The sequence below is a fragment of the Nelumbo lutea genome, chromosome 7 (assembly GCF_056320005.1).
Source record: "Nelumbo lutea isolate HS-2025 chromosome 7, American lotus-T2T, whole genome shotgun sequence".
In the NCBI taxonomy this organism is placed as follows: Eukaryota; Viridiplantae; Streptophyta; class Magnoliopsida; order Proteales; family Nelumbonaceae; genus Nelumbo; species Nelumbo lutea.
The window spans coordinates 17,196,799-17,485,156 of NC_142690.1; the positions used below are offsets into that span (position 1 = coordinate 17,196,799).

General features: G+C 39.5%; 5 protein-coding genes, 7 long non-coding RNA genes and 8 other non-coding genes across 28 annotated transcripts; 9 read left to right on the top strand and 11 right to left on the bottom strand.

Annotated features, from left to right (window-relative positions):
* Positions 1-1,223: 1,223 nt before the first annotated feature.
* LOC148845383 (octanoyltransferase) lies at positions 1,224-21,813 on the bottom strand. 2 transcript variants are annotated; one of them, XM_088952969.1, is made up of 6 exons: positions 21,472-21,813; positions 16,943-16,993; positions 16,769-16,841; positions 3,155-3,195; positions 1,579-1,638; positions 1,224-1,463 (listed from the first exon to the last, which is right to left on the bottom strand). In XM_088952969.1, exons 1-6 carry the CDS (start codon positions 21,535-21,537, stop codon positions 1,416-1,418), a joined length of 339 nt encoding a protein of 112 aa, XP_088809095.1. In that variant the 5' UTR covers positions 21,538-21,813; the 3' UTR covers positions 1,224-1,415. The 2 variants fall into 2 exon arrangements, with proteins under 2 accessions (XP_088809095.1, XP_088809094.1); XM_088952968.1 differs by having other exon boundaries at positions 3,155-3,198; positions 21,472-21,779.
* Positions 5,244-5,346, bottom strand: LOC148845384 (U6 spliceosomal RNA). Its single transcript, XR_016102745.1, has one exon. It is a non-coding gene; the product is annotated as a U6 spliceosomal RNA (small nuclear RNA).
* A 13,018-nt stretch (positions 21,814-34,831) lies between the features above and the next one.
* Positions 34,832-160,177, bottom strand: LOC148845385 (ARM repeat superfamily protein). Of its 3 annotated transcripts, none has more exons than XM_088955617.1 (35): positions 159,876-160,177; positions 149,597-149,764; positions 149,352-149,441; positions 139,875-140,011; positions 139,697-139,787; positions 139,501-139,583; positions 139,282-139,388; positions 138,817-138,969; positions 127,849-127,913; positions 126,147-126,231; positions 125,490-125,568; positions 125,244-125,352; positions 119,686-119,745; positions 119,341-119,459; positions 92,024-92,405; positions 91,740-91,921; positions 91,555-91,627; positions 83,409-83,559; positions 83,156-83,325; positions 82,667-83,017; positions 82,096-82,263; positions 81,695-81,988; positions 81,287-81,463; positions 80,315-80,578; positions 79,075-79,173; positions 78,531-78,715; positions 69,410-69,745; positions 55,928-56,081; positions 55,704-55,814; positions 55,290-55,457; positions 52,319-52,445; positions 36,232-36,387; positions 36,001-36,110; positions 35,861-35,920; positions 34,832-35,265 (listed from the first exon to the last, which is right to left on the bottom strand). In XM_088955617.1, the coding sequence occupies exons 1-35, from the start codon at positions 160,050-160,052 to the stop codon at positions 35,050-35,052; spliced, it is 5,457 nt and encodes a 1,818-aa protein (XP_088811743.1). In that variant the 5' UTR covers positions 160,053-160,177; the 3' UTR covers positions 34,832-35,049. The 3 variants fall into 3 exon arrangements, with proteins under 3 accessions (XP_088811743.1, XP_088811742.1, XP_088811744.1); XM_088955616.1 differs by having other exon boundaries at positions 36,232-36,393; XM_088955618.1 differs by having other exon boundaries at positions 36,232-36,393; positions 139,501-139,559; positions 159,876-160,136.
* A 923-nt stretch (positions 160,178-161,100) lies between these two features.
* Positions 161,101-175,450, top strand: LOC148845386 (uncharacterized). The gene is made up of 4 exons (XR_016102589.1): positions 161,101-161,286; positions 161,410-161,569; positions 161,649-161,686; positions 175,170-175,450. It is a non-coding gene; the product is annotated as an uncharacterized LOC148845386 (long non-coding RNA).
* Positions 175,451-177,046: 1,596 nt separating this feature from the next.
* LOC148845387 (U6 spliceosomal RNA) lies at positions 177,047-177,149 on the bottom strand. Its single transcript, XR_016102740.1, has one exon. It is a non-coding gene; the product is annotated as a U6 spliceosomal RNA (small nuclear RNA).
* Positions 177,150-189,044: 11,895 nt separating this feature from the next.
* LOC148845388 (inactive protein RESTRICTED TEV MOVEMENT 1-like) lies at positions 189,045-189,655 on the top strand. The gene is made up of 2 exons (XM_088955870.1): positions 189,045-189,269; positions 189,362-189,655. The coding sequence occupies exons 1-2, from the start codon at positions 189,045-189,047 to the stop codon at positions 189,653-189,655; spliced, it is 519 nt and encodes a 172-aa protein (XP_088811996.1).
* Positions 189,656-190,321: 666 nt separating this feature from the next.
* LOC148845389 (uncharacterized) lies at positions 190,322-191,441 on the bottom strand. The gene is made up of 2 exons (XR_016101774.1): positions 190,982-191,441; positions 190,322-190,862 (listed from the first exon to the last, which is right to left on the bottom strand). It is a non-coding gene; the product is annotated as an uncharacterized LOC148845389 (long non-coding RNA).
* A 3,775-nt stretch (positions 191,442-195,216) lies between these two features.
* LOC148845390 (inactive protein RESTRICTED TEV MOVEMENT 1-like) lies at positions 195,217-196,808 on the top strand. The gene is made up of 3 exons (XM_088953443.1): positions 195,217-195,426; positions 195,823-196,034; positions 196,178-196,808. The coding sequence occupies exons 1-3, from the start codon at positions 195,402-195,404 to the stop codon at positions 196,499-196,501; spliced, it is 561 nt and encodes a 186-aa protein (XP_088809569.1). The 5' UTR covers positions 195,217-195,401; the 3' UTR covers positions 196,502-196,808.
* A 6,124-nt stretch (positions 196,809-202,932) lies between these two features.
* On the bottom strand, positions 202,933-205,397 carry LOC148845391 (uncharacterized). The gene is made up of 2 exons (XR_016101916.1): positions 203,700-205,397; positions 202,933-203,621 (listed from the first exon to the last, which is right to left on the bottom strand). It is a non-coding gene; the product is annotated as an uncharacterized LOC148845391 (long non-coding RNA).
* On the bottom strand, positions 205,162-205,264 carry LOC148845392 (U6 spliceosomal RNA). Its single transcript, XR_016102710.1, has one exon. It is a non-coding gene; the product is annotated as a U6 spliceosomal RNA (small nuclear RNA).
* Positions 205,398-213,724: 8,327 nt separating the features above from the next.
* LOC148845393 (uncharacterized) lies at positions 213,725-226,393 on the bottom strand. The gene is made up of 4 exons (XR_016101892.1): positions 226,201-226,393; positions 225,662-225,787; positions 223,552-223,816; positions 213,725-213,966 (listed from the first exon to the last, which is right to left on the bottom strand). It is a non-coding gene; the product is annotated as an uncharacterized LOC148845393 (long non-coding RNA).
* On the bottom strand, positions 226,297-226,401 carry LOC148845394 (U6 spliceosomal RNA). Its single transcript, XR_016102731.1, has one exon. It is a non-coding gene; the product is annotated as a U6 spliceosomal RNA (small nuclear RNA).
* A 971-nt stretch (positions 226,402-227,372) lies between these two features.
* On the bottom strand, positions 227,373-227,475 carry LOC148845395 (U6 spliceosomal RNA). Its single transcript, XR_016102720.1, has one exon. It is a non-coding gene; the product is annotated as a U6 spliceosomal RNA (small nuclear RNA).
* A 25,824-nt stretch (positions 227,476-253,299) lies between these two features.
* LOC148845396 (uncharacterized) lies at positions 253,300-254,812 on the top strand. The gene is made up of 2 exons (XR_016102572.1): positions 253,300-253,401; positions 254,228-254,812. It is a non-coding gene; the product is annotated as an uncharacterized LOC148845396 (long non-coding RNA).
* On the top strand, positions 253,311-253,413 carry LOC148845397 (U6 spliceosomal RNA). The gene has a single exon (XR_016102702.1). It is a non-coding gene; the product is annotated as a U6 spliceosomal RNA (small nuclear RNA).
* Positions 254,531-254,636, top strand: LOC148845398 (U6 spliceosomal RNA). Its single transcript, XR_016102744.1, has one exon. It is a non-coding gene; the product is annotated as a U6 spliceosomal RNA (small nuclear RNA).
* A 4,753-nt stretch (positions 254,813-259,565) lies between the features above and the next one.
* LOC148845399 (uncharacterized) lies at positions 259,566-266,935 on the top strand. Of its 5 annotated transcripts, none has more exons than XR_016101875.1 (4): positions 259,566-259,874; positions 262,664-262,812; positions 263,759-263,871; positions 266,559-266,935. It is a non-coding gene; the product is annotated as an uncharacterized LOC148845399 (long non-coding RNA). The 5 variants fall into 5 exon arrangements; XR_016101871.1 differs by lacking the exon at positions 259,566-259,874 and adding an exon at positions 260,959-261,689 and having other exon boundaries at positions 262,640-262,812; XR_016101873.1 differs by lacking the exon at positions 259,566-259,874 and adding an exon at positions 261,131-261,689.
* LOC148845400 (U6 spliceosomal RNA) lies at positions 261,495-261,599 on the top strand. Its single transcript, XR_016102743.1, has one exon. It is a non-coding gene; the product is annotated as a U6 spliceosomal RNA (small nuclear RNA).
* A 2,196-nt stretch (positions 266,936-269,131) lies between the features above and the next one.
* Positions 269,132-271,516, bottom strand: LOC148845401 (early nodulin-like protein 18). Of its 2 annotated transcripts, none has more exons than XM_088954762.1 (2): positions 271,126-271,516; positions 269,132-269,790 (listed from the first exon to the last, which is right to left on the bottom strand). In XM_088954762.1, the coding sequence occupies exons 1-2, from the start codon at positions 271,331-271,333 to the stop codon at positions 269,294-269,296; spliced, it is 705 nt and encodes a 234-aa protein (XP_088810888.1). In that variant the 5' UTR covers positions 271,334-271,516; the 3' UTR covers positions 269,132-269,293. The 2 variants fall into 2 exon arrangements, with proteins under 2 accessions (XP_088810888.1, XP_088810889.1); XM_088954763.1 differs by having other exon boundaries at positions 269,132-269,763; positions 271,126-271,511.
* A 14,165-nt stretch (positions 271,517-285,681) lies between these two features.
* LOC148845402 (uncharacterized) lies at positions 285,682-286,967 on the top strand. Its single transcript, XR_016102274.1, has 2 exons — positions 285,682-286,215; positions 286,469-286,967. It is a non-coding gene; the product is annotated as an uncharacterized LOC148845402 (long non-coding RNA).
* Positions 286,968-288,358: the final 1,391 nt, after the last annotated feature.

The following is a 288,358-nucleotide window of genomic DNA, read 5'->3' on the forward strand; positions in this document are numbered from 1 at the left end:
TTTTACTCTATTTTATTATATTAATTATGAATCACCAGGTTTATAACCTACTTAGAATTATATATAATACGATATATAACGAAATCACTGATCTATTATTAATGGTTCTATTCAAAGTCAAATGTGATTTTACGAAGTTTGGAGTATTTATAAGTGTTACATTTGAGAGTTCAGGATGTAAAAACAATGACGAGACCACTCCAGCAATAAATTCATGAGTCCCAGTGTAAAAGGTGCAAGCATGAAACATCATCATTGATTCCACAGCCCGCTGAACAGCCATCACATTCAGCCGAACCTTGCTCGGGTACAGGGTGCCTACATGTAATTTACCCTTTTCTTTCTTTCCGATCTTGTAATCCTTAATCCTTAGACTCAGTGGTGATAAATGATAACCATATAATATAAGGGTATTACTTTCTTTTCTTTTTTATATTAGTCCATGTAATTAAAACTTGACCAAAGAAAAGCCATTTCCATAATGAAGTTTTATGTCATTTACGGGAAGCGATTTGAGCACATTCCATTTTTGATAATCTAATCATTATTCAAAAATTTCATGCTTTAAAAGACAAAAGTACCCATTACATATATTGATTTGTTATCATAAACGGGAAATGGTTTCTTTTGTCTTAGAGTAGGGATGTAATGTACTAACTTGTCAAAAGTACAGTCCCAATCTAAAATCATAACACCATAGCCTTGCTGATCTACTTAGTTGCATCAGTCTGTTCTTTCTTTCTCGTTTCAGGGCATGAATAGATAATAAAGACATGACCTGAAGTAAGAAGGAAGTTCAGGACTAACAAGTAAATGGCTCTTCGATTAGATGTCTAACAAACATAGAATGTGTTCAGGTTAGGATTTCAAAAGGAAAGTTTTCTTTGCCATTGCTTGTGGCTTTAATCTATATATCAATTCCCTGATTAGTGACCCCTTCCCAAGCAAATTAGAATCTGTTGCCCTGCAATTCCACTGAAAAAAAAGAAAAAAAAAAAAAAAAAAGACCATTACCCAATAAAGGTCCCAGCTATCTGGGGTCTTGGGAGAGGTGGACTGGACATTGATCTAAACTTTGGCATTTGTTTACATATAGTGGCAGCTTTCAGAGTCGAACCCGTGTTCTCATGTTTGTCAGTCAAGATTTTACCATCAAACTAAACATTGGCCCCTAATCTATTAATATACCACTGGCTTCCAATTTCATCTTCAACACATACATATGCAAATGTAAATAATCAAATTTCCATTTCCCAGTTTATCCTTTGATTATAAGATAGAAAACAGATCTACTTAAATCCATCTTACAATTCATTCCTTTAATCTTTTCTTTATTTCTGTTTTAAGTAACATAAACTAAGATCAAATTTCCAGAGAAAAGAACAACTGAAAAGTTACTCTACTGAACTTGTTTCTTAATTTAAAAATCTTTTAGCAGCATCCAGACTTAACTCTTCATGTACCTGACAATTATATTTGAGTAAACAATTCATGCATGAGTCACTATGTGAAGAGAAGAGAGAGGGACAAAAAAGGAAATACACACGTTCATTCTAAGAGCATAACAAATATACATACAAGTCTCTTATGAACCTTCTGAAAAGCCTTGCAGAAGCTCTCTGCCTGTGCTGGACCAACCTACCAAAAATAGATGGGAAGAAAAGTGGGAAATCAACATAAATTCTTTCATTCTCTTTCCAAATGGAGCAATTTCCTCTTTTTATTTTTTTGTTGGTGTGTTTGTGTATGTGAATGTATTATGCATTATTAAAATGATGTGGGCCACAACCCCACATAAAAGGACTTCACATGGTTAACGAGTCATTTTCGACATCGACATGTACTTGTCTCATTGCCTTCATCATCATCCAAGTTTTGTCCCTTGTCTCTATATATCAAAATAAGAGAGAAAAAAAGAAACACACGCACACACAATAGTCGCCCATTGTATAGAAGACCAGTTCTTTTTCAATCTTGCGAATCAAGGGCTTTGTTGTTTGTGCTTCCTCTTTTCAAAGTGACTGATGTGCTGTTTCATATGCTCTAACATAACAAGAGTGGTAGAAGATTCCATAGAATGGAGAACTTTGTTTAATATTTGGTTTTAAACATCACTAAGAATGAGAATGGTAGTATAGGACTTATATAATCCTAGCTCCTAGGACAACAAGGTTAGAATGAAAACATAAATGAGATTATAGTCACCTTTTCTTTTCCTTTATTTTTTTTTTGGATATGCATGAAAACATAGGGAATGAGTAATTTTGGAAGAGGAAGCTGAAACAAAATGCATTCAAGGAAACCTTCAGGAAGTATGAAAGAGATGATGGAGAGCATAATGATCGATATCACACTGAACAGAATCGAATGGCAAAACTGGATTCATGTAACCAATCCCATATAGTTGAGACAAGGCTTAGATGCTGATGCTGATGATGATCCACTAATTTCATATTCTAATGGAGAAATTTATTGTTGACATTCCATTAGCATTTTCTTTTTCATTTCTTGGAAGGAGAGGGGACCGACTTGTAAAGCATACAATACTGTCTTCCATACTCATATATGGGGTTTGTTCAATTTTTTTATAAATAGGTAAGATGGTCTAATTTTGCAAATTTCCTCAAGATAAGATTCATTACAGTACTTCTGTTAACAATACAGATAAAAAGACTTAATATGATTCAAAAAGCAACATACAACTGCAAAAGGAAAAAAGAAAACTTTCATCCTAAAAGATATGGATGTCGCATCCAGTGTAAGTTTTGAAAAAGAAAAAGAAGGGAAAAAGTACAGTAAGGAAAGAAAAGGGGGATCAAAAAAAGAAAAAACAAGTTCTGTGGATCATCAATTGACCCACCAAGAGACACTTAAAGAAGATTTTCCTCTATTTCTAAATGAAACAACAAGTACCACAGAAGTACAGTAAGGAAAGAAAAGGGGGATCAAAAAAAGAAAAAGCAAGTTCTGTGGATCATCAATTGACCCACCAAGAGACACTTAAAGAAGATTTTCCTCTATTTCTAAATGAAACAACAAGTACCACAGAATGAAAAGTAGATGAATATGTCAACTTTTTCTGACCATTTCCATAAAATGGTCTGATGGAAAAGATTCAAGGATGATAAAGAGAACAATATCTAAAATAGCATACCTTTTCCACTGCTGCTGACCTCAATTTCTCCCAAAATGGATCTGCTAAAAGCAAAAACCATTACAATCCTTATCAATTTAATTTCTGTGTAAATAACTGAAAATCTAATAGTTGCAAGAATAGATGATGTACAGAAGGAAAATGAAGAGCTAAAAGTCCTTTGGCACGGCCCTTTCATTAAAATTTATACTAATACAGGAAAATTACAACTCCATTATCATCACCATCCATGCCTTACCCCAACTATATGGGGCTGGCTACGTGAATCCTTTTTTGCCAATCCCAACTTAACTCCTAATTAGTAATAAATGAAAAACACAAATCTTCCCTCCAAATGGCACCTCTTTCTACTTTTCAACACTCACCTCAAGCTAGGCATAGATACCATTCATGCCTAGCTTGCATAAGTTGTCTTCTAGTTTAGATTGAGGCACTCCCTTGGTTGGGAAGTCAGCTAGCTGCTCATTAGACTTCACAGAAGGTAGACAAATATCTTCACTAGTGACCTTTTCTTGGATGAAATGTCTGTCAACCTCTATATGTTTCATGTGGTCATGCTGAACAGAGCTGTTGGCAATATTTATGGTAGCTTGGTTGTCAAAGAAAAGCCTCATAGGATTGTCAAGTCTGACTCCCATTTTGGTCAAAAAAGTTTTTAACTAGAGCAGTGCCATAGCCCTATACTGAGCTTCTATGCATGATGTAGCCACAATTGATTGTTTCTTACTTTGCGAAGAAGCAATATTTTCCCTACAAATGTACAATAGGCTGAAGTCGGCCTCTTATCATCAACTGAGTCAGACCAATCAACATTTGTATAGGCTTCATCCATTGTAGCACATCGCAATTTATATAGGCGTTTTTTAAGATAAATAAAGAAGAAACTTTTGTTACTTGTGAATAAAAGGATACAACTAATGCAGGTGACAAGGGGTAACCCCAACAAAAACAACCATGTGGCAGCATATATGGATGCTACTACAACATACAAGGATGTCACGTGGCATCTGGAGGTAAGTAAATGATACATGGAAGCCACATGTGGCACGCACATGTCACTGAATACATTAATGTTCCTATACTTTCACATGACACTCATATATGCTTCCACATGATGCGTTGTATAAGTAGCACGTGTGGTTGATGCACACATTTAAGAAATTATAAAATATGTTAGAGGGCCAAAAAACACAAAATATCAAAAGCTAACTTCATGCTTTTTGTGTTTTTTGTACTTTTACTTTGTGTTTTTAAAGTAATAAACACGTCAAACAAACACATTCATGTACTTCTCGACGTTCTCGTACTTACATAGTTTCAAAAGTATAAAAAATACTTTGAAAAGTACAACCAAACAGGGCCTAAGTCTAACAAAACAAAAAATAGAGTACATAAACCACACCAAAATTCTTAATCACTCAAAGTATGCCAAAAGTTGGAACCAAAGTTTTGTTTCTTTAGTTTTTCAAATTCTAGAAGCACCAACCAACCAAAATTTTCCCTTCAAAGATCCTTTTTTTTCTCTCCATCCAACAAACCTCCCAGCAGACGGCAAAAGGAATGCAGCTCCAGAGTCCACTGGTGCCCAACCAGCCACCTTAAAGAGCTTGAAGAAAGACCAGGTCCCTTTAACAAAATTGCATTGTACCATCAAGTGCATAATATTCTCCTCTTCAGCAAAATTTAACACACATCTGTTGAGAACTGATAGCCTCTTTTCTTCAACATACCCTGTGTAAGAATGCAGCCCATTGAAAACACGAATGCAAAAGATACACCTCTAATTGACATCTGATAATGAAGGGTCAATTTCCACCTCTTGAAGCTAAACCAGCAGCTCCTCCTCCAACTCCCAATCAAATAGAGGTCTTCTAAATTTAGGGCACCAGACCACAGAACCATTACTCACCTCATAGCAATGAGAAATACGCATACCCTTCTCAATCAAATTATACAATCTTGGACAGATTTCACACAACTTCCCAATTCCAGTCCGATCATCCTCACAATTTATATAGGCATTCTGTTCAACATTCAAAAGACATCTCCTACACAAATCATGAGAAATATTTAATTTTTTTTTTATAAGTAAATTTTGAACCAGTTCTTGATTTGTGTGCCATCCTTGCACAGGGGCCATACTAATCTTCTCTGTATCATTCCAATTTTATTAGATATATCTCCAAAGATTTTCTTCTTGGCCAATATTATGATTTGACTGATTAAAAGGCTAAAGTAGTTTGGTATGACAAATGTATTGTGGGAAGATAAAAACATGATTCTAATGCCATGGCTTCTCAATTTGGTACTTCACAACATTAATAGGGGCATTCTATTCTTCAGTATGGAAACTAAGGAACGAGACACAACAGGATTGTCTTGTTAGGTAAATAGATTTGGAGGTGGCTGTTGGAGAGGGACAGATTGTAGCATGAGGTGATAGCCAACATTCATGGCAGGTTGAACTTTGGATGGGATGCCAGAGTGTCTCAACGGGCTCCCCTTACCTCACCGTTGAAAGCAATTCGTGGGTTTCTTCACCAGTTTCTCAATTTCATCAGGTATGATATATGTTCTGGGGGGCTGTAAAGTTCTGGGAAGACCTTTGGGTTGGTTCTTCAACTCTTAAATATTTATCCCTGTCCCTTCACTCAATTTCTTTGTACAAAAACAAGTGTGTTTCAGACTTTATCGTTCCTCCTGTCTTTCAATTGAATCATAATTGGGATTTTGGTTTCCAAAGAGGGTTGAGGGATGCTGAAGTGGTAGAGTTGAATGGGTTACTGCAACTTCTTGTTTCTATTTGCTTGGATCCTGCCAAACCAGATAGACACATCTAGGTTCCTCATCCGAAAGGTCTTTTTTCATGTTCTTCTCTTTCTAAGTCTCTTTGTTCGTCTTCTCCTCAACCTTTTCCCGCTAAGGAAGTGTAGTGTCAGCCTGTTCCTACCAAACTTGGAGCCTTTTGTTGGGAGGTGTACCATGGGAAAATCAAAACCATGGACATGACATGATACAAAAAAGAGGACTCTTTTTATGCTTATTCCCAAACTAGTGCACTCTATGTAAACCCAATGAAGAAAATTGTTACCACTTACTAATATCCTATCCTTTTGCTGCAGATACTTGGGATTGGCTTTTCTCTATGTTGGGTTGAAGGTGGTCCTTGCCAACAGAGGTAGATAAGCTTTTAAACCCTTCTACCTTTGTCTGGCCTAAAAGGATGGGAAGGATTATGTGGAGAAGTGCTAGAGCAATGATATTATGGACTCTATGGGAAGAAAAAAATAATAGAATCTTCTTAGGAAAGGAGAGATGCATAGAAGTGGTAAAAGAATGTATCTTGGTGAGGGTGATACATTGGCTTAGGACCCTAGATTCTTTTTCATCTTGGTTCTTTGATGATATAGGGAGAAATTGGGAGGTGTTTTGGGAAAGTAAGTCAGCAGTCTATCCCTCTCCCAATTCCAGTTCCTGTGCCTACTACTGTGCTTGACAACCATCCGATGTCACCTACCTTGCCCCCCCCCCTTTGCGTTCCGTCTCACAGTATTACTCACGGCAGAGACTTCATAAGGAGGTTGATTCCACTAAATCAGAACTCACACCACTTCCTGTCAATCCCTTGGAGACTCCATATTCAGTTGATACAGATCCAGGTATTCCTCTTGATCCCTCTACTATTTCAGTTCCCATTGGTCCCACTAACACTGTTACAGATAACCTTGATCTGCCTATTGCTCTTAGAAAAGGGAAGAGGAAGTGCACTGCTCATTGCATATCACAAAACTTATCCTACAGTGGACTTTCTCCTTCCTACCGTGCTTTTCTCTCTTCTCTTGATTCCGTGTCTATACCCAAGGGTGTTAGTGAGGCTCTCTCCAAACTTGAGTGGAAGGCAGCTATGCAAGAAGAGATGGAGGCTTTGATTAAGAATCAGACATGGAAGATTGTGGACCTACCAGAAGGCAAGGAGACAACTGGATGCAGATGGGTTTATACAGTAAAGTATAAGGCAGATCGAAGCATAGAGAGGTACAAGGCAAGACATGTTGCAAAAGGATACACACAAACCTATGGCATTGATTATCTAGAGACTTTTGCACCAGTTGCAAAGATGACCTCTGTTTGGATACTCCTTTCTCTTGCTGCCTCATACTCTTGGCCCTTGTTTCAACTGGATGTGAAGAATGCTTTCCTAAATGGGGATATGCAAGAAGAGGTGTATATGGATCTTCCAGGTGGTTTTTATGATAATGCTAAAGAGGGAAAGGTATGCAAGCTGAAGAAATCACTAATTGTTTATGTGGATGATATTGTTGACTACACTCAAACTCAATTTGATCACACCTTGTTTGTGAAGCACAGGGGATCCTTGGTGTCAATCCTAATTGTTTATGTGGATGATATTGTTGTCACTGGGAATGATCTGAGTGAGATTGATAGTCTGAAGAGGAACCTGCATAAGGAATTTGAGATTAAGGACCTTGGAGAACTGAGATACTTATTAGGCATTGAAGTTGCAAGATCGAAACATGGAATTTTTATCTCTCAAAGGAAGTATGTCTTGGACCTTCTCCAAGAAACAGGTAAACTTGGAACAAAGGCAGCTAGCACCCCCATTGATCAGAACCATAGAATCAATGCATCAGAAGGTGAACCAGTAAAGGACCTTGGGAGGTACCAAAGACTTGTGGGTCGGCTACTGTACTTGTGCATGACAAGACCGGACATCTCCTATGTAGTAAGTGTAGTGAGCCAATACATGCATGCTCCACGAGACCAGCACTGGAAGGCAGTTGACAGGATCCTTGCTTATCTGAAGGGACATCCAAGCAGAGGCATATTGTTTACTGATCATGGACAGCTCAAGCTAGAGACCTATACAGATGCAGACTGGGCAGGATGCCTCGATGACAAAAGATCAACTTCAGAAGTGTGCACCCTAGTTGGGGGCAACCTAGTCTCATGGAAGAGTAAAAAAAAAACAGTTGTGGCAAGATCAAGTGCAGAAGCCGAATATAGGGCCATGGCACATGGAGTTTCAGAACTTTTCTGGATCCGTTCTCTATTGGAAGAAATGGGTGTTCAGGCAGAAGAACCTATGATGCTATACTGCGATAACCAGGCAGCAATTAATATTGCTCATAATCCAGTCCAGCATGACCGAACTAAGCACATTGAAGTAGATAGACATTTTATCAGAGAAAGGGTAACTTCTGAAGAAGTTTGTCTTCCATACATTCTTCTGATTTGCAGCTTGCTGATATCCTCACAAAAGGCATTGCAAAGAATAAGCTGGAGCATGATCTACGCAAGTTGGGGATGTATGACATCTACTCCCAACTTGAGGGGGAGTATTGAGTGGGCCGACTTGTGTTTAGTTTATTTCCTTTTAAATTAAGATGTTGTTGGGCCTTGGGCCCATTAGTTTTTATTTTTTAAAGAGCTGGAATTACTTAGGTTGAGTTGCCGCCCTACTAAGGGCATCTTTGCAATATCTCATACTTAAGTTAATTATAAATAGAATGAGGGGTTGGCGGCTAGGGTTAAGTCAATCTATCCTAGTCGACCTTCTTCTCTTTTCATCCCTTTCCTCTATCTCTTACTGAAATCCCCAACTTTCTACTCTTCCTTTCCTTTCACAAGAAGCTCGGCCCACTCAACAGGAGGTAGTGGCCAAAAGCTATTCCAAAGAAGAAAAGTAAAAGATTTTTTGGGAATCCCCACCTAAAGACTGTGAAACTAAACTTTGATGGGAGTATTCAAGGAAACCAAGGCTCTTCAGACATAGGAAGGGTGCTGAGAAACAAAGAATGGAGTATCATTACACTATTTTCTGGTCCTGTGGGAGTGGGAGATTCAATTAGGGCAGAATTATTTGCGGCTATAACAGGGGTACAAAAAGAAAGTGATATGGGTCTAATAAATGTGGAGTCTATAATTTGGCGTTTTGGGGATGAGATGAAAAGGTTTAGATGGCTAACCAAAAACATGAACTTGAAAATTTCTTAGGTTAGGAGAACAACAAATGTTATGGCAGATGAGCTAGCTAAACAAGGTGTAAATAGAGAGTTTATATTGGGCTCAATTGTAATTGATTTTTGTTACCATCAGTTGAAAAACAATTCTCTTGATGTATGGAACTACTTGAGATTAGATGCAAACCAGAAAATAAACAAACAAGAGAGGAAGAAGAGAGAGAGAGCTAGCGGCAACGAGGGTTAGAGAGTAAGAGGTTCGAACATAACCTCCCTCTAACACTCTAAACATTTTATTAAGAAGTTAATCTTTGAAATATTATAGAGAGGCCCTTGAGTGGGCAAGAAAATACAAAAAACAGAACGTTACAGAGTATGGGCCCAGAATAAGGCCCATTACAGAGGGAAACATAACATAACATGAAATGATAGCCTATGGGCCATTTGGCCCATTTCCTCTACACTCCCCCTCAAGCTGAGCATAGATGTTAATCATGCCCAGCTTGCCAATGTCATGTTGAAGCCTTGCCTTGGAAGTGCCCTTGGTGAGGAAATCTGCCAATTGTCCTTCAGAAGTAATGAAAGGAAGACACACTTCACCGAAGGAGACTCTTTCTCGAATAAAGTGTCTATCAACCTCAATATGTTTGGTTCTATCACGTTGTACCGGGTTGTGAGCAATGTTGATGGCAGCTTGATTATCACAGTACAACATCATGGGTTTGTCATGATCAATCCCAAGTTCTTCCATTAAGGACCTTAGCCACAACAATTCCGAGACTCCATGTGCCATGGCTCTATACTCTGCTTCTGCGGAGGATCGGGCCACAACTGACTATTTCTTATTCCTCCAAGAGACAACATTACCAGCCACCAGACTGCAATACCCTGAAATAGATCTTCTATCATCAATATTTCCAGCCCAATCAACATCAGTATAGGCTTCAAGTTTCAGATGACCATGCTTGGTAAATAGAATTCCTTTTCCTGGAGAGCCTTTCAAATAGCACAAAATCTGTTCTACTGCTGCCATATGGGTATCTCTAGGAGCATGCATGAACTGGCTAATGCAACTGACAACATATGCAATATCTGGCCTAGTCATGCACAGGTACAGAAGCTTCCCAAGAAGTCTCTGAAAGACCCCTTTGTCTTCCAACAAAATTCCATTCGAAGCTGAAAGTTTGTGACTCATATCAATGGGAATTGCAGCAGGTCTTGCACCCATTTTTCCATTTTCAGACAACAAATCAATGACATATTTCCTCTGGGAAATAAGAATCTCATCCTTGGATCTAGCAACTTCTATGCCAAGGAAGTATCTCAACTCCCCCAGATCCTTAATCTCAAATTCTGTACGGAGGAAAGACTTAAGGGCCAGAATGCCTGAGGCATCATCACCAGTCACTATAATGTCATCAACATACACAATGAGATACACAGCTAGAGATCCACTTTTCTTCACAAAAAGAGTATGATTTGACTGTGTCTGAATGTAGCCGAATTTAACAAGTGCAGCTCTAAATCTCTCAAACCAGGCTCTAGGAGATTGTTTGAGGCCATAAAGTGATTTCTTCAATTTACATACCTTTCCTTGCATATCTTTCCCATACATTCCTGGAGGAAGACACATGTAGACCACTCATTTAAGTCACCTTTCAGAAATGCATTCTTTACATCTAACTGATAGAGAGGTCAATCAAAGTGAGCTGCCAGAGATAAAAGAACCCTCACAGATGTCATCTTGGCAACAGGGGCAAAAGTCTCTAGGTAGTCAATCCCATATGTCTGTGTGTAGCCTTTTGCAACAAGTCTGGCCTTGTACCTCTCAATAGTCCCATTAGCCCTATATTTAATGGTAAAAACCCACTTGCACCCAACTGGATCCTTCCCTTCAGGCAAATCCACCACCTCTCAAATACCATTTTCATGTAGAGCATCCATTTCAGTCTTCATAGCATCTCTCCATTCTGGAATCCCAAGAGCTTCTGATACAGACCTAGGAATGGGGTTAGAAGCAACTGAAGAGAGGTAGGAAAAGTATAAAGGAGAAAGTAAGTCATAAGAAAAGTGTTTGGAAATGCAGTGCGCAGTGCACTTCCGCTTTCCTTTCCTAACAGCAATGGGGACATCAAGATCTGGGAATGATGATTCCAAGGGGGCTGAAGCAGTACCTGTTATCTCATCTGTGATTGGGAATGTATGAGCCTCATCTGTTGTAAGGGAAACTACTTGCTCATTCCTGGATCTCTGCTTTGATACACTTTAGGATTATGGGTAGGACGAGGAGGTAAAGAAATAGGGGCACTTGGACAAAAGAAACAAAGTGGTTGATCCTCCTTTGATTCATTTGGTGAGGATACAAGCTTGTCAAGAGACTCAACTGGGACAGGAAGAGGAAGATCAAAAACTTGTGACAGACTCTCCCCCTGTTGACAATGTCCTTCCTGAGAGGAACCATAAAAATGAGAAAATTCATCAAAGGTAACATCCATAGAGACATGTCAGGTGCCAGTCTTTGGATCAAAACAACAATAACCCTTTTGTGTGGGGGAGTAACCAAAGAAGATGCATTTGTGGGCTTTTGGTTCAAACTTATGTCTCTGCACACTTTGAATGTGAGCATAACAGGTAGAGCCAAACACACGAAGAGGAATTGGGAAGAGATCCTTATTTGGATGAAGAAAACTGAAGGGGAATTTAAACCCTAAAGCCCTGGATGGCATACGGTTTATGAGATAGGTAGCAGTAAATACAATATCACCCCAAAATCTTGCGGGAACATGTGAGGTAAACAAAATGCTCCTTGCAACTTCAACAATATGTCTATTTTTTCTCTCAGCAACTCCATTTTGTTCAGGTGTTCTAACACAAGAGCTTTGGTGAATAACCCCATGTCAGAGAGATATAAGGATAAACCCTTCTCAAAATACTCTTTTGCATTGTCAGATCTGAAAACCTTAATTCTGGTATCAAATTGAGTTAAAACAAGCTCATGAAATTGCCTCACAAGTCTTGGGACTTCATCCCTGGATTTCATTAAGTATATCCAAGTGAATCTAGAAAAGTCATCAATAAACAGAATAAAATATCTGTAACCCCCCATAGAATATAAGTGGTAAGGCCCCCACACATCAAAGTGCACAATATGAGAAGGAAAAGAAGATCTTTTATTGCTCATAAGGTAATTGTTTCTACAATGCTTTGACAACTGACATGACTCACAATTGAAACTGAACACACTAACTCTCTTAAACAGTCTGGGAAGTAAATGACTTAAAGCAGAAAAAGGTAAATGACCCAACCGACAATGACTCAACATAATTTGACTAACAGACTCTGAAGAAGTAGAACCAAAAGCAACATTCTTGGGATGATCAAAACATTGGCCAGGGGCGTCGAGCAAGTATATTCCATTCGCTTCATGGCCACTCCCAATCACCTTCTGAGACTTCAAGTCTTGAAACACACAGTGAGAAGGAAAAAATGTTACACAACAATTCAATGACTTGGTCAAACTACTTACAGATAATAAGTTGGTATTTAATTTAGGAACATGAAGAGTGGAAGATAAGAGTAAGGAGTCAGTAGGCTTGACAGTTCCCTTGTCAGAAATGGGGGCAAGAGAACCATAAGCTAAGGTGATTTTGTCACGACCAGAAAGCAAATCATATGAAACAAACGAAGTCAAAATGTTGGTCATGTGATCAAAAGCACATGAGTCTATGATCCAAGGGGTTTTGGGATTACCTGATGTGGATGCATGGTTAGCAGAAGCCCTTATACCTAAGTGAGCAAATGCGGTGGTGGCTGGACTTCCAGAAGGGTTGGATGATGAAGTTACACCTTCAAACTGGCTGATCATCTTTCCACACTTCTCATATTCAGCTTTCATGGTTGCCAACTGTGCACTAGTAGACTCAACCTCTGTATCTGTACTTGTGGCTGCATGTGCACTTCCTGTCTTTCTACTATCATTCTTCTTCTTGAATCGGATAGGGACAAGACTGGGATGCAATTTCCAACACTTGTCCTTGGTGTGTTTTGGCTTCTTGCAATATTCACACACCACCTCCTTCTTTCCTATGCCACTAGGAGCTCTTGTAACCCCTTTGGGTTTAATTCCCATATTTGCAAAATGATCATTGATATTGACTCATTGAACCTGCACTTGCCTCCTATTTTCTTCACTGTTGACCAAAGCATATGCTTGAGACAATGAAACATTTTCCTTGGACAAAATGTTTTGCTTTGTGATGTCATATTTAGAATTCAGCCCTATCAAGAACTCAAAGACCCTATTCCCTTTCAACCAATTTCTTGTATGTTTCAACATCCTTAGGAGTATCCCATGTCATAGCCTCTATCAAATCAATCTCTTGTCATAGAGATTTCAGGGTTGAGAAGTATATTGCAAGTGACTTCTTCCTTTGCCTTAGATTCTTCACATCACTTTTCAGTTTGTAGGCTCTGACAACATTCAACTTCTGGGAGTAAGTTTCTACAACACTATCCCAATTTTCTTTAGCCGAGTTCATCCACAGATAATGCTAACTAATCTGTGGCTGCATTGAGTTCACAAGCCACCCAATCACTGTGTAGTTTTCTTGCACCCATCTCTCATAAGATGGATCATCCTTTGGAGGAGCTTTCTTGCTCCCAGAAATAAAACCCCATTTTCCTCTGCTACAAATATAGATTTTCACTGATTGAGACCAAGCCAAGTAGTTGGTCCCATCAAGTTTAACTGTAGTTATAGCCAACATAGAATCGGCTGGAGTTCCCAAAGCCTGTATTCAACAACATTCTTGTTTTCAAGGTTTGAGAAATCCATCATGTAAAGGTTCCAATTAGGATTATAATAAGCTTTCCAAAGTACTAGGGGTCTTGATGAGCTTAGTTTGAGCTGAATAGGCAACAACAACCAGCTCACAGAATTAGTTCAATCTTGATAACTGTGATTGTCCAGGTCGGTGGTAGCTCTTTCTATACTGTTTCAGCCTTCAAAGGACAACCAGCAAACCCCCCAATCACAAGGTATTTCAGGTCCCCAACAACTGTTGTCCCAAAGAGAAAGAAAAAAAGGCCACAGTCCTTAAGAGACCTTTTGTCAAACACTTAATGTGCAGTAGTTAACAACCTACTGTTAACTAGAAGAAACCACTTCAAAGTGTTCTGTATAGGTCCAAGAAGAGGCTGGGATGAAGATGAGACTGGTACCACTTAGTTTAAATCAGTTCCAGCAGCTTGGCAATCCAAAAACAGCCGAACAGCTCTTCCAAAATAACCTAGAAATTTCTTAATTGAATCAGTCCAGCAACAGTAGGGCAGAATGGAGGAGGGGTTTGAATGCTTTAACAGTCCTCCCAAACAACAAAATAACCCAGTAAAGAACCGAGAAAAAACTTACAGTAATCTCTGATTTGAACTTCAAACCAGGCCGAACACCTTGCTCTCTGAGGTAACTTCGAAATCCTTTTCTCTGATTTCAAATCAGGTTGAACACCTTGCTCTCTAATTCTTCCTAGTCACCGAACCCTTCTCCAAGTGTGGAGAGACTTGGGCACCCTCCAATGACCTCCAAGAACTAAGCGAATGACTATAAACTTTCAGCCCTAGAACCTCCTCATGCAGTTGGCTGAACAAAACCACATGAGGGACACGCCAAGCAATGGCCCGCTCTGATACCAAGTTGAAAAACAGTCCTCCTGATGTATGGAACTACTTGAGATTAAATGCAAACCAGAAAATAAACAAACAAGAGAGGAAGAAGAGAGAGAGAGCTAGCGGCAATGAGGGTTAGAGAGTAAAAGGTTCGAACATAACCTCCCTCTAACACACTAAACATTTTATTAAGAAATTAATCTTTGAAATATTACAGAGAGGCCCTTGAGTGGGCAAGAAAATACAAAAAACAGAACATTACAGAGTATGGGCCCAGAATAAGGCCCATTACAGAGGGAAACATAACATAACATGAAATGATAGTCTATGGGCCATTCGGCCCATCTCCTCTACACTATCCTATTAAAGTTTTTGTGTGAGAGGTGACACCTCATGCCTCTCCGTGAGATGCTTGTAATGTCTATTCTCATTGGGATTCAATAAATACTTAGTTTACGTATAAAAAAAAGAACATTGTTTACACTTACCAGCTTTGTCAACAGCTACCATCTCCATCAAGATATCTCCATAGCGAAACATTGTTTAAGGAAAAGTGTAGTGGATATGCTGTAGAAATGCCTAGAAGCAGGAGGGATCAGAAAAAAAGGTTTTTTTTTTGGATAAGTAAAAGCAAAATTTCATTAAAAAGAAAAAAGGGCAGGTCAGCAAAAAGGTTGTTAGCAAGGTGGCAAAGCACAATATTGAAATTAGCAGGGAAGAAAGAAAGCTTAAGAGAGCACAAGGGATAGGGGAAAAAGGAACAAGCAAAGAAAGAATATGGAAGGGATCTCTTTTAGAGAGGATGATGATATGAGCATAATATGTTATCAAAAAAGAAAAAAAAAGGCATAGTATGTTGGTCCAATCTGGGGTGGGCTTGTTTGGCCTTTTGTTTTCATCTGCATTTTCCATTTAATGTTGTTTGATGTAGATTTGTTAAGAATTGTTTGATTTACAGCAATGGGAGGGGATCTTCTTCAGTGAGAATGGAAGTTGTTGGGTAGAGGCTGGTATAGAGATGTTTTAGGCAGGACCGATGTTTCCTCTGTAACCCTTGAATGCTTAAATGTACTCTTTGAGGGGTGGTGACCTTGGGTAGTACCAGCAGGCAGGCTGGGTGAGGCAACGCATCATGCATGCTGAGGGACTGAGGATAGGCAGAAGCACTCAGTTTGGCAATTGGAGAAGCTGGGAAGCTGAGCTGAACACCTGAGCGTATGGACAGTGGACACATGTATGTGGCATAGAAGACATGCATGCGCATGGGTGCAGATTCCTGTCATCTTATGATCTTTTCCTTTTGTTGGGCTTTGCCCCATATACACCTTGTAAACCTTCTTTCTATTTTGGTTCGTTATGTTTACTATAAAAAAAAAAAAAAAAAAAAAAATCTTGGAAACACGCTTTCTGTAATGCAGAGGTAAGGTTGCATACATCTCTCCCTCCCCAGACCCCACATTGGCAGGAGCCTCATGCACCCATGGATTCAAACAAAAGGACCAAAAACCCCAACTAAAAATTGAAATATGCAAAACTAAGAAAAAACCTCATTAAGATATCCAACTCAAGGAGAGAAAAAGGAACACAAAAGGAAGTACAAGGAGAGCCCTTATATCCACAACTCATTCCCAATGGCCAACATCCTCGTGAAGAAAAAAATATGTACAGAAGAAAGGAACCTTTCCTGCACCTTTTACTAACCCATACAAAAACACAAAACCAATTTTATACATATATTTTTTTTGTTATTGATTATTTAAAAAACTAAATAGAAATGTCCCAGCACACAATATTGGATAAATTTTCTTTCACACGAATACAAGTCAAAATTCATTTAGAACTTTTACAGGTCAAGTTTATAATGACTGAAACTAAATCCCACGGCCTACCTAGTGGAAGAATAAAAGATCATAACAAGCCACACCGATCTATATTAATAAATGTTACTATAAGGATTTTGGACAAATACCTCCCCAATCTATTCCTTGAGTTTCACCTTCCTTTTTATCCTCCTCATTCCATGCATTTTGCCAGTCAATTACCTGTTGTCACAAGATTGGATGCAAAACATATTAAGGTTGGAACCTGTAGAAAAGAATGCAACACAAAGAAACTTGTACAAGAATGCTTTCAGTAGTTCCACCTCATTTCTTGCTGATCGTGAAGTTGATTGTCTTGATAATTTTGAGTCAGCCTGAAATTGGAAAACATAATTTTGGCAAGATGACTAAGGCTAAAATAAGGGACTTAAAAATCAGAGTTCTGAAAACTCGTTTAAAGTCATGAAATATTAACAGTTCAAAAATTGAAGAGAGATATAGCTCATTTTCATTGTACTGCATGTGCAGGCTATCAAGATTGCCATTTCAACTAATATGGGTCTTAATTAGACTTCCCAATTTTAATTTATTTTCTTTCATTTTCCTTTCTATAAGTAAGGAAAAAAAACTGTATACAAAACGCATCCACAAAGACCAAGAGGTGAGGGACAAAACTGAAATATAACCATCACCTTTCATCCCCAAGCACCAACTGTCCAACAGGCTCAAATGACAAAAAAGAACACAACTACCCAGCTTGTATACAGTGACACCGTTCAATTTCCAAATGATTCACATAAGAAAGCACTATCTCCTATTCCAGGATATAGAACACTCACCTCACCCTGCTCACCCCATTGGGAAGTCCTCAAAACTAAATAAGTGACATATGGGATTCCCACCTCTTCATCCCCACCCTCTACCTCTTGATGATTTGCCTTCACCTCTACCTCTAGCCTCTTCTCTATTTCTTCTTTTCCTTAACAGCTGATTCTTTTAGTTTTCTCAGGGCTACTAACCAACAAATCTTCACCATCATCATCCTCCCTGTCTCCACTGCCAGTAGCACTAGCTTCAAGAACTTAAACCTCCCCTTCCCTAAACTGTCATCATACTCATCAATACCAGATGAGCCTTGTTAATTTACATATTGGCATGTACAAGTTTAGTTAACCAATGTCATGAATGAACAGATTCAGCTAAACCAAATATTGGCACTTGAATTAACTAGCCAATACCAAACATTAACAAACTTGAACTATAAAATCTAGACCAGAGCCACAAGCACATTCCTAATAAACAGTACCCCATCTTTTGGGACCAATCCCACCACTTAAGGCCAATGGCCCTCTTAACTGAACTTGTGTTTGAGACCACTCCTACAAGCCCAAGAGGGATAAGAGTTCTCAGTCATCCTCGCCTTGGATTTAGAACCAGCTAACATCCAATTATGTAATTGATAATCCCCAGCCCAAAGCAAGTGCTAAAGGTGCCAAAATGAAACTTCCAAAAAATCATAGGAGATGAAACATTGATAAGATGTAAGAGACTGTTTTACTATCGTGAATGGATATACTAGAGTGTAGGAAAGCTTGACACAATGATATATATACTGGTAGTAGGCAGCATATATCATTTAAAAAAAAATGATATATGCTGCCTACTACCAGTACTCCAAAATTTTGACTTTGTTACCAAAAACTGGGCCATACTTGGTGAGCATGATAAAGAAAAAGAGAACAATAAGCAAAGCTTTTCAGGGGCATCCCAATATAACCTAGAAGCCAGACCAATGTCCCAGCTAATCTGATCACTTCCGACCTTTCTCCTTTCATTTCCTATTTACTCTCCTCTACCTTTCTCTCTTATTTCATCTTCCAACCGTTTTATTTATTATCCATTTCTCTTTTTTTCTACTTCTTCAGAATTCCATATTATTTAGATTTGAGTCCACTAACAATTAAAGCTGGAACCTTTTATTTTGAAGAAAGATGAATTATATTGTATTAAATTTGTATCAGTTATACATACTAGCCATTGACCACCTGCTATAGAGTAAGTGTACCTAAAAACTTTTCTGAGATAAGTTTTCCATTATAAGAACAAAATATTCTTCAAAAACAAGACTATTCTATTCACATTCCTAAAATTTTACATCAATGACAGCCCAGACCATGCTGTCACCACAATATTATTCCTTATGACTTCTGAGATGTCCAATTCCTTGTAGTAGAAGATAATGCTATTTCTGAAATTTTTGTTGGAGAAAAAACTATATTTCATAGAAATTTTACCAAAAAATAAAGCTTTCCAAGTATCGGTATGACAACAATGTTTTTCATCCCTCCGAGATCACAGATTCATTCCCAAGGTCCAAAGCAATTTCCCAAAAAGACCCCAAATCCCCTATCTGATATTACCTTGGGCTTATAACCTCATAGCATTCTGACCCTTTAGAGCATCCTAAAGGAAATACCATTCCAATTTCTGAAGTTCCAAGGAAAGAGAACATTATCTATGAGGTTATATTACAGAGGACACACTGACAATGAGAAAAGCTACCTTCTTTAGAGATCTTTTGTTTTTTTTAAGATAAATAAAGAAGAAACTTCATTGCTAGAAAAGAGAAAGATACATAATCTTAGGTAACCAGGAGTCACCATCCAACAACTGAAAAAACCAAGAAAAATAGGAAAAGAGAGTCATTAATCCAGACTCTCTTTATAGAAATCAACTCTCCGGACTTCTATGTTTGAATTTATTTATTGCATTCCGCATATTCTATCTTAGTCTGGCAGACTGGCACTCTGGCTTACTAACATTTCAGACCATCATACATCCCTCTATCATTTACATACTCACTCATCACTATTGTCAATGTAAGTTGTCATCATCAAAACAATAGGAAATCATCTTCTATATGCCCCAACATTGAAAAATAGGCATACCATTCTTTCTTAGACTGTAAAGCCTAGGACATAGCTCACACAACTTACCAACCCCAATCCAGTTACCCTCCCAAAATCTCACACTTGAACCACTCCCCACTTTCCAGTCAAGAAATGGCTGAATCAAGGAGTTAAATTTCATAATCCCTTTCCAGACACTCACCCCATAAGAAGATCTAACTCTCTCACAACCCACCCATACTCCGAATTTACAGGCCACCGTCCTTCTCCATAGAGCTTTCCTTTCTTTCCCAAACCTCCAAACCCATTTCCCCAACAAAGCCTTGTTAGAAGTACCCACCCTCTCACTCCCAAACCCCCATCTTTCTTGGCCCGACAAACCAAGTCTCATCTCACCGAATGGTATTTCTTTTTCTCCACCTTTAGATTCCAAAGAAGAATCTCTCTCTAACCTTTCAATTTCCTCCAAAACCAAAGCTGGATCCTTAGAAAGAAGTAGTAAGTAGGCAAGTTGGAAAGGACACTCTTTATTAGTGTGCTTTCCCCCCAAAGGAGAGATATTGCCTTTCAACCTGCCAACCTTTGTTCAATACGGTCAATAACAGGTCACCAAAATTGTGGAGCTGCTATCCTAGCCCCAATGGAGAGCCCAAGATAGGAGAATGGGAACTCCCCAATGAGGCAACCCAAAGCCCCCACACATTCCTCCAGATGGGACTGCCGAATCTCTCCCACCCCAATCATCACACTTTTACTTAGGTTGATTTTTAATCCCAAGAGCAATTGAAAACCTTCGAGGATTCCTCGCAAATTGTAAGCTTGCTCCACAGTTGCATCCATGAAGATCAAAGTGTCATCAGCATATTGAATATGAGAAATGATTAACCTCTCAAATGCAATCTTGAAACCAACCAATAAGCCCACAGCAACCTCTCTATTCAACAACTTACTCAAAGAATTTTGTTGACAGCCCATTAACGAACACTGAAAATGAAACAGATGAAATGCACGCAAACATCCTGCTTCTCCATTTCTCCCCAAAACCCATCCTACTTAGCACTTCATCCAAGGAACCCCATTGTACACGATCATATGCCAAGAGTATTTTCATTTGTTGTAGGCTATTTGTATAATAAGTGTCCAATTGTTTCTGGCACCCAACAACTTCTGAGTTCTAAATGGTCACAGTGAAGTTGGTCTATCAAACACCCATTGATTCCAATCCCTTTTGATAACTCCAAATGGAGAAGATGTGGCGGCCTATGAGATCAGCCATTCATGCACAAAAACAGAAGTAGCTAGAAAGAAGTCCTTGAAATTATACTCACTCAACGAAGAAGATCATTTTTGAGAAAAGAAAATATGTATACTTCAAGCACGCCATAGTGCCCAGTAATTTCATAGTTTAGTTTGCATAAAACATCTCTAGACTTGGAATTCGTCTATTTTAACATAATTAGCATACAGAAGGTAGATTAGTTATTATCTCGTGTTGAACCATGTCCTTATGTGCATAAAAACACATCACAGAAAACACATGACAGACTGTAAAACAATGGAAAAAAAAAATGAACATTTAAGTACTATTCCAATAAAATCCCTTGTGCAGACCCGAGATTAAGCAAACATGGAAAGGATTTGTACCCAGTAGAAATTATGACACTAGTATCAACTATCTAACACATAAAAGGAGGAAACGTGGAAAATTAGGAAGACCCAGTAGAGATTATGACATTAAAACGATTTAGACGCCATCAATCCTTCTCTCCACGACTTTTCTAGCATACCCGTGGAACGATTATATAAAATATGAAAACCAAATGCATCTTGAACAAAAAGTACATAAATAGATAGATTGATAAGCACGGAAGATCTGCGGAAAAAGAGAAAGGAAGGAAAAGATGAGGAATAAGAACCCAAGCGTGCATAAGAGAGAGGGTTACTTGGTAATCTCGGGATCGAACTATGGGAAATAGATCGAGAAGGCGTCGAAATTCATGCTCTTCCATGGCTGCTCAGGACCCTTTCGCTCCGTTCCGGTTTAAAATATATTGGTTTGGTTAAAATTGAGTTCATTCAACTTCATTAACAACTACTAATAGCGCAAGTAGTAGCAAATCAAGCTCTCTAGGCTCAAGAGTGGGTCGATTGGACCAGTCCGCAGCAGAGAGAAGTGGTGGTCTAATTCCAACTCTGGCCTGGTTGGGCCAGCCCTAATTCCAACATGAAGTTTTTCATATGTACGCCACCACCTCCCGTAGAAGGAAAAACCAGATTTATGGCTCAGAATAAATGAATATAATGTATTATACAGTATTTGGATTTAATATCCGTTTTATATAATGTATAACATATATAAATATATGGGGATATAACATGTTTAACACCATTAATTAATAGGATAACTTAGATATTTAAAATTGATAGGCATGTCATTTTTTAATGGTCAATTATGGTTTTGCCACAGTTCAATATAGTTTGTAATGGTTGGTAAGTTGTGTTTGGTCTGAAGGAAAATATGGTTTAAGGAAGGAAAGGTCCCTTTGCCTTTCCCTTTCCCTATCTTTTCTCTCAAACCAAAACACAGCCTAAGAGATTGTACCAAGAGCTTATGAGTTTGTAGTGATTTAACATAACTTTGTAGTGGTTTATACTGGTTGGCTATTGGTTTGTGATGATTGTATATGGATTAATTTGTAAAGATTTATAACAGTTAAGTGTCAAGGATTTAAGGGATGGCAATGGGCAAATCTCTACATGAGCACTTACACTATGACTAAGCTGAGCAATGTTATAATGGGCGTTTCTCTATTATGAAATCACATCAGCGCCCTACAGCGGGTGTCCTACATGCACATCTTAGCATGCATTGGGAATATCTCTCATATTTATCATCGGGAGATATTTTTAATACACGGTTGTGATGTGCTGTGGGGCATTGATGTGAACTCCTCTATTATTGAATTGACGACCTGGGAACTGGTCACTATCTAGTTCCATTTTTACATTTTCCAAATTTTTCCCAAAATTGTTGAATTGAATCTCGATGGTTGAACTGTTATACCATTTGGCCCAAACAACAGTTCCCATGTCATTTTTATTATTTTAAATTGTTAAAAATGTCACAGGACGATCAACGGTCAAACCACTTAATCTTAGCCAAAACAGTTCTGTTTATGGGATAGTTTTTAAAAATTTAATTGGATTAGAATAAGTTGCACCATGACACCAGCATTCTACTTGGCAAAGCCCCCACCCCACATGCATTGATGCAGGCATTAGAGTTAGACTTAAGATTTTGTAGTCTTTATATTGAACTATAGTGAACCCATATGCATGGTAATCAAGGTTTTTAAAATCGGACCGGATAGGAAACCATTCTGGGTCTGTTTCTCGGGTCAAATGGTCTGATTGTCTGGTCCAAATAGATAATTCATTCTGACAAAAAAATTAAAAAATAAAACAAATAAAAAATGGTCAAAAACCATTCCCATATCAAGTGGTTCAACAATCTGATCGGCCGGGTCAGCTATTCGCTGACCAAATCAACAATTTTGGCTAAAAAACAGTTTTAGGGTTAAACAGAAACCGGTCTGATCTGGTTTTGAAAACACCGATAGTAACCACCACTAGCTAGTAATCCAAAAGAATGATCAATTAGTTCGCACTCCCAAAAACCAAATAATATGGGTGAATATATGTTGCTTTTTTATTATAAAATGAAGATGAGTTTTATATCATATATCATGAATAAACATGATATGGAACAACTTTTATGTGATCTTTGTGTGTGTGTGTTTTTTTTCGGAAAGCCTTCAAAGTTTAAACTGATTTCGTTCATCAATTAAAATGATCAATACACGAAGAGGCATCTTTCATGATGGCCTAATGAATATAAAATAGAAATATTGTTTGGCCTGAAAGTAATCTCTTTCCTTGACAAGGCATTTTTAGCTAAACTATATATGGGCAACCTCGGGGGTGTTTGGGATCTCAGAATTAGAACTACATCAGCAATTTTAAAATTGCTGATTATTTTGTTGTTTGGTTGGCCAATTCTTGAGAAATTGGCAAATCAGCTGATTATCAAAATCAAGCTGAAAAGAGGTTTTAGCTGGGTTCTGATTATTTTTGGATGATGTGGCATAGATACAAAAATCACTGTTGATAATCATTACCAAACAAACTCATAATCCATTTGTGAGAAATCAGTTGACATGGCAACAATGGTACCGAATAAGAAATTTCTCTGATTTTTATGAAACCCATTATCTCAGAAATCAGTGATTTGTGAAAAATCTCATTAGCTGAATCAACATTGATCCTAAACATCTCCCTCATTTGCCTCATAGAATATGATGCTGCTCAATCCAAGGTGGTGCACAAACCGAGGAGGGCAATCAGATAGTCCTTGCTGGTCGGGCGGGGTCGAGCTACAAGTGTGAGGCCGCTCTTCAAAACCTGTGATCAAGGAAATAGAAGTTAGAGGCCTGAGGAGTTATCTCTGGGTAAGAACTCTAACGCTCAAGTCAGTAGGAGGTGATAGAATGGTCGGGCTGAACTATAAGGATGCCGGTCCGAGCTAAATAGCGGTGTAGGTCTTAGAAGTTGGATGCCTTACCTCAAACATTGAGTACCTTTTTATAGCCGAAGATCTGTGTCTTGGTCGGACTGGGCTTCCGGGGTTGTCGGGATGAAGTTAGTCGCTAAGGTATTCGGGATAGAGTCTCATTCCCTAGCGGAGTCGTCTTCCTTATTCCTCTTTACCCGTAGTTGTGTTCATCCATATGACGTGTAGTCGACGTGGCTGGAAGGATAAGATGGGGTTCCATAGTAATAATATAGCTTGGTCAAGCTAGCCCGATGTGGCCGAGCTATGCCGATTCAACCAAGTTAGGATGACATGGTAGGGTGATAGTTGAGAGGCCACGTGTCTTGCAGGGCCATCTCAGCCATGACTCGGACACCACTTCCCCAGTTTTGAAGTTGAGAGATGAAGTTTTCTAGGTTCGTTGCTCGGCTGAGGAACTTTCGAGCATGCGTATCGTCCATGCTGTGTTGATCGTTGTCGAGGAGTCCTTCGATCGTCGACTGCAAAACTTAAATAAGAATTGAAATTTCGGTTCCCGAACCACTCCCCCAGTTTTGCTGTCGAGGAGAGGGAATGCTCGGCCAAACTATTACGCAGCCTTGTGGCCGTAAGCCGCCTAGTCCGAGGATTTGAGTGGTCTAGCCGAGGATTTGCATAGAAGGCTGGATCGGTACAGCGGGTCTCTATGCCAAAGGTTGGACCGGTACAGTAGCTGAACTGACGTAATTAATGGGTGCAACCGCTGCCTGCCGAGGGTGCTGCTTCAATTTTTGAGGCTTTCTGTCATACGTTATTGGTTCCATCGGTTGGCCTTCTGAGGCGTTGTCAGTGGTGCTTCATCTGCACCGTTGATCTCTCCTCGGTCTGTGCCCCTAAAAGTTATAAAAGGGAAAAGGGGTCCCCCCCTTTCCTATCCTCAGTACCGCTTGCAAGAGTTTAACATCCACTGCTCAACAGATTCATCAGTCACATAGTTCGACAGATAGCTCGGTGGATAGCTCAGTAAATAGCTCGGTGGGTAGCTCGATAGATAGCTCGGTAGTTTTCATTGTTCAGCTTCGCAAATTGCCCGATATGTCCTCTTCATCTTATTGGTCCTCTTCGTCATCCAGGTCCTCTAGTATTTTTGGTTCCAGCTCTTCTCGTAGCTCGACCTACAAGCCTGAGCTGAGAGACTTCGTGACTTCCAAAATTAAGGAAGTCGAGGTTGGTCCCTTTGGGATGGAGACGGAGCTTCCTCTTTGGGTAGGTCGCCCATTTGGTACCACACCCAGCATCTTGATGCCCAGGGATTTGGCTCAGATCCGAGATACATATGCCATTCCCGCGGAATACCAGATAAGGTGTCTGTTGCCTAGGGAGATGGCCACTAATGCTCATCCCAGTGAGCTATGTGTTTATGAACATAGCTTGGAGGCTAGGCTGAGATTCCCGTTAAGCAAGGGGTTCGCCAAGGTGCTAAACTGGTACAGGGTGTTGCCGGTGCAGTTGATGTTGAACTCCTTTAGGTTTTTGCTCAGCCTTATGTCCTATTATGCCATCCGCGATACTAAACTGATCCTGGGGATGGTAGCTTTATGCTCCAACTCAAACACCACCAGCAAGGGTACTATTACTTCTCCACCCAATGAAACATTCGTTCATTGGTCGGGGGCCCTTCTTCTATGAAGCACTGGAAGGAGTCGTTCTTCTTTGTGCGAATCCCTAGGGGTCTCCCTTTTCCAACCGAGCTACAGGGGCCGAGGACGTCTCTGCCACAACCCCAATGGTCAGTGCTTACTTGGGAGTAGAGGTCAACCCTAAGCATGATCCACGAAATCGACGTTATCGCGTACACATGCTCGGAGATGCTGATGCTCATCGGGCTGATGGAAAGGGTGGCCGGGCTATTTCCTTTTACTTTTGTTTGTCGAACTGAATTTATCTTGTTTTCCTTGTACTTATCTTGGGCCTCCTATGTTGCAAGTGTGAACATGGCCAACAATGAAGAAATTGTTTGTTGAATGAAGGCGCTCTGACAAAGGCAGGAACGTGTCGGTGTGCAACCGGAAGCTTGTCCTGAGGCAAAAGAGTGGCCATGATCCGAAGACAGGGTGGCTTGTTGGCGAAGAAGAGTTCGACAATGAGAGGTCGATGAGAAGACGTTGTAGTGGTTGACCCTAAAGGTGTCCTTCATCCTGCGGGTGCATCGGTAATTGAGGCGGGAAGCAGCTCGGGTCTGCACGTGCCGAGGTGGTCAGTTCGCGTAGATGATAATCTGGAGTCGCCCGGGGTTCCTAAGCAGCTACTACGGGGAATCTTGACCATGTCCATAGCTCGGGAGTCGGTCTGGGTTGGTAGCGGAGCATTGGAATTTGCATTGCTTCGGTATGTTGCCGAGGTAAATCTCTTCTTCTTATTCCTTGTGTTTTTACTCTCATTTTCAGTGTACTTATCATATTTGTCTCTGTGACGTTCGATCATCATACGAGCGGGAACACTCTGAATATCTGTGGCACAAGGCCCATTTGGCCGAGCTCCAGGCTGGTGGGGAGCGGTCGTTTGCACTAGAGAGGGAGGTGGCCAAGCTAAAGGCGTAACTGGATGAGCAGGCTGGTCTTGTTTGGGAGCTGAAGCGGGAGATCACCGAGCTCAAATATGAGCGGGACAGGTTGAGGTCGGAGGCCACTGAGGAAGCCATCAACGAGTACAAGGCATCGGAGGAGATGCAGCTGCACATGGATGAGTATGCCGAGGCTTCCTTTGTGGCTAGGTTCAACCTTTTCCGACAAAGGATCCTTCACCGTCACCCGGAGTTGGTCGTTGAGTCGCAAGGCTGGGATGCCTTTGACCCCAATTCTCTACAAGGGTCTGTCGAGGGAGCTGAGGATGAAGCCAAAGCTACTATTGGTGCTGCTGATTCTACCACCGAGGACTAATTGGTGGCCTCATATGTTCAATACTTTTTGCTTTTTTTTTTTTGTGTTGGCTCGGTATGCCGAGCCTTAAATGATGTAATGGACCATATTAAGTTGAATCAGTTCTTCTTTTTGTTGACTATGCCTATTGTTGTTGCTATACTTATGCATGTGCATTTTCCTTTTTCCAACCGAAGCATGCCCGACTGGGCTATTGTGTTGGTTGAGTTGGACTGTGCTTTGGGTGTCCTCTTTGTACTTTACGATTCTAGTCTGTTTGTTGAGGTATATCCGACCGAGGCATGGCCAACCAGGCTAAGCTTTAGAATCCCCAATCTTTGTGCTGGTCGAGGTGTAGTCGGCCGAGCTATGGCTCGACTTCCCCAGTCTTGTGCTGATCGAGGTGTTCTTGGTAGAGGCATAGCCCGACTGCGTCTCCAATCTTGTGTTAACTGCGGTTACCATTGGTCGAGGTGTTGCCGGCTGGGCTATGCCTTAGTGTCCCCAGTCTTGCATTGACCGAGGTGATCGTTGTCTGAGATCTTTTGGTTTTCGAGCTCTCAGCCATGGGACACTTAGTTTCTACTTTTGAGAGCCTTTGCGGCCTTTTTGGGGCTAGCCGTTTCCCAGCTAGCTCAGTCGTTAAGTCGGAAACAGTGTAGAGTTCCTCGACCACCCTTAGGCCTTAGTGGGCAAGGGCATTCTTCCTCTACATTTAGGCTTAGTCATTGGCCTTCTTCACCATCACTATGTTGGCCAGCCAATTGGGGTATTTGACCTCCCTAATGAAGTTGGCATCGAGCAACTTCTGTACTTCCTCAGCGATCACTTGTCACCTCTCTAAGGCAAAGTTGCTCTTCTTCTGCTTTACGGGTCAGTAACGGGGGTTAATGTTCAGTCGATTTGTGATAACTTCAGGATCAATTCCAGAAATGTCCTCTATTGACCATGCAAACACGTCGGCATTATTCCTCAATGGTCAAACAAGTTCCTCTCGGAGGTGGTCGCCTAGCAAGGAGCCAACTTGGATTGTCTTTTCGGGGTCTTCCTCAAATAATGGGACCTGGATGAGGTCTTCCACAGGTCGGCTACGTTGTGCCTTCACTTCGTCACGCAGGTCATATGCTTTCGCCTCTGTTACTGGATGTAGTCCTTGGCAAGATAATTGATAGCAATGTCACGTCGTTTTTTGGTACCCACGCACCATGCCTATGCCATACTTGGTTGGAAATTTAATGGCGAGGTGGTATGTTGAGACTACAACCTGCAGGGCATTGAGGGTCGACCTGCCGAGGATCACATTGTAAGAGGAGGGGCAGCACACCATGATGAAGTCTACCATGGCCGTTGCAGTCACGTCGCCATCTCCAATCAAGAGGGGAAGAGCCATCCTCCTAGTGGGCTGGAAGGACTCTCCCGAAAATCCCATCAAGGGAATGCTAACTAGTGTAAGTAGTTCTTAGGCAATGCCGAGGTTTTCAAATGCATCTTCAAACAGTACATTGGCAGAACTCCCTGTGTCGATTAGGATCCGCCATAGCTCAAAGTTGGCCACTTCAGTTGTGACGACCAAGGAATCTCCATGCGGTGTTTGGACTCCTCGGAGATCGTAGTCAGTAAAGTTTATAAATGTGTTGCGCCTCCTCCCATGACCTCGGTCGTCGATCTCGCATATCCGAGCATATCTTTTCTGTCCCGAGCTGCTTTTCCCTCCGGAGGCGCTTCCTCCCGATATCACGTGGATGACGTCGGTTGGAGGGCCTCAGGGTGGAGGTTGTCGAGCTTCATTCGTTCTTCTTTGCTCTTGGACTGACTTCTCCGTTCAGTATACGAAGCCACTGAGATAACCGTGCCTAATTAGATCTTCTATATGGTTGCACAGGTCAAAATAGTTCTCTATATCGTGGCCATGGTTCTTGTGGAACTTGCAATATTTGTCTCAGTTCCTCTTGTTACTTTGCGTCTTCATCCTTCTCAGGCCACTTGAAATAGTTGCGGTTGTGAATTTAAGCGGCGTAAAGTTCCGATAGGTCGACAGAGGGGTGCGATGTCTATGGTTGGTTCGACGGTCTTGCCTCTTGTGGTCTTTATTTGACCTCTCGGACTTCCACTCATCATTCTCTCTCCTTTTTATGTTGGGCTTCTCATCCTCGTCTCTGATCTGGGCCTGGGCCTCTTCAGCGTTGATATACTTTTGTGCATGGCTCATTAGCACGACCAACATTTGAGGAGGATTCTTGGAGATGGAGAAGTTGAATGAGGAAGGGCAGAGTCCGTGTTGTATGGCTGTCACCGTGACTAATTGATTCAAGTCCCTAACTTGAAGTGCTTCTTTGTTGAACCTTGCTAGGTAATCTCTAAGGGACTCCATCTTTCTCTGTTGGACTTGCATAAGGCTGGCTGAGGTTTTCCAATGCTTCTAACTAGTTGTGAATTGTGCCAGGAACTAATTCTCTAGTTGGGTCCATGATGCTATAGACATTGGCAACAAGGAGGAGTACCATGCTAAGGTTGGGCCTTGCAACGTGGTTACAAGGGATATGCAATTCCTCCGGCGCACCATGACGCTATAGACCTCGGCGGCAGGGAGGAGTACCATGCTAAGGCTGGGCCTTGCAGCATGGTTACAAGGGCTTTGCACATCAATCCCTCTAACGCACCATGTAGCATCATCTGGGTTTTGAGTGTCGTGACATGGTCGAAAGGGTTGGAGTTCCCGTCGTACCTGTCGAATTCGGGGGCTCGCCATCCGATAGGGGGTACCTCGTCCACTATGTCCTGGATGAAGGGTGGCTCCTTGGTGATATGCGCAGTGGCCTAGACAAGTTGGTTTACGGTGGGAATTGCACTCTTATGGGTGGAAGTGCGCTCTAACTCTTCCAGACGTTGTCAGAGCTCTTTAATTTCTACATCTCTATTGTTTGGGACTACAGTGTGTATGGCCTCTCTTTTGGGTTGTGGGGGGTGATCCTTGACCGAGCTTGACTCGGTGACTAAAACTATGAAGGGCGACATCCTTTTGCCGAGCCTTTCTTTGGTGGGGATGCTCGCTGACTAGTATGTCTGGTTATGGTAGTCCTGTCATCGGGAATGGGCAGTGGCGGCGGGCCTTCGTGTCGTGTCTTGCCTCATATGCTCGGATCGCTCTCCCCTTATGTTTGACTAGTGTGCTTTGGGGTCCTTGGTCCAAGGATCGCCCTTTGTGCAAGCTAGGGCGTAAGGGGGGATCACCCGGTTGTGTGGCACGACAAACCCTAGTGTTTGCATGAATTCGAAGATTTTATCAACATTTTCTTGCATGGCTCAAAACTGCGCTGGATCTACTGCGGCCAAAGGTTGCAGGACTTCTTGGTTCTCCAGACATGGGGAATGGCCAGTTGCTCGTTCAGACTGGTTTTAGGCATCTTAATCATTTCCTTGACTGCGCGGTGAGAAAAGAGATTTTTGGGAAAGGCTTTCTGTGTCATTTCCACAAACGGCGCTAATCTGATGCTGCTCAATCCGAGGTGGTGCACGAACCAAGGAAGGCAATCAAATAGTCCTTGCTGGTGAGGCGGGACCAAGCTACAAGGGCGAGGCCGCGCTTCAAGACCTGTGATCAAGGAAACAAAAATCAGAGGCCCGAAGAGTTATCCCTGGGTAAGAACTCTGACGCTCAAGTCAATAGGAGGTGATAGGATGGTCAGGCTGAGCTATAAGGATGTCGGTCCGAGCTAAGTAGCGATGTAAGTCTCAGAAGTTGGATACCTTACAGTGAGCATGGAGTACCTTTTTATAGCTAAAAATCTGTGTCCTGGTTGGACTAGGCTTCCAAGGTTGTCGGGATGAAGTTAGCCACTGAGGTATTCGGGATAGAGTCCCATTCCCCAATGGTGTCGTCTTCCTTACTCCTCTTTACCCGTAGCTGTGCTCATCCATATGATGTGTTGTTGACGTAGCTGGAAGTAATAGCATAACTTGGTCGAGCTAGCTTGACATGGCCGAACTATGCCGATCCGACTGGGTTAGAATGAAGTGGCAGGGCAATAGTTGGGCGGCCACGTGTCTTATAGGGCCAGCTCAGCCATGACCCAAATAAAATACATGTTCAAAGGATACAACTCCTTTGCTTTAGATTTACAATCCACAACAATGGAGCCAATTTTTCACGATATGGTTGCTTGGTTACCTTTTAAGGGTCTTCATTCACTACTATCTACATATCACCCTCAATGATAAATCAATCCCTGAATTAAGCCCAAATACAATCTTTGCTTAAACATGAGACCCTCCACTTCAAGGGTAGAGGATGGAGGAAACGTTTGCCTCTTCTATCCCCCAACCCAGTTGCAGGCAGGATTCAGTCCCACGTCTCCACTACAACCAGCCGAAAACCTTACCAACTAGTTGGTTGGCACCTTGCTTGGTTGTTCATGGTTGAAGGTTACCTCATTCCGATTCTTCATATTTTCCATAAAATGAGAAAGGCCTCAAACAGCACCGAAGATGTCTCTGAACAGTATGAAGTAGAGCTCCTACCCCATATGAACATCCATTCTATCAGCATTCAATTTTCATCTTTCATTGTTAACGATTGGTGAGAGCCAATGGTCTCTGGTTCTATTTTATCGATACTGCAGGTGACATCTCCATCAAAAAGTTTCATCCCTTCTTCATTCGTGGTTAATGCCTTAACAAGCATCTCTCTATTCACACTAACGTTGTTATCCTTGGAGGTAACCTTTTCATGGCTCATAACAACTTCCATATGGGCTCATTCTTGTTACTTTCACCTATTGAAGGCTCCATATTCTCCTCCCAAGCTATAAGCTAATGAAAGTAGTAAAATTCCCTAAGGCTCAGTTTGGAAAGAGTACAAATGCAAATGTATACAGTGCAAATGCATACAAAGTAATACAAAATATAAGGTTTTATACTCTATATATTTGCATTTGTACTCCTTCCAAACTGAGCCTTAATGGGGACCCCAGGTTGGGAGTCTAGTTGGCTGCAAGCTTTTCATGGTGGATTTTGGAATTCCTATCGCTTCATCAACCTTGAACCAATCTTGATGCTAAGTATAAAAAGAATGGTGTGGTGATAATGGACAATCTTGTTGTAGCCCTCTTTCAAGAGTAAATGGCGATAATGGATAGCCAATCTTGTGCACTAATACTTTGTGTATTAGAGCACAACTTAATGAGTTTACAAAAATCTGGGTGTCGTTTTAGGTTTTGAAGCATGGCATGGATGAACAGCCACTTGACTTTGTCATAGTCCTTTGAAAGATCCATTTTGAACAAGAACAGTCCCTTTCTTCTTAACCTCTTTGATTATTTCTTGAGCAATAATACATTTATTAAGAATATGCCATCCTAGAACGAACTTTTATTGTTTATAGTTGTCTAGTCAGGATCTTTGCAACTATCTTGTATAGCATACAATTGGCTTATAACCTCATGTTTGTTTTTTCTTTAAAGTCAAAACAAAATTAGTATTGTTTAAATCGGCGGGGGGGGGGGGGGCGCTTGAGGCTGTTAGATGCTGGCGCTTTCAGGTCGGCTTGAACAAAGACCACCATCTTGATTTCCTCTTTACCTAAAACATTGCTTGCAGTCTTATTCTCTTCCTTTGTACTTTCAAAGTATGAGAGCAAGTAATCTAAGCATGGAAAAACAGGCATTGAACACGTAATTGGCAGTGGCTTGTCAGTGTTTATTGAATTCCTTTTGGCATTGTAGTCTATTTCCCCTATCAATTTTTATCCAATCAATTCTGGTAAAACATCTGCAATTTTATCACTGAAAAGTGGAAGTAGCTAGTGTTCCTATCTCCTTTCTCCCAGTTTCCTTGGCTCTTTTGAACCCAATAGGGTTGCTCCATCTCTGCCCACTGTTCAAGCTCCTCCATTAGCTTGCGTTCCCTGTTGCTAATATTGTTACTTGCTGGCACCTCCTGTACGAGCATGATTCTCTATTGCAGCATTTTGGTTTTTTATTGTATATTACCAATTCCCCTCTGCCCCATTTTGGTAGTTCTAACTTTACTTCTCATTATACCATGCTCTCTATTGGTTTAGTTGCTCCACATCTGATCCATTTTCTCTTTGAAGCCTTTTATTCTGGTCCAAGTTATTTCATATTTTGTACTTAGCTTGTTTAATTCGTGCAAGTTTGGCGGTAATGGACAGTGATTGCTCCTGATGGCTGGTAGATGCAGAATATGGGTGTCTTCATGTCTTGAAAAAGCATTTGTCAGACAACCAAGGGGTGGTTCACTAGTATGTTAGCTGGTTTGTTCCAGCATTGATGCGGAGTGGATTTCCGCAACCACCGATTTGGGGAAAGGGCTATTAGTGGTGCGTAGCTCCAAATAACACAAAAAAAAAAAAAAAGAAAAAAAAAATCGTTCGTCAAAAATCAGATGACATGGCTTAGTAAACCCACTCCTTTATTGTGTATTTTGCTTCTCTCTTGTTGCACTATGTATAAGCCGACCCATTGTATTAGGAGTGACTCAGCCAGGTCCAGTATCAATCGAAGGTACCAACTGGTTCAATGTGTAAGGCCTCTAGCTGGTAGTAGCGGAGACTATAGATCCATTTCCTTTTTCATCTGGGATGTGGGGGCTATGAGTATGGGAGATGGGTTACACTCATACCCCATGAAGCCAAAAGAAAAAAGAAAAACAGTATTAATAATGAGTTTATGACACCAGACATTAAACCTGAATAACCAATCAACTAATTTCATAAAGGTAGTATGTGGTAACCAATACCTGGTATTCATCAAAGGAGGGGGGGGGGGGTGATTTACTGATTAATCGAAGTTCATATATATTACACCTTTTGCTTTTTGGCATAATAGATATTGCCTTGGTTACAAGGATTAAGGAGTTCATTTGAATTGAAGTGAAAAAAAAAGTTCATTTGAATTCAAATTTTAATGTTTGAGGGATTTATAGTATTAATTGGAGAGTCAATAGCTGGATTAACGCAGCATTGGTCTAATACCAAAAACGGTTTTTTTTTTTTTCGTAGGGTTACCACCATTGTGTGGCCATGGAAACAAAAGGAAAATCTGTGATGCCAGAAAGACATGTTACGTGAAAGGCTTTGACCAATCACAACTCCCCCTGAATTTGATAAAAGCCCACCTGATTGGTTACTATAATGGTGCTGGTTGATTGGTTGCAAGTTGTTTCAGTACCATGTCTTTCCAGCATCATATCAGTTGGCGACGGTATAAAGTGATACATATTGAATCATATTGATCAATACATATCAATACTTCAGGCTGTGTTTGGTTTGAGGGAAAAAGTAGGAAAAGGAAGGGAAATGTAGAGAAACCTTTACAAACCTTGCATAGGGAGGAAAATTTCACTTCCTTTCCCTACCTTTTCCTTCAAACCAAACATAGCCTTAAAGTTTATACCCTGGTTACATTTGGTAGAACATAATTTTCCACATGGCAAAACATTAACGGTGCAGTAAAGTTGAATTTTCTTTTGACAAGTTGCAATTCATTGATATTAAAAAGCAGGTAATTTTGTTACATGCAGCGTGACCCATTTTAAATTGCCTATAGACAGAAATCTGGATGACCATTTCAATTTTCAACACAAGATGGTAGTAACTGCCCAAGTTTGTTTCACAAGGCTGGAAATGGTATTCTTTTGTCCAAAGTCAAATTCAAAACTGATCTGGTTAAGGGAACATGAATTTGATTTATGAATGATTGTATTGTAAGTGGATCCACCTCAATGATAATATTTAAATATATGCTTATATCTACATAAAATTATTTTGTATGTTTATAGAAGAATCATAGGCTCAACTCTCACAAAAAATTGTTTTCAAGTCATTTTATTCATGATACACAATATCAGTCATAAATAGTGTGTATTTTTTCTTGAAAAAGAAACATCCAACACCCAAAAATGAATTTTTTCGTTCTACACATCCTTTTTTCTGTTAGAAAATGGGCTGTTATATACAAGTTTGAATGTCGTACATTTGTATTCCATTTCTATACATGTTACTCACCTTGGTGCCTTCAGTGTGCAATCTCAGAAGTTGAGGCATTTTTTAGCTCAAGATCCTCAATAATGTTGATACATTTCCTTAATGATGACTTGGCCTGCTCGCTCCTTTCAATCTCATATAAGGAAACGAGATCGCTCTTAAGCCCGTTATCTTTCCACTGTACAGGTGCAGTGGCTTTATAAAGCTGGGTTATTTCAAGTAGGCAATCTGATGCACTGATGTGAACCTGAATTTCATTTATAACATCCAAGGAATTAAAATAAATATAAGAAAGTATACAAAATGAAACCAATGAATCCTAATCAACTGAAGTCATAACCTTCTCAAGAAATTTGATATAAAGGATAACTCAGGTATACAGAAATATTTACATAAATCTTGAGCAAAAACCTCCATTAGAAATATGCCTAGTTTCCCTTTTTTGTTTTTGATAAGTTGTATGGCAAGAAGACTGTATATGAGGGAATAAACAAAAGTAAACACGTTTATTTTCCCTTTTACAAATAATATCCCTTGCGTTTTCTTTCCAGTTGATCTTCTTGAACTCTTTATTTAAATAAACAAAGGTAAAAAGAAGTTTTATTTGGTTAGGCTAAAATTTGCTTCACTGGAATGGGTTAATATGGTGTACCAAGTGGAGCCTTTATAGGTTGCCACCTCAGACACACATGGAGAAAGAATACTTTACCTGCTTTGGTAAACATATCATCAAATAATAAGATATAAAGAATGTAAATGAGATTGCAAGATTTAAGAAGTTGATTGTTTTTGGTTTTAACTGTTTTCGAGTGGAATATTCAATGGGGAGGAAGGAAGAATACCTGGGCAATCTTTACTGTCTTCATGCATTCAGTTAGCTTAAGTGGCACAAAGCAAAACATCTGAAGAAAGTACAACTGAAAAAGTGAGATGGACAAGAATACATGATAACCATAAACAGAAAATCAAGATTTGGAATTACCTCATGAATCAAAGAAGTTGCATTAGCATATAGACGGGCATCCCGAGAGTTGACAATGCTCTGGAGCTTTGAAAACAACTCTTTCATTGATGAAAAAGTTGCCATTTTGACTGGCCTCAGGAGTCCAATGGTAGCAATAGTTACCAAAATGAAGACAATTAAGAGAAGTAGAAAATGCAAACAATTAAACCCAAGTGATTTTGTTCAATTTATAATGGATAAAAAAGATACCTGTCCATGGCAACCCAGGCGACAATGCAAACAAGAAAACATTCATCAAATTATTCCCCTGTTCAAGAAGATCACTTAGACGTGCCACAGAGATGCAAGATGTAATGCAGTCGAGAACCTTATCATGTGGAGCAGAAACATATGCATTGTCTTCTTCTGTACCTTAAGCAAAGCAAATATCTCCTTTACACCAGAGCAAAAAGATACCAATACGTGGAAAGAAGCATATAAAAGGAAGTTTCAATCAGAAAGGGGTCAAGGAATATGTACATCCATATTTGAAAATATTATAATTCGGCCTGCCTTTGAGTTCTGTTAGTCTGATAACAGCCAAGAAGAGAGAAGAAGAAAGAAGAAAGAAAGAGAGAGAGAAAGGACGAGAAAAGGAGAGAAGAAAAGCCTGGTTCAAATTAGGAAAGATCACTTCTCCCATTCGGCCAGACATGTTTTATATTACTAACATAATGGAAAAGATACATGTGCCCTTATTTAAGTGAGGGACACTAGTTCTAATATAATATTACAGATCAGCAACCTTAACATAAGTACAAAGACAGAAATACCCCTACACTAACACTCCCCCTCAAGCTGATGAGTATATATCATATAATCCCAGCTTGTTACATATGTAGTCCACTCTTCCCCAACTCAATCATTTTGTAAATAAGTCTGCCCACTGGTTCCCTGTGTTAACATATGCAGTGTCTATCATTCCATTCAGCACCTTCTCTCTCACAAAGTAACAGTTAACCTCTATGTGCTTGGTTCTTTCATGAAACACCGGATTAGAAGAAATATGAATTGCAGCCTGATTGTCACAATAGAGCTTCATTGGAGTGTTAATATTGTATCCTATCTCCTGTAGAAGGTTCCTTAGCCACACTAATACACAAGCAGTATGTACCATAGCACTATATTCTGCCTTTGCACTGCTTCTCACCACGACTATCTGCTTCTTACTTTTCCATGTCACCAGATTACCCCAAGAAAAGTGCAATAGCCTGTGGTAGACCTCCTATAAGACATAGAACCGGCCCAATCAGCATTAGTATACCCTTCTATTTCAAGTTTTCCACCACTTTTGTATATCAAACCACGACCAGGGGCCCTTTTTAAATACCTCACAATTCTTAGAACAACATCCCAATGAGGAACCAGATGTTTCTGCATGAACTGACTTATCACACTAACCGCAAATGAAATATTTGGCCGAGTAATGGTTAGGTAGTTTAGTTTACCTGCAAGTCGCCAGTATCTGCCAGGGCCTTCAAACACTTCACCCATATCACTACTCAACCTAGTATTTGTTTCTATAGGTGTTTCAGTTGGTTTAGCACCTAACAAACTTGTTTCCTCTAGCAAATCAAGCACATATTTCCTCTGACACAAATTAATACCATGCTTAGATCTTGCTACTTCTATCCCCAAGAAATATTTCAATTTACCAAGGTCCTTTGTTGGAAATTGTTCCTGTAGAAAAGTCTTCAACCTGTCAATGCCCATTTTATCATTCCCAGTAATAACAATATCATCTACATACACCACCAATAGGAATTTTCCTGCCTGAGAGTTATGACTGAAGACAGAATGATCAACTTGGCATTGTTTCATACCAAACTTCTTTACCACCTCATTGAACCTACCAAACCATGCTCGAGGAAACTGTTTAAGCCCATATATAGCCTTCTTTAGTCTACATACCTTCCATCCTCCCCTTGAGCAACAAACCCCGGTGGTTGATCCATGTAGACCTCCTCGAGCAAATCACCATGCAAAAAAGCATTCTTGATATCAAGCTGATAGAGGGGCCAATCATAAATAGCAGCAAGAGATATCACAACACGAACCGAACCTATCTTAGCAACTGGGGAGAAGGTCATTGTGTAGTTAATACCATAGGTTTGGGAGTACCCTTTTGCAACCAATCGAGCTTTCAGGCGCTCAACACTACCATCAGGTAAATACTTAACGGTATAAACCCACTTACAACCGACAACCTGCTTCCCAAGAGGAAGAGTGGTGAGGTCCTAAGTATGTTTATGAATTAGAGCTGAGAGTTTTTCTTCCAATGCACGACACCACCTTGGAGAGGCAAGGGCTTCCTAGACATCCTTAGGAACAACAACTGAGGATAACAAAGAGATAAACTAGCGATGGGAAGCAGAAAGGTGAGTGAGTGAAACATAATTAGAAATAGGATGAAGGGTACGGGTGCATTTACCTTTCCGCAAGGCAATGGGAAGATCAAGATCAGATACTGGGTTTGGAGCTGGTGTGGAGACAACTACCGGATCTATCGACGGTGATGGAGCTGGAGGAGTAGCAGCCGGTACATGTGGGCGATGTGTATACACTTGACGGATAGGTGGGCGTTCAACAGGTGGTGGCACTGGAGGCAAGGACTTGGTCACGACTAGAACAAGGGGAACAGAATCGGCAACTGGAAGTGGAAGAGGGAGAGGTGATGAGGAGGAAGAAGCATCACCGGACCCCAAGAAAAACAGAATAGACTCAAAGAAGGTAACATCAACACACAAAGGAACGTCGAGAACTAGGATGGTAACACTTATACCCTTTTTGGGTCCAAGAATAGCCAAGGAAGATGCACTTAATGGATTGTGCGTCTAACTTGTCATTCTCGGGGTCCAGATTATGGACGAAACAGACACACCCAAAAACCCGAGGAGAAAGAGGAAGCGGAGACAAGGTGGGAAACAAGATAGTGAATGGGGAATGACCATCAAGGATAGACGTAGGCATCCGATTAATCAAGAAGTAAGAAGTAAGCACCGCATCACTCCAAAAGGGTATGGGAACATTCATGTGATGCATGAGGGAACATGTTGTTTCCAAAAGATGACGATTCTTTTTCTTAGCCACCCCATTTTTTTGTGGGGTGTAGGTACATGAGGTCTGATGTATAATGCCATGTTGGTCTAAGTATTCTTGAAATGATGAAGATAAATATTCACGGCCATTATCAGAACGAAAAATTTTAATGTGAACACCAAATTGATTGCGAATCTTAGCATAAAATTTTTGGAGGATGATAAACAATTCACTTCTTTCTTTCATTACATAGAGCCACTCCATCCTTGAAAAATTAACAAAAATGACAAAATATCTATATTCATTGTATGACATCACTTTATAAGGACCTCAAACATCGGAATGAACCAAAGAAAAAGGACTCGACACACGGTTATCAACCCTAGGACTAAAGGGAATACAATGATGTTTCCCCAACTGACACGACTCAGTCTAAAGCAGAAAGTTGACTCAACAAAGGAACCAAAGATTTCAAAACTTTCAGTAAAGGATGACCAAATCGAAAGTGCCACTGGAGAGGAGAGAGAGATGACTGGAGAGCTGTTGATGTTCTTCAACCACCGTCTTCATGCCCTCCACCAATCTTCATCCCTGTCTTGAGATCCTGAAAAACACACTTAGAAGGGCAAAAAGTAATAGAGCAATTGAGTGACTTGGTCAACTTACTAACAGACATAAGGTTAAACAGAAATTTAAGGACATACAAAACTGAGGATAAAGATAAGGGCATCAAGTTAACATTGCCAACACCACAAATCGAGGATGTGGAACCATTACCAAGGGTAACAAATTGTGATGTTGAGCAATGAGAGAGGGAAGAAAACACACTTGGAATTCCAATCATGTGATTGGAGGCTCCAGAGTCAATAATCTAGGGATTGGGTGTGGATGCCAAACAAGCCATACCTGAGTGTGCAAAAGTAGCCGTGTTCTACTGAGATGTGGATTGGAAAAACCTCTCATATTCATCACGGGGAACACTCACCATCTCTTTCCTAGGAACATCTGTGGATATAGAAGGCATCTGATCAGCTGAACGATTATCCTGTCTGAAACTGGTGTCACTAGTCAAGGCATGATTGGCCCAAGTTGAGGGTGGATCATGCAAGTCATAGCAATAATTAATGGTATGTTCATCCATACCACAATGAGTACATCTCCTCGGACCCGAGCCACGTCCTTTGCCACGGGCTCCCCCTGAATCTCTACCTCCAGTACGACCACCACCACTTCGGCCATATACCGGACCACTGCTACCACCACGGCCAGACTGAACTCCTCAAGCTCCACCTATAACACCACGGCCCCTTGACACTGCAAAGGCTAATCTATCAGAGACATTAGAGTTCTCAGTATATCCAATGGAAGTCCTCTGAAGTTGAGCAAACACCTCTTCTAAGGAAGGGAGAGCTGACCCTCCTAGTATCTGAGCCCGCACTGGCTCATACTCAGATTTCAGCCCCATCAAAAATCGAGTCACATCAAGCTGTTCTCTCTGTTGTTGCTGAATTTTGACATCAGAAGTGAGGGGGTGATAAACATTCAACTCATTACGAATGTTTCTCATAGTAGCATAGTACTCCTCAAGACTCTGATTGCCCTGTTGCAGATTAAAGTATTCCTAATACAGCTGATATACTCTTGTTGTATTGTCTTGACCAGAATACAACTTCTTAGCATGGTCCCACACATCTTTGGCAGTGTCAAGAAACATGAAATTTACACTAATCTTGGATTCCATATTGTTCCATAACCACGTGATAATCTGTGTATCCTCTTGTTCCCAGTCTTCATACTCATGAGAATTAGTGGAGGGTTGCTCCTCCCTTATGTGTTTCACCTTCTTCTTTGCCTTCAGAAAAACTTCTACAGATTTAGCCCAAGGTACATAATTCTCTCCATTCAGTTTAATGGAGGTCATTTGAACATTCAGGTAGTCAATAGGTATCATCACATTAGATTTGCTATCACTGTTATCTCCCATTGCTGAATTCTGTTATTACTGAATTCGACACACTGCACACTACTTGATCACACTGATCACACTGGTTTCAGCACTTGTTATTGCTGAAGGTTGCACTCTTTACACCACAAACCCTACCCTACGACTACCTGAAATCTCACCACTATATGACAACCACTCCCCCTTCAAATCACACAAAAAGCAGCATAAACCCTAGCACACTACAGTTTGAAATCCCATCATACGATTTGAAACATACTTCCTATTTGATTCATAACAAAAATATGCATAGAAATCTCTTACCTCATCACTCGGAAAACAAACCACACAAGAAGAAAACCAGTCCACACAAGACACCCACTGCACCACACGAATCAACCCTCTTCTCTTCATCGATTAGGGGTGGGCTTCTTAGAAACCACAGCAACCGACCATGAACAGCACAACTGGAGGCATAGAAACCTCCAAGGGAAGAGGGCGACCACTCCTTTTCAGCCCTTTCCCTTATCTCCAATTGATGGCAGAGAAGTCAAGAGAAAACCCTAGATTGAGTGCGCAGAAAATAGAAATCTGGGCAGATCTGAGTTGCTTAGTTGTGCTCTGATACCATATTATAATTTGGCCTACCTTTGAGTTCTATTAGTCTGATAACAACCAAGAAGAGAGAAGAAGAAAGAAGAAAGAAAGAGAGAGAGAGAAAGGAGGAGAAAATGAGATAAGAAAAGACTGGTCTTAGGGAAAGATCACTTCTCCCATTCGGCCAGACATGTTTTATATTACTAACATATTGGAAAAGACACATGTGCCCTTATTTAAGTGAGGGACACTAGTTCTAATATAATATTACAGATCAGCAACCTCAACATAAGCATAAAGACAGAAATACCCCTACACTAACAGAAAAGAAAAATAAAACAGAGAAAATTTAGAAAAATGTAGATATTCATGAAATATGATAACCGCATAATTACAATAAAGATGGTGTTAGTACCTTGTATATAGGTTATAGGTTGATTTGATGCAAATGGAACCGTAAATAATGGACTAATACCTAGAACACTAGAGAATATATGAAAAACAAATCAAATTAGTCTTAACTAAATATATATTACTTGATAAACTTTTGATGATTATATTTCATCTAAATTGTGTACTTACACTTCATGTATATCTATAATATAGAACTTAGGTCTGGGGCCATAAGACTTTAGTTGTGGTCTGGAGCCCTCATAAATTTCCCTTGTTGCATACAGAGTATTAGGTTCATTCCCACCATTTTGATGTCCCATAAAGGGAATGCCAACAAGTAGCCTAATCAAGTGACTTAACAATATTATTTTACACATTATTGTCATTTCTTTGCAAGAGTTGTAATGGAAACCTTTTCCAAAACAAAAACACGCTTAAAATGGTACTTCAAGCTAATTTTTTGGCCTAGTTTCCATAATGAAACCATTGGTTGGAAAAGCCATGATACTCTGCATATGAACATGTTCCAAGCCTTTTTCCGAGATTGTTGGGATGTGATAAAAAATGATCTTTGTGAGGTTTTTAATGAGTTTGTAGATAAGCATATAGTCAGCCGAGGCATTAATGCTACTTTCTTGGCTCTAATTCTAAAGAAGTCTGATGCCATCCATCTTAAAAACTTCAAGCTAATTAGTTTGGTAATTAGTATCTATAAAATCCTGGCAAAGGTGTTGCCTTTGAGGATTAAAGAAATCCTTCCCTCCATTATTAGTCAGGCCCAAGGGGCATTCATCCATGGACGACAGATAATTGATTAGATCCTAGTTGCCAACGAATGTGTGGAGGAGATGAAGAGGTCTAAGCAAAGAGGCTTTGTTTGTAAGCTTAATCGTGAGAAAGCCTATGATTTGGTGGACTAGCAATTCCTAGTAGAGGTTTTGAGGAAGTGTGGGTTCGGTGAAAGATGGTGTGGTTGGATGTTTGGTTGTGTCAGCTCTTGTCACTACTCATCCTAGAAAATGGGGTGGTAAGGGATTTTTTTCCAGCTAGTAGGGGTATTAGACAAGGGGATCCACTTTCACCTTTTCTCTTTACCTTGGTAGCTGATGTTTTCAGTCAAATTATCACCAAGGCTGATAGGGAAGATGTGACAAGGGGATGGAGAATAGGCACAAACCAAACTCCAGTAACTCATTTGTAGTTTGTGGATGACTTGATGATCTTCTGTGATGGTGATTTTAGTGAGGTGGGAAACTTGAAATAAATGATTAAAGCCTTTGAATGAGTGTCCAATCTGAAAATCTATTGCAGATTGTCTTCAGTTCTCCATTTCTACCTGGCCCTTGTCCTATTTAGGGCTGCTATTAGGGGCAAACCCTAGGGAGAGTAGGTTCTAGACCCCATTCATAGAGAAGTTTGAAAAGAGATTAGTTGTGTAGAAGAAAAATTACATCTCTTTGGGTGGGAGGATCACCTAAGAGCTACTGTCTCAATCCTAGCTACTTACTACCTCTCTGTCTTTAGGATACCATCTAGGGAAGCGAAGAAACTAGAAAAATTGATGAGAGATTTTCTTTGGGAACCAGGAGAAGGTAAAAAAGACCACTTAATCACTTGGGAGGTTGTGGGTAGAAGCAAAAAGGAAAGAGGATTACGGCTCGGGAATGTGCTTAAAAAGAATTCAGCTTTGTTAGGGAAGTGGTTTTGGAGGTGGCCTATGGACTGAGATAGGTTGTGGCATTAAGTGGTGAAGAGTATTCATGGACAAGATTCAAAGTATCGACACGTATCAGCCCGTATCGGCCGATACGTATTGTTCCGGGACCCCTCCGATACGCCCCTACAGTGGGTGTATCGGGGGTCTGATCGATTCAGGGACCCCTCCCATGAACCAGTTGCGAAAAAAAAAGCACTAAAAAGTTGTATTGATTAGCCCGATACCGGCGTATCAGGCGTATCGATATTTTGAACCTTGTTCATGGATGCTCAGAGAGTGGATGGGATGCTGGTGCTTCAAGGGAGGGCTAACCTAGCAACACCATGGAAAGCAATTCACAAAATTCTTCCGCAGCTCCTCAGTTGTATCATGTATGATGCTTGTTCTGGTAATTCTATTCAGTTTTGGGAGGACATTCGGGCTGGAGATATTCCCCTAAAAGACCTTTTTTTCATCTTTGTACTCTGTTTCTTCGTATAAAAAAGAGGTGATTTCAGAATTCATTCCTTCAATTTTAAATTTGTTGTCTTTGTTAGGTTGAAGGGTTTTATGTATTGATGGTTCGACTGATAAGTGTTCTTATTAGCATGTATTTGGGTTTAAGTTGTTATGTACTGGGCCTGTGTTAATGGGCCTAAGTTTATTTGGTGTTTTAAGTAGTCTGGGTGTGCCATCACTAATCAGGGGCATTCCAGACATTTCCTGTAACATTGTACTATAATCTAATATAAATGATAGTACTGTCGATTGGGTTATGTAGTTCGGCATTCTCAGCACCTCTTGGTCTCCTCCTCTCTTCTACTACTTCGTCTACAACATTTCAACTTAATATGGTATCAGAGAATTAAGCAATTTCCTGGTTACAGCCGACGCCATCTCCTCTCTCTTGTTGTCTTTCTTTCTTTTTTTATCTTGGTTGCTGCGGTGAAACCCTAGGGTTGCAGGAGAACAATACAAGGTTCAAACCTAGGGTTTCCCTTGGTTGTAGGGCACAAGGGAAGTAAGACCCAGAAGTTATTGTCCTACTAGATTGTTTCTAGTAGTGAGTAGCCACTCGGCTGCTAAGAGAGGTCTGTATAGGACAAACCTAGATTGAGGACTGATTTCAGCAGTCCTAGTATTGGTCATAGGGGGGAACACTCTATAGTTGCAGTAATCGAAGCCCAAGAGAAGTCTGCATAGTGCAGTGGTGGAGAGCTCTCAGCTTCAGGTCGGTTACCAGCTCACAGAACACCTTATTTGCTGCTGTAACTGTACTTCAGAACTGTGACAGCCTCGGCAAGTCTGAACCAGTGTTGCGAGCTGTCAGAACTTCTTCAATACTGCAACTAGTCTTTTTCAGCACTGTGAACACTTCGGCTAGTCTGAAACAGTGTTATCTACACAGAGTCTGCAGCCAAGATGTCTTCAATATCCGGAGAGGTCTCTTCTAGGGATATCAGACCTGGTGGGAGGTCTTCAAATCTGGAAAACCCAAATCTGCACAGCTTGCAATTACAAGTGTGCTGCTGGATGAATACAACTTCAGGGAGTGGTCCTTTTCTGCAATGCTTTTTATTACTTCCCGTGATCTCACGGGCTACTTAGATGGGAGTAAGAAGGAACCTGAAGTTGGCAATGCGGAGTATGCAGTGTGGCGCAAGGAGAATGCCACAGTTATGTCCTGGCTGCTTGCCTCTATGACTCCACAAGTTGCCAGGACTGTTCAACACTTCCCCACAGGAGCCAAGATTTGGGAAAAATTGTCTAAAGCCTATGGACAAAAGAAAAATAATGCTAGAATCTACAGATTGAATCAAGACATTGCTGCCTTAAGGCAAGGGGATATGATAGTTAACATATTTTGCAACTCTGGAAGGACTTTGGGAAGAACTTGACCATCACTTGATTTTGGACTGGGAAAATGCCAGGGACAAGGAGAGACATGATAAGTAGATTGAAGAGAGCAAGGCCTTTAAGTTCTTGGCTGGCCTGGACCCAGTGTATGAGGGCATAAGATCACATATTCTAGGAAGAGATGAACTGCCCGAGTTACATCATGTTTATTACCTGGTAAGAAATGAAGAAGTCGGGAGAAAGAAGATGCAAGTTGACTCTCAGATTCAACCAGCTGAACATTCAGCCCTAATTTCCAATAAGGGAAATAGACATCAAGACGAGAAGCATCTTAAGTGCACTCATTGTGGGAGGGAGAGACATGTAAAAGAAAAGTGTTGGGTCCTGTATCCTCACCTGAAGCCAGCTGCATTGAGAAAGAACAAGAAGCAACAGAAGGGTCATGCAGCAAGTGGGAACATTGTTACTAGTAACAAGGGTGACAACTCACAGAGTATACCAACAATGGCTTCTTCTCCCATGCGGTAGGTTGCTGATTCCTCTGGAGCCGGTGCCTTGGGCTTCACTGCTAGTGAGGTAGAGGTCCTTAACCGGGCTTTAGCCCGTCTAAGGAGTAATTCTTTTGCTTCCACCTATCTTGCCAGATCAGGTATAGTCTCTGCCTTTAGTGCAACTAGTTCTATTGACTCTACTTCTTGGGTAATTTTTCCGGTGCAACTGACCACATGACACATATGTCCTCCTTATTCTCTTCATATCAATTGTTGTCTGGTCAGGATAAGATGAGAGTTGCTGACGGGTCTTTCTCCACCATCTCTAGAAAAGGGGTGGTTGACCTAAGCAAGGACCTCTCTCTTAAATCAGTTCTACATGTTCCCAGTCTCACCTCAAATCTTTTGTTTGTTTCAAAACTTACCAAAAATTTGAACTGTAGTATAACCTTTTTTCCTACTCATTGTGTCTTTTAGGACAGATTGTCGAGGAGAACGATTGGGAGCGGTCATGAGTATGGAAGCCTCTACTATTTTGATGCAGACATTGGTTCAGCCATACAAGCATCTGCTGCTAGTAGTCCGGAGAATGTGGAGTCAACAGCTAGGTTGCATCTGTGGCATGCTAGGCTAGGTCATTTACCTTTCTCTTCATTAGAAATGTTGTTTCCCGAATTATTTAAGGGCATTTCAAGTCAGAGTTTAGTCTGTGAAGTATGTCAAATGTCAAAACAATGTAGAACTTTTTATCCAATTTCCAGTAATGAAATTCGAGCTCTTTTTGATTTGGTTCATTCTGACGTTGGGGCCCTTCACCTATTGTTTCTATTGGTGACTTTCGTTACTTTATCAGTTTTATTAACCACTACTCTTGATGCACATGGATCTACCTGTTAAAAGGAAGAGATGAAGTGTCACGGATAACTATGGCATTTTGTAAAATGATTGAAACACAATTTGATAAGAGGATTAAGCAATTCTGATCAATTAATGCTGTTGAATACTTTGAAAAATCCTTGAACTTATTCATGGAAGATGCTGGCATGTTACATCAATCATTCTGTGCTAATACCCCTCAGCAGAATGGGATTGGTGAGTGCAAGAATAGACATCTATTGGAGACAACTCGAGCCTTACTATTCCAGCACAAGGTTCTCAAGCAATACTAGTCTCAAGCTGTACTTACTGCATCATATCTGATAAATCGGATGCCATCTAAGGTGCTGGGTATGAAAACCCCTTTTCTCTGTTCTGTGTCCTACTCTTCCGAACTTTCTTCTTCCTCCACGGGTCTTTGGTTGTATATGTTTTATACATGTGAAGGATCCAAAGAAGGCCAAGTTGGATCCTAGGGCTACGAAAGGAATATTTTTGGGGTATTCTCCTACACAAAAGGGTTACAAGTGTTATGATCCTGTCTCCAAGAGAGTATGTCTTTTTTGAGTCTCAACCCTATTTTCAGTCTTCTCAGAATCCTCTTCAGGGGGAGACTAGTGGAATGGAAGAGGATTCCCATTCTCCCTCCTTTTTTGTTCCCCTATCTGCCTCGGGCCTTCCATCCTCTTCTTCTACTCCTAGTTGTGGCATCCCAGGTCAACCTAGTGAGGCTCCCACTGTGCCGGTTACCTCTCCTGATACTGCAGATATCCCTGAAGGCTCCAGTAGGGAACAGAAAGAGATACGAATCACCTACAACAGAAGGAAAAAGGGCCCTCAAACTTATGATAGCAACCGGTTGGACTCAGATCAATCTGTCTCTGCAATCCAAGGTAATTCCAACACACATACTTCTGATTTGGATCTTCCTATTGCTCTCTGTAAGCCTATCCATTCTTGCACCACTCGACATCCCATTGCTGATTTTGTTTCTTACTCACATTTATCTCCAGCTTATCACTCCTTTGTGTGTGCTTTTTCCTCTGTACATGTTCCTTCTAGGTACTCAGAGGCCGTGTCTAATCCAAGGTGGAAAGAAGCTATGAATGAAGAGATGAAAGCAATAACGAAAGCAAGAACTTGGGAATTAGTGGATCTGCCAGAGGGGAAGAGCACTGTCGGGTGCAAGTGGGTGTTTACTGTAAAGCATAGGGAGGATGGGTCCATTGAGAGGTACAAGGCCAGGCTTGTGGCAAAGGGGTTTACTCAAAAAGAAGGGATTGACTACAAAGAATCATTTGCCCCAGTAGCAAAGCTCAACACAATTCGGGTTCTATTGTCATTGGCAGCAAATTTTTTATGGGAACTTCATCAGCTGGATGTGAAGAATGCCTTCCTAAATGGCGACCTTCATGAAGAGGTATTTATGGAACATCCACCAGGCTATGACTTTGATAGAAAGGTGTGTAAACTGAGGAAAGCATTATATGGTTTAAAGCAGTCTCCTTGTGCATGGTTTGAGTGGCTTTGTGGGGCCATGAAGAAAGTGGGGTACACTCAGAGTGGTGCAAACCATACCTTGTTCATAAGGAGATAGGATAGCAAACTTACAGCACTCATTGTTTATATGGATGATATGGTGATTACCGGGAATGACTTGGAAGAGATAAAAAGACGAAAGGAGTTTTTAGCTTCTGAATTTGAGATCAAAGACTTGGGTCATTTGAGATATTTTCTTGGGATTGAAGTTGCTAGGTCAAGAGAGGGGATCTACATATGTCAGCGGAAGTATGTTCTTGACCTCCTAGAGGAGACAGGCATGATAGGGTGTAGACCAGTAGATACTCCAATAGAACAGAATCATGGCCTACAAGAATCAGTAGGGGAGGACTATTGTGATAGAGAGAGATACCAAAAATTGGTAGGGAAGCTAATTACATTTATCTCTCACTCGACCAGATATTGCTTATGTTGTGCATGTTGTCAGTTAGTTCATGCACTCTCCAAAGATCCCTCATATGAAAGCAGTTGAAAGGATTCTCAGGTACTTGAAGACTTGCCCAGGAAAGGGAATTCTATTCAGAAAAAACAATAAAATTGAAATTGAAGCTTATACTGATGCAGATTGGGTTGGTTCTGTTTGGGACAGAAAATCAACTTTAGGATATTGTACATTTGTGGGAGGGAACCTGGTTACATGGCGCAGCAAGAAGCAGAATGTAGTTGCTAGATCAAGTGCCGAAGCTGAATATCGAGCTATGGCTCACGGGGTTGCTGAACTCCTATGACTCAAAACTATTCTTAATAAGCTTGGCATTAAAGCTGAGGGCCCTCTCAGATTGTATTGTGACAACAAGGCTGCCATCAACATTGCAAATAACCCTGTGCAACATGACAGGACAAAACATATTGAGATCGATCGACATTTTGTTAGAGAGAGAATAGTCTCGGGAGAACTTTGCATTCCTTATACTCCATCTAAGATGCAAATTGCAGATGTACTAACTAAAGGGTTGGCTGCAACAAAATTCGTGGACCTTCTTGGCAAGATAAACATGATTGACATCCATGCTTAGCTTGAGGGGGAGTGTTAGGTCGAAGGGTTTTATGTATTGATGGTTCAGCTGATAAGTGTTCTTATTAGCCTGTATTTGTGTTTAAGTTGTTATGTATGGTGTTTTAAGTAGTCTGGGTGTCCCATCACTAATCAGGGGCATTCCAAACATTTCCTATAACATTGTACTATAATCTAATATAAATGATAGTACTGTCGACTAGGTTATGTAGTTCGATATTCTCAGCACCTCTTGGTCTCCTCTCTTCTACTACTTCGGCTACAACATTTCAGCTTATAGTCTTTGTCTTGGGATTTTGGTTTCTATAGAGGGTTAAGGGAGGATGAAGTTGATTGTTTGTCTGCTCTTCTTGGTCTCCTCGATAAGGTTTGGTTGGATCCTTTGAAGCCTGATAAGAGGATTTGGGCCATTCACCCCAATGGGTCTTTTTCTTGTGGTTCCTTTTTTAATTTCCTGTGCCAAACCTCCTCTCAACAAAGTTTCTCTTCCAAAAAAGTCTGGTGTAGGCCGGTTCCCCCCCAGGGTTATGGTTTTGTGTTGGGAAGTATGGCATGGTAAAGTAAGCACAATGGATAACCTACAAAAAAGAAGACCCTTCCTATGTATTTCTCCAAACTAGTGCACTCTTTGCAGATCTCATGGTGAGGACTGCTATCACTTATTTTTATCTTGTAGTGTCACTGCAGATCTCTAGGTTTGGCTTCTATCATTGTTTGGGTGTAGATGGGATATGCCAACAGAAGTATAGCCTTTAACCCTATTATGTTCTATTGGCCCCATAAAAGAGGAAGGAAAATGTGGAGGTGTGCACGAGCAGCCTTTTAAATGGACAATTTGGGAAGAAAGGAATGCCAGGATCTTCCAGCAAAAGGAGAGGAGCAGTCAGGCCTTGAAGGACTGCATTATGTATAGGGCAATGCATTGGTTAAAGACTGGATTTGTTTGATCATTTCTCCTTTACTGACTGTTGGAGGGATTGGTTATCAGTAGCAAGCTGTTCCTCCTCCAAGGTAAAGGTAATGGCAAGATGGGTCCCCCCTCCTCATTGTTCTTTGAAGCTGAATTTTGATGGAAGTAAACAGGGCAACCTGGGTTCCTCCGGATTGGGAGGTGTACTGAGGAATGAGGCTGGAGAGGCTATTTTACTATACTCTGGCCCTTTAGGTGTTGGGAACTCTATTCAGGCAGAGCTGTTAGCTGCAATACAAGGAATCATTCTTGCAAAAGAAATGGGTGTGGAGCAGCTTCTGGTTGAAGGGGACTCTAAGACAGTGGTGAACTGGTTAAATAATCCGGAGAATGTCATGTGGGACTACAAGAATAAGATAAAGAAATTCAAATGGCTGACAGGGAATATGTCTGTAACAGTACAGTGGGTTGGGAGATCAGCTAATGTATTTGTTGATGTCTTGGCAAAACAAGGAACAAACAGGGAAACATTGTTCTGGGCGCAACTGTAATTTATGTTTTTTAACAGTCATGCACTTTTTAATGTAGTTTTTGTGTTTTCTGTATGGAGAGGCAGCACCTCGTGCCTCTCTAAGGGGGTTTTCATGTAACCGATCTTTGAATTAATGGAATATGGTTCTTTATTTATCAAAAAAAAAAAACATGTTCCAAGACATGGGCTCTTGAACTGTTTTATGGATCATGTAACCCTAGATTAAAACTTTGTGTGTTTCAGTATAAAATAGAGTAATGATTTGGGTTCATCCTTTTCAGTAAAACCAGTCAGACCTGTAATGGGGATATATGTTGTTTTATGACTGAATATGCACTTCGTCTACCAAAAATCAGATCTGCTCAAATTATATGTAGGTGCTGCGAATCATGGAGACAGAAATAGGTGATTTTGAAATAAAACTACAAAGTGGAGCATGCAGCTATTGCTGGCACCCACAATTCCAACTGTCCCCTAAAAGGATGCCTTACATAGCATGGTTAAGGCCAACCCACTCCCAGAGCATTTCCAACCAAAGGCAGTTGTATTCTAATTAATCAAATCATATGCAATTTTGCAACTTCATGAATTTGTTTTGGATATATTTTTGTTGAAAAATTTTTGGGAATAATTTGAAGTTAAGTAAGCTTTTAATTTTCATTCCATAATCATAGAGAGTGCCTTAAAATATTCTTTAATTAAACTAATATAGTTCTAACATATTTAGGAGGTTCCTTGTAGGAAAATCCAATATTTCAAGATTTCTTTACTGTTTACTTATAGTAATTTGTTAAAAGAGCAGGCTTACTCATTGCTTTCAGATCTCTCTCTGTCTCTCTCTCTCTAAGCCCATCAATTTTCTGTTCTACCATCATTTTCCAAATCTGAGACCCTGTAATTCTTCTTCCAATACAAAAAAAAAAATAATAATAATAATAAAAATAATCTTCTTATCATTTACACTTGCTTATCACAATAATTCTTCTTCCAATACAAACTAGCCATCCAGCTCCTCTAATCTCTCCAAAACTCGGCCAACCATAGTCAATTTTCATGAGACCCAGTTTCTCACTTTTCTACCCCTCTTTGGAAGACCCCCCAAGGCTTGAAATAAATCTTGGTCTGATTACCTAAAAACGATTAGCTTTGTTAAATCATGAGATATATGCTACATCAAACTGGTAATTTCAAGATCTAGATGCATGATAGAATTTCTATGATACTAATAGGAAAGCATGCCTCTAGATGAACCTCGAGAGTAACTAATTGAAATATATGCATGCAAATATGCAAGGGAAAACCTTGCCCAGTCTAACTTTCTTCTCTAAGACGTTATATATACACAAAAATACAATGTTTCTGAATAGAAGCTAGGGCTTGTATAACTACCTGATTTAATTGCATCATTTGCCAAGGGTGATTGCCCAGGTTTGGTGACATTGGTCTGCTTGCAAAACTCAAATAACAAAGGAAAAGCCATGTTAAAGAACTCTGGCTTAGAAAAGGCATTAATAACCTGCAAAAACACAAAAAGGCAAATCACTACATCTCTCCAAACTAAGAACCTGTTGAATCTTGAATTAGGAACTGGTGTCTTCTCTAAAGATGTAAAAACAGTGAACTACATAATTGTATAAATCACAAAAAACAATCTTTCAAAAACAATGTTCAACCACATCAGGAACGTGCTTGATACCCAATAAAAATGTCAAGTGTGTGTTCTTTTACAACACAATGTTCAACCACATCAGGAACATGCTTGATACCCAATAAAATGGTAAGTGTGTGTTCTTTTACAACACAACAAAATTCATTTTTGTTCATAAAATATGTATGTATTAATGTATTTATATTTATATGTAAGGAAAGGGTTTCCCAATCAAGTAAACTAGGGAAAATTCTTAGATGATTCCACTTATTTTTCCCTAGTGGAGGATTTCTGTGCCAATCCGTGTTAGCTTACAGCTCAAAAGCGGTCTTGCATATGTTCCATTTTTTTTTAATCCGGAACCCAGGATCAAATCCAACATCAGTTATTGTCCATGATGCATACACCGTGTCAAGTTCAAAATAGAGATCTCCTACTATACCCAGATACCCATATGTGCCTGGTCCACCAGCATTGGACACAATATGCACCCCATGCAACACCGAATACCGCATGAAGACTTCTAGAGTATTACGTTTTTTTTATGGATAAATGGAAATCTTCACAATGATGCCATGCATCCCCAATGGTGGCCACTCTAGGCCACCAACCCTTAAAACAATATTATTGAATCAGTATTAATAAAAAGTATTTCTATTCCCCAGCTGAGCCCAAAATAGATTCCTTCTCTCCACCCCTTGTTTTGCCAATGCATCAGTCAATTCAATAGCTGATCTGTATGTCAACTAATTACTAGGTTCTTTCCAGCATTTCGGTTCTCTCTCATAATGCTCCACGGAGTCAATCCACTTTTGCATGAGCCAGCTACTCATGAGTTTGGCATCCCCCTCCACAACCAAGTTCCATAAGTTAAGAGATCTTTCTAGATGCATACTTTGTAAGACTGGATTTCCTCCACTGCAGTCATCAAATTTAAGATTAATTGAAATGAGGTAGGATTCATCTAGAGCTCATCCTCTTTTGCCAAAGATGATTGAGCTATCCATAACCATTCTCTTTCCATGTCTTCAAAAGAAAATGAATTAAAAAGATCCATTCTTAATCCAGCAGATCACCTTTACTTTTATGCATTCAATAAGTGAGCTTCTCAGCCTTTCTTTGACATGAAAAAACCTAAAATTCCTTTCTTCCCATAGAGTCCACAAAACAGCTGCCCTAGTACTTTTCCACATAATTCTACCCCTTTCCTAAGAGCACCAGAATAGGATGAGCTGAAGATGCCACTCAAATCTGATGGGAGCACCAAATGGAGCCCAAAAAGTCCCAAGAAACAGTTTCAAATACCCTCAATAAAAGAATAGGAGATTAGCAAATGGTAAGTGTCCTCCTTGCTTGCTTGCATAAGAGGTAAATGTATGGAGAAATACACCATCCAGGTTTTTTTTTTTTTGCAACATATCAAAAGCATTATTTATTTTTTTAATGAAAGAATTCCTAACAAAAGGCCCTCACTTATGGTGGAGCTGGCCCACTTCAAATTTTTCTCACCAGAAGAGATGGCCCATATTTTATGAAAGAATTCCCATTTTTTATTGCCTTATATAAAAGATAGTTGGTGGCTGTAGAGAGTAGCTGCCCATTTCTTCTAAGCTTCTTTTCTTCCTGTTTCTCTTCTTTCTTCAAGACTGAATTCAAACATAAATAATATAATATATGATAAAACTCAAATTAGATGTTTGTATATGTTCAGGTCAGAAGAAAGAGAAGGAGAAGAAGAAAGAGAAGGAAAAGGAGAAAGGGTCACAGCCGAACTAGAGAGAAAAATCAAATCCCTTTAGTCAGCCCTTCTTTTATTTATACTCTTCTAAGATACACAAGGATTACCATTGTGCCCTCACTTAAGTGAGAGCCACATAATCTGAGCAGTACATATATAACTAAGCATTAAAGGACTGTACTACCCTTGTACAGCCGACTCTAACAATATATTTAGTTAAATAACATTTAAAATATATAATCACGGTTAGGGGGGTGACTTCACTCCCCATCCATGCCCTGCCCCCACCAAGTCAATCTCCATCCTCAACCCCATTGAGGAGACCAAGTACCTGGTGGGGATGGGGAAAATAGAAAAGAAAACTGAACTGCTCTTAGAAAAAAATATTCTGGGATAGTTGTCAAGAAAGAAAACAAGAATGTTGCCAAAATGATGGTAAGCAAAACTCAAGGTAAAATGAAACATCAAACTTTCCAGTTGTTTTATAGCAAGAAAAACAAACAACAACAATTCCATGTAAAATAACATCCTTTCCCTGTCAAACATCCAGAACATCTGGTAGTTTTTTTTCTTATACCTAATCATTTAAGTTTCAGAGGAAGATTTTTATACTTTTCCTAATATTTACCACAAACCATAGAACATTATGCCATTAGAAAGTTTCCTGTGATATTACGACAAACTTTTCTATTATTGAACAATCAAAATCTCCTGAAACAGAAATCAGAACCGTGGGCAAGGAAGCTTCCTGTTAAATGCTTGAAGTTACTTTGAATGGGTAACTCGGGGAATAGAGATTCAGTTTCAGTGGGTGAGATTTTCTCTCTCCCCTTTGCTTCCCTTGTAAGCTCTGGTTCTTTAATTAATGAAATGTTTCTGCTATTGATAAAAAAAATGCTCGAAGCTACTTGTTCAAATGACTTGAAGTAAATGAGTCATTTGATAACTTTTGAAAGTAATTTGGCACAATTTACCTGTTGTAGACAGAAAAAAGCTGCTTCACAGTATGCCCTGTCCTTTTTGGTGCACACAGATGCTATTACATTCAAAATTGAACTTGGGGCTTCTGGATCCTCAACAGAAATTGCGCTGTGGCAAGACAAACAAACAGCAGCAATTGCATACAAAATAGTATCCTTTCCCTGTCAAACATACAGTTATAAGAAGTTGAACTGCTTAAAACAGTAATATCTAGATAAACCATTAAATTACATGCATAGATAACAGAATGGTCTCCATTTTATTTTATACAGTTGGATTAAGCAACATTGGCACATTTATAGCATGGTGACTGGGCAACTGGAAAAGTCAGGGCATGTATATCATCTCTAAGTTTTAAAATATTTTGTACTTCCTTTTACTGAATACAATGAGTTGAATGGTCCTACCTCCCATAAACGACCAGGTAATTCTTTCATAAGAGATTTGAGCAAGACATGATGATGGGAAGAAAGAGATTCTCCCAAAACTTCACTTAGCTTTCTGATAGCCTTTGCTGACTACATGCAAGCACAATGAACATTATAACACAACCAAGTCAGAAAGAACACAAACATGGTTATACATTTTATGATCTCAGTGAGATCATTAGTTAATGAGTAACAGGGCTTACCCTTTTCTTATTAGCCCATGAAGAAGACATAATTCCCTCAGAAAGAAGAGAAATAATTTCATCCATATAATATTGAAGGGTGACTCTTTCACTGCTTGTGTTTTCTTCCCACAACTCCTCAAATAGGCTACTGACATTCTTGTCATCCTCAAATCTGCATGAAAATTACCATTATGGCTGTAAATAAAAGATACAACTTCATTTTCAATTCCTTTTTTACATTTTCCGAATCTAATTACAAGGTTCAAAATAAGGCTGAACATTGAATTAAATGGATCAGAACGTATCATTCCGTAAGAATTTCTGATATATTCAAACAGTCAGCAATTTGTAGTGTTGACTGACAGAACATAATTCTATCTGATATACAGCCAGAACAAATTCCATAGGAACATATGGCATGATTATATAAGTTGAACAATTGAAAAACTATTGTGGAAATAGAAACAAAAAAAAAAAAAATCAGCAATCCAAAATACAAATGTGGGCAACTTTTCGCTTTTCTTGTTTCCCCTTTTCTCTTGAGGACAAAACATTATGGGATGAACCAGCTTGCTTTTGGAACAAGAACAACAAAGACAAGATTTTATTAAAAGAAATAGGAAGATGAGGGAAATGCCAAAGATCTTTTCCACCAAGGCCAATAGCAAAAGGATTAAAGGACACAGAATAAACAGGAAGATTGGTCAAGGCACTCTATATGAATATATGCTTTCCTCTGGACAAACAAACCTGCTTCCACCCCACTACTTTCCTTATAGAACATTCCAAACACCAAGTCCCAGATTGTCATTGACTTGTAGATCCTAACAAGAGGCAGTCCCAAGAATTTGAAGTTAATTTAGGAAACAACATTACCATCCTCAACAAGTTGACCAACAAATATCAAATTAATAGTTAATTTAGGAACATTGTTTTAAGAAGAAGTAATGATAAATTTAAAGATGTGGATAAGTAAATATCATGACAACCAACAATATTTAATTTCTCACCATTAGCATTAACAATTTGTTTTACCAAGAAGTTGAGGATTAGAAGTCTAACCAAGAGGGCCCCTGTCATACGATTAAAGGCCCCAGAATACATGATCCACAAGTGACTCGGAGTTGCATAATAACAAGAAGATTCAGTAGAAAGACCAATGACAGGAGAACAAAGAAGAAATGGCCAAGGAAACTAGTTGGTACATCTCCTTTGTGAAAGCACTGGAATTCTCCCCCTTAGAAGAAACAGATGAGGAAAAAGATGACTGAGCTGAAGTAGACAAATGTGAAGTGGTGTCATCCGAGCTCCCTATAGATGCCTGGTAAGCTTTGTATTTACTCTTCTTTTGTCCTGACCCTTTGGGACTTCGAGTTGGACACTCAGTAATGATGTGCCCACATTGCTTATAGTAAGTATAAACATTTTTTCTTCTTGCAATGGGATATCACATGATCGTACTATTTGCACTCATAACAATGAACCTTTGTTAAATCTTTCTTAGCTTTGGACTTATTGGCCAAGGAAACAGTATCCACAAGGACCACAACATTATCTTTCTATTTTGATAAGGGCAAACCTAGTAACAAGGGCTGGTTTCTTCATGCAATAATTCACCAAGAATCACATAAATTTGGGACAGAAAGGAATCAACAAGAAAACAAAAGAAAACTGTTTTTTTTTTATATATATAAGAATATGATTCAAAGAAATTTCTTGGGTTTTTGTTGAATTGCCAATATATATCAATCAAGTGAATCTCGTTCCAATGGGGGTAAATTCAATAAATGCAAAGCAATTAGGGTCAGTCTTTAAACATTTTATTGCATTGAAATTTATCAAATTAAAAATAAATAACCATTTTTAGCCAAGATTTACTAAGTAAATAAGAATAAGATTTCTTGCTCCCAAATGAGAATCAACCTTACAAATTGTATTTTGCGAATCAACCTTACAAATCCCCAGATTTGTCCCATCCAAACAATTGTTAGTGTCGAGTATGTAGGAGAATTTCTGTCTTTGTGCTTATGTTTAGGTGTTGATGTGTATGTTTATGTTAGATCTAATGTCCCTAACTTAAGTAGGGGCACATGTGACTTTTCCACAATATTTTAGTAATAAAAAATAAATCTGGTCGAATGGGATGGTTGATTTTTTCTCTCATTCGAACCAGTCCTTTTCCTCCTTGTCTTCTCTTCTACTCTTCTCCTTTCTCTCTTTCTCTCTTATCTCTTTTCCTTAACTGTTATCAGTCTAACAGGCAGGCCAAACTTTAATATGGTATAAGAGCTAAACTGAGCAAATCGGATCTTTCCAGAATTATGTTCTCTGTGCACCCAGTCTAGAGTTTTCTCTTAATTTCTTTGCCACCAGTTGGAGATATGGAAAAGGGCTGAAAAGGAAGGATTGCCCTCTTCCCTTGGAGGTTTCTATGCCTCCAGTTGTGGTGTTCGTGATCGGTTGCTGCAGTTTCTAAGAAGCCCTCCCCTAATCGATGAAGAGAAGAGGGTTGATTCGTGTGGTGCAGTGGGTGCCTTGTGTCGTCTGATTTTCGGGTGACCAGGTAAGAGGTTCTATGCATTTTCTTGGTGTGAATTAAATGATAAGTCTGTTTCAGACTGTATGGTGGGATTTCAGATTGTAATGTGCTAGGGTTTGTGCATTTTTCAGTGTGATTCGAAGGGGAAGGGTTCCTTAAACAGTGTGGTGAAGTTTCAGGTGGTCGTGAAGTAGGGTTTGTGGTGTAAAGAGTGCAGTTTACAGCAATAGTAAGCGCTGAAATCAGTGTGTAGTGTGGTCTAGTGTGCCGAATTCAGCAATATCAGAATTCAGCAATGGGAGACAATAGTGATAGCAAGACTAGTGTGATGGTTCCTACTGACTACATGAATGTTCAAATGACCTCCATTAAGCTGAATGGAGAAAATTATGTACCTTGGGCTAAATCTGTAAAAGTCTTCTTAAGGCAAAGAAGAAGGTGAAACACACAAGGGACGAAAAACCCTCCACCGATTCTCATGAGTATGATGATTGGGAGCAAGTAGATGCACAGATTATCACATGGTTATGGAATAGTATGGAACCCAAGATTAGTGTAAATTTCATGTTTCTTGATACTGCCAAAGAAGTGTGGGACCATGCTAAGAAGCTGTATTCGGGCTGTTGAAATAATTTAGTTGTTGGTGTTAGGGTCTGTTTGGCTAGTTAAAGCATTTGTTATTTCTATTTTTTTACTTCTGTTATGTCTGTTATTGTACTCACTTATAGCAGGGGCACAAGGGTCTTTTCCCTTGTTATTTCTGCCACCCTATATATATTATAATAAAAGCTGGCGCCGCCAATACTGTTACATTGCCAATCCCTTCTCTTCTCTTCTCCCTTCTCTCTTCTTCTTCTCTTTTCTTCTCTTCTCTTCCTCTTATTTCTGGCCGGCCATACTGTCAAGATGGTATCAGAGCGGGAATACTAACTGAGAGAACAGATTGAACAAACTTCACTGATCGAACAGATCGAACAGACTTCACTCTTCCAACTTGCTGAATTTGGGCGGAACAGAGATCTGAATCTGGACTGAGGAAAACAAATCTACAACTGGTATAGTCCTTCCTTTTTTCTCTTCCTTACCCTCCTTGGTCGTGTACCAAGTGAAAAAACCAAATGAAACTGGGCTAGTGAATGCTGTCAGATCTTTGTACCTCTGTTTTTTGGGATCGTGTGATCCTGTTCCTGTGTTAAGGCGACTGTAGGTCAAAGATGACCTGTTATCTCAATTATTTGGCTTGATTATAAGTGTTAAGGATCTCTCTTGCAGATTAATGTTCTTCAACATTTTGGAAGGCTGGTAGGTTGGGACAGTTAAACCGTACAGGTCTGAAATCTGCCGAATATTGCCTTTATTTGTCCTGAAATTGGTACTTTCTGTGCTTAGACTGTTTTCAAACCCAAAAGTGTGGGTGTGGACTGAGTGGAGCATTTTTTGTGGAGTAAGGAGGGGTCCTAAGTCCGGTGTTTGGGACTGATTGTCTGTTTTGACCATGTCGTCTGAGAATTCTCCTACTTCAGAGATTTCAGGGAGCCACAATGGAGTGAGTGAGGGAATGGGCATGAGTTTCCCCATGGCTGTTATTCCCTTTGATGGCTGAACTACCTTGAGTGGTCTAGGGGGAATAAAACTCTACATCACTGCTAGGGGGAAAATAGGATACATCAATGGGAGAGTGAAGGAACCGAAGTACGGAAGTGTTGAATATGATAGGTGGAACCAAGAGAATAGTATGGTGATGTCTTGGCTCTTGGTTTCCATGCTGTCACATGTAAGGAAGACTTTTATGTGGGTTGAAACCGCTTGTTAGATATGGGAACAAGCAAAGTCCACCTATTCAAAGCAGAGACACAATGCCAAGATATATCAACTGCAAGCTGAATCCTATACTTGCAAGTACGGGGAGAGGAGTCTCTCGATGTACTATTCTGATTTGACATCGATATGGAAAGAACCTGATCACTATCATAATGTGAACTGGAAGTGTGATGAAGATGCAAAGGCGTATAAATCACTTGTATCTCAGCAACAGGTCTTTGCCTTTCTCCTAGGGCTGAATCCTTCATATGAGTCCATCAGGGTGCAGATCTTGGGAAGTAAAGACTTGCCATCAGTTCAAGAGGTATATGCATTAGTGCAGTCAGAAGATAATAGAAGAAGTGTGATGAATTGTGTAGAAGGGGAGTCAGTTGCCCTAGCTGTCCGGGGAAATTCAGATACAAATGCCGGAGGTGTTTTTAAAAAAGGTGACTCTAAAAAAAAACAAATGATAAGAGTAAACTTTGGTGCACTCACTGCCAGAAGACCCGACACACGAGAGATACATGTTGGGATCTCCATGGAAAACCTAAATGGGCACAGGATTTGGGTAAGAAGTCAACACCTGATCAGGGCAAGAAACCAAGCCAGCAGAATTAGAAAAAGTATAACTTAGCTAATATGGCGTCGACAGAGACTAGTCCTTTGGTAACTCAGGAGAGGCATCCCAGTTCTGACCCTAAGGAGGAAATTATCTACTACTTTCGTGAACATTTGGAATTGTATGGTAGGACTCTCCGCCAGATAGATTCTGGTCCTACTCCCTCTACCTCTTTTACGTCTACATCAGGTAATGCTGCCACTGCCTTCCATGTGTCATCTCATACCACTGATTCTCCTTGGGTTATTGACTTCGGAGCCTCAAACCACATGACCGGTAAGTCAAATTTATTTCAGACATATAACCTTCTCTCTGGGAGAGATAAGGTGAGACTAGCTGATGGTTCTTTTTCTACCATAGCTGGCTGAGGTACCATACCTCTCCCACTTGGCCTTACCCTTCCTAATGTACTGCATGTTCCGAAATTACCTATTAATTTGCTATCCATTAGTAGTATAACTCACTCCTTGAACTGTTCAGTCACTTTTTTTCCGTCTTCATGTGTGTTTCAGGATTTGGGAAGACGATTGGTAGAGGAAGCATGGTGAATGGTCTCTACGTGTTGGAGAATAAAGCTGATCTTGGGACTACAGAGTCCATGAGTTTGTCAAGTGAGAGTCAAGCCTATTTATGGCATAGTCGTCTAGGTCATCTTTCTTTTGAGTCATTAAAAGTTATGTTTCCAAAGTTGTTTGAGTCCTTGTCAGTGAGTCAGTTACAGTGTCAGACATGTCAATTGAGTAAACATTGTAGATGTTCTTTACCTTTGCGAAAATAAGATTTGAATTTCCATTTCATATTGTTTATTCTGATGTTTGGAGCCATGTTACTCTACCCACTGAGACTGGATATAAGTACTCCATTACCTTGATTGATGATTATTCTAGATACACCTGGGTTTACCCTATGCGATCTCGAGATGAAGTGCCAAAATTTGTGAAAAACTTTCAACGCATGGTGTTCACTCAGTTCCAAACGGAAATCCATATCTTCCAATCGAACAATGCGAAGGAATACTTCCATAGTGATCTCACGGAGTTTTTTGCTTCGAGTCAGTCACTTCAGCGAAGCTCTTGTGCCAGGACACCCCAACAAAATGGTGTTGTTGAACGAAAGAACCGTCACCTTCTCGAAGTAGCTCGTGGCTTATTAATTCATATGAATGTGCCAAAACGTTTTTGGATGGACGCAATCTAATGTGCTACATGCATCATCAACCGCATGCCCTCTCGGTTACTAAAGTATAAGGCCCCACATCAGCTTTTGTTTCTTACAGCTCCGTTGTCCACCACTCCGATGCGTGTTTTTGGGTGTCGTTGCTTTGTCCATAACCTGTCCCCTACTTGAGGTAAGCTTGATCATCGGGCTATTCCCTGTGTTTTTCTTAGTTACCCTTTATCTCAAAAGGGGTATTGCTGCTATGATCCTACCTCTCACAAGTACTATGTCTCCATTGATGTATCCTTCTTTGAGAATCAACCTTTTTTCTCGGTTTCTCCTCAGGGGGAGAGTAGGGTTGAGGAGAAACAGGCGACTCAAACTCAACTACCTCCTTTACCCGATCCTCCTCCATTCTGGATTTTTCATCGTCGCCATAAAAGCCAGCAAAGTTCAAGAGCCGTGGAACCTAACACTATGTAACTAACATCATCGGATTTACCAGAGGCAAATCCGTCTCATCAGCCAAGTACACTTGCTTCTATTGATATGTCTAATCCTTTAAATGTTGATTCACCTATCATCAATGATCTTGATATTCCTATTGCTAAGAGAAAGGGTGTTAGGTCGTACCACTAATCATCCTATCTCTAATTTTGTGTCCTATGAGCATGTTTCACCTTCATTCTGTGCATTCCTCTCTTCTGTGGACAGTGCCCCCGTTCCTAAGAATGTGGCAGAAGCTTTGTTTAAACCTGAATGGACAAATGCAATGCAGGAAGAAATTGATGCTTTACACAAAAATGACACTTGGGAGTTGGTGGACCTTCCTGAAGGGAAGGAACCAGTGGGTTGCAAGTGGGTGTTTACAGTGAAACACAAGGCTGATGGAACTGTTGAAAGGTACAAGGCTAGACTGGTAGCAAGAGGCTTTACACAGGTATATGGAGTGGACTATGCAGAGACTTTTGCTCCAGTAGCCAAGATGAACTCTATCAGGATCCTTCTTTCATTGGCAACAAATCTTGAAAGGGAACTTCACCAATTGGACATAAAAAAGGCTTTCTTGAATGGTGACTTGGAAGAGGAAGTGTACATGACCCAACCTCCATGATTCTGTGCCAAAGGTAGTGAACAAAAGGTGTGCAAGTTAAAGAAATCTTTATATGGGTTGAAACAATCACCTCGGGCTTGGTTTAGTAAGTTCCATTTAGTAGTTCAACTGATGGGGTTCAAACAATGCTAGTCAGATCACACTCTATTTGTGAAAAGAGGTGAAGGGAAAATTGCAGCTCTTATTATGTATGTGGATGACATAGTGATCATAGGAGATTGGGAGGCTGAAATACGGAGACTAAAAAAGTTCTTAGCCACTCAATTTGAGGTGAAATATCTAGGCCCCTTACGTTATTTCCTTGGAATTGAAGTTGCCCGCTCTCACAAGGGCATCTTTATTTCCCATGGAAATATGTATTAGATCTACTAGAAGATACAAGCAAATTGGGGGTAAAACCAATTGACTCACCAATTGAATCTAATCATCATCTAGGAGACAGTCAGGGAGAGTTTTTGAAAGATGTGAAGAAGTTCCAAAGATTTGTAGGGAGACTTTTGTATTTGTCTATGACCAGGCCTGATATTGCTTATGTAGTGGGTGTCCTTAGTCAGTTCATGCACAATCCTAGGACAACTCACTTTGAAGCTACAGAGAGGATCCTAAGATACCTCAAGAAGTTTCCCAGAGCTGATTTATTGTTCCAGAAACATGGTCACTTAAAGGTGGAAGTATATACTGATGCAGATTGGGCAGGAGCAGTAAATGACCGAAAGTCCACTAGTGGGTATTGTGCCTTTGTAGGAGGAAACCTGGTCACATGGAGAAGTAAAAAACAAAGTGTGGTGGCTAGATCTAGTGCTGAAGCAGAGTATAGAGCGATGTCTCATGGGGTTGCTGAAATCATGTGGATAAGAAGTCTGTTAGGTGAACTGGGTTTTGTAGTGAGCAATCCTATGTCACTCTACTGTGACAATAAAGCTGCCATCAATATTGTTGCTAATCCAGTCCTGCATGATAGGACGAAACACATTGAAGTGGACAAGCATTTTATTAGAGAGAAACTTGTAAATGGATTTGTCTGCGACACAAAGATTTGTGTGACAAGTTGGGCATGATTGACATCTATGCTCCAACTTGCGGGGGAGTGTTGAAATAATTTAGTTGTTGGTGTTAGGGTCTGTTTGGCTAGTTGAAGCCTTTTTTATTTCTATTTTTTTACTTTTGTTATGTTTGTTATTGTACTCACTTATAGCAGGGGCACAAGGGTCTTTTCCCTTGTTATTTCTACCGCCCTATATATGTTATAATAAAAGTTGGCGCCGCTAATACTGCTACATTGCCAATCCCTTCTCTCTTCTTCTCTTCTCTTCTCCCTTCTCTCTTCTTCTTCTCTTCTCTTCTCTTCCTCTTATTTCTGGTCGACCACATTGTCAAGACGGACCAAGACAATATAACCAGTGTATATCAATTGTATCAGGAATACTTTAATCTACATCAGCGTAATCAATCTTAAGGAGTACTATGCTAGTATGAGAAACATTCGAATTGAATTGAATGTTTATCACCCCCTCACTTCTAATGTCAAAATTCAGCAACAACAGAGGGAACAACTTGATGTTACTTGATTTTTGGTGGGGCTGAAATCTGAGTATGAACTAGTGTGGGCTCAGATACTAGGAGGGTCAACTCTCCCTTCCTTAGAAGATGTGTTTGCTCAACTTAGGAGGATTTCCATTGGATCTACCGAGAACCCTAATGTTTCCGATAGATCAGCCTTTGCAGTATCCAGAGGCCGTGGTGTTAGAGGTGGAGCTTGGGGAGCTTAGTCTGGCCGTAATGGCAGCAATGGACCGGCATATGGCCGGAGTGGAGGTAGTGGACCTACATATAACCGTGGTGGTGGTCGTACTGGAGGTCGAGATTCAGGGGGAGCCTGCGGCAGAGGACATAGTTCGGGTCCAAGGAGGTGTACATGCTGTGGTATGGATGGACATACCATTAATTATTGCTATGACTTGCATGGTCCACCCTCAACTTGGGTCAATCATGTCGTGACTAGTGACAGTAGATTAAGACAGGAGAGTCCTTTAGCTAATTAGATACCTTCTACATCCATAGATGTTACTGGGAAGTAGATGATGAGTATTCCCCGTGATGAGTATGAGGGGTTTGTTCAGGCCACATCTCAGCAGAACACGGCCACTCTCGCACACTCAGGCATGGCTTGTCTGGCATCCACACCCAATCCCTGGATTATTGATTCTGGAGCCCCGATCACATAACTGAAACTCCAGGTGTGTTTTCTTCCCTCTCTCATTGCCCAACATCACAATTTGTTACCCTTGCTAATGGTTCCACATCTTTCATTTGTGGTGTTGGTAATGTTAGCATGAACCCTGTATCCTTATCCTCAGTTTTGTATGTCCCTAAATTTCCTTTTAATCTTATGTCAGTTAATAAGTTGACCAAGTCTCTTAATTGCTCCATTACCTTTTACCCCTCTTTGTGTGTTTTTCAGGATCTCAAGATGGGGATGAAGATTGGTGGAGAGCATGAAACTGGTGAATTGTATTATCTTGATGGTGGTGGAAGTACGTCAACAACTCTCCAACTGGTGAAGTCTTTGGTTTCTTCATTGGGGAAGCATCATCGTGTTCCCTTTAGTCCTACAGTTGATAACCGTATGTCAAGCCCTTTTTCTTTGGTTCATTCAGATGTTTGGGGTCCTTATAAAGTAATGTCATACAATGGATATAAATATTTTGTCATTTTTGTTGATGATTATTCAAGGATGACGTGGTTCTCATTAAAATTTTTCGTTCCGGTAATGGTCGTGAATATTTCTCTTCATCATTTCAAGAATACCTAGACCAAAATGGCATCATCCATCAGACTTCGTGTACCTACACCCCACAACAAAACGGGGTGGTTAAGAGAAAGAATCATCATCTTTTGGAAACAGCTCGACCCCTCATGCATTACATGAATGTTCCCAAATCTTTTTGGAGTGATGAAGTGCTTACTTCTTGCTTCTTGATTAATTGGATGCCCACGTCTATCCTTGATGGTCATTCTCCATTCACCACATTGTTTCCTACCTTGTCTTCATTTCCTCTTTCTTCTTGGGTTTTTAGGTGTGTTTGCTTCATTCATAATTTGGGGCCAGGAAAGGACAAGTTAGATGCACGATCTATTAAGTGCATCTTCCTTGGCTATTCCCGGACTCAAAAAGGGTATAAGTGTTATCATCCTAGCTCTCGATGTTCCTTTGTGTGTATTGATGCTACCTTCTTTGAGTCTTCTCCATTTTTCATGGGTCCGGTGATGTTTCTTCCTCTTCATCACTTCCTCCCCTTCCTCTTCCAGCTGTGACCAAGTCCTTGCCTCTGGTGCCACCACCTGTTGAAACCTATCCATCACGTGTATACACATCGCCCACATGTACCGACTCCTCCTCCAGCTCCATCATCGTCGACAAATCCAGCAGTTGTTCCCACACCAACCCCAACCCCAATATGTGATCTTTATCTTCCCATTGCCTTACGGAAAGGTAAACGTAGTTGTACCCTTCATCCTATTTCTAATTATGTTTCACTGACTCACCTTTCCGCTTCCCATCGCTAGTTTATCTCTTTGTTATCCTTTGTTGTTATCCCTAAGGATGTCCAGGAAGCCCTTGACTCTCCAGGATGGTGTCGTGCGATGGAAGAACTCTTAGTTCTGGCCCATAATCATACATGGGACCTCACCACTCTTCCTCCTGCTAAGCAGGCTGTTGGTTGTAAGTGGGTTTATATAGCTAAGTACTTACCTGATGGTAGTGTAGAGCGGCTAAAAGCTAGATTGGTTGCCAAAGGGTATTCCCAAACCTATGGTATTGATTACACAGAGACTTTCTCCCCCAGTTGCTAAGATTTGTTCAATCCGTGTTGTGGTTTGTCTTGCTGTGATGTATGATTGACCCCTCTGTCAGCTTGATATCAAGAATGCCTTCTTGCATGGTGATTTGCTCGAGGAGGTCTATATGGAGCAACCACCAGGGTTTGTTGCTCAGGGGGAGGATGGTAAGGTGTGCCGACTACTGAAGGCCATTTATGGGCTTAAATAGTCTCCTCGAGCATGGTTTGGCAGATTTAGTGAGGTGGTAAAGAAGTTTGGTATGAAACAATGCAAAGACCATTCAGTCTTCAGTCATGACTCTCAGGCAGGGAAGATCCTGTTGGTGGTGTATGTAGATGATATTGTCATTACCGGAAATGATAAAATGGGCATTGACAGGTTGAAGACTTTTTTGCAGGAACATTTTCAGACAAAGGACCTTGGTAAATTGAAGTATTTCTTGGGGATAGAAGTAGCAAGGTCTAAGCATGGTATTAACTTTTGTCAAAGGAAATATGTTCTTGATTTGCTTGAAAAAACAAGTTTGTTAGGTGCTAAACCTGCTGAAAAACCTATGGAAACAAACACTAAGTTAAGTAGTGATATGGGTGAGTGTTTGAAGACCCTGGTAGATACCAGCGACTGGTAGGTAAACTGAACTACCTAACAATCAGTCGGCCAGACATTTCATTCGCAATTAGTATGGTAAGTCAATTCATGCAGAAACATCTGGTTCCACATCGGGATGTGGTTCTAAGGATTGTGAGGTATTTAAAGGGGGCTCCTAGTCGTGGTTTGATATACATAAGTGGTGGAAAACTTGAAATAGAATGATATATTGATGCTAATTGGGCCAATTCTGCATCTAATAGGAGATCTACCACAGGCTATTGCACTTTTCTTGTGGGTAATCTGATGACATGGAAAAACAAGAGCAGATAGTTGTGGCAAGAAGCAGTGCAGAGGCAAAATATAGAGCTATGGCACATACTACTTGTGAATTAGTGTGGCTAAGGAACCTTCTACAGGAGATGGGATACACTGTTGATACTCCGATGAAGCTCTAATGTGACAATCAGGTTGTAGTTCATATTTCCTCTAATCCGATGTTTCATGAGAGAACCAAGCTCATAGAGGTTGACTATCACTCGGTTAGAGAGAAAGTGCTGAGTGGAATTATAGACACTGCATATGTCAACACAGGGAACCAGTGGGCAGATTTGTTTACTAAAGGATTGAGTCGGGGTAGAGTGGACTACATATGTAACAAGCTGGGATTATATGATACATACTCTCCAGCTTGAGGGGGAGTGTTAGTGTCGAGTATGTAGGGGTATTTCTGTCTTTGTGCTTATGTTTAGGTGCTGATGTGTAAGTTTATGTTAGATCTAATGTCCCTAACTTAAGTAGAGGCACGTGTGACTTTTCCACAATATTTTAGTAATATCAAACAAATCTGGCCGAATGGGAGGGTTGACTTTTTCTCTCATTCGAACCAGACCTTTTCCTCCTTGTCTTCTCTTCTACTCTTCTCCTTTCTCTCTTTCTCTCTTTCTCTCTTTTCCTTGACTGTTATCAGTCTAACAGGCAGGCCGAACTTTAATAACAATAAAGAACCTTTTCTCACTTCTGAGACACCCTTAACATATTTTTCATATAAAATTCCTTCAAAAACACCTATTTCTACTTTTGGACTCAAAGCAAAAAATAATATGCATCTTGACTAGGCCAAATCAGGCCCATTTCAAAAATATAGACATGTAGCATCTAGGGACATGATCAAGCCACATTTACAACAAACTAATCCATTATCATCTTACTCATGGTTCATAGTTCTTCATCTTGCAAAGTAGCGATCATGGATGGAGGCTCCAAGGATAACTTGGGTAGTCCAAAGAGCTCCATCCATCTTAAAAGAAGCACAAGATGAAAAATACATATTTTTGTTTGTTAGAATATATTTTTTGCATTGTTCTCCTCTTATTCCTATCAGAAATCTAGTCTCAAGTAATTTGGAAGACTAGGTGAATGAGATAATCTTTTTAATCATCAGACCAAGCTCCGAATAAAAATGGGATAAAACCCCAAAATTGGGAAGAGGGAGCTTCTTCACTATTTGCATTTACTTTTATGTTCTTGTAGTGGCTCCATTATGTATTTCCTTTTTGTTTTCTGCCTAAACATTGAAATCTCAGTGTAGATTCTGTTTGAAGTTTCTTTTTTGCAAAATCCATCATCGCTATACTTGGGGCCAGGTTTCATTTGATTTAACAGTATTCTAATGTACCCATTTATATCCTATGTACTTAAGAAAAAGGAAAAACAAAAATAAAAAACAGCTCATCAATAAGCAAAGCGGCGCTGAAAGAATTCCTTGATGTTGATGTGGCAAGAATATCCAAGCATGAAAATGCACTTAAAGGATAGTCTAGTCTGTAAACAGACCTTGCAACAAAAATAACAGGAAAGACTGTTGCATGGTATCCAGCTACAACATCTGCTGCCAGATGCAAATAGTTCTTCAGTAGAACTGCACATGAAATCTGTAAACTTCTATCACCTCTATGCAACTCTGCAGTCTCTTCTATCAACTTTTGGGCCTGCGAAGGAGTTGAGTACTTAAATGTGATTCCACAAGCACTTGCAAAAGCACGTTTTGCTGCACCACTTTTCTCGTCCTTAACAGCAGGAAACAAGAGCTTTAAAAGCATGTTTGTAAATGGTTTGATATCAGCACCAACTTTTTCAACAAGTAAGTTGATAAAGCTAGCTACGCCAACTCTGCAACAGAAAAAATATCAAAACAATTAGAAGACAGAAAATGCCAAGTGGTTTAAAAATATTCTTTTACAATACCATGCACTGTATAAGAAAATCTAGTTGATGACTAAAGGTAACTAACTTGCCAAGCCAGGAGATGTACTAACTGAAATAGGGCCTAGGCAGTCATCTAGTTATGTTCAATCTCCAAGTTGTTACTTGTTAGATGACCAGGCAATCACCTTACACCATGCATTTGTATAAGAAAATCCAGTTGATGCCTAAAGGCAACTAACTTATAGATAGGAGATGTACTAACTGAAATAGGGCCTAGGCAGCTATCTAGGTATGTCCAGTCTCCAAGTTGTTACTTGTTAGCTGACCAGGCAATCACCTAAGACATTGTTTTGTTTCAAAGCAATGAAGATTTGGAATTCTCCAATTCTCAAAAGGTTACAAAACTTCCCCCATTTGATTTCACCAAAATTGCACCACCATAAGTAAAGTGGGAAAATTGTACTCCAAATTGAAGAAGTTATATCCCTTGGTTTGCTCCTATCTTATTTTATCAAGAAAGAGAAAGGTGAAGCTAAAGAAATTAAAAAATAAAGAATGTCTTGAACAAATATTGGATATCTATGAGAGTGACTGAAGTGGTGAGGGGTATATGGTAACAGATCTGGCCACTAAAAGGATTCAGTGGCCATAAAGGGGGATTTACACCAGTACGACAACCAGTCATCAGCAATTTCACTTGGCTGGATCTTCACCCTGTCCAGAAACATCCTCGGCCAACCATTATGAAGATGATTATCCATTCTTGTGTTCTCCTATGCATCTGTTTCTCTTGACCTGATTTTCATCATGCCTGGCAACATCCTTTTCCAGCCATGGTGAAAATAATCAGTAATTCTTGTATTTACTACCTTTTCCATGAATTAACCAAATGAAACCCAAGACTTTCTATCTACGACATAAAAATACTTCTTTAATATAATTCTAGGACTCCATATTTCACACAGCCGAATAAAATGTCTAGTGCCGCAATGATAATCCAGGATTGTACTCTATTACAGACTGTAAAGTTTTATTGTTTTCCCATATTGTCCCATGTTTATGTTTCCAGTTCTTCTGTTGGTATATCCTGGGACATTGGTTTTATAAGAAGCCTCCCAAAAACAGGGTTTTTTTCTGGAGCTGATACACTTGACAATAAAACTAGGTCATTCAAGAGAGAAGACCTACTTGAACCCCCTCCCCCAACACCCGCATGTGCCTTCATATAAAGCAAGTTGTAAAATCATCTATTTTTTTACCAATAACTGCAATAGCTTATTATCAATAAGAACAATTTAGAAGTAAGCAAGTTGTAAAATCATTTATCACTGATCTCCTGTTCATATATTACTGCTATTTCTGTGAACTTCTTGTGTGCTGTCAGGCAAACATGCCCCAGGAATACCAATAGTCTGTTTCAACATAATTTGCTTTCCCCTAGAATAAAAGGAGGGAAGATATTATTGACGTGTAAAAGAGCAGCTTCCTGTTGGATGGATTGGGAAGACATCATCATCAACATCTAAGCCTTGTCCCAACCATATGGGGTCAGTAAAATAGATTTAGAAAAGGCATATGATCATGTTAGTTGGTCTTTTCTGGATTATATAATGGAAAGAATAAACCTTGGCTCAAAGCAGAGGAGCTGGATGAAAGTTTGCATATCCACTCCAAGATTCTCTCTGTACTTGTTAATGGTACAGGTAGAGGCAATTTCAGAAGTTCGAGAGGTTTGAAACAAGGGGAACCCTTATCTCCTCTCCTATTCATATCAGTAATAGGACTCAGCAGAATGGTGGACAAAGCTGTGGAGTTGGACCTGTTGGAAGGTTTTGAAGTTAGCTCAAATGGTACTTCCATTCCAATTTTGAAGTATACTGATGACACTCTATTTTTCTGCAATGCTTCGGATCAAGTTCTTAATTTAAAGCACCTGCTTTTCTGGTTTGAAATTGTTTCTGGGTTAAATGTGAACTTAGCAAAATGTGAAATGATAGCAGTGGGGGAAGTTTCTAATTCAGAAATTGGCTGATCTATTGGGCTACAAAGTAGGATTTCTACCCACAGGCTAATTGGGACTGCCACTGGGTACCAAGTGCACATCAAAATCCATTTGAAACCCAATTTTGGAGAGAATGGATCAAAAACTGGTCACAAGGAAGGGTAGATATCTTCCGGTCTTTCCAAAGGAGGGAAGGTAACTCTTATAAAGAGTACTCTTCTAGCCAGCCTGCCTACCTATTTTTTGTCTCTTTATCCAATCCCTTCGGAGGTGGTGAAGGAATTAGAAAAAAAGATGAGATTTTCTGTGGATGGGTTGGAAAAACTCACATAAGTATCTCTCACAAGGGGGCTTGGGGATAAGAGATCTGAATTCCTTCAACTTAGCATTATTAGGCAACTAGCAATGGAGGTTTAATGCAGAACTGAATAACCTTTGGAGGAAGGTAATAGCTGAGAAATTTGGGCTGGACAGTAATGGTTGGGAGTGTGGTCCCCATCCTTCAACTTATGGTTGCAGCCTTTGGAAAGGAATTTGTAGAGCCAACACCAAGTTCAGACAGGATATCAGGTTCAAAATGGGAGATGACAAAAGGATCAGATCCCTTGGACTGGGGAGAGGTCCCTTAAAGAGTTGTTTGATTGTTTCCTACTTTGCCCAACTTGGCAGCTGACAAAGAGGTGCTGGTAGCTGATTCTTTTGTCCAGAGGGGACAAAACATTTGCTGGAACCCATCCTTCAGAAGGGACTTTAATGATTGGGAGATTCAACAGATAGGGGATCTTCTAGCTTTGCTTCAAGATCAGACTCTGAACTTGCAAAGCCAGGATTCAAGAATGTGGAAATGGGAGAAATCATGAGTGTTCTCAGTTAAATCCTTCTACAGATATTTAGATGGGAATGGTACACATTTTCCTAGGCGGACATTTGGGGCAGTGGCACCCATGAAAGTTAAATTTTTTGTTTGGGTGGAAGTTTTAGGTAAATGCCTAACAAAAGAGATGCTGTTGAAGAAAGGTTTTCCATTCAATGACTTGAGCTGCATACTGTGCAGTGGGGAGATGGAATCAGTTAACCATCTGTTTTTACATTGCAAGTTTGTAGCAGAGATATGGAACTATTTTCTAAAGTGCTTAAAAGTCAGCTGAAGTATATGTCTGCCTCAGTTAAAAATACTTGGAGGCTTGGCACATACCGGGGATGACAAAGAAGGGGAAGTTGTGCTGTTCCTCTTTAGCTCTGGCTATTTTGTGGGCAGTATGGACTGAAAGGAACAGCAGGACTTTTGATCACAAAGCCTCTATTGAAGCTGAGGTCATTAACAAGACTATTGAGCTTCTTAGGAGCTGGTTGTCTATACATACAGGTTTTAAATAAGATACAACTGAATGTAATTTTTTGAAGGTGGACTTTTTCAAGGTCCTTTTGTTTTTGTTTTGTACAGCTTCTCATTGTACAAAGGACTGGTTGACTAATATAATTATACTTTACCTTATTTCGAAATAAAGAAAAAAAACATCTTAGTCTACTTTTTCTCATTTTGTCACCTACTGGAGCTACTCCTTGGTTCCTTTGAATGACTTCATTTCCTTTTTTTTTTTTGTAGTAAATAAAAAACAAAAATTTCAATAGATAAAAGAAAGAGTATAAAAGAAGGGTGATGAGAAATCGCCCAAGAACAAAAAGAGCTGCAGATACAAACAAAGAAGTACATCAATTTTCAACCTCCAAACTGAATTATAACACTTGAAAAACCAGAACCAAAAGAGTCTTTACAATCATCCATAAACTCCAGAAGAATCATAACCCAGTCCAGAATTCTTTTTCCTATGATTGAGACACAACAGTTGTGAGATTTGTGTTGGTCTTCAAAAACTCCTATATTCATCTCCATTTGAATGACTTCATTTCTGAAGCTGTCAATTCTACTTTTTCCACTCCATCTCAGCATTCATATTGCTGCCACACTCATTTTTTGGACATGTTGTTTCTTGACTGCCCAAGACTCTGCTCCCACAACATCGCTGGCCTTACAACTATTTTATAGAATTGTCCTTTTAGCCTAAGTGATATTTACCTATCGCATAAGACTCCGGACACACCCCTCTATTATAACCAACCTTCTCTAACTCCATGGGTGACATCCTCTTCAGTCTCTCCCTTGTTATGAATTATTAAACCAAGGTAACAGAAGAGGTTACATCAAGTTATCTCCTGACCTTTAATCCTAAGTATACCCTGATTTGCCTTCCCATTATTATTAAATTTACATTGCATATATTCTGTTTTAGTCCTCTTATTTTAAAACCTCTTATTTCCAAGGGCAAATTGTAAGAATTTTCTTTAATAATTTTTTCAAGGCTCTAGACTAGTTTAGCTCATTACCGTCAAAGCTGTTAATTGGATCAGGATGTGGGTGATCTTTCAATGTCTCTATGGATACAATCATTACAGGATTGTTTGAAGTGGTCTCAACTTTAACTAGAAGGGATAGAGAAGTTTCTAATTGGCTGTTCTCACCTTCTGATCATAAAATGTTGAACTTCAATGTGTTATATTGGTAATTCAGGCATTCATGGGTCTTCAAGAAACCAGTGGTCTCAACTTTTTAAGTGGAAAACACATCTTAGATCAAATCCTAGTAGCTAATGAAGCAACATATGAGAAGGAAATGCTTTGATTACAAATTGGATCTAGAAAACACAATGACTATGTGCATTAAGGCTTTCTCAACTATTTGGAAGAAGTTAGGTTTTAATGCCAAATTCAGGAAAGAAGTTAAAGTTCCAAACCTATTCATTCCTCATTTTCTAAAATCATGGATGCATCCCCCAAAGACTTCTCCAAGGCCTAGAGAAGATTGCACTAAGAGGAAGTATTGCTACGTTTTTCATTTTTCATGGAAACAAATCTATTAATTTGATGGTTTAGTAGGGAAAAAAGTGGGCCTATCATCAAGGTGATTTTTTATTCCAATTTCAAGAATGAGCACAATTAAACTTTTGGAAAAACATACAAATCTCTAATTCCCATAATAGAGAGAAAATATTAGATATATTAGATGGTTAGGTAAAATATTGTTAAAAGGTATAAAATGAATTTGATAGGATAAAATTAGTTAAAAAATTGTGATATCTAAAATATTAATTTCAAATATACTCAATTTTCTGAAATTTCAGACCCACCACAAAACTCTGCTGAAACTTTGAAATTTTCATTTTGACCATGATGAAATGTTACTCAAATCTGAGACCCAAATACTTGATTTTCATGCCTAGTGCTCTGTTTTGTTCTTACATTACTGTGGTTTTTAGCATCCCTATTTTCAGGACCAACTATACTACATATTTCTTTTGATCCTTGAGATTTTTTTCTTAGCAATTAATATACAAGGGATCAAGTTTGCTAGTCAGGTTGTTGAGTGAGCTTCCTTAAACGACCTATAAATATTCCATGTGGCAAATTAGTTTGGTTTTCAAAAGGATTCCCCCAATTCTTTTGACGACCCTATACTCATGGAGAAGCTATCAACACAAAAGACTTTTCAAAGCTCTACAAAGCAAGAATTTCTATAGCTAAGTACTATATTAAGAAACTAAAACATTAAATAACTAACATTAATTAGGAAAACGATATTAGGTAGGGTATATGGCCATGTGGACTATGGAATTGAGCATGTGCCCAGTCCGGTAGGTTCCCTATCTGATCAATGGTGTTGATCAGGACCCCACCATGAGGCCAAAATAGGTAACACAACTAAAAACCTGGCCACGGAGGATAAATTTTTTCTGGTAGTAAATTAAAAAGAAAAAATTATTAATAGAAAAAGGTACAGCAGCTAGGGTGATGAGAAATCACCACAAGAGAAAGCTACAAACTCGTGATCTTATATAAAGGAGAAAGAAAAACAATAATGAAAGAGTATTATAAGTTTGAATCCAATTCAAGAAAAGACTAAAATCCAGTACCAAGATCTTCCCTTGAAACCCCTTCAAACTCTGGAAGTATGAGCACCCGATCCATTATCCTCTTTCCACATATGAGAGAGTGATTTGCTCTCTTTTGTGAGCCTTGTTCTAAAAATTCTTCTATTTCTTTCCTTTCATACTTCCCAACATATAACAAAAGGGATGCAACTTCAAACTACCTTTGTCTTGTTGTTTCCTATCATAGTTGGCCATCTAACAAAAATGTTTCCTGGAGTTCTTGGTTCCATCCAACTAGCTCTAAATAAGCTAAAGGAGAAGCCCCATATGAATTTCGTGAAGGAACACCCAACAAGCAAATGAAGGACATTCTCTGCAGCCTCACATAAATAGCATCTCCCGGCCAAGTGAACACCTCTACTCTGAATATGGTCCAGTGTCAGGATACTTCCCAACACCAGAAACCAGACAAAAGCTTCCACCCTTGGTGGTAAAGGGTTTCCCTATCCTCCTTTAAATTCAGATATTTCCACTTGGTTTCTTTGTAGAGCCTTACAGTTTGACAGAGAAAATACCATTACTGGATTCTTTCCACCATCTTGAATCTTTCTTTTCCACTTGCACCTCAAATAAGTGAAATTTTAGACGCAATCCCACACATTCCTCAAATTACCAATCAAAGAGGTGCCTTTTGAAGTTTGGGCACCAAACAACGACCACCCTACTCTGAAGGATACATATTTAAGAAAAGCTAATTAGAAACACATTATACCCTTCCAAACACATACTCCATAGGATGATTTCACTTCCTTGGAATTAAGGCTGCCAATGGGTCGGGTCTACCTGACGGACCTGAACTGACCGAACCGATTATAACGGTTCTGGTTCTATGATTTTGACCCGATTAATAAATGGGTCGGTTCCGGTTCTTGCTTGTCCTGAACCATCTCGGACCCAGAACCAATTATTTTATTAAATATATAATATTTCTTAATTTTCTTATAATTTTTATTATATTTTATGTTTGAAATGGTAAATTTTGATACATAATAAATAAAATAATATTAGTAAAAATGTTTAATTTATTAACATATGAATAATTTAGTATTTTTATTAAGGTTATATTATCAAAATTTAAATTTTAAGTTATTATTTAAATAAACAAATATAGTTTTAGTATAATCAGGTCTATTGGGTCACTCAACTATAACCAGGATGGTTTTGGGTCTATGATTTTGTCCCGATAAGTAATTGGTTCAGGAATGGTTCTACCTAGACCCAACCGGCATGCCTACTTGGAATCCCACCAAACCTGATCACCCCAAATTTGCAAGCCACCACCCTTCTCACAAAGCCTCCCTCTCGATCCCAAAATTCCATAACCATTTTCCAAGAAATGCTGTACTAAATAACTTCACCCTTATAGATCCAAGATCCCTTCCTCTTTATCCCTACAAACCCAGTCTCATTTCTTTTCAATCCCTTTGATTCCCCACAAAAACTCTCTCTGCATATTTTCGATTAAATTTGCCCCCAAGGAAGGAACTTTTAGCAGAGATAAGTAATACACCACTAAGTCAGATAAAACACTTTTAATCAGTGTTATCTTCCCTCCTAATGAAAGATATTTCCCCTTCTAGCCTAACGATCCTTGATCTATTGTATCCAGCACCAACTGCCAATTAATGAAATAAAGGCTTTTGCACCAATCGGAAGTCCCAAATATGTGAATGGGAACTCCCCAACCAAGAATCCGAGGTTACTGCACATTCTTCTAAGAGGTCCTGTGAAATAATGCCCACTCCAATAAACGCACTTTTCAAAATAATCCTTAATTTCAAAACTTGTTCTATTGAGGCTTCCAGGAAGATTAAGGTGTCATTTGCAAATTGGAGGTGTGTGATGGAAACTCCTCTTTCTGTTTTAAAACCCTCAAACATCCCCAATTCTGTACTTTTGATCAATAATCGACTCAAAACTTCTGCCACCAAGACAAACAACAAAGGAGAAAGAGGATCTCCTTGCCTTTATAACCCTTGAGGCTTGAAAAAACATTGTGTTGAAATTCCATTTACAAGCACTGAAAACAATACTGAGGAAACACAGGCAAATATCCAGCTCCTCCATTTTTCCTCAAAATCCACTCTAGTCATAAATTCATAACTTATTCAAGAAAGCCCCATTCTACAAGATCATATGCCTTTTCAATGTCTAGCTTACACATCAGCCCTTTTGCCACTTTTTATTCTTATATCCTCACTTGCTCTCACCACGCCATTAAAAATATGTCTACCTTCAACAAAAGCCATTTGAGAGTAGGGCCCACAATCTCTTCCAACACTGATATTAATATTCTAGATAGAATCTTTGCAACAATCTTGTATTGGCTTGAAATCAAATTAGTTGGTCTGAAATCTTTCACTTTGCAAGCTCCCTCAACTTCGGCAATGAGAGAAATAAATGCTGTATTTGCACTCTTCTCAATCAACTTTTCTTGCCAAAATTCCTTCATTTCCATTACATTGCCTTTTAAATATTCCAACAGCTTTTGTGAAAAGAAAGGTTAAACCCATCTGGCCATGAAGGATCTTTACATCATCGTATTCCAAAATAAAACTCATATACAACAGTCATATTCCAGTAACTGCACTGGTTCAACCAAATCAAAATTATTGGCATTAATAAATAAAATTAGATATCGATGATGATGCATTCAGAAATAGCAAAAATCAATTTTATTTTTCAAGTAAAAAATTATGACAAAGTCTTGCATCAATTCATGATCATAAAAAATCTATATCAATTTTGCATGTCAACAAACCTAGTGTTCAGACCAACTCCAGATCGAACCAGTTGAGCAAGGCGGGGTACCAACAGATCCAATGATGGCACATCAACAACCTTAAGACACATGTCAAGTGTCTCCCACATTGGGGAGCCTTTTGCAACTGAAATTCGCAGATTTTCTAGCTTCTCTGTCTGGATTCCAACGCTTGCTGCATGCATCTAGTTTCACAAAGAAAGAGTAAATACATGTACATTGAAAGGATGCAAAAGTAGATTTTTTTTTATTAGTAATGAAGAATTTTATTAAATAAGATATTCAAAACTGTTACAGGCATCCCTTAGAGAAGCCCGAGCTGCAGCCTCCCCCAAATAGATTACATTACAAGCAAAGTAATTAACAAGTTACAGCTGAGCCCAAAACAATTGTTCCCTTCTTGCCCCTTGCTTGAAGGTGCAAAAAGTAGATTCACAATATTTGATGTCTTTAAAGTAAATAAAAAGCCCTTCAAACATATAATCATCACCAGAGAGAGGAAACTAAGTTTTAAACTGAAAATGGTGCATCATAACTTCCTAACCTCAACATAGTTCAGCTTCTGGTCTTCAAGGCTTGACAAACTTTCTAGCATGCAACAAACAAGATCAGGCAAATGAGGACGAATTGCAATCCCAGCACCCTGGAGATAAGCCACACAATATCAGTGAATTAAATAGACTAAAGGAACATAACATTCCCTTAAAGAAATTCAGAAAGACTACCCACATAAAAGAGCCAGAGCATGACAAAAACAAGCCCACTGTTAAGCTTGTTTAGGAAAAGAACAATGTTAAACATGGAGGCATGACACGAGGCATTCCACAACCTGGAGGTGTGAGGCATACTTCAGAATGTAAGAGGCATAAGCCTCGTAAAGAGGATGGAGATGGGGGGGAAGAAAAAGGAGGAGGGGGTGAGGAAGAAAAGGAAGGAGGATCTCTTTTCTCTTTATTTTTAATAAAAATCTTTTATATTAAGAAGAGTGAAGATGCACAATACTAGCTGAAAGGAGGGGAGGGTGTCTGGGGGCTCTGCCCCTGGTCCAAACTTTCTTTCTCCTTCTTCCTTATCTTCCTTTCCCTTTTCTTTCTTTTCTCTTTTTTTCTTCTTTCTCTTTCTTTCTTTTTCTTTCCCTTCCCTTTCTTTTCCCTTCTTTTCTTGTTTCTTTCTTTTTTTTTTTCTTTTTTCATCTTATTGTACGAGGTGTGCATGAGTGCATGAGGCATACACCTCTAGCATGCCTCGTGAAAAAGGCATATAAGGTGTACACCTCGAGTAGTTTTGGGGGCACCTCACCTGGAGGCACTCCTCCAGGTGTACACCTTCCACGCCTTTTAAAACACTAGAAAAGAGAATAAAGATTATTGCAAGCCAAGGTTCTAGAAATAGCGTGTAAAATTGAACACTTAAGAGGGTAAAGGAACTCTAATCGACTAATCCAAATGCCCATTGGCATGCAGAAGAAGCTCATGAGTATAGACACAAAGAACAGCAGGAAAGAATTCAAGAGAGATACAAAGATAACAAATATGAAAGAATAAAACATAAAGGACTTGGCTAAATGGGACAAGTTATACTTTCCAATCTACACTAGAACTTTGACCAAACAATAATAGACTCCAAGTTAAATGCTAAGTTGATAACAGAAATAACTCAATGCTAATAGAAATAACCATATCCAATTAGTGCAAGCCCACTTCCACAACCTAAAAATTGATGCAGAAACCACCCAATTTTTCTTTATCATAATAAGCAATATTACATTGCAAAACAATGCGAACCTTAGAAAGCTTCATAACCATTCCAACAGATGCCCTTTGGATGTTGGAAACTTTACTCATTATCCCTTCACTCAGCAAGATAGGCAAAACAATATCCATTGTCTGCTTTGCATCTGATACTGCGGTGAGAGAAACATCACATAGCCTTATAGTTAGTGAGCTCATGGCACGGCACAAGCTATCACCAGAAACCCGTACAGTTTCTTTTATGTCATCCATGGCACGAAATGCAACTGTCCATATTCGCTTCAAATGTTTTGAAACCTAGAAAACAATAATAAAATTAAGATGCTTGAGATTGGCAATAAATAATATATTGTGAAAGAAATGGAACAGTAATTTCAGAAAAAGAAAATACATACATGTGGGTGTGCCTCTAACATCTATACTCTTAATATGGATTGTGAAACATCCAAAGGTATTTCTGGAAGTTTATTTGAGACTTCAGTGCAATTGTAGGGAGATATATGTATTCTTGAAGTTGATGGCACTTTACTGGGAAATACTTGAGAAGGGAGAGGTGCGCACTCCCTATGTAAACTCTAAAGATCAATTAGCTGATGTTTTCACAAAGGGATTGAGTACTCTGCAGCATGATGAAATATGTAACAAGTTGGGAATGATTGACATCTATTGCCCAACTTGAGGGGGAATTGTAAAATAGAGTGAATTAATTCAATGTTCTTGCACTATATTCTCAATGAATTGCTGGTAGGTACTTTTCATCTACTATTATGCTGTATTTTGCAATTTCTGGTTGCATTAGCATCTCTCTTCAACTCAAATTAACAAAGTTTAAACAACTAGATACACAGGCAAGGATACAGTCATCAAAAGGTGCCGTTCTAAGGGATTTTAATTGTTAAATCATAAATTATATCTAGTGGGTATTATGCATGCATGCTAATGACATCATTGGTCATCAGTTTGCATATTACAATTAAAAATCACTTAAAAATCTGGGATAATCACCTGCTCAAATTTGCGCCCTTGGATTATATCTGCAAGGGCAAGACAGGAAGCTTCACGAGAACGCCAAAGCCGGGACCCACATTGAGTCAACAAATCATCAATTATAAGGTCTAAGTGTTCATCAATAGTCTTCTTGGAATCTGCTACAAGTGACTTCCAGATATGTGACATTGCATCCTACAAGTATAGACAGAATGAACAGAATAAGCACAGGATACACTGGAATATTATAGCTAATGCTAATATAATTTGAAAACATTGAAAAATATGAAACTACTAGTATTGCTCAAAATAGAAATCTCTAAACTGGTTAACAAATCTGGATGTGATGAAAATTAAAAACCAACTTTCCAAATTTATTAACTGAAGATCATAATTTATTTTTCCCTCAATCCAAAAATACCATACCTGCACATTCTTATCAGGATCATACTGGTAACGAACAAGCCTGGGAATCAATAAACGTAAGTGTGGCTGAAGTGCATCCCCAGCTTGTTTTGCAATTTTCGAAAACCCAAAAGCGGCACCTCTTTTGGAATTTATAGAAGCCTGATAATTAGCCAGATTCATAAACTTATAAATTAAGTCTGGTTGTCCCATCTCATTTGCCAGACTGCAGAGTTCCTTGTAAGTACTAAGTTTTCCTCCACTTGGGCTTTCACCAATAGACCCCTCTTGAAACACTTCAGAATCTTCCATCAGCTGTAAAACAAAAACTGTTCCTTAGAACAAGAAAACCCTGAAAAAAATAATAAAAGAAACATACATACATACATATAAATGAAAAAAAAAAAAATCAGCTTTCCCACCTTTATAACTCGTTTTCTTTTTCCTGAGCCAGTAAGAGTACCAACAAGTGCATTTACTAGATCTTTCTTCATTGATACATCACCAAGTTCATAGACAATACTCATTCCCTGAGATGCTAACTCCTGTGTAAGGTTATCCTGTTCACCGAGAAGGTGGGAAAATGCCTCCTGCAGATCATGTGAAATATTTATAACCAATGTCATGCCTATAATTTATACGTATGAACAGTATGATAACCAATAAAATAATAATGGTTCTTATGATTCATGGGTTATTAATTTGACTACTAATAAATCAGTATATATTTTGTCAGAATAACTAAAACTTTGACATTGTCAAGGACCACAACACAACCTCATTACTAAATTCCATAGCACTCCCCAACTTAGTGGAGGAAATACAAAAGGATCAAAATTCATATGCTTGTATATGTTGCATTGACACAAAGGTTAGGTATATCCTGACTAAACTGGTCTACCCACCGAAAAGGTGGGAGATCACGAAATTGGCATCCAAACAGAGGAATTGAAAGAAAAAAGTTGTTTGCATAGACCAAAACCAATGGAGTACCTGAATTTCAGGAAGCAATTGTTGAATTTTTGGATGATGCCCACAATACATTGTCAGGGATAGTAGCCACACAGTTCCAGCACGGCGCTCCTCTTTTCTATTACTGTATAAAAGAACATCAAAAAGCTTTCTAGTTACAACATCTCTGGCCATAACATGGCTATCCTCATTGGCCTCACTTCCTTCAGTAGGGAGGTGTCTTGACATAGGAAAAGACACATCGCCTTTAAGAAAGTTAGAAGTGAGGGAAAGTGATGAATAATTGGATTTGAGAATCACATCAGAAGTCACAGGCACCCCTCCCCACATAAATGAAAGAGCCTCCCCAGCTGCAAAGAGTACGTCTTCAACCTGTAACATATGCATTCACATAACAAACTACCAGGTGAATAATGAACTAATAATGATTCACCAAGATAAATACCAAGCAGGAATATACCAAAAAACAAAAAGAGCACTGAATGGAGGAAACAAAATTCAGCTACCAACCTTTGACCGGCAAAGACTGAAAATCAAATCAAGGGCAATATTTATCAGAGAAATCGATGTTTCCTTTACACAGATATGCCCTAAAGAGAGAACAATTTTCTGGATCACTTTGATATCATCGCCAGATAGTAGCTTGGCCAACTTATCATGCAAAACAGTCAAAACTCCAGCTGCAATTACAATTGTTAGTCTTAATAAGACTCTTTGGCCATCTCTTGAACTCAAAGTTTTCAGCTAACATTTTATAAATCACCTGCACCAGAATCAAGAACAAGTGGAGGCAATGGACAACATAATCCAATGTGACCTAGTGCTTGCATTGCAATGGAAGCCAATGTTGCAGTCTCAGAATTAACCACATCTACAAGGCATTTAATAGTACATTGAAGCAATGCCTCAGAAATCTGTAGAAAAATGGATGGCAACATGTCATCAGATAAATAAAAGTAAGATCGCAAAAGAGCAATAACAGAGGAAAGACAAAAGACAAGGGAAAAAGATGGAAAAATAAAAGAAAGAAATAACACCATTGATTTGCCTTTTTGCACACAAAGTGAGAAAACAGCCATCAAAACAGTATGTACAGAGAATACCAATCAACTTTCATGTTCCTATTTTCATTTATAGACAGCACAGAAGAACAATTGCAAGCAAGAAATTTTACACACTCAACTAACAAAAAACAAGAGGTATTATCCTCTTTTAAGAGTTAATTGGCATGAGGTATAGGGGTATTTGTGTCACTCCAGATATGACATTATGTTTAAAGTTCTTTCTAACAATTATTAAGGACAGAACACTCGATCTATGATGCTTAAGAAGGATATAAATCAGACACTGGTGAGAGGACTGGACCACTCACATCATTTGATTTCTCTACTCACATCAGTAACTCTCAGAATACAATATGATAGCAGGACTGAAGCCTGTGATGATGTGATCCCTTAGAGACATCTGTATAAAAGAATCTTGCTCACCTTTCTCCTCTCCTGAATTAGAACAGAACAGAACCATAGAGGCCTGTGATCTCTCTGGGACTTCCTTTTCTTCTGTTTTTAGTAACTACATGTCAGTGCAGTTCAAACAAAAGAAGTCAAACAGATTTTGTGGTGTATCTAAGTATCACCACACCAAGAGAAAAGGTATTTATATTAAAAAGAAATAAAAAGACAATTCTGTCCTTATGTTCAAGAAGTTGTTGAGGATTTTACAGTTATTAGCTTGTTTTATTTATTATTTGTTTAGTTAGTTAGTTGGGACCACAACCCATTATTTAGAAGTTGTTAGAGTAGTGGGCTTTTTTGTTTGTTGTAAGTTGTTAGTGTCAACCGCCCTATTAAGGGCATGTCTTTCCTTGTATATATTTTTTACTTTTAATTATAAACACTAATGGAAGAGGGCAGTCAGAATTAATTGCCTTCTCTTCCTTTATTCTTTCTCTTCTTCTTTTCTTCTCTCACAAAACACTTCATCTCTTTCTCTTTTTTCTACAATTTTTTATTCTTCTGCAGATTTCTGCTAAAGTAAAAGTACACAACAAAAGAACAAAAGAATGTGTACAACAAGAACAAGTAAAATTACAACTTTAACCCTTGCTATCTCTACACTCCCCCTCAAACTGAGGGGCTGAATCAGCAACTACCTCAATAATGGCCTCCTTACTCCTTTCCTTGTTAGAAACTTAGAAAAGATCCTTGAGTTCCTTTCTTACCAAATTGTCCAGCAGATAGCAGCCCTAACACATATCTCCGAAGAATTCTACCCCTCTTCTTTGGCCACCAGAGGAAAGAAGAGGCACGCAAGCTTTGTACATATAGTTGGGGGTCCACCTACAATCAAACAAAGAGAAAAACCAAATCCAAATATCTGAAACAAAGAGGTAGGATATTAATGTTGGACAATGTATGCCCTTACCCCTTAAACTAGACACTTAAGAGACTCGTGTTAGTTTAGAACGTTCTCAACCATTGGATAGACATGGGGAGTTTATCCTAACAAGGTTGACACTGGTGTGCTGCCAAGGAGTTGGAATAGCTTATCTCAGTTGCTAGGGTTAGACCCCAAGCACATCCAGTGGGTGTTTATCAGAAGCATTGAATCCGGACCAATTTTTAGTTATGCCCTGGATCTTGGAGATAGATGGGCAAAACTACAAAGTTACACATAACCCCAGACTTGATTATAGTATTGCACTAGGTGTTGGACTGGGTTGTCTTTGATATACCAACTAGTAAGATCCATCAAGGGTCAAATACCTAGGTATGTTGGGGCAATCTAAGAATCCACCTGAGTGGGTGATCATAGTGGTAGGATTGGTCCCTTTGTCGAACAAAGTGAATATCAGGGTTTACACTTTCTCTGATGGAAACCTAACCTGCCAGCAGTGGATTTCACCTATGTTTGAAATCTGAATTTGCAAAATATGTTTATATGTTACATATTACTATTTTATGAAAAAGGTTTGCAAAGGGTTTTAATCATGGGATTCATCCGAGAAGAAAGTGTGACACTACACCTTGCAACCAGGGGACAGGTCCTTCATTGTCGGCCAGTGTTTTCATCATAATGGGTCGAGTGGTTAAGTGTAAGAGACCATTACAGGGCTGATCAAGGTTTAAAATGTCGATGTCGCTTACCAAAATATAGGACATATGTCGGAAATGTCGAGGGGAAATATTGTAAATATTAGAGACATTGTAGAAATATTATGAAATATGTAGAAATATGCAATGATATTTTGTAAAATGATAAAAGAAGCACTAATACATATTTCTAGACTAGTATCTCATTCCTAAACATTGTATAAAGCTAAGAAACTAAGATCAATAACAAATTAGTAAATGACGATTTATTGATTTATTATGCATTTTGATGTTTTTACAAGGTTATCCGATATTTTCTTTTCTTCTTTTAATTCTGATTTATTTTAAATTATAATATATTTATTTCACACTAGTAAATAGAAATACATTTATTCTGATTTTTTAAATATTAAAGTTATAATACATTATGTTTTATTATAAATTTAATAAACTGCTTCTCCTTTTTGTAGTATTAAGATTATGATAAATTCAGATTTCTTATAAAACTTAATGAATTTTTTGTGATTTTTAATACTAAATTTATAATAAATTATGATTTTAGTATAAAGTTTAATAAATTTATTCTGATTTTTTATATTAATTTTAGAATATGATTTATTATAAAAGTTAATAAACATTTTCTGATTTTAATAAATATTTTAAAAATACTAACTAGTTAATATTTTATTACTTGAAAAATATTTTATGTTTTATATTATAAAGTAATTAATTTATTCTTTTGTTTTTATTTTTTGTTAATTCTTTTTATAAATATTTTATTTGAAATATTAAATAGAAATTATTAATGGAATAATTTATATTAATATACTGTATTATATTAATATTATATACTAATATATTATATTATTAATGTACATTAGTTGACATCCTGTCGACATAATAGGAAATACTGTCTTTTTTTTTTGTTATTTGGACCTATTTGGTTATAGAAAATGTTGACCGAAATAATGTAATTTTTATATTACCATCCATTTTCATGTCAGTGAGCCTCGACATCAACATATGTCGGGCGACATTAGCGAAATGTCACGACATTTGAAACCATGGGGCTGATTACCTGATTGGACTTTATCTCACATAAGTCCATTATCCTTAGGTCTTCATAGGGTAGTTGAATCCAAGGATCATTTAGGCATAAATGTTGGGCCCAGACCAAGCCCATGCTGATTAGCTCAAGGGTTCACTGCCCCAAGCAGTGAATTCGGCCCAATCTCTTTCGAAGGTGGGGCTGAACCCTTGTGGACTTGTGTGAGACCTTTGTGGGGTTCCATGCCATACAATACCAGGCCCAAAGTGGCCATGCAACACTTAGGGACATTAGCCTTTAAGGGAAATGGGCCTAACGCCCATTACTAATATGATTAGTTAAGTTGTCACATGGCAATTAACTAGGTTTGGATCTAGGTATGGGGCATCTATCCTCTCAAGAGGATAATGTTTATCAAGAAGAACGGTTCTTATCCAAATCAGATTTGAATCATCTCCTAATTAGATTATGAGTCTTACTCCATAAAAAGATAAAGAGAGAAAAGGGTGAACTAGTCTTGAATTTTGCACATTCTTGATCTCTCTTCTTCTCTCTTGTCTCTCAAGAAACCCTAATCACAACCTAGGCTTTTCAAGAACTGATTTTTATCAGTTTTTTTTCTAGATTTTGCAAGAATAACATTGAACAACATCAGGTTCACTCACCCAATTCGATCCAAGCAAGTTGGATAGCAGTTTTGCTAAAAACAGTGTTGCTGAACTGACTCCATCTACACTATGCCATCTTCACTGGAGGCTGATTTTGGGACTAATATTGGGAGTGAACTTCCACCTTGGGAGCTATGATTTTTGGTCTCCATATCAGGTATGATCTCCCTTCAATTTGGTTTCAAATCTGGTCCGGTTCAATGCAAGATCGATCCTGAAAATTTAGTTTTCAAATTCACTGGGAAATCGGTTCCTGAAAGGGTTAGAAAAATTTTGAAATTTCGCCCAACCATCTTGCATGGTTCGGCCATCCATATGATGGATTCTAAACCCTTCCAACAATTAATAAGTGAACCTTTCACCATTAGCCTTTACAAAGGATACACCAGTTGGGAGATAAGCACAAGTTGGATCTTTTTCTTTGAAGTAAGTGACAAGTGTTACACCTTCCCAAGAAGGCTTTTTGTTTTACCCCAAATTTCCAATACTGGAAGGTTAGCCCCAAGGTATCAGAAGGTCCCACTAGGCTTTGCAAAGAGCAGCACATGAAAACATACCAAAGGAAGTCAAGGTCCATATCCTACTATCCCTCCTCCCCAGTTCCAAAATGACCCCTCCCAAGAACTGAATTAGACCTGAAACATTATGGATTTCAGAATGCCTAATACCCCTTCTTAAGTCCCAATCGAATCTAGAACCTAAGTCTAAGGTAACCAAAAAAGTAACCACTGGCTCATCTTTAAATAAGTAAAGGGAATACAATGGAGGGGGGGGGGGGGGGAATTGTTCTTTCAAGCACACATCCCCCACCCACTTATGCTCCCAAAGTTTCACCCAGTTACCAAAGCAAAGATCATACATGATAAAAGGGAAGAAGGAAGGAAGAATAGCATGAATAGATTTTCATGGAGAAGCTCATATAGCCCTAACTAAAACTCCAGTGTCCCACCCATCAGCCATTTTCCCACGAATACTTACAATCACCTTAGCCTCATTCCTCTTTTCAATACTCCCTATACCTACCCCACCCACATTCCTACCTTTAGTGACCACTTCCATCCAACTCTATGATCTCTTTTTCATCCCCTAGTTCCCATAAAAGGTCTCTCATCAACTTTTCCAATCCTCTACCTACTCCTTCTAGGACCCTAAAAACATATAGGAAATACATAGGCAATTTAGTTAAGGTAGACTTAATCAATGTGATCCGACCCCCCAAAGACATAATTTTTCTTCCATGAAGCTAACCTCTTAGTGAATCTACCCAATGGGTTCCAAAAGTTGTTATTTATCAAATTATCTCCCCTAGTGGTAATCCCAAGTAGCTCAGAGGCCAGTCAAAGATCACACATCCCAAAATTAACGCCCTTTCTACCACCTCCCTCTCATCCATATTAATCCCAACCACACAACTTTTGCCAAAATTAACTCTTAGATTTGACATTTTTTCAAAGAGTTGAATCACCAATTTCAAGTCCCTTACCTAGCTAATCTCCTAACCCTTACAAAACAATATGGTATCATCAACAACCCATAGATGGGTGATTGGTACCCCTTATCTACCCACACCCTCCAACCCCTCACCAAGTTTCTAGAATTTGCCCTTGTTATTAATCTGTCCAGGACTTCAGCAATTAAGGTGAACAAGAAAGGAGAAAGGGGATCCCCTTGAAGAGGGGTCTACCACTACACCATTAACCAGAATAGAGTTTATAGTTAGACGATGAGAATAGGCTTGGGAAAGCAAATTAAAGAGGGGTTTCAGCCAACCAAAGGTCTTCCCAAAACAAAACTTGGGTCCCACATCCCACAAGTCTAATGAAGTTAATGGAAGTTGGGTATACTACCTGTATTAATTTCCAAGGAGAAAGTACCTTTGAGGAAGAGGTTGATTTTGCATCTCATATTCCCATCCACTATTTGTTGTCCTGTGAATGCTTGCAATTACCTTAGGTTTCCTATTCCAAGTCCATCTTACTCTTCGGATTTGCTAACTTGCTCCCACTACACCAAATGGTCTCTCTTTTCATCCCTTGGTTCCCAAAGGAAATCTCTCATGATCTTCTCTAGCTAACTCGCTACTCTAGCTGGTATTCTGAAAGTAGAGAGGTAATAGATGGATAGGTTAGCTAAAGTTGCCCTGGTCAAAGTTATCCTTTCCCCCAGTTAAATGTAATTCCTTTTTCATAATGCTAGTCTTTTAGTAAATCTCTCTACTAAAGTTTCCAAAAATCCTTTGACCTTGGGTTTCCCCTAACAGAAGACCAAGATAATCCAAGGGCTAGTTCCTCACCTTACACCCCAGAATCTTTGCCAAACTTCTTAATTTTTCCTTCTCCATATTTATCCCTACTACACAACTCTCTCCCAGATTCACCCTCAGATTGAATATGGACTCAAAAGTTGTTGTGAGTTCCTTTAAATTCACTAAATAATTTTGATTACCTCCTTCACATAGAAAAAATATATCACCTACAAACTGCAAATGAGTGACTGTCACCTCATTTCTGCCTACTCTCCAACCTCTAAGTAACCTATCTTGATCAGCTTTAACTATCATCTTGCTTAGGGCATCTGCTACTAGGGTAAAAAGGAAAGGGGATAATAAGGGATCTCCCTATCTTAATCCTCGTTTAGCTGGAAAGAAATCTTTGGCTGGAAAGAAACCTATCTTGATCAACTTTAATTATCATCTTGCTTAGAACATCTGCTACTAAGGTGAAAAGGAAAGGGAATAAGGGGTTTCCCTGTCATAATCCTCATTTATGAAGGGTGTCATGTGACGCATGGGTGTCTCATGTGACAAGCCACTTATGATATATTATTATAACCAGGCATTTATGAAGGGTCTCATGTGATGGATGGGTGTCTCATGTGACAAGCCACTTATGTCACATTATTATAACCAGGATGCTATTGACATTGCTCACAACCCGGTTCAGCATGATAGAACTAAACACATTGAGGTAGACAAGCACTTTATACGGGCGAGAGTGGCTTCAAGAGAGGTGTGCCTTCCTTTCAACGTTATGTAAGCAAGCTAGGATTGATAGACATCTATGCTCAACCTGAGGGGGAGTGTAGTGAGAATGGGCTGGATGGGCCTTAGTGTCTTTATTTCTTTTAAGTTATGTTTTAAGTTTATGTTCTTTCAGTTATGGGCCTCTTTTGCTTTGTTTTTTCATTTCTTTAATGCTGGCCACCCCATTAAGGGCATCCCGGGAATTGTACTCAGTTTAGAATTAAGAGAAAAAAGATATCATGGGGGGCTAGAGAGACTTAAATTTCATGTCCCTTCGGCTTCTCCCACATGCCAGTTAGACTTAAATCTCTCTTCCCAACATCACCATCTATCAAAGTCTAAACCACCAGCCTACCCCTCGCCGCTTTAATTGTTATGTGTAACAAGAAAGAAGAAGATACTCATCACCTTTTCATTCATTGTAGAGTTGATTATTACAATTTGAGCATTCTTCCTTGCCTCATTTTGGAAGCCAATATACAAAGCTGTTCAGCCTCGAGAGATGAATTTGTTCTAGCTATTGTTTTCTGAAAGAAAAAAAAAAGATTTGCATACCACTCAATTTGATGCAAGTTGGAGTATTTGGAAGAAAAGATTAGGAGCATTCTTGAAGGGAAAAAGAAATACAATAGAAGACTATGTATTGGCTTTGTTCTCTTGTTCTTGACGGATTGGTGTCATATCTGGAATTTGAGGACATTGGAAAAGATGCCTCTGAATAAACGTTTAGGAATATCCTTAATATTTGTGATGGATGACTAATCCTGTGATGTAAACCTTTTTATTATATTCCTCATTGTAATGCTGGAGTGTAACTAAAACAGTCCACTGTACTTTTCACTTCTCTAATAAAATTTTCTTTTATTTCTATTTTCTATTACTGAAAAAAAAAGTTGTAATGTACAGGGAAAACCAAATTATTATGTGTGCCAAGACATGAGGCCATAGGCAAGAGCCAAAAATTTATGGCAGCATTAAGACAAAACCCTGCCAAATATCTTATATGAGTTAACACAGTACAAAAGACACTCTGCAGAGAAACAGTAAAACAAGAAAAGAAGATAAGTAGGATTACTTACACTAGGCGTTCTTGACATGCATTCTGCAGTAACATATCCTACTGCACATAATGCGCCATGATAACTTTCAAACCTGGAAATTTTTTTAAGTTAAAACCAAAAATTAGAAGCATAGTTTGTATAAATGTGTATGTAATCTAGTGGAAACTACCAAAAGTATGCAGAAACAGAACCCCATTTCTAACCTCAGCTTATTTCCACCAATAGAAGAAAGAAGTTCAGAAATAATATCAGATGCTGCAGATGTGGAAAGAGCAGAGCAAGCTATTCCAAGTAGACGGGCTGCAGATTCACGTGTATCAGAGTCCAAGTGACTCAGAAGTTGTTTCAACCAAAAAATTTTCACTGCATAACGAGAAGCCATCACCTGCAGAAGAGGCACCAAGGAGCAAAGGAGCAAAAAATAAATACAACATGAAGAACAAAGTTTTAAAAAATTAAAGAAATACAAAATAAGTAGCAAGTTAACCTTTGGCACATAAGATCCAATATCAATCAATCCCTTGGAGGCAGTAGCATGCAGCTCAGCAGAGCCTTCATATGCCATAGCGTGTTCTAGCACTGAACACAGCAATTCTACTGAAAACTGCCATTCAGATGTTCCACTTGTAGAATTATCTTGCTCCAAGCTTGCCCCAAAACACATCAACAAAAACTTGATCATAGAGACATACACCTTTGATGGAAAAAGAAGTTTTTCTTCCCTCATTTCACTGGACTGTAACAATTCAGGCTTCTGCTTGCAAATATAAGCTAGCATGTCTTTAAGCTTAGGGTACTTAAGGTCAAAATTCTTGCTTATGTTTTCATGTTGATCCTTCATGGGAAAAAGACCTTCAAGTGCCATTTCCCTGCAAAGAATAAGGTTAATGTATGTTTCACAGAACACAAAACATGTATGCAAGCAAGCATGCAGACACGCATATACAGAGAGAGAGACAGAGAGAAATAATGCAGCATTCCCAACTAAGATTACCGCATAAAAGTTAAATTTGTATAAAACAGGGAAAATAAAAACAACCAAATATTGAGAAAAGATTAGGTTTCAAGTGAACCAACTTGTAAGCTCTACATGTTTACCACAAGGGTGTAGATATCAGTTGGCTTCCAAATCTAGCAAGTCTGTATACTGTATCCTATAAAAATCGCTCCCTTTGACCAATAGTTCGAAAGACTCAATCATCTCCTCGTTAATGGTTTGGGATCAATATCAAATGAGACCATTTAATCTCCCCAATAGCAATGAAAGATGCATCATTCAAGCAATGGCCAATGGCATACCAAAAAATTTGACCAACTGGTTGGCTGATTTAGCAAAAATTCAAAGTTCCCCAAAAATCTCATCTTCAAAGGAGTAGAATGAATCTATAAGGACTTTCCAAAAGGATTACATGACAATGAAGAGCCCTACATCAAACTCTCTCACCATGGGACCTGATGAATGACTCCAACAGGCAGAGACCCAACTTCCCACAATTCCAGACTCTAGATTCGCCTGTAAGAATTGCCCAACCAGACATCAGTGAAGCAAAACTAGTCTATCTGCAAAAGACTCAGGCTCCACCATTAAATAAGACCTTTCCAAATCATTGAAGTGAGATAACTACCTTCTACACCTATACAAAGCACCCTTCTTTCAAATGGTTCAGTTCAAGATTCTTTAGAAGATATAGATGGTATGGTTTTGAAGGATATTGAGGTGAAATCAGAAGAATTTTTTGTTTTAATTGATGATATGGTTCAAGTGGGCAAAAAAGTGGGTAAGAAATTGGAGCTGTTCTTCTTAAGTAAAGATGATAAAGCCAGGAAAGGATTCATGGAATTAGAAGAGAAGGTTCAAATGGCTTTTCCTTGAAACCATAGTGAATGTTATTATATCATAGTAGAGGGAATAGAGATGGAAGTATTTGAGGGATTAGGGGGAGATTGGAAGGTCAAAGGGTGCAGTATGTTTGAACGTAAGGTATGCACGCTAAGATGACTGGGTTGGATACATTATCAAAGGAGTCTTAGGTCTTTGATGCGGATGATTTTTTCTATATGTTGGAGTGTGTGATTTTAGCTGTTGGGACTACAAAATTGGTAGGGGAAGGGGCAGGAATGTGTTTTATTTGTTTAATGCCTTGTTTTCCTTGGTTTTTTGTGGAATTGATGTGCTGAAGAGAAAACAGAGTAGCAATGTTTGTTTTCAATAAAAAGTCATGCCTCGTTACCAAAGATTGTATGTTTATTCTTTTTCCTTTTTAATAAATTTTCTATTTACTACCAAAAAATGCACCCTTCTTCAATCAGTTCCCTTCAGATTCACAATCTCCATGGGTTGATAGTTTTTCTACTCAATTTTAATCTTTTATCATTTTATGCTTAGTTATTACAAAAACACTTTTCCCGTAAATCTTGTCGTCAATAATGAAAAACAAGAAAGAAGAGAGAAAAATAGAGATCATTGTTCTAACAATATGTCAATACCACACACTAATTTTCTCTCTCTAATGACAGCTCTTTATAAGAAAACCGACAAATGGGGCTGATATTACACTTAAGTCTCTAAATATAGTTTTTCCTAAATAATTCCATCCTTATACAGCTTACAAACTGAATATTCCAATAATCCCCCTGAAGCTATCACTAGATAGCTTGCCTAAAAGGAAGCAATATAATCTTGGTGCAATACTCCAGAATATCTCTTTAACAAGGCAACTTGAAGATTCTAGCATGGGAAAAACTAGCTCTTACACCACGCCAAGGATCCAATCAACCAGATTGCACCAACACCAACACTTCACTCTTACCCATGGCAAGAAAATTTCTTAACTAATTAAATGGTATTCATAGTGGCTCAGAACTCTTAAGAAAGACAACACAACACTCATAGAGGCCCATATCACTTACCCAAGACATGATCAATCATCAAGTCATCCTCCCTGACATTCCCAGTCATTGAAGTATACTGACAACTTAACAAAGATCAAACAATGAATATGATAATGTGAGGAGCACTCCACTAGAGACTTCAGAATATTAAATAATGCAATGACTAAAAATAAACTACCCTTAAACAAGGCAAACCCTCCCCCTTGACCAAATGCAATAGTACTGCAAGTATGTAACTAAGATTGTACGAACCACGATAAATGTTGATGCCAGAAGCACTCAAATGACTTAGAAACATGCATCACCAAGGATTTTCAACCAAATCTAGTGTTCTCAAACCCAAGAACCATTCCCCTTGCCCATTAAAGTTTATTACTAGGGCCTCATTCGTTTACCACTATCTTACTTACCTGGGTAAATTCACTTACCCAGGTAAGTGTTTCCTAGGTAAAATTTACCCAAGTAAGTTTATTTACCCATGTTCTTTTTGTTGAAATTTACCTAGGTAAATGAGGCACTCCAACTTACCCATGTTCTTTTGTCTCACCAACTTTCCTGGGTAAGAGGCCCATATATTACACTATTGCCAACATTACCCTTTTGGCCTAAATGAATTTTTTTTGGAGGTTTTGTTTTATAACCCTGTGTAATAGGTCCATGCCATATCAAAAGGAACCCAATCAATCACAAACCAATCACTATTGCCAACATTACCCTTTTTGGAGGTTTTCTTAATACCACTAATCATAGAAAGATCTCAATTAAAAACAAACTATAGGTTCATCCTGTCAAATCATTAAGTAGAACTTGCTATGTTAAAACAAAAAAAGAAAAAAAAAAGATAATATATGTGTTTAGGAGGCCTTTATTTGCCCTAAAAGCTTGTTAGTATTTGCCTTAAAAGCGATGGATGTTCTTCCTGAACAGGAGGTTTGTGAAAGAAGCTAATATTTGCCCTAAAAGCTTGTTAACACAAGGGTACTTTTGATTGAAAAAAAATCCTCTGCGATGGGAAAGTAAACTTACCCACCTCTGAGGTGGGTAAGATTTTCCCAACTAAATAGCCTTTAACTTACCCATGGGAATCTTTATTTTTCGTGGGCCCCACACGTATTTGCAAAAGAACATGGGAAAGTTGACCAACTTTCCCACCCCAACTTAGTGGTAAACGAAAGGGGCCTACATGCATAACAAATACACCAAAAGCATTAAGACTATTGGCATGTGTCAGCCCAAGCACCTTAAACTTTAGGCAGTAACATACCAGCACACTTTAACAACCATTTCTATGACTCTTACTCTAGGAAGCTCTCACTCTAGCAGCTGCTAGCCCTTTCCTTAGTGCTTCTCACTCCAGTAACAGGTAGCCCTTTTCGCAATTGCTCTCATTCTAGCAATAAGTATCCCCTTCCACAATGGCTCTCACTCGAGTAGCAAGTAACCCTTTCCCTCTAGCGGCTTTCACTCTGTTCCAGGTAGCCCTTTCCATGAAAGTAATCACTTTACTCCAAGTACCCCTTTCTAATAATGACTCTCACTCTGCTCTAGGTAAACCTTTCCATAATTTCAACTTGATATGTGATCATAGGCTCTAATACTATCAGTTGTAAGTAATATGAGAAAAAAGAGGAAAGGAGACAATAAAAGAACGAAAGAAAACATTTGTCATTGTTGGTGAATCTGTAGAAAGGTGAACTTGATAATTTATAGTGTCAAGGGTAGGAGTAGTGAGCTGCCATGTGTACCATGTTGGTTGTCTTGGTTGAGTCATGAGCCACTATGAATACTATGCTATCGTAAGAGTTTTCAAGCATAATGGATCCCTATTTATGTGGTGTTAAAGCTGGTTTCCACTATACTTAGAATTACTACTAAGGTTGTGTTTGGTTGCAATTCTAATTTATTTATACTGACGCTAAACCATGGTAGTGCATATGATTTAGGTGCAAATTATGATTTATTTTTATTCCAAAATTTAAATTATTTTGTTTGACTACAGTACAAATGAAGTAAAATAAGACCTGAAGTAGAATAAAGCAAAACCCAAAACAAAATTAAACCAGAATTTGCATTCTTTTTCATTTGCACTCGCATGCATTTGTACTAGTGCAAATAAAATTGTACTGCAACCAAACATGCCTAAGATTCAAAATATTGACACAATACGCTTAATACAGGGTGTATCATATCCGTATCCAAAGGGGTGGGCACATGGCATGGGTGGATTGAGCACACTTGTAGAAATTCCACCCATGTCGATACTATATCAACCATATAGCAATGTATTGGTGGATATGCATAGATACAATGCACCAGTTGGTGGAATCTCCATTTTTTTTTCAGAACTTAATCATTATATTGTTTGTCCAAAGAAAATTTGCAATTATTTCTTCACTCCAAACCTGCAAGACGAAAGAGAAAAAAAAAACATAAAAATAATGAGGAGGTTATTTTATTTTATTTTTTGATAAATAATTTTATTTTATTTTATTTTTGATAAATAATGAATCACATTTCATTAAAATCAAGAGGAGATCACAGACCCTTGGGGAGGCGTGAGTTGCCGCCTCTCCAAGACATAGAACCCACAAAAATGAACTAAAAAACCTAAAGCAAAAAACACATGCTTGCTACTATAAGATTACAATTTAGCCCAAAACAGGGTATCCCTAACTGCCCCTTATTTTACCAAAGTATCCACAAGGGCATTCGCTGATCTCCCCACCCACTGTATTATAACAGTCATGTTTCTTGTCAGCCATTTATATCTTTTGAGCTCATTCTTGTAGATCAAAGCGACCTCTGAACTATTTAGCCAAACCAGTACTATCTTAGAATCCCCTTCAATCAGCAACAGCTCCACTCCCAAATCTTTTGCAAGAAGAGCTCCTTGTATGGCAACTAACAATTCTGCTCTAACAGAATTCCCAACTCCCAAAGGGCCAGAGTAGAGAAGAATGACCTCTCCATTCTCATTTCTCAGAACTCCTCCCAAACCAGAGGGCCCTAGGTTGCCCTGGATGCTCTCATCAAAGTTCAGTTTCAAAAACCTTGTGGAGGGGGGCCCAGTTTGTGAAAACCCTACCCGTTAGGGATGAGCAGCTTGCTACTGCTGTCCAATTCCTCCATAAATCATTAAAGAAGAAAGGATGAAACAGTTCCATAGACTTTAACCAGTGTATTCCTCTATTCATGATGCAATCCTTCAAGGCCTGGTTGCTCCTTTCCTTCTCGTGGAATATTCTATTATTCCTTTCTTCCCAAACTGTCCAAATCAAACCTGCTCTTGCACACCTCCACATACTTCTTCCTCTTTTCTGGGGCCAAGAGAAGGTAGACGGGTTGAACAGCAAGTTTATTTTTGATGGCATCTCCCACCTGCACCCAAATAAGAAGAAAAGCCAAACCCAAAGGTCTGCAGTGACATCACAAGAAAGAAATAAATGATAACAGTCCTCACTGTGAGATCTGCAAAGAGTGCACCAGTTTGGAGAGATACAGAGACAGGGTCTTCTCTTTTGTAAGTTATCCAAGGTGTTAACTTTCCCAAGGCACACTTTCCATCAAAAAGCCATTACCTTAGGGGGGACCAGCCTAAACCAGACTTCTTTAGCACGGAAGGCCTGTTGAGAGGTGTTGCAAAGTGACTTTAAAAAGGAACCATAAGAAAAGAACCCTTTGGGGTTAGGGGTCCAGATTCTTTTATATGGAAACGAGGGATCCAACCACACCTTATCAAGGAGGCAAAGCAAGTTAGACAAACAATCAACTTCTTTTATATGGCAACGAGGGTTCAGATTCTTTTTTTTTTTCAAAATTTTTTCTTTATTTCTTTCTTCCCACACTTTCTTCTTCTTCTTCTTCCTCTTTCTCTTCTTCTCTTTTTTTCCATTCTCTTTTACACGAAAACAGGGCTCCCGTCTCTGTTCCAGAAGTGGATGGACTATGGAGTACCTTCGAATGAACTTTCAAATATGTCTGAACTTCTGTTTCAGTTCAGTTCAGTTTTGTACTTTTGTTGCATATCATTTTCCAAACTTTTGGTTACAGAATACAGATTGAAGTATTGAACCTTCAATAAAAATGAAAGAAAGAAATCAAGCATTAGGCATTACTGATTTTTATTTCCTTGGTTAGCTATGTTTGTTGATTTGTTTTTGTTTCATTCTATATTTTTATTTTGATTGATTATTAAATATTAATTTTGTTTTCCTCTTTTTTTTTTGTACAACTAGATATGGACGAAGGCAATACTTCTCATAAAATTAGTAGGAGAGATCCAGCATGGAAGTATTGCTCTCTACAAGACCCTAATAATACAAACTTAGTCACTTGCAAATTCTGTAGAAAAGTTACTAATGGAGAAATCTATAGGGAAAAAGAGCACATTGTTGATGGTAGGAGGAATTTTAAAAGATGTACCAAGTGCCCTAAAGAAGTTAGGGAAGAAATTTTGGCATATATGCAAAAGAAAAGAACGGTAAAAGAGAACATGATGATGGAAGAAAAGAATAGGATCCCTGATTTAGATGATCATGAGAATATGATTGAAATTGAAGAAGATGATGATGTACAAGTTCATGGTGTTGGTGGTAGTTCTAATTCATGTCCTAGGCTTTTTACATTCGCTGGATCAAGTTCCAAGCCACCCATTAAAAGACAAAAAGGGCCTATGGATAAGTTTTTGGCAACACCTAGTCCAAAACAAGTTGTAGAGATGAGAAGGGAATAAAAAAGAATTAAACAAACCACCACCAGTGAAACATATAATAAAGAGGGGAGGGAACAAGTTTGTATATGTATTGTTAGGTGGTTATATCAAGCGGGTATTCCCTTAAATACCATTCGCTTGAAAAGCTTTGAAGCTATGGTGGAAGCAATTGGGCAATTTGGGCTTGGATTAAAGATCCCAAGCTATTATGAAGTGAGGGTTCCTTTCTTGAAAAAGGAGGTTGATTACACGAAGACATTATTAAAGCATCATAAGGAGACATAGGAAATTTGGGGGTGTTCTCTAATGTCTGATGGATGGACCGACAGAAAAGATAGAAACCTAATCAATTTTTTGGTCCATAACCATGCTGGGACGATGTTCATAGAAAGCATAGATACATCGGGTGATATAAAACCAACTGAGAAGTTGTTCAATTTACTTGAGAAGATGATTGAGAGGATTGGTGAAAAGAATGTCACTCAAGTGATTACCGATAATGCTTCAAACTATGTTTTGGCAGGTAAATTTTCTAACTTGTTTGTTTTCATTACAACTTAGTTTTTATTGTCTTGTTTCTCAAATTATTATTTTTGTGTTATTAGGAAAATATTTGATGGCTAAGTATCCTCATCTGACTTGGACACCGTGTGCTGCCCATTGTATGGATCTCATTCTGGAAGACATTGGCAAGTTACCTATTGTCAAGAGGACTATTGAGAGGGCTATAGCACTAACGGGATACATATACAACCATCCGGGCCCATTGAACTTAATGAGAATGTTTACAATTCAAAGGGAATTGATTAGGCTGGCCAAAACCCGCTTTGCTACTTCCTATCTTACATTACAAAGCATTTTTAAGCAAAAAAGGAACTTGAGGGTGATGTTCAATTCTATTGAGTGGAATGATAGCAAGTAGGCAAAGGAAGCGAAGGGTAGAAGGGTTGGTAGATCGTGAAAACAAGCCCTCTTGTTCGTGTCTTACGCTTGGTAGATCGTGAAAACAAGCTGGCTATGGGTTACATCTATGAGGCTGTTGATAGAGCAAAGGAAGCAATTCAGAAGGCATTTGATGATAAAAGGGAAAAGATCTCATAAATTTGTGAGATTATAGATAGGAGATGGGTCCAGATGTTTGAAAGTGATAAGAACAAGCTGAATACAATCATTGATGAATTATCAAGGTATAAGAATGCAGAAGGGATTTTTGGTAATAACATGGCTATTTGGTAGAGAAAGATAAAAGCATCAAGTAAATATTCATATATAGTCAATTAATATTTGTGTTTAGTTATTTTAATAATTGCTATTTCTATTTAGTCAATTTGATAATTTAGTTAATATTTATATTTTTCAGCTGATTGGTGGACAGCATTTGGGGCTTAAGCTCCAAATCTACAAAAAGAATTGCTATCTAAATTCTTAGTTTAACATGCAATGCATCTGGATGCGAGCGAAAACGGTGTGTGTTTGAGCATGTATGTCTTTAATAAATTTACTTGTGTAATAATTTATCTCATATTTATATTTTTCATTTATATTTCAAATTTTCTAATAATTCAATGCTATTTTATGCCCCTAACTTAAGTAGGGGCATAAGTGACTTTTCCACATTATTTAGTAACATAAAATACATCTAGTCGAATGGGAGAGTGAACTTTTTCTCTCATTCAAACCAGAATCTTTTCTCCTTGTTTCTCTTTTGCTCTTCTCCTTTCTCTCTTTCTCTCCTTCTCCCTTCTCTCTCTCTTCCTTGACTGTTATCAATCTAACAGGCAGACCGAACACTAACATGGTATCAGAGCTAAACTGAGCAAATCGGATCTGCCCAGAATTCTGTTATCTGCACACCCAGCCTAGGGTTTTCTCCTATTTTCTTCACCACTAGCTAGAGATAAGGGACAGGGCTGAAAAGGAGTGATCGCCCTCTTCCCTTTGAGGTTTCTATGCCTCCAGTTGTGGTGTTTGTGGTCGGTTGCTGCAGTTTCTAAGAAGCCCTCCCCTAATCGATGAAGAGAAGAGGGCTGATTCGTGTGGTGCAGTGGGTGTCTTGTGTGGTTTGATTTTCGGTGATCAGGTAAGAGGTTTTATGCTCTTTTTTTGTGTGAATCAAATGAGAAATCTATTTCAGACTGTATGGTGGGATTTAAGATTGTAGTGTGATTCGAAGGGGGGGGGGGGGGGTTCCTCAAACAGTGTTGGGAAGTTTCAGGCAGTCATGGAGTTGGGTCTGTGGTGTAAAGAGTACAATTTGCAGCAGTAGTAAGTGTTGAAATCAAGGTGTACTGTGATCTAGTGTGCAGTTTGCCAAATTCAGCAATGGGAGACAATAGTGATAGCAAGACTAGTGTGATGGTCCCTACTGACTACCTGAATGTTCAAATGACCTCCATTAAGCTAAATGGAGAGAATTATGTACCTTAGGCCAAATCTGTAGAAGTCTTTCTTAAGGCAAAGAAGAAGGTGAAGCACATAAGGGATGAAAAACCTTTCACCGATTCTCCTGAGTATGATGATTGGGAGCAGGCAGATGCACAGATCATCACATGGTTATGGAATAGTATGGAACCCAAGATTAGTGTAAATTTCATGTTCCTTGATACTGCCAAAGAAGTGTGGGACCATGCTAAGAAGCTGTATTTGGGTCAAGACAACACAACCAGAGTATATCAGTTGTACCAGGAATAATTTAATCTACAGCAGGGTAATCTGTCTTGAGGAGTACTATGCTAGTATGAGAAACATTCGTAATGAATTAAATGTTTATCACCCCCTCACTTCTGATGTCAAAATTCAGCAACAACAGAGAGAACAACTTGATGCGACTCGGTTTTGGTGGGGCTGAAATCTGAATATGAACCAGTGCGGGCTCAGATATTCTGGAGGGTCATCTAATATTTCCGATAGATCAGCCCTACCAGTATCCAGAGGTCCTGGTGTTAGAGGTGGAGCTCGGGGAGCTCAGTCTGGCCGTAGTGGTAGTAGTGGACCGGCATATGGCCGGAGTGGTGGTAGTAGACCTACATATAACCGTGGTGGTGGTCGTACTGGAGGTCAAGATTCAGGGGGAGCCCGTGGCAGAGGATGTAGTTCGGGTCCAAGGAGGTGTACACAATGTGGTATGGATGGACATACCATCAATTATTGCTATGACTTGCATGGTCCACCTTCAACTTGGGCCAATCATGCCGTGACCAGTGACAGTAGCTTCAGACAGGAGAGCCATTTAGCCGATCAGGTACCTCCTACATCCACTGATGTTCCTGGGAAGGAGATGATGAGTACTCCCCGTGCTGAGTACGAGAGGTTAGTACGGGCCACATATCAGCAAAACACGGCCACTCTCACACACTCAGGTATGGCTTGCCTGGCATCCACACCCCATCCCTGGATTATTGATTTAGGAGCCTCCGATCACATGACTGGAACTCCAGGTGTGTTTTCTTCCTTCTCTCATTGCTCAACATCACAATTTGTTACCCTTGCTAATGGTTCCACATCCTCCATTTGTGGTGTTGGTAATGTTGACCTGAACCCTATATCCTTATCCTCAATTTTGTATGTCCCTAAATTTCCTTTCAATCTTATGTCTATTAGTAAGTTGACCAAGTCTCTTAATTGCTCCATTACCTTTTACCCCTCTTCGTGTGTTTTTCATGATCTCAAGACGGGGATGAAGATTGGTGGAAGGCATGAAACTGGTGAATTGTATTATCTTGATGGTGGTGGAAGTACGTCAACAGCTCAAAAATCGTCCCTCTCTCATCTCCAGTGGCATTGTCGATTTGGTCATCTTTCACTGAAAGTTTTGAAGTCTTTGGTTCCTTTATTGAGTCATCTTTCTGTTTTGGATTGTGAGTCGTCAGTTGGGGAAACATCATCATGTTCCCTTTAGTCCTAGAGTTGATAATCATGTATTGAGTCATTTTTCTTTGGTTCATTCAGATGTTTGGGGTCCGTACAAAGTGATGTCATACAATGGATATAAATATTGTCATTTTTGTTGATGATTATTCAAGGATGGCATGGCTCTATTTAATGAAAGAAAAAAGTGAATTATTTACCATTTTCCAAAAGTTTTATGCTGATATTCGCAACCAATTTGGTGTTCACATTAAAATTTTTTGATTTGATAATGGCTGTGAATATCTCTCTTCATCATTTCAAGACTACCTAGACCAACATGGCATTATCCATCAGACTTCATGTACCTACACCCCACAACAAAACGGGGTGGCTGAGAGAAAGAAACGTCACCTCTTGGAAACAGCTCGGTCCCTCATGCATCACATGAATGTTCTCAAATCGTTTTGGAATGATGCAGTGCTTACTTCCTACTTCTTGGTTAACCGGATGCCCACGTCTATCCTTGATGATCATTTCCCATTCACCACATTGTTTCCTACCTTGTCTCTATTTCCTCTCTCTCCTCGAGTTTATGGATGTATTTGCTTTGTTCATAATCTGGGGCAGGAATGTACAAGTTAGACGCACGGTCTATTAAGTGCATCTTCCTTGGCTATTCCCAGACTCAAAAAGGGTATAAGTGTTATCACCCTAGCTCTCGACGTTCCTTTGTATGTGTTGATGTTACTTTCTTTGAGTCTACTCCATTCTTCTTGGGGTCCGGCGATGTTTCTTCCTCCTCATCACCTCCTCCCCTTCCTCTTCCAGTTGTGGACTCTGTTTCTCTTGCTCTCGCAGTGACCAAGTCTTTGCCTCTAGTGCCACCACCTATTGAACCACCACCGATCCATCACGCGTATACACATCACCCACAATGTACCGGCACCTCCTCCAGTTTCATCATCGTCGACAGATCTTGCAGCTATTACCACACCAACCCCGACCCCAGTATCTAATCTTGATCTTCCCATTGCCTTGCGGAAAGGTAAGCACAGTTGTACCCTTCATCTGACATCTAATTATGTTTCACTGACTCACCTTTCCACTTCCCATCGCCAGCTTATCTCTTTGTTATCCTTTGTTGTTATACCTAAGGATGTCTAGGAAGCTCTTACCTCTCCAGGATAGTGTCGTGCGATGGAAGAACTCACAGCTCTGGCTCATAATCATACATGGGAACTCACCACTTTTCCTCCTAGTAAGCAGGTTGTTGGCTGTAAGTGGGTTTATACGGTTAAGTACTTACCTGATGGTAGTGTAGAGTGGCTGAAAGCTATATTGGTTGCCAAAGAGTATTCCCAAACCTATGGTATTGATTACACAGAGACTTTCTCCTCGGTTGCTAAGATTGGTTCAATAAGTGTTGTGATTTCTCTTGTTGCGATGTATGATTGGCCCCTCTATCAGCTTGATATCAAGAATGTCTTCTTGCATGGTGATGTACTGATGCCGATTGGGCCGGTTTTGTATCTGATAGAAGATCTACCACAGGCTATTGCACTTTTCTTGGGGGTAATCTGGTGACATGGAAAAGCAAGAAGTAGACAATTATGGCAAGAAGCAGTGTAGAGGCAGAATATAGGGCTATGGCACATACTACTTGTGAATTAGTGTGGCTAAGGAACCTTCTACAGGAGATGGGATACACTGTTGATACTCCGATGAAGCTCTAATGTGACAATCAGGTTGTAGTTCATATTTCCTCTAATCCGGTGTTTCATGAGAGAACCAAGCTCATAGAGGTTGACTATCACTCGGTTAGAGAGAAGGTGCTGAGTGGAGTTATAGACACTGCATATGTCAACACAGGGGACCAGTGGGCAGATTTGTTTACTAAAGGATTGAGTCGGGGTAGAGTGGACTACATATGTAACAAGCTAGGATTATATGATATATACTCTCCAGCTTGAGGGGGAGTGTTAGTGTCGAGTATGTAGGGTATTTCTGTCTTTGTGCTTATGTTTAGGTGCTGATGTGTAAGTTTATGTTAGATCTAATGTCCCTAACTTAAGTAGAGGCACATGTGACTTTTCCACAATATTTTAGTAATATCAAACAAATCTTGCCGAATGGGAGAGTGAACTTTTTCTCTCATTCGAACCAGAATCTTTTCTCCTTGTTTCTCTTCTTCTCTTCTCCTTTCTCTCTTTCTCTCCTTCTCCCTTCTCTCTCTCTTTCTTGACTGTTATCAGTCTAACAGGCAGACCGAACACTAACAGTATTCTTCCTGCTTTCGACTATATAAGTCTAACCTTCCTCTGTTCCAACCTCTTGCTTAATGCTTTGCTTGCTTTTTAATCCTGCTTCTTCCACAAATTTCCTAAACCATTCCACTATTTCTGCCCCAGTCATGAAAACCGTCGCTCTTCATCCTTCCCTTATCTTTAAAATCAGCTTGCCTTGGACTCCAACTTCCTCAAACCAGAGATCCTTAGCTTCAACCTTCAGTTTTCTTCTCCACCTCCCTGCCTCGACAAAGCTGCCTTCCATGGTTCCCTAAAGTAATGGCCTTCTTGAGCTCTTCAGAACTCCCCATTACATTAATCTATTAGCCTGAAGACTTAAGAGTTCAATTTAGCCTGAAGACTCTCTATGGTTTCATTAGAGTTACCTCTCCTATCACCTCATTTTTCTCTTTGGATGTGAACTCTTCCAATCATTCTCTCGGTATTGGCATCATTAGGCCATTACACAAGGTTTTCCTCCCGGGTTCCTATTGATCTCACTTCACCCTCTTCCCTTGTATTGTTATCCTTTAGTTAAATCTGATTCATGAAACTGTTATTGCCTCCATCTTTGCAGTTCATTTCCTTCCGTACTTTATTTCTTCTATCCATGACATCCATGACCCCTAACTCCAAATATACATCCTTCTCTACTTACTCTCTCAACTAATCACTCCCTCCCTTTGCATGTCTCCAAGGATGAAGCTTTTTCCTTTCTAATTTTATTTTTTTATTTAATCATCCATGTTCTCTTTTTTGTAGAAAATCACTCATGTTCAATTGATATGTATTTTGCGATTCCAATTGCAAAAATATGGGGATTTGTGGTTAGTTTTGTGATCATTATTAGACATGCATTTTTCCAAAAAAAAAAAGAAAAATAAAAAATACAAAATAATTTAATTATACTTCTTAAATGATATTCATGATTTTAAAATAATTTATTTCAGTAAATTGAAAGCTTGAGCATTGTTTGATGTATTATTAGTAAGGTTGTTGTATGATATCTACATGTTCTAGACTCCTGATACTAACAATTCTCTTTGTATAAACTATTAAAGTGTGCATTTATTATGTATTTGTACCTTATTCATAATTATTTGAACCTTATATTTGGTGTTAATAATGTATTTGTGGGATTTATAGGAATTTCCCTAATATATCTTAGCATTCCATGTCTTCCCAAAGCATATATGTATTTGTATCCGTACCCAACCTTACTAATACAATACTTGATACTAATACTATGAACTTTGATTACCACCAAGATGACAATGTTAATTTCAGGCATGCTAACTGGTACTAGCTTGAGGGAGTGTTAGTGTGTTCAAACGATACTATCATAAAGAAAGGGAACAAGGGGGTATTTTGGGAAGAATAGTTATAATAAATGATTTTGATACAATGTCTTCTTCATTGAGGAGTGAGGACTACTTTGTAACTTGGGTATTTCTAGTGCTAATATAAACCATCTCTCTCATCTTCTCTTCTCTCATACCATTTACAATAACAAGTTTCAAATCTACGGACTCACCTTATCAAGCAGGAAATTTCTAATAATCAACAATAGCTTCAGGCAAAAGTATTGGCAAGCAAATAAAGAAGATAAAATAGAAGGGGAAACAAGAATAACTTCTACTATAGCTGTTGGTTATGGTAGAAATATATATATAAAAAAAAAAAACTCTTTATTCACTCCTTATAAGGAAAAACAATAGAATAGAATAGTATATGATGCTCTCTACAAGAACTTCTAACGCTCTTTTATAAACCAAAAATCAACAAATTTGCACTTGTACTTTTATTCTGACTCCTACTTGTATTCAGACATCAAAAGAAATAGAAACTTCCTTTTCAAACTACAACACTTTTATCACTTTCTAATTCTACTAAAACTAACTTCATATAAAGGACCAGAAATTATTAAAAATAGTAAAACGTGATTTCACTATAAATAGTAATTAGGAAATTAACTATAATTAGTAATTATGGAAATTACTACAAATGCCAATGGGATCCACTGGTCAACCGGTTGACTTTGACTTTGACCATGACCTAAAGAACCCAAAAATCAGTCATTTGAAGCCTTAGTTGGGGAACTCCCAGTTGTCGGATTGAGATGAATATTTAGGCATTATAAGTATACAAACACCAAATGCCAGCCAAGTCAACCAAGGTTTGACTGGTTAAATAGTCTTGTCTTTACTGGTCAGTAGTGCATTTAGCAACTTGCCAACTGACCACTTGTTCTCCATTTCTTTGTTTCCATATTTGCATCATCTCATGAAGCCAATAGAAACCTATTGCAACTAGAAACGAGATAAGAATCTATATTCTGGTAAAACCACCACCAGAAGGATCCATTGTTCTCTAAAGTATCAACTTTTGATCATCAAAAATCTTAAAATATGGAGGGATGAATTTATTTAGTTAATAAATAACTAAAATAAAGATATGATAAATAAAAAATATAGTAAATATTCCATAAAAATAGGAAAATTTATGAGAAAATAGCTCATATTTGCAAGTTCTAATTATATATTCATCATATCATCAGCCATCAATAATATATCACTTGCAAAGTTGCAAATCAAAATTTTAGAATTAACAATTAGCATAAATTGTGCAAAATTAATTGTAAACAAGTATGTCATCTCATATTCCTATGAATGTAACACATTAAAACAAATCAGAACTATGGTACCCCATTTCTATTTATAAAATTTTATTGAAATATTACAATAAACAAATTTGGAGGGTTTTCACCCCCAGTATTATGTTAATATATAAAGGAATACAATAAAATGGTTCCCCCACTTTAACTTAACATCTTTATTAAAAAACTAGTTTGAAAGGTAAAAAAATATAAAAGCATCTCTATGCCTATACAGTGTACCTCCATGCATTTTCTAAGCACCTCACATAGAGGTGACCCTCCAGACATACACCTCCAGTGCCTTTCAAAAGTTAATAACACTGGTGTGAAATATGGGAGAACATCCTATTAGGGTTAATAGAGAAGGGGAGAAATAGGAAGTGCTCACTCAATTTTTTCACAAAATCAAATAAAACGTGTCATTGGATCTGGAAACCATTTTATTATATTGGTTGATTAGTTATAAGTTTTTTCTGGTATCATTGTTGAACTCATTTTGGATGTACCATTTGTAGTAATTCCTGTAATTACTACCATTATAATTTCTGTGATTAGTATTTATAGTAATTCTCATAAATATCATTTATAGTAAAATCAACGCTTACTGTTTATAGCAAAATTAAATATGAAGACAAGAACAAAAAGAGAATAGACTAATATTAAAAATAGGGAGATCAAAAAATAAGACTTTTTCACCAAAAAGAAACTAACAAGACTGACTAAAATCCTAAAATCTCAAATAACAAACAAGAACTAATTGAATGATACCATGAACAATGAATGATGAACGACAAAGTTGACAAACAGATTTTAACACTATTGATGGAGCGCGATTCGGCCGGTCTTAGTTGTCCGCGGCCTTGCTTCTGAACGGGGTAGCAGGGAACCTAAAACGGAGGAGATGGGGAAGCTCCGAGGGGAACCCGGTGTAGAGGCTCCGAAGCTCAAGTTAGAATCCTTCAAAAGCAAGGTAATACCAGATAGTGCAAAGTTTGCATACCTCGTTTGTCGGGGGGCAGGGGACTCTTATAATCACTTCGTGCACTCGCCCCGAGGCCCTTGTCAGGTCGGGTATGATTACCCTTGTGCTTGTCAATTCGGTCGTCGTCCTTTCTGCTGAGACAGAACCGTCATTGCCTAACCGTCTTTCTAACTGGAGATGGCGGTGTTAGTGGCGGTGGCAGGTGGCCGTTTAGAGTGCTGCCGCCAAACGTCAGATCCCAAGTCAATCAGGCGCAGCGCCCTCGGGCACGGACTTCCTTAGTGTCAGGCATGGTACGACTTGTTTGGCTTTGGTGCCCAGAAGGTGATGCGAAGTGCTGAACGAGGCGAGGTCTTGAGCTCGGAGGTATCTATAGGGCAGGTCAGTTCGGCGAGGTGTATCCCGAACTGTTACAAGGTGGGTCAGTTCGGCGAAGTGTATCCCAAGCTGTTACAAAGTGGGTCAGTTCGGCGAAGTGTATCCCGAGCTGTTACAAAGGGTGAGTTCGGGCCCCCAGTAGGGAGTTCAATCCGCTCGTGTCCCCTTGTTCCCGCCTAGGCTTGGCCCCTTTTGCCGAGCTGTTGTTTCTACCACGTGTCACGTAATAGAGAGGTCGAGCCAAATCTTCCTTCATCAATCGCCCCCCACTCCTTGCGTCGGGGGTCTTGCCATGGTGCGGGGAGTTTCGCGAGGTAGCAGGTGGATTTTTCCCGCCCTTCGAATCTTCACTGCGCGAGTTGCTTTTGCTAGGGTTCTTTCGGTTTCCGAGAAGGCTGGAAACGTGCTTAAGAATGTTGGTGGTGGTGACAGCGCGCGTTTTAAATTTCAAACCAATTCGCGCCGCTGGGACGTGACGGCAGGTCATTTCAAAAAGGCGTGCCACTGTTGTACGTGCGCGGGCGACTGTCAGGGAGACGTGCGGCGCGTCAGTTTCGGAAAGACACGTGTCGAAGCGACGTCGGTTTCGAAAAGACATGCGCTGACGTTTCGCTTTTTTCGGAAAGACGTGTGCCAATCACGTCTCGACCTTAAGGGTCGTGCGGTCAGTATGAACGTAGGCTATCGGATCGTCTTCGATCTGCACGGTCGATTCTTGGTTACTGTAGCTATAAATAGTGGGGGACCCCAGTCGGTTTGTCACTTCTGCGGTTTGTCTACTGAGCTCGCGTCCAACCTTTCAGCTCGCGTCCAAGTCTTTTCCAGCTCGCGTCAAGGCTGGTTATATAGCCTTCACGGTTCTTTGGCTTGTTCTTCAAACTTTCCGGTGAGTACTTCCCTGAATCCATCTTTTTCCCCAATGTCTAGCTTTGATAGCTCAGACGATTCTTCGAGTAGGGCCGACGTAGGTTCCACCAACCGAGCCGTGTCCCCCGACTGCCTCAGTGACCCTGAGGTGGAGCTTGAGGACTATGAACCAGTAGGCCGAGTCGCTTCGGGCAGTTTGGCGTCTACCTCCCGCCAAGGTCGGATGCTAGACAGGTTTGGTCCTTCGACCATGACGCCTGAGGGGCTTCAATCCATACTTATGTCTTACAACCTTCCTAGGGGGTATACATATTTTATTCCTTCGGGTAGCTTTCCTTGGGAACACGGTCCTGACGAGATCGTGATTTTTCGGGAGCAGCTCGCTACGGGGTTGCGACTTCCTTTCCATCCCCTTCTCGTCGAAGTCATAAACCACTTCGGTGTCACCATTGGCCAACTTCATCCGAACTCTATTCGGAACCTGGTGGGGACGGTTTCTCTTTTCTGCGAGCAGAACTTCCCCTTAGACTTAGAGATATTCTCCTCCATCTTGATGCTCAAGAGACAGGAGGGTTCTCTTCCTTGGGGGAGACGGGCATATTACCTTTCTCCTCGCCAGGGTTTTAAGCTTCTGCACGATCTTCCTAATAAGGTCTCGGCATGGAAGCGGGACTACTTCGGCGTGCGAAGTGCACAAGGATGGCCCTTTCAGACCGGGTGGGGTAAGGCCGCTCTTGATTCAGCCGTGGCTCTCGATAAAGAGACGGTGAAGGGCCTCCGGCAATGGGCACGGCAAGGTTTAAAGTGCCACCACTACTTAACGGAGGCCAAGCTTATTGCAGCCGGCCTGAGTTCGGGTAGGTTTCTAGCTATGCGGTTTTCTTGCTCTGTTCTTTTCGTTTTTTCTAATGTCGAACTCGTTTCTGCAGGTGTGATGGATGCGGAGAGAACTCGCGGGGGGCGTTTGTTCCAAGGCATGAAGAGGAGGAAGCGGGTCGCCAAGCGAACTCGTACCAAGCTGCCCCTGGATGAGGAGCCCCAAGTTCCAGACCATACGCCGAAGGATCTGCTCAGGGAGCCCGACGTGACTCCACCGATGCACGAAACTGCCGGGGCACCTTACGCCGAGACCACTCATACGGGCGCTCCTGCATACTCAAGTGCTCCTGCTCACTCCGGGTCCGCTCATACGCGGGCTGGGCCCTCGGGCTCGGGAGCTCAAGGGGAGTTCAGGAGCGTGTTGACGCCGAACTGCGCTCTTCAGAAGAGTAGGGATGCTACTTTCCCAGAGGAGGTCGCGGCGTGGACTGATCTTCCCTTGAATCAGGTCGCTTGTCGCGCCGTAACACATGCCATGGTGGTAAGTTAGATTTCGTCTTCTTTTTTTTTTCTATCGCTTCTGCTGTTGTTGCTCACTTGTTTCTTTTGGTAGGTGAATTCTTCGATTCATGCCTTGGCGGCCCAAGTGGAGAGGAGCTCGCAACAGGCGCGAGCTGCTAAGGCTGCCGCTCACGCTGCTGAAGAAGCTTTCTGTGCTGTAGAGGCAAATACCCGGGCTGCTGAGGCAGCTGCTTACGCTGCTGAAGAAGCTGCTCGCGTCGCGATGGCCAGGCAGGCAAGGTCTCAGCGTGACACCGAAGCCATGGGGGTAGTTGTCAAGCATATGGCGGACTTGAAGTTGGATTTGCAGCATCAAGTCGAATATCTTCAGGAGGACATCAGGGAGAGAACACAGATTTTTTCCCAAGGCATTGAAGACGCCAAGAAGAAGGCAGTTGAGGACTACATTGCCTCTCCGCGTTTTGACGATCTGATGGTGGATTCTTACAGGAGGGGGTTCAAGTTGAGCCGGTGGATGATCCGGAATACGTACCCCGACCTCGATGTAAGTGCCATATCCACTTCGCGTATAACTCAGGAGATGGCCAATGCTGCCGATGGCGAGCCGGACTCTGAAGGAGAGGCAGGGCCTTCGGGTGTTGTTGAAGTGCCTTCTGATGGCGAAGAAGTGGCTCCGGGCATGTAATTTTTTTTTTTTTTGTAAGTCCTTTCTGTTGGCCAATGTACTGTTTCTTGCAATGGAATATATATGTCTTTTTCCCCAAGTGTTCTTCTTCCCCGAACTGATTCTTTGTGTCCGGTTATTATACTTCTACGATCTGTTCTGCCGCGAACTGGTTTTTTGCCGAGCTGATAATATGCTCGACTTCTTTGCTTGTTTACGCCGAGGTTCCTCTTGGCTTGCATCGTGGCACATAGGACCTGATTTTGTTCACTTCGCTTGGTGGTTTATAGGTAGTATCGCAAGTTCACGATGTTCCACGCTCGAGGTACTCATTTGCCTTCTAAGGTTTCGAGTTCGTATGCCCCCCCAAGTGCTCTTTTTACTTTATAGGGCCCTTCCCAGTTAGGTCCAAGCTTGCCCACGCCGGGTTCGGGCACCATAATCTTACGAAGGACCAGGTCGCCGACTCGAAAGCTTCGTTGCTTTACCCTGCTATTGTAGTAGCGAGCTACCTGCTGCTGGTACGCCGCTGTTCGGATGTGCGTAGGTCAAGGTTGGAACGTAACTCGTCTCCGTTCGTCCGATCGTCGTATGTTTCTAATCGCAATGTTGGTATTTCGATTTCCGCCAGGATCACTGCTTCAGTGTCGTAGGTGAGGTTGAAGGGGTTTCTCCCGTGGCGGTTTTTTCGGTAGTTCGGTGAGCCCATAAGACACTTGGTAGCTCTTCGGCCCACAATCCCTTAGCTCGATCCAGACGTGCTTTCAGTCCGCGCAGGATGGCTCTGTTCATTACTTCCGTCTGACCGTTTGCCTGCGGGTGCGCGACTGACGTGAAGTTTTGCCGAATCCCCATGTTCTAGCACCACTCTTGGAACTTGATATCCTCGAACTGCTTGTCGTTGTCGGAGATTAGCACCCGAGGTAACCCGAACCGACATACTATGTTCTTCCAAAAGAAGTTCTGTATGTTTCGAGTCGTAACAGTTGCCAGAGGTTCGGCTTCTATCCACTTCGTAAAGTAATCTACTGCAACAACTAGGAATTTTCTTCCACCTGTTGCTGGTGGATATTGGCGTGCTTCTGACACTTCTCATTTTCTGACGAGCTCGACAGCTTCTGCCTTCCGTTGGCCAGTAGTATCCTTGTCGAAGTGCTTTTTGGGCGAGTGCTCTGCCCCCCAAGTGTCTGCCGCACAAGCCTTCATGAGTGTCGCGGAGTACGAACTCGGCTTCGGCAGGTCTCAGGCAACGCAAGTAGGGGAGTGTGTAGGACCGTCGGTATAACCGTTCGTCTATTATGACGTATTTGGCTGCCTGGCGCTGCACCCTCTTGGCCGCATTGCGTTCTGAAGGGAGGGTTCCATCTATCAAGAAGCTCGCGAGTGGGTCGATCCAGCTCGGCTCTGCCTCCAAGACGGGAGCGACCTCCTCTGTCCCCCCGAGAATACTAGGCTGAGGTAAGTCCTCTATGTACACAGTTCTCATATTGTTGTGACTTGTACTGGCTAACCGGGACAGGGCGTCAGCCTCAGTGTTCTTTGACCTCGGGATTTGCCTGATGATGTGTGACTGGAAGTTGAGCAGGGCTTCTTTTACTTTGGCCAAATATGCGATCATGGAGACCTCGCGTGCTTCGTACTCGCCTGTAACTTGGTTGACCACGAGCTGAGAATCGCTGTAGATGACCAAGTGTTTTGCCTTTACCTTTCGGGCTAGGTCCAGCCCGGCGATCAGTGCTTCGTACTCTGCCTCGTTGTTGGATGCCGCGAACTCAAAGCGTAGTGTGTATTCTAATTTTGTGCCGACCCGGTCGTACAAGACTATTCCAACTCCGCTGCCTTGCCGGTTCGAGGAACCATCCACGTAAAGGATCCAGGGCTCCTCATCCCAGTTCGCGCTTCGCCTGACCAAGAGAGATGCCCCACTGGCTGCTACTTCACGGGGTTCGGACTCTATGGGCTCGGGATCTCTGGGTTCGCCCGAACTGAGGACCTCGGGCTCGACCTGTGGGGCTTCGTGGCTGAAAGTGCACTCGGCGATAAAATCTGCCAAAGCTTGGGCCTTAATAGCGATTCTTGGTTTGTACTGGAGGTCGTACTCGCTGAGTTCGATGGCCCATTTCGTTAGTCGACCGGAAACCTCGGGTTTGAGTAAAACTTGTCTAAGTGGTTTGTCAGTCAGGACGATGACGGTGTGAGCCTGGAAGTATGGGCGGAGTTTCCGAGCTGTTGTCACTAGGGCGTATGCTAGTTTTTCTATCTGCGGGTACCTTGCCTCTACTCCCTACAAAATTTTACTAACATAATAGATGGGTCGCTGGACCGGGTCTGTTTCTTTTATTAGTACCGAACTGACCACCTCGTCGCTTGCCGAGAGGTACAATTCTAAGACCTCGCCCACCTCGGGCCGGGTTAAGGTTGGCACACTAGCGAGGTAACCTTTTAGCTCGTCGAACGCGAGCTGGCAGTCCTGGGTCCACTCGAACCCTTTGCCTTTGATTGACTTGAAGAAGGGTAGGCAGCGGTCTGCTGATTTGGACATGAAGCAGCTTAGAGCGGCTATGCGGCCGTTTAGCCTCTGAACCTCTTTTACTTTCCGAGGTGGTCTCATATCTAGAATGGCTTTTATTTTGTCCGGGTTGGCCTCAATACCGCGCCGATTAACAATGTATCCTAGGAACTTGCCCGAGGTGACGCCGATTTCATGCTAAACTGACGCAGGATTTGGAAGACAGAATCTAAGTCTTGTATTAATTCTTGTGAAAATTGAGTCTTGACGACCACGTCGTCTACATAGCACTCTATCTTTGTACCAATCAGGGGCCGAAATAGCCTATTTACAAGTCTTTGGAAAGTTGCCCCGGCATTTTTTAGTCTGAAGGGCATGACCTTGTAGCAATACAGGCCGAACTCGGTTATGAAGCTGGTTTTTTCCTCATCGGATGGGTCCATCCTAACTTGGTTGTAGCCCGAGTAGGCGTCCAGGAAGCTTAGCAACTCGTTTCCCGAGGTCGCGTCCACTAGGCGGTCAATTCTGGGGAGGGGGAAGCAATCTTTTGGGCAAGCTCGATTCAGGTCGGTGTAGTCGATGCACATGCGCCACTTGCCGCTTGCCTTTTTTACCAACACCGGGTTGGCCACCCAGCTCGGGTAATGGACTTCCCTTATGAAGTTTGCTGCGAGGAGCTTCTCGACCTCCTCGTCGACCGCCCTCCAGCGTTCTGGGGCTAAGTTGCGTTTCTTCTGTCTAACGGGTCTGACTACAGGGTCAGTATTAAGTTTGAGTTATCAGGCCGGGGCTAATGCCAGGCATGTCGGCCGCGGACCAGGCAAAAATATCTAAATTTTGAAGTAAAAAACTCACTAGTTCGGTTCGTAGGGGATCCTCGATGGAAGCTCCGATCTAAAGTGTGCGAGTTGGGTCCGTAGCCGAAGTCAGGATTGCGACCGTTTCCTCCGTGGACGAAGCTCATTCCTCGCCTTGCTCCGCAGGCCGCTCCAGTTCGAGGTCGTCAGCCGCCTTGGTTTTTCCCTTCAGGGCGGCAACATAACACTTACGGGACTCGAACTGGTCGCCCCGCGCTACACCTACACCGAAGTCCGTAGGGAACTTCATGGCCAAATAATAGGTGGAGACCGCCCGCCCGTAGGATATGCGTGATTGGCCGCCCTATTATGGCATTGTATGGGGAGGGCGTCGCGACTACCAGGAAATCATGGTTGAGTCTGACTGCGCAAGGCCATGTGCCGACTTCCACAAGGACGGTTATTTTTCCGAGGGGCCTGACTTCCTCTCCGCTTAAACCTACCAGGGGAGTGTTTGCGGGCTTCAATTCGCTCCTCTGTAACTGCAGCTGGTCAAATGCTGATTTGAAGAGGATGTCCACTGAGCTGCCCAAATCTACGAGTACGCGCCTAACCTCGAAGTCGTTGATCCTTAGTTTAATGACAAGCGCGTCATCATGGGGGTAGTGGACCCCTCGCGCGTCGTCCTCTGTGAAGATGATTGGTTCTTCGGTCTTTAGTCTCTTCGGGGGGTTCCGTTTTTCGAGGGCCACTTCGCGAACTGAAGTCCGGGCTGCTGCCGAGGTACACCCCGCTACCACCGAACCTCCCACGATTACGTGGATGGTTCCCCGAACTGGCCTCTCTTCTGGAGGCTCCCGCTGCAACGGTTCGGCAGGTCTGTTGCTAGACTCGGGGGCATCCTTTTCGTGCTCCCCTTGCCGACCTGCCTTATTGTTATTATTGTTGTGCTGTACAAAGTTTCTCAAGTATCCGCAACGGGTGAGCCCCTCTATCTCGTCCCGGAGGTTATTACACTGCTCGGTACTATGACCATGGTCTCTATGGAAACTACAATACAAATTCTTATTTCTCTCGTTCGGGTTTCCTTTTAGGCGAAGTGGCCACTTCACGTACGGGGCATCTTTGATCGTCATTAAGATCTCCGTCCGCCTCGTGTTTAACGGCGTGTAGTCCGTTCGAACTGCTAGGAGAGCCCGGAACAACTGGTTCGGCTTCGGCTCCCAGGTCGGGTTTTTTCTGTCCACCGGTTTGGAGAGCTCGCCTTTTCTCTTTCTTTTCTCGTTCCCGCCTTCGGCCCGTTGGTTGATTTCTTCCTCTGTCCTCATGAACTTATCCGCAAGCTTGAGGAATTCGGCCACGGTTGCGGGCTGGTTGGCCACCATGTGCCATTTGAATTCTTTGTGCGTCACCCCTCTTTTGGCCACCGCGAGCTGCATTGCGGGGTCCAATCGCGGTATCTGCAAACATGCTTCGTTGAATCGCTTGATGTAGCCCCGGATGGATTCTCCTTCTCTCTGGACTACTCCGAAGATGCTTTCCTCTATTCTGGGGCACCGTTGGTTGGTGACGAAGTGTGCGGTGAAGACCTGCACGAACTGGGCCCAGCACTTTATCGACCCGGGGGCCAGGTTCCTGTACCAAGTGCAGGCTACCCCCTGAGGGTGGTGGTAAAGGCCACGCAAATGCACGATTCGCTGGCCCTGGCGAGGTGCATTTGGGACTAAAAGGCGTCAACGTGGTCGTTGGGGTCGAAGGACCCGTCGTACTTGTCCAGAGGTGGGAGCTTGAAGTCTCTGGGTAAGGGGACCGCCAGAAGTTCTAACGCGAGGGGGGAAGGAACCGAGAGAATCGGGGCAGCCCCTACCTCGTCCGAGCTCGTGTCTTTGCCTCTGAACTCCGACAAGGCATGGGTGGTGGTTCGGCGACTTCGCCAGCGCCTTCGCTGCTGGGCGGGCCTTGCATTGGAGCTGTTGGCCTCCGTGTTACCGAGCTCGATGGGCCCGGAATGCCGGTAGTCTGCGGCCAGGGCGCCGAATCGGTTTTCGGTGAGCGGGAGCTCGGGCTTGGAGCGCCGGGGTGCCGACCTCACGGGCGAGGTTCCCGACCCGCCTGCGGGTTGCGAGGCGGGGATGACATTTTTCTCCCTTCGGCCTGGGGACGAGGCCTGGCTGTTAGGGGGGTTCTGGGGCCGGGAGGCCTTCGCCTGGTGGGGGTGTCCATCCTGCGGGGAGGCCTTGACCGGCCTCGGGGCGGGGTGGCGAGGTGGAAGTAGTGGTTGGTTCAGTGGCAGTTGGGGGAACTGCTGTTGATAGTGATACTGAGAGATGTTGTGCAGTACTTGGTGCTGGTGAAGCTGGTGCTGCTGGAACTGTTGCATTTGGGCTTGCATTGCCCGCATGCACTGCATCAAGTCGTCCAACCGGTTTTGGCTGGATGCCAGGGGGACGGCAGTCGGTTCAGTGAAGGTTGTCTCAATGGGGAGAGGAAAGGGGATGCTTGTGGTAGGAGGATTTACGGGTGCCACTGTTTGTGGCGCGTTCAAGCTGGGGATCCCATCCACCGAAAGGGGGATGGTGAACTGTCCAACGCACACCACGGGGACTTGAAGTTGTTCCCCGGTGGCGTTTGTCTCCGTGCCACGTCCGGTGTTGCTGGAGGAGGCCATGAGTGTTGGGTTTTTTGAAGAATGGGGGGTTATCGAAGTTTGGAGGGAGGCTTTTTGAAGCGCTTTCCCACAGACGGCGCCAATTGATGGAACGCAATCTGGCCGGTCTTATTTGTCCGCGGCCTTGCTTCTGAACGGGGTAGCAGGGAACCTGAAACGGAGGAGATGGGGAAGCTCCGGGGGGAACCCGGTGTAGAGGCTCTGAAGCTCAAGTTAGAATCCTTCAAAAGCAAGGTAATACCAGATAGCGCAAAGTTTGCATACCTCGTTTGTCGAGGGGCAGGGGACTCTTATAATCACTTCGTGCACTCGCCCCGAGGCCCTTGTCAGGTCAGGTATGATTACCCTTGTGCTTGTCAATTCGACCGTCGTCCTTTCTACTGAGATAGAACCGTCACTACCTAACCGTCTTTCTAACTGGAGATGGCGGTGTCAGTGGCGGTGGCAGGTGGCCGTTTAGAGTGCTGCCGCCAAACGTCAGATCCCAAGTCAGTCAGGCGCGGCGCCCTCGGGCACGGACTTCCTTAGTGTCAGGCATGGTACGACTTGTTTGGTTTTGGTGCCCAAAAGGTGATGCGAAGTGCTGAACGAGGCGAGGTCTTGAGCTCGGAGGTATCTATAGGGCAGGTCAGTTCGACGAGGTGTATCCCGAACTGTTACAAGGTGGGTCAGTTCGGCGAAGTGTATCCCGAGCTGTTACAAAGGGTGAGTTCGGGCCCCCGGTAGGGAGTTCAGTCCGCTCGTGTCCCCTTGTTCCCGCCTAGGCTTGGCCCCTTTTGCCGAGTTGTTGTTTCTGCCACGTGTCACGTAATAGAGAGGTCGGGCCAAATCTTCCTTCATCAACTATCAATATCTTCATTAGTGTCAAAGTTATCTTCCTGTTGGTCTAATGCAATCTTGTCATGGACAATTAAAAAGAAAGAAGAAACAAGAGTAGACATCGGTGATTTAACAACACCAAACACCAATCTGTCCCCCTCTAATGAAAGAGACTCTTTATATAATATTAAAGTTATCCAAAATAACAGTAAAACTCCCAATGGGGCCGACATTCCATTAAAGTCCCTTATCATAATTTTTACTCATAAACTAACCCCATACTTCATACACCTTAAGAATTGAATACTCAAATAATAAAGAACACTAAGGGAACTAGGAAAAAAGAACTTAATTTTGGAATACACCACGAAGGGAACTAGAGTTACCTTATATCCAGCTTTGGATCCGCTGCCCGAAGCATGCAAATGTAACGACTTGGACAATGCTGTAGTTCAAATAAAGATGTTGCCCACCTCACAGCACAGAAACGCACTTCACTTTGTTCCTTGTCATTACAGAGACAATAAAAGCCCATTAAAGAGCATGAAGTTTTCAATGAAAACAATGTTCATTTTATGAAAGTAATGTCACAGGTCATTGTTTTTAGACCTCATAAATATAGCACCAAAAAGACCACAAAATAATAGAAGAATAACAAGTACAAAATCCAAATCAGGATTCCAAACAAATGAAAATAAAAAATAAAATAAAATAATGCAAGAGGTTCTTACAACTTGGGAATTCTTCAGCAAAAGTGATTCCAGATCTTCTAACACATTTGATGGAGCTCCCTATTTCAAGGAACAACAATCATACAAAGACACAAGGATCCACAAAAAGCCAAGAAGGAAATTATCACTGAAAAGGAGATGATCAATTCAAAAAATCTGCAAGCCACAAAAGAGTGTAATTATAGAGGACCGTGCACTGGTATTGGATCCCTAATTTTGGATCTGTTAAAGGTTCATCCAGAATTTAAAGAAACCGAAAGATTGATATTTGGCTCAGCTTTTTAATCCATTCATATGTCTTCAACCTTGATCAGAATTTTCCAAAGAACCAGCACCACAAACATAAATAGAATCGAGATAGTGGCAAGTTGATGCAGTACATCCCTTAGAAGCCCAAATGAGTTTTAGTTCTTTTTTGAAGTTGGTTTAAGTTTCTTATTGCAAGTCAACTTACTTTTTCCTTGTAGAATGCTATTGTAATTGACTCTTCCCCATTATAAAGGGGTAGCATTGTTGGTAAAGCTTTTCAAAGCAGAATGGGTATTTGATTATTATTTTTTTATTGCTGTTCCAACTAAAAAAATAAAATCTTTTATACTTATTCATGATATGAGTCCCTCTAGGCATAAATTTGATCCCAAGTCCATCTAATGTTTTTTCCTTGGTTATTCTCTTGTTCAAAATGGCTATAGATGTTTTGGTCCTCATTTTGGAAGGGCATGTGTATAAGAAAGTTACTTTTCACCTCCTCTTCCTATGTCTATGTATCTACCTTAGTTATGGCAATAGTTCTTCATCAGGCAAAGAGGGTGACTCTTGAAACTGAATGTCCATCACAATCTAAACACTCGGGCTCAGGTAATCTTAAACTTACATCTCTGCTTCATCTTGAGTCCCCTAGTTCTTCTATTACTAAACCTGATGCCATGAATCCTAACCTTGATCTCCTTATTGCCATCTATAAGGGAAAGAGGAAATGCACCAGTTATCCCATTACTATGTTTCTTATAACACTTTGTCACCCTCCTATTTTACCTATAATTCTACCATATCTTCTATTTCCATTCTTTGTAGTGTTACAAAGGCAACGCAATCCCCTCACTGGAAGGAAGCTATGACCTAATAGATGGAGACCCTCATAAAGAACTAGACTTGGGAGATTGTTCTTCTTCCCAAGGACAAGATTCTCATTGGGTGCAAGTGGATGTATATTGTTAAACATAAGGCAGATGGTTCAATTGAGAGATATAAGGCATGGTTAATGGCCAAAGGGTATACTCAGACCTATGGCATTGATTATCTAGAGACATTTGCTCTTGTGGCTAAAATGACTTCTACTTGTGTATGTCTCTTCTTGCCCACTACTATTGGCCTCTATATCAAATGGATGTATGGGGATCTAGAAGAAGAAATATATATATATATATATATATATATATATATATATATATGTTGGTTCGGCTGTCTTAGTTTGTATGTTTACCTTTTGTTGTGTCTTAAGTCATTAGTTAGTGGGCCTTGTTTCTGGGCCTAATCTTACTTTATGTTTATTTCGACTAGGTGTCCCATCACTAATCAGGGGCAGTCTTGTCCATTCATGTAACATTATGTAATGCCTTTATATATAATAGATTAGGGCTGGCCGAAGTGATTTTACTGCCGCCCATTTCATTTCTGTTCCTCTTCTTCTTCCTCTTCGACTCTCATTCGACAGCCCTATTTCAGCAAACATGGTATCAAAGCACTGATCTTACGACTGGTTACAGCAGCCGCATCTTCTTCTACTCGCAGGTAACTCTCCCATTCTTCTTGTTGGTTGCTGCAAAGAAACCCTAGGGTTGGTCATAGAACACAGCTAGACCTACATCTAGGGTTTCCCTTGGTTGTAGGGCCCAAGGGGAGTTAGACCCAGAGGCTGATGCCCTAATAGACACAGTACAGCAGACTGTAGCCTTGAATCTGCTTATGGAGGATGCTGGAATGATTCATCAGTCATCTTGTGCTAGTACCCCCCAACAGAATGGGGTTGCTGAGCGCAAGAACAGGCACCTATTGGAGACTGCTCGAGCCTTACTATTTCAGCACAAAGTTCCTAAAAGCTATTGGTCTCAAGCAATCCTTACTGCATCATATCTGATAAATCGAATGCCATCCAAGGTATTGGGGATGAAAACTCCTTTCTCTGTTCTTTGCCCCCATCTTCCTGACTTTTCTCTTCCACCGAGAGTCTTTGGTTGTGTATGCTTTATACATGTCAAGGATCCGAAGAAGACCAAATTGGATCCTAGGGCTACAAAGAGAATTTTTTTGGGGTACTCCCCTACTCAAAAGGGATACAAGTGTTATGATCCAGTCAACAAGAAAAAATATGTCACAAAGGATGTGGTATTTTTTGAGTCTCAATCCTATTTTCAATCTTCCTAGAATCCTCTTCAGGGGGAGACTAGTGGGATGGAAGAGGATTCTTCTATTTCCCCATTCTTTGTACCTCTCTCGACCTCAGGTCTTCCATCTTCTCCTCCTGATCCACCTAGTTGTGGTATCCCGGGTGAATCTAGTGAGGCTCCCATTGTACTAGCTACTATTAGTGATGTTGCAAATATTATTGAAGACTCCGGCAAGCTACAAATAGATATCAGAATCACCTACAACAAAAGGAATAAGGGTCCTCTAACTCATGATAGCGACCAATTGGACTCGGATCAACCTGTCTCAGAAACTCAAGGTAATCCTATCAGTTCCTCTGACTTAGATCTTCCTATTGCCCTTCGTAAGTCTACTCGTTCTTGTACTATCAAATACCCCATTGCTGATTTTGTGTCTTACTCACAATTGTCTCCTCGTTATTGTTCTTTTGTGTCTGCTCTATCTTCAGTGCATGTTCCTACCAGGTATACTGAGGCAGTATCTGACCCAAAATGGAAAAAGGCTATGGATGAAGAAATGAAAGCATTAATGAAAGCATTAATGAAAGCAAGGACTTGGGAATTAGTGGATCTACCAGAAGGGAAAGGCACTGTTGGATGCAAGTGGGTGTTCACTGTGAAGCACAGGGAGGATGGGTCTTGAGAGGTACAAGGCTAGACTGGTAGCAAAAGGGTTTACTCAAAAAGAAGGGATTGACTACAAAGAAACTTTTGCTCTAGTGGCAAAACTCAACACAATCCGAATTCTATTATCTTTAGCTGCAAATTTCTCATGGGAGCTACATCAGTTGGACATGAAGAATGCTTTCTTGAATGGCGACCTACATGAGGAGGTGTTCATGGATCCTCCACCAGGTTATGTCTTTGGCAAGAAGGTATGTAGACTGAGAAAGGCCCTTTACGGCCTTAAGCAGTCCCCTCGAGCTTGGTTTGAGAAGCTATGTGGAGTCATGAAGAAAGGGGGTTACACTCAAAGTGGAGCAGATCATACCCTATTCATAAGGAAGAGAAATGGCAAACTTACGGCACCTATTGTCTATGTGGATGATATGGTAATTACAGAGAATGATCAGGAAGAGATTAAAAGACTAAAGGAGTTTTTGGTTGCTGAATTTGAGATCAAAGATCTAGGCCAACTGAGATACTTTCTTGGGATTGAAGTTGCAAGATCCAAAGAGGGCATCTATATATGTCAACGGAAATACATCCTTGATCTTCTTCAAGAGACAGGCATGATGGGGTGTAGGCCAGCCGATACTCCAATAGAACAAAATCATGGTCTACAGGTGTCAGTAGGAGAGGACTACCCTGATAAGGAAAGATACCAAAAGCTGGTGGGGAAGTTGATTTACCTGTCCCTTACTCGCCCTGGCATTGCTTATGATGTACATGTTGTCAGTCAGTTCATGCACACTCCTAAGATCCCTCACATGAAAGCTGTGGAAAGGATCCTCAGATATTTGAAGTCTTGCCCGGGGGAAGGGATTCTGTTCAGAAAAAACAGTAAAATTGAAGTTGAAGGATATACTGATGCATATTGGGCTGGCTCTGTTGGGGACAGGAAGTCTACCTCTGGGTACTGTACCTTTATTGGAGGAAATTTAGTTACATGGAGGAGTAAAAAACAGAATGTGGTTGCAAGATCTAGTGCAGAGGCTGAGTACCGAGCTATGGCTCATGGTGTTGCTGAACTCTTATGGCTGAAGATCCTACTTGGTGAACTTGGAATAAAAATTGAGTGCCCTCTCAAGTTGTATTGTGACAACAAGGCAGCCATCAACATTGCAAATAACCCAGTGCAACATAATAGAACAAAACATATTGAGATAGACCGTCACTTTGTTAGAGAAAGAATTGTCTCAAGAGAACTCTGCATTCCTTATACTCCCTCCGAGATGCAGATTGTAGATGTTCTGACTAAAGGGCTAGCTATAGTGAAATTCGTGGACTTACTTGGCAAGCTAAACATGATTGACATCCATGCTTAGCTTGAGGGGGAGTGTTGGTTCGGCTGTCTTAGTTTGTATGTTTACCTTTTGTTGGGTCTTAAGTCATTAGTTAGTGGGCCTTGTTACTGGGCCTAATCTTACTTTATGTTTATTTCAACTAGGTGTCCCATCACTAATTAGGGGCAGTCTTGTCCATTCATGTAACATTATGTAATGCCTTTATATATAATAGATTAGGGCTGGCCGAAGTGATTTTACTGCCACCCATTTCATTTCTGTTCCTCTTCTTCTTCCTCTTCTACTCTCATTCGACAGCCCTATTTTAGCAAACAATATATATATATGAACCTACCTCCAAGAGTGAGCTTCCCTAACCATAAAGGGAAAGTTTTCCGTCTAAAGAAGTCTCTGTATGGACTCAAGCAATCAATTAGAGCCTCGTTTGACAGATTTAGAAATGTTGCCTTGAAGGCCGGATTCTCCCAATCTCAAGTTGATCACACTTTATTCATAAGAAGAGTTGATGGCCGGATGAATATGTTGATAGTGTACATTAATGACATTGTTGAGACTGAGGATGACATCTCAAGAATCACTCAGTGAGTTCTAGTGGCGGATCATTGTCTTCTCTTCTGTTGTGTGTGCAATAACAGCTCTTTGCCTGTTAAGGGATTCATTTTCTTTAAGGAAAGGATCCCAACTTGTTTTCCCTTTGCAATACATTGTTGTACATCCTTCCATGTGCATATCAGTCAGCACTTACTAGCATACATTTCAGTTACTTTCTCACAAGAGAATATAAGAGGGTCTCACATAGATAAATTTCAATATTTGTGAGAATCCTAAGAACGATGCTAAGTCCCTAAAAAATAATTTTTCAGTTTATATGCTCCTGTGCATATATAGGCACCTTTTGTATATACTACTCACCCTTAGTTATTTCAATACAATCATTTTTACCGCTTTTCAAAAAGAAAAAACCAATAATTTTCAGTTTATGTTCTGCGAGATTCAGGTTATAGCAGTCTTGGGATTATCCTTCTTCCATGGTCTCTTTTTCCATGCAATTTCACCTCTCCCTCCACACTATTGTGTTTGTATTATCTTTCTTTTCTAAAATCTACGATCTTGTAAACTTTTGGCCAAAAATGAAGAAGGAAAAAGAAAACCAGAGAAGAGATACCTTGTAAGCTATAGCAAGTGAAGTGGTTGCTTCTTGAATGGTAAGACGTAACAACTGATCCTCCACTCTCAAAGAATCAAAAAGTCTAACAGCCATATCAATCTTGTCTCTGAAAAAGACACATAAGCACACAAAGTGTTTGAGAGAGACAGACGGGAGAAGCAGAGAGACCAAGACATTCAGATTATGTTGATCAAATCATAGGGAGCTAAGGTAACATAATAAAACATAGGTACGAAAGAATGCCTGAAAAGTTGGGGAATCCGCTGTGCAAGCAAACCAATTGCTTGAAAGGCAAAAGTTTTAATATCCCTAGAAGTTGCATCTGTACAAATGTAGAGATATATCCTAATTAGGTAATATTCTCAGGACCCAACCTATAATAAATAGAAGCTTCTGCATGAATTTGATATAAACAAGAACACAATCAGGAATGAAAGAAAATCAAATGTAAGGAAGATTAACTGCATAAAATAATGTGGACTTGGTGCTGAAAACAATCAAATGCATAAGAAAATCAAATGCTAAGGAAAATTGGCCTTGAATGTTGCACCTGCAGCAGTTTTTTGGTGCATCTGGCAGGAGAGAAATGTAAGGATCTTCAGGAACAAAAGCAACACTATAGACTCTGTGTTTCATAGAATTTTGGGAAAATTGTCTTCTTCACTTGCCATGAACAAAATGTTTAAACATACAAGTTACAGTTCCTTTTTTTTACATGAAAATCTTTTTGTAAAGCAGGTTTGGGTATAGGGCTGCATGAGCATCTATTGTATAATCCCTAGGTGCAGCAACTTGTTGCACATGCTTTTTGGCTTTCACTTGATGATACTCTACTTTATCTTCTCCCTCAAAAGAAATTCAAATGCTAAGGAAACATTAACTGCTTAAAATAATTTGGACCTGATTCTGCACTTGAACTATCAAGTGACCTCAAAATACTGCTCAATATAACAGGGCCCATAACCTTCAGTTGATCCAATACTGCCTGCAGTAAATAAACCACAAGAGATAAGTATTTAGGAAAAAGAATACACTGCTCATGGGTGGCACCCATTGCAAGTAGGTCCAGAAAGGCAGAAACCATATATTAAAACGTGGGATTATAAAAAAGAATAAGAATATATTAGTAAACATCTTTCTATGCTAGCCAGGAAAAATGTCTTCCTGGCAATTAACCAAGTAATGTATCTTTGGTGTATGCCATTTAAATTCCAACAAAACAATGCTAGTCATGAACAAACGTCTTTCTGGCAATTAACAGCAATAATAGGGGTTATCATTTATAGCTCGACCCAGAAGCCTGACCCAGCCCACATACAGGCAGTCAACAGACATCATGGAAAATAGATACACAAATAGACTGAAGCATATAGAAAGAAACATACATTTGGAGCATTTCATTATTTGGCATTTAAATGAAAATGAATTATAACTTTGGAGGCTTGTAATAATTAAACACAGACATGCTGATAATTCAAATTTGTAATTTCCGATGATATTACTCACAGAAGGTGGTATGCTTCACACTGACCACATGAAATCTTTAGGCTCAGTTTGGAAAGAGTACAAATACAAATTTATAGACCTTGTATTTTGTATTATTTTATATGTGCTTGCATTGTACATATTTGTATTTGCAGTCCTTCCAAACTGGGCCTTAGGCTTGTTTGCTTGCATGCAAATCTGAACAGGATACAACTTTTGCACCCGGATCAATTTTGCATCTTTTTGTATGTAACCATGATTTGCATTCTTACCTGATTCAAAATTTGCACCGTCTCATTTGCACTCAATGGCAGTGCAATGTTTGCCTCCCAAAAACTGATGCAAAATTTGCACCATCTTCCACCTACATCAATTCCTTCTCATATAAAATTATAAAGTGGGTAACACAACATCTTGCTTCTTACCTCATTCCCCAAAAAAAATAATTCCTCCCTACCTCCATTCCCTTTCATATAAAGTGAGTACCACATCATTTTACTTCTCAAAATAAATAAAACAAGTTAAATCTGAAACAAAAGTAAATCAGAATTTACACTCAGCCTCTGTATACTCCCATGCATTTACACCACTGCAAATAAAATACACACTGCAAACTGAGCCTTATGCTCTGTTTGTTTGCAGTGCAAATCTGAACCAGATACGAATTTTGCATCCAGTCACACCTCTTTGTTTGTTACTATGATTTGTTCTCCTACCTGTGCAAAACTTTCACTTTTTGTCTCATTTGCACTCACTGGAAGTGCAAATTTTACATCAAAAAACTTGTGCAAAATTTGCACCACCTTCCCCCTATCTTGAATCTTGATTCACCCTCATATAAAGTAGGGACCAGCTCAGTTGCTTCCCACCCTTCTCATCCCAAAAAAATAGCTGCCCTCCTATCTCAATTTATAAAGTGGGGACCACATCATTTTACTTCTTGCAACAAACATGACAGCAACAAATTTGAAGCAAAAGAAAACCAGAATTTACACTCAGCTTTTGCATTTCCCTGCATTTAAACTAGTGCAAATGAAATTCACACTGCAAACAAACAGAGGGAATGTGTGTGTATGCGTACAAAGGAAACAGGTTCCTCCTAAGCCAAAGTACTTACATGTTTAAATACCCAGACAGTGAATTCCATTCCCAACTGCTTCAACCTTGAAGTGGTCCCAATTCCTATCATATTTCAAGTTTTGGGAAAAGAAAAGAAAAAACAAGAACACGGCAAGTCAGAGTCAGCTAGTTCATACAAAATTCACATAAGAGGCACTTATGGGTATTGCCTGAAAATAGTAACTAAAAAATAAGTTGCTAGATGTGAAACCATGATTAGAAAAGGAAGGTGCAAAGGAAAAAAAAAAAAACTAAAAGGTCCCTCTGCATCCAAATCTATGATTGCACACCTTTTTACTTAGGCATTGCTAAAGATATCTTGGGAAAAGAAAAAATATATACACACTATTCACCGACATTAGAGAAAGTTATGATAGTCTCTCAAAGGAGATAATATGGTGTAATTTGAAATAGGAAGGAGTCCCAAATGGATAAATTAACCTAAGAATATGTATTATGGTGCAACGTTTGGTGTTTAAACACATGGACAAATTCTATATTTTTCATTTACCACAGGCCTTCACATGCTAATCATTGACAATAGAGAAAGTGTTTGATAGTCTCTCTAGGGAGATAATACGGTCTATTTTGAAATAGATAGGTGCCCAAAGTGGATAATTTAACCTGAGAATATAAATATGGTGCCTAACTGGCATTGTACAATGGGCCTTGACCAAGTGTAAGCCCTTACCCTGTATTTGTTTGCACTAGTCATGGATGAACTGACCAAGCATGTAAAGGAGGATATTCAATGATGACATAGTATTGATCATTTGATTAACAAATCTAGGATTGAATGCAAAATTAGAAGCATAGAGAGATGCCCTAAAATCAAGAGAATAAGCAGGAGTACAACTTAAGGATCTGGAGTCTGTAGCTTGGTGCTATAGGGATGAAATTAAGAAATATAAATGGCTGACAAGGAATATGACTGTGAGCATTCATTGAGTTGGGAGGTCAGCTAAATGCAATGGCTGAAATATTATCTAAGCAAGGGGTCTCAAGGGAACAATTATTTTGGGCTCAGTTATAATCTGCACTTTCTTTTTAATTTCGGAAGAGGTTGCATCTCATGCCTCTAAGTGATGCTTGTATCAAAAAAACAAGCAGGAGTACGTATATAAGCAATGAAAATTGTAGGAATACCAGGAAAGAGAATCTGGAAACAATTACAACTGGAGAACAAAAGATACCTCAGAGACCATTCCTGTTACCTTGGTCTGGTTATGCATAACAAGAAAAAGATTGAAAAGGATGTTATACATTGAGTTAGAGTAGGGTGGATGAAATGGAGTTCATTCTTAGAATAATGTGATCAAAGAAAACCAGTCGTTAGAGGGAAGTTTTGATGAGACAGCTATAAAGCAGTAAATGCTATATAGAGCAAAGCGCTAGGCAGTCGAGAAGCAACATGTCCAAAAAAATTGTGTGGTAAAGATGCATATCAAGATGGATGAGTGGAAAGCATAGAAGAATAGAACTAGAGATAAATATATTATGGAGAATTAAGAGTAACTCCTATAGATGACAAATAAGGAAAGTGCTCTCATTGTGATGGTGAAAGGCATGTAAAAGAGACTTATTGGGTTCTTTATCCTCATCTGAAACCAGCTGTGTTAAGGAAAGACAAAATGCCCCAGAAAAATCAAACAGCAATTGGGAACCATGTTACTAGTCACAGTGGTGATAGCTCGAAGAACACATCTATAGTTGCATCTTCTCCCACGGGACAGACTATTAATTCCTCCACATCCGGGTCCTTGGGTCTCACTACTGATGAGGTAAAGGTCCTTAGACGGGCCCTAACCCGTCTAAGGACTAATTCCCTTGCTTCCACCTCTCTTGCCAGATCAGGTATTATCTTCGCTTATAGCACAACTAGTTCTATAGACTCTACTTAAAGTTGATGACGGTTCCCTCTCCACCATCTCTGGGAAGGAGGGGGGGGGGGGGTTGACCTAAGCAAGAACCTCTCTTAAATTTGTTCTACATGTTCCAAATCTTACTTGCAATCTCTTATCTGTTTCGAAGCTTACCAAGAATTTAAACTGTAGCGTAACTTTCTTTCCTACTCATTGTGTCTTTCAGGACAGATTGATGAAGAGAACGATTAGGAGCGGTAATGAGTGTGGAGGTCTCTACTATTTTGATGCAGACATAAGTTCGGCCTTACAATCATCTGCTACCGGTAGTCAGAATAATGAAGAGTCAATAGCTAGGTTACACTTGTGGCATGCTAGGCTAGGTCATTTACATTTTTTATCTTTGCAATGGTTGTTTCCTGAATTATTAAATGGTATTTCGAGTCAAAGTTTAGTTTGTGAAGTGTGTCAGTTGTCAAAACAATGTAGAACTCTTTATCCAATTTTTAGTAATGAAATTCAAGCTCCTTTTGATTTGGTCCATTCTGATGTTTGGGGCCCTTCACCCCTTGTTTCTGTGGATGGCTTTCGTTACTTTATTAGTTTTTATTGATCACTACTCACGATGCACATGGATCTACTTGTTAAAATGACGTGATGAAGTGCCACGGATAACCATGGCATTTTGTAAAATGATTGAAACTCAATTTGACAAGAAGATTAAGCAATTCCATTCCGACAATGCTGCTGAATATTTTGAAAGATCTTTCAACCTGTTCATGGAAGATGCTGGCATGCTACATCAGTAATCTGGTGCCAGTACCCCTCAACAGAATGGGGTTGCTAAGCACAAAAATAGACACTTATTGGAGACCGCTCGAGCTTTATTATTTCAGCACAAGGTTCCCAAGCACTATTGGTCTCAAGCAGTACTTACCGCATCATATCTGATAAATCGGATGCCATCCAAGGTGTTGGGTATGAAAACTCCTTTCTCTGTCCTTTGCCCTAATCTTTCTGACTTTCCTCTTCCACCTAGAGCCTTTGGTTGTGTATGTTTTATACATGTAAAGGATCCAAAGAAGACCAAGTTGGATCCTAGGGCTACGAAAGGAATCCTTCTTGTGTACTCTCCTATACGGAAAGTTTACAAGTGTTATGATCTCGTCACCAAGAAGAAATACGTCACAAAAGATGTGGTCTTTTTTGAGTCTCACTCTTATTTTCATTCTTCCTAGAATCCTCTTCAGGGGAGACTAGTGGGATGGAAGAGGATTCTTCTTTCCCCTCCTTTTTTATGCCTCTTTCTGCCTTGGGCCTTCCATCTTCTCCTCCTGATCCTCCTAGTTGTAGCATCCCGGGTGAACCTAGTGAGGCTCCCATTGCACCTATTACCACACTTGATGCTGCAGATGTAACTGAAGACACCAGTAAGCAACAAAAAGATATAAGAATCACCTACAACAGAAGGAAAAAAGACCCTCTAACTCATGGCAGCAATCAATCGGACTCAGATCAATCTGCCTCAGCATCTCCAAGTAATCCTATCACTCATACTTCTGATTTGGATCTCCCTATTACTCTTCGTAAGTCTACTCGTTCTTGTACTATCCGACACCCCATTGCTGAATTTGTTTCTTACTCACATTTATCTCCTCGTAATTATTCCTTTGTGTCTGCTCTCTCCTCCGTTCACGTTCCTACTAGGTACTCAGAGGTAGTGTCTGATCCAAGATGGAAAGAGGCTATGAATGAAGAAATGAAAGCCTTAATGAAAGCAAGGACTTGGGAATTAGTGGATCTACTAGAAGGGAAGAGAGAGCACTGTGGGATGCAAGTGGGTGTTCACTATAAAGCATAGGGAAGACGGGTCCATTGAAAGATACAAGGCCAGACTTGTGGCAAAGGGGTTTACTCAAAAAGAAGGGATTGACTACAAAGAGACCTTTGCTCCAGTCGCGAAGCTCAACACAATCCGGGTCTTATTGTCACTAGCTGCAAATTTCTCATGGGAGCTACATCAGTTGGATGTGAAGAACGCTTTTCTAAATGGTGATCTACGTGAAGAGGTATTCATGGATCCTCCACCAGGTTATGGCTTTGGTGGGAAAGTATGTAAACTGAGGAAAGCATTATATGGCTTTAAGCAATCTCCTCGGGCTTTGTTTGAGAGACTTTGTGTGGCCATGAAGAGAGTGGGATACACTCAAAGTGGTGCAGATCATACTTTGTTCATAAGGAAACAGAATAGCTGACTTACGGTAGTCATCGTCTATGTGGATGATATGGTGATTACAGGGGATGATCTGGATGATCTGGAAGAGATAAAAAGATTAAAGGAGTTCTTGGCTTCTGAGTTTGAGATCAAAGACTTGGGCCATCTGAGATACTTCCTTGGAATTGAAGTTGCTAGGTCACAAGAGGGCATCTATATATGTCAGCGGAAGTATGTCATTGACCTTCTAGGGGAGACAGGTATGATGGGGTGTAGACCAGCAAATACTCCAATAGAACAGAACCATGGTCTACAGGAATCAGTTTGAGAGGGCTACCTTGATAAAGAAAGATACCAAAAACTAGTAGGGAAGTTGATATATCTGTCTCTCACTCGACCAGATATTGCTTATGTTATACATGTTGTCAGCCAGTTCATGCACTCTCCAAAGATTCCTCATATGAGAACAGTGGAAAGAATTCTTAGGTACTTGAAGACTTGCCCAAGAAAAGGAATTCTGTTCAAAAAACACAATAAAATTGAAATTAAAGCGTATACTGATGCAAATTGGGTTGGCTCTGTTGGCAACAGGAAGTCTACTTCTGGGTATTGCACGTTTGTTGGAGGAAATCTGGTCACATGGCGAAGTAAAAAGCAGAATATGGTTGCTAGATCAAGTGCAGAGGTTGAATATCGAGCTATGGCTCATGGTGTTGTTGAACTATTGTGGCTTAGGTCCCTTCTTGTTGAGCTCGGGGTAAAGGTCGAGTGTCCACTCAGGCTGTACTGTGACGACAAGGCTGCCGTCAACATTGCAAATAACCAGTGCAACATGATAGGACGAAGCACATTGAGATTGACCGACACTTCATTAGAAAAAGAATCGTTTCAAGAGAACTCTGCATTCCTTATACTCCTTCCGAGATGCAGATTGCAGATGTGTTAACTAAAGGACTAGCTTCAACGAAGTTCTCAGACTTACTTGGCAAGCTAAACATGACTGACATCCATGCTTAGCTTGAGGGGGAGTGTTGGTTTGGCTGTTTTTAGTGTTTATGTTAGTGTGTCTTAAATTCTTAGTTATTGGGCCTAAACTTGTTTAATGTTTTATTTGTTTTATTTGTCTAGGTGTCATCACTAATCAGGGGCATTCTAGTCCATTCATGTAACATTATTATTCTAGTCCATTCATGTAACATTATTTTATAATCTATATAAGATATAGGGCCGGCTAAAGTGGGTAATGTCGCCTTTCTCAAAACTTCTCTTCTTCTTCTTCTTCTTCTTCTTCTTCTTCTTCTTCTTCTTCTTCTTCTTCTTCGGCTGTTGTGTTCCAACAAACACCTTCAATCCTCCACCTCTCAATTAGGGGTCTTCTATAAATTGACCTAAACCGCTCTAAAAATGTTTTAGCAATCTCATATTGGTCCATGATCTCATTTTCCCCCACCACTAAAGAGGTAATCATGCACTTCCTTCTCTGTCCATTTGCAATGGCATGGAAAAATTTTGTATTTCCATCACCTTCTTTGATCCATCTCTCTCTCTCTCTTGACTTTTGCTTCCAGCATATTTCCTCTCTCAATAAGGTCTCCCCAAGTTCTTTCTTCGAGTTTCATCTCAGCTCCTATTGATCTTCACCTAAAGTTCCTTCTACCTCTTTGCTATCTATTGCCTCTATCTAAGAAATCAACTCAACTTTCTTCTCCTCCAATCTCCCAAATAGGGGTGTAAACGGATCGAAATCGAATCAGATAAGGCAATATCTGACTTCAAGTCCGATTATAAAATTCGATATCCGAAGTAGATTCGATATCCAACGGATATTGAAAATTAATATCTGAATTTGAACCTGATTAAATATTCGAATATTCGATTCGATTCGAACTCAATTAATTAATTATTTTAGATAATTAATAACTATATAAAATAAATATTTTATTGATATAAAGTATATAAATTATTTATATAACTTAATTACTATATATAATTTATATATTATATATAAGAATTAAATAATCGGTCGAATACGGATATTTATCGAATCGAATCAGGTCTTATCCGAATTTGAATCCAATTAACTATTTGGTAAGAATAGGATATCCAAATTTGACCGATTAGATATTTGAATTATCCGAGTCTAATTCGATTATATCGAATGTTGAATTTGAAATCGGATTTTCGAATACCGTTGACACCCCTACTCCCAAACTTCTCCCTATTCCACTCCTTAATCTCCTTTTTTCAACAATTGAAGCTTCTTTAGGAACTTTCGGCCTTCCCACATTGCAGGTGCGGCCAAACTATTCCACCAAACCTTGACTTACTCTTTAAAATCCGAGTGAGTGAGCCACATATTTCAAATCTGAATGGAGTTGGACCACCATCACTGATTCTCTCAAACAAACAAATGGGCCAATGGTCTGAGGTGATTCTTGGTAGTGTAGATTTCTCCCAACTAAACCTGGCCAATGCTCTTCCTAGTCAAGTGAAACTAAAAACCTATCAAGCTTGGATAGGATAGAGGCTGTTTGAAGCTTTGACCAAGTATAACAAGATTGCCCTAGGGGAATATCTCTTAGCTCAAAAGCTTCAATAAAGGAGTTGAACTTTCTCATACTCAATGTATTCTTTGCCTACCCTCGGTTGTCTCACTCACAAACCTTACTACATTGACATCTCCCCCTAAACACCAAGGTCCACCCAGAGTCCCCTAATATCCCCAAGCTCCTCCCACAATTTCTTCCTTTCTTTATGAGTTTGGCCTATAGACATTCATAAGAACCCATTCAAATCTGTCTTGCACACCCTTCAACTTAATAGAAACTGAGAATCTGCCTACCAGTTCTTCCAAACATTGGCCTACTCTCCACATTGTTATAATGCACCCCAAGAGGGAGCGAAGCTCCAATTAATATTCCTTTCTCCCCACATGCTTCTTATCCACTTCTTGTCTACTTCCTGAAATTTGGATTCTTGAATTAGAACAAAATCCGGTCTCTTGTCCCTCAATACCTCTTTGACTACTCTTTTTGTGGCACTACCTAATCCCCTTACAATCCAACTAATAATCTTCATGATCACACCAAATACTGACCCCAGCCCTCATCTAGTCTATAGACCCCCTCTCCTTCTCCCTCCCCTAACGCTGAACTCCTTATCCCCTTCCACATCACTAATGAGTTTCTCAACTTCATTTAGCTTCCTTCTCCTCTTGCCCCCCTTTTCTTTACTTTCTTTTGAGATTCCTTTTCTTTGATTTTTTCCACTTTCAACCCCATTTTATCAGCCCAATCCACCATCGGGTCCTTTTCACTCTGGTCTTCTTGGCTTCTCTTACTGTCTCCCGCCTCCTTTTCTTTCTTCCCCTTAACTAAGACCCTCCCAGCCTCCTCATCACTCTCACCTTCTTGGGATTGAATCCTTTTGGTGGTTTCTTTTTCCCCATCTATACCCATCCCCCAATTAGTCCTTGCTCCTTCCTTAAACTTCAGACTCCTTTCACCCCTAGCCTCAGACACACCCACCCCTCCTTTCACTCTCATTATCTCTCTCGCACCAACTTCATCTCCTAATCCCCTACTCATCTCTCCTTCTTCTAGCAGATTCATGGGCAAACCGTAGCCTTGGATGGGATCTAAAGAGACTATAGGACCAATTACTTTTTGTATCACTAAGTAATTAGTATGTTTTTCATGTAAAGATGTAATATAAATCAAGAAGGCTAATTGTTTGAGAAATGGGGTTCGTGCAAGCAGGTCAGTGGAGAAGATCCATGAAGGTAGAAGCAAAAAACTTTTTGATCGAAGAAATGAGAATCAAGTGGGAAGGTAAGTCTGAAGGTAAGGGAAGTAAAAAAGGGTACAATACTGCTGGAAGGATTAGAAGTGGTTGAGTGGCTAAGAGTTTTCATAGCTGGAGCCTGCTCAAAAGGCAAGCAGATATGTAGTTGAATGTAAAAGGAATAGAAAAGGCTCCTTCATAGCTTTGGCTGAATATTTTGGCAAGGGACAAAGGCAACTGGTGTGTCTGCCAGCAGGAGAACAGAGCCAAGGATGGGGGAAGTTGACAGGTTGCTCAAAGAGCATCAAATGAAAAAGAAGCTTTCACAAGGGTGGAGAAGGAATGCCAGAGCAACAACAGGGTAGAGAAAGAGCCAGTGGTCATGGCAAAACAAAAGGCCAATGCAGAATGGTGGGTGGTCTAGAGAGAAAAGATCGGGACAGTAAGTTTGTGATACAAGCCAAGGAACGGGTCAGTGATTGGAGGAGGGTAGCTGATTTACTGACAACTAGGTTGAAGCTGAAAAGAGTCTTCATAGTAACCCCCTTCGATAACTGTAAAGTCCTCTTAGATCCAGTAGAGAATGAAGTGGAACTTTCAGCTCTCAATATTCAGGATGAGTTCGGATCATTCACAGTCTTCAAATGGAGTCCAACATCTAACTCCAAGGACTTCTTTGTCAAAGATGGTGTGGTGGTGCGTGTAACAGGCCTGCCATTTCATCTATGGAAACAAGAAGTAGTAGAATCTATAGCAGTATTGTGTGGAGGACACTTAAAAGGAGCATTCTGGGATGGTCTTTATTTAGCAGCAATTCTGCTAAGTGGTGTGAAGCCAGAAGATATTCCATGAAAGGTAGAGGTACAAACAGAGGGGAGTTTTGTCTCCGTGTGACTAGCATCCTCCATTGAAGCAGGGCTGTGGAAGGAGGCTCACATGGAAGGAGGTGAAAAGAAGGAAGAAGAAGCTTTACGTGGATTTATGAGATTGGCTGGTTCAAATGGGAAGGAATGTTTCACTAAAAAGGGCCAACAAATTCTGGGAAGCCAAAAAGTTTTGGGGTAGATGAAAGGTCAAACCCGTAGAGAGCAAGGAAATTTTCTGACAACTGGCAGATCTTATGCACATGGCTTCAGGGGAAAAAGACAAAAATTTCCAAGTGGGTGTGGGGGGAGGGTTGAACCAGCAACCTCAGACTGGTTCAAAAGGGAAGGTTGCTGGTTCGACTTTTAAAACAGGGGGGTGTGACCTTTTAAAAGGTCACGTGGGAGGAAAAGAAGTAGGAAGTGGGCCCATTCAAGTGGATCCCATTCCTGGTGGGCCAGAGAAGACAGCCCAAGTAAAACCGAGTGCTCCATTTAAAAGATTCGAGCCCAAGGCCCAATCCAGGAAAGATGGGCCAAGGGACTCTTTAAGTACTCACGTGACTGAGAGGAGGGATGAGTTGATGGACGATAATAAGCGTCTATCTTCTTCTACTTCGAATCCCTCCTTTCAGTTGAATGCTTTAGGCGCAAGGTCTCAAGCTTCTCAGTCTCGAGGCCCTTTACAGTGGGTCCCCTCCAACATGGCGAACCGTCTCTCACCTGATAGGCACAACCCAAGATATCTGAAACATAGCGATACTAATAGAACAGAGTTCGAGACTGGTCGAGTGAACAAGACAGCAGTGACGATTCTGGTAGTGATGAAACTGTAAGTTTGGGAAGTGTGACTCTGAAAAGCAACAACGAGCTACTTGAAAAAGAAAGTCTGCATACAGAGCTGCTGTTTATAGAGGAAGAGATCGAAGATGTAGGTTGTGGGAAGACTAGAAATGGTGAAGAAATTGGTCCTAAAGCTGCACAAGCTCCCCTCCCCTCCGCCGAGGGAGCTGACCCTGAGTCTAATGAACTGCAGGATGTTGGTGGAGAGGGACAAAAATCTGCCATGATGGTGGATGTGGGTAATCCAGTGTCAGTAACACAGAGAAAGGAATTCCAAGTGGGTAGGTTGTCAGGAAGTGCACTGTGTCTACTTCACAACATTGTCCAGAAAGGGGAAAGGCCTTTAAACCAAATGAAGCCTGTCAGCAACTCAAATCCAGTGATCCTAATCCTACCCTCGTCCTACCAGGTATGGGTGTCATTTCCTTTTTGGGTACTGATTTGAGTGCTATGCCTGTAACAGATATTCCAGCTTCCCATCCAGGAGGTTTTGATGTAAGAGAGAGGATGATAGTGGAAGGAGAGGAGGATGGTGGAAGGAAGTAGTAAGGGGGAGGCAGACAGAATCTGGAATTTGATTTGTACAGTGCTGGAGGAACTAAAAAAGAAGGAAGGAGTAATAGAGAGCTGTTGTAACCAAAATGAGTGTGAGCATGGTAAAATTCTATTTCAGACAGTGGCTGGAAAGGATGGAGAGAAGGAAGAGGATGCTTATTGTAACAAGAAGGGGGGAGGAAAAGGAATAAAGAAGAAAAAAAGATCTGAAGTGGAAAGGCTAATCTCAGACATTGAGGGAGATTTAGAATTTAGAGGCAGAGGGGAAAGGGGGGGAACAGATCTAGGCTGTGGATAATATTGCTGATCCCAAAAGAAGGGGGAGAACAGATCTAGGCTGTGGATCAAACATCTGATTCAGATGAATCCTAAATCCAGCATTCCCATAGTGGATTGTCTAGCCAGGTTCGTAGTGAGGAGAATGGACTTAAATTCTCGCACTTTCTATCTCAAAATAGTTGCTAATTTAGCTCCTTTTTTTTTCTATCTCTAAGGTGGGCCAATGTCCCTCTTACTTTGGAATTTGGCCTTGTCATGTTCCTCATTCTCTCCTTATGATCATAAAGAAAATCCTCTTTTTTTATCAACCAAAGGCCAAAAAGAAAAGGCCCATAAGATCAAATCGGATGTGAAAAAGAGGAAAGGGATTTTTTCCTTTTGTTCTTTTGATCAAGACAGGGATTAAGAATCAACTAAGAATAGCTTCATTGGAACTTTTATGATCAAATTTCCCTTTGTTATTTAAGAATTTATTGGAACATAACCCAAAGAGATATTTCACTGGTAGGTTAGGCTTTAATTAGAAATCAAACAACTGAAAAAATACAAAAGAAAGCATTGCTTACCATAAATACAGCCAAAGATACACTGCAAGGTGGATGGGAAACTATTAGCAGCCTTAATAGACCTGCAAAATATAGACATCAACCGTGTTCTCAAGGCAGAGTTTGCAGGATTGACCCTAGAATCCGGAGCAATATTTTCAACTCCAATAGTACCTGCATAAAGTTTAAATTAACTATGTATTATGCAAATATTGGGATGTGCCCAGAAAATAATCTGTTAATAGATCCACAATGTGCATTAACAAAAGAAAACTACAAACTATGGCATGCTTGAAATCAAGAAAAAATTCACCCTATGGTTCAAAACATCTAGATTCTTTTAAGAAAACATATATTTCTGCCTAATAGTAACCATTCCTTTGTATTCCCATTAAAACTTTAACTAACCAAGTCAAAATATTCATGAATCATTGATTTTCAGGAAAATAACAGAGATAGTTGAAACTAGAAGATGGAAACAGATACCATTAAATAGCAAAAAAAGCCTGCTTATAAGCTCTGGATCATCTAAATTTGCACCAGATGCCTTCTTCCTCACAAGCTCCTCACCTCTCTTAACTATTGCCTCTTGACTTGAACAAAGCAGCAACAAAAGAAAACATTAGTATATAAAGATAATGATATAAAAAGGAACTTGGAACATTTAAAGTATAATAAAATAGGCTTATGGAGTAAAACACTTACCTGTCTGAACAAGCAACCACGTAGAGAGGATACACAAGTTCTGGAGCCAGCTCCATAGCCTGAATCACATTCAAAATCCCTAACTGTAGAAAAGAAATTGCAGAAAATAAAGGCCTGCTAACAATAAATTCTGGATATAAAAATGTGTTCCAGAGATTGAAAGAGCAGCCCTCTATTACTCTAGTACTGATTTCACCTTTCTCATTAATAGAGTTTCGCCTCTTAACTGCTGCTTCCCAGTAATACGATCTGACTGAGCAGTTGATAACCCTGCTGGACTCCTGGTGCTGCAAAGAAAGCATGACCTATATTAGCAAATTGTGACAAAAAATCATCTGAATTTACAGTTGCAAATCTGGATTCTGGAAACAGACCCTTGAGGTGGTGGTTGAAACAAATTTGTTTGAAGACAAAATTCCAAAAACAACTGGCCATCTTGACTGTTGTTCATTAATCTATACTTGGCAGCAACTTGATCATCAATTCCATTGGCATGACATTCACCAATCACCTAAAACAGATAAAGGACAACCAAAATAGAACATTTGTAAAAACAACCACAGTTCGGGTGAACAAAAAGAAAATACAAGAACACCAACAACATAATATTGAGAACCATGAAAAATAATAAATAATAAACAACCATTGGCCTGTCCTTTGTCATGATTGCAACATGAAAAATACATATTTTCCAATTGTTATGAAGATGTAGTTGACTGCATCTTCTTGCATTCAAAGATGGCTATACATGAATCATTTACATAATTATCAGATTAACCCCAAGTAAAAGGGATTGGCCGCATGAACCTTGCTACTCCAATAGTGGGTGGAATGCAAACCAAGCCACCTGTACCACTAATAGATCTGTTAGGAAGGGAATCCAGAAGATCCATGCTTATTCCTTAAAGACATTGTCAATAGATTGGATAATGGTAGGACCATACGCATTAGTTAACACCCATGCCCCACCCATCTTTTTTTATTTTATGAATAACTGAATTTCATTAGATTAATAAAAAATAATTACAGGATTGGGAGAGGTAAACTGTCTTACCTCTCCACAACAACTATGCAATTACAAAAGAGCCCAAAACAAATGATTCCTTCCCACCCCTTGCTTAGCTAAAACATCAGCAAAGGCATTTGCAGTCCTTTTAACCCAGCTGAATTGCACTTCCATATCTTTTGTCAGCCATTTGAATATCTTTTTCTCATTGTTGTTGTAGAGATAATGGGCCGAATGGACCTTAGTTTCTTTGTTTTTCTTTAAGTTATGTTTATGACTCGTGTTAGTAGGTAGTGGACCTAAGTTTTGGGCCTGTTTTATCTTTTTTTATTGTTGTCCTTAGTGATGGACACCCTACTAAGGGCGCTCATGTAATTGTCCTTATTTTTACAACAAAAGAATAAAAGAGATCACCGGGGACTGAAAAGAGGTTTAGAACTTGTCGAGGGCCCGAGAATAGGATCTCGTCACGGGTCGGTCCACGGGGAAAACCTCCTGTTTTCCCCTGTTCCTTCCTGCTCGTGATGAACCTATCTTGGCGCCTTTGGTGATTTGTCCAAGAGATCACCAACTCTCCTAACTCACTCTTTGACTGAAATTTTTGATGATTTCATTCAATAAGGGTGTCTCCTTAAATAGGAGATTACAAGAGTCCTAATCTGAGGGAGTCTCCTTGCTGAATAGGGAGACTTCCAGTTCTATCTTGCCAAGGATAAGATAAGCTAATCCTAATCTGATAACTTACTAACAAGATAAGATAAGAGCAATAGAATAAGATAAGAACAAGCAAGGTAAGCTAATCTAATCTGGATGAGACTGTTGCTGCCGAACTGGGTAGACTGAGAATCACTGAATCATTACTGCTGCTGGCGGTGGGTCAGGTTCCTGCTGCTGTCGGCGGCGATGGTATGTCTTCCCGAGGAATGTGTCCATAACATTACCCCCCTCCTGGACTAAGAGCTTGTCCTCAAGCTTGAAATCCAGGTACGTGGCCCGGAACTCAGTCAATGGGATCCATGTGGCCTCGGCCGATGGTAAGTTACACCATTCCACCAAGACTTCAAGAACTCCTCGATTGAAACGAGAGCGAAGGAGAGCTTTGGGTTGGGGGATCAGTTTGCCATCTTTCAGGGGTGGTAGGGGGGGAACTTGGTCCGGAGGAACACCTATAAAAGGCTTCAGTAAGGAGATGTGGAAGACATCATGAATCCGGCTGGTCGCTGGCAGTTCCAGCTGGTAGGCCACACTGTCAATCCGTTGTAGAACCTTGAAAGGGCCCATTGAACTTAGGGGACAGCTTCAGGGCAGCCCTGCGGCGCAAGGAGTGTGGACGATAGGGCTGGAGTTTTAACCAAACAAATTGTCCTGGATCGAACAACAGTTCCCGGTGGTGCTTGTCATAGGTGAGCTTCATGCAGAGTTGGGCCTGCTATAAGCGAAGGTAGACGTCGGCTAGGAGGGTGTCGCGTTCTTGTAAAGAGTGATCAATTGCGTCCAAACGAGTAGAACCAAGCTCGTAGGACAGCAAGCGGGGAGAGTCCCGGCCATAAACGACGCGAAAGGGAGTCATGCCGAGGGAAGAATGGTAGGCTGTGTTGTAACAGTACTCGGCCCAAGGGAGCCAATCCACCCACCGTCGTGGTTGATCGCCGATGAAACAACGGAGGTGCATTTCGATGGTGCGGTTGACAACCTCTGTCTGACCGTTGGTCTATGGCCGGTAAGCTGAAGAGTAGGCCAGGGTGGTGCCGTGCAGCCAGAATAACTCCTTCCAGAAGGCACTGGTGAAAACCGGGTCTCTATCGCTGACAATGGATTCTAGTAACCCATGTAAGCGAAAAACATGTGTAAAGAAGGCGAGGGCAACTGAAGTGGCACTGTACGGGTGTGATAGAGGAATGAAGTGGGTGTATTTAGAGAAACGATCGACTACCACGAAGAGAACTGATTTGCCACCTATCTTGGGTAGTCCTTCAATGAAGCCCATGGAGATGTCGGCCCAAATCTGTGACCGAATGGAAAGAGGCTGAAGGAGGCCTGCTGGGTGTAGGTTTTCCCATTTATGTTGTTGGCATGTGGAGCATTTCTGGACAAAATCTTGAATAGAAGCTTTCATACCTCGCCAATGGAAATCAGTCCAGACGCGGTGTAGCGTTTTCTGGACGCCTTCATGGGTGGAGTTATGGATGCTGGTGATGATGGTGGAAATCAACGGGGAGTTGGACGGAAGATGGACTCGTCCCTTATATAGTACCAACCCGTCTTGAAGCAACCAATTGGGGTCGGCAGTGCCTGACTGGATCTTCTGGACCAAGGGTGACCATTCCGGAGATTGTGGTGCTGCCTTCTTAATGCCGTCAAACAGAGAGATCCGGGGTTGGGAAATGCCACACAGAGTCATCGCGTCTTCATCTCGCCTAGATAAGGCATTAGCTGCGCGATTGGAGGACCCTGCCTTGTACTCCACCCGGAAGTCGAACCCGAGAGCAGTTTGCTAGCCCAATGCTACTGAGAGGAAGTGGTGAGACGTTGCTCTAACAGGTATTTGAGGATGTAATGATCGTTTTTGACGACGAACGACCGCCCCCACAAATATGGTCTCCAGTGCTGGACAGCTCGGGCGAGGCCGATCAGTTCTCGCTCTTAGGCTGGAAGCTTCAGATGTCGATCGGCCAGTCGACGGCTGAAGAAAGCAATTGGGTGCCCTTGCTGCTGTAATACAACTCCGATACCTACTCCCAAAGAACCGCACTCGACAGTAAACTCGAGGGCGAAATTAGGTAACTACAGGACCGGAGTGGAGGATAAGGCAGTCCTTAGCGCCAGAAAAGCTTCATCGGCTGTGGCGTCCCAGTGGAAGGAATTTTTCTTTAACAGGTTGGTTAACGGTGTTGCCAACAATCCATAATTCTGAACAAATTTGTGGTAGTAACCCGTTAATCCGGGAATCCGCGCAAGGCCTTGGCTGATTGAGGTTTGGGCCATTCTTTGATAGCCTGAATCTTGGAACCATCAACTGTCACACCCTACCCATGGATGACGTGGCCAAGATAAAGAACTTGTCGCTCCCCGAAGGAACACTTGGACCTTTTGAGGGATAATTTGTGTTGGCGCAGGAGCTCAAAAACTGATCGCAGATGATGCACATGCTCTACCCATGATTTGCTATAAACGAGGATATCGTCAAAGAAAAGTAAAACAAATTTGCGCAAATGGGGCTGAAATACCTCGTTCATTAATGACTGAAATGTGGACGGGCATTGGAGAGACCGAATGGCATGACCAAAAATTCGAAGTGGCCATGGTGGGTGCGAAAGGCAGTCTTCTTCACGTCACCGGGAGCCATGCGAACCTAAAAATACCCTGACCTGAGGTCCAACTTAGAGAAATACTGCACACCATGCAATTCGTCCACAACATAGGGAACTTATCCTTGATCGTCTGGTCATTGAGTTCTCTATAGTCAACACAGAACCTCCACGTTCCATCCTGCTTTGCCACCAATAGAACCGGCAAAGAGAAGGGGGAGTGACTTTTTGCGTATGATTCCTTGTTGCAGCATCGTTGTACACCGTCTTTCTATCTCATCCTTCTGTAGGTGAGGGTAGTGGTAAGGCCGAACAACAACTGGCACTGACCCTGCCACTAAAGGGACGCGATGGCCGCAAGCTCGGGGAGGAGGGAGTCCCTTGGGTTCATGGAATAAATTTGAAAACTCAGAGAGGAGTTTTTCCATAGCTGCCAGTTCTGTCTGAAGAGTATGGACCTGTGGTCTCTTTCCTTTAACCCTGCAACCGTGCCATGAAACTTGTTTCCCATTTAGGTGAAATGTCATTGTGAGTGCACTGAAGTCCCATAAAATCGGCCCTAGGGTGATTAACCACTTGACCCCAAGAACAATATCAAACCCATCCAATGAGAGTACAAATAAATCAACAAGAATTAGTTCAGAATTGACCTATATCGGGACATCCTTACAAATCCCTGGACTATGAACTTTCTCACCATTTGCAACGGCTACCTATAATTGTGGTCGGAGTTCCATTGGTAGTTTTAACTACAGGGCGGCATGTTCACTTATGAAGTTGTGTGTGCTCCCTGAATCGACAAGAATGCGCACCGGCTGAGCTGCGATTTGTGCCTGTAACTACATGGTCTGAGAGGTTTTAATAACGGTGATCGCATGGAGAGAGATCTCTGGATCGAATGTGGCGAGATCCCCTTCCTCCTCCTCTTGCTCATCGATGAGAAGGCAAAAAAGCCTCTTGCATCTATGTCCTGCCGAGTAGAGGTCATCACAGTTGAAACATTGACCTCTCGTCAACGTTCTACCATTTCCGCTCTGGTCAGACGCTTGATGGGAGGAGTGGCCATGTTACTGCCTGCACTTGACACTGCTCTAGAGGTGGTGGTCGTGGGAGGTTTCAGTTCCCGACTGGTAGCAGAAGAGGGGGTCGTTGCTGCAGATCTTGGGGGCACCCACGAGTTCGGTGGACGACCCACATTAAAAATTCCTCGGCTGAGCTACAGCTTGCGCTCAAATGTGCAGGCTAAGTTCATGGTTGTGACCAAATTTGGGGGATTCTGCATCTCAACATCCACTCGCAGGGGTTCTGCTAGCCCTGCTGTGAACATATCCACTTGTTGGTCGGGTCGCACGGTGTATGCCCTCACGAGGAGGGTTCGGAACTGTCGCTGGTATTCAGCAACTATGCCGGTCTGTTTAAGGTTAATTAGCTCGCTCAGTGGGTTGTTGGTCAGTGGGGGTCTGAACCGAAGAAGGCAATAGGATTTAAACTGGGGCCAATTGAGCCCGGGTTCTTCTTGCTCTAACCGATAAAACCAAAGTTGTGCTTCTTCTGTTAAATGAAAGGCGGCTAGGCTTACCTTATCCCGGTCATCTGTCTGTTGATTCCGGAAGAACTGCTCGCAGCGATACAGCCAGCCTAAGGGGTCTCCGTTGCCGTTGTACGATGGAAACTCCAGCCTGCTGTACTCGGGGACGACGGCTGCTCCATGGATAACGAACTGTTGTTCGCCGGAAGACTCTGGCAGATCTGGTTGGCAGTTGTTAGCGGCTGTCCCTCCTTCAGAGTTCCTTTCCCTGCTAGAAAGGAACATCTCCATCAGACGCCGCAGTTCCCTCACTTCGCCTTTGATCTCACGAACTTCGGAGTTGGTCTCCACGAGTTGGTGCTCGAGGTCGTGGACCCTGGATGGTAGCGCCTTGCTCTGATACCAAGTTGTTGAGGGCCCGAGAATAGGATCTCGTCACGGGTCGGTCCACAGGGAAAACCTCCTATTTTCCCTTGTTCCTTCCTGCTCGTGATGAACCTATCTTGGCGCCTTTAGTGATTTGTCCAAGAGATCACCAACTCTCCTAGCTCACTCTTTGACTGAATAATTTGATGATTTCATTCAATAAGGGTGTCTCCTTAAATAGGAGATTACAAGAGTCCTAATCTGAGGGAGTCTCCTTGCTGAATAGAGAGACTTCCACTTCTATCTTGCTAAGGATAAGATAAGCTAATCCTAATCTTATAACTTACAAACAAGATAAGATAAGAGCAATAGAATAAGATAAGAACAAGAAGATAAGAACAAGCAAGGTAAGCTAATCTAATCTGAATGAGGCTACTGCTGCCGAACTAGGTAGACTAAGAATCACTGAATCATTACTGCTGCTGGTGGTGGGTCAGGTTCCTGCTACTGCCGGCGGCAATGGTATGTCTTCCCGAGGAATGTGTCCATAACAAAACTACTCTCTCTTCTTCTTCCATCTTCTTCCTCCATCACTTCTCTCTCTTCAATCTCCTTTTCTCCTGTTTCTTTTTCTTTTAATTCAGATTATTGCAGATGCGATTTACAACTTGTTATTAGAGCAGGCTCTCACATTCTTTTCTTTCTTCTCTGTTTGCCCATATACTGTGTGTATGGAGAATTGATTGGCTGATTAAGGAGCAGCTTATGTGTAGCCCAACTGGGAGGGTTGTTTGAGAGCTTTTGTGAAGTTTTTCATCCGCAGTTGAAGCCCAAGGCAGGTTCTTGGAGTTTTTTTCCCCAAAAACCCTAAACAACTGGGGAAAGCTAGTTACAGGTCCTAGAGACACTTTGAAGCTAGCTCTTGGGAATCAAAGGGTAGCCTTTTGATTTTCATTAAGGGCGATTTGAGTTGGACAGGGTTCTGGAACCTCTGGTAGGAGCGGTTGAACTTTCTCCTCTTCTCCCATTCGGGCGGGTCCTGTGAAACTTTAGATTTGGTTGTTTGAAGAGTAGTTTTTTGCTTGGGATAGCAATTCTAGCTTAGTTGAGACTTATTTTGATCCTCATTTCACTCAATGGAGCAAACTGGAGGAGAAACCAAATATCCCACTGATTCCAGGTTTGGACATGAAGGGTCAATGAAGAATCTTTTGGGAGCAATAACCACTATGAAGCATAGTTTAAAATGTCCCTAAGTTCCCTAATATTTCCACTACATATTCCCATTTCCATGGGTAGCGACACGAAATTTAACTAGAATTGGCATATTCCCTAATGAATACTACTAGCACCAAGTGGAGTAGAAGGGATAGTTTCCATGAGATACACATTCCCTAGTGAATGCTACCATCACTATATGGAGTAAAAGAGAGTATTATAACATAAGTTGGTGATAATATTGTAGACATGTGGAGTAACAATGTTATTAACTTATTTGGTTGATCTATTACAACCATATACATTTTCTGTGAGTTTAAATTTTGTTTAACTCATTCTATCATGAAGCTTTGAATCTTAAGGTTTACAAGGCAACTTCTTAACGTACTCTTTTGCCTATAACCTTAGTTTCTTAGCTTTGGCTAGTGATTTGGAATAAGATAATAATTTAAAAGGGTGTGACTATGCTTCTTTCACCATTTCATAAAATATCATTCTATATTTTGCATACTTACAATGTTTCCACTATGCCTATAATTTTTACAATGTTTCCGACATGCTTCTTATATTTAGACGACCGACATTTCCACCAACACCAACATTTTAAACCTTGCAATGAAGTTGGATATGACCCATTATTTAGCTTGGTCTCAGTCTATTAAGATACATATGTGTAGTAAAGGGAAATGGGGTTACATCACCAGGAGCAAGAAGAAAACCAAGGGAGGATGACCCTACCTATGAGAGGTGGATGCAGGAGAATTACACAGTAGTGGGTTGATTAGTGAATTCTATGCGACCACATATTTGCCAACACTACTTGTAGACAGAAACTACAAAGGAGGGGTGAGATAGTGTCACGTTGACCTATTCCCAAAAATTGAATGTTGACTGGGCTTACAAATTGAAGAATGATGTTAACAATCTAAGACAGGGGGAGAAGCACTTAGCCATTTACTTCTCCATGCTAAAATCCCTTTGGCAGGAGATTGATTTGATGGAGACTATGGTTGGGCTTTCGCTAGGAGATTGATTTGATGGAGACAATGATAAAATCCCTTTGGAATTTGTATGACTTGAAGACAATCCATACCTTGGGAGGAGGAAGACACAACAGGAGTTGTTGAAATAGCCTGAACCCCCATAGTTGGGCTTTCGCTAGGAATAGGAACCTAGAAACTGAAACCTTGAATGAATACCAAGGAAAGAGGGCAATTCGTAGCCCTGCTCAGAGGAACCGGATTGCCATCACACGACCTATGGACACCCATTCCCTAGTCTTTACAAGGTACTGTTTCTCTCCTATCCCTGTTTCAATATTCTCCTCACCTGAATCAGCTGCCATTCTTTCCAAGTCCTTGCAAGTTCAAATCGACTTTCCTGGAGATGTGCAAAACTCTTCATCAAACAGTAGTTTCAATCCTAGGTCTTCTTCCTTCCCAATCCTTCATCCACACTTACCCAACCTGAATCTTAGCCTTCTCCTTTCTTCCTGCAATTAGACATTGGATTGGGTTTGTCAGGGCTAGTAGAGTAAGATACTAATCTTGGCTGCCATGCTAAAACCAAATCAGATTTTGTTCTTTCTTTCAAATCCGTCACAAACCCTTTTGGAAAGGAAGAAGATAGACCATAACAGTTATCCATTATATGAGGACAATATAATAGAATATACTTTACTTTTTCTCAAAAGAAAATACATGAATCAATGCTGCTTATTTTCCCTTATTTTGCTGCCAATCAATGCTGCCCTAAGCGCCCTTAGTACACTCATGGGTTCCCATATATGAGGCAAGATAACAAAAAACATTTCTCCAGCCACCAATTTTACCAGCTCCCTCGATACACTCATGGTTGTAGCAGGAACACCTAGAAGGTAGGCCTACAAGGATAAACTGACTTGATGAGCACAATATGGATGGATGGAATACATAGCATGGCCCTCATTTGTCACATCAATCAGAAAGTAGCCAGGGTTAAAAACTAACACAGAAGCAGAGAAGCCCCAAATAACTCTAAAGGGGGGAAGATAACTACTTTAACATGTTGGGTCATGGGAGTTTATGAGAACAGAGCTTCTCTCACTATCACTCTCTATGGGCTTTGAGTGTTTTGTCATTAAGGAAGACTCCAAAATCATATTGACCAGACAAGGGAGTCAGAGATTCAGATATCAGATCAGAGAGGTATGGTCTCCAAGTGCCAAGCAAAACCCATCCAACATTCACCAGTTTGATAGTTGACAGCCTAGCTGGAGAGAGCAACAAATGCTATGTCATGCACTGGAGCCATGACTTGCCAAGCTGCCCTTGAAGCTCTTTGATGCCCACAGGGCTTTACTCATTTTCATAGTCAATATCAATACATGCTTTTTGTTGCCATTCAAAAAAGAATGTCCATGTAAAGTAGTTAACATGTAAAATACCTTTGCAACGATCCTCAAAATTATATCTTGGTGTTGTGGAGGAAACTTTGAAACATTACCTACGAGATCAGGTGCAATATTTGCTTTATCCTGTGAAAGAATGGAGAATTAACACTAATTCCAGAGATGTTCTAATGGCAAACAACATTCCACATCAAAGTAAAAAAATAAATAAATAAATCTCAATTACTGACTCAAAAAGTTTACAAAAAAAAAGGAAAATGGGGAAGAAAAGGCAAACAGACCTCTACACATAAGCGTTCAAATGCCATTTCAATGTATACAATAGAAAAGTTCTTGACCATTGGAGCTGCATCGGCTTCTCTGTATATCTTCCATAACTCTGAGAAGGGCAACCCAATCTCTGGCTGGTTTTTCACCCGCTTGTTTACATGAGTCAAGATCTCCATGACCTATAATGAAAAGACAAGAAAAAGATGAAATGGGCATCTCAAGACCCCAAAACCTCATACACATGCCAAAGTCCCAAATATACATTTTAAGAGATTAGTTATTATGCTGTTTTGTGTTATTCCATTCTTCCTTAAACCAGGGTGATGTAGCTGTCAGTCTTAAATGAGGTATATAAGTCTTTAGCTTAGTACTTAAATGAGGGTGATGTAGCTGTTTTGTGTTATTCCATTCTTCCTTAAACCAGGGTATATAAGCCTTTAGCTTAGTACTTAAATGAGGTAGATTGGGATAATACAACATGTACTTAAACAAGGGTGATGTAGCTGTGAGTCGGATCTAACAAGGATCGCCTCATAGACCAATCTCAGAATTGACGGTGCAGCAAAGCAACATAAACCCATCTGAGCCGAGGAGCTGCAATGTGGCACCCTTCAAACTCTCAAGCGTAACAAGCAAGTCAGTGTTGGGGAATGTCATGTGTCTTGGGCATGGGGGGACACGTGGCAAACACCAGCGAGCTCTAGACTAATTGCCAGAGTCAGAGCAATGGCTCTGAACATCCTTGTCCCTCATATAATAGGGCATGCAGCCCACATCAAGGAATGGCTCGGATGGTGGACGACCCAAGACGCTGACATGTGTTCCATGAACAAGGAGCACACTAGTTCTTTGGACACCTATATAAGGGCACACCCCTTAAGGTAAGAGCTTCTTCACCCTCTGGCAATCTTAACTCTCGAGCATCCTAGCATTCTTGCTCTCTTCAATTCATATGGCTAGCTCAGCTCATCCAGAACAGCTTGGCCTAGCCAACCACCCTCTCACGCTACTGACTTGACCATCAGAGTGTTCCTCCTTGGGGATCCATCTCAGGGCCTCTGACTACTTGCGCTTGCAAATCGCCGAATCCAGCTCAGCTTGTCTAACTCACCAACTTGATTATTTTCCACTCATCCACCTCAGCACAGACAGCATCAAAGGGCATCCTTATAATTTTATTTTCAGTTATAGAAATATCTATATATAACAACCTGGCCAACTGGAGATGTATGTTTTTCTCTGTCGATGCCCTTCTCTCATTCTCTTTCTACTCTGTCCTGATATCAAAGGAGCGATGATGGTAAACGGGCCTTCTTATTCTATTCTTTTCCTGATTCATCTGCTATCTATCTCTCTTGTTTTCTAGTTCTCTACAAAGTCCTAAGAACCAGATTAGATCCAACCATGGTTCGAAGTATCTATACATATCGTATCCTCTAGAGTCTGTATGTGCCCAAACCATCTTAGTCTACTTTTCCTCATTTTATCACCTATGGGAGATACTCCTAGGTTCCTTCAAATAAACTCACTTCTAGTTTTATCCCTTCTACTTTCCCTAATCATCAATTTCAACATTTGCATTTCTGCCACATTCTTTTTTTCTTTTATTTTTGACATGTTTCTTGGCTGCCCAACACTCTACCCCACACAACATTGTTGGCTTTTTAACTGATTTATAAAATTTTCCTTTCAGCCTAAGTGGTATTCTTCTATAACATTAGACTTCAGATGCACCCCCTCCATTTCCTAGTCTCCCACTCTCCCCTCTCCAATCCTAAGTATACCACAACTTCCACTCCTACTATTTTAATTTACATTCTATTTTAGTCCTACTTCTTTTCAAACATATTGTTTCTAACATATTTGTCCATGAATCTAATTTTGCATTTAATCCTTCTTTAGTTTCATCAATTAATGCTACATCATCAGCAAACAACATGCAACATGTGGCCTCCTCCTGAATATGTATAGTCAATTCATTAATGATTAATGCAAATAAATACAGGCTAAGTGTTGAGCCTTGGGGAAGTCCCATTAATAAGACAAAACTCATGATGTCTCTCCACAGGTGTTCCAACATTGTTGCCCTTTATACACGTCCTTAATCAAGTCCATATAATATTCAGCACTTTTTTTCCCAAAACCCACTATATATCTCTCTGGGGACTTGACCATATACTTTCTTTGGATCAATAAATAGCAATGTGAAGATCTCTCCTCTTCTCTCTAAACCTTTCCATCAATCATCTCAATAAAAATATTGCTTCTATGCTTGACCTCTCTAGCATAAAACCAAATTGGTTTTCTGATACACGTCTTTTATGTTGTAACCTCTGCCCAGTTACTCTCTCCCAAATTTTCATAGTATGGCTCATGATTTTGATCCCATGATAATTATTACAACTTTATAAATCATCTTTAGCATTTTCTTTGTTTTCATTATCTTATTAAATAGTTTAAATATAAGAACCAACCTTTATGGTAATGATATCTATTATTACTTCAGGCAGTCCGGTGTTGCTGAGAAACACTTTGTCATTCCTTTCCTCCCATTTGCCTATAGAGTTGCTGACTTTACATATCCTTTCCTCCCATGGAAGAAGGCTGACAAGAAAAAGCATCAAGATTCTCAAGGGGTTGAAGATTAAAAGGAAAAAATTGTTGAAGATTAAAAAGGAAAACTGAGAGTCGGGTCAGGGAGATTTCGAGAGGGGACAAAGGAAGTAAGAAGAAGATCAAAACAGTTGAAGAGGAGCTGCTCGCTGGTTCCACCCAACCATTCCGATTCCGATTCCAGACCACTACTCCCACAAGCCAAATGGAGGGAATGGTTATTCCACCAGGAAGGGGAATCACTTTTTTTTTTTATCAATAACATCAATTTCATTAAATTAAGAGAATAGAGGGAAAGGAATACAAAGGGAGATAAAATAACTTAGCTCCCCAAAAATCAGAAAACTCAGGGAAAGCAAAGAAAATTAAAAACTAGCCCAGAAAACAGCCTCCCTATTCACTCCTTGCTTGGCCAACCCATCTGCAAATGAGTTGGCACTCCTCTTCACCCAGCTGTACTGAATCTCTATGTCCCTACCCAGCCATAAGAACTGTTTTTTCTCATTGTTAAAATTCCACAAACCACTGTCCTCTGTCTTCAACCAATTAATCACCACCTTCGAGTCACCTTCCAGAATCAAACGGCTAATATTTAGATCTTTTGCTCTTCGAATTCCTTCAAGCGCTGCAAGGATCTCAGCCCTAAGAGAGTCACCTTCTCCAATAAGGCCAGAGAATAAAGCAGTAACAACCCCTTCCTCATTCCTGAAGACTCCTCCAATCCCAGAGGGCCCTGGATTCCTTACACTGCTGCCATCAAAATTCAGCTTTAAAAAGCCCGAGGGGGGAGGGGACCAGAACGGACAAAGAGTCCTCTTGCATCTTGCAGTGAAAGCAACCTCTTTCCAGTTTCTTGGCAAGTCATCCATAGGACAATCTGAAAACAACTCCAAAGATTTTAGCCAGTGGACCGCTCTTATAAGGATTCGATCTAACAAATCTTCCAAAGTTTTTTCCTTGTCAGAAAATATGTGTGAGTTTCTTTCTTCCCACAAAGACCAGCAAACCGTTGCCCTAATACACCTCCACACAGTCTTCCCTCGCTTCTTAGGCCAACTGAAAAAAGATGGAGAAAACAAACCTTGGACAGTCTCCGGAGGATACCAAGAACACCCAATACAGGAGAAAACCCACTCCCAAACAGATTTAGCAACCTTACAAGAGACCATGAGGTGGTAGCCAGATTCCCCAACAGCTTTACAAAGAGCACATCTATTAGGAAGTAGACAATAGTTGGATCTCTTTCTTTGGAGTAAGTCTAAAGTGTTGATTCTTTCCAAGAAAATTTCCCAACAAAAAAACCTCACCCGATGAGGAATAAGTCTGCTCCAAATTTCCTTAACTGGAAAGGACAACCCCAGGGGGGTGGGAGGCTGAGTTAAAGTTTCAAAGAAAGAAGCACAAGAAAAGGTACCAGAGCTAGAAAGGGTCCAAAATCTGGTATCTTCCTTATCAGGGTTCAGGAAGACACCCTCAAGGGAGGCTAGCAAAGCTACTAGGCTATCCAAGTCCGTATCCCTAATTGCCCTACGCAGGCCAAGGTTCCAACCAAAGCCCGAAGTGGAAGCTGAAGGGACTAAGAAAGAAGAAATTGGTTCATTTTTCAAGTTTGAAAGAACATACAAGGAAGGAAACTTGTCTTTCAAAGGAGAATCCCCGACCCAAAGATGTTCCTAGAAAATTATTCGGTTACCAAAGTTTAGACCATACCTGATCCAAGGGGAGAAAACTGGAAGCAGATTGTGGATGGATTTCCAAGGAGAAGCAGTTGAAGCCCTTGCCAAGATTCCAGGATCCTAGCCATTGTCTTCCAGCCCATGAATGCTAGCCACAATCTTAGTCCACAATTTATCCCTTTCCAAAGAGAACCTCCACAACCACTTCCCCAGAAGAGCCATGTTCCCTTTCTTGAAATTACCAATCCCTAGACCTCCTAATGTTTTACACCTAGAGACCACCTCCCAATTCACCCTATGATCTCTCTTCTCCTCTCCAGGCTCCCAGAGAAAGTTCCTTATTAATTTTTCCAAAAGATTTGAAACCTTTGAAGGGATCTTAAACACTGACAGAAAGTAAACAAGAAGGTTAGCTAGGGTAGATCTAATGAGAGAGACTCTTCCACCTAAAGAAAGATAACTCCTCTTCCAGGCCGCTAGCCTCTTCTCAAACCTCTCCACTACCGGAGCTCAAAAGCTGACACTCTTAGGATTATCGCCTAAAGGGAGGCCCAAGTAAGTCAGGGGCCAATCCGTAATAGCACAACCTAGCTCATCTGTAGATTCCCTTAGGTCTCTTTCGTTAACATTCACTCCCGCTACACAACTCTTATTGAAGTTTACCTTGAGGTTAGATATCTGCTCAAAAAGTTGAATTGTCAACTTTAGATTCCGGATCCAACTGAGGTTCCCTCCTTCACAGAAAAGGATAGTATCATCTGCAAACTGTAGAAGAGTTAAGGGAACCTCCTCCCTTCCTACTCTCCACCCTCTTATCAGATTCCTCGAGTCTGCTCTATGGATCAAACGCCCAAACACATCAACAATAAGGGTGAAAAGAAAAGGGGAAAGAGGATCTCCTTGTCTTAGACCTCTCAATGCCGGAAAGAAGTCAACCACAGTCCCGTTCATCAGGATAGAATAATGGCAAGTACTAACACAGCCCCAAATCCACTTGCACCACCTGTCACCAAAACCAAAACTGCTCAACACCTCCATCGAGAATGACCAATCAACCAAGTCGAAAGCCTTCTCCAGATCCAATTTGCAGACCACTCCCTTCTTCTTTGACTTTCTAAAGCTCTCCAAGCTCTCATTTGCACTGAGGATCTTATCGGTGATCTGTCTTCCCTCCACAAAAGCACTTTGGTTGGGTGCAATAATAGAGGGGAGCACCTTCTTTATCCTGAGAGACAGCACCTTAGCAATGATTTTGTACAAGCTAGTCACTAGACTAATAGGTCTAAAATCTTTAGGTTGAGAGGCATCTTTCTTCTTTTGGGACTAAGGCAATGAAAGTTGAGTTCAATCCCGGATTTATTACACCCCTCCTGTGGAACTCCTCAAAGACCGAAGCAAGATCATTCTCCAAAATATCCCAGCAATCCTGGTAAAAGGCCATTGTGAACCCATCTGGACCCGAAGCTTTTGTCCTATCCATAGAGAAAACTGCTTCCTTTACCTCCATATCGAATCTTTTTTCTAGCCTCTCTCTTCTCTGCACTTAGAGTCGGCCAATCCAAACCCTCCAACCACACTCTCTCATTCATAGGCCTTCTAAAAATAGATTTGAAGTGATTTACTAGGGCCTCTGCAATTTCAACCGGGTGAGACAAAACTGTTCCATCAACTTTCAAGTTAGAGATGTAATTCTTCTTTCACCTTCCATTTGCCACTGAATGGAAAAACCTTGTGTTTCTGTCTCCCTCCCTTAGCCACTTACACCTAGATTTTTGCCTCCAACTGATTTCCTCCTTGATCAAGATGTCCTCCAACTTCCTCCTTAAAACCCATCTCAACTTCCTTTCTTCCTCTCCAAAGGGGCCTCTCTCTATTCTTTCAGGTCCAAATCCTCAATTTGCTCCACCAGAACTTGCTTTGTCTCTTCTAATCTTCCAAATTCCAGCCTATTCCACTTCTTTAATTGAGATTTTAGGTATTGGAGCTTCTTGTGGAACCTCATTCCCTCCCAATCAACTACCGGATTCGCTTGCTCCCCACCACTCTCTGATTTTCTCAATGAAACCCAGACGAGACAACCACATATTTTCAAACTTGAAAGGGGTAGGCCCTACTCCTCTTAATTCCTCCTTGACCAAAACTATTGGCCAGTGGTCTGAAGTGAGTCTAGAAAGAGCCCTAGAAGTAAGGTTGCCCCAATGATCCTCCCAATCTGTTGAGAACAAAAATCTGTCCAACTAAGAGCAAATTGGCTGAGATTGAAGGTTGGACCAAGTGAAGTTATTATTTAGGAAAGGAAGTTCTTTGAGATTAAAAGAGTCCACAAATTGGTTGAACTTCCTCATACTTGTTGTCACTCTCTGTCTGGGGTTGTTGGTTTCCTCCATAAATCTCACTACATTAAAGCCCCCTCCCGCACACCAGGGTCCATCCCAAAGGCCTCTAATGTCACTCAATTCTTCCCATAATTTCTCCCTTTGCCTATAGTCATTGGGGCCATACACATTTGTTAGTACCCATTCATACCCATCGGCCACCTATTTGAACTTCAGGGAGACAGAGTGGTCTCCAATTAGCTCCTCCACACCTAAGAGAATCTCTTCTTTCCACAGGGTCACAATCCCTCCCGAGAAACCCCACGAAGGAGCAACCACCCACTTAATACCTCTAGAACTCCACACACTCCTTGCCCAGCTGCAATCAAAATCCATTCTTTTGGACTCCTGAAGCATAACCACATCCAGATTGAACTTCTTAATTACCTCTTTGATTGTTGCTCTCTTCCTAAAGCTGCCCAACCCCCTCACATTCCAACTTAGGATTCTCATTGAAAACTAAAGGCTTTAACCCTAAGTCCTCCAAGAACTATTTAGACCATTTTCTTCTAATCCCTTTCACTTCGAACTTCTTGTCCCCCTCAATATCTTTTTTTAATCTCTCCACTTCACTCAGCCTTCTAAACTTCATCTTGCTGTCCTCTTTATTTTGCATGTAGGCTTTTAGGTCATTCGGGTTCTTCAGCTTGCACCCCAACTTTTTCACAAACTCTGCAACTGACTCGTCCCCAAAAGTTTCCTTTTTCCCTAAAGAAGCACTCTCCTCACTCCTAGGAAGCTTCTTGTTCCTTCTCACTTTACCTCCAACCACAACCCTGTCTGTCCCCTCCGGTCTCCCTCTCTGCAAATCCTTCATTTCCACTTCACCCAAGAGGCTTTCTAAGATTTTCCTAATTATTGTCTCTCTGCAAGATTCCTCACCCACTTCCCCCCCTTGTAGACTCATTGTGGCTTTCAGACCAAGGGCTTCCAACTCTTGGTTGGGAAGAGAATCCGGTACAAGAGATACAGAGTGCTCATCAGTATCCAAAACTGAATTGATAGAGTTGAGGGATTTATCTGAGGTAGAGAAGTGAGGAGAGAGTAAAGGCGAAGGAGAGGTAGTCACTTTCTTTTTTGGGAAAACAGAGCACTCTGTATCCCAGAGATGGGGGAGGGAAATCCCTGTCGCTGTATCAACACAAAGACCCCTTTTTGTACCCAAGTATGTACCTCTCTGTGAAGTACCCTTGTTCTGCTCTAAGAAAACCCGAGCAACCTCCTTTCCGGCCTCTTGCAAAGCACTAGAACTGAGGGGGGGCTCAGCCAGTAATGGGTTAAATTAAAACACCCGCTCCACCCCCTCCACCTTTCCTTCCACCATCGAATCCCCTAAGAACAAACAGTCCAAGCTAAAAGAATCATTGTTCTGACCTTTAAATAGAGCTTCAATTGTCGCACTGCCTAAACTCCCACAGTCATCTGAACTATCAACATGATCAGAATCTGAACCGCAGCTCAACCAGCCTTGATCAGCCTCTTCTTTCTCTTCTGATCTACCTCTCGAATAGCGCAGGTTCGGGCGATCAAAAAGGCTGAGATTTAGCTCGTCGTCGGCTGCCCGTCGGACCCAACATAGAGGCCGGCGCTCTCCAGCCTTGTTCGCAGACTTCGCCTCTCCACAGTCGAGAGAGCGAGACTTAGACGATGATAGATGAAAGATGTCATCTATCATCGTCCCATGCCTGCCCCGCCCCACGTTATGAGTTAAGTTGTCACGTGGGCTTTTAAAACCGATAGGAAATTCACCCACTGGCCCGACTAGCTCGACCATTCTTAGAGCCGATTCGAAGAGAGACTTAGCGCGCGAACCGTTCTTTCCCAACTTAGCCACGTCAGCATAGGACGGGCCACCCTCTTTACACAACCCTTCTTCAAAAAAATTTGAAAAAGAAGCCAAAATAGGAAGGCTTTGAGACTTGGAACACCCCTGCCACTGTTCCCCTTCCTCTGTAAAACGCCCACACTCAACAGACTTACCCGCCAACCCCTGAAGGCCACGTGTACACCCCCCTGCGAGCTTGTCAGATTCTTCAACCTCTGGTCGTCTTCCCCAAAGCAAAGCTTCAACTTCTAAAACTAACCAAACCTTGTGCTAAGCTTCTTTTGAGAGAACTTCGAAGATCCACGGCAAGTTCTCTGGATTGATCTCAGCAACCTTGAGTTCCACCGCTCTCAAGTTACTTAAGTTAGCCTCCAACAGAACTCCACCCATCGCTCTAGTAGTTTTCCCCAGAATAAGGTCATTCCAAAGGTTGAAGGGAAGACCGAGAAGTTTAATCCAAAAACTGCCGGCTCTGGGTTCAACTTCGTTGCAATTTGGAGCCCAATTCTGGACCTTAATCAGGCTTTCTTCTACAAGGAAAGAATTGAAGAACAAAGTCTTATTTCCAATATCTAGTAGGGCTTTCTTTTCAGTAAAAGGTAGCAACAATACATCTTCCTCTGATCCTAACCTCTCTGTTAAAACTTCTATAACTTTCGTCCAGTCTTCTAATACCCTTTCTGCCACTAAAACCACCCTCTTCTCCCAGCTCCCTCTCCCTTCTTCCTCTGCTACTCGTCAGAGGATAGACGAGCTGGACACCAAAACTTCAGGGTAAAGCTTTGAGCGGAGCACAGAACAATCCTTCGAGCCAAGGGCTTCTTCTACTCTACCTTCGACCTCCAAGAGAAAAGCCTGAAGATTAGAAGCGAAAGAAGTCCACCCTCTTCGCTTCAGACCTTCTGAAATACACAACACTTGCTTTTTGTTAAAACCAAAGAATTCGGTGACCATAATGAACCACCCTTTTCCATTCCTTTTTAGCACAGCTTCAAACCTCTTGTTCTCACAGGTCAACGAGTTTCTCCAACCTTCTTTTGGAAAGGAATTTACAGCTCCATCTACAAAACCTTTCAGCCACACACAGGCCTCCTCTGGTAGGAGAATCGACGCCCTGCTCCCTTCTCTGATTTTCAATAGAGCCTTCCCCTTTGTCCTTCCCTGCTCAAAGAGGAAAGGTTTTGCTTCAATGGACAAATCCAGTCTCCATTTCCCCGCCAGCTTGAACTTCCTCTCCTCTCCCATATTCTTCTCCTGCAAGCTAACTAGTAAACTACAAATGCGCAACTCGTTAGCAGTGAAGTTCTTGAAGATGCTCAAATTAGGAAGGGGAATCACATTCCGATTCCGATTCCAGACCCCTATTCCCACGAGCCAAATGGCCCGTAAAATCCATTTATCTTTCTTTCCTTCTACTGTATCTACTTGTAAGGTATCATTCAGCAACAATTCCTTTTCCATCAAGACATTTTGTATATGAGGTTTATCCCTCATTGTTATTAATCCAAACTTCTGATCAGAAGGTTTTTTTCCTTGGGGAGTTCTATAAGATATATCGAGTATAATCATTTAATCAAGAAGTAAACCGGAAACTACCCAAGTTACATTCTAAGCATAAGTGCGCATTCTGCTCACTGTGCCCGTACAATTGAACAAGCCCAAATCTTAGAAACCTAACCATTAATCTATAGCCAGACAAATATTTGGAAAAAAAATGTCAGGCTTATATACAAATCTAGACAACCATTCACAATATCTCAAATTTATAAGGGCAGAGAGAAATAGAGATTCAAAAGCTTGCCTTCTTCCTCACGGCAGCAGACTGAGAAGAAAGGGAAGAAATACAGTAAGGAAGAAGCTTGGAGAGCAGGCTTTCGAGCTTGGAATCATCGGCAAAAGCTAAACGAGTAAGCATTCGGTCCAACATTTCTTCTCTCTCGTCGTCGGACTGCATGGGAGACGAGGAAGACTCCGCCATTTTTCTGCCTTTCTTCTTCTTGCAAAGTCACAAGCAAATCTAGGACCGAAAAGAATATAGCCAAAAATACGAGAAAAAAAAACTGTGAAGGAATATAGAAGCCGTAAGCCCGTAAGTAAACGAAGAACTCGCGATTCGAACTCTCTTCCCAAAAAAAAACGATTCCAAACTCGACTCGCCACGATTTGGTACACGTAAACATTTGGAATAATATCTAGAACGTGTACGTGTCAAACAGAAAGACTACACGTGTTTGATCTATTGTACTTAATGCCGCCAACCCTAAGCGGCTGTTTGGTTCTCTTTCTGTTTTTTAATAAATGTTTTCGTAGAGCATTCATCTTCCAAAACATTAAATCAAGACAAATATTTATTTGATAAACTATTTAACCAAACAACATTTCAATGAAAACATCTATGAGGCACCAAATTGGCGCTTTCAAACAAACATTTAAGCCATTGTGTTGTAAAGATATTAATCTAGAAGTTGGAATGAAAAGGGAATTTTGTTGTAAAGTCATTTAACCTTTTAGGCCTCATTCGTTGTTTAGGAAAAATTTATCCAAATAATTTTATATATTTCGTTCTTTTGATTTTTAAATAAATTATATAATAATTTTTTATTCATAAAATGTCATTACTAAAATGGATAAATTTGTCTCATTATATAAACTTAAAGTGGGAAAGTTTTAATCATCTAAGAGATAAATTGATAAGTAATAACCAATAAAAAAACAACTTTACCATATATAGGACCCACAACTTACCGAAAATTAAACACAGGAAAGTTGGTCACTAATAAATAATTTTCCGCCTCCTTTTATTCAAACAACGAATTGGTCTTTAATAGCTAACCACTATAATGAGGGTAATTACACACCAAGATGATAGGCTAGATTTTGGAGCTAAACTATCCCCAAGATCTAGTACTTTTTTTATTAGCGATGGTTCTTTCCATATGGTGTGTTTGGTTTCCCAGAAACGGATGGGAAATGAAGCAAATTTAAAAAATATTCTTTTTTTATGTGTTTGTTTCAAATGAATACACGAGAAAGGAAAAGGAAGCACCAAGGATGCGGGTTCCCGAAAATCAGGAAGCGGGGTTGCACTAATTTGGTGAGACCCCGCTGCGAAAGGAAAAAAGCAAGAAAATTTTGTCAAGAACCATCTCACGGGCATCATCACCTCCCTTCTTCTTGTCCAACGATCACATCTCCAGCATTTCTGCCAGATGGTAAGTGTAGTTAGGGCACTATCTCTTCATTCTCATTATTTTTAATACCGTTTTTCTCTTGTTCCATTTGATGAGTGGCCATCAAAATCTTACTGCCATCTCCATCCGTCATTGGTCATCCAGACCTCACCATAGGTCTTCTCGGCGAAGGTAGGCTTAGGCTTGGCATGATTGAACCATATCTAGCTTATAACCAGATAGTCAGTTGAGTTTATTCACACGATCTCTAGATTCGGATTTTGGAATATGGTTGTTCCACATCTGGACTTTGTTCTCCAGCACGGTAATATATCTTTTTATTCAAACTTTTTTTTTTCGGTTGAACTAGGTCTGAGATTTTGTGTTGTTTTTTGTTATTTCAGGTAATCACAAACAACAGAGCATTTGATTTCGGCTTCAGGTAACAAGTGATCTCAGATCTAATATTTTCTTTCACTACCTTATTTTTTTTTTTTTAATTTTTTTCTTTTACACTTCACCGATTTGGAATGTGATTGCTATATCTTATATGCACCTCATTGTTGCCACATGACAAATTTACACATTCATGTGGTCGACCATGCAATGCCATTGAAGAATGTGATAAAAGATAAAAAACTTGGTTTAATATGTTTCTTGTTAAATTTTTTAGAAAACAAACACAGGAAAATGAATTTTGATTATACTACTTCTCGGGAAATAAACATTTGATACAAAAAAGAAACAAAATATATTCATTTTCTCATCTCATTCTTTCTCGGCAACCAAATGAACCATTAGGTTTAGAAGAATGGATGTACATAGTGACCGCCAGTTTTGCGTGGAACAAGAAGATATTAGCCATTGATTTTTAAAGCGTGCAATTGCCAAACAAGTTTGGTCTACTAGTAGCTCTAGTATTCCCAAACCTATGCTAGGGGATGATAATATGACTTTGTGATGGGATAAACCTTGTAATTACTTGGAAAGTGAAGGTAAACCTCGATAGTGTTTCATCCCTTCCCCAGCGAACATGGAAAAATATAAATAATTTAAAACACACAATTACTCCTCGTATCATCATCAAAATGGCTAGATATCACATCTTTAAATTCCTATCATTGAGAAAAGTGTTTCTCAGTCTACCGAAACAAGCCAGTGACTATAACAACTAATCTGCCCACCAATTGGTAAACCTTAACATCTTACTTCATGGGAGTTAAGGTAAAAAAGTGGGAAGCATGCCAACTAATTGAGTTTAGGAACACACTAGCATTTGCCTTTTATATTTTTATTCAATAATAATCATTTATTACACATTTCTTGTTTAACTAGCATAAGGGTACAAATTTCATGCATGATACATAAAGTATAATATTATTAATGTCCTCTCTATCTATGTTGGCATACCACCATGGCTTGGATCCCTGTAACATGGAAAAGAATTACGTTAACAATCTCTTGATGGATAAACTTATATATATATATATATATATATATATATATATATATTAGGTTTTTAGAATATTAGTTTGTTCAAAAGGAACCAACTAACTCACTTGCTTGACGAAAGGTGTTGGTAGTATAATCTACAAAATTTAAAGAATTTCATAGGTTAAACTATAAGGCACAAAAATGAATATCTCGATGAGCACATCTCAAGTAGCTAGAAGGGTATTGAAATGATCTATATTATATTATTGAACATTTGAATATCTGCATCGAGGTAAACCATCTTGCTGTACTCTTTACACTACAATCACACATCAACCATCCCCAATCAATTATTAGCTTGAATAACTTGATTCATAACCCCACTTACATCCCAGATACGTAAATTAGAGTAATTGATTACATAATTGGTGACTTAATGTATTTCGATGATAACAAACTCATTAATTAAGTGTACTAACAATTTCAAAAGTAAGTTTGTAGTTATAGAGAAACAATCCTTAGTTGAATTTAAAATAATTGAAGAAACAATAAATAAGCTGAGACAAGAAACTGTAGTTGATTCATATGATGAACTAAAGACTCTCAAAAGAAGATGATATCTAGCAAGAAGAAAAGAAGAAAAAAGAAGCATCAAGATCCAAGCTCTTCATTTGTTTTTATTTTTAAAGGACTTAATGTAACTTAGGGCAAGATTACTTCATGGGCATAAATAAGACCAAACTCGCTTAACTAAACCTTCGAGACCAATGGCTAGAAATATATCTAGTTTGTAAGTATTTTTGGAGTCATCCATGGGCCAAAATATGAAAAACAAAGTTTGAAAACCTAAAGAAATGATTCTTGAATATTTAAAATAAAGTCTTTGAGGTTATAGATGGTGAGTAATCAACAACCCAAAATCAATACTTTCCACTTTTCACAAATTATTGTTGTGAACAATGAGCAAAAGGCCACCCTAAATAAGGAAAGCCCCATTTCAGTGCAGAGTATTCATGGTGTTTTCTTATACATTAGGTTATTTGCTTGTAATTGTTTTATCAACCTATTGAGAGGCATTTTTTCTGAATTGAACTTTCATTGTAATATCCTTGAGATGTGAAAGATTTGTATAGGACCTATAAAACTATCTATTGGTGTCAAGTCTTCAAGGTGCAAAAGTAGAGTGGGATACAAGGTTAGTATAGTACTCGGAAGTCTATCCAAGGTCTTATAAGGGTTTTTCTAGCACCCAAGAAGTTAATTGGTTAGAAATTCTTAGGGGGATGCCTGGAAAAAGAATATGGATTGAGTTTAGCTAAACCTCTATACAAATTTTGCATATGCTATTCTTCTACTTGTTCATTGCTTTTGCTTTTGCTTTACACATTTGCATTCAGGTTAGTCAACTGTTTGCAATGCTACTTCTCCACTTCAATAGATTCACACTCAAAAGGTCCGAAAAGGAAAGTAATGCGTAGAATACTTAAATATTCTAACAAAACTATATAATAACTTTAAAATATTTATTAAAAACACAAAAAATAATTAATATAGATTTAATAATATTCATACTATTAATAATTTTATATTTTTAGAAAATTCATCACAAAATTATGTACTAAAAATATGAATTATGGTTTTCCAAACTATTCAATTAAAATGATATTTAAATAATAAAAAACTTACAATTAAAAATAAAAATTATGTGGATATTTTAATAACTAAATATCTTAAATAAAAAAATATTAAAAAAATCTAAATAATTATATAACAAAATATTTTAATATTATGTAATAACTTTAAAATAAATATAATTTGAATAACAAAAAATTTTAAATAATTATATAAATAATATTTTAACCAATGAAATATTTAACATAACTAGATTTTAAATAGTTAAATTAATGAAATTATTTAATAAATTTAAAAAATTTCTTAAAAATAAAAAATATTTATAACAAAAATATTAATCATTATTAATAATTTAATATTTTACAACATCCCAAAATGATGTAAGAATAGTATAAATTATAATTTTTCAGATCATTAAATTCAATAAACAATTAATATTTTAAAATTTAAATAACTAAATAATATTTCAAATAACTAACTTCACTTATATAAATTAATAATTTTAGTACATAACTTTCAAAAAAATTAATATTTATTAATAATTTTAAAATCTTAATCTATATTTTTCATATATTTACATATACTTAAATTAATATTTATTGTATTTTCATTAATTATTTATTGTTTTTGTAAAAAAAAATATTTTTAATAATTATGTATAAGTCTATTTTTGTATTGTTATTTAACAGAAAACTTTTCAATAATTATTGGAGATTAAATTTCTATTATTTAACTTTTTCAATATATTTGAACTAATTATGTAATTTTGCTATAAATTTTCAATAATTATTGGAGATTAAACTATTGTTATTTTTTAGAGATTACACTATTAATTTAGCTCAAATTAGGAGTGCTCATAGGTTGGTTTGGTTTGGATTGTAGGGTGTTTGGCCAACCAAATCAACCAACTAGTTTGGGGAGTGGGTCACCTTAAATCGACTGACCATTAGTGAAAACCAATCAACTCAGATTGTATTGGTTTGGATTAATTTTCGGTTTGATCTATCAATTTTAAAGATTTAAACATAAAAATTTAAATTTAAATTTAATAAATTAGTGGCATTATTAAAAAATAAATGTATGATATAAAATATTTTAGACTAAGAAATATGAAAATATTCTCACTTTCCTATAATAGAAGAGTTATATAAAAATATAAAATATTAATATATCTATTTATGGTCCGGTCGCTTCATTGTGGTCGATTTACAAATGGCCAAAGTGAAATTGATTCAACTTGGTTGGGTCAGGTATTTCCCATATCATAGTCGAACCCAAAAATACAATAAATAATTATTAATTGTTTAAAATGTTGAAAATATAAGATAATTGTATACTCTTATGTGTTTCTATTGTTTAGCTTTCACTTAACAAATCGCATACATTGCATAGGTCCCTGCTAGATCCCCGCTAGTAATATATTATAATATATAATATTTCATAACAAATGAATTGGATCGGAATGGATATATATCTGAATTTGATCTATATTAACTAAATAGTAAACTTTTCCTATCTAATCCGGTTTGTTAGGATGATGGATGGTATCAGAATCAATGTCTTATTGGTTTCCGATTCGGATTACCCATAATGGGAGACGAGTCTTGATTTGCTTCCAACAAGTTGCAACATGATGTGACTGTTTCCGCATATCATACATAAGATTGTTACAAAGGAGACCACATCTGCTCTTCAGACAGGGTGTCTCACACCAACCTCACAGGCATATCCCACCATGCATTAGGAATATCTCCCGTACTTATACGTACGTTATTATTCATGGGAGATATCTCCAATACATGGTGAGATGTGCCCATGAGGTCAGTGTAAGGCGCCCTGTGTGAGGAGCAGATCCTAATTGTAACCCCGATACTAATTATAAAACTAAGAGGTTGAGACCGAGCATGCATGCGATGTACGGGTACAGGTCATGTTGAAATGTGTTGGAAGGGATTTTTGTTGATAGAAGATCTCTGACATTGATGGGAGAAATGTTATTATTGGTTTATATAAAGTCTCTATGATATACAACAATGTGAATCATTCTTTGGTTGTCCTAAGAATGGCACAGGGTACGGTATTGGTTTGTACTATGAGTCTTATCCCAATTAGCCCGTCCTAACAAAAACTAGGGCCAGGTTTGAAATAAGAGGTGGCCGCCATGTCAGATTTCTGAGGGGTAGTATTGACATGCTCATGTAATCACTTTAATACTCGGAGAAGATAAGTCTCTAATCATAGTCAATTTTTTAAAAACCAATATGGAGGCCGAACCATTTTTGCCTTCGGGTTGCAGGTCACCAATTCAACTATTCGGGTAGGATGGGTCAGGCCATGCAACATGAACACACACACACACACACTCTCTCTCTCTCTCTCACTATATATATATATATATATAAATACTTTTATTGGTAAATAATGTATAATTATATTCTAAAAATAATATATGTATTATTCTATATTTAATTTATATTTATACAAGTGCTAAAAATTATGATTTGAGGCCTAAAAGGTTTTTTTTTGGAGAAAATAGAGGGGCAAGTTGCCTTTGGTTTCCTTGAGACACATAGATATAAAAAATTATCCATAACAAAAACGATCGTCAAGACCAATTGGATGTCAAACAAAGTTGTGGCCTTCGGATGTTTGCAAATAAATAAATAAATAAATATATATATATATATATATATATATATATATATATATATATATATATATATATATATTGAGGGCGGATTTGGCCCTCCAATGACATTGTGACACATGGCATCTTGGAACAGCTGGATGACACATAGACATCACCTAAGCAATGATTTGGAGTCCTAGATCGCAGTTCGTCTTCACTCCAACCTAGCGACTTCAACCACAACTTAGGCCGGCTAGGAGCACCTCGTCTAGGGCCGACCTTTAGCACCTCGTCACAGGCTGATGTGACCTCAACATGAGGAGCGACCTCCCTCGAGGGCTTGCTGACCTGACTGAGGTTCAGGAGGTGACCTACGAGTTGTGCTCGCCGACAAATTCGGTATGCACATCCCAACACTTCCAAGTTTCTCGGAAGTTGGTCTACATACCAAGCATTCCAAAGGACGGTCAACGTGTGTGGCAGTTACCTCTGGGGATCTTGGACCAGTTAAGCGACCTCCCAGAAATCTCGGATGCGGTGCGTGAAGCCCACGCCAAACAAAGCCTATACAAAGTCACCATCCCAATCACACGAAGGGGGGGGGACATGCGATTAAGTACATTCTTGCTCTCATACTTTTTGATTTTTAGCTCACAATCTACTACAAGACTACTAACTTAAGCATCGGAGCAACCTCGCCAGGTTAGCCACCCCGGGTCCTCTAACACTGTTTCCTTGCAGATCTCTTCGTAGAGCTACCCATCTCGGCACTCAAGCAACCTTCTAAGTCAATCCAGTCAGTTCAAAATCCAAGCCTTATTCTAGCAGAAACACTCCAACTCGACCTCTGAGTCATGAGACACTAGGAATTAGTCAAAACAACAGGGTGCTGCCAAAAAAACCCTTCATCAATATATATTAAACCATGACCTAGTCATTGGATTGAACGGTCAATGGTCTAATTGCCTAGACCAATAATTTTGACTAATTCTTGGGCTTTACTAAAATTAGACCCAGAATCATGGTTGGAATATAGTTTTAACAATTCAACTAGTTGGGTCGACTATAGGTTGTTTTGTTGTGGTGGTACGACAACGAAAGTTGGTTAAATCTTCGAAAGTCCAAAGAAGGCGACAGAAAAGAGAGAGAACATGGGGAGGAGAGGGGAGAGAAGAGAGTCATTCTGAGAAGCCCTAGGTCAAAAGTTATATGATGTTGTCTCCTTGTGGGGAAGAGTTATTCCCCTTTATATAGATAGGACCCCAAGGCTATAAGGAGACCTTTCCTATTAGGAAAGGGGATCTTTGTGTCATTTATTAAGGGAGCACATTGGGGTTTCACCACTTGTCTAGCAAGACCCTCCAAAGACAAAATTCCTTTTTTCTTAAGGATTCTCATGTAGCACATGTAGGCTACATCCCCTTACGGGTTTCCTGGTAGCAACGCGTTAAGATCGGACTTGCGATGTTATTGCAAGTCGGCACCTATTGTTCACTGTGGGTCCTAGGAGGTGTTTTATACTCGTCGCAAGCCTTGGATGGCTTTTTGTTCTTATCGTAGATAATGGGTATCTTTTAAGCTCATCGTAAGCTTGTGCAAACTCAAGGTTCATCGCAAATTTATACCGAGCCCTGAACTCGTCACGAGTACCTTCATGGTGTTGGTTTAGCACCTTCTATGCTACTACGATCATGGTGATCAACATGTAACTACATTAGATCCCCTGATTATTGGTAAGTGGGAGCTTATTAATAAGAATTTGTTGTTTTACTATATCTTGGTGTTATTTGGGCGAGGGCTGGGAGCGGTTGATTTGATTTATTCTCTCATTCTCTTCTGTAATTTTGGGTTGGTTGTGCTGATGTGTTCAACCCCCTTGTCTTTTGACAGGGTATTATTTGTCGTATTGACTCGTATTTGTTTTCTGGGTCGTTTGAGTCATGTACAAATTGTTTGAAGATGTAAGTGATGGTAAAATCATGGGAGCAACTTGTAAGGTATAGCTCAATACCTTCTCTATTTTGGGCCCATGTTTCTTGATAGAAGTTATTCTTTCAAGAAACAAGTGAAGTAAATAGCTGGATACTTTAATGTTCAGCCCCCCCTTATCTAGATAGAATGTCTTCTATCGATAAATGTTTAAGTGTGGTTTGTTGGGTGTGTTATCTTTGTTGTCCCCTTTTGTGAGTGGGAGGGTGTTTAGTGGGCGGAGTACCCAATCCCCTTTGCTTTGATAGAAGGCATTGCATTAAAAAACAAGCAAAGCATCATGTAGAGCATATGTCAAGAAGTATGGATCGAGAGTATGTCAAATTGAATTCATAGCCCCCTGCTTCTTGATCGGATGACTTCTGTCAAGAAGCATGAAAAAAATTAGATCAAATTGTCAGTCCCCTTGTTTCTTGAGTGAAGGTGTTCTATCAAGAAATATTCGAGAGAGGAAAATATTGGGCCTAGTTTACAACCCCCATTTGAATTCTCCTAAGATTGGGTTAAGCATGTTTTGTCAAGAGGTGTATATAGGATCTCAGGCATCTTGATACATGTTAAATATTGCTGGAACATTCAGATGATTGCATAGCGTTGTTAATAAATGTATTGTTGTGATCGGTGGGATTCCAATAGAATCAGAAAGGTCCGAAGATAGTTTTAACGACTCTACATTTTGGTAAGTGGAGCATCAGGTTAGGGTAAATATGGCACAAAAAGGGGGTAGGAAGCCCCTCATTAAGTGTGTAAGATTTTGGACCATGCTAACGCTTTTGTGATGTGATTCGAGCATTTGTTGTGAGTGCTTTGTAGCATACTGATATTCTTGTGATAATATCATGGACCATTTTATTTGAACTACGTGCAGTGATATGGGGTGTATTATTGCATACAAAGTCCTTTTGGAGTTGGTTATGTCATCACAATTCAGAGTACTAAGTGTTTGTGGTATTCCATCTCCCTTGGGTTTGTCGAGGGCTTTCTTTTGCCAATGTTCGTTAGTGTGGCTGAGATTGTTGAAGCTTTCCTAGTCCAGCCAGGACATGCACTTGATCATGGTAAGTGCTGAAACTGATTGTCATGCCTATTGTCTTCTCTATTTAGTGATGTCTTACATCATCCTTGAGGTTTTCGGGGTCTTTGGTATTTTCCAAAATGTTTCATTGCAGTCGAGACAATTAAGTGTCATCACATTTAAGAAAGTTAAATTTCATCGCATGTGCAAAAGTTAAGTGTTATTACGTTTGAGAAAGTAATTGCCATCGCATGTGCGATAGTTAAGTTTTACCACATATGTGAAAGTTAAGTTTTATCGTATATCAAGAGGTTAAATGTCATCGCATATAAGAAAACTAAATTTCATTGTGCTTGGGTTGCCAAGGTATGTAAGAGCACACCTTTGGTTTCCAGGGTATGTGATATCGCACCTGAGGTTGTCAGGGAATGTAAGAGTACACCTGGGTTTCTAGGGTATGTAAGATTGCATTTGGGATTGCTAGGGCCTTCCTGGGGTTGCCGGGTATGTGAGATTGTGCTTGGGGTTGCCAGGGTATGTGATATCACAGTTGGAGTTGCCATGGCCTTCCTAGGGTTGTCAGGGAATGTAAGAGTGTGCCTGGGGTTTCCAGGGCATGTGAGATTATGATTGGGGTTGCTAGGGTATGTGAGATTGTGCATGGGGCTGCGAAGGCCTTCTTGGGGTTGTTAGGGCATGTAAGAGCATGCTTGGGGTTGCCAAGGTATGTAAGATTGTGCATGGGGTTTTCAAGGCCTTCCTGGGGTTGCAAGGGCCTTCTTGGGGTTTTCAGGGAATGTAAGAGCATGGTTGGGTTTGCTAGGGTATGTGAGATCGCACCTGGGGTTGTTAGGGCCTTCCTAGGGTTGTTAGGGTATGAAAGAGCGCTCATGGGGTTGCTAGGGTCCGAGAGCACGTTTGGAGTTTTCGGGGCCTTCCTGGGGTTGCCAGGGTATATGACGAGCTCTTAGGGTTACCAGGGCTTATTACAACTGGGGTGTTAGCTCAGAGGTGGTGTCTGGGCCTAGTAAACCATGCTTGTAATGAATGGGCTATGTTATTGATCAAGACTTTTATGTTATGCTGCAAGAAACATGTTAGAGAGTTGCAAGATACATGAATATTTATTTAAGACTAATTTTGAAGAATGCTAGCTGAATTTGGAATCATTCATTCTTCATATGGTAATGAGGACCTATTGTTTTGAAAACATGTTTTTGAGAAACAATGATAAAACATGATTTTACAACCAAGAGATGATATGTTTTATGAGGCAGTGCTAAAAGTATGTTTTGGAAATAACAGTTAGGTTAAAAATATCTTGCCATAATGGGGTGTTTTGAAAATAGTTTTTAGAAGAAAGAAAAAAAAATTCTTTGCTAAAATGTCAAATATTGTTTCCAATTTATTTTTGGTTTTGCAAAAATAATCCTCCTTGCAAAGAACTGAATTTGCATATCCATAGCTTTGGATTTGAATTATTATACGTTGAAACATACCAAAAAAGTGGGTTTAATTAGTATAGAAGTAACATAATCAGGAATATGAGTACCCAAAGTTTATCTATTATTATTTTTATTTACCTTTTTTCTTCTTTATGTTATGATAGCTCTCACCCAGTACCTCATAGATTTTGCTAACCAATAACCTCAACTTATAATATCCCATGAGTTCCCTTTATTGTGTGCTCAAAACAGTTTCCAATCCGATTTTTTTTGTTTGGCAACTACAAGCATATAGTTACTATTTATAGGATGTTGTATAAGAAGGGGTGGAGGTGGGTAGCCCATTGAGGTTCAAAGGGCTAACACCTATTACCTGTTATCCAAGATGAACTAAATGAGAAGTTTTTATGATTACTATTTATTGCCACCAAGTGGATTTATATATGAATATTTGCTCCCTAAATACTCACATAGGCTTCTATTAGACTTTGTGAATGAAAAATATGGTTGGTTAAGTCATACTTGTAAGTTGAACCGCTTTAGTGATTGAACACACATTAATCCAAAACTTAAACACATTAATCCAAGACTAAAAAAAGAAGGCTTTAGTTGCGGGGGATGAAGTTTTATAGCTAATTTACTCATACCCCGTGCGGTATGATTTTTAATCAAGATAAGACAAGGTCAAGTAATCTTAATGTTAAAGCTAGAAGAAGAAAAAAAGAAGAATGATATTCTATAAAATATTATTCTATATAAAACAAGTACGAATTAGGTACAAACCAAAGGTGCATCAAATTTCAGCTAGGTGATTTCTAAAGCTACAAAATTGTTGGGGTAAAAGATAAAATTTATAGGCCAAGCTTTATTAGACTCTTCAAACTATACCTTATGGAGAATACCTGTGTTACTATTCATAGGGCTTAACTACTTATTTCATTTTCTATTTTCCTACAATAGTTACCCCTCTCAAAACATATCCTTTTTAAGTAGTGTGGTTGACCTAGACAGTTGATTAATAGAAGAGTTTAGTAGCAAATGAAATGAGTGATGCAATGTCCTTATGTGTAAAGTTCTAATTTGACAAACCACATAACCGATATAAGCCTAATTGCCTCCTATAATTTTCTCTAGAAATTTTGGTCATAAAAAATCATGTGTCCTACACTTACAAGATTTATAAGGAAAAGTTGCAAAATGAACTTGGTAAGTAAAGTCCACCAAGAAGAAAAGAGAAATTCAAGCAAAAATAACCCATTTAAGTAGTTATGAACATTAGATGTGAAACCTCAATTTAAAGTGTGAATTCAGACTTCAAAACCTGGTTTCAAAAGTGAATTCCAAGTTCTCTCTCTATTTTTTTTACTTACTTGGACTTGGACTTGGACTTTCTATTTTCAATGAATTTCAGTTTTTATATATATACCTTGAATTCTAGGTTCAGATTTTTCTTCTTTGAACACAAAATTGTAGAATATGATTCAAACCCACCCTATCGTGTTCAAATGTGAATCTTAGGACCATTCAAAGATGGGAGAGTGTAGACTTGGGAGAATTCTAGTCAGCTTTTCAGTGAAGTCCGTTTATAACAATTGGGTAATAGCTCCCTATGCCGTGTGTGTGGAGCATATTTGTGCCTTTAAAACTCTCTCTCTCTCTCTCTTTGTCAAAATGTATTAATTGAGTTTTCAAAGAAATTCACTGTTTTAAAAGAAACAAAGAAATAACAGAGTTGTCAAGGGAGTGGTGGTATGGTGATAAGAGATTCTTATGATCAGAAAATCAAGATGCCCATAAGGATATGCCGAGAAATCTAAAGTAAGTACATCAATAGAGCTTAATCTAGTTGTACATGCATTCACATCTGAAAACACATGTTTTAATGATTTATGTTAAGTGTGAACTACCAACATAGGCACTTGTCATGTTCAGGTAATATGATAGTATTGCTTAGCAGAAGAATCTCTCTTTCATTTGGATATCGACAACATGTTGAATCAAATTTTGAGTATTTGTAATGCTTTAGTATATGTAGGCCTACGAAAGTTTGAGTATCAGTTTATGATAGTTGTGCATGGTATATAAAGGTTGAGTATGGATCTTTAACAGTTTGTGTTACTTGGGCATTTGATTGTGAAGGGTGAGAATGAGATTGTTACAGTTGAGCATGGTTTACAATGGTTAAGTTATAAGCTTGTCGACGTGTATCTTTTGTATACATAGTTTTCATATATTAATGATGTAGACAATTGTCAATCAAAACAATGTTGCACCAAATAGATTTGTAAGCCAATTCACATCGGAATAAGAAAATAAGATAAGAATACCTTCTTTTCTATTCAACTCCTATATCATCATTGAATGCAAGCTAGCAAGCTCCATCCTTATGACAAATACATTATTGCTCAGTATGAAGGTTAATTTTCTATCATCTAATGAAATTATTAGAGAGGTCATGGGTAATTCCAGATTGTCATGACTACACCTTCAGGTTGCAACATTTCCAAGACCAGGGGTTGTGCAGATTAAAGTTGATGACAAGAATGAAAATTTGTTTAATCAGTTATACGATATACCTTTTGGCCAAAATCAAATGTGGCAAATGTGGTTTAAGTACTCAAGTAGAGAATAAGAGTTTGAGTTTAATAGGAATGAAAATTATCTCAATCAAGGCAATGTTGTGAGATGACTTCTAAACATGTAGCTGTCTTAAACTAATCAAGAAGACACATGGCTTTGTAATTCTATAAAGTATGGTAAATTAATAAAGGGGCAAGGCAAGGTGAAGTATGCGAGATTTGTCTGAATCAGCTTGTTTAGATTAGGTCATCGCTACTGACAAAATAAACTAGTAAAAGATAACCTTTCATTTTGATGCCTTAAGGGCATCAATTCAGGGGTATTTTCAGCCTTAGAAAAATCTAATTGTGTCATTTTCGTAGTTAATTTTAATATTGTGGCCTCTGAGGGTCTTTGTGCAACTTGTGGGGAAAATTGGGAAGTTTTCATGGCTAAAATGCAGATTTTGGGAAGGTGATGTGAAGTCCAACTGAGAGAGGGTGTTTTTGTAAAAAATTGAAAGCAGGAGGACACCTCCTAACTGCTAAACCCAATTTGGCGCCCATCCTACTGTATTAGCATGCTCCCCACGCCTTAGCTAACACTAGGGTGCCTTTTAAACCATTCTTTTCATTCTTAACAAACCTTAGCCACCCCTAACTGATAAATCCTCACCTTCAATCCCTTTTAATCTCCATCATCCATTATAAGGCACTATCTTTTTAGCATTCTAACCCTAGGAGTCACCTAACTTCTAATATTCACCATTCAACCTTTAGCCAATAAATTTCAGCCTTACATAATATTGGGTGCTTTCTTTTTTTATTTTCAGCCTTAGGATCACCCTAGAATCATCCTATCCCATCATTCTAAGCTCTAGAGCACCCATACTTTTGCTAAAATCCAACTTCCACCCCCCTCTTTCTCTCTAATTCTAGTTATATCCACAATTCTCTATAAAAAGGACCCCAGGGGCCCTGGAGAAGGGGTTGGTTAATTCACCCAGCTAACAAGGCTAAGGTTTTTTGAGGAGTTTAAGGGTTGTAGAAGGGGTGGACGCCCAATTCTTGTTAGGAGGGGTTCCTGCAAGCTGTTCAACCAATCTGTAACTACCGCCACTGGATTTGATTAACCATTCTTTTCTTTTCTTTATTTTCTTTTTTGTTATTTTTATTTCTACAATCTTTTAGATTTAATTCTTGTTCATTTCTTTATTTTGTAGATATGAATTCGTTCGATTCAAGCCTAAGGGATCTCGAGGGGTTCAAGGGTTGTAGAAAGGACGGATGCCCGGTTCTTGTCAAGATGGGTTTCTGCAAGCTGTCTGGCCGATCTGTAGCTACCGCCACCAGATCCGGATTCTTGATCATTTTTTTATTTATTTCTTTTATTTCATTTGTTGATTCCCATACTTTATTATATTCTGATTTTTATTTACTGTCTTGTTTAAATTCGAAACATTTAATTTCAATAATAATAGATTTTATTTTCATATTTTTGCCATTCCTGATTGCATTCTCTTGTTTGGATTTGAGTGTATATTAATTTTTCCCTCGCTTCCCTATGGACACGATCCATTCTCACCCTTTACTACTTTAGTAGTTGTTTGAGAGTCAGAAAAATTATAAAATTTTAAATTGGTGTTTCGAAATGTTTAACGACGCACTTCCAGACAACACCATTAAACATCTTAAGAAAGCAATGGAAGTTAAAGACGATCAACCATCAAAATTGATATGCTCTAACAAAAGAGACCTAAGCAAGGGAACCATTATAATCCCTATAAAGAATCCCTAAGCAACGATGATTTTGATGCCATTCTTTTTGTCAGAGATTGGAGATGCAACTAGAGATTCTATTGTTGGTGTGGTGGTACGGCGATGGAGGTTGGCCAAGTCTCTGAAGGTCTAGAGAAGGCAACAGAAAAGAGAGAGAACGTGGGGAAGAGAGGAGAGAGAAGAGAGTCCCTCTTATGAGAAGCCAAGGTCAAAAGTTATATGATGTTGTTTCCTTGTGGGAAAGAATTATTCCCCTTTATATAGAGAGGACCCCAAGGCTACAAGGAGACCTTTCCTATTAGGAAAGGGGATCTTTGCATCATTTATTAAGGAAGCACCATTGGGGTTTTGCCATGTATATAGCAAGATCCTCCAAAGACAAAGTTCATTTTCTCTTAAGGATTCTCACGTAGCACGTGTAGGCTATGTCCCTTTACGGGTTTCCCAGTAGCAACGTGTTAAGATCTTAATTGCAATGTTATCGCAAGTTGATGCCTATTGTTCATCGTGGGTCCTAGGAGGAGTTTTATACTCATTTCAAGCCTTGGATGGCTTTCCGTGGTTATCACAAATCTTGGATAACTTTTAAGCTCATTGCAAGCTTGTGCAAACTCAAGGCTCATCCTAGGTTTGTGCGAGCCCTGAACTCGTCACAGGTACCTTCATGGCGTTGGTTTAACACCTTCTTTGCTACTATGATCATGGTGATCAACATGTACCTATAGGTTAAAAACACTAACCGTAATTATTATCATTTCAAACCATTAGTTACTCTGAATTCCATGTAATCAATGTAATGATATCAGTTCTTGGTATTCTAAAAAAGAAAAGAACTTTTCGAGCAAAATAACATAACGCCAATAAAGTTAAGATTTTTAAGAAACAGAATGCAAATAAAGTTGATAAAGAGATATCATTAACAGTGAACATCCATGCCCAGTTATACATTTCAGTTTGTTTGAACACCTATCTTTTCCGCCAGAAAAAGGAGAAAATAACGCCTTCAATCTTCTTTTACTCACGAATACAGAAAAAGGATACAAGAAAGCCAAAAGAAAAACTCATAACCAAATTCATTTTCAAACTAAACCCAGAACTATACTCAGTTTCTCAATGAGAGCAATATTAACGACAAGAGCAGAAAGAAAAGCTTAACCAAATTCCTTCTCGAACAAAACCTAAAACAATACCCTGTTTGTCAGCCCTACGAGCATGAGTTCTGGTATTGAGCAATATTAACGACAACAACAAAATGCAAAAAAAGGAAAATTTTTAAGAACTTGAAGGTCCAGAACATCGATTCAGGGGGGAAAGTGGAAAAAAAAATTTGGACCATTTCTCGATTTGTGCGTGTCATCCTTTCGCAGGGGCCATGCTAATCTTCTCTGTATCGTTCCAATTTTATCGGATGTCTCCGAAGAGACACTCTACACATGCAAATGAATGTAAATTAAAAGCTCTTATTTCTATCAGCTAGGCGATGTGGGACATTGGACAGCGTTTCACTCGTGTAGAACTGCAAGTCGGGCCGGGTTAAGTCGGGTTGAGGCGCCGAACCTGGTCTAACCCTAAGTTCTAAACCCCAACCCTAACCCTTACCCAACCTGACCAACCCAACCCAACCCTAACCCAAACCTTAACTAAATTCCTTCAACCATAATCCAATCCAACTAAACCCGAAGTCAATTTTGGGTTGGGTTGGGCTCAGGTTGGGCCCAATCCAACTTTCTTCCCATCCCTTAAAACTTCATAGAATTTCTCCATTTTAGATCTTAATTCAACTTTTACTATATGTATTAATAATATGTTTCATTAGTATTTATTTGTTGACTTTTTTTTTTTCGTTCTTTTGGTATAAAATATAGAAAAACAAGTGTTAGAAAATGACTATAGTTTATTATGAGTTATGATAGATCTTTCTTGTGCGGAAAACAACATAGAGGAGATGAAGAATAAAATTTTCAAAAAAAAACATAAAATAAGGTTATTAAGGTTTTAGTCTTTCTGATTAGGATTAAGTAAAATAATTATCTTAAAAGAAATACATGATACTATGTGGTGGGGGTTATACAAATATCATGCATCTAAACAGATCAATGTATAGTATATATTACATATACCATATATTAATATATTACATGTAATATAGAGTTGGATTCGGGTTGGATCGAGTTGACTAAGGGGTCAACCCTAACCCAACCTGAAAAAAAAAAATTCATAAATTTCAACCCTAACCCTAACTCAAACATCAACCCGACCCAACCCAACCCATCTTTTCGGCTTAGGTTAGGGTTGGGTTTGGGCCAACCCAGCCCAAATTGCAGCCATACACTTGTGGCTTGCGACTGTAAGGCAAGGCATAAACTCAAACGAGGACCAGTTTTAGGGCCCATTACCTAAAGCAGGGCTCGGTGAGCTCCTCTCCTAGTCTAGCTGCATCAATACGTTGCAGGGCAGCCACCGGATGCTGGTTGGGTGAGGTCAATAGTGATGTGTTGTCATCCAGCTCCATCATCACCACATTGCCAGCAATAAGCAGAAAAAAATTTCTATGCCGTTTTCATGTTAATGACACTGTTTAACATTTTGCAGCCCTGTATATTGTCATTTTCATTGCTTCACGGCTTGAATCCATTAACTATTTGACAAAGAGCTTAAGAAATCTTTAAGCCAGTAAACCATGCAACGAAGAAAGCGATTAGGACAAATTTGTTTGCTCTATTGCACGGAATATGTACATGGGAAAAGGAAAATAGTTTATTTTTCCAGGGAAAGATGGGACCTTTGTTGCAAAGTGGCATGGCAGGGCCCGCAGGCCATCCCAGGCCATGTTTCCCTAGGATATTTTGGGGTCAGCCCAGCACAGCCCACGGCCCGGTCCTGTGTGGGCTTGTGTTGTGTCATAGGCCAGGTTGGCCTGTGAGCCGAGTCTTGAATCAAGTTAGGCCATGAATCAGGTCAAAGTTATAAAAAATTTTATTTAAAAAAGTCTTAAAATTTTTATTTGCGGGAAATTGTCACATGGAATGGGTTGAGTATTGATGTTTTGAACTTTTGGTTCAGTTGGAAGGAGTAGAAATATAAATTTGTAGAGTGCGAAACCTTGAATTTTATGTTATTTTGTATGTATTTGCAATACTGTATATATTTGTATTTGTATTCTTTCTGAACAAAGCCTTTAATGCAAACCATTAGGCTTTTTTATCCTCACAAAATTGGTCATCACAATGTTGATGAGGAAATCTGGATAGGTTTATATTGGCCGATGTTCATGAATTTTATTAATGAATATTTACCAATAATGAAACTAAGCTTACCCATGCACATCGACTATGGCCTGTTTGGGAGGGCGATTTGGAAAAAAATCTCAAACCAATCAGTAAATTACAGTTTGAGAGATTCTTAGACTAACTCAAACCATTTTAATGTAAAAATCAAACCAAACCATTCTACTACAGTTTTGGGCCATTCTATTGGGCTTTACCCAATTAAAAAGCTCAAATAACATATATACCTACATAAATGGCAAATGTAATTCAAACCCATAATCGAAATTGCTTTGGCCATTGGTTTCCAAGTCAGAGATTCGACAGTCTAATCCAAGCAGATGGTACATTGCATTTAAAAAATGAAAAATAATTAAAATAAAAATGGGCAAAACCATTATCTAGATTGTACAAGTTAATGATTCGACCACTCAGATCAGAGGGTCATGGGAGTAGGAGTGTTTATTATATGATTTGAAGAATTTTTTGGTGAAACCAAACTGGTTTTTTTAGTATTAATCACTAGACAAATCAAACAATTCATCCAGTCCACCAACTGTGACTAACCATTAGTTGGTAACACTACAAGAAAATCATGACCGCCAGCCTTGATCTAAGGTGGTGATCTTTAGTCTGCCCCCTAAACCTCTGCCGGCTTAGGTGCAAAAGACCGCCACCTTAGAAGTGGCCGGTTCAAATCACTCCGAAGCGGCAGTCACACTGAGCTGCCAGCTTAGAATTAACCAGGTGGTGGTTTAGACCACCGGCTTAGATACCACAAGACGCAATCTTAGGTTTCTGTCAAACTCCCTTGTGTTATTAGGTGGCGGTCCAAACCACTGGCTTATATGCTAAATGACCGCCACCTTATGTGTTGTTTGTGGCTAAACCAACGGTTTAATGACCGCTGGCTTTGATCTTTTTTTATTTATTCTAACATTTTTTGGTCATGTTGATAGTTAAGCCGGCAGACATGACCGCTGGTATATACCTATTTTTTTTTTTAAAAATGCATATACCCACATAATATTTTTGTGGTACCTGAATTTTTTATTGATTTAGCATTTTCGTACCTGTTTAATACAGCAAAACCAATTGATAAAAAGCAATTTAATACGAAATCTATTAATTCAAAAGTTATATATTAGAATATCCAAAAGACATTGTTCAATTACAATATCCAGTTGACATATAAATAGTACAAGAACTTAAAAAAAAAATTTAATCAAATTATCTAATAATGCAGCACATTTTCCTATGCAAATCCACTTAACATATTGGTTGAACCTGCAAATCAAAACATATAAATATTAGGAATAGTAACTAAAATCTACATGGGCTGAATTCTAAGCAATTAATTGGAATATCAATAGTAGTTCAAAATATTCTATAGCATCCATAAGGGCATATTAGCACTGCATCACTTATAATTGGAATTCGAGCAAGAACCGTAAAACATGGTTTTAAATTTGAGTAGTTCAAAACATGGTTTGGTATAGGAACTGTAAAAGATTTTTTTAAGAAAAAAAAAAGACAGAAAATTCTAATAAAACAACATGAGAAGGTTATGATTTTACTTATTTTCGATCTATTTTTAATATGCACACTTATACAACCCTTGAAGCTAATAAAGACATCAAATCATTCAATTGAATTGAAGGGCCTTCTTACAAAGCAACCTTGTTTACTTCATTTTACATTCACCCAACAATGATAAGAAACTGAAATGAAGGGCCTTCTTACAAAGCAACCTTTCTTCCTCTACAACCTGTAAAGAAAAGTAACACAAAAAGAAAAGAAAAATAAACTAATTTTAGTGCAATCTTTAAAAACTAATATTTTCTTGGCTATCTAACTAATGACATGAAGCTACACATGTCAAGTAAAATAACGAGAAGACAATATTAATACACCCTTTCATTTGAACTATTACCTATTCCAGCATTCCTCTAAAGAAAGAGAAAGCATCTTCAATGTTTAATTACACTAACTTTTTGATGATCCCTCAATTTCTTGATACATGTGGTCACATCAATATGTTCAACTACACTTCTTTAAGGTTTTGATTGTCCACTTTTTACATTTCATTGATTCAATTAAAACAATAAGGGAAATGCATAGAAAATAAGTGTTGATCTCAAATATAATTCCAATATCCCTCTAAAAAAAATGAAAGCATATTCAATGTATTGTTCTATGAGATAACGATCACCATCTTTACTAGTCAAAGATGCAATCAGAAGACAATTGTTACTCTTAAGATATTTTTTGTTATTCTTTTTACCATTAAAATATTCTCAAGGTCACTCATGCCAAAAGAGAGTATCATGATTTTTCACCACCAATGTTGTGCTCTCAATTGTCTAAAGAAGATGTACAAGTTCTGCTTATATTAATAAAATTATATTTTCTTTGTTGCTGATTAAAAAAAGAAAGAAAAAAGAAAAGCCTCCACAAGTGATGCAAACTAAGAGAATAATGTTAAGGAATAGAAGTATCCACTGAAGTCTACCTGTCTTTGTAGCTGTTCAAGTCTAAGCTTCTCTACATTTGCTAGTTCATATTCCCCATTCTCCAAAAGCCTCTGATCTAGCCTGAGTCTTGAATCAGTTGGAGGCAACTTCTCCAGTAGGTCAGGTGTCAAGTTGTATCATGTTTGAGTGACTGACTTGTACATTGCCACCTTGTTTCTAGTTCTGTTATCCTGCATAGATCCTTGCACCTGCACGCATGTATGTAAACATACCTTCATTTATTTTATATACATCAAGCTAATAATGTCACAAAAAGGGATAAAATATAAAATGAAATGGAAAAAGTAAAAGACCTAACAAATAGATACAGAGCTATTATCGACTCCACAACACAAGTCACCTAATGCAACTCATTCCAAAGTCCAAATTCAAAACCACTATCATCGACATGCATAGTTATGTCAATGAAATTTTTATAGCTTTTCAAATTTAACAAGTGAAATGCATACTCAATCTGATTTTGCAAATTATCTTTTTGAGTTCACAATATGACTTGTTCAATTTTCCCAATCATCTATGTAATTAATCCACTAAATTCCTAGACAGTCTGACAAGCAATTGATCCCTTTTCTGAAGATCCCTTGGGCCTCAATTGATTTACAGCAATTGATCCCTTTTCCCTAAACCCAAATTCAGAATTCATAAACTCTAACTTTGACACTAATTGAGATTTCAAAAACCCTAAAACAATTCAATCATGCATTCCACACTTATCAGCAGCCATAGAACTTTGTTATGTGCAAGAATTACTACTTTAGGGGAGTGGAGAGATGAGACCCTCTTGGTAAGATAATGGGAGAGAAGACCGGTGTTGTTTCTTGACCATAGGTGGCTTCATTGTGAATGAAGGCCTCCTCTTAAGGAGTGCAAGTGTTCTCTTGCCATAAAATGAGTGGAGCCATGGTAATAATCTCTCCTTGAACTTGAGTATGATGAAGAAGATCAGCCTGTAGGATATGAGAAGGACTACTATAGCAGCCACGTCCCACCATTTGGAACGATTCGGTGCAATCCCATAAATCATCTTGAGAATATGAACTCTTGTGAGCTTTGGATAACCCTGTTCTATAGGATCAAACTTGAGCCCAGTTAGATTGGTCTTGAATTGGCCCTACATAATATGTTACGATCTTTGATAAGTTATGTCATCAGTATTTGAAAATGATGCTATGAGTTAAAGTGATTGATGCAAGAGGCACATATACACGTTATATATTTCTGGTAAGATCATGCAGCTTGGTTATATCTGGCCTAGATAAAAAGCATAAAATAAACCAAACATTTCCCAAGGTGGTTGTTTTGATATGAACCAATTATAGGAAAATCAGAATTAGATTGAAATAAACAGAGTATTATAGAATAATCTAACCATGGTCTATGGGAATTGGATTCTTTCAAATTAACATGTACCTATAATTCCCATGAGCTGTAGCTGATATATGAAACTGGGTATCGCCAGAATGGTTTGGGAAGATCAGGTAGGACACAGAAGAATCCAGAGCTCAGCATTATAATTACCTACATATGAAAATGACAATGCTTGTGAAGGTGATAACAGAAGGGAATATACAGGTGTTTCTGGAAGCAGTTTCCTTACAACAATTCCAATCCCAACTATGACACCCATCAAGTAGTTGGGAACCAGTGATGCAACAACCATAATGCGTCCTTCTACCACAGAAATATAGCTCAAAAGATTAAGCCAGGTGAATACAAGGTGAGAGAACCCAGAGTGAAACTACACCTGTTGCTAGAAGATGCAATTTCCATTTTGCTATTAAGTCAAGAATATCCTCTTGGGGTACCCAATACCAAACAATAAATAAAGATATGATTGGCTGATCCATGGTTCAGATTTAATAAAGAGATGGTATTTTTTTTTCAATCAATAGCAATGTTGTTTCTCCTTTCATTTTGTTTGTTAAAGTGATGTCCCTACCAAGGTTAATTCGTGGAGAGATGGCTTTGTGTGCATTATCTACATGCTTTGAATAGCTTCAATTTGTTCTACAGATCTGAACAAACTCTCCTATACTCATACCCAGGTCCAAGTTCAATTAAAAAAAATCTTTCTTAGGCAACGACAAATGTTATGTTAATCTCGTCACCACATCAAGGGAGTCAAGTTTTAACTTGTAACACACAATGTACTCTTAAAGGCTCAAAGCAATATTTCATGCTCCCATAGTCTATTGCGAGTGCCATATTACATAACTTATCTATTTTATAAATTTACTAGTTTGCAACATAAGCAACCTTAAAATGAAAATACAAAATCCAAGAAAACTGAGAAATATCTTTGAGAAAGGAATCATATTTGGTGCCCAATCCATGCAAGCATATCCAACACCATTCTCTCTCAAAGAATTGGGTCTGCTTGAGCGGGCTTACTTGTAGCTCATGCTAAAAGAATCATAAGATTATATCTGGAGCATAAACCTTTAGTCCTTTTGACTGGACTGCATTACAATATTTGCTGAACCAATCAAGCTATAGAATTTAACAAGAAAATAAACAAAGATTGTTAGCATGGATTGGGGCATAAGATGCACCATTACAATATAAGTTCAGTGGAAGAGAGCCTCTCGTGTAAGTGATGATATTTCAAAGTACATGAACTGTGTAATCCATATAGAAGAAGTTTCTACAAACCTGCATTTTGTAAGATGGTCATCCATATGATGATCCAAGAAAATATTGATTTTCAATATATATAAAGTGCTGGGCAGATCTGATTGCTTGGACATATCTTGTTTGAATGCTCTTATCTATCACCAAGTTTTTCTCACAAATAAGTTTCTACAATAGAATGTTACAAATTACACTTCACCCTAATTTTCTTTTCACAATGAAAATTAAATAAAGAACATGTTTCAATGTAAAATCTTATTCAATTACTTTGAAAACCCACCATAACCCTATTCAATATATAAATTGTGTTCAAAAGGAAAATAATGGTTTAATAGATATACCTGGTCATGAGCTAATTGAACGTCTTTGTTAATAAGGATCATAATAGCAGTTTAAAGGCCTAAGATGAAAGCAAATTTAGCAATTCCAGAAGAATTTTGTGCTGCCCAGCCTTGCACTAGTGTTGGAAAGAGAGGAACAACTACTGGTGACCATAGAACAAGCATCATGCAGATAAACTCAAGAATTCTGCAAACCAACGTAGGAAATTTGTTGGGGGGATATATTAGAACACAAGCAGGTATCAGGGTTCAGAATAAGGAACTTGTCTATTTCCTATAAAATATCTTTCAATTTTATTGGTTTGTCAAAGGGACAAGATTCCAGAAGCACCTCTCTACTTCCACCATGCTCTGATTATGTAAGCAACATTCCCTTCAATTTCTCCCTCACTATAAGATTATCAAACCAAGGCAGCAGAAATAATTGCTTAAGGCATCTCTTGGCAATTGATTTTATCCTATATCTTCTGATTGTTGCTATAATTGAAGTACATATATTCTGTCTTAGTCCTTTTTATCTGTAAACCATTTGATTCTAAAAATTTCTTAATAGTTCTATATTTCAAATATGAAATGCTTATATTCTCCTATTTCCCTCTATATAAGATCTGGTTTGTTTCTTTACCCACCACATACACTATAATAGTACCATCCTATGCCATTAACCCACTATCAAAAACAAATCCAAAGAAAAGAAACAAATGAATCCTATAGAATCCATATAGAAACTAAAACTTGCATTTTTTTAAATGCAAGTAATGGAAAATACCCATAAATAAAACTTGCCTATCAAAAAATGGATAAAGATAACTAAAAGAAGTAATGGAAAATATCCATAAAACAAAAATAAAATCAAAGATTATTAAATTTCCACTCAAGTCCAAACTCTTCTAAGATGTGATACAGTTACAAATCCAAACTCTTGAAGATCCAATATGTTCTTTTGATTTTTAAACTACTATTCATGCTAGAAGATCTGTTTTTTCCATGATTTTATCTGTTTTGTGAAGCCATTACACTGCTTGCATTGTCTGTTTCTCACAAGTACGGAATGCTTCCATTATTACCATATAGAACTAAAAGATCAAATAAATTCGACGGAAAATGAACATGGGGATGGGACTGGTTTTTACATAATCAGACTATATAATCAAAATGGTAGGAACTTCGTTGGGTAAGTTAGAACAGAAACAGATGCACATTGTGAACCATCTTTTATCAAAGAGTGAGGGGACACCTCTCCATGAACTTAACACACAAGTATGGAATGTTACGATATGTGGCTGGATGTTGTGCTCTCAGTGTGTTCACACTCGTTGCTTTCATCAGATCCAAGCTCTGTATTTTTCTATTTTCATCCATGAAAGAACAAGACAAGGGAACAATAGAATGGCCTGTTTCTTATTATGAGAGGTTCCATCTTGGGTACATTTGGTGGTCGTATTCTTGTGTTTTCATTGGAATAGTAATGTTTCTCTCATCAAACTAAAAACAAAGCAATTTACCAAGCAGCTTCAAGATTCCACCCTTCTGTCCCTCTGCCAGCATTGCTACCAACCTGTCCACATGTAGAAAATTGGGAGGTGCTCTAAAATTTTGAAAAAAAGATTATTATTATTATAGACAATTCAAAGAAAAAAGTGCTAGTGCCATGATGCTGACCGTTCCTGAACCACTTCACCATCACTTTTGGTAGGTACCACAGGAGCAGCAACTGACATGGCTTTCTCAGCTAGGCTGCTCGCTATATTGCTTTGGCTCTTTTCTGGTCCTATTTCCTCAAACTTACCACATTCTACCTCATGGTTCCCTTTTCATTTGGAAACCTGGAAGAAACTTCAGCAGTATTGTCCCTTTTCTGGTCCTATTTCCTCAAACTTACCACATTCTACCTCATGGTTCCCTTTTCATTTGGAAACCTGGAAGAAACTTCAGCAGTATTGTCCCTTTTATATGGTTCTTTTATCTGCAATTAGTACTTACAATCAGATTTACTATAGTAAACCTGTCATAATAACATAAAAGAGCCAAAACAATAAAAGAATGGCATTGGAAAACATAAACAATGCTTAAAATGATGCTACCATATTTATTGCAGTAAGTGTCATAAGAACACCTTTGTGTAAACATAATATCAACTAAAACTAAGCACATGAAAGCTCTAAGAGATAATGTCTAGAAATCCAAATAAAAAGGAAAACTAAGAAGGGAATTCCTCTGGCATGGGCGACAAGAAGAAAAAAATTATATGTTTTAAATTAGGAGGAGTTAGCCTCAAAGTGAAGGGGATTTAGGAATTAGAAGAATCAAGGATTTCAAAACAAGTATATCCCTAAACAAAACAAACCAAACAAAAACATTGTGAAATGGATTAAAAATTGAAGTTTTTGAGCAAGATAAAAATATAGATGGCGTTGAGATCCTAGGGAAGGAAATGAGAGACAAACTGCAGTTTGGTCGCGGGCATACCTGAGGAATCATCGATCCAAAAAATGCAGTGCGATGGATGAATGATAGGGGATTTGGCTCTGGAGACTGGAGAGTGAGAGATTATGAGGTTAGGGATTGTAAGTAGTTAGATCGAATGGAGAGTTAATGGCTGGAGGCGCACATCCAATCTCCCGCATGCTTCAGGTTTAGAAAAAAAAGAAATAGAAAAAGAGAGAATGAAAAAATGAGAGAGAGAGAGAGAGTTCTGGGGATGCGAAGTTAGAGAGCAGGGAGATACAAAGAGGGCGGGAAGAAGAAAACTAGAAAAGAGAAGACGAAGAGGCGCAGGAAAATTTTAAATCTGATTTAAATTTAAAACCGCCGTGCCCGTTCCTGAAACCAATGTAAGCAGTTCTTCAGATATCTGGCGGGTATAAACCGCGGCCTAGTCCATTTTTCTTGTAGCAATGTATATATATATATATATATATATATATATATATATATATATATATATATATATGCCATTAGGAACCTTTGGACGCCAAATAGGCAAAAATGAGGCCGGATCTGCTCCTCACATAGGGCACCTCACACGCACATCCTACCATGCATTGAGAATATTTCTCGTACTTTTAAGTTATTATTCACAGGAGATGCTTTCAATGCACTGTGCATATGAGGCGCCCAAGTGTGAGGAGCAGATCCTGTTCTGACAAAAATGGCTCCCCTGAGTGAAATTGGACTTGCTCCTCACAGTATGCACCTAACCAACCTAACAGCACATTACAACCCTATGTTGGGAACATATTCCCATGAATGATAAAATCAAGTGTATATGAGAAATGTTTTCAATACATGGCTGAAAGTGTTGTGAGATTGGCGAGAAAAGTCAAAATGATATTTTTCTTAAAAGTGAGTTTTACATAACCCGGGATAAGAGGTCATACAAAGAATTTGTACTTAATAGTCCAATCGAATAGGATTATGGTTTGGTAAAGCCTAATCGCCTTTGTGGCACTAAAGTATCATTAAAATAGAATCACAATGAACATACAACACCAACATATCAAACATCCACTTATTTTTCATCCCACCTTATAGATAATTTTTTTCATTGATTAATCATCCTATCTAAAAGATTGGAGCCCCAAAAATCAACCCTCAAAGATCATTATACCATGTGATTTCTTATCAAATTTAATAGCTCATTTATTTGTTTTTTGATAAAAACAGGAAAAGGAGAACAATCGGATTTCAAACAATGTAAGGTTGTTGTTGATGTAACCGTTTTCGGCCACGTACCAATGTTTTGCGATGTAAAATTTTTTGGCAAAGTACCTCGTTATTCGACCCGGTGGTGGCGTGCCTTAGTGACGAGCTACTTGGTGGCGAATTCCCTGGGGGAGAACTGCTTGGTAACTACTGGAAGATTTAAGTAAGTATCCATCACAAGATGCTTATATAGACCATTTTCTATGCCTTAACATAATAGCGGATCCTATCATATTGATTAATAGTTCACCTCTCATCCCTAATATCTGATCAACATATCTAGGTGTGTAACCTAGAAGGAATTCTCTAGTTGGCGCATCAAAGATAGACAAGTTTGACGCTTAGCCTAATACTAATATCAAGTGTAAAGATCAAAAGCAACACCACTTGTTTCACTTGTCATAAAGTCTAGGAACACATAGTGGGTTTGTTCTAGTTTGATATTTCTTGGGAATACTCACTCTCACACCTTAGGTCACAACCTAAGCGTTTGAAACCTACTCCACTACTTTAGGCATTGTGTGAATTACAACCTTGCCAAGATAAATTTTCCATGTTTATCCATTGGTTGTCGTCATAAGTCCATATTGCAATAACTATGTGGTCTTTATACATGATACTAATATGTACTAAAGAGTGATTCCGTAGAATAAACCCATGTTACTCCACTCGTTTTTGTGTGGAGAGCATGACCACTCACAGCATGCATATCGTAGCGTTTTGCTGATCTTGAAAATGGATAAATAATATTGTTGGTAAGACATGTTTCGATGATCCAATTAGAAAGCATCCCAACTACGTACCTAGAGATTGCCAACAAAAGAATTAACATATATGATACGATGACTGTTAATGGTTTAGATGATGACAAGAAACTGGTTAAGGTTGGGCCATATGGACCCAACAGAGGAACCTACTGGGACGATTGTGGTGCAAGTGGAACTGCACAAATCTTCATTTCTTATGACGGTCCTATTATTCGCTCTCTACAATTCAATTACTTGAAGAATGAAAAATTTGTGCTGTCCCATAGATATGGCGGAACTGTTGGATCACAATTCAAGACGGTGGGTTACAGTATCTAACCTTGATTTTTTTTTATGTCAATTTAAATACAACCAAACGCATCCTTAATGGATTCTTGTTAAGTGTGTTGTAGATTGATCTTCAGCCACCGGAGTTTCTTACTTGGGTCCAAGGACGTTATCATCCTGTTCAAGGTTTGGTGTCACTTGAATTTGGAACCAATGAAAACGGGTATGGGTCTTTTGGTGGAGCGCGCATTGGGGATTCGGAGTTCTTCATTCAAATGGTGGTAAACAGCGAGGATAGTTTTGCTGGATTTCATGGATACGACACTATTTCGATCAACTCAATTGGAGTTTATATTAAGCCACCTCCTCAACCAATCGAAAAGAGAATACTTCAGGGGACTCTGGAAGTCGACGGGTAGCCCATCCGGCCATCCCTAGGTGCAGCGGGATTAGGTCTCAAGTCTCTGCTACAACCAGCAAGAAACATAAGGAAAGAAATCATTGTAGCAAGTCTCTGTTGCAATCAATAAAATTCATCCTGCTGTAAAATATCTGTAAAGTCACTATCTATGCCAGTTGCAGTTGCACTTAAAGTCAATAAAATTCAACCTGCTATAGAAATTTTGGGACTGTTTTGACCATGGAAGGTCTATCATTTGTCTGATCTTGATGACATTGAGCTCCAATCGGTATTCCAAAAAAAAAAAATGAAAGAAAGAAAGAGCTCCGGCCAACGGGCCACAGCCGAGACCACATGGCTAGACCTATACATGAATCAGGTAAGCCAATGGGTCAGCCTGCGCCTCCTGGCCCATTCTTTTGCAGGCTTTGATATGATTTTAGGCCAACAAACTGGGACTTGCGCCCAAAACACTAGGCCAAACCTTTTTTCGGGTTGGGCTGAGGCTTTCTCAAAAAGACCCTGGGCCCAAGCCCAATCCCAACCCGATAATATTTTATATAATAAAAAAGTATATTAATAATATATAATATATTTTTTCTTCAATATTTTTTGGGTTGTCAGGTCATTTAATATAAATAAATCTGTTTCATTGTTGACTAAAAAATCTTCTTGCCCAATGTGAACAACGGAAAAAAATCACAGTTCACTTCATGACTGAATAAATGGAATCGTCACCCAGAAGAATACATAACTGCGAGCGATAGGCCTCTTACACTTGCATTTTTCGAAATTAATAGCATTAATGGTGACTCCATAACATTCTGCTAAGACAAAGTCAATATGAGTAAGTTGAGAGAGAGAGAGAGGAAGGGGTTAGGCACCCCTCTCTCTTGTCAGTGTGAATGTCAGTTTCCTTCTGATTTTTTTCTTAATTTAATTCTTACATAAAAGCAATGAAACATTGCAGCTCAATGAATTAGGAATCCATATTGTTCGGCAACTTGGAAGGGTGTCGCTGAGATCACATCTTCCCCCTCCTTCAGACCAATCCTTTTTGGATGTAAGGACCTGAGCATAAGGGTGAGAATCCCCACCTCTTTTCTATCAAAATTCCCCACCTTCGCACTCAATTGATAAGTTTGAGGAGTGGAGAGAGCGAGACAACTTCCCCCCAGGTGTTGAATAATACACGATTATCACTCCCAAACTTTAGTTAGAGCGAACTGATTAAAACAACGATAAGCAACCGAAAAACGAAATCAAGATTAGTCTAACAAATAACCTATTCAACCAACAAGCAAAAACCCTGAATGAAAGAAGGGGAATGAGGTAAAAGTTTTACCTATTGTAGTCCTCGAATAGATTAACGATGCTGCTATTAGTACTTGCTGAACTAGCAACTCGAATGTTTAGGTTTGGATGACTAAGATGAAATAGGTCATTGAGATTAGTGTTATGAAAGTTCCCACTTGGCAGTTGCAGTGGGAGCAGGTCAAGGGCAGAGCTGTGGCAAGTTGAGGCCTCAACCGAAAATCAGTTGGAGGTTGAAGAGTGTGAACTAAAGAGAGAGCGTCGGATGGAATCTTTGTATAACACCGTGGGAATGGAAGTGGTGATCGTTGGTTATACTATGAATCTTCCCCTCCACTCTCAAATTTTCTCCCGCTCTCTTTTTTAAACCCTCTATATGTTCGCTCTCTCTCTCTCTCTCTCTCTCTCTTTAAATCAAGAGACCTTTTATTTGAGAGTCTCTCTCTGCTCCAAGCTCGATAGCCTTTCAAAAGAAAAACAATGAGAGAGACCCCCCCCCCCTTTCTTATCCAATTTGAGCCTCTTCTTATAATGGGAAGACAAGGGGGCTAATAAACTTTCCACAAAAAAGGGGTGATTTGGTAAGTTAGGGTTTGGAGGGTGGTGATACAAGTTTATAGGGAGTGTACGAGTAATTTGGGTTCAAAAAGGGTATTTTTTGTAATTTAAGGTTTGGGGTAAAATTTTAATTTAGGATAAAAGGGCAATTTGGTAATTTTGAGACAATTTAGTGATTTGGGGTTTGAAAGGGTAGGTTTAGAAGGGTAATTGGATAATTTTGTTGAAGAAAAGTGTATTTTGATATTTTTGGTTAAAGGGGCATTTTGGAAATTTAAGGAATGAAGGGTATTTTGGTAATTTGGTTAGGGACATTTTGAGAATTTGGAAAGATGGGCTGTTTTGGTCAAGGTTTTTAACCCGCTGAAGACCTGGACGATCGAACTACCACCTAATCAACTTTCCAAGTCTGGTTCTCATAAAACCTGAGATTTGTTAAAAAACTGTTGACAAGTCAGTGAACCAGATGACCCGAATGGTTGAACTGTCGAACCGACGACTTGGTAAGCGGTCGATTTTTGCATTTTTGGATATATATTTTTTGTAAATATTAGGCATTTTTTATAAGTTTTAAGATATTTTAGACATTTATTTAGCTATTTATAATTTTATATCATTTTCTATATATATATATAATTTTTTAATTTTTAATTATGATGTCACTGGACTGAACTGTTTGACCTGCTCAATCGAACCGGTGATCCACGACCCGTTGGGAAAATCAAGTCGACCTCTACATCGGTTTTAAAAACATTGGTTTCGGTTATTTGGTCAAGGGTATTTTGGAAACATAGTGTAAAGGATATTTTGGAAATTTGTAATGGAGAGTATTTTAGTAAAATTAGGATGAGGGGTATTTTGGAGCTTTAAGGGTATTTTTGTCATTTGACATGAAGGGTATTTTTGGAAATTGGAAGGATGGGTGTTTTGGTAATCTAATCAAGGGTATTTTGGTAATTTGGGATGGGAATACTTTAGGAGTTTAGTTTAAGGGGCATTTTTATAATTTAAATGAAGGGTATTTTGGTAATTTGCAATGGAAGGAATTTTAGCAATTTGGGGAGAGGAGTATTTTGAGGCTTTGAGGGTATCAAGTGAGATCAATGGTGGATTTTGAGGATTTGGGGGTTGAGATTTGGGTTCTTTGGTTTCTAAAAGGATCGGAATGGTCTGATCAGATGTTCGGGTGTAAGTTAAATTTAGGCGGAGGATCGAGAAAAAATCGAGTGCTAACACCCAAATTTGAGAGTAGGCATGGGGCTTTATATGAGGGATATGCTCGGGCTCAAGATCTAGACCCGATGGTCGAGCCAAGCTAGAGCTCAAGCCTAAATGTAAGGGTGAGCATTATTCAGTTTTGGGTTGTTTGATTTTTTTGGTTTTTGGTTACTTCGATTTTTGAAAATTTTAGTTCTGATTTCAGTGTTTAAAATTAGGAATTTTGTTACCCAAAAATATATCAAATTTCCTTATATAACATGTAATATATAATATATAACATATAACATACAATATATTATATATTATATATTACATATATAATTTTGTTTTAACCAAAACCGAACCGAAAATTCTGTTGTGGTTTTGATTTTCTTTAATTTGGTTTTCAATTTTTAATTTTGATTTTTTTGATCTAGGTTTTAACCGAATAAAGAGAATGCTCATCCCTACCTACATTATGTATTCTGATAATAAAGAAGTAAAGCCCAGCTCATACAAGGAATTGCAACTTTTGTTTTAGCATATGTATATGTAAAATTTAAATTTAAATATAATCCTATTTGATTCAATTTAAATCCAGTATAATCCTATTTGATTCAATTTAAATATGTATATGTAAAATTTAAATTGTATTTATTAGCATATGTTTATTTTTTAAGCCGCCCACACTATAGCAAATCAAGTCATGCCAATACATAGGCCATGGATGCTTGGCACAAATCTGCCCAAAGGGGAGGCCGGCACATCCCAAGGCCCAAGCACTAGTGGGCCTATGTTGTGTCTGGCTGGCCTAGCCCATGGGCTTATTGGTTTTACTTTTTTTCACCTTTTGATTATTTTTATGAAAATTGGCAAAAAATAATAAAAAATAACAAAAAACTTAATAGATAGACAAAATTGAAAGGAAAATTTAAAAATTTTATTTCATTTGAATTTAATGTGTACAATTGGTTATATATGAAATAATAAATTTAGTTGAAAAAATTACAATAGAATTCGAATAAAATTGAAAATAAAAATTCATAATGGGATTGAAAAAAAATCACAAATAACTTTCAAATAAAATTGAAAATAAAAAATTATGCACATTTTCAAACTTTCATCATTCATGCAACTTCGCTTCTCATCCAATATCATGATACTTACACTAAAACAAAACTCCGATGGAATTGTGAACATAAGAGAGCTTAGTAAATCACATGCTATAAAATATGTTTTTTTTTTTCATGTTCTTTTCGTTAAGCTAGAATATCAAATTTATCTAATTGCTCATTTGTTAAAAAATCTACAAAATTAGCTTCCAAATAAAAAATGAAGTTCAACACAGGGTTTCTAGCATATATGGGCAACTTTTGGGGTTTAATATCAATAAAAGTAATATATTTAAAAAAATTTCAAAAATAAGTTAACTTTTTAAAAATAATATCAATAAAGAGCAAAAACACTGTTCATCATCTTCTTCTTGCCATTTCTTCACCAGAGCCGCCGCCCACCATCACCTGCCACCGCCATCCATTGCCGCCTGTCGCCGCTTTCGGCAACATTGCCAGAGGTGGACGGAAGCAGAGGTGGTGGCGACAACACTGGTGGTCATTCCTCTACCCACCGCTGCTACCGCCACCTCTGTCTCCACCCATATCCGGCAACATTGTCGGAGGTGGAGGCAGAAGTGGGCAAAGGTGGCGGCATTGGACAAAGAAACCACCAATGCTGCCGCCGCTAGCAACTCTGCCTCTGGCCACCTCTGGCAACGTTGCTGGAGGCGGAGGCGGTAGTGGGCGGCAGCAGACGACGGTGGCGGGTGGTGGCATGTGGCGGCGGATGACGGCTCTGGTAAACAAATGGATAGAAGAAGAAGATGAACAGTGTTTTTGCCCTTTATTGATATTATTTTTAAAAAGTTAACATATTTTTTAATTTTTTTAAATATATTACTTTTATTGATATTAAACCCCCAAAAGTTGCCCTTATATGCTATTCCCCTATAATAAACACCCTTATTATCTCCAATATCGGCAATTTTTTAAATACTCAAAACATCTAAAAATTTTAAAATATTCGAAATATCCTTAAAATTGTTAAAAGAAGTAGAGGAGCAGGGAAGTTCGGTCCAAGAATTGAAATCAAATCGGTAGGGGTAATTATACTCCCACCTAGCTAATGCCTTGGAAACCTGGTGGGAAAGAATGAAATTAAATCCAAAAAGAAAAAATAATATTCAAACAAAGGTGTATATGCATTTTAGCATTTATCATGGTTCAGTTGTCAGCTTGTAACGTAAGGGAGAGTAAAGTCTGTTTGGTTAGGTGAGGGAAGGTTTTAGTATTTACGAGAAAAGATGGGGTTTAAGTGCTTATCACCAGGAATAATGGGTGTGAGTAATGACTGCACCACCAGCCTCTAATTAATTAGGCCTGCAGTAGTACTAGTTCTATCTACCATAATAGCTCTTAGTTATAAGTTATGACTAGCTGCACCAGACTATTTGTGATTTACGACTCTCTTCCTTGCTAAGATTTGAATACAGAACAGTCAAACATCAAATGTTGAAGCCTTGAAGCCTGAAGGGTTTTTTTTGTAGCAACGAGAAGCCGAAGAAGAGCGCCTAGAAAGACAATGAACCCACGAAGCCTCCCTACAATGAATTGACCGTCGCATTGCACCGGCTTCTAATGAAAATGGCGACCTCAGCCTCAGGTACGTAGCAACCACCCATATGCGTTGAACAGCTTAAATCCCATTTCTGTTGGGTACTTGCTTTGTAACTTGTCTGTGTATGTGTACATAATTCTACTTCAAAATGGAGGATTTACGATATAGATCGGTCTTTAAGCAGAAGGCGGCCTTTGCCGGCCGGCCATTTTTTCCGTGACCCATCCGGAGCAGTTGGTCCATTTTTGTTCTTCCCGTTACCTACTTTGGAGTCAGAACGGCTTCTCTGTCTCTCAGTCATTATTTTCTAGCTAATCAATGCTTATGTATGCTTAGTTTTAATTGATCCCTACCTACAGTCTGCATGCTTGATTTGAGTCTGTTGAACAATGATAGACTTTATTATTATCTGCTTCTATGTAACTTGGTTTTTGGATTTAGGGGATGACAAGAAGAAACTGGTCAAGGTTGGGCCATATGGAGCTAGAGCCTGTGGTCAGCCCTGGGACGATAGAGACAAAGATGGAATCGCACAAATCTTCATTTGTTATGGAGAGTCTGTCATCAATTCTCTACGATTCAATTACGTGAAGAATGGAAAACTTGAGTTGTCCGATAGATATGGCGGAGATGGTGGATTAAATTTCACCACGGTGAGTAACGGGCCCCATCTGTTTGTTTACTGCTAGTTCAGTAAAAGAAATAAGGATTTGACACTTCATTCTTTTATTTGTTTTTTCAATGCAACCAAACGGAACCTTAATTATATGGCTTCTTGTTAAGTACATGTTTGTAGGTTGATCTTGATTATCCGTCAGAATTTCTTACTTGGGTTAGAGGAAGTTATGATGCAAAATCTGGTCTGGTGTCACTCACATTCGGGACCAATATATCCCAATATGGACCCTTCGGTGGTCGAGAGAGTATGCGGGATTCTTATGTTCTTGTTAATGGAAGGAACAAGGGGGATTCCGAGGATTCGAAATTCTACATTGGAATGGGCAAGCAGCTGGGTGGTTTTGCTGGGTTTCATGGATACTTTCTTGGTGATAATCGTATCCTCTCAATTGGAACTTATATTAAACCAGCTACTGGTAACTGTGGCCTACCTAAGAATTAAACTAATAGAGAGGAAAGAAGAAGAAGAAGAAGACTAGACGATTAGAGGATTTGAATTTTAGTAGGGAAACAAAAGATGGGATTGGGAGGAAATTTGCAAGTTTTATTGCACCATGGTCATGAGGCAAATTAAGTTTCTGAATGAAAACGATGCAGTCACTAAATCAGTACTATACATGCCATGCCAGTTGCACTTGAGGCCAATAAAATTCAATGCAATGTAATACTACTTTGCCCTTTAACCTAAGCACTTGCTGGTTTAATCTTGTCATTTAACTTAATTGAATGGTTGATGAATGGTTTTGGTTTAGTTTTTGCTTCAGGTTTGGTTCTGACAAGTAAAAGGATGTGGAGAGTTGAGGTAGCAAGGAGCAAAGTTATTTGCATGTTTTGGGAGTGACCTATATATATGAAGCAAGTCGGTGTCATCCCGATCGACCCTACTTTATACATATGAGAGCTGAGGGGGAATTAAGAGAGGAGGAAGGTGGAGCAAATTTTGCATTAATTTTTGAGATGCAAAGGTTGCATTGCCAATAAATATAAATGGAATATTAGGATCATCCTGACCTTTTGGATTTTGCACCTCAGACCATATACATCCTAGCTAGTGAACATTAACGTTTCATCCACTTACTACACAATGCTGTGGAAAAGCTGAAAATTTAATACAGCCGCATGGAAATGCAAATTTTTGGTTGAATGTTAAATTGGGCATTACGTACCTTTGCTTCAGATTTTAGCAACTTCTTCCGAAGATTGAGCAAGAGTAGAAACAAAATTTCACTCAAATCATTCATTTGCAGATGTGCAAGCAAATTAACCAGGCTAAGGTAAAGAAAATTCAAGTCAAGCATTCTTTTAGGCAACTCGAATGCTTGACTTGGTTCCTCCTAATGAGTTGACCTAGATCATTGGTCTCATTTGACACAAACTGAGGAAGACGCATCCAAATCGTTTATGTAAAAAACATATCAAATCCTACAGAAAATCAAACCAGAAAACTCATAAATTTTACGCGCATGTCAGATAAATTATGCACCGTTATTCAACATCTTTCTATTGAAAAACTCATCGCATTGCTTAATGAAATAAAACAATTTTTATTAACTTTTGCGTCCATCCAAACAAATAATCAATATTTATGTTTAATAACTCCAAATAAAAATTAAAAGAAATAATATTTAAAAGTAGTATTTTATAAACAAATGGAAAAAATAATCTATCAATTCTACATTTACATCATAAGATGATTTTAATCTCAAGAAATTTATACAAATCAAAATTTATGAAAATAAAATATTAATAATAGAATAATTATCTTAGTACTTAAAATTTATAAATTTGTGCATGATATATATCTTACAACTTTTATATCTTTTTATAATTATTAATTAATATTTTAGTTACATTAAATAACAATATCTCTTTATTTACAAAAAATAAAAATGTATTTACAAAATATTCAAGAATATAATATTAAATTGAATCTACCAAACCCACTAATTTACATTTATATGCATAATAATTTTTAGTTTTAAAAATTTTATAGAAATAAAAGTTTTAATAATAAAATATTAATTTTAATAATTAAAAATTATGAATTTTCATATGCATCTTAGAAAATTTAACACATTTATATATTTTAATCTAAAATTATATAGTTTTATAAATTATTAATTAATTGATCATTTAATTTATATTTGAGAATTTAATATTTGGTTAAATTTTTTTTGTTAAAGTTAAAAATTAAAAATAATTGATATAATAATTAGGATAAATGTAATAGGCGTGCCTTGGACTCTTAATTAATGCATTGTATGATATTTATACATTCAACTATATTAATTATAATATATTTTTATGCACACCATTAAATATATATTTATTGTATATTTATACATTATTTATGGCTATTTGACCTTAAATTTAGTGTTATTAATGTATTTATGAAATTTGTATGTGTTTTCCTAGTGTATCCAAGCATTTCCATTTTTTTTCATTTGTATCCATGCGCTTCCAAAGTATACTTGTATCTGTATCCAAATTGGCCCATAATATCAATACTTTAATCCCTTGGATTAAATTACTAATTAATCAATCCCAACTACCTTCTCTCTCCGACTTACATAAGTGGAGGTGGGTCCCATGAAGTCTATTGTCTATCCTACTAAATCAACTTGATAAGGCCATGTTTGGTTCAATTCTCATTCTTACCCAAGATGAAATTCTAAAATGAACAAGAGTGGGTAAAAACATGTAGAATGACAAAATGCTACTATAAAACAAATGTTTTTTCCTAAAAAATGATTTTTTTTAAGACTAACAAGTGCCTTATGTTTCTCATTTTCATTCTTCAAAAAAGCTTTGTGCCAACAATCATAAACTGTCAGCCTAGTTCTCCAATACCGTCAACATAGATGCTTATTAGTATTGCCCAATGGTCAATGTCCATCGGTGTAAGTTTCCATGGCAATCTGCCAGTAAACATCTATGCTGACACTTTTGTAGACCTAGCATGGCACTTTACAACACTTGGCATAGAATTTCTTTAAACAATGAAATGAGCAAAATAGGGCATGATTATTTTTCATGCTGCAAGCTACCTCATTTTTTGTGCTATAAAATGATTTTTTTTTTCTAAAAAGAATGAAACCCATAGCAACAATTTTGTAAACAAAGCTCTAATGTTATTCATTCTTTGTCTATTCTTGCTCAGGATGAACAAGAATTAAAAGGATGAATCCCACGTCAGCAACCAAACATGGACTATTTCTTACAAAAATATAGGAATCTTGTTTTCAAAGTTTTCACTATTCTGCAATGAACTCTAAAAAGGCCAATTATTTAAACCATTCTATTTTGACTCTGACTTAAGGGGCAAGATTATTTGATGTAACTAGGGGTGAGCATGGGCCGGTTCGGTTTCATGGAAGAACGTGGAACCTACCATGTAGGGGTCGATTCCAGGTTTTTAGAGCTGGAACCTATCCTATGAAGGTCGGTTCTAGCGTTGGTGGTTCTGAGGTCAATTCCAGGGTCTACTTGTTAAACACGTTCTTTTTGTACTCTCCCCCCTTCCAAAAAGAAAATGAAACATGTCCTTTAAAAACTTAATTTTCAATAATGATAATATATAGTTTAAAACTTATATTGTCTTTATTGATTAGATTGAGTAATTTAATATGGAGATTATCATAATATATTAATATATGGTTCAAAATTTGTCATTATAATTTAAGTTTTGTAAATATTACTTTTTACAATATTTATTATACACAATCAAATATTAGAATGAAAATAAATGATCAAATCACTTAAATAATTCAATGGTCAAGTGAGACCATGACTTTTGTAACCATGAGTGCTTGGATTCAAATCTTTACATCCTTAAAAATATTGTAGGGTTTATTTCAAGACCAGATCGGTTCCTAAGATAGTTCCACCAAGGCCAACTAAGGCCATTTCATTTGGTCACTTCGGGTAGGGTAAACCCCTAGACCATGAAACTGACCTAGGTAGGAATCAGTTTCAAAAATTTGGAACCAAGCCCCACCCGATTGGGTAGGGTCAGTTCACGACCAGTTTGAGATCAATTCTATTCGCTTCCAGGTATTCTCACCCCTACATGTAACCCAGTACCCTACGAAATCAAATCTGTAGTAATAGGATACCAGCACTAAACCTGGTGCGAAAAAAAAGATACCCTGCCCAGTGTCTCAGCCTCAAAACCATTAACTGCTTAGCGCCAGAGTTATATGGGGGGGGGGGGGGTTAAACTTGATAAAAGACGATGCTCTTCCCAAGATTCTATGCATCAACCTCTACAGAGAGGTGAAAGAAGCCTTGAAGGGGGTTGTTTTTAAGAGAAGCTGAAGACTACCACCAACCAACCCAAGAAGCCTCTCTACGATTAATCCAAAGGTCACATTCCAAAAGCTCCAAGCGAAAATGGCGACCAGCTCAGGTACCACGTTGCAGTGAATCTCTTAAATCTCATCCGTTGTTCAGCCATTGGACATTGTTTAAATTCTTCCGGCAACTCCACCTCTCAATGACTCAATGCTTATGTCTGTGTCTGCTGTTTATTGTTTTAGTCTACAATCTACATGCTTGAATTCGAGTCCATGGAGAATAGACGAATTGCCATTATTTACTATCCAACTTGGTTCTGGTTCTTGGGTTTATTTGTGCACAGTGGTTCAGAAGTAGAGAAGAACCAACAGCTTAAGATTGGGCCATACGGTTATTATTTCGAACCACTTCACGGGATAATCGTGGGCAAGGTGAAATTGCACAAATCTTTAATTCTCATGGAACCTCTGTTATCAACACCCTCCAATTCAATTACACTTGGTGGTGGATTAACTTCTTTGTTTACTAACGTTCTTCCTTTCATGTTATTTTCCGGTCATTGTGTTTTGTTTTTCAAAGGACTGTGTTTAGAATCAGATATGTTGAACTTGCTGAGGCAGAATTGAGCTTGAGCCTTGTCAAAGCTTGACCGTACCGATGACAGCCATGCAGGAAGAATTACATGGTGCCAGCTGAGACGGATTGATTCCAATCTGTGCCTCACACCATGGTTTTTAAAAACGAACCGGTCAGGGGTCTGGTTACCGATTTGAATGGTCTGACTGTTTGCCCAAACAGTCGGTCCGTTCTGACAAAAAATTAAAAAATTGAAAAACGGTTAAAACTATTCGAATGGTTAACCAGCCGGTTCAGCAGTTTATTGACCAAAATCAATAGTTTTGGGAGAAAAAAGTGGCTTTGAAGGAAAACGGAACCGGTCAAGTGACCGATTCCTGGTTTTTCCGGTCCGACCATCTCATCCGGTCTGGTTTTGAAAACAGTGCCTTACACCATATTGCTCTTGCAAAGGAGCATTGAAAGATAAAGCGGAATGTGGTTTCCTTCTGTTTGCAAAAACAGTAGATCCATGAATACCTTAAATTAGATTAAAGGTCATTTTATCATGCTAGTTCTCCTTGTAGACAATATTTAGGTGGCTAGTCCATGGTACCCCAGCATTGACTTTCTACACACACAAGTAGTGGAAAAGTATTTCAATCACAGAAAAACAGGAGGTTCCGGTATATTCTCATATATGCTATCTCATATCAGATGCATTGAAGGATATCAGCATTCAGTAGTCAGTTTAGGCACAGGGAATCCGAAGTATCTTGTAATGTCTCATCTCATTTGATTAAAAATCAAAAGAGCAATATCAGATTCAATCTCACTTCATTGCATTGAGTACCAGTTCTGCAAAATTGGGGCCCTTGCGTGGTGCAATGGTAAAATCTCAGGTTGACAAGTGTGAAAAAATGGCCTAATCCACCCTTACCAAGACTCTCGATAGCCAAATCAACAATGAGGAACGACCCTTATCTATTTCACAAAATCAGATTCAAACATTTCAAATTCTCAAAAAATGGGTCTCCTCACAATACAATCAATAGAATTTGGCATCTGTGAATAGCATTAGACACTATACAATCAATAGACTTCGGCAAATTTTCAATTACCTACCAGACGGTTGGACCGGAAAAACCGGGAACCAGTCACCTAATTGGTTCAGGTTTTCTCCAAAACCGTTGATTTTGGTCAGCAAACCGCCGAACCGGCCGATTAAGCGTTCAAACGGTTTTGACCATTTTTCAAAATTTTCAATTGTTTTATTTTTTTGTCAGAACTGGCCAACCATTCGGGTCAAATGGTCGGACCGTTTAAACCAGTAACTGGACCCCTGACCGATTCGGTTTTAAAAACCATGATTTGGAAACTACTCAGAAGGCCAGAGCCATCATTATCATCATCATTATCATCATCATCATCCAAGCCTTATCCCAACTATATGGGGTCAGCTACATGAATCCTGATTCACCATTCTGTTCCATTTAATGCCACATCTCTTGTTAAATTATTCGTGCTTAAATCATTTCTTTCTATTTGCACCCATTTCCTTTTTGGTCTAACCCTAGCCCTTCTAGCCCCTTCAACCAGCAGCAAATCACTTCTTACAAGTGCAGTTGATGGTCTTCTATGCACATGACCAAACCATCTCGGTCTGCTTTCTCTCATCTTATCACCTATTGAAGATACTCCTAGGTTCCTTCGAATGACTGCACTTCTAATCCTATTCCTTCTAGTTTTTCCATTTATCCATCTGCATACTCAAATCTGCCACACATTCTTAGACGGTTTTTTTTGACAGCCCAACGCTCTACTCGATACAACATGGTTGGCTTTACAATTATTTTACAGAATTTTCATTTTATATAAGTGGTATTCGCCTATCACATAAAACTTCAGAACAATGCTGATTTTCCATTGCATTAGAGAGTACAACTTCATTAAAGATGGAGTTGCTTCCTGTTTCAAAGAAATGAGTTCATTTCAGGACTTCAAGAAACGGATACACTTCCATTTTTCTTAATAACCATAAATGAATTTATTTTAGATGATGAAATTGTGTTGTTACAAAAAACGAAAATGAAATAATCTCACATGGCTTGAAAATGCAGGTGGAAAATGTACCACAAAAACTCTATTCATACTTACATGATTACATCTAGTAAAACTCATTTTTATAACTTAACATAGCTAGCTGCCCAAGAGTGCAAGTCCACCTAAGAGATTCCTAACCCCCACCCCTGCTGGCATCCTCTTCCAAATGAAAGAAACAGGTAAAACAAAGGAAGATGAACGCATGGAAACAATACAAAGGAAAAGCAAGAGAATAAATAATAAATGACTATGCTCAACCGATTTAACTATCAAAAAGAATGAGAAATATCTTTGGATCCTTCCTTTTCTCTCATAGATTCACCATTCTACATTACACTTCTCCAAGGAAAGTTCTGTCTCAAGAAGTTCAACCTTTGTAATTCTTTTTTCTCCCCCCTACTGCTCTTTTGTTGAATGATAGTGAAATTTCCAAAGATGATCATTAAGAAACCTCATACAAATCTCACATAGCCAGACCAATCAGCTAAATTCCCAAGGCAAAAAAGAAATTGCAACTGACAAGTAAGAGTAGTGACAGAAGGGCAGTTATTTTCTGAACTTTCCCAAAAATAGCCATGGTTCTCCAGGCAATAAGCCCATAGTTGCTTCTGTAACAAATTATGTAAAGTGGTTAAATCAGGACTTGGGTCTATGTGTCTGATAGTTGAGTAAGATTCCTAAATTACCAGGAATCTTCCATGAGGGAACTTTTCTCTGAGGCTCAAAAGGAACACTCCCATCACCTGGGTTCCCCTCTCTCAACCATTGTTCATGAAACAAGTTCCAAACCAAAAGAAAACATGCCATATGTCAAGGTAAATGCTTCACTTATGTGAATTTTTAAATTAAAAATAAAGACTTCAGTAGGACTCCTAGACAAGTTGCGGAGCATATTGGAACTTACGTGAACACATAACTAATTAATCTGGATAGTCCCACAACTTCTGGACTAAATGGATTGACCAAATATTTTCTTCACATGGCAAACATACATGGGATAATCCAGTGGGCTTCCCTACTGGGCACAGACCTTTTTCCACATACAACAAATAGATAGTAAATAGACATAGAAAGATGATGATGTTGAATATCAGAATATAAGGTTTTGAACCTTTATATATAATCAAGGTCTTACTGCTGAAATGATATTGTGCTGGTCAGAGACCAAGTCATCACAAATAAACTTGGTTAGACAGACAGGACTTAAAAGATCATACGAGATAAGCATAAAAGCTGAAAGAGAATTCAATGCCAGTGATGCCTACATTAAAGGCCCATTACCAGTCGAGCTTTTGGCAGTGAAAATCATAAGAGAACTTTCAATGCTCAAGTCCCTAATATGTTTCATTACTTAATTGTCTAAGAGAAAGAAAAGCCACAAAGGATTATGACTAGAAACTTGTTTAGTATGCCACAAATTAAACAAAGTCAGCAAAAGCTAATATAGCTTTTACTATTGTCACGCTTGCCAGCCCAAAATTTTACTATTGCATTAAGAGGAGCCCCTTGCCAACATGATTTCTCAGTTTTTGGTATTCTAGAGCTGGGAGAACTTGTCAAGCAGAACAGCATAACGCCAATAGATCTTATATTCTTAGCAGAAGGCAAATAAAGTAAATAAACAGATACCAAGAACGGAGAACATCAATGTAAATTAATACATTTCATATTTTTTGAACATTATTTATCTTTTCCACCAGAAAAGGGAAAAGCATGGATTTCTGGACGAGAACAATATTAGTGTCAAAACAGAAACGCAGAACAGGAAAAATTCAAAGAATTTCAAGTTCCACACAACTTTGACTTTAGGAAAAAATTGCAGAAAAAAGAACGCTTTCAATCTTGTTACTCACAAATTCTGAAAGAGGTACAAGAAAGCCAAAAAGAAAAACTTACCCAAAATCGTTTTCAAACAAAACCCAGAAGGTCAGTAGTCTGTTGTTTCAAGCCCTAAAAGCATAGATTTTTGGACGAGAAAGCATAGAACGCTGTCAATCTTGTTACTCACAAATTCAGATTTGTGGTCAGTGGTTTCAAGCCCTGAAGGCATAGATTTTTGGACGAGAACAATATCTACCACGAGCAGAAATGCAGGAAAAGGAAAAATGTCAAAAGTTCCAGAACATCGATTCAGGGGGAAATTGGAAAAAAAATTTGGACCATTTCTCGATTTGTGCGTGTCATCCTTGCGCAGGGGCCATGCTAATCTTCTCTGTATCGTTCCAATTTTATCGGATGTCTTCGAAAAGACGACCACATTGTGAAGTCGTTGCTAAATTAACCCTACCACTTCTTTGAAACTAAACAATGTGGGATGCGGCTACGCTTCTACATGTAAATAATTAAAACGGAAAAGTACTGACAGATCTAATGCAGATTTTTTATATCCTTTGCAAAGCTATAAATATTCAAAATGGCAATAACCCACATTCTATGCACCAATACTCGGTCAATTGCCATCAATTCCGATATGGTACCTATTTCTATTAAACTTCGAGCCTACAAATTCTGACCTTGGGTTAAACAGTCATTCTCCCTAACTACAAACCCAGGCAACTTTTTTTTTTTTTTGGCAAAAAGCATTTCATTCAAATTGAGAAAGATACATGATTGGATAGTAAAGAGTTATAGTGCAACTTTAGTTGGCCCTTACATGAAACATAAGCAAAAAGGTGGGCCATTTGGTTATATTGTTTGTAAATATGCACAAAATATACAGATCCAAAAGAAGAAATTAGTCTTTTAAGATGATCTCTATGTAACTGTTCTATCCATTGAGATGGTCAGTCATCTTTTGCAAAATTTACAAATGCTTCATTGTCTAAATATACCAAAAGGTGAGTGATATTATTTGTTAGTGCTACCTTCAACCCTCCTAGAAGGGTTTGAACTTCCGCATCATAGCTGTTGATTGCCCAACAAAGTGTGCCTTCTGCAATGGTGATCTGCTTTCTAGAATGTTGGATGATGAACCCTCGTCCTGCATTACCAGAAACTGGACCAAAAGAACCATCAATGAAAAGTGTAGACATGTTGTTTTGGGGAGGATAGTGTGAGTGCAGCTCAGCTTGAGGTCGAGGTGAGATCACTTCCAAAGAGGATTGTAAGGTTGTCTAAACCAGTTGTTTTGGATCTGGTGTCGCATTCTCAAATAAACTTTTTTTTCGAACTTTCCAAATGTGATAACTGATGATGCTAAAATAACTTAAGCTTACCAAAGCCTTTTGTTTACCATGGTGTGTATTTAGGTTGTGATACCAGTCAACTATGATGGAATGAATGGACCGACTATGAATGGATGATGGATTTAATCCAATTTGAGCATCATACCAAATTGCTCGAACAGATGAACATTGGAAGAAGAGTGATGTATCGTTTCTTCATGGAGCTTACAGAAAATGCAAAGCTTCTCTGATTCATTTAACCAAGTAACACATTTGTTTTTGGTAAGAAGTCCATCCCACACAAATTTCCAAAGGAATATTTGGAGTCGGTAGGGTACTTTAAAGAAAGGAGTTGAAGCTCCCCAATGATGCAAAGTGATGATAGGCTGATTTAATAGAGTAAATACCTGTAGTATTGCACTTCCAAATAAGAAGATCAGTGGGTTGGCTAGGCTCAGGAGTAATGCATAGGATGTGGCTGATAGTGGACTCATGAAAAAGCTAATGTAATTTTGGTAGATTCCATCGGTATTGGTTTAACAATTCCGAAACCATCATGCTTCTTGTATTAGAGATGCTGTTGATTCTTTCAGATGTGGCACGCTCCCTGACAGAGTGGGTATCCAAGGATCCATAGCTGTTATGATGGAGCCACTATTTTTAACTGACCACAGGAGATTAGGTTGCAGCTGTTTTACCAATTGGTGAGCTTACTGCTACAGTGGGAGCTATTATGACCTTTTTTAGCGGCAAATAGTGATGTATGGGAAAAATATTTAACTTTGATTTGCTTACTCCAGATATCAGATTGTTTGCTAGTAGTCTCCAAATTTGTTTTTCAAACATGGCTTTGTTCATGGCACTGTATAATCTAAATCCCAAACCTCCTTGCTTCTTTGGTTGACAAATTTTACTCCAAGAGTGTATGTTGAGAGGTTTTATTTGAATATCACCCCACCAAAATGATCTAGTCATTTTGTCTAGCTTGGAGCACGTTGTTTGAGGAAGAATTGATGTAGTCATGGAGTAGACTAGGATGAATTGTAGTACGGATTTGACTAAGGTAATTCTTCCTACTTTTGATAAAAGTTTTGAACTCTAAGATTTTGTCTTGTAGAGATCCTCTCAATGATCCCTTTGTGTGAGGAGTGGTAGTGGGTATTTACATCAACTTGTGTGCCAAAGAATTTAGTGTCAATCAGAGAGTTGGATACATGCAGGATATGAGAGAAAATTCTTCTTATTTTTTGTCTTGACATAGATTCAAAGGAATTTAATGAGCTGACAAGGGATTTTACTTTCTCAACTTCAGCTTTGTAGAAAATGATGCAGTCATCAACAAAAAAGAGATGAGTGATAGGTGGACCATTCTGACTAATTTGCACCCTTCAAGTTGACCCAATGATGCAGCTTTGTTTAGAAGTTGGGCGAGAACCTCCATGCCTATAATGAATAGGTAGGGAAAGATGAGATCGCCTTGTCTTACCCTTCCCTTCAGAGAGAAGTGTTCACGAGACTCACCAACTATTTTGACGGAGAATGATGCAGTGGGCATGCACTGGTACAACATGTTAATACCATTTGTCTGGAAAGTTCATCTTTTTAACACATGATATAAAAAAGACCAATTCATTCTATCAAATGCCTTGGACATGTCTAATTTGAGAACAGTATATCGTTTACCTCTTGTTTGGAGCTTCATCTTCCTTTACCAACCCATTCAGTAACAATTCTGTATTAAAGAATTTCAGTACTATGGAGAAGATGTCTTAGCCAATCATGTCCCAGAAATGTTGAAAAAAGAAGGGGGTAAAACCATTGGGCCAGGAGCTTTATGAGAGTTGAATTGTTTGACCACCTTGGTCAGCTCTTCAAAAGAAGGAATTAGCGGAGAGTCTTGGTCCTGGGATTATCTAGAAAACTTGGATCAAAATCTTCTTGTTGACCTCCCACCTCCAAAAGAGCTTGCTTAAATAATTGTACGAGGGATGTACGGCTTGAGGTCCAAGAGTCATCACGACATTTTAGCCAATCAATGTTGTTGTTGAAGTATTTAAAATTTGCTATGTGGTGAAAAAATTTTATATTTCTATCACCTTCTTTGAGCCACAGTTCCCTTGACTTGACTCTCCACCAATAATTGTATTGATTGGTGAGTGACTGGAGCTCACTTTGCTCATCATCATTTAAAGCTCTCATTTGCAGTGTTGAGATTTGATCAGCAATTTACTGTATATGTCTTTGTATCTGTCCAAATTGATTTTTGTTCCAGCTTTTGAGAGCGAATTTGCAAGACTTCAGCTTGGTGATGACTTGATGTGCAGGGGAGCCATGTATGAGTTGGTTTTAGGAGTTAGAGATGATTTATTTACAATCAGGATGTTCTAAGCATTGGCTTGGCTAAAACGCCAGGAACCCAAACTAGAGCTCCGTTTGATATCCAATTTCCTTGTATCCATTGTGCATGACGAGATCTCGTTACAAATTTTCATTGTTTACTCAAAAGGGTTGGGGGAAATTAGACCATCAACGAGTCAAGCTAGATTGGTCCGAGGAATAGAGAAAGAATTTGACGGAGGATTATGGGCCAAAATTTGGCCTGGAAATTGGCTTGAACTGGATCAAACAATTTGACGGAGGAATGAATTGGTTGACTGAATGTGGGACACTATTAACTATCTCAACTGGGTTCAATATCGTTATCTTGGTTCTAAGCTCGCCCAGGCTGCCTTGACCATGATGCTGAGCAAATGTAGGCATGAACTCAGACAGACCATAATCCGAACCAATAGAATAGAGCACAGGCAAGGATCAAAATTATTTTTTTCCTTTTTTTTTTTTTAATTTTATAAGCATTAGACGGATGGACATCCCAAAGTTTAGAATATCTATATATACTTTCTTTAATCCATGTGTATTTGAGTGCACCTATCTTCCTGGGTAGGAATGTTAGAGTCATTATGGTTTGAATTGGATTGCAAAAGTTTATTATATTTTCCTTCATTCATTTATATATTTTGTTATACTTGAAAATTTGTATCTGGGTTTTGGTCAGGTTTGTTGGCAATTTTTTATACTTGTATCAATTTCTTGAATGAATGAAATATACTTTAAACCTTAAATTAAAAAAAAAAGGACTTGAATATATTAACTCCAATCAATAATGTTCAAAGTATCGACAAAATTCGCCCACCTTATATCATTCATATCATATCATATAATTTGGGTATCCAATACATCAGTTTATAGTTGTTTTCAGGAATCCTACTTTTTTATTGATTAAATAATACATAAACAAATATAAAAATGAAATTTGAAAAACAACTAAAAAAATGTGTGGCAAAAAAAGTATCAATACACCCTTGCTGATACATTTGGGTGTATTGATACTTTAAACCATGATTCCAATAAATTAAAATAGATTTTAATAATTTGAAAATTACCTATAATGCAAAGATTTAGTTTGATTATCCGTGTTGCATCAGAGATCGCAACATAAATATTGGAGTTGCTTCCAATTTCAAAGAAAAAGATAAAAATTAGGTCTGTTAATGGATTGGGTCTAAAATTAGTTCTGAACCGATTATCAATTGGGAGAAAATAATAGACTCAAAATCATCCCGGTTAATAATCAGGTCTATAAGGTCTGATGGACTCAATTATACTAAAAACTATATTTGTTAATTTAAACAATAATCAGGTCTATAAGGTCTGAGTGTTTTCTCTCCCTCTCGCCGTCTGGGTGAGTTTTTCCTCCCCCCTCCCCTTTCAATCGACACCCCCTTCCTTCCCATTAGTCATGGATTCATCATCAGAAGCATCCATAGAGGTCTCACGCACAGAATTTGTGTTTCTTCTTCCCAAGAATGGAACAGATCCTTAGTGGTCAAGATTTTGACTGATAAAGAGATCAACCTTCTGGGCTTACGAGAAGGCCTAGAAGCCGCTTGGCACATAAACCCAAATGCATGCATGCCTTCTTGATTAAATTTCCCTCTGGAGTGGAGAGGAATACAATTGCTGACAACGGACCTTGAACGTTTGATGAAGATGTTATGACCACCACGGAGAACTGCTTACCTGATATGGCCCCTTCCTCTTGCTGCCTGAATCACATTTTAGTCTTGAATTCTTTAAGACTCATCTGGGAAGGAATACAAATACAAATATATACAGTATAAATATATCCAAAATAATACTGTTTTTTTGTAATCTGAATATTTTTTATGAAGTTTTTTTTTTTGGCGTAAGAAAAGAAGCCGAAGAGGAGCACGCACACGCCCACGCCTAGCTAGAAATTAAGCCAATGAACCCACGAAGCTTCTCTACAAATACAATACAATTAATTCACCAAATTATTAATAACATTTCATCTTTTGAGGTGTTAATAAATTTTGTCTTTCATTCTTACAAGAAAATACAGAGCTTGTCATCATAAATGACAAACCATCAACATCGTCACATTCCACCGGTGACATACAGCATGAGAAAGACGAGGGAATTTCAATTTTGGGTATTTGATGAACAGTTTCATTGTGAATTCCTTGTCCCATCGTGCCCATTCAAGCATCGATTATATGAGCAAGCTTAGTGCTAGTCATGCATGAATTTGGCTTTGGTATGTGGAGAGGAAGCCAAGGATCCTCGTAAATATTAGTTTCCAGGTCACTTCATATGAGAATTTCTATCCCTCCTTTAATAATACATTTTTCATGTCCACCATGCATTTCCAAGTATAGGAGTTTGATACTTTTTTACAAACAGTACTCCAAAAAGACGAAGTTGAGTCCAAGTACTTGAGGGTAATGAGTGGTGCCCATAAGCTTTCTTTTCCTGTTAAAAATCTCCATTCTAGTTTCATTAGAAAAATTGTGATCCTGTCAGTCGCATCATAGAAACCCCACCCGCCCTGGTCCTTACTCTTTACAAGGCTATTCCAGCTCCTTTTGAGAAAGGATTATTTGAGAATCCCTAATTTATGAATAGGTTAATGCTTTGTTGGTCTTATCCTTATGTAATGATTTTTGTATCTTTGAGTCTTGTTTTGGTTTGGGTTGAGAGGGGTGAGTTTGTGTGCTACTTTGTTAGGTCTTAGGACAACGCAGGTTATGTCCTTTTTTGTATCTATTTTCCTCCCCTATTATGGTTAATAAAATCTAAGGTGGTCGCCCCTTTCCTAGGAATAAATTTAGTAGTTTGAAAAATAAATAAATAATATAACCTAACCCTTGAAGGTGCCATCTAGTTTGCTAGTAAGGTCCATGGTTGGTCATAGGTGCCATCTAGAGTTGCCCCATCCCAATTTCTCTCTCTCTTTTTTTTTTTTTTTTTTTGCTTTTCTTTTTTTAATCCATGTCATTGTACATGCAAAGCAATGAACAGGGTTAACCCATTCCAGCCAAGTTCGGTTTTTTTTTTATATCAATCCCCTATTATAATCCTTGATCTTACCTTCCATCCGATATGTGTATATCAAGTCAAAGAATTTTCTCCCTTTTTTCAATTTTTATTTTTTAATTCTATGTCATTTTTAAATAACCAATGAGATACTCTCCTCCATAAAATAATACCTAAAATATCTCTTTCTCTCCCACATGGGTTCCTAATAACCTAGATGGTGTTTGGAAGCATAGACACCTTTTGAGACCGATTTTCAAAAAAAAAACGCCCATGCTTCCTAGACCCGTTTTTCACAAAAAAAAAATGCTTGTGCCATGTAGGCAATGAGCAATATTATGTTGTTTGGTAAGGTGATTTTCATCACCGTTTTCATGTATATATTGACTGATAAGCACCACATAGGATACACATCAGTCAACCATTGGGGGAAACGGTTCACCGATGCATGAAATGCCAAATTTGGTGTTTCATGCATTGGTGGGGTCTCGATTTTCGATGCATGCCCGATTTTTTAATAATTGGCAGAACCAAACAATTAGATACATAGGCATTTGGAACTGACGTGGCACCGTTTTTTGAAAAATGGCCATGATTCCAAACATCCCCCTAAATAATCTCATCTCCTAAAGTTTCTCTTGAACTACTTCCATCACTATTCCCTGCTATCTCTTAAATTGTTTCTAACTCCTATCGCATAAATTATCTCTATCTCCTATTTATCCTCTCCCCCACTTTTTATCTACACTAGTAATTAAACACATGCATTGCATATAAGGAAATTTTCTTTATATTAATTACTTGAATTTTAGATATATCATAGTTAAGATAGAAATTAAAAATTAACAAAATCAAACGAAAATTTACTTTATTAGGAAATTTTCTTTATAAAGAAATTTTCTTCTGTATATGTTTCAAATTATCTCACGAAATGGAGGATTTGGGATCTGGGTCCTTAAACTGAATGTTGTTGCGTCTGCCGGCCCTTTTTTTTTTTTTTGTCACCTATCATGGGCGATTGGACAATTTTGGTTATTCCTGTTGCATACTTTAGCGTCAGAATGGCTTCTCTCTCCACAGTCGATAACATACTATTTGTGCGTATGTGTTTTAATTCATTGTTTTAGTTGATCATCCGTTCAGATTACATGCTTGATTCGATTCTTTTCAGCATAGACGATTGTTTTCTAACTTGATTAATATTTGGATTTGTTGTCCAAACTCCACAATGGTTTAGAAGAAGACGAGAAGAAACTGATTAAGATTGGGCCATTTGGAGAGAGAGAGAATATTGGTCACTCGTGGAACGATGGAGGCCAAAGTGGAATTGCACAGATGTTCATTTCTTATGGGTCGGGTGAGATCATTAACACCCTGCAATTTAATTAATTACGTCAACAACGGTGGAAAATTTGTGATGTCCGAAAAACAAGGCAGACTTCTTGGATCAAAATTCCGTGCCGTGAGTAAGAGGCCCCATTTTAAAGGATTTACAATAATTAGTTGTTTGCTATCATTCTATTTCTCGCTAGCATATATTTCCCAATTAATACCCATTCAGGTTTGTTTTTATAAATGCAACCAAACGCAGCCCTAATATTAAGCCTCTTTGTTGTACGGTTGTACCTGTAGCTAGCTGTAGTTTCTTATTTGGGTCAAGGGACGTTATGATCGATGATAATTCTGGTTTGACTACACTCTCGTTTGGTAGTTGGTAAGGGATTTGTTTCTTGGTACAAATTGATCCGGCACAAAACAAAAGCATAATATTTGAATTCCATCTGATCTGAAAGATACCTTCCCAGCAGAGGCTTTTTGTTTTACCTTATCTTACCTGCAAGCTACATGGGACATGGCGGTTCATAAGAAGTTCCCAAGATGGATAATTACTTCAGTGGAATCAAGTCGTGCCGTGGTACTAGGTTGAAATGGACGTCGCATGGAATATGTGAGATTCTTGCTTGTAGGGGTCTCAACTGCACTGGATTTGGTCCAATCCGGTCTAGTATAAATCCCTTACCAATGAACCAGGCCCAATCCGATCCAATGAATATTTTGGACCATTTTGAACTGGTACAATTCAATGTCCCAATTCAAACCTGTTCCATTACACCTGTATTTTTATCTTGTATCAATGGATCCGATATTAATTCCATCTAACCCAATTTAATATAAATCCATTATGTATAAACTAGGTCCAATCCAATCCAATAAATACTTTGGACCATTAAGTCTGTACGGGTCTTTTTTTTTCATTTTATAGAAATATCTGATGGATGCTCCAAATTGAAAAAAGTATTCTTCCTTCTTGCAAGGCAGCTAAGTTCAATAGATAGACAACTGGAATCAGTGATCAGCAGAGCAGAGCAGAGATAACTTTAATCAAATGTACCTGCATGAGAAAGGAGTTCAGGGGTTTTTTTATTTCAGTCTTTTAATATTGCAACCATGGCAATTCATTGGTTTATATGATAAAGGAGTTCAGGGGCTTTTCATTTCAGTCTTAGGGGCTAATGTTGTAAACTTTTAATCTCTGGGTGGGTGTTCCGCCTTTTTGATTCATACATATATACTTTTAAAAAAATAAAAGGAAAGAAAAATCACTTATATTGATGAGGTTTACAAGCAGGATACTAGCACTTTAGTCAGGTTCTTGGTGTCTTGAAAGAGAAGAGAAGAGTAGTGCCAATTAGGCCTGTAAACAGATCAAATTCAAATCGAATCAAGCCTGATTCGAATTAGAAGCCAATTATAAATATCAATATCCGAATTTAACTTGATCTTCGACGGATATCAAATATATCAATTCAAATTTGATTTCGATTATTAAATATGTTCGGGTCATGGTTGAGCTAGTCTTGCGAGACACGTGGCTGCCCAACTATTGCCCTGCCATGTCATCTTAACTCGGTCGGGTCGGCTTAGCCCGGCCACGTCGGGTTAGCTCGACCAAACTACGCTATTACTGTGGAACCCCATCTTATCCTTCCAGCCACGTCAACTACATATCATATGGATGAGCACAACTACGGGTAAAGAGGAGTGAGGAAGACGACTCCACTGAGGAATGAGACTCTATCCCGAGTACCTCGGCGGCTAATTTCATCCCGACAACCCCGAAAGCCCAATCCGATCAGGACACAGATCTTCGACTATAAAAAGGTACTCCATGCTCGAGGTAAGGCATCCAACTTCTGAGACCTGCACCGCTACTTAGCTCGGACTGGCATCCTTATAGCTCGGCCCGACCATCCTATCACCTCCTATTGACTTGAGCGTTGGAGTTCTTACCCGGGGATAACTCATCGAGCCTCTGACTTCTATTTCCTTCATCACAGGTCTTGAAATTAACCACCTCGCCTTCTCTTACAACGTGGTGCGCTGCCCCTCCTCTTACAACATGATCCTCGGCAGGCCGACCCTCAAAGCCCTGTAAGCCGTAGTCTCAACATACCACATCGCCATGAAATTAACCAAGTATGGCATAGGGGTGGTGCGTGGGGACTAGAAAATGATGCAACATTGCTATCAGTTATCCTACCGAGGACTACGTCCAGTAACCAAGACATTGATGGCGGAAGCATATGACCTGCGTGACAAAGTGAAGGCGTAGCGCGGCCGACCTGTGGAAGACCTCGTCCAGGTCCCCTTATTTGAGGAAGACCCCGAAAAGACAGTCCAAATTGGCTCCCTGCTAGGCGACCACCTCCGAGAGAAACTTGCTTGACTACTAAGGAATAATGCAGACATGTTTGCTTGGTCGGCAAAGGACATGCCTAGAATCGATCCCGAAGTTATCATACATCGGCTGAACGTCAACCCTAGTTACCGACCTATGAAGCAAAAGAAGAGAAACTTCGCCTCAGAGCGGTGGCAAGTGATCGGTGAGGAAGTACAAAAGTTGCTCAATGCCGGCTTCATTAGGGAAGTCAAATACCCCGATTGGATGGCCAATGTAGTAATGGTGAAGAAGGCCAACAGAAAGTGGATGATCTACATCGACTTCACCAACCTAAATAAGGCCTATCCCAAAGATAGATTTCCCCTTCCTCAGATCGACCAGCTCGTCGACACAACAGCAGGACATGAGCACCTAAGCTTCATGGACGCCTTCTCAGGTGACAACTAGATCCGGATGGACCCGGACGACCAAGAGCGAACGAAATTTATCACTGACTACGACCTGCACTGTTATAAGGTAATGCCCTTTGGCCTCAAAAACGTCGGTGCTACCTATCAGCGGCTGGTGAACGAGGTATTCAAAGAGCAACTTCGTAGGAATGTGGACGCGTATGTCAACGATATGCTCGTGAATAGAAAAAAGGCCGAACACCACCTAGCCGACCTCCGTGAAGTCTTCGACACACTTAGAAAGTACAAGATGAAGTTAAACCCGACCAAGTGCGCCTTCGGGGTTGGCTCCAACAAGTTTCTGGGGTTTATGGGTAACATAGAGAGGAATCGAAGCAAATCCGGAAAAGATAAAAGCTGCTCTTGACATGCCATCCCCCCGGTCCCACAAAGAAGTGCAACGGCTCACCGGGAGAATAGCTGCCCTTGGCAGGTTTATGTCTAAGTCTGCGGACCAGTGCTTCCCCTTTTTCAAAGCTCTCAAATGGCCAAAGGACTTCCATGGGACAGAAAAGAGTGAGCAATCTCTCTAGGAGCTAAAGTAATACCTGAGCCCGCCACCCCTCCTAACTAAGCCGAGCCTAGGGGATGAGCTATTGCTCTACCTCTCGGCCGGGGATGAGGTTGTCAGCTCAGTATTGGTCAAAGAAGAGGACCGAGTATAGAGGTCGATCTACTACACCAGCAAGGTCCTCAATGGCGCAGAGACCCAGTACTCCAATCTCGAAAAGTTGGCTCTGGCCCTCGTCACCGCAGCCCGAAAACTCAGACCCTACTTTCAGGCCCACAGCGTGCGAGTACTCACTAGCCAGCCCCTCTAGCAGGTGCTACAAAGACCAAAAGTGTCGGGCCGCCAAGTTAAGTGGAGTGTAGAGCTAGGTGAATTTGACATCAGGTACGCTCCCTGACCAGCGATCAAAGCCCAAGCCTTGGCAAACTTCATCGCTGAATGTACATTTATCGTAGAGGAATCAGCCCCATTGCCCCCGGCATGGACCCTCCATGTCGGTGGCTCATCGAATCAGCAGGGCAGCGGCGCTAGCCTTATCCTCCTCGGCCCGAACGACGTAGTGTTGGAACACGCCCTCATGTTCAAGTTCAAAGCATCTGACAATGAGGCTGAGTATAATGCCCTGAGTGTTGGGCTATGCCTTGCTTTAGGCCACGAGGCATGACGGATCAAAGCCTTCAGCAACTCTCAGCTCGTGGTCAACCAAATCCACGACCAGTTTGAGGCTCAGACTCCCTCAATGGTGAGGTACCTACAAAAGGTGTAGGAGCTCATTCAGCAGCTCAAGCACTTTCAAAGCTCGCCAGCTCGCCATAGATCCCTCAAGCCAAGAATACTCGAGCTGATGCCCTTTCAAAGCTCGCCAGCTCGCCACAGACCGACCTTGACTCAACTATCCAGCTAGACTGGCTAGCCCAGTCAAGCATTGCACCATCAACCGTCCTCATCCTTCTAGTGCAACATGGCTCATCTTGGATGGACCCCATAATCGAGCATCTTCGACAGGGCACCTCCCTAGAGGATAGGGCAAAAGCAAGAATACTCCAACACAGAGCAGTTAGGTATTGCCTGATACAGGGTCAACTCTACCGTCGTTCCCACACACTTCCCTACTTGAGGTGCCTCCCCCCATCCGAGGCAGACTATGTCCTTAGGGAAATACATGAGGGCATTTGCGGAGATCACCTTGGCACGCACACACTAGCCCATAAGGCGCTCCGACAGGGGTATTTCTGGCCGACGATGAAGTAGGATGCCGCCTAGTTAGTCCGAAAGTGCGATAGTTACCAATGACACTCTAATCTACATCACCAGCCTGCAACTCCTTTAAGACCGACCACCAACCCATGGTCGTTCGCCCAATGGGGGATGGACATCCTCGGCCCCTTCCCCACCATAGTTGCACAGAAGAAGTTCCTTCTCATAGCAGTAAACTACTTCACGAAGTGGGTAGAAGCCGAAGCCCTGGCACGCATCACCGCCCACAATGCCCGGAACTTCCTTTGGCAGGGAATCATCTACCGCTTCGGTATCCCGCGTGTGCTCATCACAGACAACGGAACACAATTCACCGACAAGAAGTTCAAGGCCCTCTGTGCCGGCCTAGGGATCGATCACTGGATTACCGCAGTACACTGACCTCAGAGTAACGGGCAGACCGAGGTAACCAATCATATCCTACTACATGGCCTGAAAAAACACCTGGATCAGTCCAAGGGAAGGTGGGTTGAGGAGTTGTCGAGCATTCTCTGGGCTTACAGGACGACCTCATGAACTGCCACCGGAGAGACCCCATTAGTATAACCTATGGGGCCGAGGCCATGATTCCCGTCAAGATAGGTTCTCTAACCCTTCGGACCGAGCTCTTTGACGAGGGACAGAATGACGAAGATCTACGCACGGAGTTAGACTTAGTAGAAGAAGCTCGGGACCGAGCACATGTGAAGATGGTTGCACAACAGCAAAAAATGGCACGGCATTACGATTCTAAGGTAAGGAGATGTGAATTCAAGACAGGCAATTTCATTCTACGCAAAGTCAGTCCCCACACCAAGAGAAGGGAAGCTCGGACCAAACTAGGAAGGGTCGTATGGGGTCACCAGAGTCCTTGGGCCAGGTACTTATAGACTTGAAGGCCTTGAGAGTCGACCAATACCGAGGAGTTGGAACTCGGGAAACCACAGGATGTACTACCAGTAGACCCATAAGCAATAAAAGTCTCCTTTTAAAATACTTCATCGACCCAGAGGCACGCCCACAACAACCGCACACACTACACACGCACATGCTAAGTCGCACTGCCAACTGAGCTAACTCCGCCGATCCCCAAATGGCTGAGCCCATTGCGCCCACCTCGACAACACATTGCCAAGCAAGCTACCCGACTCATCTGCCAACGACTGAGCCTAAACGTGGAGGAAGAACACCTCCGCCCACTAAGGCCTTAGGGCGGTCAAGGAATTCCGCACTGCCACCAACTTAACGGCTAAGCTAGCTAGGAAACGGCTAGCCCTAGAAGGGCGCCAAAGTTTCCCGATACCAGAAATTGAGTGTCCCACGGTTGAGAGCTCAGAAACCAAAAGATCTCAAACAATGGTAACCTCGGTCAGCAGAAGACTGGGGATGCCGAGGCATAGCCCGGCTGGCTACACCTCAGCCAATTTTAACCTCGGTTAGCACAAGACTGGGGACGCTGAGGCATAGCCCGGCCGGCTACACCTCGGCCAGCACAAGATTGGGGACGCCAAGGCATAGCCTGACCAGATACACCTTGGCCAACAGTAACCTCGGTTAGCACAAGACTAGGGACGTCGAGGCATAGCCCAGCCGGATACACCTCTGCCAATGGTAACCTCGGTCATCACAAGACTGGGGACGCCAAAGCACAGCCCGAGCGGCTACACCTCGGCCAATGGTAACCTCGGTCAGCACAAGACTGGGGATGTCGAGGCATAGCCCAGCTGGCTACACCTCGTCCAATGACACCTTGGCCAACACAAGACTGGGGACGCCAAGGCATAACTCGACCGGCTACACCTCGGCCGGCGCAAGACGGGAGATGCCGAGGCTTAGCCTGGCCCGCCATGCCTCAGTCGGCTATACGCCGACTAACAAACTAGAATCGTAAAGTACAAAGAGGACACCCAAAACATAGCCCGACTTGACCCACACATTAGCCCGACCGGTCACACCTTGTCCAGTGAAAGAAAAATTGTAAAAGTAACAAGATGTCGAGGCGTACCTCGGCTCAACACGTGTAATAGCCCGCTAGGAATGCTTCGACTAGAAAAAGGAAAATGCAGATGCACAAGTATAGCAACAACAATAGGCATAGTCACATGAAGAAGAACTTATATTCAACTTAAGATGGTCCATTACATCGTTTAAGGTTTGGCATACCGAGCCAACACAAAAAAAAAAAAAAAAAAAAAAAAAAAAACAAAAAAACAAACACAGGAAATAATGAACATAGGAGGTTGTCAATCAGTCCTCGGCGATAGAATCAGTAGCACCAAACAACAACTTCGACCTCATCCTCAACTCCCTCGATGGACCCTTGCGGAGAATTGGGGTCAAAGGCATCCTAGCCTTGCAACTCAACGGCCAACTCCGGGTGATAGCGAAGGATCCTTCGTCGAAAAAGGTTGAACCCAGTCGCAAAGGAAGCCTTGGCATACTCATCCATGTGCAGTTGCATCTCCTCCGATGCCTTGTACTCGTTGATGGCTTACTTAGCGGCCTCCTGCCTCAGCCTGTTCTGCTCAGCCTTGAGCTCGGCGATCTCCCGCTTCAACTCCCAGACAAGATCAGCCTGCTTAGCCATTTGCACCTTTAGATCGGCCACCTCCCTCTCCAGTGTGGCCGATCGCTCCCCGACAACCTGGAGCTCGGCCAACTAGGCCTTCTGCCATAGATATTCGAAGTGTTCCTGTTCGTATGATGATCGAACATCTCGGAGATGATCAACCAGCGCGACCGCCACGTAAGCATTCTGTAGACAAATATGATAAGTACACCGAAAAAGAGGGCAAAAACACAAGGAATAAGAAGAAGATGATTTACATGGGCAGCAAACCAAAGCAGTGCACATTCCAAGGCTCCATTACCAACCCCAACCGACTCCCGAGCTATGGACATGGTCATGATTCTCCGCAGTAGCTACTGGGGAACCCCGGGCGACTCCAGATTATCATCTACGCGAATCGACCACCTCGACACGTGGAGACCCGAGCTGCTTTCCGCCTCAGTTACTGACGCACCCGCAGGACGACAGACCCCTTCGGGGTCAACCATGACAACGTCGTCCTCCTTGACCTCTCATTGTCGAGCTCTTCTTCGCCGACGAGCCACCCTATCTTCGTATTGTGGCCGCTCTTCTGCCTCGAAACAAGCTTCTGATTGCACACTGGCTCGTTCTTGCCTTTGTCGGAGTGCCTTCATCTGATGAACAATTTCTTCCTCGCTGGCCATACTCACACCTACAACATAGGAGGCCCAAGGTAAGTACAAGGAAGGCAAGATAAATTTAGTTCGGCAAACAAAAGTAAAAGGAAACAGATCGGCCACCCTTTCCATCAACCTGACAAGCATCACCATCTCCGAGCATGTGTACGCGATAACGTTGATTTCGTGGATCATACTCAGGGCTGACCTCTCCTCCCAAGTAAGCGCCGACCATTGGGGTTGTGGCAAAGACGCCCTCGGCCCCCGCAACTCAGTAGGAAAAGGAGACCCCTAGGGATTCACACAAAGAAGAACGCCTCCTTCTAGTGCTTCATAGAAGAAGGGACCCCGACCAACGACCGAATGTTCTGCGGGTGGAGAAGTAATAGTACCCTTGCTGGTGGTGTTTGAGTTGGAGCATAAAACTCACCATCCCCAGGGTCAGTTCAATATCGCAGACGGTACAATAGGACATAAGGTCGAGCAAAAACCTAAAGGAGTTCGGCATCAGCAGCACCGACAACACCCTGTACCAATTTAGCACCTTGGTGAACCCCTCACTCAACGGGAAGCTCAGCCTAGCCTCCAAACTATGTTCATAAACACACAGCTCACCGGGCTGAGCATCAGTGACCATCTCCCTGGGCAGCGAACACCTTATCTGGTATTCCACGGGAATGGCATATGTAGCTTGGATCCAAGCCATATCCTCGGGCGTCGACACTTAGGGCGTGGTACCGAACTGGCGACCTACCCAAAGAGGAAGCTCCGTCTCCATCCTAGAGGTACTAGCCTCGTCATCCTCAATTTCGACAGCCATGAAGTCTCTCAGCTCAGGCTCGTAGGTCGAGCCACAAGAAGAGCTAGAACTAGAACTACTGGAGGACCCAGATGAGGAAGAGGACCGATGAGATGTAGAGGACATATCGAGCAATTTGTGAATCTGAACAACAAAAGCTACCGAGCTATCTGCCGAGCTACCCACCGAGCTTTCTACCGAGCTATTCGTTGAGCTGTCTACCAAACTATGTGACCAAAAAATCTACCGAGTAGTGGATGACCAAACTCTTGCAAGCGATACTGAGGATAGGGAAGGGGGAGACCCCTTTTCCCTTTTATAACTATCAGGGGCACAAACCGAGGAGAGATCAATGGTGTAGATGAAGCACCACTAACAACGCCTCGAAAGGCCAACAGACGTGACCAATAACATACGAGAGGAAGCCTCGAAAACCGAAGTGGCACTCTCGGCAGGCAGCGGTTGCACCCATTAATTGCACCAGTTCAGCTACTGTACTGGTCCAACCTTTGACGCGGAGACCCGTCGTACCGGTCCAGCCTTTGATGCAAATCCTCGGCTAGGCCACTCAAATCCTCGGGCTAAGCGGCTTAAGGCCACAAGGCCGTGCAATAGTCTAGCCGAGCATTCCCCCTCCTCGACAGTACAACCGGGGGCGTGGTTCGGTAACTAAAAATTCGGTTCTTATTTAAGCTCTACATCCGACGATTGGAGGATTCCTCGACAATGACCAACACAACACAGACGATACGCATGCTCGAAAGTTCCTCAGCCGAGCAACGAACCTAGAAAACACCATTCCTCGACTTCAGAACTAGGGGAGTGGTGTTTAGGTCATGGCTGAGCTGGCCCTGCGAGACACGTGGCCGCCCAACTATCACCCTGCCACATCATCCTAACTTGGCCGGGTCGGCATTGCTCGACCACGTCAGCCTAGCCCGGCCACATTGGGCTAGCTTGGCCACGTCGGGCTAGCTCAACCAAGCTACGCTATTACTATGGAACCCCATCTTATCCTTCCAACCACGTCAACTACATGTCATATGGATAAGCACAACTACGGGTAAAGAGGAGTAAGGAAGACAACTCCTCTGGGGAATGTGACTATCCCGGATACCTCGGCGGCTAACTTCATCCCGACAACCCCGGAAGCCCAATATGAACAAGAAACGGATCTTCGGCTATAAAAAGGTACTCCATGCTCGAGGTAAGGCATCCGACTTCTGAGACCTACACCACTACTTAGCTCGGACCGGCATCCTTATAGCTCGGCCCGACCATCCTATCGCCTCCTACTGACTTGAGCGTCGGAGTTCTTACCCGAGGATGACTCCTCGGGCCTCTGACTTTTTTTCCCTTGATCACATGTCTTGAAGTGTGGCCTCGTCCTTGTAGCTTGGCCCCGCCCTGCTAGCAAGGACTATCTGATTGTCCTCCTCGGTTCGTGCACCACCTCGGATTGAGCAGCATCAAAATTGAATATTCGATTCGATTTGATTCGAATTCGACCGATTGACTTTTCAAATATGAGTTCGAATCCAAAGCAGATATCAAATAGATACTGTATACATTTTGAAGTGTGGTTTAAAGCAAGCACCATGACATTCCATCTTCATTGTTATAGAGTTTCTAGCTTAAGAGGAATCTCATGGAATGTCGTGATATTTAGCATGATAACATCACCTAGATTTTTCTCTTAAAAATGTTTTTTTTTATCAGAAATTATGATCAAGAAAGATTTTATTAAAATTGAGAAGTAACACGATCCGTGTTATCTAGAGATCCTAATAACAGGGGAAAGAATACAGCATGTGAAGGAATTAATCTAAAAAATCTACATCATAACCAAAAACCAAAAAACCAGTAAATCATTATCTAAATCACTATCAGAAATTTGTGATCTGAAAATTTTAGCATAGGAAAAGAGCTAAAAAATCTAAATCACCAACTCATTAGAAGAAGAGCTGAAAAATCTAAAAAATTTTAGAATAAGAAAAGAGCTTAAAAATCTAAATCACTATCTCATTAGAAGAAGAGCTGAAAACTGAAAATTTTAGAATAGGAACCAATCTATAAGATTGTAATCAAATTACCTTGAGAAAAGTGGTAGGGGATGGTGGCAGGTGTGGGTTCCCAGCGGTGCGAATGCGATGGATTCCCGACGGCAGTCGTGAGGTGCAGCACAAGACAGGTGATGCTGGACAGTTGATGCCTGAGGGTTGCTTGAGCTTGAACAGCGGCGAATGTGCAAAGGAGACAGCATTGAGCTTGAGCTATGGCCGGTGATCGGTGCTCGACCGCTATCACTGACGCTGCTGTTGGTGATGGTGGTTGCTTGGGCGACGATTCGCTGTCTCTCTAAGACCAAGAAAAAAGAGATAGAGGTAAGAGGAAAGATGAGATGAGCGACGATGGTGATGAGGGGCGATGATCGGTGACGGACCAATGGTGGTTGCTCGGGCGATGTCCGGCGATGGCAAAGGGAGTGATGGAGGTCGGAGGGTTAGGGTTTTACTTTAGGGTTTTGAGAGGTAATTGATAAGGAGCTTCATTCGAATGAAAGAGTTTGATTTTGAGATTTTCGAACTCATTAAGTCATTTGCTATTTTTTATCTTCTTTTTTTTAATCTTTATATTATAATATATATATATATATATATATATATATATATATATATATATATATATATATATATATAATGGTTCGGATATTCATCGGATCATATCAATATATATCGAAATTCGATTCAATTATACCAAATGTCGGATTCAAATTCGGATTTTCAAATACCATTTACAGGCCTAATTCCAACCATTCTTATACAAATGTGTAGTGGCATAGGCCATGAGCTACTCAGAATGGCTCCACAAGTACCTCTGCAAGAAATTTTAGTCTGTCCCAATATTAAAATGGAATTTACATAACCAGACTAGTAGTGAAGTGGTACATGCAATGCTTCTATTTGCAATAACCTCACTCATTATAGTTGCCTATCATTCCCAAATTTTATATTGTTCTAAATTCTACACATTTTGCTAGTGAAGACTAACAATATAAACATAGCCAAATGGCTAAAACATGATCTACAGAAGTTTTACTCAGCCAGCCTATTTTATATTGATTTTTCCACATCCATGAATTCCTCAAATTATATTAAAGGTCTTCTAATAACCATACTAATTCAGTGTGTAGTCAATCTGTAGGTAGTTAGCTGGGACCCCAGCACTGAAACTCTCTGCACACAAAACAATTAAATGGAGAAATATCGCAGTCAATTCAAGCACAGGGAAACAGGAAGTTTGGGTATTAATTGTCTCATCTCATGTTCTCTTTGATGCATTGCACATGAGACGCTTTAAAGAATGTCAGCAGTCAGTTTAGATAGAGACAGGGAATCCAAAATATCTTGTATTGTGTCATCTCATTTGAAAAAAGACAGCAAAATTAAATTCAACCTCATATCATTGCATCCGGTATCAATTCTACAAACATGGGTCATTGCTTGGTGCGATTCTTTTTATTTTATTTTGCTGCGAAATTGCTGGTGCAATGTTAAAATCTCAGGCTGAGACTAGTAAGAATATAGGTTTGAGTCTGTGAGCAGCAACTTTATGCCAGGAAAAAACAAAGGTTAGTTGCATATCCAATCCACTCTTCCTAAGACCCTGGATAGCTAGACCAGAATTCTGAAATGGGTCTCTTCTCAACTCTACTCTGATGTGAGAGGGTAATGTTGAACTGCTAAGAACAACTTAATAGATTTTGACCATTTGGAAGACATCTGGAATGAAATAATTTAAAGGGAATGCAAATCCATTGAAGCGTACATCAAAGGTTCATTATCAATCATGATTTGGCAGTGAAAGCCACATAGGATTGTCATTAAAATTTGTTTGGTATAAGAGCCACAAATTAAACAAAATCAGTAATATTGCATTAACAATGTATCTTAATTGATATACAGAAAACAAACATCCATAGTAAGCATTTTTAGCTTCAACTGAAGTCAGAATATTCCAACCACCAATTAGATACAGAATTACAGAGAGAAGCAGAGAAGCAATAGTCAAGAATATATTGAAGAGTACACAATATTAAATTCCAAAAATCTAAGAAATTAAGTATCCCTGATGATTTTATAATTTAGAATGCATCTAAAAAGCAAACACAAGAGTAACAATAACAAGAGTGACAGAACTAACCTCAGAGAATGCCGAAAAGGACTAACATGCACGAGGAATAGCAATTTGGATCAGTGAACTGGATACAGACCTAACCTCAGAGAACAACGGCGCCTTCTGAACATGATGCCTCAGCTTTTTGGTATCCTGAAGCAGAAAGAAAAGAATTTGTCATACAAAATAGCATAACGCCGATAGATCTTACATTCTTAGCAAATTGCATGTAAGGCAAATAAATAAAAGCAGATATCACGAACAGAATCATCACATCACTATCTATCTTTTCCGCCAAAAAAGGAAAACAAATAAAATGAATGCTTTCAGTTTTGCTTATTCGCAAATTCTGAAATGGTACGAAAAAATCCAAAAGAAAAAAAACTTATCCCCGTTCGTCTTAAAACAAAAGCAGTATACTCTGTTTCACAGCCCTAAAACATGGATTTCTGAATGAGAACAATTTTAACAAGAAAATAAATACAGAAATTGAAAATTTTAAAGAGTTTCAAGCTCTAGAACATTGATTCTGGGAAACAATTGCTCAATCTTGTTTGTTTACTCACGAATTCAGAGAAGGGGTATAAGAAAGCCGAAAAAAAAAACACTAATCCAAATTGTTTCTCGAGCTCCGAAACTTCGATTCAGGGCGGAAATTGAAAAAAAATTTGGACCATTTCTCGATTTGTGCGTGTCATCCTTGCGCAGGGGCCATGCTAATCTTCTCTGTATCGTTCCAATTTTATCAGACGTCTCCGAAGAGAAACCGATATTATTGTGTTGTTGTTAAATCAACCTTCTCGTTTCTTTGTAATTAAGCGATGTGGGATGAAGCTATGATTCTCCCCACAATCACAGACCTAGACAGCCAGATATGAACAGCCCAAACCAGGACTTCAGCTCGGGATCCAGTTATCGCCATCCGTGTGACGACTGACAAGCTCTTCTTGCAATGTAAGGTGGGCTAGACGATCAACGAGTCAACCCAAACTGGCCCGTGAATTAGCGCATGAAGAATGAAGAAGGGAAATTTTTCTTGTTGAATGGATGAAGAATGGAGTTCTTATCACCCTATAAAAGAACAGATTTCAAAATCCTTGAAACTATTTTATGTCAAATGTTTATCGTGTTTTCAATTCAACCATCTTGTCTTTGTTGTTAAAACAAACAGCTGATAATCAAGATGACGAATTTATACCAGTAACTTATCAATATAATAAAGCCATTACTGAATGCTGGACCTGGCTATGTGGGATCATGATCAACAGGATGCACGAGCAAAATAACATAACGCCAATAAAGTTAAGATTTTTAAGAAGCAGAATGCAAATAAAGTTGATAAAGAGATATCATTAACAGTGAACATCCATGCCCAGTTTTACATTACAGTTTGTTTGAACACCTATCTTTTCCGCCAAAAAAAGGAGAAAATAGCGCCTTCAATCTTCTTTTACTCACGAATACAGAAAAAAGGACACAAGAAAGCCAAAAGAAAAACTTATAACCAAATTCATTTTCAAACTAAACCCAGAACTATACTCATTTCTCAATGAGAGCAGAAAGAAAAACTTAACCACATTCCTTCTCGAGCAAAACCCAAAACAATACCCTGTTTCTCAGCCCTACAGGCATGAGTTCTGGAATTGAATAATATTAACGACAACAACAAAATGCAAAAAAGGAAAAATTTTCAGAACGTGAAGCTCCGAAACTTCGATTCAGGGCGGAAATTGAAAAAAAAAATTTGGACCATTTCTCGATTTGTGCGTGTCATCCTTGCGCAGGGGCCATGCTAATCTTCTCTGTATCGTTCCAATTTTGTCGGATGTCTCCGAAGAGACGACCATGCTATTGAGTTGTTGTAAAATCAACCTTCTCATTTCTTTGTAAGTAAGCAATGTGGGATGAAACTCAACTGAGGGCCTGTTTTAAGGCCCATTACCTATAGCATGGCTCAAATGAGGGACTTTGGACAGTGTTTCACTCGTGGCTTGCGAGTTGCGACTGTGAGGCAGAAACTCAAATGAGGACCTGTTTTAGGGCCCAATACCTAAAGCAGGGCTCGGTGATCTCTTCTCCTAGTCTAGCTGCATCAATACGTTGCAGGGCAGCCACCGGATAATGGTTGGGTGAGGTCAAACACTGATGTGATCCCATCCAGCTCCATCATCACCACATTGCCAGCAACAACCAGGAAAATCTTTCTATGCCGTTTTTTATCTTGTTTGATCCGAGGTGTTTTGAACGAAGGTCGCAGTTAGATGATTAGTGCTGTTTGTGGGAATCATAGACCGTTCTACAAGCCGATCTACAGAAAGCCATCCCAAACCCTCTTTTGTGCTATCAAGAAAGATGTCAAGAAACGTATCCAACTGTTCTAGAAGTTGATCCCGCTTTCACCACCGCATCCCCATGCATTGCGAACTTCAACAACAGCCTCAGTCGTAGACCACGATCAACCCCACCTAGTTCCAAGCAATGCAACAGAAGGTCGACCTGATCTTAGTGATGATGCAAACACTGGGATCTACAACACAACCTCCTCAGACCGTCCCCCCTCCTGCCCCAACGCTTATTGTGGCCATCCTCGCTCTAAGGACCCCAAAAAGCATCGATCGGACAAGGGCGTGGCACAATCTGGCCAAGAAAGGTAACAGTTGTCAAGAAGATCGAACTCCTCAGCCCGGTCTCGTGGACGTAACAGCCGTTGGAAGATGCACCATTCTACCCGAGTTTCGATGAAAAAAAGGCTCGGCAAAAGGTCATGCAGCCGCTGGTTTCCATCGCCGAATCCAGATTGGTTAAGGATCGCCTAGCGGCACCCAAGAATGAAAGGACCATGCACGCTGCCTTGAACAATAGGGCACAAAAATCAGGGAACTCAGACAATGCCTAACCAAGTTGGAACACAGCCAAGCTGAAAGAAGTACGACTCCTCCCATGGTCCGGCCCGCGGAACCCAACAACCAACCCGCCAAAGAGCTAGTCTTCAGCCAAGAAATTGTGGACGAGCTCCCTCCAACCGGCTGGCAAGCTCCACGATTTGAAAGGTATGACGGAGCCACAGACCCCAATGGTTGCCTTAAAGGATTCAAAGCTCAAATGATGTTGAACGAACTATCCGAAGGCTTGATGTGCAAAGCTTTCATAGCAACCCTCAAGGGAGTGGCTTTGACGTGGTACTCCTCCCTTCCCCCGTGCTCCATCTCCTCTTGGGAGCAGTTGGAGAGCCAGTCAGATGGCCCAAAAAGATGAAGTCCCAGAACAACAAGAGGAATAGGGACAAATACTATGATTTCCATCGAGACCATGGCCACGAGACAGGCAACTGTCATGACCTACACCATCACCTCGAGGACCTGATCAGGTACGAATACCTCAGGGGCTTTATTGACATCAAGGAGGACAAGCCAATGGAAGAACCATGCCGGATAGACCAACCTCCATCCTGAGCTTCCCCAATCAGAGTCATTGCCGTGATTTTAGGAGCGATGGCCTCTGGAGGGGAGAGCATCTCAGGCCGCAAGGAATATGCGCATCTACTCGAGATCGATGACAAGGAGCAGAAGAGAAGGAGAGAGGATCTGGGTACCTTCACCAACGATGACATTAGGGGGGGCCAGACCCCGCACGATGACGCCCTGGTGATCACAGGCGAGATAGAAAACTCCGAAGTTCGACACATCCTAGTATACATGGGAAGCTCAATCAACATCCTCTTCGAAGAAGCCTTTGAACAGCTTGGCATTGGCAAGGATCGCCTCACCCCGGTCCAGAGAGTACCTCGTGGCTAAAGGGAAAAATCACGTTGCCCCTGCTAATCGGAGATGGTGATATAACAACCATGACAATGGTGGAGTTTATCGTCACCCGGTGCTTCTTGTCCTACAATGATATCCTTAGATGACCGACCTTGAATTCTCTATGGGCCTCTGTCTCCACATTCCACCTAGTGATGAAATTCCCGACCCCATACGGAGTGGGCGTAGCACGTAGATACTAGAGTGCAACACGACAATGTTACTTGAAAAGTTGCCGAGGAAAGCGCCAAGCCGCGGAGGCGCTGACAACCGAGAGCATAGACCTGCGGACAAGATGAAGACGCAGTGTGGCCAGCCCATCAAAGACCTCATACATGTGCCTCTCTCTAATGAAGACCCCGAGTAGACGATCCAAGAGGGATCCCTCCTAGAAGATCGTCTCCAGGAAGATCTTATACAGGTGTTGAAGGACAACACCAACGTGTTCGCCTGGTTAGCGGCAAACATGCCGGGGGTCGACCCCAAAGTCATCACCCACCGCCTAAACACCGACCTGTGCTACTGACCCATCAAGCAGAAGAAAAGAAACTCCACCGCAGAACGGTGGCAGGTGATCAACGAAGAAGTCCAAAAGTTGCTGGATACCGACTTCATCCGGGAAGAAAAGTACCCAGACTGGCTGAACAATGTAGTGATGGTGAAAAAGGCCAATGGGAAGTGGAGAATCTGCATTGACGTCACTAACCTAAATAAAGCCTATCCCAAAGACAACATCCCCCTGTCGAGGATTGGCCAGCTTGTCGACGCAACGATAGGGCATTAACTCCTGAGTTTCATGGATGCATTCTCAGGCTACAATCAAATCTAAATGCACCCATACGACCAAGAGAAGACCACCTTCATCACTGATCGAGGATTTATTACTACAAAGTCATGCCCTTCGGTCTCAAGAATGCCGACGCTACTTACAAGCAGTTGGTGAACCATGTCTTTAAAGATCAACTCAGCCTCAACATTGAAGCATATGTGGACGACATGCTGGTGAACCATGCCTCAGACGAATGATAGACCTTCCATGGTCATAACAGTCCCGAAATTTCTGTAGCAGGTTGAATTTTATTGACTTTAAGTGCAACTGCAACTGGCATAGATAGTGACTTTACAGATATTTTACAGTAGGATGAATTTTATTGATTGTAACAGAGACTTGCTACAATCATTTCTTTCCTTATGTTTCTTTCTGGTTGTAACAGAGACTTGGGACCTAATCCCGCTGCACTTAGGGATGGCCGGATGGGCTACCCGTCGACTTCCAGAGTCCCCTGAAGTATTTTCTTTTCGATTGGTTGAGGAGGTGGCTTAATATAAGCTCCAATTGAGTTGATCTAAATAGTGTCGTAGTATCCATGAAACCCAGCAAAACTATCCTCGCTGTTTACCACCATTTGAATGAAGAACTCCGAATCCCCAATGCGCGCTCCACCAAAAGACCCATACCCGTTTTCATTGGTTCCTAATTCAAGTGACACCAAACCTTGAACAGGATGATAACGTCCTTGGACCCAAGTAAGAAACTCCGGTGGCTGAAGATCCATCTACAACACACTTAACAAGAATCCATTAAGGATGCGTTTGGTTGTATTTAAATTGACATAAAAAAAAAAAAAATCAAGGTTAGATACTGTAACCCACCGTCTTGAATTGTGATCCAATAGTTCCGCCATATCTATGGGACAGCACAAATTTTTCATTCTTCAAGTAATTGAATTAAAGAGAGTGAATAATAGGACCGTCATAAGAAATGAAGATTTGTGCAGTACCACTTGCACCACAATCGTCCCAATAGGTTCCTCTGTTGGGTCCATATGGCCCAACCTTAACCATTTTCTTGTTATCATCTAAACCATTGTGGAATGTGGACAACAAGTCCGAAAGCCAAGTTAAAGACAATAAACAATACTTAGTGTTCTGTGCTCTAAAGACTCGAATGAACCATATACCCTCCACAGATGATCAACTAACGGGAAGGGGGTGTTGGACAACAAGTTTGATTTTGTTTCTGAAAAACAGAAGACAGACGCACAACAATAAACAATACTTGTTGGATGCTGTGAACTAGAAGCGTAGTGCATACTCCAGTTTCGTGTCACTCGGGCTGTGAAAACTACACCGGCTCCGCTGCCCTGTTGGTTTGAGGAGCCTTCTACGTGAAGGATCCAGGGCTCCTCATCCCAGTTCGCGCTTGGCCTAACCAGGAGAGATACCGAATTGGGTGCAACCTCACGGGGATCGGACTCAACCAGCCTGTGAGCACCGAGCTCACCCGAACTGGGAGCCTTGTCCTTAACCAGGCTAAAGACCTCGGAGCTGAATGTGCATTCTGCAACGAAATCCGCCAAGGCTTGGGCTTTGATAGCAGTTTGTGGCTTGTACCAAAGGTCGTACTCACTGAATTCGATGGCCCACTTCGTCAATCGACCAGAGACCTCGGGCCTGAACAATACTTGCCTCAAGGGTTTGTCGATGAGGACGATAATGGTATGGGCTTGGAAGTACGGGCGGAGTTTACGGGCCACAATGACCAGTACATAGGCTAGCTTTTCTATCTCTGGATATCTTGCTTCTACTCCCTGCAATACTTTACTAACATAATAGATGGGTCGTTGGACCCGATCTACTTCCTTTATCAGTACCGAACTGACCACTTCGTCGCTTTCCGAGAGGTACAGTTCTAAAACATCGTCCTCTTCGGGCCGGGTCAAAACTAGGATACTGGCGAGGTATCTTTTGAGCTCGTCAAATGCGAGCTGGCATCCTGGGTTCCATTCGAACCCTTTGCTTTTCATTGTCTTGAAAAGGGCAGGCAACGGTCTGCCGATTTAGATAAAAAACGACTCAGAGCGGCTATTCTACCATTTAACCTCTGAATCTCTTTTACTTTTCAGGGTGGTCTCATATCTAGGATGGCCTTTATTTTGTCCGGGTTGGCCTCGATACCGCGCCGGTTGACGATGTACCCTAGGAACTTACCCGAGGTGATACCGTAGACACACTTGTTTGGGTTTAGTTTCATGCTAAATTGACGCGGAATTTGAAAGACAGAATGCAAATATTGTATTAATTAATGCGAAAATTGTGTCTTGACGACCATGTTGTCTACATAACATTTTATCTTTGTGTCAATGAAGTGTTGAAACATCTTATTCACAAGCCTTTGAAAGGTTGCCCCAACATTTTTCAGTCTGAAGGGCATAACCTTGTAACAGTATAAGCCGAAGTCGGTTATGAAGGCGGTTTTTTCCTCATCGGCCGGGTTCATCCTGATTTAGTTGTAGCCCAAGTAGGCATCCAGGAAGCTTAGCAACTCGTGTCACGAGGTCGCGTCCACAAGGAGGTCGATCCTGGGGAGGGGGAAGCAATCTTTCGGGCAAGCTCGGTTCAAGTCGGTGTAGTCGACGCACATGCGCCACTTGCAGTTCACCTTTTTTACCAGAATGGGGTTGGCTACCCAGCTTGGGTAATGAACTTTCCTTATGAAGTCTATTGCAAGGAGCTTCTCGACCTCCTCATCGACCGCCCTCCAGCGTTCTGGGGCTAAGTTGCGTTTCTTCTATCTAATGGGCCAAACTACAGGGTCAGTATTGAGCTTGTGAGTTATAAGGTTAGGGTCTATGTCGAGCATTTCTTCCGTGGACCAAGTGAAAACATCTAAGTTATTGAGTAAGAAGCGTACCGGTTCGGATTGCAAGGGCTCTTCCAGGGAAGCACCGACCTGAAGTGATCTGGCTGGGTCCTCTGCCGAGACAGAGATGGGAACAGTCTCCTCCGTGGGTGCAGTTCGCTCCTCGTTCTATTCCACTAGTTGCTCCAGCTCAAGGTCGCTAGTTACCTTGGCCTTCCCCTTGAGGGCGGAGACGTAGCATTTGCGGGACTCGAGTTGGTTGCCCCGCACTACCCCAATGCCGAAGTTTGTGGGGAACTTCATAGCTAAATAGTAAGTGGACACCACAACCTTTAAAGTGTGGGTAATCGGCCAATTACTATGGCATTATAGGGGGAGGGGGTCGCAACCACCAAGAAGTCGTGCCTGAGTCTTAACGTGCTAGGCCACATGTCGACTTCCACAAGTACTGTGACCTTTTCCAGGAGTCTGACCTCTTCTCCACTAAAGCCGACCAGCGGGGTGTTTGCGGGCTTCAAGTCACTCTCTCGGACCTGGAGTTTTTCGAAGGCCGCTTTAAAAAGGATGTCTGCCGAACTGCCGGAGTCAACGAGTACGCGCTGGACTTCGAAGTCATTGATCTTTACCTTTATAACAAGTGCGTTGTCGTGGGGGTAATGAACCCCACGCGCATCGTCCTTGGGGAAGAATATGGGGTCTTCCGTCCTTGGCCGCTTTGGGGGATTTTGTTCTTCTCTGGCAGCCTCATGGGTTGATGCCCGAGTTGCTACCGAGGTGCATCCTGCTACAATCGATCCTCCAATGATCGCGTGGATTGTTCCCCGAACTGACCTTTCCTCCAGAGGCTGCTTCTGCGACTGTTCTGTTGGCCGGCTGCTGGACTCAGGAGCATCTCTGTTGTGCTCCCCCTACCGACTTGCCTTATTATTATTATTATTATTATTATTATTACAAAATTTCTTAGGTACACGCGACGGATAAGTTCCTCTATCTCGTTGCGGAGATTATTACAATGTTCGGTGCTATGACCGTGGTCTCTATGAAAACTGCAATACAAGTTTTTATTTCTCTCGTTCAGGTTCCCTTTCAGGCGAGGTGGCTACTTCACGTACAGGGCGCCTTTGATCGTCATCAGGATCTCAGCCCGCTTCGCGTTTAAGGGCGTGTTGTCCGCTCGATCTGCTATGGGAGCTCGGAACGACTGACTTGGCTTCGTCCCCCGAGTTGAGTCTTTCTTTCTCCTGTCATCTTGGTTGGAGGGTTCGCTTTCCCTCTTCCTTTTTTCAAACGTGCCTTCAGTCCTTTGGTTGATCTCCTCCTTTGTTCTTATGAATATGTCTGCGAGCTTGAGAAATTCAGCTATGGTTGCGGGCTGGTTAACTACCATGTGCCATTTGAATTCCTTGTGCATCACACCCCTCTTGGCTGCCGCGAGCTGTACTACGGGGTCTAGGCGTGGTCTAGGCACGGTATCTGCAAGCATGCATCGTTGAACCACTTGATATAGCCCCAGATGGACTCTCCTTCCCTCTGAATTATCTCGAGGAGGCTCTCCTCGATTCGGGAGCACCGCTTGCTGGTGATGAAGTGCGCGATGAAGACTTGCACATACTGGGTCCAGCTCCTTATCGACCCGGGGGCCAGGTTCCTGTACCAGGTGCGGGCCACTCCCCTGAAGGTGGTAGTGAAGGCCACACACATGCAAGACTCGCTGGCCCTCGTCAGGTGCATCTGGGACTGGAAAGCATCGACATGGTCACTGGGGTCAAAGGACCCATCATACTTGTCTAGCGGAGGGAGTTTGAAATCTTTGGGCATGGGAAGGGACTGAAAGAATAGGGGCAACTTTTACCTCTTCCAAGCTGGATTCTTCTTTACCTCAAAGCTTGGGCAGGATGCGGGTGGTAGTTCGGCGACTTCGTTGGCGCCTCCGTTGCTGCTTGGAAGGCTCGGTATTGGTGCTGCTTGCTTCGGTGTTGCCGAGCTCAATGGGCCCGGACTACTGGTGGTAGTCTGTAGCCAGGATGCCGAATTGGTTCTTTGCGAGCGGGAGCCCGAACTTAGAGTGCCGAGGTAGTGCTAACTTGATTGGCTGGGAGGTTCCTGATCCGCCGGCGAGCTACGAGGCGGGGGTAGTTAGTCTTTCCCTCCTACCAGGGGATGAGGCCTAGCTTCTGGAGGGGTTTTGAGGCTAGGAAGTTTCCCCTTGGTAAAGGCGCCCGCCCTGAGGAGAGGGCTTGACTTGCTTGATAGCAGGGTGCCGAGGTGGGAGTTGTGGTTGGTTCTGAGGCAGTTGGGGGAACTGTTGTTGGTAGTGGTACTGAGAAATGTGGTGTAGTACTTGCTGCTGATGGAGTTGGTGTTGCTGAAACTATTGCATTTGGGCTTGCATGGCTCGCATGCATTGCATCAAGTCATCAAGCTGATTCTGGCTGGTCACCAGAGGTACAATGGTCGGTTCGGCGAAAGTTGTCTCAATAGAAGGGGGAAGGAGAACATTCATAGGTGCCACTATGCATGGCGCATTGAGGCTAGGGATTCCGTCCGTTGAGAGGGGGACGATGAACTGTCCGATGCATACAGTGGCGGGCTGAGGGTGTTCTTCTACAGCATTCAGGTCGGTGTTATGCTTGTCACTGCTGGAGGAAGCCATGAATGCTAAGTTTTCTTTGGGAGAGAGTTACAGGTTAGGGGAGGTTTTTTGAAATCATCCCACAGACGGTGCCAAATGATGGTGCACGATCCGATCATTCCATGTTGCCGGTAACCTTGCCTCTAGCGGAGCTGAAGATGCCTGAAAACAAGGAAGAAACTGGAGATTTCTGAGGAGAAACCCGGTGGAAATACTCCGAAGCTCAAGTTAATACTCTTGAGAAGGCAAGGGAAAATAAGAGATTTCAAGACCAGAAAGCACAAATATCACATACCTCTTTCTTTGGGGGAAGAAGGCCTTTTATAACCACCTGGTGAACTTACTCCCAAGTTTCAGCCAAGTGTGGTATAACCGCCTCTGTGGGGGGCAGGCATAACCGCCACTGTCCTCTCTGTCAGGGCCGTCTCTGCCACAACTGAGATGGCAGTGGTAGGTGGCCGTTACGGCGTGATTGCCATCTATCAGATCCAGACCAGTCAGGCGTGCTGCCTTAGAGTATGGACCTGTCAGATATGGTTTCACAGTTGCACGACCTGGAGCCGAGGTGCTGGAGTGGTGCACGAGGTGAAGTATTGAGTTCGGATGAGAGTATGTCCTACTATCCCGAGGTGCTGGTATATGGCCCAAACTAACCCAAGGTGGGCTAGTCTGGGCTTTGCCCCTTGTGGGCTTCGCTGTTAGCCTCAGGATTCTTTAGGGAGAGCTCGGGTTTCACCTTCCTGGAAGTGTGGGTTCCTTTTGGGGAGCTCGGACCTTTTCTTGAGGATCTCGGGAGCTCGAGAGCTCGAGCCTCTTTTTGGGATATGGCCGTGCTATGTCACCGTGCCGAACTGGCGTTCCTGCCAGGTCACCCCGTTCTCTTCCACGTGTCGCACAACCAAGGGGTCGGGCCAAATCTACCCCCATCAATCTATATTGGTCGATGCTCATGAATTTTATTAATGAATATTGACCAATAATGAAGCTAAGCTTACCCATGCACATTGACTATGGCTTGTTTGGGAAGGAAATTTGGAATAAAATCTTAAACCAAATTAGTAAATTACAGTTTGAGAGATTCTTAGACTACATCAAACCGTTTTAATGTAGAAATCAAACCAAACCATTCTACTACTGTTTTGGGCCATTCTATTGGGCTTTACCAAATAAAAAAGCTTAAATAACATATATGCCAACATAAATGGTAAATACAATTCAAACTTGGAATCGAAACTGCTTTGGCCATCCGTTTCCAAGTCAGAGATTCAACTGTCTAATCCAAACAGATGCTACATTGCATTTAAAAATGAAAAATAATAGGAGTGTTTATTATTGATATGAAGAATTTTTAGGTGAAACAAAACTGGTTTTTTTTAATATTAATAACTACCTAACACCTGACACCCCTTAGGGGTTGTAACTCTTTTAACTGAACAGATTTGAAGCCGCAACACAACTGAAACAATTGATCCAATGCACCAACGGTTAGTGATTCCGATAGAAGGAATTTCTATGAATAGGTTTATCTACACAAAATGATTAGTGATAAATTCATTTCAGCTCCATTTCTTAATTGGTCATAAAATGTATAGTGCAAAACTTTATATTTTGTATTATTTTATATGTATTTGTATTGTACATATTTGTATTTATACTCTCTTGAATGTTAGGATCATTCGTCAATCATTTGGTCCTTAGTCCACTTAAACCAAGCCCATTGGTTTAATCTTTTCGGCATACAATCCAATGGTGGACCAATATAAATTGTGCTAGTTGTTGATCTAGATGGTCAGATGGTTTGATTTGGAAATTGTCCAAGCAATCGGTTTCATTCCACCCCTAAATCATTCCTTTATCAAAAGTCATTTGACTTGGTCAATGATTCGTTGATTCGGGCAGTCAAATCATCAATCATTCGATCCCAATAACGGTTTTGGCCGTTTTCTGTTTATATTTTTTAAAATTGCAATAAATCATTATGATGAAGAGTGATTTGGCCCAACTTAGTAAAAAGGGGACACGTGGATACGACCTGACCAGGAGATGACAATTCAGCCTGACAAGTTTAGTTCACAGCAATTGAGCTCGGATATTCGGTCACCTCGGCATAAAGACCGCATCGGCTTTAGGCTCACCTCAGTGCAGGGTCACCTCGGCTCAAGTCTCACCTCAACATCGAGGCACCTAGGTATTCAACCCAGTTCGGAACTAAAAGACCGAAGTAACAGTTCAGATCCAACAACTCGAATCACCACGTAACCGACTCCCGTGTAACCAACTCCAGAGATCCTTCAATGGATCTCGAATCCCTCGAGATCACGATGAGTTAACAGACCCCGACCATTCTGGGATCACGATAAGGACTTATCTTGACTCCGCTGGAATCGGAAGTGGAACGAGATAAGCCTTACCTGTATAGTGCTCCTACGGAAGCGGAGCGAACTCTATCTCCACATCCCAAATACCCCGGAACTCTTTCGTGTATCCCACAACTACTCAACTATATAAAGGCTCCGACCCCAATGGCACAAGGTATGCGTGATTTTTCTGCTCTCTAGCTCTCTAAGTTCTCAAAGCTATTTAGCTCGCATCAGATTACTAACTTAAGCACCAAAGAGACCTCGCCGGGCAAGTCACCCTGGGTTCTCTGATCTTGTTTTGCAAATTCATCTAGCTCGTCGTCCGACTAAAAACCAGATTATCCTCCAGTAAATAGCAGTCAAATCATACTACATCACATTCGTTCATACCAAATAGTCAAATTAATGGTCAAAGCAGTTGTAGTTTTGGATCAGTTTTTAAAACATTTCTTTGCACCATGGTTCAAACGTTTTAATATTGCCAAAACGTTATATATCTGGATTGAGGGGGGTTTTATATGTTTAAACATGAAACTCGTAATATATTTCTCTTTGCAATGCTGGAAAACCCATAATATATTGTTTTTGGATATTGTTAAGTATTGACACTTTGAGCCATGCTTTGCACAAAAATCAAATGGAGGAAAATTGGAGTTAGTTTCAAGCATAGGGAATCATAGGAGGTTCTTGTAGTGTATCAACTCGTGCTCTTTGATAAATGGATTTAAGTGAATTAAGGTTGAAATTCTTTATTTCCATAGTAAATCAATGGAGCCTAAATTACATGGAGATTGGAATTAATGAAAACTGTTAAGATTTCTTTAACATATCATGCCAACTTAGAGCACAAAATTACCTCGAATTGAAAATGAGTCAAACATTGAACACGGGAATTGTAGACACTCATGTGAAAAACATTAACCACAACAGTGAGAATCTAATTGGAAATGGTGTTTCAAAGAAAAATAATGACCCAAATACAGAATAGTAACGATAGAGAAAAGGAAAAAGAAACATAAATCTAAGAACGTTTAGGAGATGATCTAAGTTTGAAAGCCAACAAGTAAAAACAAATATTATCACCTTCTTTTGTTGGTATTTAGAGCAATCTTTGCTCCTGATATAATTTTGAATTTTGAAGGCCAGGCCTCTTGCCCCCCCCCCCCCCTATTTATTTGCATTAATACAGCTTTCTTTTTCTTAAAAAATAATTAATGGGTCTTGACTAGAAATTTGGTGAACAAGAAAAAAAAAGCTACGCTTGATCAACATAAACACATAAATTAACAAAACAGAGTCAATGATGTTTTATTAGATGTTAGCATGGAAGATGTGAAGTTCTGGATCTTTTCCCAGGAGGACGATGGTCCCTATAGCTGATGAGGGTAAAGCAATAATGATTCATAGAAGGTCTATCAACTCACCCTTTACTATGATTTCAAACCCATAAGAGTCGAACCGAAGTTTTTTTGGGTATAAAGGAACTTTATTCTGCCTTCGCTGGAAGTGGATTTGCTTCCACACTCCACAATGATTTAGAAGATGACAAGAAGAAAGTTATTAAGGTTGGGCCATATGGAAGTGTATATCATCAACTGTCTACTTATCCCTGGGACAATGGGGTCTAAGTGGAATTGTGCATATCGAAATCATTTGTGGGGAACTTCATAACTAAATAGTAAGTGGACACCACAACCTTTAAAGCGTGGGTAATCGGCCAATTACTATGGCATTATAGGGGGAGGGGGTCGCAACCACCAAGAAGTCGTGCCTGAGTCTTACCGTGCTAGGCCACATGTCGACTTCCACAGGTACTGTGACCTTTTCCAGGAGTCTGACCTCTTCTCCGCTAAAGCCGACCAGCGGGGTGTTTGCGGGCTTCAAGTCACTCTCTCGAACCTAGAGTTTTTCGCAGGCCGCTTTAAAAAGGATGTCTGCCGAACTGCCAGAGTCAACGAGTACGCGCTGGACTTCGAAGTCATTGATCTTTACCTTTATGACAAGTGCGTCGTCGTGGGGGTAATGAACCCCACGCGCATCGTCCTTGGGGAAGAATATGGGGTCTTCCGTCCTTGGCCGCTTTGGGGGATTTTGTTCTTCTCTGGCAGCCTCACGGGTTGATGCCCGAGTTGCTACCGAGGTGCATCCTGCTACAATCGATCCTCCAATGATCGCGTGGATTGTTCCCCGAACTGACCTTTCCTCCAGAGGCTGCTTCTGCGACTGTTCTGTTGGCTGGCTGCTGGACTCAGGAGCATCTCTGTTGTGCTCCCCCTACCGACTTGCCTTATTATTATTATTATTATTATTATTACAAAATTTCTTAGGTACACGCGACGGATAAGTTCCTCTATCTCGTCGCGGAGATTATTACAATGTTCGGTGCTATGACCGTGGTCTCTATGAAAACTGCAATACAAGTTTTTATTCCTCTCGTTTAGGTTCCCTTTCAGGCGAGGTGGCTACTTCACGTACAGGGCGCCTTTGATCGTCATCAGGATCTCAGCCCGCTTCACGTTTAAGGGCGTGTTGTCCGCCCGATCTGCTATGGGAGCTCGGAACGACTGACTTGGCTTCGTCCCCCGAGTTGAGTCTTTCTTTCTCCTGTCATCTTGGTTGGAGGGTTCGCTTTCCCTCTTCCTTTTTTCAAACGTGCCTTCAGTCCTTTGGTTGATCTCCTCCTTTGTTTTTATGAATATGTCTGCGAGCTTGAGAAATTCAGCTATGGTTGCGGGCTGGTTAACTACCATGTGCCATTTGAATTCCTTGTGCATCACACCCCTCTTGGCTGCCGCGAGCTGTACTGCGGGGTCTAGGCGCGGTCTAGGCACGATATCTGCAAGCATGCGTCGTTGAACCACTTGATATAGCCCCAGATGGACTCTCCTTCCCTCTGAATTATCTCAAGGAGGCTCTCCTCGGTTCGGGGGCACCGCTTGCTGGTGATGAAGTGCGCGATGAAGACTTGCACATACTGGGTCCAGCTCCTTATCGACCCGGGGGCCAGGTTCCTGTACCAGGTGCAGGCCACTCCCCTGAAGGTGGTAGTGAAGGCCACACACATACAAGACTCGCTGGCCCTCGCCAGGTGCATTTGGGACTGGAAAGCATCGACATGGTCACTGGGGTCAAAGGACCCATCATACTTGTCTAGCGGAGGGAGTTTAAAATCTTTGGGCATGGGAAGGGACTGAAAGAATAGGGGCAACTTTTACCTCTTCCAAGCTTGATTCTTCTTTACCTCAAAGCTTGGGCAGGATGCGGGTGGTAGTTCGGCGACTTCGTCGGCGCCTCCGTTGCTGCTTGGAAGGCTCGGTATTGGCGCTGCTTGCTTCGGTGTTGCCGAGCTCAATGGGCCCGGACTACTGGTGGTAGTCTGCAGCCAGGATGCCGAATTGGTTCTCTGCGAGCGGGAGCCCGAACTTAGAGTGCCGAGGTAGTGCTAACTTGATTGGCTGGGAGGTTCCTGATCCGCCGGCGAGCTGCGAGGCGGGGGTAGTTAGTCTTTCCCTCCTACCAGGGGATGAGGCCTAGCTTCTGGAGGGGTTTTGAGGCTAGGAAGTTTCCCCTTGGTAAAGGCGCCCGCCCTGAGGAGAGGGCTTGACCTGCTTGATAGCAGGGTGTCGAGGTGGGAGTTGTGGTTGGTTCTGAGGCAGTTGGGGGAACTGTTGTTGGTAGTGGTACTGAGAAATGTGGTGTAGTACTTGCTGCTGATGGAGTTGGTGTTGCTGAAACTATTGCATTTTGCATCAAGTCATCAAGCTGATTCTGGCTGGTCACCAGAGGTACAATGGTCGGTTCGGCGAAAGTTGTCTCAATAGAGGGGGGAAGGAGAACATTCATAGGTGCCACTATGCATGGCGCATTGAGGCTAGGGATTCCATCTGTTGAGAGGGGGACGATGAACTGTCCAATGCATACAGTGGCGGGCTGAGGGTGTTCTTCTACAGCATTCAGGTCGGTGTTATGCTTGTCACTGCTGGAGGAAACCATGAATGCTAAGTTTTCTTTGGGAGAGAGTTACAGGTTAGGGGCGGCTTTTTGAAATCATCCCACAGACGGTGCCAAATGATGATGCACGATCCGGTCATTCCAAGTTGTCGGTAACCTTGCCTCTAGCGGAGCTGAAGATGCCTGAAAACAAGGAAGAAACTGGAGATTTCTGAGGAGAAACCCGGTGGAAATACTCCGAAGCTCAAGTTAATACTCTTGAGAAGGCAAGGGAAAATAAGAGATTTCAAGACCAGAAAGCACAAATATCACATACCTCTTTCTTTGGGGGAAGAAGGCCTTTTATAACCACCTGGTGAACTTACTCCCAAGTTTCAGCCAAGTGTGGTATAACCGCCTCTGTGGGGGGCAGGCATAACCGCCACTGTCCTCTCTGTCAGGGCCGTCTCTGCCACAACTGAGATGGCAGTGGTAGGTGGCCGTTACGACGTGATTGCCATCTATCAGATCCAGACCAGTCAGGCGTACTGCCTTAGAGTATGGACCTGTCAGATATGGTTTCACAGTTGCACGACCTGGAGCCGAGGTGCTGGAGTGGTGCATGAGGTGAAGTCTTGAGTTCGGATGAGAGTATGTCCTACTATCCCGAGGTGCTGGTATATGGCCCAAACTAACCCAAGGTGGGCTAGTCCGAGCTTTGCCCCTTGTGGGCTTCGCTGTTAGCCTCAGGATTCTTTAGGTAGAGCTCGGGTTTCACCTTCCAGGAAGTGTGGGTTCCTTTTGGGGAGCTCGGACATTTTCTTGAGGAGCTCGGGAGCTCGAGAGCTCGAGCCTCTTTTTGGGATATGGCCTAATAATGGCCTCTTGTTGTAGGTTGCTTTTGATCATCCGCCGGAGTTTCTTAATTTGGTCAAGGGAAGTTCTAATTATCTTGGTTTGACTTCACTTACATTCGGTAGGAATAAATCCATGTACGGACCCTTTGGTAAAGCAGTCATTGGGGACACGGAATTCTACATTGGAATGGGCAATCAGGGTGTCTTTGCTGGGTTTCATCGACAGTGGTAGGGGTGTTCACGGGTCGGGTCGGTTTCATGGGATTTTCCCAATCGACCCGAATTAGTCGGGTTACCAGAGGTGGGAACCGAAACTGACCCATTGATAGGCTAAACCGACCTGGTCAGTTTGAGTTGGGTTGGGTTGGTTTTGGTTTTGCTCCTATACAAAGCCGAATAAACTCTGAATTAGTTGAGGACTTGGGTTGAGGGGGGCGGACCAACCAAGTTAAGTTAGAGAATAGATGATTTTAAGAGAAGACAAAAGTGGAATTAGAAGATTAGTGGGAAACTAGGAATTCTAATTGTAATTGCCTAATGTACCTTCTAGTTCTAGTAGTAATTCTAATTGTAATTGCCTAATCTAGGTAAAAAACTAAAAAATGACACCTAATTAATTTGATTCTAATTGTAATTGCCTAATGGGCCTTCTATTTCTAGTAGAAGTCTAGAAGACTAGTAGGAATTAGGAAACTATTCAAACTAGGAATTAAAAACTACCAAACTAGTAGAAGAAAGACTAGCTCGGTTCGGATCGGATCGGTTTCGATTTTCTAATGTGAAAACCGAAACCGACCCGAAATATTGATTTTTGTATGTGCCCAACCCGAAACCGACCAGTCGACTCGGATTGGATCGAATCGGGTTGATTGGTTTGATCGGGTTGGGCATTCTTATGAACAGCCCTAGACAGTGGGACAATCATCGCATCAATTCAATGGGAGTTTATATTGATCCAAATACTGGAACCAATGGCTTACCTAAGAAACCGGTTGAGAAAGAAAAAGATATCGAGGTTTATGGGATTTAATTTATAGTTGCTCTATTACAAGGAAAGTTGTAAGTCTCCTTTGCAATTTAGTATAGTGTCTCTGAGTGAAAGTACATATAAAATCACTATGTCGGTTGGCCTGATCTTAGCATTTAAAATTTAAAATTGAATATTAGGATCACTCATTAAGCATTTTGTTTTCAGTCCACTTAGACCAATCTAATTGGTTTGATTATTTGGTGCTCAGTACTCATCTCATTCAATTGAAGGTGGAAATATCAGATTCAATCATATCTCAGCTCATTGCATTGAATATCAATTCTATATGGCCACTGTTTGATTGGTGCAATGGTAAAATCTCAGACTGGCAGGCATGGAAAAAATGGACTCAAAGTCTGAGCAGCCACTTTGTGCTAAAAAGAATTCTATAAGTTAATTTCACACCCAATCTACCCTTATCTATTTCACAGAATCAGATTCAAACATTTTGAATTCAATATAAATGCTAAATGGGTCTCTTCTCAATATATTCTACGTTCTATTCTGATGTAAGTTTGAACTGCTAAGAGAGCAACTTAACATTCGTGAATACTGAATAACATTACACATTACATAGTAGATTTTGACCATTGGATGTTGCGCTCTTAGCGCATTCACATTTTTCTTTCACCAGATCTGTCTTTAAAATACAACCATCAAGCATACCCAAGATGGAAGTTTTCATAGTAAGAGGCATGCCATTCTATTGTTCCCTTATCTAATTTTTTCAGTCCATATTAAGCCGTAGTTGGTTTTTGGTATTTTTTTTTTAATCCGATTTTCCTGAAGGCTCCAGAATATCCTCTGGTAATTATGTAGAAGAAGCCTTCATATGGGTATAGGGCCTATAGGCCCTCACTCTCTGATAAAAGATGGTTCACAATGTGCATCTGTTTCTATTCTAACTTACCCAACGAAGTTCCTACCATTTTGATTATATAGTCTGATTATGTAAAAACCAGTCCCATCCCCATGTTCATTTTCCGTCGAATTTATTTGATCTTTTAGTTCTATATGGTAATAATGGAAGCATTCCGTACTTGTGAGAAACAGACAATGCAAGCAGTGTAATGGCTTCACAAAACAGATAAAATCATGGAAAAAACAGATCTTCTAACATGAATAGTAGTTTAAAAATCAAAAGAACATATTGGATCTTCAAGAGTTTGGATTTGTAACTGTATCACATCTTAGAAGAGTTTGGACTTGAGTGGAAATTTAATAATCTTTGATTTTATTTTTGTTTTATGGATATTTTCCATTACTTCTTTTAGTTATCTTTATCCATTTTTTGATAGGCAAGTTTTATTTATGGGTATTTTCCATTACTTGCATTTAAAAAAATGCAAGTTTTAGTTTCTATATGGATTCTATAGGATTCATTTGTTTCTTTTCTTTGGATTTGTTTTTGATAGTGGGTTAATGGCATAGGATGGTACTATTATAGTGTATGTGGTGGGTAAAGAAACAAACCAGATAGAGGGAAATAGGAGAATATAAGCATTTCATATTTGAAATATAGAACTATTAAGAAATTTTTAGAATCAAATGGTTTACAGATAAAAAGGACTAAGACAGAATATATGTACTTCAATTATAGCAACAATCAGAAGATATAGGATAAAATCAATTGCCAAGAGATGCCTTAAGCAATTATTTCTGCTGCCTTGGTTTGATAATCTTATAGTGAGGGAGAAATTGAAGGGAATGTTGCTTACATAATCAGAGCATGGTGGAAGTAGAGAGGTGCTTCTGGAATCTTGTCCCTTTGACAAACCAATAAAATTGAAAGATATTTTATAGGAAATAGACAAGTTCCTTATTCTGAACCCTGATACCTGCTTGTGTTCTAATATATCCCCCCAACAAATTTCCTACGTTGGTTTGCAGAATTCTTGAGTTTATCTGCATGATGCTTGTTCTATGGTCACCAGTAGTTATTCCTCTCTTTCCAACACTAGTGCAAGGCTGGGCAGCACAAAATTCTTCTGGAATTGCTAAATATGCTTTCATCTTAGGCCTTTAAACTGCTATTATGATCCTTATTAACAAAGACGTTCAATTAGCTCATGACCAGGTATATCTATTAAACCATTATTTTCCTTTTGAACACAATTTATATATTGAATAGGGTTATGGTGGGTTTTCAAAGTAATTGAATAAGATTTTACATTGAAACATGTTCTTTATTTAATTTTCATTGTGAAAAGAAAATTATGAAGTGTAATTTGTAACATTCTATTGTAGAAACTTATTTGTGAGAAAAACTTGGTGATAGATAAGAGCATTCAAACAAGATATGTCCAAGCAATCAGATCTGCCCAGCACTTTATATATATTGAAAATCAATATTTTCTTGGATCATCATATGGATGGCCATCTTACAAAATGCAGGTTTGTAGAAACTTCTTCTATATGGATTACACAGTTCATGTACTTTGAAATATCATCACTTACACGAGAGGCTCTCTTCCACTGAACTTATATTGTAATGGTGCATCTTATGCCCCAATCCATGCTCACAATCTTTGTTTATTTTCTTGTTAAATTCTATAGCTTGATTGGTTCAGCAAATATTGTAATGCAGTCCAGTCAAAAGGACTAAAGGTTTATGCTCCAGATATAATCTTATGATTCTTTTAGCATGAGCTACAAGTAAGCCCGCTCAAGCAGACCCAATTCTTTGAGAGAGAATGGTGTTGGATATGCTTGCATGGGTTGGGCACCAAATATGATTCCTTTCTCAAAGATATTTCTCAGTTTTCTTGGATTTTGTATTTTCATTTTAAGGTTGCTTATGTTGCAAACTAGTAAGTTTATAAAATAAATAAGTTATGTAATATGGCACTTGCAATAGACTATGGGAGCATGAAATATTGCTTTGAGCCTTTAAGAGTACATTGTGTGTTACAAGTTAAAACTTGACTCCCTTGATGTGGTGACGAGATTAACATAACATTTGTCATTGCCTAAGAAAGATTTTTTTTAATTGAACTTGGACCTGGGTATGAGTATAGGAGAGTTTGTTCAGATCTGTAGAACAAATTGAAGCTATTCAAAGCATGTAGATAATGCACACAAAGCCATCTCTCCACGAATTAACCTTGGTAGGGACATCACTTTAACAAACAAAATGAAAGGAGAAACAACATTGCTATTGATTGAGAAAAAAATACCATCTCTTTATTAAATCGGAACCATGGATCAGCCAATCATATCTTTATTTATTGTTTGGTATTGGGTACCCCAAGAGGATATTCTTGACTTAATAGCAAAATGGAAATTGCATCTTCTAGCAACAGGTGTAGTTTCACTCTGGGTTCTCTCACCTTGTATTCACCTGGCTTAATCTTTTGAGCTATATTTCTGTGGTAGAAGGACGCATTATGGTTGTTGCATCACTGGTTCCCAACTACTTGATGGGTGTCATAGTTGGGATTGGAATTGTTGTAAGGAAACTGCTTCCAGAAACACCTGTATATTCCCTTCTGTTATCACCTTCACAAGCATTGTCATTTTCATATGTAGGTAATTATAATGCTGAGCTCTGGATTCTTCTGTGTCCTACCTGATCTTCCCAAACCATTCTGGCGATACCTAGTTTCATATATCAGCTACAGCTCATGGGAATTATAGGTACATGTTAATTTGAAAGAATCCAATTCCCATAGACCATGGTTAGATTATTCTATAATACTCTGTTTATTTCAATCTAATTCTGATTTTCCTATAATTGGTTCATATCAAAACAACCACCTTGGGAAATGTTTGGTTTATTTTATGCTTTTTATCTAGGCCAGATATAACCAAGCTGCATGATCTTACCAGAAATATATAACGTGTATATGTGCCTCTTGCATCAATCACTTTAACTCATAGCATCATTTTCAAATACTGATGACATAACTTATCAAATATCGTAACATATTATGTAGGGCCAATTCAAGACCAATCTAACTGGGCTCAAGTTTGATCCTATAGAACAAGGTTATCCAAAGCTCACAAGAGTTCATATTCTCAAGATGATTTATGGGATTGCACCGAATCGTTCCAAATGGTGGGACGTGGCTGCTATAGTAGTCCTTCTCATATCCTACAGGCTGATCTTCTTCATCATACTCAAGTTCAAGGAGAGATTATTACCATGGCTCCACTCATTTTATGGCAAGAGAACACTTGCACTCCTTAAGAGGAGGCCTTCATTCACATTGAAGCCACCTATGGTCAAGAAACAACACCGGTCTTCTCTCCCATTATCTTACCAAGAGGGTCTCAACTCTCCACTCCCCTAAAGTAGTAATTCTTGCACATAACAAAGTTCTATGGCTGCTGATAAGTGTGGAATGCATGATTGAATTGTTTTAGGGTTTTTGAAATCTCAATTAGTGTCAAAGTTAGAGTTTATGAGTTCTGAATTTGGGTTTAGGGAAAAGGGATCAATTGCTGTAAATCAATTGAGGCCCAAGGGATCTTCAGAAAAGGGATCAATTGTTTGTCAGACTGTCTAGGAATTTAGTGGATTAATTACATAGATGATTGGGAAAATTGAACAAGTCATATTGTGAACTCAAAAAGATAATTTGCAAAATCAGATTGAGTATGCATTTCACTTGTTAAATTTGAAAAGCTATAAAAATTTCATTGACATAACTATGTATGTCGATGATAGTGGTTTTGAATTTGGACTTTGGAATGAGTTGCATTAGGTCACTTGTGTTGTGGAGTCGATAATAGCTCTGTATCTATTTGTTAGGTCTTTTACTTTTTCCATTTCATTTTATATTTTATCCCTTTTTGTGACATTATTAGCTTGATGTATATAAAATAAATGAAGGTATGTTTACATACATGCGTGCAGGTGCAAGGATCTATGCAGGATAACAGAACTAGAAACAAGGTGGCAATGTACAAGTCAGTCACTCAAACATGATACAACTTGACACCTGACCTACTGGAGAAGTTGCCTCCAACTGATTCAAGACTCAGGCTAGATCAGAGGCTTTTGGAGAATGGGGAATATGAACTAGCAAATGTAGAGAAGCTTAGACTTGAACAGCTACAAAGACAGGTAGACTTCAATGGATACTTTTGTTCCTTAACATTATTCTCTTAGTTTGCATCACTTGTGGAGGCTTTTCTTTCTTTCTTTCTTTTTTTAATCAGCAACAAATAAAATATAATTTTATTAATATAAGCAGAACTTGTACATCTTCTTTAGACAATTGAGAGCACAACATTGGTGGTGAAAAATCATGATACTCTCTTTTGGCATGAGTGACCTTGAGAATATTTTAATGGTAAAAAGAATAACAAAAAATATCTTAAGAGTAACAATTGTCTTCTGATTGCATCTTTGACTAGTAAAGATGGTGATCATTATCTCATAGAACAATACATTGAATATGCTTTCATTTTTTTTAGAGGGATATTGGAATTATATTTGAGATCAACACTTATTTTCTATGCATTTCCCTTATTGTTTTAATTGAATCAATGAAATGTAAAAAGTGGACAATCAAAACCTTAAAGAAGTGTAGTTGAACATATTGATGTGACCATATGTATCAAGAAATTGAGGGATCATCAAAAAGTTAGTGTAATTAAACATTGAAGATGCTTTCTCTTTCTTTAGAGGAATGCTGGAATAGGTAATAGTTCAAATGAAAGGGTGTATTAATATTGTCTTCTCGTTATTTTACTTGACATGTGTAGCTTCATGTCATTAGTTAGATAGCCAAGAAAATATTAGTTTTTAAAGATTGCACTAAAATTAGTTTATTTTTCTTTTCTTTTTGTGTTACTTTTCTTTACAGGTTGTAGAGGAAGAAAGGTTGCTTTGTAAGAAGGCCCTTCATTTCAGTTTCTTATCATTGTTGGGTGAATGTAAAATGAAGTAAACAAAGTTGCTTTGTAAGAAGGCCCTTCAATTCAATTGAATGATTTGATGTCTTTATTAACTTCAAGGGTTGTATAAGTGTGCATATTAAAAATAGATCGAAAATAAGTAAAATCATAACCTTCTCATGTTGTTTTATTAGAATTTTCTGTCTTTTTTTTTTCTTAAAAAAATCTTTTACAGTTCCTATACCAAACCATGTTTTGAACTACTCAAATTTAAAACCATGTTTTACGGTTCTTGCTCGAATTCCAATTATAAGTGATGCAGTGCTAATATGCCCTTATGGATGCTATAGAATATTTTGAACTACTATTGATATTCCAATTAATTGCTTAGAATTCAGCCCATGTAGATTTTAGTTACTATTCCTATCTTTATAGTTAAAATACTTGAATATAATTCTAATATTTATATGTTTTGATTTGCAGGTTCAACCAATATGTTAAGTGGATTTGCATAGGAAGATGTGCTGCATTATTAGATAATTTGATTAAATTTTTTTTTAAGTTCTTGTACTATTTATATGTCAACTGGATATTGTAATTGAACAATGTCTTTTGGATATTCTAATATATAACTTTTGAATTAATAGATTTCGTATTAAATTGCTTTTTATCAAATGGTTTTGCTGTATTAAACAGGTACGAAAATGCTAAATCAATAAAAACTTCAGGTACTACAAAAATATTATGTGGGTATATGCATTTAAAAAAAAAAAATAGGTATATACCAGCGGTCATGTCTGCCAGCTTAACTATCAACATGACCAAAAAATGTTAGAATAAGTAAAAAAAGATCAAAGCCGGCGGTCATTAAACCGTTGGTTTAGCCACAAACAACACATAAGGTGGCGGTCATTTAGCATATAAGCCAGTGGTTTGGACCGCCACCTAATAACACAAGGGAGTTTGACAGAAACCTAAGATGGCGTCTTGTGGTATCTAAGCCGGTGGTCTAAACCACCGCCTGGTTAATTCTAAGCTGGCAGCTCAGTGTGACTGCCGCTTCGGAGTGATTTGAACCGGCCACCTCTAAGGTGGCGGTCTTTTGCACCTAAGCCGGCAGAGGTTTAGGGGGCAGACTAAAGATCACCACCTTAGATCAAGGCTAGCGGTCATGATTTTCTTGTAGTGTTACCAACTAATGGGTAGTCACAGTTGGTGGACTGGATGAATTGTTTGATTTGTCTAGTGATTAGTACTAAAAAAACCAGTTTGGTTTCACCAAAAAATTCTTCAAATCATATAATAAACACTCCTACTCCCATGACCCTCTGATCTGAGTGGTCGAATCATTAACTTGTACAATCTAGATAATGGTTTTGCCCATTTTTATTTTAATTATTTTTCATTTTTTAAATGCAATGTACCATCTGCTTGGATTAGACCGTCGAATCTCTGACTTGGAAACCAATGGCCAAAGCAATTTTGATTATGGGTTTGAATTACATTTGCCATTTATGTAGGTATATATGTTATTTGAGCTTTTTAATTGGGTAAAGCCCAATAGAATGGCCCAAAACTGTAGTAGAATGGTTTGGTTTGATTTTTACATTAAAATGGTTTGAGTTAGTCTAAGAATCTCTCAAACTGTAATTTACTAATTGGTTTGAGATTTTTTTCCAAATCGCCCTCCCAAACAGGCCATAGTCGATGTGCATGGGTAAGCTTAGTTTCATTATTGGTAAATATTCATTAATAAAATTCATGAACATCGGCCAATATAAACCTATCCAGATTTCCTCATCAACATTGTGATGACCAATTTTGTGAGGATAAAAAACCCTAATGGTTTGCATTAAAGGCTTTGTTCAGAAAGAATACAAATACAAATATATACAGTATTGCAAATACATACAAAATAACATAAAATTCAAGGTTTCACACTCTACAAATTTATATTTCTACTCCTTCCAACTGAACCAAAAGTTCAAAACAGCAATACTCAACCCATTCCATGTGACAATTTCCCGCAAATAAAAATTTTAAGACTTTTTTAAATAAAATTTTTTATAACTTTGACCTGATTCATGGCCTAACTTGATTCAAGACTCGGCTCACAGGCCAACCTGGCCTATGACACAACACAAGCCCACACAGGACCGGGCCGTGGGCTGAGCTGGGCTGACCCCAAAATATCCTAGGGAAACATGGCCTGGGATGGCCCGCGGGCCCTGCCATGCCACTTTGCAACAAAGGTCCCATCTTTCCCTGGAAAAATAAACTATTTTCCTTTTCCCATGTACATATTCCGTGCAATAGAGCAAACAAATTTGTCCTAATCGCTTTCTTCGTTGCATGGTTTACTGGCTTAAAGATTTCTTAAGCTCTTTGTCAAATAGTTAATGGATTCAAGCCGTGAAGCAATGAAAATGACAATATACAGGGCTGCAAAATGTTAAACAGCGTCATTAACATGAAAACGGCATAGAAATTTTTTTCTGCTTGTTGCTGGCAATGTGGTGATGATGGAGCTGGATGACAACACATCACTATTGACCTCACCCAACCAGCATCCGGTGGCTGCCCTGCAACGTATTGATGCAGCTAGACTAGGAGAGGAGCTCACCGAGCCCTGCTTAAGGTAATGGGCCCTAAAACTGGTCCTCGTTTGAGTTTATGCCTTGCCTTACAGTCGCAAGCCACAAGTGTATGGCTGCAATTTGGGCTGGGTTGGGTTGATGTTTGAGTTAGGGTTAGGGTTGAAATTTATGAATTTTTTTTTTTCAGGTTGGGTTAGGGTTGACCCCTTAGTCAACCCGATCCAACCCGAATCCAACTCTATATTACATGTAATATATAAATATATGGTATATGTAATATATACTATACATTGATCTGTTTAGATGCATGATATTTGTATAACCCCCACCACATAGTATCATGTATTTCTTTTAAGATAATTATTTTACTTAATCCTAATCAGAAAGACTAAAACCTTAATAACATTATTTTATGTTTTTTTTTTTGAAAATTTTATTCTTCATCTCCTCTATGTTGTTTTCCGCCCAAGAAAGATCTATCATAACTCATAATAAACTATAGTCATTTTCTAACACTTGTTTTTCTAAATTTTATACCAAAAGAACGAAAAAAAAAAGTCAACAAATAAATACTAATGAAACATATTATTAATACATATAGTAAAAGTTGAATTAAGATCTAAAATGGAGAAATTCTATGAAGTTTTAAGGGATGGGAAGAAAGTTGGATTGGGCCCAACCTGAGCCCAACCCAACCCAAAATTGACTTCGGGTTTAGTTGGATTGGATTATGGTTGAAGGAATTTAGTTAAGGTTTGGGTTGGGTTGGTCAGGTTGGGTAAGGGTTGGGTTGGGTTGGTCAGGTTGGGTAAGGGTTAGGGTTGGGGTTTAGAACTTAGGGTTAGACCAGGTTCGGCACCTCAACCCGACTTAACCCGGCCCGACTTGCAGTTATACACGAGTGAAACGCTGTCCAATGTCCCACATCGCCTAGCTGATAGAAATAAGAGCTTTTAATTTACATTCATTTGCATGTGTAGAGTGTCTCTTCGGAGACATCCGATAAAATTGGAACGATACAGAGAAGATTAGCATGGCCCCTGCGCAAGGATGACACGCACAAATCGAGAAATGGTCCAAATTTTTTTTTCCACTTTCCCCCCTGAATTGATGTTCTGGACCTTCAAGTTCTTAAAAATTTTCCTTTTTTTGCATTTTGTTGTTGTCGTTAATATTGCTCAATACCAGAACTCATGCTCGTAGGGCTGACAAACAGGGTATTGTTTTAGGTTTTGTTCGAGAAGGAATTTGGTTAAGCTTTTCTTTCTGCTCTTGTCGTTAATATTGCTCTCATTGAGAAACTGAGTATAGTTCTGGGTTTAGTTTGAAAATGAATTTGGTTATGAGTTTTTCTTTTGGCTTTCTTGTATCCTTTTTCTGTATTCGTGAGTAAAAGAAGATTGAAGGCGTTATTTTCTCCTTTTTCTGGCGGAAAAGATAGGTGTTCAAACAAACTGAAATGTATAACTGGGCATGGATGTTCACTGTTAATGATATCTCTTTATCAACTTTATTTGCATTCTGTTTCTTAAAAATCTTAACTTTATTGGCGTTATGTTATTTTGCTCGAAAAGTTCTTTTCTTTTTTAGAATACCAAGAACTGATAATTCACGTTCAGAAGTCTGCCAAGCGTGACTGAGATTAGGTCTGCATCCTGTTGACTCCTCCCAAGATCCCACATAGCCAAGTCCAGCATTCAGTAATGGCTTTAATATATTGACAAGTTACTGGTATAAATTCGTCGTCTTGAATATCAGTTGTTTGTTTTAACAACAAAGACAAGATGGTTGAATTGAAGGCACGATAAACATTTGACATAAACTAGTTTCAAGGATTTTGAAATCTGTTCTTTTATAGGGTGGTAATGCTATGTTCTGATACCGTTTTTGCATTTTATAGGGTGGTAAGAACTCCATTCTTCATCCATTCAACAAGAAAAATCTCCGTTCTTCATTCTTCATGCGCTAATTCACGGGCCTGTTTAGTCTGACTAGTTGATTGTCTAGTCCACTTTACATTGCAAGAAGAGCTTGTCACTCGTCACAAGGATGGAGATAACTGGATCCCGAGCTGAAGTCCTGGTTTGGGCTGTTCATATCTGGCTGTCTAGGTCTGTGATTGTGGTGAGAAGCATGGCTTCATCCCACATGGCTTAGTTAGCAAGTAATGAGAAAGTTGATTTAACAACAACTCGATTATATGGTTTTCTCTTCCGAGACATCTGATAAAATTGGAACGATACAGAGAAGATTAGCATGGCCCCTGCGCAAGGATGACACGCACAAATCGAGAAATGGTCCAATTTTTATTTTATTTCATTATTATTTTTAATGCTTCTGGGGTGGAGAAACAAGGTAAAGTTTCTGGGTATCCTTCAAAGCAAATTGACATAATTTTTTTCTCTTTATTTTTCTCCTTTCTGAATTAGTCAGTGAGAAAACTCTATCAAATGTATAGATGAGTACTCATGGGTGTTCACTTGTTCATAATATCTGTTTTTTTTTTTTTTTCTTTTTAAACAAAACATTTTTTGCCCCAGATGCTAAGAATCATGTTTTGAAATATTAGTGATATCGGTTACTGATCACTGCCATTTCAGAACTCTTGGCGATGAAATTAATGATCTTTAACATTAGACAGTGCTAGTTTAAGGAAAAGAAAATACAGAAAATTGTGCTGAAGGCTCATTAAACATGTGACATAAAGCATTTTCGATGGTTTGGAGGTATTCAGTCAAGGGGATAATAGTGTCTAATTTAGGCTGATCTTCATGCTCCAGACTAGGTTTCAAATTTATATCTTTTTTGAGCTATTTTAGTCACATTATTGGAGTACTTATTTGTGGTCAACTTCAAGCTTTTCAGTAGTTCTCTAATGACATACGGATCTTTCACATATAAATTCTCACTTCTGGATTGTTTTCTCAACCGATATTATGGTCCCTAATGCTATTGTGCATTGCAGCTCTTAATACCCTTACTGCTGCACAATTTCTCACCATATTCATATAACTGAATCTTGCATATAACTGATTAAGCATTCCTTGATCTTCTGTGTTTCATAGAACCTGGTCACTGTTGTTATTGTTTAGTTTACTTTTTTCCCAAGAACTGACAATTAAAGGACTCTGGACATTTCTTTTTTTTTTTTTTTAAGCAAACAAAGGAAAATACATTCATCAGAAAATCAGTACGAGACACAGTCCTTGACAATAGGAGATAAAAGAAAGATCAGGGAAAATGAACCAAGTGAAACAAGAAGAAATAGAACAACTATGTTGTGACTTGTGACAGTGGATGTGCTGCTGTATTGGGTGTTCTAGGAGTGTAATGGACTTGTGCTTCAGTGGATGCCCTCATTAAGTGTCCTGTAGTCCACAATAGTTGTTCCGATGTGCCAGGGAGGTTTAATGCAACCATCCAACTGGAGTTTAATTATACTTTTGGTTTTGGCATTCGGAATCACCCTCAAGCATCAAGGAAGAAAGGCCAAGAATTGAGAGTCCTTTAAAAGCTGCAGTATGCTTTGCAGATATTCCTACTGAGATTTAAGCCCTCATCTAAAAAACTACAATGTGTGTGGCTGATCGGTTGTTTGATCTAGATGATGCCAAATGGAAAGCAAGTCCTGATAGGTATGATTGAGGCACTCCATTACTCTTACATTAAAAAAAAAAAAAACTGCCAAACTAGATTGTCTGAACACATGGAGATTCCTATGACTATGATGCCTGGAAACTGTACATGACCGGCATACCAGATACAACATCTAATACTGCATAAAGCACTTATAGGTGCACTTTATAGCCTAAATTAACGCTTTTAAAATATGTAAAATTGTTTATTTCAATTGATTATCCTCTGAAGAACTTCTACACATTAGAAATTTGGTAAGATATAAGTCTTTAAGAAATGGCATTTTGATTTTAAATCTATATATAGAAGCATGATATAACTATCCAGGTGGGATACTTGTACCATATATGCTTCTAGGATTTTAGGAAAGGGAAAATGAAATTCCCTGTATCCTTGTCCATGTCCATGTTCATGTCCGATCTGGGCATCATATCTCATCTCACTTGTTTTTTCTTGTATTTTGTTTTTTCAATTGATTGGCCTGGTCACCCCCAACCAAATTTGTCAATGGTAATGTAAGATCCTTTACACCGTTTAAAAACAGGGAGATGACAATAGAGGCACCCAAGAGAACTCTACTGAGGCATGCTGTATGCGTATCCATCTTTGGGCCAAAGAATCAGCTAAAACACTAAATTAAATACATTCCTTTGGGATTTATCCAGAGAAGGGGAAGGGAGAGGGAGGGAGGAAGAGCTAAGAAAGGATCACAACTCCCTAGCTCTCGCTTTTTATGCTCCGAAGTCTCTCTGCTTTGAAACTAGCAAGTGAAGTGAATCCGTGCAATGCATGCGCTTTAATAGAAAAATGAAGTGGTTGAGGGCTATGGAATATTTAAAAAAGATTGTCATAAAATTTGATTTAACAATTGTTTTAAAGTGATTGAATGAGAAATTTTGAGATATTAGAAATGAGAATAATGACAAATAACCAATATTTATGTTAAAATGTATAAAAATCCAAAATAAGAAAAAAAAAACATCCTTCCCTGTAAATAAAAAAAAAATTGTAAAATAAGTTAGAGGACTTTCAAACCTGAACAAAACCCAATTCTAATCAAGCTTGGGTTAAGTGTGAAGTTGGGTTTGGGTTAACAAACTTGGGTTGCTGCTAGTGGGGTCATTATCCTTAACAGGACCTTAAACCTTAACCAAACCAACCCACCCAATCTATTCCTCTGCTTTATTAGAGACTTAGGAGGGATTTGGAGAGATTTAAGCGCCCATTTGATTCACTGGAATAGTCTAGAATGAGAATCAGAATGGTCCAATTGTTTGGTTAGGTAGAATTGGAATCTGATTTCCATTCCTGAAGGAATGGCATTCCTCCATTTGAATGCCACCACCCTTGGGAATAAAAATTTCATTTCAGCCGATTCCATTTCCAACTATGAACCAAGAAGAGAATAAGGAATTTAATGAGTGAGACTCTTGGCCTTCCTATTTCTTCTATTTGGTTTGGAGTTTGTATGTATACTTCATATGCATTGAAAATATAGCCCCGAACATTTAGGGGGTGCTTGACAATATGGTTGACTTTGTTTTGGAAAACAAAAAATCTGCCATGTTAGCAAAATTATATTGTTTTTGCTGATATGGTAACAACCATGTTATCGAACACCTCCCTTAATAATTTAGTGATGAAAATAATCCGACTGTTCAAGTTCACATAATTTGAATGAAAATGGCAAAAGCATCTCCTATTAGCCAAGTATACACTTTCAGAAGAGCAACACCAAATCAAATAAAACGGAAGATGGAAAATGAAATGTTTATAGCTACGCAAATTGTAGCAAATCATAACAATAAGACTTCAAGGTGGTTTTGATTCACAAAAATGAAATGGATTTCAAAAAATATAAGAAATAAATAGCAAACTCCCATGACCCACTGATACGGGCAGTTGAACCATTAATCCGTTCAACTTGGATGATGGTTTTGGCAATGGACCATCCGTTTAGATTGGACGATTGAATCCCTGACCCAGAAACCAATGGCCAAAGCAGTTTTAGTTCCAAGTTGGAACACACACAAGAAATTATTTATATCTGTGGAAGTGTTAATGTGATTTATATAATAATAATAGGTGGTATTTGTTAACACTTCAATTTGATATTTGAATTACATTTACTATTTACTTAGATATGTATGTTATTTGAGCTTTTTAATTGGATAAAGCCCAATAGAATGGCCCAAAACTGTAGCAGAATGGTTTGGTTTGATTTCTATACTAAAACGGTTTGATTTGGTCTATGAAAATTTCAAACTGTAATTTACCAATTTGGTTTGAGATTTTTTCCAAATCAAATCAAATCCAATCATAAACTCTCCTAATTGGGAGGGTTGAGGTGTGGTGGCTTCTGACTTTCTAAAATGAGCCCCATATGAACAGTCTATAAGCTATGTTTAGTGGAAAATATGTAGAACCTAAGTCAATTGCCAGTAATGAATTAAATTGATCCAACTTCAGTTGAATCTTCAACTCAACCCTCTCAAACAGGCCATAGTCAATGTTTATGGGTAAGCTTAGTTTCGTTATCAGTCAATATTCATTAATAAAATCCATGAGTATTGGCCAATATAAACCTATCCGGATTTCATTATCACAAAATTTTCAATGCACAACTGCAAGTATTGTGAGAACGGAGTGAAAACCAATTTTGGTAAGGATAAAATCTTAAAGCTCCTTTTGGAATGAATACAAATACAAATATATACAGTGCAAATGCATACAAAATAATATAAAATTCAAGGTTTCAAACTCTGCATATTTATATTTGCAATTTTCATGAATTTATATTAGTACAACCAAAAATTGTACCGCAAAATAAACAAACCGTTCGGTGTACAGGTTAGGCAAATAAGAAGGAAATGAGAAAAAGACAAAGAATTTAAATGTAAAAAAGTCAAAGAAGAAGATTGAGCTTTATGGGCAAGCCAGTCGGCCACTTAGACTTATGGAGTCTTGTATAGAATATTAAAAAAAGTGCTCCAATTTCTACCTATTATTATGATATTACAATCGGATTGGGTATCAGGAAAAAATGGATTCAGGATATGATCTGTTCTCTATGAATGAAACTATGAATGAAATAAAGACAGAATAATCAGGAAGTATAGAATTGACCTTTTTTTAGTACTTCACTTTTTCGCCGATTCCATTGCTCAAAAAAGATTCGTAGCTAAGAGAGATATTTTTCCCCACTTGTTAGTAGAATTTGTGGAATACAATTAAAATGTGTAGGGGTGAGCATAATTCGGTCAAAACTGAAAAACCGAAATTTCAGTTTAATCGTTTCGGTCTAATCGGCTCTTCGGTCGGTTTTGATTTTGTTGTTCGGTTTTTTTGTATTTTGGGTTTCGATTTTGGTTATCATATTTTATAAATTGGTTAATGAAAAAACCGTTTTACAATTATAATTATATATTTTTAATATTATTTATTTTATAATTTATAAAGAATGAAAGAGTGAAAAACAAGTAAAATGGCACTTGCTAGTTTTCGAAATAAGAAGAACGTAAAAGAGTAAAAGAAAATATTAAAATAGCAATTAAACCCACTATCCAGTAGGTCAAAAAGCAGAGATTAACGTAAAAGAGTGAAAGAAAACATTAAAATAGCAGCCGAATGTCTGAACCCACTACCCAGTAGGTCAAAAAGCAGAGACTCTCACTTGCATTTGCCTACCTCTCTGTTTTGAATTCTACTCTATTTCACCGGATCAGCACTGCCACTGCAGCGTGGCAGAGTATTGTTGCTAGCTAGTTAGTGGCTGCCCTGCCTCACGAGCCCAGCCATCTTCAATTATTTTGCTACAAAAGAGATTGTCTCTATCTCAGCTTTTCTCATACAGTACCATTAGAAAAGGGTTAAGTCAAATGTGTCTCTACAATCAAATATCAATTGGACAGGTAACCCCTTCTTCTTCTTTTTCTTCTCTGTTTTTAATAGAACACAGACTGAAAGAAGGCTTGCCATCATTGCCGAGTGCCGCAGCTACCGCTGCATCTTCCTCTGTTCATCTTCAGTTTCTTCTTCTTCTTCTCTGTTTTGGATAAAACACATATTGACAGAAGGTTTGACTTAATGAATAACCACATAATTGGTATACACGTTTTTTTATCTTGGTGAAATGAGACTCAGGTTAAATAATTTTGGTTTTAACCAAAATAACCAAAAAGAAAATTCGATTCAGTTTATTTGATTTTCACATATTTTAATTTCGGTTAAATTTATCATATTGTTAAATTGATTTTTAAAATTTCGATTTTTTTGAACCAAAAAAAACCGAATGCTCACCCCTACATGATGGTACGTCAGGCCTCTCTCAAACAAATCTCTCATCTGAATGCAGCTTAAAATTACATTTCTCAGCTTTCATAGAATCTTTACCTTGTGCTTGAGACATGAGATGACCAGCTTCAAATCGTCTTCAACGATAATGGATAATTCATGAAATTCAATGTTAAAATATGGGCTTCCCAAGCAGCCCATGCCTCCATTTGGTTAATCGTGCATGAGTCAAGTTTATAAGATTTAGCGTCTAGAACTCAACCTAGATGATAAAAAACTATGCTTATAGCAGAACACTGGCCGTCTTGTCTAAATTGATTTTAATGATGCCAAGCTTTGGATTTTCACATGATGGGTTTCCAAATTTTCTCATTATGGGTCTTTGACCCTCCAATGGGTGGTTTTGTAGGACAATCCTTGATGAAATGTTCAATATTTTCCTGTTTTCCACATAAACTACAAAGATCCCCATCAAAGATGCTAAACCCAATGATCTAGGTGCGAAGATCATAACACATGGGTCCCAAAAATTGTCTTCTGCAGCACGGAAGGTGATGCACCTTACCATTGTAATGACTTGAAAAGCGAAATCTTCCTGTTTCAGAAAGAAGTTATACTTCACCACTTAGCAAAAATGGTCCCATCTTTCCCTGGAAAAACCAACTCTTTTTCCTTTTCCCATGTACATTCCGTGCAATAGAGCAAACAAATTTGTTTCCTTAGTCGTCTTCTTCGTTTCATGGTTTCCTGGGATTAGCAGGTAGGCCACTAAGACTATTTCTGGGTAGACAATAAGATACGGCCAATGGCAAACGATGGAAGATCTCTTTGGCATTTTGTCAAATAGTTAATGGATTTCAAGCCGTGAAGCGATGAAAATGACAATACAGGGCTACAAAATGTTGAACAGCGTCGTTATATGAAAACGGTACGGTATATAAAAGCTTCCCTGCTTGTTGCCAGCAATGTAGTGATGATGCAGCCGGATGGGGGCACAACAGTATTTGACCTCACCCAACCAGAACCAGTATGGCTTCCCTGCAATGTATTGATGCAGCTGGACCAGGCGAAGAGCTCATTGAGACATTGAGTCCTGCTTTAGGTTATGGACCCTAAAATAGCCCTGGTTTGAGTTTCAGCCTCACTATCACAAGCCACAAGTGAAACGCTGTCCGAAGTCCCACATCGCCTAGCTCAAAAAAACAAGAGCTTTAATTTACCTTCGTTTGCATACTAAAGTGTCTCTTCGGAAACATCCAATAAAATTGGAAAGATACAGAGAAGATTAGCATGGCCCCTGCGCAAGGATGACACGCACAAATCGAGAAATGGTCCAAATCTTTTTTGGCAATTTTCTTTTGGAAACTGACTGTCTACGTGCTTGGATTTTCAGTTTTCATTGATGATGAGCTCTGAGAACGATTCTATTAGAGGTATTCGGAAGGTTAAGCCATCTGTGTTAACTCTTTTTTTTTTGGCGTTCTTCGTCCATTTTAAAAATCTCTGCTTTTGGGGGAGAGAAACAAGGTAAAGAGACTGGGTATCTCTCAAAGTAAATTGGGATAATTTTGTCTCTTTATTTTTCTCCTTCCTGTATTAGACAGTGAGAAAACTCTATCAAATGTATAGATGGGTATGGGTGTTCACTTGTTGGGGATGAAATTAGTGACCCTTAACATTAGAAAGAGTTAATTTAGGGAAAAGAAAGTACAGAAAATTGTGCTGAAGGCTCATTAAACATGTGACATAAAGCATTTTCTATGGTTTGGAGAGTATTCAGTCAAGGGGATGATAGTGTCTAATTTAGTCTGATCTTCATGCCCTAGACTAGGTTGCAAATCTATATCTTTTTTGTGCTATTTTGGTCACATTAGTGGAGTACTTATTTGTGGTCACCTTCAAGCTTTTCAGTGGTTCTCTAATGACATACAAATCTTTCACATATAAATTCTCATTTCTGGATTGTTTTCTCAACAGATTTCATGGTCCCTAGACCCTAATGTTATTGTGCATTGCAGCTCTTAATATTTCAAGGCCCTTACTGCTGCACCATTTCTCACTATATTCATATAACTGAATCTTGCATAGAACTGATTAAGCATTCCTTGATCTTCTGTGCTTCATATAACTTGGTCGCTGTTATTATTGTGTAGTCTACTTTTTTTTCTCCAAGAACTGACTGTTAAAGGAATGGACATGATTTTTTATTTGCTACCTCTGTGTTTGTTTCTTCATGGCATCAGCATTTGTGCCCCTATCTTTTTATTTTGTCATTAATTCCTGTTTATCTTTAATTGAGGTAATTTATATTTCCTGATTCCAATCATTTATTTTCAATTTCCATTTTTCTTTGATCCTAATTTAAGCACAAATAATTTAACAGTGGATATGGCTTTAAATAGAACAGATTGGCAAAACAGGATTAATGTAGCTGACCCCATATAGTTGGGATAAGGCATGGATGATGATGATTTCTCCTCCATCCATCCTAGCTTGGTATATTTTTACTGCACCAACTGTTTTATTCCGAACTTTGCTGCTGCACATTTTTATAAGGTTAGTATAGGTTAATCTTCACCTTTCTTCTGCATTTTAATTGTTATTTTTGTTTCTGTAATCTATAGGCTGGGTTATGAAACTCTGTTTTGATTTTCTTTTGATCCTCAATATAAATGTTTAATGAATTTTTAGTTTTACTGTTTAATGTTTTACCTACCTTGTGTTTTGTTGTCATCTTACTTTCTTGTCATCTACCCACTGGAAAGACACTCTTTACAGACAGAATTAGAGGTTCTGACTTGTAACTGGGTTGGAGATTTGTATGATATACCAGATACAACACCTAATATTGCATGGGCACTACCAGATGTACTCTATAGCAGAAACTAACCCTTTTAAAATATGCAAAATTGTTTATTTCAACTAATTGTCCTCTGAAGAACTTCTGCACATTAGAAATTTGGTAAGATACAAGTCTTAAGAAATGAATCTTGCTTCAAAAACTATATACTTATCTAGGGGGGATACTTGTACCATATATGCATCTATGATTTTAGGAAAGGGAAAATGAAATCCCCTTTATCCGTATGCATATGTCCAATGTTATATCCGATCTGGGTGCCATACCTCACCTCACTTGCTTTTTCTTGTATTTTGTTCTTTTAATTGATTGACCTGATCACCCCCAACCAATGCTTTACACCATTTAAAAATAGGGAACAGAAAATAGAGGCACCCAAGAGAATTATACAGAGGCATGAAACTGGAATCAAACAATCTCTGTGTGTATCCATATTTTGGCCAAAGAATCAGCTAAATACTAAATTAAATACATTCCTCTAGGATTCATCCAGAGAGGGGGAAGGAGGAAGGGAGTTTAATATTGACACTTGAGTATAACACAATACCAAATGGGAATATGAATGTTTAAACTTTCAGTGTGAAACAATCTTATTTAACGTCCAATTCATTTAAGAACTTCCTTTTGGGTTCTCTATTGCAGCAGAGGAGAAGGCTAAAACTGCAATGTCAACTACTCTAAACTGAAATTTGCTGGGTAAGAATCCTGATGGAAGCACAAAGACATGGTTGGTTGGTTCTTAATATCATCACAAGGTTAGCAGTTACTCAACGAAATCAATTTTATCGCATCATTGATAAGGTTTTCATTTTTCAGGTTATTGTAGGCATTTGTTCCATCTTCTATATCTACTCTTTTCAAGATGTTCTGGTTTTATTGCTATAGCGTCCAGATTAGCAAGAAGGAATATGGCTGCTGAATTTCAAAATTCTACAACATGTGTCGAGTTGCTTATTGTAGCTGACTAGCTGTGAGGCATGCTTGTGCAGTCTCATAAAAAGAGTTTAATTACAGGTGCCTCAGCTTGTTTGAATAGAAGCCCACACTGAACATGCATTGAAGTCACTTCTGTAGCCTTTACTCAAGTTTAATCGAGCTTGGACTTCGGCTGTGAACCTCAAAACTTTATATTGAACCAGTCAAGGAGGAGCAGCTTAAGCCTTCTATAGTTCTGACACCCCACTGTTAATTTATCAATCCTTGGAGCTATACATTTTCAACACATTTTATTGACAAATCCCGATTAAGTGATAGGGTTTTTTCTCGACCCCACGAAAGCCAAATATATGATAATGAATATGGATCTATGTAATACTTGTAACGTGTTCAGAGACTTCAAAGTCTTTGATGGGAGGACTTTCTGAATGCCTCAGAAATGCCTATAAATAGAGATGGTCACCCCTTAGCAAGGCGTCCTCTTAATCGTTTCTATCCCATCTTTGGAAGCCTAGAGTCAGTGGAGAGTGTTTGAGTCCAGCCATAGCTGAGTAAGAGTTTTTTCAAGCCTTGAGTAGCCAAAATGGAAGGTATGTGCCTATTTGAATTTCTCTTTAGTTTTAAAATGCTCAGAGGTGAATGTTATGCCGATTTCTAACAAATTTTTCTACAATACTTGGGCTGCAAATTGTATTCATTTGTCTGACCTCAAATACAAATCCAATCAGGTTGATTGCGATTCGAATTCAACAGATGAAATCACGAAATATGGACTATCCTCAGTCAAATAATTTACAAAATACTTACTATGAATCTATTGATAAACTTGGTTTATTTGTAATATGTTTATTACAAGTCTCATAAGAATTATTTTTAATTTATTTGTTCATTATATAAAATATTGGTTCATTTTATTAATAATATAAAATATAGACCAGTGATTTCCAATTATTTTGCACTTTAGGCTCAGTTTCGAAAGTGTACAAATACAAATATGTACAGTACAAATGCATACAAAATATAAGGTTTTGTACTCTACAAATTTGTATTTGTACTCCTTCCAAACTGAGCTTTAATCTGTAGACTACCTGCTTCCAACTGGTGTGCCATGAGCATAACAGTGTTGGCATGGATTTCAAAAAGTCAAAACTCTTTCTAGGAATCAAATTAATATTGAATCAACCTCTAATTGGTCTTGAAGCGATTATTTTATCCAATCTGTTATTGGGGGGTCTGTTTCCAAATTCCTAGAATAAGGAATGCCAAATGCAGCCTTAGTATTGAAACTTTAGTGCAAAACAAGCTTATTGATATGCCACATTCATTTAAGATCTCCCTCCCTTTTGATGCTCTATGCTATATTACCAAAGGGTATATACGTGCACAACAGAAGAGAGTGTTAAAACTTCAATGTTAAATACTCTAAAATTCTAGACTGAAATTTGCTGGGTAGGAATTCTGATGGAGACAACAAACATGTGGCTGGTTGGTTCATAATATAATAACAAGGTTAGCAGTTTTTAACGAATCAATTTCCCTTCATCTCTTTATCATCAAGCTTGATAAGGTTATCGTTTTTGAGATGTAGGTATTTGTTCCCCCTTCCTTATGTACTCTTTTCAAGATGTTCTGGTTTTATATCTGTTGAGTCTGGATTAGCAATGATGAGTAGCTGCTGAATTTCAAAAAACCCTACAGCATGTGTTGGGATGCTTATTTTAACTGTAAGCAATCCTTGTGCATTTCACAAAAAGAGTTCACAGGTGAACTGTTGTTGCCTCAGCTTGCCCCTGAACATACATTGAAGTTTTATCACTTCTATTAGCCTTAATATGGTTATGAGCCTTACTCTTTCTTTTTTGTTTTTCCCCTCTCTTTTCAGAGTAAGAACTGTAGGACTTCAGTAATTTAACAAAAGAGAATACACCCATTCCTTGGCTCTTGTCATTCTTACAAACCAAATGAGCTATTTGGTGAGCCAGGAAATTTTGTAATTAGTTATAATTTTATATGCATAATATTTACTAAATCAAAGAACTCCATAAGATTGATCACTTGGTCCTTCAAAGGTTTTTGTAACCAATTAGGTGAATCAAACGTACTATTCATACTATTTACAAGGCCCAATGCATCAGAGTAGATATTGACCTTCCTGATACCCCCCTTCTGCTAGCTTCCTGTAATGCCTTGATAAATGACCACCACTCAGCTTCTGCTTCTACTCGAACCCTGCAAGTATATCCTGCTTCACATATAATGTAATTATTTTCATTAAACAATACAAAATCTGCAAGTATATCCTACTGTGCATATTCTGAGTTTAGTAAAGTGAACTGATGGATGGAAGGTAGATATTCTTGCCTACTGTAGCAAATGAACAGGATGCAAAAGGGTATCCTGTATTATCATGAACAGTTGCATCCATGGCAATTTTTGCTCTTTGTTGAAGTATTCTGACGCCAGAATAGAAATATTTGAAAGATTTCCTTGTTTTGTTACATCTCAGGATTGACACCAAGTTGAGCCAAGAGGAACACTGCTCGAGCATATGGGCAGGTGAAGAACAAGTGGACCACTGTTTCCTCACTTTGATTGCACAGGACACAACTTTTCTCAGCTCCTGTGATACCACCATACTTATTTTTTGTGTTTCTTTGGAGATTTACATTTTTAAATACATTTCATTGACAAATCGAGATCATCTTTGTTGTTCCTCCACCTTCAAATTGGCTTGAATCCGTCAGACTCGTATCGTATAGCTTTGCAATATATTTCTGTTTGAACAAAATTGTGTGCGAGTCCTATTATTAAGGCTGCATTTGGGGTGTTGCAGACTTGCAGAGCAAATTTATTTGAATTGATACAAAACTATGGTAGTGCAAATGATTTGGGTGCCAATTCTGATTCATTTTTGTTTCAAATTTTATCTTATTTTGTTTGGTTGAAGTACAAATGAGGTAAAATAAGACCCAATGCAGAAGATAAAACTCAAAATAAAAGTAAACCAGAATTTGTATTCTTTTCATGCGCACTCTTATAAATGTGTACTAATGCAAATAAAATTGTACTGCAGCCTAAAATAAATTGCCTTGCCATTTGTCTTGCACTTGTGTAGCTCTCATTTTTTCTATCAAAAAAAAAAAAAAAAACACCCATCACCAGCTTTATGCAAGAATTACTCCCTTCACAATGATTAATTTGAGACAAAGTGAGAAAGGGGGATGAGGCAGAAATGATGATCAATCCATCGGGAAATTCCTTGCAATAATGAAAAGTTGAAAACAATAAATTAGAGCCAGGAGCCAGCTCCAGCTTAGGATCGCTCAATAAACAATTCAAATGTGTTTACCCCTGCGAAAATGGAATGTAGTTTAAATATTTTTATTTTCTAAATAGGACGAGGCCCACTTAGTAGCCGACCCCTTGTAGTTTGGATGATGATGAGTAATGAAGTGGTGGAGGACGAGGCCCGCTTAGTATTAATAATAGTTTGTGGTTCTCATCCAAGCCATCCCACCCCCAAGTGTTTGTAATTGATGTAGTTTTCTTGAAAAACTGCAGTCACATCAGCATCACGTTTGAAATTTATTTTTGCAATTTACACCTGATGCTGGTTTATATATTTTTTCGAAAAACGTTTTTTCAGATCAGGTCTTCGAAATTGGAAAAAGTGATATAATAAAACGTTCATTTTTTGTGTGTTTTCTCATTTTTTTCCTGATGTAATGTTCAAAAATGTCTATGTGACAACAACCAGAAATGGTCCCAAACAAAATAAATTAAAAAAGAAAAACGTTTTTTTTTTTTTGAGAAAACAGCATGTTATGAAGAACCAAGCACTTCTCAGAAAATGGCGTTAGTTCCAAACATTAAATGCCCTCAAGAAAATGGTAAAAAATCAAATGAATCAATGTTGTCAGACTAATAGGAGAAGACAGATGCTCATTTTAGAAAAAAAAAATTCAAGTACAAATATATACAGTATAAATATAAACTTTAGAAATACCATACACATATTTGTATTTGCATTCTTTCTAAACTAAGCCTATGTTTTTAAATATTGAAACATATGGTATGATATGTATTGTGTTCTTGTTTTCTGAGGGTTGATATGCTACCACATGGGTTATTTCAGCTCTCTAATTTCCTTGATTTATTTTAGTGTAAGGGTGTAAATGGATCAAATTCAAATCGAAATAATCAACATCTAAATTCAATTCGATATCCAACGGATATTGAAAATCAATGTTTGAATTCAAATTTAATTAAATATTCGAACATTCAATTTGATTTGAATTCAACCGATTAATTATTTTAACTAATTAATAAATATATAAAAATAAATATTTTATTTATAAAAAGTATATAAATATATAAATTATATAAAATATTTATATAGTATATATAAAAATTAAATAATTAGTCAAATTCAAATATTTATTGAATTGAATCATGTCATATCTGAATTCGATTGGATTATATTTAATCTCAAATTCAAAATCGGATTTTCAAATACCATTGACACCCTATTTTAGTGTACCTTTTATTTGACTAAATTACCAATTAATCCCTGTTAATTACCACCCTCAGAGAAATTAAAAAAAAAAAAAAAAGACTGGTAGTCTGATTTCACTTGGTCTCCTTGGTTTTAAATGGCCTTGCAAGCAGCATTCTTTTTCCTCAATTAACATATATGCAGTGTAAACATGGTAAAACGTTTTGGAACTAAATCTTGTTAGTTAGTGAAAATTCTGACAATGCCAAACTATAAATCATTATCAAGCTATATTAATCTTGCAAGCAGTTTTCTCCTTCTCTGTTGTTTTCTATCAAACCAAACACAGCCTTAATAAATCCCTGATATTGGATGCACTTTACTTTCTTCTTTTTTGTGTCTGCTCCTGGAAATCCAACAGAATACAAATAGTTTAGTTCCTCTTTAGTTAATTATTAATTCTTCGAAATTGGTCCCACTAAGAGATATAAGGTCTAACTAACTGATTATCTTTAATCATCTTGTTGATCAAAATAAATTTAGATATTTCCTCCAAGACCACTCACCTAATCCGCATTGTCCCATTATCAAGCTAATCAACATCTCAACTGTTGAATCACATTGATACAAGTGTAACACTCTACAATGTACAAGATCACATGAAATCCCCAAGAGCACAAAACAACCAAATCCTAGAGAATTCTATCCTCTGCAATGAAAAATAAATGAATGAACAAATAATGAAATCACCCTAGAAGACAAACTAACACTACAAGCACCAAAAAACAGTTAAGTTTCCCCTGCAATGTCCTCAAAAACATGCCTAAAGAAACAGATCCTGACGTAGCTTGAAGATCTCCAGCTTCCTTAGGATTGCTGAAATTTGATGGAATCACAGTATCTGGCACCGGATTATTGTCGTCAACAATGGGGCTCATCGGAGGTGGTGCTTCAGCTGGTTGGTCCTTCAGACTTTCCGGCAATCCCTCACCATGTGTGACATTTATTTTGAAGCGTTGGCCATGCTTGCATTGCTGACCATCGTAATCACCAGAAAAGAAATATGTCCTCCCTTCTTTTGTGAGTGGAACAGCAATTGCTACTCTTTGAGGAGCTACTGCAGATGGGTGTGTAGCGGACCATAGAATGGTGTCGTGATCATTAGCATTTGCATAATCGCACCGCTTGTATGTCGTGAAGTTGTATGTCTGGACAACTGAGTGGTTATTATCAGTGTGAAAAACTGCATTGGAGGCAAAAGCTTGAGTAAACAATTTACAGGCCAACACTGAGTGACAGTAAATCTAGGAGAGGAGTCATGAACCGTAAAGAAGACTGTTTATAAACGAGATATCGCATACATGGCACATCAGTACATATAGTGGTAAAGGATGCAGGAACAATTCCTCAGCCACCTATGATCTATCATGCTAGCTGTGAAATCTACACCTTTGCTACAGATAAGATGCTTGAAAGGCTGACTTTATAGTCCTTAAGGCTCAGTTTGGAAGGAGTACAAATACAGATATATACATTGTAAAACCTTGCATTTTGTATTATTTTGTATCTATTTGTATTGTACATATTTGTATTTGTACTCTTTCCAAACTGAGGCTAAGTCTCATACCATCTACTCTATTTACATTTACTTCTGCATTTGGATTTCAAGAGTGGAAATGTGGAATGGATTTCAATTTTAGTCTGACTCAATATCTTCAAAATGAACTGACTAGACTTTTGGGAGGAACTTTAAATAGGAACTTGAAATCTGCTAATACCCAGAATTCAAAGTTTGTCCATGTTTTTTATGAATTTCATAATGCCAAAAAAATGTCCAAATGATAGGAGTCCAGAGATCTGAGGAATTGGCAAATCCAATTCCGCCTTCAATACCAAATTCTACTGTAATCCAAAAATGCAAGCTAAACTGTATATAATTTCACACAACTAAACATTTTTGGCCTACAGAAATGGATGAAATTTTCTGAGATGAAACTATATCCAATACTTGGGGTTTCTTCAAGCAAACTGCAGAGCACTAGAGGAAAATTGGAACAAATGAGAATCGGGAAATATTTGTCTGCTACTAGAGGAAAAGAACTGAAACTAAAGTGAAATTCGATCAATGCAAATCCTGAAAATACATTCGTTTCTTTCCCCTTCAAAAGCTTGCTTAGTCGAAATTGTATAGCCAAAGGTCCGAGAAAATAAAAAAGCAAAACGAGAATCTTCAAATGGGTAGACAGAATTGCTCGTAAGAGTGCTATATCGCTGCAGACATCCAAACTGCAGGTCTTCACAATTTTATAAATTCAGATGCAAATTACCTCAAATGGGTATGACTTATTTCTCCAGTCTGATACCTTTCATGTTTTTCTTCAACTAGTTATTGATTTCCTTCACCAAAGAAGAAACACCAAGTGAAAGGTAGTGAACTGTGACAAACAACAGATACAGAATGTGCTACAGAAAGACCAATCAATAGAGATCGTGGAGATTCGATAGAGAATTGTTGTCATAAGCTAGACAGAGAAACATCTAAACATAGAATTGTGCTTTATGGTTCGTATTGACTTACTGAGAAAATCTCCCAAGCTGAAGTTCTTGCCAGCAACCCACCTTTGGTAATCAACCTTGGGATTCTGAAGTTTGTCGTACCAACCCAAAGAGTCGCCAACTGTGTAGTTCTTGTAAGCTTTGACAGATCCTAAAAAGGAGAGGATCAGTGCACAGAAGAGGAAGAAGGATAGAAGACTTAATCCGGAAATTCTTCTTCTCTGTTCCATCTTTCTGAGCTTCGAGAACCTGGGAATGGAGATTGGCCTTTTGAGGAATAAAAGAGAACGAACTGAAGATGATAAAAGATTCGCTTTCAGAATGACCTTACTTTTCGTTACAATTACCAAACCGGCTTTTGCGTAAACCAGTGAATCGAATGGTTGCAGGTGTAAATTTGCATTGAACTTGAACATGTGTTGATTAATTTTTTGGCATAAAAAAATTAAAGAAAATTTAATTTTTCATTTATTATCAAATAGATCCATTAAGTCAAAACTCGTTGAATTAATCTATCAAACTAGTTTACAGTCGGGTCCGGTAGCAAACTAGTAATAGCATTTTGGGCTGCTTGGGCCCAGCCCAGCCTGCACCAGGCCTGATAATATGTCTGGGTCTAAAGTCCGGATCGGACTTCAGGCTTGTCCATATGAATTAATAAAATTATATCTAAAAAATTTAATTTTTAATTTAAATTTGCAAAACCTGATACATATATATATATAACCGAACCAACTAATCCGATTATGTCAATTCTGGTTCGATGGTTATATTTCAATTAGCAATTGGGTCTGGACCGATTCTTGTCTTGAACTGTTTATATAGTTAATAATATATAATAGTTTTCTTTTTTCATTTTTCTTGTAATTTTTGATATATTTTATGACCAAGAGGGTAAATTTCATAGATAACAAATAAGATAATTTTGATTAAAAACACTTATTTTATCAAACATATAAACAGTTTACTATGTTATCAGCATTTTTATTAAGACTATATAGTTATACCGACCCGATTCATTGACAGCTCCAGATGTCTGGGCCTAAAATTTAAGGGCCGTGGGAGTAAACAGGTAGCGTTGTAACTTGCAAGTGGCAAAAAACGCAAATAATAAGCAGATTGTGGCCATTTGGGTAGGGAATATGGAATTCTTGTTTCCTGAATTTAGAAACCGAAGAAGTGAGAATGAGGTGTAAAGTAGTGTCGGTGAGTTTAGACAACCAGCATGTGGTTGGTTCATTAGCTGGATGATTTAAATCATTGCCTTGTACCCTTTGCTTTTTCTAGGTTGTTTTTATCTCCATTAAAATATCCCTACGGTTCTAAACGTGATCTATTTTGACCATCACCCTCCAGACTCCAGTCAACGAATCAATTCTTTGATTGACCTATCAGCACCTACCGATCTCATGACTTTGTCATTTTGACGATTGAGACGATTTTGACCAACCTTGTGGGCCACCGCATAAAAAAAACTATTAAATCTATGGGGAAGAGTTTGATTTGTTGCGATTAGAACACCTCAACCACCTCGTCGGGGCAACCTCAACAAGATCGGACGGTTGAGAGCTTTCTCTCAAGTCTACTCAGCGCAATACCCTTAAGTGCCCGTTTGGAGTTGGAGGGCTTCTTGCGGCTTCTGGCTTTATGAGGTAGGGGCCCATTTGGTGATCATCCCATAACTCCCAAAATAGCTGCATCAATCAGAAATGGGCTCTGCTGAAACTTTTTTTAATGACTTTTTCAAAGTAAGAATCATCCATATGGTACATCCCATATTAGATGTATTGTGTCTGTACTCTGTATCTAAAGGGTCCAATTCATTTCGACTAATGGAAATACGCATAAGTCTTGGGGTATTTTGATCCGTGCCTGATAAATTATCGAGCTGATAAAAAATATATAAAAAAAGGTATGATCGTCCATATCGGTATTTTGATCCGTGCTCGAAAACGGTTCAATCAAATTTTAGCCTTTCAAAGCGGGCCCTATACCACTCGACGTCGAGTGGATTCATATCACATACATTTCTTTGTTCCCTACTCATTGTACTGACAAAAGTTTCCTCTATTGGGGGCCCATTACAGCCCATTCGTGTTTGACAAAACACTAAAATTATAGAACTCCGATCAGGAGAGAGAGCACTCAACAAATTTTGTGACACCTGTTGCATAAGATACCCTTAAATAAAAGTCTAAGATGTGTCAGAATATTTACGGAGTGCTTACTGAATGTGCTCACAATGGTGTGACTACTGAATCCAGTCTGAAAATATATTTCCTATAGTTGACACCATTTTGACATTTTGTTCTTTATACGTGTGAGTGACTAAGATTTCCATCGACCCAAGTCATTCAAATAACTCTTGATCATTAAAATATCACTCTAAGATCTGTCAATTAACTAAAACCATCCAAAGAGTTTTCCAAGATTTCATCTAATCGACCCTATCCAAATGATTTACCAAATAATCCCAGCTAAAAAGAGTCTCTTAAATATGAATGAATGAATCTCAACCATCTAAGTGATGTACAAAAGTTTTGATCTCAGCTATACAGTAATGTATGAAAATATCTAAACAATCTCGGCCATATAATGTAGCATGCCAAGTAAAACTCAAGATTTGAACCATCGAATAGGCTTCTTGAAATCAGTTAATGAATCTTTTTAGATGTATCAAAGTTTCATCTAATCTAGCAGTCTAGCCCATTTAAATAAAGTACCAAGATTTTATCTAATCTCAGCCAGCATGAAGATTTCTAAAAAAGCCAAGTCATGTAAAGTTAAAAAAAGCCAAAAAAAAAAAAATTCTGATACCCGGATGTATCAAAATTTCATCTAATCGTAATTTAGTCCATCTAAATGATGTGCCAGATATGTTTTCAGAAGATCAAGATTGAAATACCTTTTAATAATATTAATGGAAATGAGCATAAGTATCCCACAAATCAAGAATATGGGTGTTTTAAGATTTTTAAAAATATCTGATATGGCATATTCCACCCATTTCTTTAACGAAATGCATCAAATATTAATACAGTGGTTTATGTGACAACAGAGTAAAAGTTGGGGGGTAGGGGATATCTAACACATAAAATAGTTTAGGGAGTCAAATTATAAACAGCCAGCCCAAACCATGGGGAGTGGGTCAGGTGGAGTTTACTAAAAAGTTAAAATGACAGCTAGGGAATGAACCATCTCAAGAAAATATATACAGTAACAACTGATGTCAACATCTATATTATAATAAGGGGGTCTGCTTACAGCAAAAAAAAAAAAAAAACTATTCCAACACGTTCCAACATGTTGTCACAGGTTAGGTTTGCAGTGGAAGAAACTCGTGCGATGTTTGGGCCATGTGCGACCATAATAAGTCTAATGTGTGTGTAAAGGTCATGTTTTGATCCCACGGTGGCTCTACTAAGGTTAATGGTATTGGATCATGACCTTGTGGCTTATGGCTAGGGCTGTTCATAAGAATGCCCAATCCGACCAAACCGACCAATCCAGACCGAATCCAATTCAAACAGAAACCGACCCAAACCAACCCAACCCGATTCAAACCGACCAGGTCGGTTTGGCCTGTCAGTGGGTCGGTTTCGGTTCCCACCTTAGCTAACCCGACCAGGTCGGGTCGGTTGGGAAAATCCCAAGAAATCGACTCAACCCAACCTGTGAACACCCCTACTTATGGCCAAAGCTATTTGTGGCTCTTGTTGGTCCATGGGAGGTGCCTCTTATTACGTGCCAAAGGGAGATCACTATGGTGTATGGCAAATATGTGCCGATGATGATAGACAACCACTTGGTCCTGAGAACAACCCATACTTTGTGGGCAACGGGGTAGCTCAATTAACTTAGACATGGGGCTGATGTGGTGTAGGGTCATGCTTGGGCCAGGCCCATGTGCAAAGCCACCCTTCAGTGTGTGTTGGGCAGTGCCAATCCATGCACTATTCTTATGGGCGTGTATATGCCCATAAGAAATCTTGGTAGCCATGCTAGCTATTAACCGAGGCTGCCCCCAAAGGGATGTTGGTATTTGGAGTGTCAAGGTTAGGCACCCAAAGATAGGCCTATAAACGGAGCGAATTCGAATCGAATCATGTCATATTCGAATTTGAATTCGATTATAAAACTGATTATTCAAATTCGAATTCAATGGATATTAAAAATTAAAAACTAAATTTGAATTCGACTAGATAATCAAATAATCAAATATTCGATTAGTTCAAAATTGATGGATTACGTCCTAATTCTTGAAATCCAAGAATGAGCCCTCTTGTTTAATGAATTATGGAAAAAATCTTAGCTTGTCTTCTTTGAATGAACAAATGATATATGTTGTTTCTGTAAACGAAGAAGACGAATGAACAAGGGAAAAGTAGAAAAGAAAAACAAAAAACCAAATAAAATCTAGAACAAACAACGAAAAAGATGGACAAAGAACAAGGAGAAAGCAAGAGAGGGAGGGGGGATAGAGAGGGAGGGGGGATAGAGAGGGAGAGAAAGAGGAGAAGAGGAAGAGACTGGGACATTTTTTTTTTTGTTTTCCATAAAACAAATGGATGATAGTTGCATCTATGTTATTCATTTACTGTGAAACTCTCTTTTGTTTCATTGATACATGACCTTTTCTTTCAATATCCGCTTTTCCTTTTTTTTTTTTTGAAATCTCTTCCATGAAAATCAGCAAAACCAAACGTTGGGGAGGAATTCAATGTAGGGGAATGAAAAAATGAGAAATACAAAGGAGGGAAATGGGGGGAGATGAAACAGAGCAGGTTGAAGTAATTAATGCACTTTTATCACCTATCAACTAATGAAAATATAAGTCTGTATTGAGTGGTCTTATCATGTAGACGCAATTAGTTTTTTTTTTTCATATTGAAATAAGAGTATATAATAATATAATATAAAAAGTTAAAAGACACTTCACTGTTTGCGTTGTTTGAATTATTCAAATTCAAATTCTTTCTTTTATATTATATTATTATAATTCGGATAATTATTGAATCAAATTGACATGTATTCAAATTTGATTTGATTATTTAATCGGTGCAAAGCATATATTCGAATTCGGCTGTTTGCATTGTTTGAATTATTCAAATTCTAACTGATTACATCGGATATCGAATTCAAATTTGGATTTTGGAAATACCATTGACACCTCTACCCAATGAGGTATGCCACCCCTCCTCAAAGAGTACGTTAAGCTTTTGGAGGTCCACCAATAGGAAACATCACTTTTTTGAAAAATCATAGTGGCGATATTTATGATAGTGCCACTTAATTTAAGCCCAGCAAGCGTAAGTAAGGATAAGCCTATGTCAGACCATGACAATGTGTTGTAACTCCACCAAGACTTAGCATCCGAGGGCCAAACAACATGCCACACAACAGCCCATTGTAGACGGACCAGGTCAAACTTCCCTTACTGATCTTGGTCCAAACTGGCCTCTCAAATCCTACCACATAGCATAGGCCAGGATCTGATCCCCACAACCTGATTTGTGGTTGCACATTGCGGGCATTGTGGGTCCCAGTTTCATAGTGAGATGCACGGTCATGGGTTGCAAATCCTAACTCAAGAAATGAAAGGTTCTCTGACCTCAGTGCTCAAACACAACATGTTTATATTTTTCAAATAAAAAAGCATAAAAGACCACAATAAAATCCCTCTTAGTTATCTCTAAATCCCTTTCAACTCCCTCTCCCACAAAAATCTATCTTGTTCATCTCTAAAATAATCTACATTTAGGAACCTTCCTTTGTAGATACATTCTTATCTATAATTTCTTGGCAAGTTTCTATTAGATCCTACAAAGCCATGGTTGAATTCCCATGGTTATCTCCTCTAATTATATCATCAAATGCATGTTGAAAGTGTCAACATATATACCAATATACCATCACTTTATACCTAATATCTTGTGACTTAGTTGTAGCACTCCCTTGCTACCCTACAATGAAACATGGGAACACCAATGATGGGAATAAAAAAGTTGCTCACATGACATTTTGAATTTATTTACATGTTGGTGTGTTTGTGTTTCATTGGTAATACAATATCCTATCATTTGATTTCATTCACTGTCCTTAACGCTTTTTCAAAACACAAGTATCATTGATGTTTTTACATACCTCAAATGTTTTTTGCTTTGATGAATGCATGCCATACAATTGTTATTTGAGGTTGTTTATAGTTGAAATAGTATATCTTAAAAAAATATGTATGGAAGGTTGCTTGTAGAAAAGCCAAATTTATGTTTCTTGCTCTAGAGGTGAAGTATAAACATTCTAGCTGAAGTGACTCACATATGTAATGTAACAACACATATCTCCCACCAATTTGTATCAATCACCGTAAAACATTTCAAGTAGAAGCAACCATGGTATCAAATACAACATATATTACTCAAAATGACCATATCTATGGTATATGTTTGGCATCAATGCTGCAGATGCAACACCGTTGTCCATATTGGCAGCAACGAGCTGAAACTCCAGGAAACACCAAATTTGGTGTTGCTCCAAGTCATGCCTTCCCGATTTCCATGGTGTGGCTTGGAGCATCGTTTTTTATGGAAAAATAGTTCTAATCAAATGCTTGTTTTCTGGAGCACCGATTTTTCTGGCATGGTACTGATGTGATGCCATTTTCTGGAGCAACAACAATGATGCCAAACAAATAGATAGTTGCTTTGTTGTTGGTTTCCATAGATGGACAATTTGTGAATATTAACTAACTATTAGGTATTTAATACAGTAGCATTGCATTGCAATTGTGTTTTGGGTTGATCAATACAAATTTGTGAGAATATGTTTTGTGACATCATATGTAACTGTCATTTCAATTGGAAAAATGCATGCATGTGATTAATCATTTAAAATATCATACTTGACGTATTAGATAGAAATAACAAATTGTATTGGTCAATTAAATGTTTTTAAAGCATTTTAGGTAGAAAAATCTCTCTCACACAAATTTATATTGATTAACCCCAAATGTAATTGTAATGCAATGTCATTGTACCAAACGCCCCCTAGTAACTTGTGTGGTGCACATCAAAATGCCCATATGACTAGATTTGGTTTCTTAGTTAAAAGGAACTGAAATGGTAGTGTGGGAAAGTTTAAATAGTGCAATATTTGATTTTTTTATTCTTTAAAAAATGAAAAGGATAAAAAATTTAGAAGAATCATAATCATACAAACCCTAAAGGAGATACAACATTCAACAAAACATGGTTCCTAATTAGAAAAGTTCTAACCTACACTCTGTCACATTGTCAAATCTAGATTTGGATTTACATGGGGCAAGGTCCATATCCAATTCATTTTGATATATCCTAAACAACCCTGCTAGCACTAAAATCTTCATTTGTTATGGTGAGATTTCCAATAACTTGTGTAGTTAATGTTCTACTTTTATGTGTGCTAGGCTTTCTTTAGCTTAGTTGGGTGTTTGTTTTTATCCGTTGGTTGGCTGGTTTCCCTAGTGTGAGGTATTTTTCCCTAGAATGAGGTCTTTCATCCCTTAGGTGGTGGAGTGTCTTTTAGTTTCTTTCTTTTCTATCTTTCATTTTTACAGCTTAGAGTTTTGTCATGGATAACATGCAAGCTTTATACTATATGTTAGAAAGAGTGTTCATGAGGGTAAGGACTATGGAGTGGATATAGTATATAGTAGATGCAAGGCGGAACTCGACTTTGGTTAGGTTTGATGAGTGTTAGTTCTATATGATTGGTCGAGTTTTTCCCAAGTTAGTGATTCCTTTGAGGAACTAAAGAAAGCCTAGCATGCTATTTGGAGATTATTAGGGGAAGATGTTGTGGTTCTTCCTTTGTAGAAAGGTCAATTTGGTGATTTGTTTAGGGATTTATGTTGTTTATGGATGGTCCTTGGTATCTGTTTGAGCAATGGATGAGTGGTCTTCTAGTAGAGCTCTGTCATCTATCTCTTTGAAGGAGGCGGATTTTGGGGTTCAAATTCATGATCTCTCTTTTGATCTATTTGATATTGATGTAGGGTTGATGGTTGCTAGTAAGATTGAAAAGGTTCTTCTTGTTCAAGATAAAGGTTATTACACTCATTCAAAGGTTTGTATCTTTATAGATCATCCTTTGATGTGCGGTGCTTTCCTTGCACTTACTCTTTGGGTGGTTTTTAGATACGAGTATTTGCCTTTTGTTTATTACATTTGTGGTAAGATTGGTCATATGTATAGGTACAGCAATCAACCTTGGATAGTTTCCTTAATTATCGAATTATGAACTTGATTTCTTGGTTTGTGGTTTCATGTTGAACTTGCTTGGAGAGAAGATTGGTGCAAGCTTGTTATTAGTCAATTTTTTTAGGGATGAGTCGGTGAATGGTGATTATGTGGTGTTAGGTGCAAGGGGTGTGGTTGCTTCGGGTCAGACTTTGGGGCGCAAGAATATTAGTTTGGTACCTTCTAGAGATTTTTAAGATCATTTTGATGATAGTGGTAGTATGGTTTTGATAGAGACTTAGAACAGTTGAAAAATAATTCTATTAAAATTGGATATTCATTTGGGAAGATTGGAGGCAAATATGGAAGCTTCTTTGAAGAGTTTGCGCCCGAGTCTTAAGATTCAAGATTAACTTTAGTTAAAAGAGGGGGACGAAATACTACTTTTTTCATAGATTTTCCTCTGGGAGAAGGAAAGAGAATCATATCGATTGAATTAAGAATAATCATGGTAATTGGACTAATAATCAAGAGGATATTTCTCATTTAATTGTAGATTATTTTAAAATTTTGTATTAATCTTAGGATTGTCAAAATCTTCATGAGATTTTTGTTCCAGTTATTTCTGAAGAAGAGAATGTTAGTTTAATTTTTATTCCTCTTCAGGATAAGATTAAAGTTGCGTTATTTTCTATTGGTAATTCAAAAGGTTCTTGGGCCTGATGGTTTCCTTCCTTGGTGTTTCAGCTTGACTAGAAGGAAATGAAGGAATATATTATTCAATATGTTTAGGATTTTTATTAATTATAAATTTTTAAGAAAATTTAATTGACTTTTGATGTAAGGTGATTTGGCCTGACCTAATAATAGAGGGACACGTGGACACGACCTAGCTGACAGAATGACAGTTCATCCCGACGTACCTAAGTCTACAAAGACAAGCCCGGATAAGCGAACCACCTTGGGCAGCCCACCTCAGAAGCGAGTCCACCTCGGGACAAGTTCACTTCGGGGCACGATTGTATCAAGATCACTTCGGTTACCAGGCATCTCGGTGTTCGCAACAGGTCGGACCCAGGAGGCATTAGTTCAGGTAATATTGACCGACCTCCACATGATAACCCTGAAGATCTCGTCACCGAATTCCACGTTTCATAGGATCACACCTAGTAACAACTGGCCTTATCTCCTCCGACCGATTCGAACGGCAGTGATACGCCTTATCGGCTGGCAACATTATCTCCTATTAATTCGGTAACATGCCTTATCACGACAAGAATCACAAAACCACTCTGAAAAACCCACGATGACTCCAATATATATATAGACCCCAACCCTTTGGGGGTAGTGGTACACGTAATCACTTTTCACTAACTCTCTAGCTTTCTTAATTACCTCCAGCTTGTAGTTACTGACTTAAACATCGGAGCGACCTCGTCGGGTAAGCACCCCCGGGTTCTCTGATTCCTTCTGTGCAGATCCACCACGTCCGTCATCTGCTGGAAGTCGAGATATCTCCAACTAGGAGCAGCCAAATTGTGCAGCATCAACTTTTATTATATCAATTCTTAAAAAGAATGATGCTATTCAAGTGAAAAATTTTAGGCCTATTAGTCATTTATAAAGTAATAGCTAAAATATTGACTAATAAACTAAGGCCCTACTTGATAAATGTGTTTCACCTTTTGAAAAAGATGTTTGTTCTAGGAAGAACTATACTGGATAATGTGGTTATAATGTAGGAGATTTTTCATTTCATAAGGGAACAAAAATAAAGGAGTTGGGTATTTAACCATTAAAATAGATATAACAAAAGAGCTTATAATAGAATTGAGTGGGACTATGTTTTATCTATTTTGAAGGCCTTGGGTATTTCTGAAGCTCGGTGTGAGCTTGTTTGTTTTTGTATCTCTACTATGTCTTTTTCTGTTCTTGTGAAAGATTATCCTCAAGATAATTTGGTACCTTCTAGGGGATTGAGACAAATTGATCCCTTTTAGCTTTATTTATTTATTTTGGCCACGGAAGTTTTTTCTAGGCTTCTAGTAAAGTAGCACAATTATATCTCATAGTATTAAAATTTTCCATGAGGCTCCTTTAATTTCTCACTTATTTTTTTTTGTTAATGATGTTTTTGTTTTTATAAAGGCTTCTAAAGTAGTACTAATTTATCGAATGTTATAGATAATTTTTAGAGTATGTCTAGATAGTTAATTAATTGTAGTAAATTTGGGATATTTTTGTAGTAAAAATGTGAGTCACAAGGGTGAAAAACTTCTAAGGAGGTAGTTGAGAATGGGTAATTTAGATTGCTAGTCTAAGTATCTTGGTGTTCCGTTATTTTGGGCTAGGAACAAAGCTCATTATTTGTCTTATATTTTGGATAGTTTGAGGAATAAATTAAATGGTTGGCGGGCTTCAAATCTTTCTCAAGTTGGTAATTAGTTCTTTTGAATTCTGCTTTACAAGTTGTTCCTAATCATGTATTGTCAATTCCAACTGCCTTCTCTATTAATAAGGAAATTGATTTGATTCAGAGGATTTTTTTGTGGAATTCTAATAATCAATCTAAAACATTTGAAGGGGGTTTGAGTATTATGAAAGTTAAGGAAACGAATAAGGTTTTTCAATGGAAACTAGCTTGGATGTTTTTGAATAAAGGTTTTGCTTTATAGGTTGAAATTATTAAAGCTAAGCATTTAGCTAATAATCATTTGTTTCCTTTTCGAATAAATCATGGGTCATCTATGATTTGTAATCTATTTGTGGGTCTTTAAAGTATTTAAGTGGAAATTTGGGCTTTAAGGGTTTTTTGGATGCTGATGAAAATGTTTGGAATGTTCCTTGGGTGTAGATTGGTATGAGTTTTGTTACATTGGTTAGTCCTTCTAGTAGGTTTATAGGAATTTTATTACTAAATATTTGTTAAATTAGGATGGTTGTTGGAATGTTGATAAAGTTAGGGACTGTTTTGGAGAGTCTTGGGTTGATGTTGGTTTAAAGACTCATGTGTTTAGGCATCTATCTCAAGTTCCTTTTGTTTGGTCGGATTCTAGGTTTGGGTCTTTTTCTTCTAAAGAGATAACATATAGCCTTTGGGTTCGTTGTGCTGTTTAGCTACCTTTAGATGTTAGAGGATGAATTAGGAAGGTTTGGAAGCTAAAGGTGTTGCCTAGATATAAATTATTCCTTTGGAGGGTTATCAAAGGGTTTGTTTTCATTTCTTCAGTTATGTCTACTAGAGATTTTAGGGTTGAGAAAAGTATGTCTTTTGCTCTCAGGAAGCGGAATCTTTGCTTCATCCGCTTTTTTTTTTTCTGTCCTTTTGTTATAGTTGTTTGGAGTGTTTCTCGCTTTGGGTTGCATTCTGATTTTGTATCATTTGATTGTGCTTTTGATATTATTTTATCTTTGGTTTCTTCTTTATCTTTGGCTAGTGATCAAGAGTTTTTTCTTATCTAATTAAAGAATGTTGTGTGATTAAGGTGCTTTCTGTCTCCAGTAGTAATGTTGTGGAGTTGATAATTATTATTTTTTTGTGATGGAGTTTTAAATGATAGTGTTGGTTCTTATGGTCGTATTGCTTTTAATAAGATCGATGCTAGTTTGCCTTTTGCTTCAGAAGGAATTTTTCTAATTTGAGTTGGCATTATAGGTGTTGAATTTTTTGCTATTAAGCAAGCGCTTCAATTAGTTGTGGAAATGAGCTTTTCATTCTGGTATTGTTTATTCTAATTCCTTGCTTGTTATTTGTGCTCTTAATTTCCTTGGTGTTGTTCTTTTTTGTTGGATCATGTGGGGATTATTTCTTCTTCTTTGGATTTTTTTTTTCTTTCGCTTTGTAGATAGAACTTGCAGTGGATTAGCGCATAGTTTAGCCTTTAGGGCTAAAATTTTTAATGAGAGGTTTGGTTGTCTCCTCCTTTTTTGGACTTTTCTAGTTGTAATTCTTTCTTTTCTAATTAGTTTAATGTGTTTCCTATCAAAAAACAAAAACAAAACCCAAATCCAACCATTTTATCTCATAAATGCATCTATTTGGGTTAGATCCAATTTTACTTAACTAACCTTTAATTAAAATCTTAATTAGTGTCAATGTTTTTAACCCTTTATTGATCTGCCAAGTTGGACTAGATGATTTATCACCTAACTAGATTTGCAGGTTCATTTAGTCTATGAGTTGTTTAGTTACACAAAGACATCAATTTAGCCAATGACCTAGTGGCTTATCCAATTGAACCATTAAACAATTAGGCCCAACCAATATATATTATATGTTAGACATTAAATCCTTTTTTTTTGTATTTGAATCATTTCCATCATTAATGATAAATGATCTTACCACACTTATTTTCTTTAATATGATGAATATATAATATCAAAGACAACCATTTTCTACATTTTTGTATTTTCATCTACTTTATATTTTTATTATGATTTATGACATCATGGGCCTAAATAGTAAAATTATCATTTGAAATGCTAACATAAAATCCAATCCTTTTTACGAAATATAGATCAATATTATGCTAATTGTTTCTTTTAATTTATTTTTTCAGTTTATATAATATAAGAAATTGAAAAATATGGATTCATTTAATAGTTTATTTATTTCTAATATTATTAAACATTTAATATTATATTATTTTTTGCATGCATTTAATTTTTATGTTAGGTTAGGTTTCTAATATAATAAATAGAGCATTGAATTAGTACTGAATTAAATTAAGAGACAATTAATAGACATTTTAATTAATGGCAAATGAATTTATAAAATCTTTTGTAGTAGCTAATGAATTCCTAATGCTTTTTGTTATTTTCATCTTTTAAAGAATGAAAAAAAATGGAGAAATTTTCTAACTCACAACAAACATAGTGCACTGTTGATGTGGACTACTTCCTTTTGTGTATATTGCCAAGTTATTCGTAAGGTATATGATCAATATTGGGCTAGTTCTCATTACATTCTAGGTGAAAACCACTTGTAAGATCCTATTATACCAATAAGGCAAATGTTTTAGTTTTTCTAAGCCATAAGGCACAATTCATTCATCAATTGTTTTTCTCACACAAAACAATGAAGATGATACAATCTGGTGCAAGGGACCATGTGAAGTTAGTATGGTGTTTGAATGCAAACTAGGCAAGCCCGTGGGCAATTCCATTACAGTTTCGAAAGATGTGAGAGAAAGAGATAGATGAGAAAGACCTCATAATCACCTTGCAATCTGAAAGCACAATGAGGGGTTTCCAAGTAGAAGTTAAGGAGTTGACAATCTATAAAGAATCACTCTCGGCAATGATATTATCAATTGATAATGATAAAGCGGCAAGTTTCAGAGCTTCAAGAATTGCTAAGGCTTCTATTTTTTTTTTTTTTTTTGGAGAATAGCACCGAACGGGCAATAACCAACAATGAATTCTCTCATGTGATCCCTGAAGATAATGCTAACAATCGCTTTGCTTTGGGATCAAGCACCAAATAAATTAACTTTTACTATTGTCAGTACCCGATTTTTGTTCGATTCATTGCCTAAACCTTTAATTCACCCCAAACACCCGATCAGACTTTTCCGACATCTTTGAAACACCCAAAAACCTAGAAAACCCAAATTTCACCCCAAAAGCCCTCAGATCCACCAATAAACCTATCTGCTACCATCACGTTGACCCAAATTCCTACGACCTTGACTCTCCAAAGAAAGATCAAACATCACCATCAGATCCCGGAACCTCCGAATATCCACCGGTAAAATTTCATCCCAAAACACCTTTGTTTACCCCTCCATCGCACCAAGATTTCATTTTAGGGCTCTAGATTGACCATATTTCAAGTCCTTTCAATCTGAGCCTATTTGACCCAATCTGACTTTACCAATCACATCAGATTGCCCAAAAACCCTACCCTATGAAATTTGACCCAAAAAAAACATTGTTTACCCCCGGTCACACAAAGATTCCATTTCAAGCCCCTAGATTAATCGAATCGAGCCCTCTCCAGATCAGCCTAATATGGGCTCATTTGGGCCAATCTGATCCCACCAATCAACCCAAAATGTCCAAAAACCCTACCCTGTAAAATATCAGTCAAAAATACTCTCATTTACTCATCCATCTAAAAAAAATCTGTTTTGGCCAATCTCACTAGCCCATTGACACAAACCCCCCTCTGTAGTCAGACCCATCTCAACCCTCCATCATTGACCCAAAATCTCAGCCATCTATCCAGAACCGCGGTTTGACCACCCTATGACCTGGTTTACGCAGTTTGACAAACATTATCAAAATGCCCCTCAGATTTTCCAAAATTACAAAAATACCCTACCTCCCATATAAACTCAACATCAACTCTTTATTCATTTCCCCCTTCGTTCGAACCCAACCCAGGCGACGACGGCAACAATTTGCAACGGCGGCAGATCTCTCATATAAACTCCCATATAAACTCCACTCTCTTCTTCTCCTTTTCTCTCTTCTTCTTCCCCTCTTCACCCCATTTTCTTTTTTTTTTTTTTTCTCATTTCGTCACCGTTGTTGCAATTTGCAACGGCGGCAGATCTCTCATTTGCTCTCTCTCTCTCTCTCTTCGCCTCTCCTTTTCCTCCCCTTCTTCTTCTTCTTCCCATCCTCTTCGTCGGCACTTCATCCCACCGAATACCTGCCGCAAACCACAATTGGAGGAAAATCTTCCGGAAACCCCCTGTCGCATCAGTCTATCAGAATTAGCCACCTTGGATAATCAAAATTTCCCTGCTAGAAGTCGATCTCCCTATTATTTGACAACTAAGTAGAACATTGGCGCTTCTCTTCTCAATTCAGTCTTACTGGAGTTTATTATCGTCGACAGCCACCTCTTGTTCCAACATCTTTCCAACTTCGGCCGAAATCCCCGCTCAGTTGAGTTCTAAATACCTGATACTTCTCTTTTTTTTTTCTTTCTTTTCTTATTTTCTCTGCTCATTATATGTGTTATGGATTAATCAGTGCTTGTTGTCACTCTATATATATTTTCTCTATGAATCAATTTCTTTCCCTATTTTTTTTATCCGTAATTTGCTATTATTTTATATGGCTTTCTCCTGTCGTTCTATGGTAATTAGTTCAGACTCAGTTAATTTGAATTTTTATTTTTTTATTTGGATTGAGCAGATGTCTATTTCAATTTTACTATGTCTTTCAATTCTGTTTTGCCTCTTCGTCATGGGATGATGGAGATCCGGACGGTGACCAGAGTTGGTAAAGGAGTCGTTGCTGACTTAGCTTTCATGAGATCCAACAGTTTGAGAGATTTGAACTTCCTCTTCCTCTTTCTTCGGAACATTTCGCCCAGTTCAAAGGTGGGATCAATCTTTCACTCTTTTGCTTTCAGGGGATTGGTTTGTGAGTACGGAAAGAAATATAGCTGATTTGTGAGTACGGAAGGGAATATCTTTTAAGCAGTTGAAAATGCATATCCCATCATTGTTTCTTTTTATTAATTATGTATTTGCAATAATGCTCGTTTAAAATCCCATGTGGGTCTCACCTATTGAACCCAGGAGTGGGGTGTCTAATCCATTCTCTCTCCCTGTTCGAATATTACTTAGGCTATTTTATCCGGTGCCTTATGCTTTAGAGTTATTATTTAATCAAAATGATTTTGATACTATTCTCGAAGGTCCCAATACCTTTATTTCCATAATTGATGGATGACGATTTCATTTCCATATGGAAGAGTGGTTTGGACCATTTGATAGTAAAATTTGAATTGCTGTTAATACCCATTCCCGAGCTTTTATTCATTAAAATGGTCTTCACATCTGCTAAGTGGGCTTTGATGACAAAGATAACAAGGATGCATTCTCCATATACACCTTGTTACGCATCTTCCAAATGTACCACATAGTAACTATACCTTGTACAAGTAAGGGAAGACCATGCGGGTGTTGGGAGGTACAATCCAATTTAGTCCAATCTGATATCTAGAATTAGAGATTATGGGAGGTGACAAAGTCCAATTTCAGTTCCATCACAAAAAAGCAAATGGGTCTAGTTATTGGGCATTTGAAGAAGTGATTTAGAGATTCACAATCATCAAGTTATAGTTTACAAGTTGGCTCCATGTTTGGTAACCGTTTAGCCAGTTCTTCACAAATAGGAATGGCTCCAAAATAGCATCTCTAGAGAAAGACTTTTAGGCGAGGGATGAGCAATTTGTTATTCCATAGATCTCGCCATGACAACCCATTGCAAATCCAAGCAGCACTAGAAGATCGAACTCAGAAGCACTCAAAAGTTTGTAACCCAAGTTGCAAGTATACTAACCATGAGGGTTGAGCAACCAAATGATCTTGTCTGCATCTCGGGATTGGAAGACAGACAGTTTGGTCTCCAATATTGTCATTGTTGTGTCTCTATCGAATAAGGCATTGATTAAGACATTATTCCAAGCCCTAGAAGGTTCTATAATAAAGACCAAGAGGTTGGATTTTCCACAAGGTTATGATGAAGCCATGGTTTATTGAAAATTTGGGTGTCCCATCCATTTAAAATAATCCATTTATAGACTTCAATTGGCAATATTCTACAGCACAATAAGCTTGACCACAACGGGGAGTCATTTGGCTTCTTTTTTAAACACCAAAATGAAGTGTTCCTTAAATATTTTGCTTTCAATACTTGAACCATAAGGCATCATCTTTGTGCAAGAATCTCTAAGCCAGTTTTAAAAGTAAAGATTTATTCATGAAAACAGTGACTTCAATCCTAATCCCTCTCTATCCAATGGTCGACGGAAAGAACTCCAAGCCTTCAAGTATAGGGGTTTTTTTATTCTGGGTTTGACCCCACCAAAAGTCTCTACAGATAGAATTTAGCTCCTTACAAATACTAGATGGGAGAATAATGTGTCCAGCCATGTGATAAAGGGGGATTAAGGATAGAGTCGATTTAATAAGGGTACATCTACCGGCATGAGAGATGACACTGGATTTCCATCCCTTCAGTTTGGCCTTCACTTTATCAATAATGAATCTCCAAGATAATAATTTCTTTGAGGTA

Bases quoted from the DNA above. Each gene is read 5' to 3' on its own strand.
- LOC148845401 (XM_088954762.1), bottom strand. From the start codon at position 271,333: ATGGAACAGAGAAGAAGAATTTCCGGATTAAGTCTTCTATCCTTCTTC. The intron at 269,791-271,125 runs GTAAGTCAATAC...CCTCCAATGCAG, and splicing joins CAGCTTGGGAGATTTTCTCA to TTTTTCACACTGATAATAAC.
- LOC148845383 (XM_088952968.1), bottom strand. From the start codon at position 21,537: ATGGAAGAGCATGAATTTCGACGCCTTCTCGATCTATTTCCCATAGTT. The intron at 16,994-21,471 runs GTAACCCTCTCT...TTCCAATTTCAG, and splicing joins TTCGATCCCGAGATTACCAA to GCTGACTCAAAATTATCAAG. The intron at 16,842-16,942 runs GTGGAACTACTG...TTGTGACAACAG, and splicing joins CACGATCAGCAAGAAATGAG to GTAATTGACTGGCAAAATGC.
- LOC148845385 (XM_088955616.1), bottom strand. From the start codon at position 160,052: ATGGCGGAGTCTTCCTCGTCTCCCATGCAGTCCGACGACGAGAGAGAA. The intron at 149,442-149,596 runs GTCTGTTTGCCT...ATTCTTTCACAG, and splicing joins TTGAACGCTTATGTGTAGAG to GATAAAGCAAATATTGCACC. The intron at 140,012-149,351 runs GTATTTTACATG...TATCTGTTTTAG, and splicing joins TTTTGAGGATCGTTGCAAAG to GTGATTGGTGAATGTCATGC.
- LOC148845390 (XM_088953443.1), top strand. From the start codon at position 195,402: ATGAAAATGGCGACCTCAGCCTCAG. The intron at 195,427-195,822 runs GTACGTAGCAAC...TTTTGGATTTAG, and splicing joins AATGGCGACCTCAGCCTCAG to GGGATGACAAGAAGAAACTG. The intron at 196,035-196,177 runs GTGAGTAACGGG...ACATGTTTGTAG, and splicing joins GTGGATTAAATTTCACCACG to GTTGATCTTGATTATCCGTC.
- LOC148845388 (XM_088955870.1), top strand. From the start codon at position 189,045: ATGACTGTTAATGGTTTAGATGATGACAAGAAACTGGTTAAGGTTGGG. The intron at 189,270-189,361 runs GTGGGTTACAGT...AGTGTGTTGTAG, and splicing joins TTGGATCACAATTCAAGACG to ATTGATCTTCAGCCACCGGA.